The following is a 288,358-nucleotide window of genomic DNA, read 5'->3' as shown; positions in this document are numbered from 1 at the left end:
TGCCCTTCTCTGCACTTTCTCCAGTTCCCTGATATCCTTTTTGAGAACTGGTGCCCAAAACTGGACTGTATATTCCAGATGAGGTCTTACTAATGATTTGTACAGGGGCAAAATGATATCTCCAGATCTCTCTGGAGTCCATACCTCTCTTAATACAAGAAAGGACTTTGCTCGCTTTAGAAACTGCAGCTTGGCATTGCATGCTATTATTAACCCCTTCAGCCCCGGAAGGATTTACCCACTTCCTGACCAGGCCATTTGTTTGCGTTACGGCACTGCATCGCTTTGACTGACAATTGCACGGTCATGCAACGCTGTACCCAAACAAAATTGACGTCCTTTTTTTCCCACAAATGTGGTATTTGATCACCTCTGTGAATATTTGCGCTATAAACAAAGAAAGAGCGACAATTTTCAAAAAACTTTTTGCTATAATAAATATCCCCCCCCAAAAAATAAAAAATTCTTCTTTAGTTTAGGTCAATATGTGTTCTTCTACATGTTTTTGGTAAAAAAAATTGCAAAAAGTGTATATTGATTGGTTTGCGCAAAAGTAATTGCATCTACAAAATAGGGGATATATTTATGGCATTTTAATTATTCTTTTTTTTTTTTACTAGTAATGATGGTGAGCTGCGATTTTTAGCGGTATTGAGGCGGACACATCGGACACTTTTGACACTTTTTTGGAACCACTGACATTTATACAGCGATCAGAGCTAAAAATAGCCACTGATTACTGTATAAATGTCACTGGCAGGGAAGGGGTTAACGCTAGGGGGCAATCAAGGGGTTAAATGTGTGTCCTAGGGAGTGTTTCTAACTGTGGGACTGCCTGGAGAAGACATATAGCTGTTCAAAACCAGTATGAACAGCAGATCTGTCTCCTCTCCTGACAGAATGGAGTTCTGTATGTTTACATTGACAGATCTCCATTCTGTCTTTCTCAGGAGCGATTGTGGGTGCCCTGGCAGATATTGCAGCCACCAGGCACGCGCATTGGCTCCATTGTCGCGCCAGCTACAGCGATTTGCCCAGGGGGGGCAACCTGCCGCAATATAACTGCGGCAGCTGGTCCTTAAGTGGTCAAGCTTAGCTCTACCAAAACCCCCAGGTCCTTCTCCACTATGGATGTGTCACTTCCCTCCAATCAGCTCTCAAAGCTCTCCTCGCTGAGCTCTGGAGAGTGTAACTTAAGCTCCTCCCCTTTTTTTCAGAACTCTGAACTTTGAATGGATGTAGAGAAGAGAAGACTGCAGAAAAACAGGTACAAGCTATGTAGGAGGATTTGTTTCATCTCTGTGTATCACCTGAGGCCAGTCATTTCACTAAGTTTACAACCACTTTAATGTCCTGTAGGTAGATGTTGTGTATCTAGGAAACTTTGGAAGGAGGGAAGGGTTTTTACTTTTTGTTACATCCTAATGCTGCGGCTGTCCTGCAACCTCTTTCTATCCTGCCGCTGCACTACAGTGATAGCAGGCTGCATGTTTTTTTTTTCATAGGGCATAGTTCCTAAATGTTGTTGGTTGCAAATGTTTTTTCACAGACCTTGTTTATAATGCACCGTCCATAAAAATCACCTTTAAAGTGGAACTTCACAGGAAGTGAAGTCTGTCTCCCAGGCGGCTCTGCCCCTCGGTGCTGTCATTATGGCATATGCGCATATGTACCCACGGGTGCTGCATTAAAGGGCACATCTGCAGATGCACAAAGACAGGGAAGTTTTTAGACTTTCCTGGTCGCAGTGTTTGTGCATGTGTGGGAAACTCTGCATGTGTGCAGATGCCCGGGGACCTCGACGCATGTGCCACACAGCTTTCTCAGTATGTAAGCCCTGCTGCACATCTGCGCACATGCAGGGTTGAGGAGACATACTGGCCTAGGTGACATTAAGGGAGTGCTGATTTGCTGCACAAATAACGCTTTTGAAAAAAATATACAGTAGTGTGCAAAAGTTTAGGCAGGTGTGAAGAAATGCTGTAAAGTACAGTTGTGCTCATAAGTTTACATACCCTGGCAGAATTTATGATTTCTTGGCCATTTTTCAGAGAATGTGAATGATAACACAAAAACATTTCTTCCACTCATGGCTAGTGTCTGGCTGAAGCCATTTATTATCAATCAATTGTGTTTACTCTTTTTAAATGACAACACAAACTACCCAAATGACCCCGTTCAAAAGTTTACATACCCCAGTTCTTAATACCGTGTATTTCCCCCTTTATCATCAATGGCAGCTTGAAGACTTTTGTGGTATTTGTGGATGAGGCTCTTTATCTTCTCAGATGGTAAAGCTGCTCATTCCTCTTTGCAAAAAAAAAATCCTCATTCCTCTTGGCAAAAAACCTCCAGTTTCTGTAAATTCTTGGGCTGTCTTGCATGAACTGCACGTTTGAGATCTCCCCAGAGTGGCTCAATGATATTGAGGTGAGGAGACTGAGATGGCCACTCCAGAACCTTCACTTTATTCTGCTGTAGCCAATGACAGATCGACTTGGTCTTGTGTTTTGGATCATTGTCATGTTGGAATGTCCAAGTACATCCCATGCACAGCTTCCTGGCTGATGAATGCCAATGTTCCTCCAGTATTTTTTGATAACATACTGCTTTCATCTTGCCATCAATTTTGACCAAATTTCCTGTGCCTTTGTAGCTCACACATCCCAAAACATCAGCAATCCACCTCCGTGTTTCACAGTAGGAATGGTGTACTTTTCATCATAGCCCTTGTTGACTCCTCTCCAAATGTTGCGTTTATGGTTGTGGCCAAAAAGCTCAATTTGATCTCATCACTCCAAATTACTTTGTGCCAGAAGATTTGAGGCTTTTCTCTGTGCTGTTTGGCATATTGTAAGCGGGATACTTTGTGGCATTTGTATAGTAATGGCTTTCTTCTGGCGCCTTGATCATGCAGCCCATCTCTCTTCAATTGCCTCCTTTTTGTGCATCTTGAAACAGCCACACCACATGTTTTCAGAGAGTCCTGTATTTCACCTGAAGTTGTGGGTTTTTCTTTGCATCCGGGAACAATTTTCCTGGCAATTGAAATTTTAGTTATCTACCTGATCGTGGTTTGGTTTCAACAGAACCCCTTATTTGCCACTTCTCGATTAGAGTTTGAACACTGCTGATTGGCATACTCAATTCCTTGGATATCTTTTTATATCCCTTTCCTGTTTTATACAGTTCAACGACCTTTTCCCGCAGATCCTTTGACAATTCTCTTGCTTTACCCATGACTCAGAATCCAGAAACATCAGTGCAGCACCAGATGAAAGATGCAAGGTTCTGTCAGGAGTCCAGAAACTCTCTGACCTTTTATGCACACGCACTATTTACAAACAGATCACAGGTGAGGATGGTTACCTTTAATAGCCATTCAATTCCCTTTGTGTCAACTTGTTTGCATGTTATCAGGCCAAAATCACCAGGGTATGTAAACTTTTGATCAGGGTCATTTGGGTTGTTGTCATTATGATTTAAAAAGTGTAAACACAGTTGATTGATAATAAATGCCTTCAGCCAAACACTAACCATGAGTGAAAGAAATGTACATTTTTGAGTACAACTGTAAGAATGCTTTCAAAAATATGTATTTCAATTGTTTATTTTTTATCAATTTACAAAATGCAAAGTGGGGCGAAGAGAAGAAAAATTTTAATCAAACCAATATTTGGTGTGACTACTCTTTCATTTCAAACCAGCATCAATTTATGCACTTGTACAAAGTCAGGGATTTTGTAGGAATAAAGTCAGGTGTATGATTAACCAATTATACCATGCAGGAGCTAATGATCATCAATTGCATATGTAGGTTGAAACAGTCTTTACCTAAAACAGAAACAGATGTGTAGGAGGCTTACAACTGGGTGGGGAACAGCCAAATTCGGCTACTAAGGTGAGGTTGTGGAAGTGTTTCATGTCACAGGTCCTACACCATGGCAAGACTGAGCACAGCAACAAGACACAAGGTAGTCATACTGCATCGGCAAGGTCTCTCCCAGGCAATGATTGCAGACCAGACTGGGTTTTCAAGATGTGCTGCTCAAGCTCTTTTGAAGAAGCACAAAGAAACTGGCAACATTGAGGACTGTAGACGCAGTGGTGGACCAAGGAAACTTAATGCAGCAGATGAAAGACACATCATGCTTACTTCTCTTTGACATCAGAAGATGTCCTCAGCACAGAACTGGTGGAAACCAGTAGGACCCAGGTACACCTCTCTACTGTCCAGAGAAGTCTGACCAGAAGTGGTCTTCATGGAGGAATTGCTGCCAAAAAGCTATATCCCTGAAGTGGAAACAAGGCTAAGCGACTCAACTATGCATGAAAACATTGGAACTGGGTTTCAGAAAAATGGCAGCGGGTACTCTGGACTGATGAGTCAAAATGTGAAATATTTGGCTGTAGCAGGAGGCAGTTTGTCGGCCGAAGGGCTGGAAAGTGGTACAATAATGATTGTCTGCAGGCAACAGTGAAGCATGGTGGAGGTTCCTTGCAAGTTTGGGGCTGCATTTCTACAAATGGAGTTGGAGATTTAGTCAGGATCAATGGTGTCCTCAATGCTGAGAAACATAGGCAAATATTTATCCATCATGCCATTGCTCCTGTTTAAATTGTCCCTAGTATGTGTATGTATGCATATGGGGTAGAGACCTTGGATTGTAAGTTACTCAAGGGCAGGGGTTGATGTGAATGCACAACATGTAAAGTGCTGAGTAAATTGTTGGTGCTATATAAATATATCTGAAGTAAATAAAATAGTACTGTAGTAAGAGGGCCCATTTAGAGAGCGTTGCATTAAGGCAGACCATTCATGTTGAATGGGCCCTAAGGCCTCATGCACACAGGGCGTTTCTACAGCTGCTTTTACAGCTGCTGTTAGCAGCCTCGGATGTTTTTTTTTGCAGCTTAAAAATGCCTCTATGGCTTCATGCACACACAAGTATTTAGGAGCTGTAAGTGGCATAGGTGTTTTTAAGCTGCAAAAAAAAAAGGGGGCCAGCGCGTTCTGAGGACCAGCGTTACAGCTGTAAAAATGTCTGAAGCTGCTAAAAACTTCTAAACGTGGCTTAACGCTGGATACAGTTTTATGCCACGTCAAGCGTTTTTTTTTTTTTTTACATGAAAATCAATGGTTCCCTATGGGAGTCATCTTTACTGATCCAACTTTCAGCCCATTGGAAGTTGCATCCAAGTTGGATCATAATGATCTGATTTTTAGTGTGACTTGTGCTCTGAGGATCTTGAAGGGAAACCCCACACCAAAATAAAAAAAAGCAAAACAGTATGGGTCCCCCCCAAGATCCATGCCATGGCCTTTGAGTCTGGTAGGGATCTTGAAAAGGAACCTCACGCCACAATGAAAAAAAATGGCGTGGGGTCCCCCCCGAAGACCATACCAGACCCTTCGGTCTGGTATGGATTTTGAGGGGAACCCCATGCCAAAAAAACGGCATGGGGTCCCCCCAAAATCCATACCAGACCCTTATCCGAGCATGCAGCCCAGCAGGTCAGGAAAGGGGGGGGTGAGCGAGCGCCCTCCTAGACCATACCATGCCACACGCCCTCAACATGGGGGGTGCGTGCTTTGGGGCAGGGCAGACTCTGCGCCCCCCACCCCAAAGCACCTTGTCCCCATGTTGATGGGGGCAAGGGCCTCTTCCCGACAATCCTGGACGGTGGTTGTGGAGTTCTGCGGGCAGGGGGCTTATCGGAATCTGGAAGCCCCCTTTAACAGGGCCCCCCCATGTGAATGAGTATGGGGTACATGGTACCCCTAGCCATTCACCCAAAAAAAAGGCAGTGTAGTGTAAATAAAAACAAGAGACAGTTTTAACAAGTCCTTTATTAAAAATCTTCTTCCGATCTTCTCTGCCGCTGCTGTCTTCTCCACTGCTGCTGTCTTCTCCACCGCCAACCTGTTCCTCCTCTGACACCATTACCTGTTGTTAGGCCAGCTCTGCTCTCAGTTGGTTGTTATATAGCCATGGGGTGTGGCCATTTGGTGAAATCACTATTAGACCCCGCCCGTCCCGTGACATCACCATTAAACCCCGCCCCTGTGATGTCACCAAATGGCCATGCCCTGTGGCTTTAAAAAAAATGGCTGAGAGCGGAGCTGGCACAACAACGGGAGACAGCTTTGGAGGGGGACTGGGTCAGTGGTGGTGAATACAGCAGCGGCGGAGAAGAATCATGAAGTGTGATTCATTGAGTTGGAGATTTGGTTAAGATCAATGAAGTCCTCAATGCTGAGAAATACATATTTATCCATCATGCCATATCATGTTAGGAAAAAATACACTCTAATTTCCATTTCAAAAAGAAACCTTTCTCTTCTCTCCCTTTTTTGTATTGCTACCTATCCAAGATGCTTACATCTTACTGTCCTACAAATGAGCAATGTTTGTGGCTATTGTCTCTCACATTATAAACTCAAATTGATGAAACCTGCCATGGCCACTTTATTTGGTACACATTGCTAGCACTGGTTTGGACCCCCTTTTGCCTTCAGAACTGCCTTAATTCTTCAGGGCAAAGATTCAACAAAAATTCCTCAGAGATTTTGATAGCATCATGCAGTTGCTGCAAATTTGTCGGGATGTTCCACCACATCCCAAAGGTGCTCTATTAGATTGAGAGTTGGTGACTGTGGAGGCCATTGGAGTACAGTGACCTCATTGTCATATTCAAGAAACCAGTGGTGAGATGATTTGGGCTTTGTGACATGGTGCATTATCCTGCTGGAAGAAGCCATCAGAAGATGGGTACACTGTGTTATAAAGGGATGGACATGGTCAGCAACAATACTCAGGTAGGCCGTGGTGTTTAAACAATGCTTAATTGGTACAAAGGGGCCCAAAGCATGCCAAGAAAACATCCCCCACACCATTACACCACCACCAGGCTGAACCGCTGATACAAGGCTGGATGGATCCATGCTTTCATGTTGTTTATGCCAAATTCTGAACCTACCATCTGAATCTCAGACCAGCCTGTCTGGCACCAACAACCATGCCATGTTCAAAGTCATTTAAATCCCCATGCCTCCCCATTCTGATGTTGGGTTTGAACTCCAGCAAGTCATCTTCGCCACGTCTAGATGCATTGAGTTGCTGCTATGTGATTGGCTGATTAGCAATTTGTGTTACCAAGCAATTAAACAGGTGTACCTAATAAAGTGTCCGGTAAGTGTATATACAGTTATTTATTGTCTGTGTACAGGGGGGTTGCTGTTTTTATCCTTTGATTTACTGCTACCTGAACACAATAAACTCTCTATAGTAATGATTAATGGTCAAAGATCATGTGGTCTAGGCTATCATGGTTGAGTGCTCAAGAACCGTAGTTGTTTTTTTTATTCTTGGTGGAAAAAATCAGTAATTTCTTGTTGCAGAATCCAGTAACTCACAACAAACCCAGCAGGAAGGGACCCAACCAGGAACACTAACGGCAAATAACAGCAACGTGTAGCAGACTGGTCTCAGATGTGCGAACAGCGTCTGTCTAGAGGGGCAGAATGTGGCCTTGCTGCTCCGGTCCTAAATGGGAATTCAGGTAGGATGGCTTGTCCCTATCCTTTCCCTTCTCATTTGGAACCTCTCTCTGTCAGACGGGTGACCTGTCCCTTAGGGGTGCTGAAATTAATCGTTGCATCGTTGCATCGATGCATCGCGATTCGGGTGTCCCCGATGCGGCATCGATGCATAAGGACCGGAAAATCGATTGCGGGTGACGTCATGGTGACTAGCCCTGCCCCTCCCGGGAAAGCACTCGGAGCGTATTTTTAAAATTACATTCTCTTAATAAATTCTGTGTTACAATGGATGATTTGCCCCGCTGTACTGTGTGTGCTTTTTAAAAAAACTATGTCACCTTATACCGAATTTCACTGTAGTACGATATATCCTGCTCATGTGACTCCTGGCCCGTCCCGCCCCTCTCCGTTCTCCTGAGTCCTGACGTCAGCGGGGAATTCTCAGTCCCGCCCGCCTCTCTTCTGATACGATAGCTATAGTCAGCGGGTGGGGTTGAGAATTCCCAGCTGACGTCAGGACTCAGGAGACATGAGAGGAGAGCGGAGAGAGGAGAGGGGCGGGACTGGAGTCACATGAACGGGATATATCGTACTACAGTGAAATTCGGTATAAAGTGGCATAGTTTTTTTAAAAAGCACACACAGTACAGCGGGGCACATCATCCATTTTAACACAGAATTTATTAAAAGAAAGTCATTTTAACAACAGTAACCTTACACCTCTCGCTCCGTGCTGACAGGTCCCTGGCTATCCTGCGCACATTCCACTGTTAACTCCTAGTGTGCTGGAAGGTGCAAACAGGAATGCCAAGGAACTGTCAGCACCAGTGGTGGCTCGTGCATTGTGGGGAGGGGTATTAGTGATGGCTGCATTTAATGGGCACAAGTGGCTGTGTTTGACAGGCACAAGTGGTTGCATTTGACGGGCACAAGTGGCTGCGTTTGACGGGCACAAGTGGCTGCATTTGACGGGCACAAGTGGCTGCGTTTGACGGGCACAAGTGGCTGCATTTAATGGGCACAAGTGGCTGCATTTGATGGGAACAGGTGGCTGTGTTTGATGGGCACAAGTGGCTGCGTTTGACTGGCACAAGTGGCTGCGTTTGATGGGGAAGGTTCAGTATTTTTCAGTTTGTTTGTGCCCCCCAAAAAATTTTGAGCACCAGCTGCCACTGGTCAGCACAGAGACAGTACAGGGAACTTCACAGGACTGTTTGTCAGCTGTGGATTGTAATCCCTTCTGACCTCCAAGCAGCAGTGTGTGTGAATGCCTGTACCCTGTAGTGCACCGGATTAGTGCACTTTTTAAGGGAGTGAGGTTATTTTTAATTCAAAGCGGAGTTCCAGTCAATTTTTTGTTTATTAAAAGTCAGCAGCTACAAAAAAAAGTGTATCTTCTGACTTTTAATAAAAAGACACTCACCTGTCCCACAATCCAGCGACGTGGCCACCCAAACCCTCCATTCTCTCCACCGCCTGTCCACAGCGCTGGCAACACTACTGTGGGCATCCGGCTGTGAAAGCTTGCAGCTTCACAGCCGGGTGCGCATGTCTCACTGCACTTTCCTGCATAGCCGGGCAATCTTTTGGGAACTGTGATGTGTCCCAGAAGATAGCAGGGTGGAAGGGCCGCCTAGGCAGCCCAAGCGGAAGTGGGAGCTCGTCGGCAATCGTGATGCATCGTGATGCATCGCGGAATTGCATTGAATCGTTGACCAGATAATCGAATCGAATCGTTAGACCAGTGAAGATGCGCACCCCTACTGTCCCTACACTTCCCACATGAGAAATGCGCACCAAGTCTTGGAGCCATGGCCTTAACTAGGTAATACCTGACCCAAGATGGCTGCTAGAGTTACATGGGGCGAAAGCAGCCAATCAGATAGCTTCCCCAGTTACCCAGGAAACCATAGAGGAACCACTGTCCTTTAGACTTCCTCTCCCCCTGCAATACCACTGCAGCTGAGCGCCACCTGCAGTGGAGAAAGTAGACTGCACGCTTTAAACAACAAAAAATTATTTCTCTAAGGTCTGGAGAGACGTTGATGAGTCTAGAAATTTAGTTCCTGCATAGCAAAATCATATCCCTTAAAATTACTTTTCAATGCTGTGTGGCTCCCAATTGATTATTCTTTTATGCTCAATTGTTCCTTTTTGGGTCTCAAGTATGAAATGTTATAAATAACTGTACTTTTTAAACAGAAGTGTAGTCACATCTGTATTTTCTGTTTAGTGTTTACATATAAATTAGTTGTTTTTTTTAAGTAAAAAAGCATTGCTGAGATCTACTTATTCAGGCAATTTCTTTCTAGAGTATGTGTCCCGCCATTGTTACTTTTGTCATTTCTGAGATGTCAGTATTAGGGCCAGTGTGATGTAAATGGTTACCAGTACATCAATGATCATGTGACAACACAGTTTTTGGGAATTGTTCCTCTTTTTTATACTGTGTGTATACAGATAACACTGTAGCACTAAGGTGCTAGTGAGGATCAAGGAAACTGTAGCCAAAAAACATTCCAATGACCATCCTTGTTACACAACTGGTAAGCTCCACCAACGCTAGCTTCTTCAGACGGAAGAATATTAGTGCAAGACATAAAACAAGAGGATGCAAAGACCTAGTGCATTAAAAAATAACCAATTTTATTCAAAAAAATAGTGCCAAATACATACTCACAAGTTTCCAAAGGCACAAAAGTGAAATATATAAAAACCTAAGTGACAGAGAAGTCAGGATATGGATGCGTATCACCTCAACCCAGGCATCACTCAGATTTGCAAGCTTACCCATTCCAAGCGAGGAACCTTCTTCATCAGAGTATAGCTAGTCTTTGTCTCATAACTTCTCTTATATAGGAACTCTACCTTCCAGCCCACCCAAATTGAAGGGGATAGGTGCCAATACATAGTCTGTGCCTCATAACTTCTCCTATATAGGAACTCCACCTTCCAGGCAACTCAAATTGAAGGGGATAAGGGGATAGGGGCCAATACATAGTCTGTGCCTCATAACTTCTCCTATATAGGAACTCTACCTTCCGGGCTACTCAAATTGAAGGGGATAGGGGCCAATACATAGTCTGTGCCTCATAACTTCTCCTATATAGGAACTCTATCTTCCAGCCCACCCAAATTAAAGGGGTAGGGGCCAATACGTAGTCTGTGCATCATGACTTCTCCTATATAGGAACTCTACCTTCCAGGCAACTCAAATTGAAGGTGATAGGGGCCAATACATAGTCTGTGCCTCATAACTTCTCCTATATAGGAACTCTATCTTCCAGCCCACCCAAATTAAAGGGGTAGGGGCCAATACATAGTCTGTGCCTCATAACTTCTCCTATATAGGAACTCTACCTTCCAGGCAACTCAAATTGAAGGGGATAGGGGCCAATACATAGTCTGTGCTTCATAACTTCTCCTATACAGGGGGTCCCCGACTTACGAACGCCCAACTTACGAACAACTCCTACTTATGAACGGGCCTCAATGCCGGCTGCTTGTGCTCCCTCAATGGTCCTGGATACCTCTGAGCAGCTATCTTGCCACATTCCACACATTCCACACTGCAGTAATTCATGTACGTCATGGCCAGAAGAGCCCAAGATGCGCCCGGAACATGCCACATTCCTTCACAGGCGGAAGCCGAAACATCTCACATCCCTGCACAGGCGGAAGTTACACTTACAAGCAGTGTTCCGACTTACGAACAGATTTCACTTACGAACAAACCTACAGTCCTTATTGCGTTCGTAAGTCGGGGACCCCCTGTATAGGAACTCTACCTTCCAGGCCACCCAAATTGAAGGGGATAGGGGCCAATACACAGTCTGTGCCTCATAACTTCTCCTATATAGGAACTCTACCTTCCAGCCCACCCAAATTTAAGGGTAAAGGGGCCAATACATCACCATGGGGTGTGGATTTGTACTTCTCTTTTTTAATGCTTTATCATTAAGTAGCATTGTGTCTATATATGGGGAAATGGTCCGTGAAAAAGCTGTATCCATCTACTTATTTATGTATTTATATATTTAATTATATTTTAATTAGTATTTATTTATGTTTATTAGTATTTATTTATGTTTTTATTGAGAAAGATCAGTTGAATCTTATTCGGATCAATGGCCTTTGGCTCTCGGCGGCACCCCTTGCCACTATAGATTTGTCCCTCCCCCCTTAAATTGGAGTGGGCTGGAAGGTAGATATCCTATATAGGAGAAGTTATGAAACACAGACTAGCTGTGCTCTGACAAAGAGTGTTTGTCCCTTGAAATGCATAAGCTTGTTAGTCTGAGTAATGTATGGATTGTGGTGATATGCATCAATAGCCTGACTTCTCCATCCCTTGGGTTTTTATATATACACATCGCTCTTGTGCTTTTGGCAACTATGTGAGTATTTATTTGGCACTATTTTTATTAATAAAATTGGTTATTTGGTAATGCACTAGGCTTTTGTGCCATTTTGCTTTTGTCTTTTTTACATATTGTGTGTAAAGAGGGCTGCTTCAGTACCACATCTGTAATTATTACCAGATGGCCAAAAAAAAAAAAGGAATAATGCAATAAAAAAAAGCTTATGCAGACTTTACAGGTATCCCAGGAGACCACCCAATATATAAAAAATACAAAAGATTAATTGGCATAACATTAAAAGCTAATGGATCACAGGATCCTAATATATCACAGAAAGATACAGCATACTAAAGATATAGCATACTAAAAACTAAAAAAAAGTTTGTCTTTAGTTATACGTTAAGGATGAATTCCAGCATAAGAAAATATTTTCTAAATAGCCATGTGTATTCATTCTTGAATCTTGGTGTGCTTTATATATTTCCTTCAGATCTGCATTGTAACTGCTACTCTGCCCCCATATTTAGGGTGACTGGTCTTGCATCCCTCCCCTTCTCTATTTTTTTTTTTTGCAAGGAGACTGTAATTAGAGAACCTTCTGGTTCCTTCTTAAAACTCTGCTACCTGCACAGTCTATGCGCAGCACAATGCCATTGTCACTATTACTTTTACAAGGTAATAACTGGGTTTACAAAGGTATTCAGTGCACACAAAGTGGATTTACATTCTTTGTGGCTACTGAAGAGTACATTTAGATGAAAGTTTTTGTCTAAACTTAAATAAAAGATTGATCTATGAGACTCACAAATATACTGACACATGGCTGTGGCTAATTCAAGCAGCATAGAGCTGTTGGTTTTAACCACTTGCCGACCTGCCACAATATATGTGCGGCACACACAGGCAAAGTCGCGTACATGTAAGTCATTGTTCCTGCTCAAGATAAGAGGGGCACCCCTGTGCGGATCATGGTACTGGGTCGCTTTAAGCGGCCCAGGGATCATATGATTGCTTTGCTCACAATGATCAATGTAACTAAGCTTGCAATGTAACAAAGTTGTTTTGAATTAATTTCATTTATAACAGCTCTGCTTCCGATACTAGTGAGCTGTGATTATCTCACAGCTATCAAATGGTACCTGGGCCAACCACAGCACCCTGTACCCTGCATTGAAATAACATAAATTATGACTACGTTTAAATACTGTGAGTGGTATAATAAAGCCTTTCTCACTAATTCACTGGGCAGGTTGGAACTGAGATAAATTATCTACAACATGCCCTTAGCCCTCTGCAAATGCCTTTGGAAATTATCCTATTGCTCCTCTGGACTGAAATCACACTTTCTTACACATAGGTACAACAGTTTCAGTCATTACTTTTCCTTCTCTTTTATTTTTATATTTTTTGTTTTTTATTCTTTATTTTTAATTTTTTGATTTCATTTTATTCCTATTTTATATCTTATTTTATTATACTTTATCATACTATATAAAATACTCTAAATTACTCAGTTAGAATGGGTTTTTGACAAGGAATCTAGAATTGTTTAAAATGTTGGAAAATGATCCAACTGTTCATCCATGCTTAACAATTACTATTACATTAAAGAGGAAGTAAACCCTGATGGCTTTTACTTCCTCTTTGTTTCCCTGCAAAGGTAAAGCATAATGGGCTACTATGCATCACATATTAGCCCATTATGTGTCACTTACCTGACACAGGAATAAAAACTTAGGAGAGTTGCACTAAATGATTAACTCGTGAGACAGTATGATATGTACTCGCAGTGACATAGGCCAGTACACCACAGCAGGTGGAACCACAATAAACAGAAAAATTATTCCACCCTGTGTGGATGCACTTAGCTGATAAATCGTCAAAAATAGTGAAAAAAAAACTGAAGTGAATCAATCAAAAAATATGAGTAGAAACAAAACAAACCAAATAATAAATAAAAAATAATATTAACATATAAGAACAACAAGTGAATACAGTCCAAAAACAATTAGTGACCCAATGGGGTTAAGAGATAAAAAGTCCATAGATTAAAGTGATATCTTCAAAGGTAATGTAAATGAAAACACCCCAAGGAAAAGTGATCACAGTAGAAATGCCTCCACCATAGCAAACACTGCCACTTACCAGAAGATATTGGTCCCTTAATCACAGGGGACCGCAATCAGCAGATGACTGTAACCCCAGCTCAGGATCTTTAAGGCATACACAGGACTCCTCGATCCAAATGGTGGTGGTCTCCACATAAAATTACATCGGACCCGGCAACGGAATCCACATAAAAATGATAAAGGCTCGCAATAGTGTAAAAACCCTTAACATTTATTAAATAAAAGAGAGACAAATACGCACTTACATTGTAGCAGACAGATAATAGCATGTAAAAAGCTAGAGCCGGCCGGCCTCAAATAATACCCGTAGCTTCCGGGACGAAAGTATAAAGCGGTGACCTCAGCGCATCGCTCCTCTGCTGCGACGCATCTGCCGTCCATTTACTTTGTTACATATTTTTTATCAGGTGTGCCCAAATTCAATGTTTGGTATTACTATTTTTTCTAATTGTTCATCTTAGTCAAAATTTTGCGACATTCCCATTATGTTTTTTTTTCAAACCGGCGAGGCGGCTTCTGGCTGCTTTTGCCTTGCCCTCATTATATGGGCTTTTAGATGTGTACGTCGATGTGCTTACCCCTGACCAAGATGGCGCCTAGGGTTTCTTGCCTCGGGACCCCGACCGAGGCTTGGTTATATGTTGGGTATTTAAGCGGTGCGTCAGGACATCGCCCGTGCCCCGTGACTACGTCCTTTAGTGATGAAACGCGTAAGAAGGAGGAGCGACGCGCTGACGTCACCGCTTTATGCTTTAGTCCTGGAAGCTACAGGGTGTTATTCAAGGCCGGCCGGCTCGAGCTTTTTACATGCTATTATACATGTAAGTATACATTACACTATTGCGAGCCTTTATCATTTTTATGTGGATTTCGTTGCCGGGTCCAATCTGATTTTATGTGGAGACCACCACCATTTGAATTGAGGAGTCCTGTGTATGCCTTAAAGATCCCGGGCTGGGGTTACAGTCATCTGCTGATTGCGGTCCCCTGTGATTAAGGGACCAATATCTTCTGGTAAACTGCACTTTTCCTTGGGGTGTTTTCATTTACATTACCTTTGAAGATATCACTACCGGACCATTGATCTATGGACTTTTTATCTCTTAACCCCATTGGGTCACCAATTGTTTTTGAACTTTATTCACTTATTGTTCTTATATGTTAATATTATTTTTTATTTATTATTTGGTTTGTTTTGTTTCTGTGTCAGTAATCTTTACATTAGTGTATAGCTAGAGTAGGGACAGTTCAGATAGCATCAGTGTAGTGACAGTTGAACACCGTCTATTTGATTGCATTACTACCAGTTTAATGCCATTTACTTCTGTGTGCTTTACTGCCAGTTTAACGCCATATAGTTCTGTGTGCATTACTGCCAGTTTAACGCCATATAGTTCTGTGTGCATTACTGCCAGTTTAATGCCATATAGTTTTGTGCGTTACTGCCAGTTTAACACCATTTACTTCTGTGTGCATTACTGCCAGTTTAACACCATATAGTTCTGTGTGCTTTACTGACAGTTTAATACCATATAGTTTTGTGCGTTACTGCCAGTTTAACAGCATATAGTTCTGTGTGCATTACTGCCAGTTTAACGCCATAAAGTTCTGTGTGCGTTACTGCCAGTTTAATGCCATATAGTTCTGTGTGTGTTACTGCCAGTTTAACGCCATATACAGTCAGGTCCATAAATATTGGGACATCGACACAATTCTAATCTTTTTGGCTCTATACACCACCACAATGGATTTGAAATGAAATGAACAAGATGTGCTTTAACTGCAGACTTTCAGCTTTAATTTGAGGGTATTTACATCCAAATCAGGTGAACGGTGTAGGAATTACAACAGTTTGTATATGTGCCTCCCACTTTTTAAGGGACCAAAAGTAATGCCGCGTACACACGGTCGGACTTTTCGGCTACAAAAGTCCGACAGACGCCAACGGACCAAGTCCGGCGGACAATCCGATCGTGTGTGGGCTTCCCCGGACTTTCAGCGGACTTTTCCAGCCGCAAATCTGAAGGACTTTAGATTTGGAACATGCTTCAAATCTTTACGTCGTAACTCCGCCGGACCCAGAAATCCGCTCGTCTGTATGCTAGTTTGTCAGACAAATAAACGACGCATGCTCAGAAGCAAAAACTAAACGGAAGCACTCGGTCTAGTAAAACTAGTGTTTGTATTGTAGGTAGCACATTCCTCAAGCTGCAAATTCTGTGATCGTTGAATGCAGCGCATTTAATGTCTTCTTTAATAATGCTATAAGAACGAAGATGTTTTGCTGTTCCTATTTACACAGAGTTCTCCCAAAGTGATTTCTAGATTCTTTTTCTCTTTGATCTCATGAATGATATAGTATTTTTTTTAAAAGCCATATCCCCATACTAATACTAATTTTTAAGTTTATTTTTGGGGGGGAGTTATCTTTTATTTTAGATTTTATCCAGATTTTTTTTTTTATGATTATTGTCGACATTATTTTATCTTTATCTAAATTTTTTTGGTTTTTGGGTTTTTAAAATTAACAAAAAGAACCTTTTTTTTTTTTGTAGTTCTTATATTGAACACAAATACATTTTTCTTTTCTTTTTTTTTTTTGTTTTAATTTTGTTTAGTTTAAGTTACCACAAAGAACCAATTTTTTTTGTATTTGGATTTTTTCTTTGTATATAAAGTTAACACAAAGAACCTTTTTTTGGTTATGTATATATATATATATATATATATATATATATATATATATATATTTTTTTTTTTTTTTTAAGTTCCCACTAGAACATTTTTTTTTTTTTTTTGGTGTTTTTGCAACCTCAAGGAGATTGTTGTCCCTTGTTAATTTGACATTGTCTCTAAATCAATGATGTTAATTAAAACACATAAAGTCTTTTCATAAACTAAAATATCCATTTATTTATGGTAAAAAGAAAATAAAGAGGAAGTCAGCGCTGGCAAAAGTCTGTGATACTACAACAGCCTGCGTCTTCTGTCAGACCAGACTGAACCCAGGTCATCACTTTCTTCTCTTCCCTGCAGCCTTCCCTCCACGCTGCCCTGCACCCTTCCCTGCAGCCTTCCCTGCAGCCTTCCTTGGAGGCTGTGGCTCTGGTGGTTGAGTTGTGGCAGGAGGAGGAGGAGGAGGGGGGCAGCCTCATTTATTTGTTTGTTGGCAGTTAGCTCGCCATTCAGCCCCTTGTGTATCATTTCAGCAAACAGTTTTTCACAAATGAAGCGTTGGCCCCACTCCATTTGAAGCAGCCTGCTGGCTAAATAGCACCCATAGGCCTCTTCAGCTTCGGGGGGCTCTTCAAAAAATTGGTGGCCTCTCGCATGAGGCGCAGGGATGCCTCCTGTGTCACCGTCCCCTTCCTGGCCCTTTTTGTAGGAAGGCGGAGGGGAGCCACTTGGGATTGGGTCAGGCTCCTACTGGGCCCAGCCACCTCCTGCCTGACACTGGGTCCAGCCTCCTCCAGGATGACACTGGGTCCTGCCTCGTCCTGCCTGACACTGGGTCTGGCCTCCTCCAGGATGACACTGGGTCCTGCCTCGTCCTGCCTGACACTGGGTCCGGCCTCCTCCAGGATGACACTGGGTCCTGCCTCGTCCTGCCTGACACTGGGTCCGGCCTCCTCCTGGATGACACTGGGTCCGGCCTCCTCCTGGCTGTCCCTGGGCCCGGCCTCCTCCTGCCTGCAACTTTCCCCACTTTCCTCCTGGCTGACCTCATCCTGTGTATAAAAAAGGGACATAGTTTTAGTTGTTTGTTTTTGGTTCATCAATGACACACAATTTGCTTCTCATGACTTGCAAATTCAATGTTAATACATCTATTAATAAAAGAGTTTAGAAATCACACACCATAATTTTTTAAAGCAGGTGACAAACATATTTGGTCACTACTGTCAATTGATATGTATACATCATTTTTAGGAGAAAATTATTTTAATCAATTATAACATCTAGTTAACATCATTAATATTAGGACAGTAAATATTTTTGAAATTAATTTACCTGACTCCAGATGGTCACATCCGCTTCATCCAGGATGGAAGACCCAGCTTGGTCCTCATCAGCCTCTGCTGGGGTGGAGGGAAGGGTGCATGGAAGAGTGCATGGAAGGGTGGAGGGAAGGGTTGAAAGTGATGCCCTGGCTTCAGTCTGGTCATCAAGAAAACGTAGTTTATTGTAGTACCACAGCCTGGGTATATATACATCATCTGCTGATGCTCCTGATCTCAGGGAATTCTGGATCTTGTTATGCTCCCTCTTATACATGTTCCTCAAGATCCCAATTTTCAATAACAACATCTCCATTGTTGCTTCTGGGATGTACGTCTGGACAAATGTCAGCAGTCTCTCCAGCGTTGACTTCCTTACATGCTTAAGATAATATTGAGGGCGTTTGACCTCCCACAGATTTCTCATCTCTCTGTATTGATCGATAAAAGCCGACAGAAATTCAGGCTCCTTAAATTTTGCATTCATAATTTCTGTATAAGATAAAGACACAAGACAAAAAACACTTATGTTTCTGCTAAACCCTCATCTTATCCCAACATAGGCCTCATCAATCTGTCAAGCCATATAGGCTGCTTGCTACGAAGTGTTTACCAAATTTCAAAATTTAAAATTACCTTCGTTTTGTAGCGTCCCAGTCCACTATCATCTACGCACAGAACGTACGTACGACACAATACATAACGGTTTATACACTGCGCATGCGTAAAACTCCGCCTGCTTTGCCCGCCCCTGGCGTTCTTTTTCTTTACGCATATTCTCAGCCCCTTGTCTTTACGCACAAAACGTATGTACGACACATGCGTAATACCTCACTTTATACACTGCGCATGTGTGAAACTCCGCCTGCGTAGCCCGCCCCTGACGTTCTAGTTTAACGAATATTCTCCACCCATTTTTTCTACGGTGCGTAGTGGGATGAACAATGGCGGAGACACATCAGGTGTGTACTACCTCAGGTAGCGACGAAAGCCTGGAGGCCGGAACATCCAGATCTGGAGCAGAGATTTAAGGCCTCCAATATGTCCTTTAAAGAGATGGTGGAAATGGTGGCAATTCTCAGAAAAAATTACTATGATGGGAAGTATGGACCGTACGCCCGGCCTAATTTTAGAAAAGCCAAAATAATGGCGAAGGTGGTGAAGACATTACATCTTTCTTTTGGGGTACAGCGCTCCAAAGATCAGATTAGGAAAAGATGGTCCGACCTCAAACTCCGGGAGCCGGATCAGTACAGACGGATCCGTAAAGTGTTTAAAAAAAGTAAGTACTTGTCATGTGTTCATATTTTGTTTATTACCTTGTATACTGCTCCATGTGCTTTTCTTTAATGTACGAGTTTATATCGTTTGAAACGATCTTAATAAACCTTGTTACATATATACAGACCTATATCTTTTTTTCTCTCTCTCTCTATATATATACACATATATAAATATAAATATATATATATTATATTATATATATAATATATATATACACATCTATATATTTTACGATATATATATCTATATATCTATATCTATATAGATATAGATATTTATATTGATATATAGATAGATATATATATATCTATCGATCTAGATATGTCTTTAGAAATTGGAAAAATTTATTAAACTAGGAACTCTACACAAAAACAGACACTTCAGTACACCACTTCACTACAATGTTTTAAGATTACTATGTACTAAAATATCTGTGTGCTAAGTATATTTTTTTTTCATTCACATAGGGGAGAAAAGACAAGATGAACCCAGTCCCCCCCAACCGCAACACCATAATTGGGAAATCAGCCCAAGCCCCACTGAGGATGTGGAGGAAGGAGAGGTGGCCGACATGGGCACCCCACCAGGTGAGTGTCTGACACACCAGCTTACGGTAATCTATGTATGGCTGCATATTTTGTAAATAACATTTTCTACTCTATTTTAGGTGATCTGGTTGTGCTTGAATCAAGCAACAGCGCCACCCCCAAGGATGTTTCGGAAGTATGCGACATGAGCACCCCACCAGGTCAGTGTCTGAGCCACCAGCTTATGGTAAGGTAATCTATGTATGGCTGCATATTTCTAAACACATCTTTTTTTCATTCAATTTTAGGTCAGGGTGAACATTTTAGCACAGACAGTTCACAATGACTAATTGGTCAGATAATGGCCTGGAATGGGGAGATTGATTTAATGTGGAATTGGCTGGATCGTATGCAGCAGGAAATGAAGAACATGATCGATGTTTTGGGGAGAATCTAAATGCCCTTTTTCAACCAAAAAAACATCGATCATGTTCTTCATTTCCTTGTTTGCTGACCCCATTCTGGGCCTTCTTTTTTCTGTTGTAAAAATTATATGCCTGTTTTCCAAAAAAATAAATAAATAAATAAATAGAGGCCTGTTTTTATAAAATAAAAAACATAAAAAAATAGAGGCCTGTTAAAAAAAAAATTAGAGGCCCGTTTAAAAAAATATAAAAACAAAAAAATAGAGGCCTGTTTAAAAAAAAAAAAAAATAGAGGCCTGTTTGTTAAAACAAAAAGAAAAAAGAAAAGAAAATATTGTAAAAAAAAAAAAAAAAAAAAAAAGGACCTAATTCTATTGTTAAAAATTTCTAAATATATATATATTTTGGACTATCAAAAATTTTAAAAAACGCATAAGTGAATGTACACCAAATATTAAAAAAATCTATGTAGTAATTAACAAAATGTGTGGTTTCTTCTTTCAATGCTCAGTATCAGTTTGTTTAAAGTTAAAATAGTTGCTTACAGTGACAATGGTGCTTATTTAATAAATGAAAATACACTTGGCACTACAAGTGCTCTACGATAACCTAGGAGAAAGCCAAAAAGAAAGGCAAGCAATAAATATAATTCAAGATTTGATCTAAATTTTTTATTTTGACAAATTAAATATTCTGGGGCATTGCAATGGCCCCCCTACCCATAAAATAATCTACATATTGATCACGGACTTGATGAGCACTTTGGGGGGCCAAGCCAGTATGGACAGTATCCAGGCCCGTCAGATTGTCACTAATAATAAGTCCGGCCTCAGGCCCAACTGGCAAAATATAATATGGGGAATGTTTGTTCAAAAAGTTGTGCAGGATGCAGCACGCTAAAATGATGTAATTAAGTTTGTATTCCGCAAGGTTTATCAATGTCTGAAACAGGCGGAACCGGCTGGCCAGAATCCCAAAAGCATTCTCAACAACTCTTCTCGCTCTGGCCAGCCGGAAATTAAAAACCCTCCTCTCTGGGGTGAGGGTCCTTTGGGGGAATGGCCTCATGAGGTGCTTGCTCAGAGCGAAGGCTTCATCTGCTATGAAGACAAAGGGGAGTCCTTTCACGTTATCCGCATCAGGTGGCAATCCCAGGCCACCACTCTGGAGACACTGGTAGAACTCCGTCTGGGCAAATACTCCTCCATCCGACATCCGGCCATTCTTCCCCACGTCCACATATAAAGAGTCATATTGTGCCGACACCACCGCCATAAGACAATACTATGGAACCCCTTATAATTAAAATAGTATGACCCCGAATGGGGTGGTGGCACGATGTGGGCATGTTTCCCATCTATAGCCCCTCCACAGTTGGGAAAGTCCCAACGGGTGGCAAAATGGGATGCCACAGTCTGCCATTCCTGTGGCGTTGAAGGAAACTGGGGAATCAAACAAGAAAACAAAAATCAGTCATTTTGAAAAGAACATTGCAAGAACATTACACTTAAAACAATATTGCCCAGTGTTGTAATATAACACCCAGCATCAGTATTACATTAAATAATTGAAATCTTCTTTAATAAATAATATGGAAAGGCACACTTATCAGATTGCTCACCCCCTCTGATGGCACATTGTTACATTTTAGGGGGTGGTGAAATTAGAAATTAAGTTTAAGGACACGCAGGGTTTGATTGACTAAAGGCTACAAGACTGTGCAGTTTGAAAAGTGCAGTTGTTGCACTCTGCAAGTGCAGTTGCTCCACAGCTTAGTAAATGAGGTAAGGTAAAAAGGCTTCATGTTTCAAGGAGTACCCAATCACATGCAAGGGCAATTAATCCAAACAATTTGTAGCTTGCACATGATTGGATAATGGAAATCAGCAGAGCTTCTGCTCATTTACTAAAGCCCTGGAGCAAATGCACTTGCAGAGTGCAAATGCATTATGCAAAGTGCAACATATATTTGCTTTTTTAAAATCAACACCACAGAACATTATAGCAAATTATTAGGGGGGGAAGGGGATTGGAAATCGAGTTAATCACACACACACTATTTGGATGGAGTTTAGGGGGGGGGGAGGGGATTGGAAATCGAGTTAATGACACACACACTATTTGGATGGAGTTTAGGGGGGGGAGGGGATTGGAAATCAAGTTAATGATACACACACTATTTGGATGGAGTTTAGGGGGGGAGGGGATTGGAAATCGAGTTAATGACACACACACTATTTGGATGGAGTTTAGGGGAAAAAACTACAATGCAGCTGACAAAATACATTCAAAGTGAGTAGACAAAGTGGATATGTGCCTAGCATTGCATGCTGCGGATGTTAGTGAAGGCAAATATACATGCAGGACAAAAAAGAACATGAAAAAATTACAGCATGCATGAGGACAAAAAGGGGACATTCACACTATATTGCAATGATGGTAAGTAGTGTTTGAGTTAAGAAATACATTACATTATCAAACATTAAATAAAATAACATGTGATGCTAATAAAGGATAAAATTCTTACCTTAATATACTCCTTCTGCAGGACCTGAATGATGGCAGAACAGGTCTCTGGGATAATGATCCCCAGAGCCTGGGGGGAGATTCCTGTTGAGAACTTAAGGTCCTGCAGGCTTCTTCCTGTCGCCAAGTACTGCAACGTGGCGACTAGCCTCTGCTCCGGAGTGATGGCTTGCCTCATGCAGGTATCCTGCCTGCTGATATAAGGGGTGAGCAAAGCCACCAAACGGTCAAAAATGGGGTCCGTCATCCGCAGAAAGTTCCTGAGATCCTCAGGATTATTCTCACGGATCTCACGGAGCAATGCCATGTGACAGAATTGGTCACGCTGGAGCAACCAATTCTTCGTCCATGAACTCCTCCTCGCCCTGTTCATGGACTGGTCTTGGGCTGAAGAATGAACTACAGCACCAAGCACATACAATGCACGAGCTCTACGACGAGTACGTACAGGTAACATGGCTTCAGTTGGTCAGAACGCACTTAACAGAACGCACTGAAGAACAGCAAGGCCTGTGAAGAGCGACCTGAAAATCAGCAACGAGCGGACAATAAAACAAAGATTGCTCAATGCCAACTGACCAAACGCACTGAAAAGCAGATACAAACGTCACAAGCACAGACTGAACAACAGTTAAAACAAACTGAAAAATACGAATCTCACAAGCGCGAATCGTCTCTCACCAAACTTCTACTAACACGAGATAAACACGAGATTAGCAGGAGCCCAAAGGGTGTCGTACGGGCTATTGAACTTCCGTTTTATAGTCTCGTCGGACTTGGTGTACATCACCGCGTACTAGGCTGTCGGACTTTTGTGTGATCGTATGTAGGCAAGTCCGTTCGTTAGAAACTCCGCCGCAAGTCCGCCAAAAGTCCATCGAAAGTCTGTAGGACGGGCCGTCGGACTTTTGTAGCTGAAAAATCCGACCGTGTGTACGCGGCATAATGGGACAGATTAACAATCTTCCATCAAACTTTCACTTTTTAATACTTGGTTGCAAATCCTTTGCAGTCAATTACAGCCTGAAGTCTGGAACGCATAGACGTCACCAGACGATGGGTTTCATCCCTGGTTATGCTCTGCCAGGCCTCTACTGAAACTGTCTTCAGTTCCTGCTTGTTCTTGGGGCATTTTCCCTTCAGTTTTGTCTTCAGCAAGTGAAATGCATGCTCAATCGGATTCAGGTCAGGTGATTGACTTGGCCATTGCAAAACATTCCACTTCTTTCCCTTAAAAAAATCTTTGGTTGCTTTCGCAGTATGCTTCGGGTCATTGTCCATCTGCACTCTGAAGCGCCGTCCAATGAGTTCTGAAGCATTTTGCTGAATATGATTAGATAATATTGCCCAAAACACTTCAGAATTCATCCTGCTGCTTTTGTCAAAAGTCACATCATCAATAAATACAAGAGAACCAGTTCCATTGGCAGCCATACATGCCCACGCCATGACACTACCACCACCATGCTTCACTGATGAGGTGATATGCTTTGGATCATGTGCAGTTCCTTTCCTTCTCCATACTCTTCTCTTTACATCACTCTGGTACAAGTTAATCTTGGTCTCATCTGTCCATAGGATGTTGTTCCAGGACTGTGAAGGCTTTTTTAGATGTTGTTTGGCAAACTCTAATCTGGCCTTCCTGTTTTCGAGGCTCACCAATGGTGTACATCTACTGGTGAACTCTCTTTCTTTTTAAGGATGTTCCAAACAGTTGATTTGGCCACACCTAATGTTTTTGCTATCTCTCTGATGGGTTTTGTTTTTTCAGCCTAATGATGGCTTGCTTCACTGATATTGACAGCTCTTTGGATCTCATATTGAGAGTTGACAGCAACAGATTCCAAATGCAAATAGCACACTTGAAATTAACTCTGGACCTTTTATCTGCTCCTTGTAAATGGGATAATGAGGGAATAACACACACCTGGCCATGGAACAGCTGAGCAGCCAATTGTCCCATAACTTTTGGTCCCTTAAAAAGTGGGAGGCACATATACAAACTGTTGTAATTCCTGCAACGTTCACCTGCTTTGGATGTAAATACCCTCAAATTAAAACTGAAAGTCTACAGTTAAAGCACATCTTGTTCGTTTCATTTCAGATCCATTGTGGTGGTGTATAGAGACAAAAAGATTAGAATTGTGTCGATGTCCCAATATTTATGGACCTGACTGTAGTTTTGTGCGCTACTGCCAGTTTAACGCCATTTACTTCTGTGTGCATTACTCCCAGTTTACCGCCATATAGTTTTGTGTGCATTACTAACAGTTTAACGCCATATCGTTTTTTGTGTGTTACTGCCAGTTTAACGCCATATAGTTTTTTGTGTGTTACTGCCAGTTTAATGCCATATGGTTCTGTGTGTGTTACTGCCAGTTTAACGCCATATAGTTCTGTGTGTGTTACTGCCAGTTTAACGCCATATAGTTCTGTGTGCCTTACTGCCAGTTTAACGCCATATAGTTTTGTGTATTACTGCCAGTTTAGTGCCATTTACTTTTGTGTGTGTTACTGCCAGTTTAACGTCATATAGTTCTGTGCGTCACTGTACATTTGGCGCATTATATTGCAGTATATTATAGTGTATCCGTGGATTGTGTCTGTGTAGTGTGAGTACTAAAATTAAAGTACACCAAACACCTCTTTACATTGATTAAAGTACATCTACGTACAGATTTCAACTTCTTCTTTACATTTGCTTATAAGCACTGCCCCCTCCCTCCCAATAATGTCTGGGAGGACAACAAGAAGAGGCAGACATCCCTTGGCACTGTAAGGGGCCAGCAACAAATGTGTCCACAGGCAAAGGTGGACATGGTGGTCAGTCTTCAGGCAGGGCATCATTTCCTCTGTTTAGTGAGTTTGCCTGTGCTATCCAGCCACAGCATGCAGAGGAGGTGGTGAACTAGCTTACTAAACCTTCCTCATAAGCCTCATACTCTGCCACGCAAGCAGAGACAAGTGTGCAGTCCCCTGCCAGAGTAGATAAACCAGCCTCCTTGTCCACATCTATTCCTGCCATAGTCCCAACAATACCATTGAGGAGTCAGCTGAGTTATTTGACCACAGCGTGAGCCACTTGCTCCTTGATGATGCCCAGCCATTACTGGATTCAGATGTTGGTTGTGAAGTTAAGGATGACAGGAACATGAGCCTAGAGAAAGGGAGGAACACTGGTAGACAAATTGGTATTCATGTTCCCCAAGCAGCAGCGTATTGCCAAGTTGTCTCCAGTGATAATGATGAAGATGGAGGTGATGGAGATGATGTGTGATGATAAGGTCACTGATGCGACTTGGGTGCCAGATAGAGCAGAAAAGGAAACTGAAGGTGAGGCAGCACAACCCCAAGGAGGCCGACATCAAGAAAGAGTAGAGAACAGCCACCCTAGTTCATCACATTCTGCAGCTGTTATCTCTCGGCCCACTCCCCAAAGCTCAAGCTGTCTGGGCCTTTTTCAGTACATCTGCAGCAGATCACACCGTTGCTATCTGCAAACTGTGTCTCAGGCACATCAAACGTGGTAAAAACACCAACCATTTGGGGTACCACATACTTAACAAGGCATTTAACGTCCAACCACTCAGCCTGCTGGCAAGAACACCTAAAAGCCACACAAAAGTCCCCCCTCCTCCTTCTTAACTACTTCAGTCTGCCCCTGCTATACTGAGTCATTACCTCTCAGCAACCTCCACTGACAGGGATGATGGTATTGCACAGGGTGTCCCAGGTCCTAGCAGCATATCTGCCAGCAGCATACCACCAGCTGTAGACTGTAACCGGCAAATTTCTCTGCCCCATCTGCTACGTACCCAGGGTTGCAAGATGTGCTAAAGCTTGCCAGAAGAGTCTGTAGCCATTTCAGGCGGTCATACACAGCCGGTGCTCGGTTTGCTGAAATTCAGCGGGAAATCCACCTGCCCGTAAAAAACGCCTGACTTGTGACATGCCCACCAGGTGGAACTCGACTCTGTCAATGCTGCAGTGGCTAAACATGCAGCAGAGGGCCGTCAATGAGTACCTGTGCGAATACGGCACGACGGCAGGCTCAGGCCGCCTTGGCTTTTTTTTCCCCCACGCCAATGGCTGCTCATTAGGGATGCATGCACTGTATTGTCACCATTTGAGGAGGCCACAAGGATGGTGAGCCGTGACAGTGCATGCATTAGTAACACAATCCCTGTTGTGTTCCTGCTGGAGCAGACTCTGTGTGGCATTATGGTCAGGGCACTGGAGGCAGAGCAGCAGAAGGAAGAGGAGGACTTCCTTTCCTCTCAAGGCCCACTTTATCCAGACACCATCATTCCTATGTCACAGAACACACAGGAGGAGAGAGGGGAGGAGGAGGAGGATTCTGGCACTTTCATAGGCTTTGAAGAAGAAGAAGACATGCGTAAATCTGTAAGTGATGGCTTTCCAACCCCAGGACCCTTGGGAGTAGTACGTGGCTGGGAGGAGGAAATTCCAGATGCTGTCATCCTGAGTGACCCCGAGGAGTCTGCTTCTCAAGCCTCTACAAATTTGAGGCGCCTGGGTAACCTCATGCTTCAAAGCCTGCGAAAGGACCCAAGAATACGTGGCATAAAGGAGAAGGATGATTACTGGTTTGCAACCCTTCTTGACCATCGTTATACGGAGAAGGTCTCAGAACACATTCCGTCCCCACAGAGAGTGCAGATGATAAAATCTCTTGAGCACACGTTAAAGAGGATTTTATTTAACATTTTTCCTGACTCTAGTAGGTTACAGTGTCGTGGAAAACGCTATTTTGAGTCTTCTGTTGATCAAGAGAGGAGCGTTGAAGAAGGCGTCTGCCTAAGTGAGGCATTTTTTCCAGGGCTGTCAGCTTCCACATCCCATCGGCAGCGTCTGCATTACATGGTGCAAGTACATATTTGGGGGGCACACCATACAATGCATTTAAATTCAAGATGGTGCTGCTGTAAGACCTATAAACAGTACAAAATATTTTACAGCGCACACATACAAGAATGACATTTCCTGCAGGGCTAGTTAAAAACACCTAAACACCTGAACATATTCAAAAAATACGGGGGTTTGGTCACACTATATGGTCATATAGTGCTAAGCCCACTTACTGCGACAAAGTACCCCGAATTAGTGGGTCCTACACTAGTAATAGAATGGAAGATCCTCTGTCTCAACCATGGGAGCTGAACTCCTCTATGTGGGAGAACTGAAAGGGATACATCCTAATCACTGGTGGCCACTAAATAGGAGGTAATGAGGAGGGGGAGGGGTGCTCCAGCCCAAAAACCTGGTCAGGGCCTATTACAACATACAAGTACATATTTGGGGGGCACACCATACAATGCATTTAAATTCAAGATGGTGCTGCTGTAAGACCTATAAACAGTACAAAATATTTTACAGCGCACACATACAAGAATGACATTTCCTGCAGGGCTAGTTAAAAACACCTAAACACCTGAACATATTCAAAAAATACGGGGGTTTGGTCACACTATATGGTCATATAGTGCTAAGCCCACTTACTGCGACAAAGTACCCCGAATTAGTGGGTCCTACACTAGTAATAGAATGGAAGATCCTCTGTCTCAACCATGGGAGCTGAACTCCTCTATGTGGGAGAACTGAAAGGGATACATCCTAATCACTGGTGGCCACTAAATAGGAGGTAATGAGGAGGGGGAGGGGTGCTCCAGCCCAAAAACCTGGTCAGGGCCTATTACAACATACAAGTACATATTTGGGGGGCACACCATACAATGCATTTAAATTCAAGATGGTGCTGCTGTAAGACCTATAAACAGTACAAAATATTTTACAGCGCACACATACAAGAATGACATTTCCTGCAGGGCTAGTTAAAAACACCTAAACACCTGAACATATTCAAAAAATACGGGGGTTTGGTCACACTATATGGTCATATAGTGCTAAGCCCACTTACTGCGACAAAGTACCCCGAATTAGTGGGTCCTACACTAGTAATAGAATGGAAGATCCTCTGTCTCAACCATGGGAGCTGAACTCCTCTATGTGGGAGAACTGAAAGGGATACATCCTAATCACTGGTGGCCACTAAATAGGAGGTAATGAGGAGGGGGAGGGGTGCTCCAGCCCAAAAACCTGGTCAGGGCCTATTACAACATACAAGTACATATTTGGGGGGCACACCATACAATGCATTTAAATTCAAGATGGTGCTGCTGTAAGACCTATAAACAGTACAAAATATTTTACAGCGCACACATACAAGAATGACATTTCCTGCAGGGCTAGTTAAAAACACCTAAACACCTGAACATATTCAAAAAATACGGGGGTTTGGTCACACTATATGGTCATATAGTGCTAAGCCCACTTACTGCGACAAAGTACCCCGAATTAGTGGGTCCTACACTAGTAATAGAATGGAAGATCCTCTGTCTCAACCATGGGAGCTGAACTCCTCTATGTACTGTTTATAGGTCTTACAGCAGCACCATCTTGAATTTAAATGCATTGTATGGTGTGCCCCCCAAATATGTACTTGTATGTTGTAATAGGCCCTGACCAGGTTTTTGGGCTGGAGCACCCCTCCCCCTCCTCATTACCTCCTATTTAGTGGCCACCAGTGATTAGGATGTATCCCTTTCAGTTCTCCCACATAGAGGAGTTCAGCTCCCATGGTTGAGACAGAGGATCTTCCATTCTATTACTAGTGTAGGACCCACTAATTCGGGGTACTTTGTCGCAGTAAGTGGGCTTAGCACTATATGACCATATAGTGTGACCAAACCCCCGTATTTTTTGAATATGTTCAGGTGTTTAGGTGTTTTTAACTAGCCCTGCAGGAAATGTCATTCTTGTATGTGTGCGCTGTAAAATATTTTGTACTGCATTACATGGTGGACAATTACTTCGGGGCCAAAACAGAGATGGACAGCTTTCCAGATGACGATCCACTGACTTACTGGGTCATGAGAATAGACCATTGGCCAGAACTTGTCCAGTATGCTATTGAGATGTTGGGCTGCCCAGCATCCAGCGTGCTTTCAGAATGGGCATTCAGTGCTGCAGGAGGTTTCGTTACTGATCACAGAACGCGTCTGTCCACAGACTCCGTGGACTGTTTGACTTTTATAAAAATGAATCAGTCCTTGATTACCAGCTATGAAGTCCCTGATTCCGATGTCACTGATTAAGTCTAATGCCGTGTACACACGAGCAGACTTTCGACAGACTGAACTCCGAAGGACTTTTTGACTTTCGACGGAGTTCCGACAGAGTTCCGATGCAACGGACTTGCCTACACATGATCACCCCAAAGCCCGACTGATTTGAACGTTATGACGTATGACCTGACTAGAATAAGGAAGTTCATAACCAGTAGCCAATAGCTGCCCTTGCATTGTTGTTCATCCATGGGACTAGCATACAGACGAATGGATTCTTCGACCGGACTTGAGTCCATCGGAAAGATTTGAAACATGTTCTATTTCTAAAGTCCGTCTGATTTTTCGACAGCAAAGGTCCAATGAAGCCCACACACAATCGAATTGTCTGGCGGATTCGTTCTGTCGGACCTTTGCTGACAAAAAGTCCAGTCATGTGTACACGGCATAAGTGTCACATGATCTGTCGTTACACATCTTTTGTTGGCCTCAGAGGCTGCAACACCTAAGCAAGAGGCACCACTAATCAAACACTGCCATGAAGACCAAGGAACTCTCCAAACTAGTAAGGGACAATGTTGTTGAGAAGTACAAGTCAGGGTTAGGTTATAACAAATATCCAAATATTTAATGATCCCTAAGAGCACCATCAAATCTATCATAACCAAATGTAAAGAACATGGCACAACAGCAAACCTGCCAAGAGAAGGCCACACACCAAAGCTCATGGAACGAGCAAGGAGGGCATTAATCAGAGAGGCAGCACAGAGACCTAAGGTAACCCTGGAGGAGCTGCAGAGTTCCACAGCAGATATTGGAGTATCTGTACATAGGACGACAATAACCTGTACACTCCATAGAGTTGGGCTTTATGGCAGAGTGGCAGAAAGCCATTACTTTCAGCAAAAAAACAAAATGTCACGTTTTGAGTTTGCCAAAAGGCATGCGGGAGACTCCTAAAATGTATGGAGAAAGGTGCTCTGGTCTGATGAGACTAAAATTGAACTTTTTGGCCATCAAAGAAAACACTATGTCTAACGCAAACCCAACACATCACAGCACCCAAAGAACACCATCCCCACAGTGAAACATGGTAGTGGCAGCATCATGCTGTGAGGATGTTTTTCAGCAGTCGGGACTGGGAAACTGGTCAGCGTTGAGGGAAAGATGGATGGTGCTAAATACAGGGATATTCTTGAGCAAAACCTGTACCACTCTGTGTGTGATTTGAGGCTAGGATGGAGGTTCACCTTCCAACAGGACAATGACCCCAAACACACTGCTAAAGCAACATTTGAGTGGTTTAGGGGAAACATGTAAATGTGTTGGAATGGCCTAGTCAAAGCCCAGACCTCAATCCAATAGAAAATCTGTGGTCAAAATTAAAGATTGCTGTTCACAAGCGCAAACCATCCAACTTGAAGGAGCTGGAGCAGTTTTGCAAGGAGGAATGGGCAAAAATCCCAGTGGTAAGATGTGGCAAGCTCATAGAGACTTATCCAAAGTGACTTGGAGCTGTGACAGCCGCAAAAGGTGGCTCTATAAAGTATTGACTTTAGGGGGTGAATAGTTATGCACATTGACTTTTTCTTTTATTTTGTCCTATTTGTTGTTTGCTTCACAATAAAAAAAAAAAATCTTCAAAGTTGTAGGCATGTTCTGTAAATTAAATGATGCAAATCCTCAGACAATCCATGTTAATTCCAGGTTGTGAGGCCACAAAACACAAAAAATGCCAAGGGGTGAATACTTTTGCAAGGCACTGTAAACTTAATGCAGCAGATGAAAGACATATCCTGCTTACTTCCCTTTGACATCGGAAGATGTCCAGCAGTGCTATCAGCACAGAACTGGCAGAAACCATTAGGAACCAGGTACACCCATCTACTGTCCAGCAGTGGCGTCACTGGGGTTGGTGTCACCTGGTGCAGTAAAACATGGTATCCCTGGCACTAAGCAGGCTAGTGCATCAGTGTGGCTCTCCCCCTTAACCTGCCACAATGGCGGAAACCGGAATGGGATTGGGGGGATGGATGGATCCATGATGGGATTGAGGTGGTGGATAAAGCCGGAATGGGATCGGGGAATAGATGGGGCTGGAATGAGATCGGGGAGATGGATGGAGCCAGGATGGGTTCGTAGGGATGGATGGAGCCAGGATGGGATCGGGGAATGGATGGAGCCGGGATGGGTTCGGGGGGATGGATGGAGCCGGGATGGGATTGGGGTGGTGGATGGAGCCGCAATGGGATCGGGGTGATGGATGGAGCCTGGATGGGATCAAGGTGGTAGATGGAGCCGGTGTGGAATCGGGGTAGTGGATGTAGCCAGGAAAGGATGGGGTGGTAGATGGAGACAGGATGAGATCGGGGTGGTGGATGGAGCCGGGATGGGATCGGGTGGTGAATGGAGCCGAGATGGGATCGTTGTGTTGGATGGAATCGGGGTGGGATTGGGGGAATGGATGGAGCCAGAATGAGATTGGGGAGATGGATGGAGCCAGGATGGGATCAGGGGGATGGATGGAGCCAGGATGGGTTCGGGGGAATGGATGGAGCTGGGATGGGATCGGGGGAATGGATGGAGCTGGGATGGGATGAGGGGAATTAATGGAGCCGGGATAGGATCGGGGTGATGGATGGAGCCGGAATGGGATCATAATGATGGATGGAGCCCTTGATGGGATCGAGGTGGTAGATGGAGCCAGGATGGGATCTGGTAGGTGGATGGGCCCAGGATGGGATTGGGGTGGTGGATGGAGCCAGAATGGGATGTGGTGGTAGATGGAGCTGGGATGGGATCGGGGTAGTGGATGGAGCCGGGAAAGGATGGGGTAGTAGATGGAGCCGGGATGAGATCGGGGTGGTGGATGGAGCCGGGATGGGATCGGGGTGTTGGATGGAATCGGGGTGTTGGATGGAGCCGGTATTGGATTGGGGGAGTGGATGGAACCGGATGGGATCGAGGGGATGGATGGAGCTGGGATGGGATCTTTGATTGGGGGGGGTTAGGGGACATGTGCTAGGGGGTGCTTTGGGAGGGGAGAGGAATTGTGCTGGGGGAGGGGTTAAACTTCAAATCTGCCCCCCCTCCTTCTACTTCTAGCACAAATAATTTCTAACCCAAAACAAAGTACCCCCTAGTACATATCCTCAAACCCCCCCTCCCTAAAACTACTCTGCTACCTGCCAATGCCCCCCCAATCACCATGTCCCCCTCCTCTGCATTACCCGTGTTATTACATACCTCTGCCCTGGGCAGGTGCTGTAGAGCGGTGTCCCTCTTCCTCGGCTCTTCCTCCTGGCCTGTGTACTGGAAATGTCAGAGCTGAGGAGAAGGCGGCTATAGTCCGATCTGCTGTGAGTGCAGCCGGCTGGGAGAGAGATTAGTTCCAGCGTGTGGGACGGTTGGACCCCGGGCACCTCTGTCTCTGCCTCACTCCCTCCTCCTCCACTCTGCCTGCACATCACGTGCAGTTGAAGAGATTCCAGAAGAGAAGGAAGGAGTCGCGGCACCGCTGCCATTCTGAACCTGGTGTCACCCTCTGGCGGGTGTCACCCGGGTGTGGGTCGCACCCCCCGCACCCCCGTAGCGATACCACTTCTGTCCAGAAGTGGTCTTCATGGAAGAATTGTGACCAAAAAGCCATACCTCCAACATGGAAACAAGGCTAAGCGACTCAACTATGCATGAAAATATAGGAACCAGGTTGCAGAAAAATGGCAGCAGGTACTAAAAATCTGAAATATTTGGCTGTAGCAGGAGGCAGTTTGTTCACCGAAGGGTTGGAGAGCAGTACACTAATGAGTGTCTGCAGGCAACAGTGAAACATGGTGGACATTTCCTTAAAAGTTTGGGGGTTGCATTTCTGCAAATTAAGTTAAAGATTTCCACAAACAATATATTGGGGTAGATGGTGCTACCTACTGGTGGTTAATGCCAAGACATGGACAGGAGAGAAAGAGCGGGGCCTGAGTGCTACACCACTAGTAGGTGTACCGCACCAATACTCAATGTATATGATCCCAGCCCCAAATATAATACCAGTGATTCAGATATAGGTGTATTAATAATCAATGAGTGATATATTAGCATCCTATGCATTACATATGATCCCAAACTCAGTTACAAAACCAATGCTTCAAATATAAATGTGTCTGTGATATATTAGTGGATGATATATTAGTATTCTATGTACCATAGGAGTGTGTGCCTCAGTCACCTTGCAGAAAATTCCCAGCCTCTGAGTGTAAATTAGAAATTGATAAACTAAACGTGAAAAATGACAAATATGTCCTAATGATTTAAAAGAACATATATAGTGTAGGCCACACCTTACACAATATCCTTATGGTGATTCCTTAGTAATTTACTGGTAGTAGTACCTCCAACTACCAGAATATAAAACTGGATGTCAGTACTAAGGATAGAATCATTAAATTATTAAACACAATCATAAATATATCACCATGTGTATATCCAAAGTGCAAATAGCAAATTACAAATAGCAAATTAAGGTGAGGCCGCACTATGCAAACATGCTATACGTCCGTAGAGAAAGTAAGAGAAGTTCACATATAGATGTCACAATTTTGAACAATATTAAATGTACACTATATGGACTGTTATTTGCACAAGGGTCAAATGGTGACTTAGGTGCTTGCAGTATCCTCAGGTGACTTTGTGCTCCCCCTCAAGGATCCCCACTCACCGAATCCACTCACCCCAAAAGGGGCAATGCGCATATAGATGTAACTGCTGCAATCGATTCACCACCCTATTAATTAGTGTTCCAAGGATGAGCCTTTGTCTTCAGTTAAATTTGAGCATGATCTTTAATCAGTCCCTCATAGGAGAAAAAAGATGTAGACTCCCATAGTGCATTTTGTATGCTATAAGTTAAAGATTTGGCCAGGATCACTGGTGTACTCAATTCTGAGAAATATAGGCAGATACTTATCACTCATGCCATTGCTACTGTCTAAATTGGCCCTAGTATGTGTTTATATGCATATAAAGGTAGAGACCTTGAACTGTAAGCTCCTCAGGGCAGAGACCTGATGTGAATGTTAAATATGTACAATATTTAAAGTCCTGTGCAAATTGTTGGTGCTATAAAACATACCAGTAGCAAATAAAATTGTACTGTAGTAAGAGGGCCTGTTTAGAGAGTGTTGCATTAAGGCAGACCATTTATGTTGAATGGGTCCTTAATGAGCTTCAACATATGAAAAAAAATTAACATAGGTTACGTAACTTACAACACATAAAAAGACCTGAATCCACCCTTACTATATAGGAAATATACGATTTCCACATCTACCTGCCTTATTTCGGGAGAAAAACACACCCACATTGCTCTTGTTATTTCCTGAAATCCTCCAGGAACAGCCAACGGGCAGATTAATAGCAGTAAGATATTTTAAGGTAATAGGTATTAGCACTAACATAAAGTATGATTCATCTTGTACAATTTGTCAGTTTTGCATATTTCCTTTTATTCGTATGAATCGCTCATGGGATGACAAGGGGATCACTTGTACTTTACCAGAAGTTGCAATGTCTTTGTGTACTTTAATTTCTAAGAAAAAAAATGTATGTATGAGTTTTACTTACTTCCTGTCATTATTTGTCTAAACCAACAACGTCAAGCTCTGTCCTTTATATCCCTGCAGACTCAAAGCATGACAATATCTAAAACCAAAAGTTGGCCACAAACAATGCAATCCTGCTCCCAATTTTACAGTAAAATTGGACCATTTAGGGCTACCCTAAGTACACTAACTTTCCCATCCTTACCCTCCTATCCCAAACTACCCCACCACTGCTTACTTATCCAAGTAGAATGATCACAGGTTGCTCCCATGTTTACATCCTCTAACCAAAATGTTCCTTATTGCTGACTCACCTGCGCAATGATCCTTCAAAAGGTTTATAAAGGGCTATCTCCCCAGTGTCTCTACAACAACTTTAAATTTGTAGAGAAGATGTAGAGCAAGCCAAAAGGTTCTCTTTGCAAAGAATGTATTGCATAGGACAGGGCCACACAGTGTGTTGCATGATAAGGCTGAAGATATGTACAGTGGATATAAAAAGTCTACACACCCCTCTAAAAGATTTCAGTTTGTCTTTCAATTGAGTTGTACAGTTTATAGGTCACATTAAAGGTGGAAAAAGTTCTGAAATGATTTATCTTTGTCTCATTTTTTTTTTACATCACAGAAACCTGACATTTTAACAGGGGTGTGTAGACTTTTTATATCCACTGTATGTTACTGGGTGGGCTATATTCAGGGGAGTAGATGGAAAAAGTTAAGCTGTCCTTTTTTGAATAGACAGATTAGATAATCGACTTTCAAAGGTAGGGTGACATAGCAACCATCTATGGGCATGGCATGGATATGGGTAAAACTGTGGCATCAGCACACCTCGGACCTGTTAACAAAGTCCACACCTCTGTTTAGACATGATTGTAAGCAGGTTAAGTTTTAAGCTGCCTCAGCCAAGAGGGTAAGTGTGAATATGTTTGAAGGGTTCCATCTTGGCGGGCTTTCTTGGGTCTGACCCACCGGTCCTGCACTATATAAAAATGGGACGGGTCTGATTCAGGGGGGCACAATGACCGAGTAGTTGCTCATATTAAGACATGGCACTGTTACTGGGGTCTGACCACACAGCCTTCTGCCGAAACCGGAGCGTCAATGGGTAAAGAGCCTCTACAGAGTACGGAACCACTAAGCTACAAAACGCCCAAAGACACCAATGCTGGAATGCTGCCATAACGGACTCTTTCCTGTGCAGGAATGCTGGGGCAGCTATTTAGCTGGGATGTTAGGAAAAGTCTAAATTACTAAAAGTTACTAAATTTATCTGAAATTACCAGGCTTTTCAGTAAAGCTTTTGAAACTCTGAAGTCACTCAAGGAGTGTAATGCAAGTAACTGGTACAGATAGTCTACATTATGGTATGTAGATAGCAGAGATAAGTGTGAAGACACAAGTGGTTATCAACGGTAACAAAGGTTTTTCTAGCAGCCTGTCGTAAGTTTGTACATTTGGTGGGTGTAATAGCCTCTTGCAGGAGGACTTGTTGTTGGCACTCTCTCCATGAGAGGTCTCTCTACCATAGCCACAGGACAGATCTGCACCACAGAGGTCCTCAGCCTGTGCACAGGTATGGAGTCGAAGAGTTAAGTGTAGTACATGCATGGAGTCCACACTAGGTGCATGACAGGACCCCTTACCGCCCAGGAGGTAGCAGATACAGACAGGTGAAGAGGGCATTGGATCTGCGTGTCCCTCCTAAATGCAACAGCGACTGTAGTGGTGTATGTTAACATGAAGAGAGTTAAAGTGATTGTAAACAGGGGGCGTGGCCTGGAGAGTGATGGGGTAGGACGTGTTTAGAAGGAGCTCCGCTTTCATAACTCAATCCTCCTGAAATCCGGGCGATCCTAACCTAATTGTGGTGATCAGCAAGCCTATCCTGTTCCCTGACTGGCCATCGAGGTGATCTGGCCTTTTGGAGTGCCATCCGCGGCCGCGATCGCCGGATATCCCCGCCCGGGGACTGCTTGTAGGACAGGCCGCGGCTTCGGCCTAGTCCGTGGAGCGGCGGCCATCTTGCTGCACCCGGCGGCGGCCCTGACACAGTTTCTGGCCACATCCTGCTCCCCAGAGACCCCTGTTTGACTGCCCTGGCCACCGGACCACCTGTAGACACTGCCATAGCAACTTTAAGCCCTGTAGCAGCTTGCTGGAGGGACTGAGGCCCCGGCCTGCTGCCTGGAGCGGCGGCCATCTTGCTACACCCGGCGGCAGCTTCTATTCATTTCCCTGCCACAGCTTGCTCCCTGGAGGCCCCTGGTTACCTGCCCTAGCCACCGGACTACCTGTGGGCACTGCCACAGCATTTTTGCACCCTGTGGCTGCTGGTTGGAGGGTCTGAGGCCCCGTCCTGGTCTCTGGGGCAGCGGCCATTTTGCTGCACCTGGGACCACGTCCACCCCTGGCACTCACTTGTGGGGGATTCCTTGGGCAGCATCAGCAGCAGGTCTTTAAGCTGACGGATTCTTCACATGCACCGCCGATCATCACGGCCAGCCAGAGGAAGGGGTAAGCAGTTGAAATTTCCCCCCGATCTGGTGGAGACAGAGGCGGCCTGTGTGGGTCGCGTGGGGTCCGGGAGGCGCACCAATAGCGACATGGCGTCCCAGACAGAACAGCCGGAGCAGTCCCCTTCCACGCAGCCGGGCCTGGCTGATGTCCTGGCTGCTATAGGAAACTGCCAAGCCTCCCTTACTACCCTTACCTCCAAGGTAGATGCTGTGCAATTAGATGTTGGTCTAATAAGGCTGGACATGGATAAAATTAGGGGCAGACTTTCTGTTGCGGAACAGCGCCTGGGGCAAGTGGAGGACACTGTAGAGTCTCATGGAACAGACTTAAGGGCCCTGCAAACCAAAATTAGAGCACTGGAATATAAATCCGAAGATGCGGAAAATCGTAATAGGAGGAACAACCTCCGTATTGTAGGTCTGGCGGAGGGAGCTGAGGGGAAATGTCCGACGGAGTTTATTGAAGGCCTGCTGCGTTCCCTCCTACCAGGGGCTCAATTTTCACCTTTCTATGCGGTGGAACGGGCTCACCGGATCCCTCCCAAGCCGGGCCCTCCTGGAGCACCGCCACGCACATTTATCCTAAAGTTTCTGAACTTTCGTGACAGGGATGAGGTGCTACGGGCTGCTAGAGTGCAGGGAGAAATACGCCATCAAAATAACAAGCTACTTATCTTCCCTGACTACTCTGTTGAAACTCAAAGGCTCAGACGCTCCTTTGACCAGGTGAAGGCTGCCATGCGTCTTAAGGGCATTCGATACAGTGTTCTGTTCCCAGCACGATTGAGGGTTCAAGACGGGGAAACCACCAGATTTTTTACTTCCCCCAGGGATGCTAACACATGGCTGGAATCATTGACCCCTAATCGTTAAACGCTGCAAAATGCTTTTCTGCACTTCTGCTCTGAATATTGGCCGCTGATTGTTTAAATATCAACAGGGGACTTAACCTTGCACCCGTTGTGCCTTTTGTATTCCCTGTCGGTGTACAATATAAGTGTTGCGCCCCTGGCTATGCCAGGTGATACCTACTCTCAAGCTTGCCACTGTTTGAATCTACTGTGGGATAACCTTTTCTGTTCTTTACAAGATGTTCCTGAGATGTTGGGGGTTTTTTAGAGATGAAGATTAACTATGAAATACTGATTTATTGCAGCAATGTCCTGTTTGGCTTTCTTGGAGGCTCAGATTTCAGTGATGACCTTAGTCCCTGAGGGAGGGCCACTGGCGGACTCTAGTGTCCATTATACGTATTGCAGGTTCACTTCTTCCTCTTTTTTCACTTGCAAGAGATATGCACCCTTTATTTTGAATGCCAAGGCTGGAATTCCACTCTGGGAGACAATCAACTGCTAACCGCAGGAGACAGCACCTTGCCAGATTGACTGCCTAGAGTTTGACATACCCTGTCTTCATGGGCACATATTCTATTTTATTTTTCATAAATTTTTTTTTTTTTTTATATTATGTCTATTCTGCATGTACTGCTAGTTTAATCCACACATCTACTCACCCACAATGGTCCGAAATGAGAAGGTTCGAAATAACCTTTGTTGGTTGGAACGCTAATTTTCTCCTTACTCTTAATGGCGGCGGAGTCTCTCGTCACCTTACGTGGACAATCCTCTCCACTAAGGGTCTACACCCACTGGTTCACGCTCCCTGAACTTGGGGTTTTATTTTTCTTTGTTGATGTTTGGGGAACAAGGCATTCCTAGGTTGGGGTGGGGGATGCGGGGTGGGGGGTGGGGTTTAATGCTAGGTTTGTTTTTGTTAACACTATTTTGTTGTTTCAGGTGCTTTAGATTTTCTTTTTGGTTTTTTTTTGTTTTCTTTTCTATGTGCTTTGGAGTGTCGACACGGGGAAGGTTTCTAGATATTGGAGTGTGCATGACAATTTATGTAATTGAGTGTGCGGATGCTGATCCCTCGGGCTGGGTGATCCGTGCACCCCTATCAATCCTACCACCTAATGGCTGAACTTAAGGTAATCTCATGGAACGTGAGAGGCCTTAATACTGCAGTGAAAAGATCCCTAGTGTTTAAGTTCCTACAAAAGCACCAACCGCAGATCTGTATCCTCCAGGAGACACATCTGCAGGGTACCAAAACCATTTGTCTTAATAAGACTTGGGTCGGCCTACATTACCACTCCACATTTTCCACGTATGCCCGTGGGGTCAGCATCTTAGTACACAAGACAGTGCCGTTTAGGCTTCTGGAAGTCAAGACAGACAAGGAGGGTAGATACGTAATTTTATATGCTAACATATATGACAAAACTGTGGTATTAGTCGGATTGTATATTCCCCCTCCAGCTAACGGTAATGTTCTTCATGAAATCATGCAAACTGTGTTACAATATGATACAACTTTTGTTTATTTACTCGGAGATTTTAACATGGCCCCCTCGGTGGAACAAGATAGGTTGCACCGGTCGGCTCGTGATACTCCGGACCTCAGACAGTGGGCTGATCTTTATGCCCTCACTGATGTCTGGAGACACATATACCCGACCTCAAAGGTATTTACTTGCCACTCTGCTTCTCATAAAACTCTATCTCGAATCGATCTGATATATGCCTCATGCCCTGCCTTACAATTTGTTAAAGACATTTCTGTGCTTCCCAGGGGAATCTCTGACCACACGCCCCTCTGCCTGACGTTGACTTTGACTGCCCCCCCCGGGCCCCCGGCTTTGGAGGCTGTCCAAGTTCTGGGCTGATGACGAGCGACTACAGGAACCCCTAACAGCAGCCATTTGCAATTTTTGGACGGATAATGTGGATTCTGCCCCACCGATTGTGCTGTGGGACACCTTTAAGGCTTGGGCTAGAGGGGAGTTTATGACCAGTATTGCTCGCCTTAAACGTGACTCCGCTCATGAATTGGAGGAACTTGAGAGACGGGCGGCTACTCTGGAGGCTGACTTTGTCGCTAACCCGGGAGACGACCGATATAGGGAGTGGAAACGGGCTCTATGCAGACTCTCCACAGCTAGGATGGCACAAACGAATAAAGCGCTACTCTTTTCGGCCCAAAGAGTGTTTGAACATGGGGGGAAAAATGGGAAACTCCTTGCATGGTTGGCTAAGGGTAATATCCCAGCTACCCCTATTGGTTCCATCAGGGACAGTTCCGGCCAGTTACTCACATCCCCCCAGGATATTAACACTCGTTTTCGGGAATATTTCCGAGAGGTTTACTCCTCCAGGTCTGAGGTGTCTGACTCAGACCTGGCCAGGTTTCTAGATTCATTGTCCATCCCTAACTTAACAGCGGAAGCCAGGGAAGAATTGGAGAAGGATATCTCGCTAGAGGAGATTCAGGTCGCTATGGGACATCTCAAAGGGGGGAAGGCTCCTGGGGCAGATGGCCTACCATCTGAAGTCTATTCCAACTTCAGCGAAATTCTAGCTCCTAAATTAACCTCGCTATTATCTAATTTTATGGCCCTAGAATCTTTACCAGAGTCCATGAACGAGGCAGTAATTGTGTTGATTCCCAAGCCGGGTAAGGATCCGCTAGAGTGTGCCTCGTACAGGCCAATATCGCTACTTAATGTAGACTCCAAGATCTTTGCGAAAGTTCTGGCTATCCGCTTATCTCACGTCATAGAAGAACTGATCGGTATAGATCAGACCGGATTTATGCCTGGCAAGGGAACCGATATCAATCTGAGGCGTCTCTTCCTTAATCTTACCATTCCACATGACAATGTAGGGACCAGAGTTGTAGCCTCTCTCGACGCCGAAAAGGCGTTTGACTCTGTGGAGTGGAACTATTTATGGCTGGTATTACAGAGATTTGGGTTTGGCCCTAAGTTTATACATGGCATTCGATTGTTGTATCAGGCCCCCAGAGCTAGGGTCCGTACAAATAATTGGGTCTCGGAGCCCTTTGATCTATTCCGCGGCACGAGGCAGGGCTGCCCGCTCTCCCCCAGCCTGTTCGCTCTGGCGTTGGAGCCACTGGCAATCTCAGTCAGGAGTGCTCCGGATGTCCTGGGCTTGCGGGTGGGTCTGCTGGAAGAGCGGCTGTCTCTGTACGCGGACGACGCGCTTCTATACCTGAATGATGCGGGCCCGTCTCTCCTTGCGGCATTGAAAATCTTTGACAACTTTGGGGGTTATCTGGTATAAAGATTAACTGGACCAAATCAGTACTGTTCCCTCTGGACGATGCAGCTGCCTCTGGGCCATCATCCTCCCCACTACAGTGGGTGACGGAGTTTAAATATTTAGGGATAGTGATCACGAAAAACCCATCAGACTTTATAATTAAAAATTTGAGCCCCATCGTGAGTATGTTGCGTGCGAAGTGTTTGGCCTGGGCTGACTTGCCCTTAAATCTATTGGGACGCATCGGCCTCATTAAGATGATGATGCTTCCTAAATTCAATTATGTTTTTAGAAATTCCCCGGTGTGGGTCCCTGTTTCATTTTTTAGGGAGGTTGGTGGTCTGGTGGGAACCTTTATTTGGAGGGGTGGGAACCCCAGATTGGCGCGCTCCACTTTGTGGCTGCCTACCTGTTTTGGAGGATTAGCCCTCCCCAATTTTCAGGTCTACTACTGGGCGGCTATGTTGGTGTCGGTTTACTGGTGGTTTCAAGGCTCTAAAATGAATGCGGCAGTCTGCCTTGAGGCAAACTATTTGGGCTCCCTTACTGATCTACGTAACTTTCCTTATCGAGGTCCGGGTGCGTATACGCGAGTTCCTGAACCCACTCGGGCAACGTGGAGGGTGTGGGTGGCTGCAAGACGTAGATTCCTCTCTCCGGGTCAGTTATCGCCAGCGAACCCGCTATGGGGAAATCCAGCTCTTAAACACTTCCGGACTCTGCCTGACCCACAGCTTTGGGCCAGGTTAGGCATTACAACTATAGAACAAATTATGCCCAGAGGGGAATTGCTCTCTATCACGGAAATAATGAATAAATTCCAGCTGCCCAGAGGGATGAGGTTTAGATGTTTTCAACTAAGACATGCGGCACGGGCTCAGTTTCCTCAGACACCTTTGCTTCAGGCAGATCCCATTGAGGAGCTATTGGCGTCTGGAGATGTCTCTAAGCCCCTTTCCACCTTGTATGCTGTACTCCTGGGTAAGGACTCTCCTAAAATAGCAAAACTATGGGACAGCTGGCACACCGACATTCCATCATTAGACAGAGAGGATTGGGAGGAATGTCTAGATAATGGCCCTAAACTGGTGATTGCATCCAGGGATAAGTTAATCCAGGTCAAATTTATACATAGGACTTATTACACCCCACAGAGACTCCATCGCATGTTCCCTGACAGAGACCCTATGTGTAACAAATGTAAGTGTCAAATTGGAACTTTTTTCCACATGTTCTGGGAATGCCCATTGATAGCAACATATTGGTGTGCAATATTTGCAGAGATAAATTCCAGGTTGCAAATATCCATACCAATCACTCCGGAGTTGGCCCTTCTCGGGATTCATGACAATGAACAAAGAGCCTATCACTTAAAATTGCTTATTTCCTTTCTACTTTATTATGCCAAGAAGGAGATACTGATGAAGTGGACAGACCCCTCACCCCCGACCGTGTCGGCCTGGGAGGCACAGATTGAGGCAGTTATACCTATGTACAGAATCACATATATCAATCGAGGTTGTCCATGGAAATTTGAGAAAGTGTGGACACCTTGGCTCTCATCTTAGGGGGCCACGGTGGATTCATGTATTATGTGGGGGGGAGGGAGGGGTAATCCCCGGATACATGAGGTACTTTTCTCTGTGATCGTTTTGTCTAGAATGTTGACATGTACTGATGTTTCACCTCCTGCACATGTATGACACTGCTATGCGATTGCTCATGCTTATCTGTCATGTAATGTTCTGAATTATGTTAAGAGGTACTATGTAACCTTCTTCCGTGTGATACAATAAAGCACACCTGTTTGTTAAAAAAAAAAAAAGTGATTGTAAACGATCACCTTGTAAAACAACCCGTTCAATTTAACTACTTGCCGACCAGGATTTTTCTTGCACTTTTTGTTTACAAGTTTAATTAGTGTTTTTTTAATAGAAAATTACTTAGAACCCTTAAACATTATACTTTTTTTTTTTTTTAGCAGAGCCTAGGCCCCTAGAGAATAAAATGGTGATCATTGCAATTTCTTATGTCACACGTTATTTGCGAAGCGGTTTTCCAAACACAATTTAAAAAAAAAAAAACATTTTAATTAATGAAAAAATATACAATATATACCCCAATATTTAAATAAAGTATGAAAGATGATGTTATTCAAAGTAAATGGATACCTAACATGTCACGCTTTAAAATTGCACACGCTCGTGGAATGGCAACAATCTACAGTACTTAAAAATCTCCATAGGTAACATTTTAAACGCCTTTATAGGTAACCTGTTTAGAGCTACAGAGGAGGTCTACTGCTAGAATTATTGCTCTTACTCTAATGTTCGCAGGGATACCTCACATGTGTGGTGTGAACACCCATATGCGTGCATGATTCACGTATGTGTTTGCTTCTACGCATGGGGGCTTTGAATTTTTTTTTTTCTCATTTATTTTACTTTTTTTTTTTTTACACTGTCCTTTGTTTTTTTGTTTTTTTTATCACTCTTATTCCTATTACAAGGAATGTAAACATCCCTTGTAATAGAAATAAGCATAACAGGTCATCTTTATGGAGAGATTCCAAATCTCTTCTTTACCTTTCAAATCAAAAGATGATCTTTTGCTTTAAAAAATAAATAAATTATAATTTACTTCCAACCTGGACCGGAAGTGTTGTCATGGCATCGTTCCGATCCTCCAAGGCCATAGAGGCAGTGAAGAGTATCTACTCTTTGATTGCCTATGGGAGCAGTCGGCCGCACAGTTTCCCGGGCAAACCGGCGGAAATGGTGAACCTAAGAAGAAACACCGGCTTCGGACAGTGTTTCAGTGGCTCATGAACCGCTCAGACCACTTTCATGAGAAAGCCCACCCGCCGGCTGCAAAAAACAATACCAGGGTTATGGCTGAAATCTTCAGTCATAATCCCGGTAAACCACTTATATGTATTATACATATATACGTATTGTGGTCGGCAAGTGGTTAAAATAGAAATGTAAGACAAAACATTTTTGTATAGATATAAAAAACATAAATACCTTTTTTTCCCTTTTGTATAAGTGATCACATTCCCTCTGTTCTCAGCTGCATAAGAGCATAGGAGCTGGGGGAGGAAAAGCAGCAGTACACTGAGCTTCCCAGTAAAAGGCTGTGCAAGGAAGGGGGGGGGCTTGTTAGGACAAGTCTGAGCATTGGAGGAGAGCAGGCTGAGTTCCCAGGATAGCTAGAGAACTGACCACGCTGTGTTCTCCTGCTTACTGTGGTCAGTTTTTAATAGAAAAGTAAAGGGACTATCAGGAACACCAGGAATTTCACTAGTCAATCGAAAATTTTGTTAGTTTTTGTTTCATTCTTTTTTTTTACATTTTTAGGGCCATTCGTTTAGATGCGGTATTCGTAAATTCGTAAATTAGAAAATTCATAAATTTGGAAATTCGAAAATCTGAAATAATAACTAACTAATAAGAACTAACTATTACATTTTAGGTATTGAAATCTCCTTTCAAATTTGTCTGTTTATGAACGTAACTAATACGAATTTATCCGAAGTTACGAATTATCCAAAATAACGAATTCCGCATCTAAATGAATGGAACGTAACAAATTAACAAAATATTAAATAATAATAAGACGTTTCTATTATTATTATCTATTATTAATAATTCATTGCGTTCCATTCATTTAAATGCGACATTCGTTATTTCAGATAATTCGTAACTTCGGATAAATTCGCATTCGTTACGTTCACTAACAGCCAAATTTGAAAGGAAATTCCAATACCTATAATTTAATAGTTATTGTTATTATTAGTTGGTTTAGTTTGTTATTATTTCGGATTTTCAAATTTCCGGGTTTTGAATTTTCGGATTTTTGTTCTTATTTTTGGATTTTTGTTCTTTCAGATTTTTGTATTTTCATTCTTATTTTCGTATTTTTACGAATTTTCGAATTTACAAACAAATTTTTTATATGGGTTTTCATTCATTCAAGTTTTTCCGAATTAACAAGTTTGTCAAATTTAGTCAAAAAACGTATATGGAACCAAACTAATTGCATATGTTTAAATTTCACACAAAAGAAGTAATACAAAGAGAATAGGATACTTTCTCATACAAGTACATGGTACAGTAGGCACATATCAGGAATATGAAATGTTGGGGTAACAAACGCTTTAACTAGTTCAAGTTGGCCGCACCAGTAAAGGTACCCAATGTGTAAGGCAGTGCCTAGCGTAGTCCAGAAGAACTCACCTCCTATGTGACCCACACTTGGCACCCAACGAGGGGGGGGACATGGAGGAGGTACCACTTGCCAACCCCTTGCATGATGTGACACCATCAGTGATGGACAAAGACAAAGCTAATATTTTTATGTGTTATGGCTACAGTTCCCACCAATGTGCAATGCAGCATGTTCTGATTTGTTGCAATACGCTGTAGCACAGGGTAAAAGCATAAAGTTAAAAGAAAAGGAAAAAAGGTAAAAAAAAAAAACATAACACTGCAACATGTGTTAAAATGAAATTTGGCAAGGAGTGGTGTAACACAATTTACAAGTTGCATGCCAGGACATACACATTATATGCACGCTAACTCAAATGCTAACAAGCCCTTAGAGGACCCCCTTCATCAGACTAATGTATGATTAACCCCATTACATTCCTGTGAGGCTTTGAAGCGTTGTATTTTATGATGTGATCTCTATAATGTTTGAATAGAAATTTAACTTTGTTAAAAGATCCCAGGTGTACTTGAAGTGTTACTAAACCCACAACAGTAAAATCAGTCTGTATATGCAGTAAAGCGTACTTGTTATACTCACTGTGGAACCTACGAGGTTAATCTTCTGTATTGTGTAAAAAAGGCTGTTTCTTCCTGTCTTCTCTGTTCCTCCCATTCTTCCACTGTCCCCAATCCATCTCCTGATAGAACCAGAGGCTAGGGGACAAGCTGCACATGCTCAGTTTGGTGTGTATTGCTATAGAGTTTTTCTTTTCTTGGGAGAGTGCATGTGATCTGCACAGGGCCAATCAGCCCTGTTCAGACAGAGGGTCAGGGGTCCTGCTGCCTCAAAGGACAGTCAGAGTAGAATGAAAACTTCTCCTACAAGCTTGCTTTTTTTTATCAGAAGGAATGTTTATTAAAGTATCAGCACAATACACTTGTAAATAAGATACATATAATATATGGTACACAAAAGCATAGTTTGACAAACATAACATCTCAGGTTGTCACATAGATGAAAATGAAATGGACAATCCAGCATATTGGTTAATCCTACATCTTCACTCATATTATGCTACCCTACCAGTTTTGAACAGTACTGTTTCCATATACCATCTACATGAGTATGTAGGGTGAGCTACCATTGCTTCTCAGACCTCCACTCAGAGCAAATACAACTAAAGAACTAGGAAGTAAGGGAGGGGGGGGGGGGGCAAGGGGGGGCAACCCAGCAGGTAAATATCAGAAAAATGGGAGCAGGGGGGAGGCCAGAGCCAAGGATGATCAGGAGAGTCATTAAAAGCATCCTTATTCCTTAACAGGGGGGGATGATTGATGTCAGAATGTCCAAGTGTCCTGTGAATAGTATATCACAGGAAAGGCCTATCAGCTGCTCATATTGTAAGATGTCTAGCCTGAACGCAGGTCACCCAAATTCTGTCAAATTTCTTTGGACAGTTACGCCCCATATAGGTAAGTTTGTATAAGGTCAAAGTAGCATTTATTAGAGATTTCCATGCTGAAAGCATGGGAGGATCCTGGAGTTTCCATTTCGGCAGGATAACCTTCATAATAAGCAGCATAGAATACAAATAACTTGTTATGCTTATTAGTAGGTAGGTTATCAGTGATGCCCAAAAGAAGGATAAGGGGGTCTGTGTCTAGGTTAAGTTCAGCAACCACATTGATGTCAGCAACCACTGCCCGCCAATAAGTCTGTATTATTATTATTATACAGGATTTATATAGCGCCAACAGTTTACGCAGCGCTTTACAACATGAGGGCAGACAGTACAATTACAATACAATTCAATACAGGAGGAATCAGAGGGTCAAGTTATACAAGAGGGTAACAGCTGTGGGGGATGAGCTAATGGAGAAAACAGTGCAGTTGTTAGATGGAGGCAGGATAGGCTTCTCTGAAGAGGAAAGTTTTTAGGGATCTCCTAAAGGTGGATAAATTAGGAGACAGTCTGACAGATTGAGGTAGGGAATTCCAGAGTATGGGCGAGGCTCGGGAGAAGTCCTGGAGGCAGATATTGGAGGAGGTGATGAGGGAGCTAGAGAGCAGGAGGTCTTGGGAGGAACGGAGACGACGATTAGGTTGGTATTTTGAGACTAGGCTAGTGATGTAGCTGGGCGCAGAGTTGTGGATGGCTTTGTAACTTATTGTTAGTATTTTGAATTTAATTTGTTGGGCGAGTGGCAGCCAATGGAAGGATTGGCAGAGAGGGGTAGCAGACACTGAGCGGTTTGTAAGGTGGATGAGTCTGGCAGCAGCATTCATGATGGACTGAAGGGGGGATAGTCTATTTAAAAGTAAGCCAATGAGAAGGAAGTTGCAGTAGTCGAGGCGAGAGATAACCAGGGAGTGAATCAGGAGCTTTGTGGTTTCATTGGTTAGAAAGGGACGTAGTTTAGAGATGTTGCGGAGGTTGAGGCGGCAAGCTTTGGAAAGTGATTGCATGTGGGGCCGAAAGGAGAGTTCAGAGTCCAGCATAACACCTAGCACCCTGAAATGTGGGGAGGGGTGGATGGTTGTGCCATTGCTCTTGACAGACAAGTCAGGGGAAGAGGCACGTGGGGGAGGAAATATTATAAGCTCGGTTTTGGACAAGTTGAGTTTGAGGAAGTGGTGTGACATCCACACAGATATGTCGGTTAGTAAGTTAGTGATGCATGAGGAGACTGATGGGGTAAGTTGAGGGGTGGAGAGATAGATTTCTGTGTCGTCAGCGTAGAAATGATATTGAAAGCCGTGAGAGGCTATCAGCTGACCCAGGGAAGAGGAGATAGAAAATAAAAGAGGTCCAAGAACAGAACCTTGGGGGACCCCGACGGAAAAGGGAAGAGGAGTGGAGGAAGTAGAATTGTAAGTGACACTGAAGGTGCGTTGGGATAGGTAGGATGAGAGCCACTGAAGAGCACAGTCACGAAGACCGAGGGAGTAAAGTTTTTTTAGGAGGAGGGGGTGGTCAACCGTGTCAAAGGCAGCTGAAAGGTCCAGAAGTAGGAGTACAGAATAGTGTCCGTTGGTTTTTGTAGTTAGTAGGTCGTTTGTGAGTTTTAGAAGAGCAGTTTCTGTGGAGTGTTGAGGGCGAAATCCAGATTGAAGGGAATCAAGAAGGTTGTTCTTAATGAGGTGGTCACTCAGTTGGTTGTAAACCAGGCGTTCAAGGAGTTTAGAGGAAAAGGGGAGCAAGGAGATAGGGCGTAGGTTGTTAAGATTGGTAGGGTCCAAGGACGGCTTTTTAAGTATGGGGGTGACCAGTGCATGTTTTAGAGCTTTGGGAAGGTGCCAGAGGTGAGGGAGAGATTGAAGATGTGGGTTAGAGATTGTAGGATGAAGTCAGAGGGCGACCGGAGCATTTGAGAGGGAATAGGGTCCGGGGACAGGTGGTTATGTGGGCGATAGAAAGGAGTTTAGCAACTTCGTCTGTAGTAGCAGGTTTGAAAAAGGGGAGTGTTGGTTGTACCTATTGACATGGGGTCTTAGCTGGGGGAGATACCTGTAGAGTGGAGATTTCATCACGGATTGTATCAATCTTGTTTTTGAAGTGATTAGTGATCTCCTGTGCAGTGAGTGAGTCAGTGGGTGGAGGCGGTGGAGGACGAAGTAGAGAGTTGAAGGTGGAGAAGAGTTTACGGGGACTGGATGAGAAGGTGTTAATAAGAGTTGTAAAATTGGTTTGCTTGGCAGTGTTGAGGAAAGAATAGTATTTTTGGAGGGCAGATTTGTATTGGTTGAAGTCTTTGAGAGACTTAGTCTTGTGCCACAGACACTCAAGAGCGTGACTACGTTTTTTGAGAATTTTAGTGTCATCTCTTTGCCAGGGTTGTAGGGGTCGGGGTCTGATTCTGTGTGTAGTGAAGGGAGCGAGCTTGTCCAGGGTGGAGGACAGGGATTTATTGTAGAGGGACGTGGCTTGGTTGGGGCAGGACAGGGGAGAGATTTTGTCATAGAGGTGGTCAGTAGCAGAATAGAGGAGAGAGGAGTTGAAGTTGAGAAAGTTTCTACGGGTGATGGTTAGGCGATTGGAGGGAAAGGTGGTGGAAGACAGGGGGAGAGAAAAACTAATAAGGTGGTGGTCGGAGAGAGGAAAAGGATTGTTTGAGAAGTTGCATGGTGTGTATAGATAGGAGAATACAAGGTCAAGGGTGTTGCCATCAGAGTGAGTAGAAGCCTGTACCCATTGCTTCAGGTCGAATGAAGAGGTTAGACTAAGAAGTTTAGAAGCAGCAGGAGTGTTTGTATTAGCAGGGATATTGAAATCACCGAGAAGGATAGTGTGAATTTCTGAAGAGAGAAAGTAGGGTAGCCAGGCAGAGACGTGACATGACCACACCATGTGCATGAAAGTCTCTCTTACTGCCTGCATTTTAGGCAAATGTTCTCTACATTTTGGAAGATAACTGATAGCCGCTGAGGGGTGTAATACACTGTGCAAAAACTTTATTTGTACGAAATGTTCTTTAGCCGAGATCATAAGTGGGATACATTATTGCAAACCCTCGCCCCAGTCCTACCCTGTCAGGGCAGAGATATCCCGCTGCCAAGCCTGAAACACCACTCATTTTAGAGGTATCCTTACAGGTAAGTTGGAGGTAAATGGATGATAAAGTCCTATCTATATTTTTGGCTGTAAGGAGAGAGTCAACAGAGTGTGTGGCAAGGACCACCTCATAAGGAAATTGCACTCGAAAAGCATGCCTGAACTGTAAATACCTGAAGAACATCCAGGGATGTTTTTTTTTTAACAGAAGCAGGGAGGAAGCTTAAATTGACGCTTCATCTCTACAAACGAGAGAAGACGCCCCTCGGGCATAATGTGTCACAACATCCTGATTTCGTACCTAGCCCAAATCCGCGGATCTGGAACAGAGCTTAAATGTGATAAGGTGGGGTTACCCCATAGGGGAGTATATGGAGACAGTACCTGGTTCATTAAGGTACAGAGTGACCTGTTTATGACCAGGCTATGATCATTGTCTTCATAGATATAGTAACCTGGGGAGCTATATCTCAGGCCTCTATACACCAAATTGCTGAGTCAAGAGTATGATCCTAGTTCAGAGTATGTTCATAGTATGAACTTGAAGTGTTGCCTCCAAGTTTACTGCTGGGTTGGATTTGTTTTTAGCAAACCACCACCTCACAGTGACTAGCAAGAGTGACTAGACAATAGTATTTATTAAAGTTAGGTAAAGATAGGCCTCCTTCCGACAATGAAAGCTGTAGTGTATTCTTGACTATTCTGGGTGTCGAGCCCGCCCAGACAAAGGAGTTGATGGTTTGATCCAATTTAACAAAAAAAAGCATTTGGAATAGGGACAGGGGTATGTAAAAAAATATATAGAGATTTAGGAAGATAGGACATTTTGATCAAATTTGTCCTAGCCACCGGGGTCAGTGGCAATGCTTTCCATGCCGAACATCGCTAAGTGAATTGTTGAAAGATAGAATACAGGTTGTCTTCCAGGTAGTGCGATAGGTCAGTTGGAATGTGTATACCAAAGTATTTAAACCTTGATACCCATTTGAGGGAAGCAGGTAAACTCACTGGTGGGGCCTCGTCATTTATCCCAGTTTACCTTAATACCTGAGAAGGAGCCGAATTGATCAATAATACCTAGAGCTACTTCCAACGATTGTTGAGCATCCCTTAAGTATAAAAGAATATCGTCAGTATATAAGGATACTTTCACAAATAAGGGAGGAAAAAAGAGACCCTGCACCTCCTCAGAAGCTCTTAGTAGCACTGTCAAGGATTCAATGGCTAGTGCGAAGAGGGCTGGGTAGAGGGGGCAACCCTGCCTGGTGCCTCGGTGGAGGGGAAAGGGCGCTGATAAGATACCATTTGCTTGAACTCTGGTTGACGGTGCCAAATAAAGCAGGCGCAGCCAGGAGATGAAGTTAGGCCTGAAACCAAATTTGTGTAGTACAAGCCACAGGTATTCCCACCCCACCGAGTCAAAGGCTTTTTCAGCGTCTAGAGAAGCCAGTACCTTAGCAAAGATCTTCGCGTCAACATTAAGGAGAGAAATGGGTCTATACAAGGAACAAAGTTTTGGATCCTTACCAGGCTTGGGCACCACCACAATAATAGCCCTGGACATAGAGGGTGGCAAAGAAGAGGCTTTGAATGATGCAGAAAGGACTTCTAATAGTCCAATAGCAAGGGTTTCAGCATGTGTTTTATAAAATTCTGGGGTCTTTCCTGTCTTCAGGAAGCTAATAGAGCATTGGAGCTCCTTCAGGGTGAGGGGAGCATCAAGCCCCCAGCAGGCCACCTCAGAGAGCATCAGGAACTGAAAACTTTCCAAAAAAACATGGAGCTCAGCACCCTAGATGAGTAAAGTTCCATGTAGAATAAGGCAAAATGGCTATTGATAACTCTAGGATCAGATAGTAATTCCTTTAATGTTGGCAACATTGGTCATCAACGATTGCTCCCTGGACAGCCACGCCAAGAGACATCTAGTTCGCTCACCCTGCTGCGACTGATGTAGCAACAGTTTCTTAGCGGTCGCAACTCGGAGCAGCATTACCATCACTCTGCAAATCCCTACCTGTAGTCTCATCTTTATCTGTAGTGTACTGGGTCTCTAGTGTAGTGACCCCCTGCTCAGCATGAGTCAGAGCAGCTCTGGCTTGTCGCCGAGTCAGGCCTATAGCCGATTTATAGTGACCTCGCACAAGGACCTTAAAGACCTCCCTGCCAGAAGCCGGATCTGTGGCAGTCGAGTTAACAGTATGTTCGAAGGGCCGATTCTGCACTCAGTACGATGCAGTCGTCCAAGACCCAGAAGTGTGAGAGGTGCCACAGGCAGTCAATAGGGGCGGGCATCACATTGAGGTGCATCAAAAGAGGGGCATGGTCAGATATGCCTCTAGGTAATATGGAAACCTCCTGTACTTTGGCTAGGACAGGGCCGCTGACATAGATAAGATCAATACGTGACATGGCTGCATATGTAGCAGACTGACTGGAATAGCTTCTCTGAAGGGGATTTTTCCATCGCCAGACATCTGTAAGTTAAAATCTCTAGCCAGGACTATATTATCAATTGAAAAATTTGCTAAGATTTGAGTTATCTTGTTCAACAATGAAAGAGATGCTGGTGGAGGAATATAAAGTCCCACTACCACCATAGACACATTCCCAATCACAGCATGAAGAACCACAAATTTTCCCTCGGGATCCAGATGTAAGCCCATGAGTGTAAATGAAAGGGTTTTGCAGATAAACACACTCATGCCCCGGACATAGGAAGAGTAAGTGGCATGATAATAGTGGCCCACCCAGGGTTTTTTAAGGCTTAGGACACGGCTGCCAGTGAGGTGCATCTTCTGAAATATGCAGACATTTGGGCGGTATGATTTAAAAAAAATTAAATACTAAAGAGCGTTTAATCCTGGAACACTATAATCACTATATATGAGGTATATATCATATTCCTTCAAACAACAATTCAAGTAGCTTTGTACATTCCAGTCCAACTCCCCGCACACACCCCCAAACCAGGGCATGCCTGTGTCGCAAAAATGAACGTGGTCATCAACCAACTGTGGTCATGAACAGAGGGCAGTCAGTAGAAAAAGTATACTTAAGGCGCGATTATACCAAGTCTAAAGGAGATACCGCCAACAAGCGGGGGTAGCCAGTTATATCACCCGGCCAAAGCCAGGGGCACAATCTTATGTAATGTGTTACTACGGAACAAGAAAATAAGCAAACAAAGGGAGTCCAATGGGACCACCGTAAGTTAGGAATATCCTCAGAGGCACAGGCCTGTAGCAGTTATTTGGGCATCAACAACTGTAGGAGGGGGAGCAAAAAAGAAGATCCCACGTTCTACCTGGTGATAGTATAATCAGGTAGTCACAGAATAGAGAAGGAAAGTCACAATATTTGCATATCCAGGATAGTAGCCCAGAGATCTTCACAGACATCTTGGAAAGGCATACGTGACCCACATTCATTATCAACAACACCTCAATAAAGGCCAGTTCCTTGAGGTGGGAATGGGAGGCAGTACAGAGTCTTTTGTGGGAGCAGAGTTAGGTAAGTAGCTTTGACAGAAGTTTCTTCACAATGACAGGTAGTACAGCAGGCCAAGAGTTACTCACTGAGGTTAGAAAGAAGGCTGTGGCAGGGTGTTCAGCGATTGCGAAGAAAAGAAGACACACGAGAAACAGCATAGTGTATTTAATACCTCTAGTGCGCAGGAACTACATTACCGAGTGAAAAGACTTTCAGCTTTTGAGTATCCATTGAGAAATCCACAAAGAAAATCAGCCTTGCAGCCTCGTGGCGGATGACATCCATCTTGCGGGCTTCTCTCAGAATCAGATCCTGGTCTCTAAAATTAAGGAGCGAAAGATAAAGGTACAAGGCGGAGCCCCGGCAGGCATCCTGTGAACCCTTTCTACGTCAAAGAAGGATGAGAAGGCTGCCTGAGGGAAAAGTATACAGAGAAGCAGCTCTGTATAGACAGATGGATCTGGGCCTTCAGATCCCTCAGGCAGCCCTATAATGTGGAGGTTGTTCTGTCGGTTGCGGTTTTCCGCATCTTCAGATTTGGAATTAAGGTGTTTCACTTTTACCTGGAGGGTATGTAGCAATGCTGAATGGTCTCGGATGGTGTCCTCCGCATCTCCCAGCCGGCGCTCAGCCTCTGCAACACTTGTCAAAATCCTTTCTCCAGACCAATCTCCAGCTGCAGCGTGTCAATCTTGGTGGTAAGGGTGGATTGTCAGCCTGCGATAGCCTGCATAAGAGCTGAAACATTGGCTTGCTCCGTGAGAGTGGGCTCCAGAGCCTCCGTCTGAGTCAACATGCTGCTTGCCTCTGCCATGTGTGCAGAGGCGCAGCCAGAAGGAACAGGGGTGGCCCCTTGATGCAGAGACTTCGAATGATTCTGGCTCCGTGTCATCATCCATAGGGTGGTAATGGAAGTATCTACAGCTAGACCAGGATAGTTTTAGGATGGTAAAATAGGATAATTTCCCCCTCAGGGGCAGCAGAGCTCCTTAACTAGGCATCCAGCACCGTCGCCATCTTGGTCACGCCCCCCTCCTACAAGCTTTAATCAGACACTGATAGAAGTCATGAGACTGCTATATACTGCTGATGAGTAAAGGTATTTAGCGGTTTATATTTACCAAAATAATTGAATTTCCATGTTCTGTGTACAGTGGGAGAACAGATATAGTGACTGAACAATTTAACAAGAGAAATCAATGGATTCTTCCAACCATACTGTTTGGCATAGGATTGGGAAATCTGTTGATTGTATGGGAATCAGTCAAAATTGAAACCATGTGTGGCTAGAATTATGCAGGTTTGTGCTCCTGGGGCAGAGACGGGGACCTGGCTGCCAAAGTGGTGGTGGTGGAAGACTGGGATGCATAAAATGGTTAAATAAAAGGTGTCAAATAAAAGTCTGTTAATTTTCCACCACTGATTACTGAGCCAACAAAAGTAGTAACAGAAATTTCAGCAACATCTTAACTTGCGCTGCAAGCTCCAACACCTGGTTTTGGAGTTTCTGCTTTAAGACTGGAGCTGGACAGCCTTGGATTGAAATTTAGCCTACATGCCTGCACATATTGCAGCCAAGCTATCACTGGCCGGACCAAAACAGGGGAGAAAGGAAAGTAATTCTTCAAAGAGGAACACGCAATTACCAAAATATAAATTATGTTTATTGAAAAAATACACTTGAACACCAATCAAAAAATATATGGTTAAAAACCTGGCACCACCACCAATAATAAAAAATGACAACGTTGTCATAAACCAACACAGATGGCCACCACAGACATACACCATGCACACCTACTATTAAGTAAATACAAGATAATATTTCCTATAGGTCATCAATTATGGAGCTGATGATCCCAGTTGGTATCAGATTAATAATTAATAATGGATGAGGAGAGGGTGGATGGAGAGGCAGCTGTTGGGGAATCGTGTCCACTGTATAAATGTCAATGGTTAAGGAACCTGACCATCACCTGCAGGCTAATAAGGTGATGGACACTACTGTCCTTGATGATGAAAATTCACCATGGGGATGGAGTGCTGCAGGGCACGGTGGGCAGGGAAGGTCAGCGCCTGTATGTGAAAAGCTGTAAGCCCTGGAGAATGTGAGCAGGTTTAGAGATGTAGCGATGTCGGTGTAAAGTGATTACTTGCGGGTGGATGACAAGTGACAAAGTAGATGACAGTCCTGAGCAGGATATAAGAAGGTAAGATCTCACCCGAACCTAGAAGCACCGATCAAGGGGAAAACCATATGTGGCTTATTTCATCTCCGGCTGGCTGATCAGGCTATCTTCTGTCTGCAGGGATGGTGTCACCGGCGGGGTACCAGTGGTGGTATTCAGGGAATGTCGTGGTTGACCTGGAGACTGCAGGAATCAGCATGCTGCCTTCGGTCATCCGGTCATCCTGTTCCCGGGTACAATACAAACAACCTGCAGGTGATGGTCAGGTTCCTTAACCATTGACATTTATACAGTGGACACGATTCCCCAACGGCTGCATCTCCATCCACCCTCTCCTCATCCATTATTAATTATTAATCTGATACCAACTGGGATCGTCAGCTCCATAATTGATAACCTATAGGAAATATTATCTTGTATTTACTTAATAGGAGGTGTGCATGGTGTATGTCTGTGGTGGCCATCTGTGTTGGTTTATGACAACGTTGTCATTTTTTATTATTGGTGGTGGTGCCAGGTTTTTAACCATATATTTTTTGATTGGTGTTCAAGTGTATTTTTTCAATAAACATAATTTATATTTTGGTAATTGCATGTTCCTCTTTGAAGAATTGCTTTCCTTTCTCCCCTGTTTTGGTATGCATAAATAATTCAGAGGAATGCACCATTGTCACGGCCTAGTTGCCATTGGTGCTAGCAATTATCTTTACCTCCTCCAGGCACAGATATCATCAAATCTCTGCCTCCTGTTATCATACTATCTAGTAGAGCTGTCAGTTCTGTTTTTACCTCTGGGTTATTTTCTATATCACTGGCCGGAGCTTGATCCAGCTGCATGTTGGCAGAGAATAGTTGGATCAGATCTCTATTAGGTTGATGTAAAGAGTCTGAATTCTAGACCTTTCCACTGAAATGGAATTTGTTTACAGTTTTTCTCTGCAGTTCATTGACCGCTGAGCCCATCCAAAAACCTAACATTTGATGAAGACACAGTGTAAGTCTAATTTATATGTGACTTTTACCCATAGCAACCTGTCAAGATTCTCTGTTTGTTCTTTGCTATCATTTTTATAAATTGTTGTCTGTTCTGTTTTTGGGTTGTTTAAAATAAAAGCTACTAGGAAAGCTATTAGGAAAGGAATATGGGAACTACTGTCTTTGACTTTTTTGTTAGGTGTCAGGAAATCTCATCATTATACAAACCCCTCTATCCCCATTTGCTTCCCAAATGTCCAACCCTGTAGCAGAATCTCTGACCTCTTCCAGTCTAATGGGAACCTTCAAGGCCAAAGATAACTGACATCCTTCAATATGTGGTGGGTTGTGAGGCATAGTTGGTGCAAAGGTGGTAAAAGTCATTGGGCGCCAGACACTTCTTGGATGTAAAAGAGGTTTTATTTCTTTGACAGTCCTTTTTATATTTTGCAAGGGAAAGAGGGTTAGGGCCAGGACACCCTTAAGTAATTGCAATTTCAAATGGCAGACTCAGAGACTTCAACAGGAGGACAGCCGTACAGAGAAAGGCCCCAGCAAGGTGCCACTTCTGTACGTGCAGGATTGCTGTCTCCTATGGCAACAGTACTTAAACAGTTCCTAACTGAAAGTAACAGTTCTCGCAGCTGTACTACAACTTCTCCTTGTAGTTCTTCAGCCCCTTGAGCTCCTGGTCTCTCATTGGACTCTCTGATTCACTACTCTGAATCCCTGAGCTCCTCAAGGCTTTTGTGGTGGTATCTCCCTCAAGCGTCACCCCCGCTTCCCTGCTGGGTCCCTAGCTTCAAGCTTCACCCCTGCTAATCGGCTCAGCCCCTGACTTGACACACAAGGCTACTCTGCAAGCGTCACCTCCTGGCTGGGTCCCTGACTTAATCACCGCCTGAAGTTTCCCGATTCTCCACTGTGCCCTTTCAGTGAGAATGTTGCTCTGGGGCAAATGACACACGTCCACCCAGACGGCAATCCGGGTGGCACACAAAAACCTGGATCACCTGACCTCCCCCGAATATATTGGCTCTCCCAGCAGGCCAAGGGATTAAACAAAATCCCTGCCCATTGGCTGAGATACCCCATATACTCATAACCTGACTTTGAGTTGTCCTTCTCAATCTAATACCTCCAAGTGCCCTGCCACCTAGTGGTAGAAGAGGAAAGTACAACCAGGCCAAACAGGGAGAAATCAAAGGATCCCTAGCAATTAACTACAGTAGCTACTCCTGACAAGGAACGTAGTAAGGAGCTCCCTGACTAAACCCCAGGGCGCTACACTCCTAACTGCTCCTAACTGCTTCTAAATGCTACTAACAGCTTTTTTTTTCTTCATGTGCTGCAAAAACGCCAGAAAACGCCCCTGCCAAAAAATGCTGATAACAGCCTAGGTGTGCATGGACACATAGAATATTATGTTGGGAACTTTTCTGGCTGCAGAAAAAAACACCTGAAGCTAAAAACAGGAGCTGTAAAAATGTCCATTGTGCATGAGGCCAAGCAAAAATGTAGCTAGAGTGCTGGGTTAGTGGATTTTCTCCAACAGGAACACCAACAGCAATAAAATGCTCTTCCACTCAAAACATAAAAATTTTGGTTGGCATTTTAACTGATGTTTTACATCTATTATGTTTCCTTTTATTTTTGATAATTAAGATTATTTTTTATTTCATTTATTTTGTTTGTTTAGTGCCACATTAAAGTACCGTAGATATGCAAAAAGTCTTTATTTCATTTGTAAATAGCTTTGCCATACCTTGGTAATTTTAGTGACATTATACTTGAAATAAATTATAATATAATAAATAAAAAAAATGCTAATCAAATGTTTTATCAACATTAAAACTCTTTTTAATTCCTTGTTCAAAATAGAAAAAAGGTTTCTTTACTTGTTATTTTATAGATTTTTGCAAGACCATATTAATGTCTGCCCGCCTTCCCCGCAAAATGCATTATACACTATATTACCAAAAGTATTGGGACACCTGCCTTTACATGTAAATAAAATTTAATGGGATCCCAGTCTAGGTGTGTGTCCCAGTGTTTTGGACCGAACCAGAACCGTTCAGTACTTTTGTTTCTGTCCCCCTGGCCAAATTAACCTTCAATGTAAAAGTGTGCACACTTGAAGCAAATCACTGACACATACACGAGTTCAGTAGATTGATACTTCTGCTTTTATTACTTCCTGGACCCCGGCTAATATACTGTGAGCCGGATATTTTGTTATCAAATCAAATATCAAATAAGACAAGCGTATTCAGACCACAAGGTATACATATTCATTATTGTGACAAAGTATAAGCTTTTAGCTGGGTTATAGATATATAAGGGAATAGCAGACTATCATAGCTAAATAGGGTGTCTTGTTTCCAGTTCTTGAAAACAGGCGCAATCTTCTTTTAACTTGTTCTTAACTCTTGCAATTCTGTTCCACATGAAGGGGGGGGGGGGTTAAGCTGGCAGGCATCTAATTGAATATGGTGAAGGCTGGTATCTGAGAGAGAGATAAGCACTTATATCTATATGGTTATATTTGAAATAGGCATTTCACCATAACACTCATAATCACATCCATTACACCAGAAGCGCATTTGTCAGGCACTGATGTGGATGAGAAGGCCTGGCTCGCAGTCTCTGCTCTAATTCATCCCAAAGGTGCTTTACCGGGTTGAGGACAGAACTCTATGCAGGCCAGTCAAGTTCCTCCACCCCAAGGTGGAGGGGGGATTATGGTGTGGGGTTGTTTTTCAGTAGTTGGGCTTGGCCCCTTAGTTCCAGTGAAAGGAACTCTTAAGGCGTCAGCATACAAAGATATTTAGGACAATTTTATGCTCCCAACTTTGTGGAAACAGTTTGGGGATGGCCCCTTCCTGTTCCAACATTACTGCGCACCAGTGCACAAAGCAAAGTCCATAAAGACATGGATGAGTTTAGGGTGGAGGAACTTCACTGGCCTGCACAGAGTCCTGAACGCAACCTGATAGAACACCTTTGGGATGAATCAGAGTGGAGACTGCGAGCCAGGCCTTCTCGTCCAACATCACTGCCTGACCTAAAAAATGCGCTTCTGGAAGAATGGTCAAACATTCCCGTAGACACACTGCTAAACACTCCTTGAAGACAGCCTTCCCAGAAGAGTTGAAGCTGTTATAGCTGCAAAGGGTGGGTCAACTCAATATTGAACCCTATGGACTAAGATTAGGATGCCATTAAAGGTCATGTGCGTGTAAAGGCAGGTGTCCTAAAACTTTTGGTAATATAGTGTATATTATGTTGGTATCATAAAAGTAATAACAAAACTATTGTCAAATCAGTAGCAGAAATGTAAAAATTACTGCAATACATAAGGGATATAAAGATTTGGGAGATGGCGTAGTTAGAAGATTATCTGTAAAAATATACCCTTTCAGCTTAAAGTGTAATTCCCAGCCAAAGCATTAACGTATTAAACTCCCTCATTTTTTTTTTTTTTTTTATACACTTTTATTATTTTTTTTCATTAAAAATTACAACACATGTAGTAGACAGTCAGGAACATTTATACAGTGGAACCTCAGATTGCGAGTAACGCGCTTAACGAGCGTTTCGCAATACGAGCACTGTATTTTTAAAAATCGCAACTCGGTTTGCGAGTCTTGTCTCGCAAAGCGAGCATGATTCAGGTCAAAGCGTGTGCAGTACTGTGTTTGGCCTGAGGTGGGCGTGGCGCCGGAGCCAAGTGGCGCTGTTCGGAAATGCACGGAAAGGCCCAAGGACAGCTCGGTTGACCTCAGCAAACCTCGGGAACGTAGACTTTCCGAGGTTTGCAGAGGTCAGCCGAGGTGTCCTTGGGCCTTTACGGCCATTTCCGGGGCTCTCCGGCGCCCCCCCCCCCCCCCCCCCCGGCCGCATGCTATATTGCATGCCATTAAAGTCAGTGCGGAACAAATTATTTTCATTACCATTGACTTTAATGGGGAAACTCGTTTTGATATGCGAGTACTTTGGATTAAGAGCATTCTCCTGGAACGGATTATGCTCGTAATCCGAGGTTCCACTGTACAAATAATATACAATTTTGTAATAAAGGGGTAGGCACTCCCCAATTGGTCAGCACACAGTCTTTAAGGTCCAAAGACACTCCAGAGGAAAAAGAAAAAAAGCAGAAAGATGGCAAGGAGAAGGAAGTATGTGGGTGTTAGTGGTGAAGGATTTTCAGTGGAGCAAAGAGGATATAGGAGGAGGGGGAGAAGGAAAATGGATTGGGAAGAAGGTATGGGTGTAAGGTTAGTCAAAGAGGTTGGTAGCCAGGGCCGGATTTGCCACAAGGCCACCGAGGCCAGGCCTCGGGGCGGCAGTGGTGCTGGGGCGGCGCCGCTCCTGCAGCGACTTCGCGGCCACCCCCCTTTCAGGCTGCCCATTAAAGTCTATCAGGGGCACCGGTGCCCGTAGAAAAGATGGCCACGAGCCGACCACGCAACTGCGCATGCGCCGTTCCGAAGCCAGCTGGACTCGGGCAAGTTCGTACGCGCAGTAGCGTGATTGCGCCACCCGGCGCCATTTTTAAAAAAATCGAGAGTAGGTCTCCAACCTGTGGCTGCAGCAGAGACAAGTAATGTCAGCGGTGCGGCGGAGGGGGAGAGAGATGACATCTCTCATTGCCCGCACCGCTGTTCCGCCCTCCTCCATCTGGTGGCAGGCAGCGTGGCAAGTGACATCCCCATCTGGTGGCAGGCAGCGTGGCAAGTGACATCCCCATCTGGTGGCAGGCATAGTGGCAAGTGACATCCCCATCTGGTGGCAGGCAGCGTGGCAAGTGATATCCCCATCTGGTGGCAGGCAGTGTGGCAAGTGACATCCCCATCTGGTGGCAGGCAGCGTGGCAAGTGATATCCCCATCTGGTGGCAGGCAGCGTGGCAAGTGACATCCCCATCTGGTGGCATGCATAGTGGCAAGTGAAATCCCCATCTGGTGGCAGGCATAGTGGCAAGTGACATCCCCATCTGGTGGCAGGCATAGTGGCAAGTGACATCCCCATCTGGTGGCAAGCATAGTGGCAATGGACATCCCCATCTGGTGGCAGGCATAGTGGCAAGTGACATTCCCATCTGGTGGCAGGCATAGTGGCAATGGACATCCCCATCTGGTGGCAGGCATAGTGGCAAGTGACATCCCCATCTGGTGGCAAGCATAGTGGCAATGGACATCCCCATCTGGTGGCAGGCAGCGTGGCAAGTGACATCCCCATCTGGTGGCAGGCATAGTGGCAAGTGACATCCCCATCTGGTGGCAAGCATAGTGGCAATGGACATCCCCATCTGGTGGCAGGCAACGTGGCAAGTGACATCCCCATCTGGTGGCAGGTATAGTGGCAAGTGACATCCCCATCTGGTAGCAGGCAGCGTGGCAAGTGATATCCCCATATGGTGGAAGGCAGCGTGGCAAGCGATGGTAGCAAGTGACACGCTCAGGGCTCCCAATAATTCTGCATTATGGTGAGTTGAACTATTTTATATTACAATGTAATGATAGAAATAATGTGTTTCAGTCATCCTGACACCATACCAACCATGGTTCCGGGGATGATTCAAGCACTAACACCAGCCATTGCCCTGAAAAATTGCCCGCAAAAAATCCTTACCCCTCTAGCGCTTACCCTGAAGTATTTTTAGTCTGTATAATTAAAGCCAGTTATTTTCAGTGTTCTCGTGTGTGGAGATATGTTTTTAATTGATCTATTGTAGCAGTCATCGATAAAGGACGAGAATGGTGGTGTGTGTGTCTGGGGGCGGCATTGAAGGACCCGGCCTTGGGGCGGCAAAGGGAGTAAATGCGGGCGTCTTGGTAGCCTCTCCAAGTATTGAGTAATGTTGAGGGACACCTGGATGTAGAAAACCATTTAAATCATTACTTCTGCTCAGTCTTCTCAGAAATAAATTTTACTATCAATAACATGCTCAGGGATCAATATTGGTTCTAGTAATGACGGTTCATTTTCAGGATTTCTGGAAACAGAGGTCACCGAGGGACAGGCTTGGTTAAAGCTTAATAAAGTAATGGATCCTGATGGTATTCATCACAGAGTTCTAAGAAAACTTTGAGGTATACAGCAGTTGTTGGACCATTAACTGATCTTTTCAATCAATCTCTTCTAAAGCCGTGTACACAGGATCGGATTTTCCGACGCGAAATGTGTGATGACAGGCTGTTGGTGGAAAATCGGACCGTGTGTACGCTCCATCGGACAATTGTTATCGGATTGTCCGTGGACAAATGTTGGATGGCAGGTTTTAAAATTTTCCACGGACAAATGTCTGTTGTTGGATTTTCCGAGCGTGTGTACACAAGTCCGTCAGACAAAAGTCCAAAGTAAAAGCACACTTGCTCGGAAGCAAGGACGAGCCGGAAGCGGTCGGTCTTGTAAACTAGCGTTCGTAATGGAGAATTAATATTCGTGATGTGGCAAATTATGAAATCTCGAAATGCAGCGCACATTCTCTTCTTCTTTAATGGGATAATAACGAAGCTGCTTTGCTGGTGATACTGATGGAGTTGTTGCAAACAAATTTTCAAAGGCTTTTTTTTCTAGTGATATCAAGAATAATATTATTATGCTTTTTTTTTTTTTTTTTTGTGGGGCAGCACCATTATCTCATAGTTTTTAAGATCAAAGATACAACTATATTGGTGTCCCTTGTCAATTTTACATTGTATTTTTTTAAATGTAACTGCCTACTCCCAAACTGTCATTTGACGTAAAACACATAGCCAAGTATTATTCTCCACAATTTTTTTTATTGTGCATTAAAAAAAGAAAACAAATAAAATTAGACATGCTATCTGCCAATAGAACGTAACCAAAAAGTGCATTCTATGCATCCAAAAATATATAAAATATAACAAATCAAATCATTATTATTCAACCAAAAAATAAAATAAAAGCCTCATGCATGTGTCCTGCTTCTTAATATAGGGGGTCAGCAATGCCAAGAGTTGGTGAAAGCAGGGGTCCGTCATCCGGTGATAATTCCAAAAATCATCCAGATTATTCTCCTGGAGCTCCCGCAGCAAAGGCATATGACATAATTGGTCTCGATAAAGCAACCAATTTTTGGTCCAAGAACTCCTCCTCCTCCTGTTCCTGGACTGGACTTGGGTCAAAGCAATAACTCCAAGGCCAATAATAAATAACACGTTAATCTCCTCCGATTACGCAATATGTCTGGTTGACGAACGGCCGTTCAGAAACAAACTGAAAAGCACAAACTGAAAAGCGCGAAATGAAAAGTGCGAATCAACACTCACCAAACTTCTACTAACACGAAATTAACAGAAGGCTCCCAAAGGGTGGCGCTAAAGAGCTAAAAAAACACATAGTACATCACTATGTTTGTGTTTGCTGGAAGATTGGTCAAAGCAGTGAAAACTGCAGCTCAATGTAAAATAACGTTTACAGAGCAGTGGACAGTGCCAGTAGAGCAGAGATTGGTGTCAGGAGTTTTTATTTTTATTATTTTTTACAATTTTTTATTATAATTTTTTTTTTTTGTTATTTATTTACAATTTTTTTAAGGAGCCCCGTTGGGGGGCTTTGGTGAAATATCAGAGAAAGGGAATGAGGACAGAGCTTCCCCAGTCCCTTTCTCTGCAGCCTCAGCTGCATTGGACAGTGAACTAGTGGGAAGTGCTCTGTGATGAGGGGCTTCCTGTTCATTCACAAACTGAAGCATAATAAACATAGTTTACTATGCTTCAGTTAAGAATGAACACAGGAGCGACTAGTAAAGATTACTCTCTGTGTTCATTCAGAAAAGGAAGGGGACTGGTAAATGAAATATTTACCGGCTCCTTCCCCTGCTCTCCATCCTGAAACATCCCCCGCAGCAGCCGGTAGGAGAGGAGGGAAGCAGAAAGCACTGCAGGGGGGAGACAGGGGGTGTCGGGAAGCAGGGCAAATCAGCACTGCACGGGGTGCACACACCCACGGTAAAAAGAATCCCTTGAGTAAACATTGGGGGTACAGTGTTGGCCAGCACTACAGAGGAAAAAAAATTGGAAAAAAATTATATCAGTTAATTGTAAAACAAGCAATGTGACCAAGAAGGAAGGAGTAAATAGAATTCTAGGTTTCAACACTAGGGGGATCACCAGCAGGAGGAAGGAGGTCCTGATTCCTCTCTATAAATCCTTAATTAGACCTCATTTAGAATACTGTGTTAAGTTCTGGAGACCGCACTTACAAAAAGGTATTTTGACGAGACAGAACGAGTCCAGAGATGGGTAACAAAAATGGTGAAAGGTCTGAAGGATAAAACATATCAGGAGAAACTTCAGGAACTTAATATGTACAGTCTGAAGGAAAGAAGAGGCATGATTGAAAATGTTACATACATCAAGGGGGTAAATAAAGTTCAGGAGGGCATTATTTTTAATATGAAGCCAAGATCAAGAGCACATGGCCACGACTTCATACTAGCAGGGGGAAAGTTCAAAACAAATTTTAGATAGTATAATTTTACTGAAAGGGTTGTTGATGCTTGCAATAGCCTTCCCGCAGAGGTAGTGAGTGATTCAACAATAATTCCATTCATACACGCTTCGGACAAGCATAGATCTACAGTTAGACAAAAAAGTTAACAACAAATTAAAAAATACAAAAATATGTATACATTTTTTCAAAAAAAGAGCAGACTCGATCGACCACTTAATCTTTTTTTCTGACGTCACTTTTATATGCTTTTGTATTTGTACCTGACGTATAATCCTTGTCATTGTATCCTGTATATGATCTCAACCGGTCTATGAGCCAGGTGTGGTTACTGAAGCCAGGAAAGTAAAAGGAGGTCTGCACGTCACAGCCAAACACACAAGTATATGTCAACCTCCAGTCCATGCACATTCCACTGTAAATCTGCTGATTCTGGGAATTTCCCCTAAGGTTAACATCAAAAAACACAATGCTGGAGGCATCTGTCTGGAGATAGAGTTTATTTTGCCTAGACCTCCTCTTAAGCAATTCACAGGAAGTTGTCATTCTATTTACAATCACTTGAAAGATGATAGAAAAGAACAGAATTACAGGTAGGGACTGAAGCCTGCTGAGCTCACAGGAAGATCTATTGATGACGGGATGAAAATTCCATTATTTATATTTAAGGCTGGTATTAGGAACTTAGTCATATGCACAACTAGGGCATGCACAAAGTAAACCTGTAGCAAGTTGGATTGAATGAGACGATTCACGTTTCTTTTGAAGTGAAGTTGTGACTTGCTCAGCAAAAGTTCCCACTCACCCTATCATCATGTGCACAGACCTGGGGATTGGCCACTTAGGCTCCCAGGACTAGGTGCAAAGTGTTAAAGGTTTCCCCATTCCCAAACATACCTGGAATTTCTTCGAGGGAAGGGTGGGATGTGTATTAGAATAATGAAGGGGCAATGGTAATTAAAGCATACCTTGCGCTAAAATGGTCAGATCGGGGTCACCAGATTTGACCATAAAATCACTATGAGAGCAAAGATGTATCTGTAAAGAAAAACATTAAATACACCCTATCCTCAGCCCATGGCACCTAGGTAAGGGTATCGTCACACAACTTTCAGCGAGATCTTAGGAACAATGAGGTCCCAAGTCTCACAAGAAGACTTTCTTACATTGGGCTGAAGTGTTGTCTCACAAGCTTTGGGGTATTCATTGTTTCCAAAGGAATCTCATTTGAAGAATGATGACATCACACACTGCAACAACTTTGAAATAATAAACATGGTATATTTACCTCCTTTGTGCAGTTGGTTTTGCACAAAGCAGCCCGGATCCTCCTCTTCTTGGGGTCCAGCTTTGCTGCTCCTGGCCCCTCCCTCCTGTTGAGTGCCCCCAGAGCAAGCAGCTTCCTCTGGGGGCACTCAAGCTGAGTCACAGCTCCGTGTGTCCATTCAGACACTGAGCCCCAACCCGGCCTCTCTCCCCTGATTGGCTAACTGACTTTGATTGACAGCCGCAGGAGCCAACAGTGCCACTGCTGTGTCTCGGCCAATCAGGAGGAGAGTCCTGGATGGATAAGACACCTGTGGACATCGCTGGAGAGAGATGGGGCTTAGGTGAGTAATTAGGGGGTGCTGGGGAGGCTGCTACACACAGAAGATTTTATATCTTAATGCATAGAATGCATTAAGATAAAAAAACCTTCTGCCTTTACAACACCTTTAAGATGACGGTTTGGCGCTGTTCTTTTCTTTCTTTGTACAATTTTTTTATACATTTTTCTTACAGGTATATTTTTGCAATTATAAAATATAGAGATTTTACAGTTGAGGAGGGGTTTGATCCAATAAGTGAATGTTGCTCTTTCTTATTACTTTGCGTGCCAAGGGCGAAGCATATGTAGGGCTCTAAATTAATAACAGAATATATGTCTGCGCAACCACCATAAACAAAACAATGTGAATAGCGCACCAGCACGTAACCAAAAATAAGTGCAGCACCATCTTAAAATAGTACAAGTATATCTATATATTACAAACAATGTATAGTATTCACTCATAAATGCATAGAGCTTCAGATGTGAACATCCAACCTCATTCTTTCTTTTTTAATGTTTTTATCAAAGTATTTCACAAGAAGGAATACAAAAGTTATGAGAAAGAACGCGTATCTCCTGCAATGTAAAATACATACAGAATGAGTAATGCCGTGTACACACGACCGGACTTTTTGACCGGACTGGTCCGACGGAACGAATCCGTTGGACAATCTGACCGTGTGTGGGCTTCATCGGACCTTCAGCAGACTTTTTCTGTCAAAAATCAGACGGACTTTAGATTTGGAACATGTTTCAAATCTTTCCGACAGACTTGAGTCGAAAAATCCGTTCGTCTGTATGCTAGTCCAACGGACAAAAAAGGACGCAAGGGCTACTGGCTATGAACTTCCTTATTCTAGTCCCTTCGTACGTCATCACGTTCAAACCAACGGACTTTCGAATGGACTTTAGTCTGTTCGTCTGTGGGCAAGTCCTGTCATCCGAAAGTCCGTCATAACTCAGTTGAAAGTCCGTCGGAAAGACCTTCGGACTTTTGATGCTGAAAAGTCCGCTCGTGTGTACGCAGCATAAGAGACCAAACATTTTTAAAACATAAAAAAACTAAAAAATGTGCGTTCTTCCAAGTATAAATCTTCACAGTTAGTAAAGATTGTACCATCAGTGTGGGGTAACCCCAGAACTCGTTCAAAACTCTAAATGTTACATTAACAAGGCACATCTCAGGCTCGTTGTACATTAAAGGACAGAGCAGCTACAAATTGCATTTCCAAGTTTAGAGTCAGCTCGTTAACCTTAGTGGATTGGAGATGCCAACCTCATTCTTTCAAGTGTAAATAGGTAAAGTCCCCACAACTCTCAAAATTATTATAAAATAAATAAATATATATATATATATATATATATATATATATATATATATATATATATATATATATATATATATATATATATATAAAGTATCTCACAAAAGTGAGTACACCCCTCACATTTTTGTACATATTTTATTATATCTTTTCATGTGACAACACTGAAGAAATGACACTTTGCTACAATGTAAAGTAGTGAGTGTACAGCTTGTATAACAGTGTAAATTTGCTGTCCCCTCAAAATAACTCACCATACAGCCATTAATGTCTAAACCGCTGGCAACAAATTGGGCTCTTCAAACTCTGCAGCAATGCTGGTAGCACTCAAACGTCTATTTCCCAAAGACAACCTCTGGATATGACGCTGAGCACGTACACTCAACTTCTTTGGTCGCCCATGGCGAGGCCTGTTCTGAGTGGAACCTGTCCTGTTAAAGCGCTTTATGGTCTTGGCCACAGTGCTGCAGCTCAGTTTCAGGGTCTTGGCAATCTTCTTATAGCCTAGGCCATCTTTATGTAGAGCAGCAATTCTTTTTTTCACATCCTCAGAGAGTTCTTTGCAATGAGGTGCCATGTTGAACTTCCAGTGACCAGTATGAGAGAGTGAGAGCGATAACACCAAATTTAAAACACCTGCTCCCCATTCACACCTGAGACCTTGTAACACTAACGAGTCACATAACACTGGGAGGGAAAATGGCTAATTGGGCCCAATTTGGACATTTTCACGTAGGGGTGTACTCACTTTTGTTGCCAGCGGTTTAGACATTAATGGCTGTGTGTTGAGTTATTTTGAGGGGACAGAAAATTTACACTGTTATACAAGCTGTACACTCACTACTTTACATTGTAGCAAAGTTTCATTTCTTCAGTGTTGTCACATGAAAAGATATAATAAAATATTTACAAAAATGTGAGGGGTTTACTCACTTTTATATATATATATTTTTACACTAGTTCGGTTTAAAGCGGTAGGTAAGTCCGCTATGTTTTTCTCTTTTTAGGGGCCCCCAGGTGGGTTATGCCATAAGTGCTAGTATGCACAACATATTAACACATTATAGCAGACTTACCTGTCAAATGGTGCCCTCCAAAACTGTGGTGTGATCGTTCCGGTGGGGTCTTCCTTCTGGGTTCTGTGCCTTCAGCTGGTTGATTGGCATGGCCACAATGACGTCACTCTCGTACATGCACACAGGAGTTACATCGCCATGGCACAGATCTGGGGCTGTAAATGTTCACTGAGCTGCTCAGTATACATGACAGCTGACAGGCAGGAGGAAGCATTTGTGACAGAAGAGACCCAAACTTCTCTTTTATGTGTAGCTGCCCATAACTTCTTCATGTGAAGCCTTGTGACAGACTTATCTCTGTCCTATTGTCACATGCCCAGATAGCTAGGTGTATGTGTATGAAAGTAGTGGTCATCTTGCAGTACTGTATATTATGAGATGAACCTGTTTATTGCAAAAGAGTTTATATGCAGCACCTGTTATTTTAGTTAACCCTGTCCCTTATGGTCTGGGATTCTATAGATAGTTTTAGCTCAGGGCTCAATCACCAGCATAGGCTAGAGCCAGGTTAGGTATCCGGCAGCCACTTCTGGTAGTTAGAAGTCCAGTTGCATGTCAAATTAGAAACTACTAGGGAGAGACTAAAGCATAGCATAGATATGCTGATCCTGAGGTCCAGTGCAGCACCATGGTTTCTGCTAGAGAGACACTACATTCCAGGATGATTGGAAAATTATTGAAGGATCTCCCCATCATCATTGATCCTGTCCTTAGGTCTCTAACACCAAGACAGACATTGCATTGCAATCATCCTCAGGGGCTCCTGCAATTGGCCCTGTCCTAGATGGAGGCACTGCCAACTTTATTTTCAAACCCACTCTTCCACTTAGTGAAGGTTCTGGTTCTCTTTTTTACCTACAGGACTAGTGCAATAGCCTGTTTGGGAAGGTCCATTTCTTATAACCCCCTTTCCCCTAAAAGAGGGACATAGCACACCGTTTATTCCAATCACTGCTGTCCTGGGGCGGCCTGACAACTCATGGGGCCCCCGGGCAATAGGAGAAGATTATGGGGCCCCCAAGCAATAGATCATGGGGCCACACAGTATACACACACAGACACACAATATACACACACAGTATACACACAGAGAATACACATACACACACTGAAAAGGTACTGGAGAGACGGGGCAGATAGAATCTTGGGATTTTTAAAAAAAACAAAGATTTTTACATACTGTCCCTGGTTTTATTGAGGCTGGCAACCCTGATGGGGCCCCCTAGTGGCATGGGGCAGTGCCCAAGTGCCCGAATGGTCAGTCTGCCCCTGCTGCTGTCCCTTATTCGTGTTTTATATAGTGAGTGTGCAGTTTAGATTTGATATGATTAGATTAGATCCCTGAAGGGATTTTTTGCACCACAGCACTATAATGTGAGTAGCGTTATGATTTATAAGAAGAGATACAGGTTACAAGCATTTCATATGAAAGATATAAAAAGAAAATACTCTTTCCTTGAGTGAGGATATGCATAGCAAGATTTTGTGATTATCGTCAGAAGATCTGCTGCCAAGAAAACTTGCAAAGTGTATTTGTGGCTATGAAATAAAAATGAAACTGCCAATGGGTTCCTCCAATTTTCTGCATATAATTTCTGATCACCTGTTGAGTGACCTGAATAATGGGGCTCGCTGGTGTGCAAAGAGTGACTAGTCCCTGTTGTTACTGGCTGTGCGCTGACCAGAAATTTCAAAGATTATTTGAACTGTTAGTGATTGCTCTGGTGATCTGGAAGATTTGGTTAATTTTGTCGCCTTCAATAAGTCATAGTTGCATTGTGCAAAGAACTATCACATGTCTGCCACATTCGGCGATATTAGAACATGATGATCCCAATCCAATTTTGTGATGATGATCTTGAGCAGGCATGAGAAGTACCTGTTGTCTCTTTCATCCTGCAGTATTTTAAGTATTTTCAGAGGCTGCCTACCTAACCAGATTGATAAGGAATGTCTGTGGAAGTGGTCAGTTCTTACAAACGTGTTTTGAATCTGGAAGTGTTGATGACAGTCGGTAGATCTGCCCAATACTGGTGCAATATCTGTCTGTCTACAGCTAAACTTGGTAACTAGGGCTTTCCATAGATAGATATTCTCCCAAGTACTGTTGGTGGAGCGATATTTGTACATTATCGGACAAGTCACTGGGCTCCAGAATCTACCATGATACTCAGCCAGTGAGGACACCAATGTGCCTGCAGTATTTAAATTTTCCCCACTTTTTTAAAGAAGAGTGAAGGATCTGCCCTGTTTGGAAGGATCATTTTTAACAATGGGGAAATTTTCATTGTGACTCTGAGTGGGCTCATTAGCAACCTCCTAAGGAGGTAAAAAGTGTATCTGATTTGAGCATTTATACACAACTAATGACTCATTAGACAACCCCTGTACAGGATTGCTGTAATGAATTGCGAGATCACATGACCCTTTTTCATGAAGCCGCAAAATCCCATTGTCCATTCCTGGTAGCAGATGAAAGATCTAATGACCTATTCCAGTTGGCAGGTAATAAGGGATCAAATGATCCGTTACAAGTAACATCTGATGACAGACTAGTTCAAAATGGCTAATTAAGCTGCTCTATTCATTTGCTTCTTCCAGCCTCTTGTATAATGCATAGGAAATTCAGAGTGGCATGTAAAAAAGGTACACAACAAAACCAGAAAAGGACTTGACCTCCACCTTTGTCCTTTCACTACATTATACAAAATGTAATTTAGAATGAATGTACAGTAAAACCTTGGTTTGAGAGCAACTTGGTTTGATAGCGTTTTGCAAGACAAGCAAAATGTTTTAATTTTGACTTGATATACAAGCGATGTCTTGATATACAAGTAGCGTCATGTCACAACCGAGTATAAAACAGAATAGAGGCACCTCTAAATGTAGCAATTTGGTTACATTTAATGAAGGTACAACATTAAGCAAGTCACATGGTTGATGATTAAAACAGGCACATCTAAGTATGCAGGCATCGATCACGTTCGCACTCGCCTGTGTGCTAAAAGCCTCAAGTATAGTACGCTCTTCCCGGCTAGACTCTGAGTTCAAGATGGGGAGCGGATGCACTTCTTCACATCACCTGAGGAGGCGTCCTCCTGGTTGGATATGATTCGCATGGGATTACGGCGGTAGTTGATTGCCTTATCTTACCTTAATATAATGCTTCTTTTTGTTGCCACTTGGCACTTTTGATGGTGATGCTCTGTTTCTCCCCTGGAACTGGGACTGCTCTGGAGGGGGGACTATTCTTCTCTACCTCACCAGGCCCTCCAAGAGAACAGGGCCATGCTAACCAAATTAGTTTGATCCTGGTTGCCCATGTGGGATTGTATACTGGTGACTCCTCACTTATTGTTGACTCTCGATTTTGAGCTCCCTGCCCCTGACCGGGGCCCACACTCTCCTCGGGATGCTCCTATTGACTGTAATAAGTTTTGTACCCTCAGCTTGCTAAGAGACCTGCACATCATTTATCATCCGGATGATCCTAGCTGTTATGGGTGGGCAGACCTATGTACTGTATGCCTCTGGCACACGTTTCCTCCAATGCATGGCGACTTGCTGTGCTTCTGTTGGGAAGATATGCCGCTCTCAGTTTTGGGGGGGCAGGTGTTTTGTTTTTTGGTTATTGTTTTACTGTTTATTATAACCATGCGTGTATGACACAGTCAGTCGGGCTCAACGTAACTCTGCTCTTAATAGGTACTCTAACTTGTGACATTCTGTTGGATGCCTTTGTGCCATCTGGGTCGATGCTGCTCCCTGAGTCCCTCCCTTTACTGCCGTACAAGTCGTTTGAATGGCATCTCTCACTGTGATCTCTTGGAACACCAGAGGGCTTAATTCTCCTGTGAAATGGTCATTGGTATTCCAATTCTTGAGGACTTATAACCCTCATATCTGTGTCCTCCAGGAGACCCATTTGGTGGGAAAGAAGACCCTTAGTCTTAAAAAAAAAACCCTGGGTGGGTCACCAGTACCACTTGAGCTATTCCAATTTTGCCAAAGCGGTCAGTGTCCTGATATGCAAATCCCTACCCTTTAGAGTCTTGGATCTTGTACTTGACCCAGATGGACGCTACGTGGTAATTCACGCAATGGTTGAATGCTTAGAAATTGTGCTGGTGGGTTTGTACATACCTCCTCCTGCTTCAACTAGGTTGCTCCATAAGCTAAGTTCTCTCATTGCCAAGTACGCTACAGACAATGTGCTTCTTATGGGGGATTTTAATATGCCACCTAACCCTAAGCTGGACCTCTTTGCCTCTTCGGGGGGTTCTACTTCGGACCTCTCCGGATGGGCGGAAGCCTATGGGCTGACGGATGGGATGACAGATCTGTGGAGGTGGAGATAGCCCCTCGACAGGTCCTTTACGTGCCGCTCTGCCACCTTCAAGACTCCATCCCGCAGAGATCTGATAAATGCGGGAGATTCCATCTTGCCCAAAGTCCAGCAGGTTTCTATTCTGCCAAGGGGGATCTCTGACCATGCACCAATGCTACTTAAGTTGTCCCTAGAGGGATCTCCCTCAGATAGGTTGTGGAGGCTGTCGAGGTTCTGGATCTCTGACCCTGGGGTGGACTCTGTGTTTCGTCAACAGATGCTTATGTATTGGGGCCTCAACCCAGGGTCTGCCTCAGAGGTAGTGGTTTGGGATGCCTTTAAGGCCTTCTTTAGGGGCCGCTACCAGACACCTATTGGGGGGGTGCGTAGGCAGCTGAAGGCTGACTTAGTAAGGGCTGAGTGACTGGCTGCTTCCCTGGAGCAACAGTATACCCAGACTAAGGACCCATAGCTCCACGATAAGCTTCAGGAAAGTACCAGAGCAGTTCTAAATGATCCTTACTTCCCTGACCAAAAAGAAAACGCTTCAGCAATCACAAAGGGTTTTTGAAGTGGGTGAGTGTGGTGGTAGATTGCTGGCCTGGTTAGTACATGAACAGTCGTCCTCTATGAGTGTTCTCTCACTGATTGACAAAGACGGGATTAGGGCAGACTGCATCTAGGGCAATCACTAACTGCTTTGCTTCCTACTACTCGGAAATGTACTCTACCCCAGTAGACTATTCTATGGAAGACCTCCACATATACCTCTCTAATGTTCACTTTGCTGTCCTGACTTCGACCTATAGGGATCAGCTCGACTCCCCTATTACCCTTAAGGAGGTTCGGCAGGCCATGTCTCCTCTCCAGGCTGGGAAGACACCGGGCCCTGATGGATTCCCCACTGAATTTTCGTTTTCAAACGTTTTTTATTGTAGAAAAGTATAACATCTGGGTGTACAGGCACTGTAGTGACATGAAACATAATGGCTTAAATGCCCATAACAGAAAGATGATATATCACACACAGTGCGAACAATATTTCTCATAATCGTACAAAATGAGCCCATAAAATAAAGGTAGTAAAATAAAAAGGAAATGAAATAACAAACAAATAAAGAAAAAACAAGGAAATAAGAAACATACCGTTGTGACAAATGTGCATTTCTATTAAATTGAGATTGCTGTCCGGGAGTAAGAAACGATGTATCTAATTTTGTGAGAATCAGATATGCTATAGAGGCCCAAGAGTGACCCCTTCGCAAGTTTCAACAGATAGGATTAAGATTTGCGTTAATGGGGGTCAGCCGTGGGTTCTGAGGGGTCCTCCAGACTGTTGTTAAGCAGATGAGCTGTCCAGATGCTCCACTTACGATCAAATATATGTATGGAATCCATGAGAGTATGATGTATTCTTTCCATAGACCTGATGGACTCCATACGGGAAATCACCTGTGACCAGGATACTCAGGGGCGCTTCCAGTTCAATGCTATTGCCCACTGAACTGCACTGAAGAGAGTATGGATTAATTTTTGTAGGGGGAGGGGAACACCTGGAAGCTCCGCAAACAGCAGACACATTTGACAAGTCAGTGTAAGCGATATTCCGGAGAGAAGCCTTATGAGGGATGTAGTTTTGTGCCAAACTGTGTCTAAGGCCTTACAGCTCCAGAACGTATGTAACAACGTACCCCTGTCCTGGCATCCTCTAAAACATGTGCCAGAGACCAGGGGATATATTCTATGAAGGCGCTCTGGAGTGTAGTACCATCTGGTGTGAAGCTTGAGTACCGTTTCCTTAATTGACACAGAACGTGTGCATTTATGCATGTTGTTGATCATGTCCTGCCAATCTCCGTCAGGAACCTCCTGGGCCATCTCAACCTCCCAAGCTACCATTGCCAAGGATTTTTGAGGGGAGTTATGATCATTAAGGTATTTATAAAGTACGGAGATGGTCCCCCTATCCCTCGCCTCCTCTCCACATAAAAGTTCAAATGGGGTTTTCGACACTTCCACCACGCCCTTCATATGAGTCGAGTAGAAGTGTCGAATTTGCAGGTATTGGTGAAACCCAGATCTGCCCATATCATAAGTCCACTGCAGGTGAGTGTAGGAACAAAAGGAGGCGTTCTGCAGCAGGGATGCGAGATTCACCAAGCCTAGTGTAATCCATTTATGGTATGGCAAGCTGGAGGAGAAGGCTGGGGGAAATGAGGGTTCTCCCAAAAAAGAGGATAAAAGGGGGACGTCTAAGTGCAACTTGAATTTCTTGCGATAGAGAGACCATAGATAAAGAGATTGGCCTACAATATTATTTAATGGGGTGATATCCCTGGGGGAGACTGAGCGGAACCACAGAATACCGGGGAGGTAGTATGGAGTTACCGAGATCTGTTCAAATTGTAGCCAAGGCACAGGGGCAGGGATGATGTGCCACTGCGCCATTTGGATAAGCCGTGATGCCAGAAAATATTTCCATAGATCCGGGCATCCCAAGCCTCCCCTCCTCTGGGCTCTATACATCAGTACTTTTCCCATTCGTGGTTTTTTATTTTGCCATATAAACCTAAGCAGGTCCATCTGAACCTTCTGAAGAACTGATCGAGAAACATATAGGGGTAGGGATCTGAAGAGGAATAGTAGCTTGGGGAGGATGTTCATTTTCACTGCCTGGATTCTCCCCAGAAATGATATGTGATAGGAGGACCATTGATTTAAAAGGCGTTTGACATTGGAAAAAGCTGGAGGATAATTCAATGAAAATAACTGTTTCAGAGAGGGGGCTAATTTAACACCTAGATATTGTAGGGAGGTATGGTTCCATGAGAATTTAAATTTATCTGTGAGAGTGGTCAGTAGATGTTGCGGGAGGTGAATTGGTAGAGCCGAACATTTAGAGGGGTTGACGCTTAGGCCCGATAATTTATAGAAAGAGTCAAGGGAGGATATGAGGTTAGGGAGGGAGAGCAGGGGGTCTGAAATGAATAATAGTACGTCGTCCGCGTAGAGGCTAAGTTTAAATTCCTGATCACCCTTTCTGTAGCCCTTGATGTTTGGGTCATTAGCAATGGATCTAGACAGGGGCTCCATAGCCAACGCAAACAGAAGTGGGGATAAAGGACACCCCTGTCTAGTGCCACACTTCAGAGAGAAATAGTCTGAGTAGCATCCTGGAAGCTTAATTCGAGTTTTTGGGTTATGGTAAAGGGCTTTGAAGCCATGTATAAATGCCCCACTAAATCCAAACTTAGATAGGACTGTATCTAAATACGTCCAGAGAACGCTATCAAATGCTTTGTTTATATCTAAACTCAAAAACAATACTGAGTTTGAGTTCATATGGGCATCCTGCAGGATATTAGTGGCTAAACGTATATTATCTGTGATCTGCCTCGATGGGATAAATCCGGTTTGATCGTGCGATATCAAGGTTATTATAACTTTGGCCAGTCTGTCGGCCAGGATCCTCCCAAAAATTTTAAGGTCATTATTTATAACTGAAATAGGGCGAAAGTTTTGGGGGAGGGTATGATCTTTGCCGGGTTTAGGAATAAGGGACATGTTGGCTAGTAGCATTTCTTCAGGGAAAGATTGTCCTTTGAGTATTTGATTATACATATTGGTAAGTGTGGGGAGAAGGGATTCAGCAAATTTTTTATAATAAACGGGAGAGAAGCCATCGGGGCCTGGGGCTTTGGAGGCAATTTCCTCTGATGAGCAGGGGGCATTGAGGATATCCAATTGTTCCTCCGAAAGTCGAGGAAGCGAGAGGGCATCCAGCCAGGACTGCATGGAGGGAGGGTGTGAAGGGTCTGGGCCAGAAAAAAGTTTTTGATAGAAGGTGGAGAAGATCTGTAGAACATGTTTTGGATGAGAGGTTAGGTTTCCAAGGCTATCCTTTAATTTATAAAGGTGGGTCGGTTGGGTGCTCTGTTTAAGCTTTCGCGCAAACATCGTAGAAGCCGAGTTACTGTATAGGAGAAAGGAGAAAGCGAGCTTTAGACCATCTAAGAGATTTCTCGATGTGACCTGACAATATATCATCAAGGGCTCTCCTTTTTTCGGTGATTTGGAGGAGCAACTCCTGTGTAGGGGATTGAGTGTGTCTATGGTATAGTTGTTCTAATTCTAAGGTGAGTTTGAGGGTGTCCTGTTGTTTTTGACGTTTTAAGGTCGTGGAAAGCTCTATCAAGTGGCCCCTCATTACAGCCTTATGGGCTGCCCACAGCGAGATCGGAGAAATGTTCTCTACATTATTAAGCCTAAAGTATTCTTTAAGACGTTCCATCAACTGAGCCATAGTCACAGGATCTGTGAGTAATGCGTCATTAAGGCGCCAGGACCTGGCTATATGTGGGAGGCCTAAACATGAGATATGGGTTGATACCAGGTGGTGGTCCGACCAGGGGCAAACATGTATGTTGGCTGTAGTAGAATTTACTGTCAGAGAGGGGGTGCCAAAAATATAATCTAGGCGGGAATAACTGTCGTGAGGGTGTGAATAAAACGTATATTCCCTAGAGCCGACATTGTGGGCTCTCCAGATATCTATGAGTTGGGAGGATTTCAAGGAATGTTGAAGGGATTTGGGAAAGGCCTTAGATGTCGGGCATGTTCGGCTTCTATCAAGTCCTGAGTGGGCTACTAAATTAAAGTCCCCACCGATTAACATATGGGGGGAATGAAACCTATCTAGGGTCTGAAAGAATTCCTTAAAGAATGTAGCCTGTGAGGCGTTTGGGGCATACACTGAAGCCATAGTTAGAAGTTTATTTTGGATGGTGCCCTGAACTATAACAAAACGACTGTTGGGATCTTTATAAATCTTTTGAGCTTGAAACATCACTGAGTTTTTGATAAATATGGCCGCCCCTCTAGACCTGGACCCATTCGTGGTAAAATAGCTTTGATTAAAAGATTTGTCAAAGTATGATGGGTGATTATCTCTAGAGAAATGAGTCTCCTGGAGCAAGATAACATCTGCGCCAAGAGTTTTGTACATTTTGAATGCTTTTCTTCTTTTTTGAGGGGTATTAAACCCTTTAACATTATGGGAAATTATTTTAATACCCATGGCAGTCTATAATGAATCTGCCAGGATCAGTAAGAGGTCCAGGCCGAGAGGGAGCCGCCAAACAGCAACCCGGCCTCTTCAGAGGCATGACATAGCTATGACGCACAGTCTTATGGGACTGCGTGTATCTATACTCAGAGTTAGTAGCACATAAATCACATGGAATAAACCTATTGGTGTGAAGAACACCAAAAAAAAACAAGAACATAAGGTCATAAACATAAAAAAAAAACAACAAAAAAAGAACAGGAAACCTGAGTACTAGGCCAAAAAATGGCCAAACATAGCTCCGGGGGGTCATGGGGGAAAACATCCCATTGACCCAAAAAAAAATGTCCTTTCGGACCAAAGGGTCCGGCACTCTAAGTGATAGTGTTCGTGTCATCCGTGCAGACATAAATTTGTCTGAGGAATTTACCTGTAGAGGATCAACCAGCTCTGACATCACTAACCAGACGGGGAGCCAGTCAGTTCTCATTAAGAAGAAAGAGTGTAGGGACAATCATGCGGATGCAACCGGGAGTCCGTAATGAGCCGGGAGAGTCCAATTTTCTGTAGGCATGATGGGAGATATTCAAATCTCGATACCTTGGAGGGAGAAAAACAAAGAGAAAAACAAGGGTAGGGGAAAAGATAAACACAAAAAAATAAGGGAGAAAAAAGAGAGAGGAGTGTCTTGTCGTCAGTCACGGTGTTGATCTCGGCGGTCTCTTCTAGTTGGACGGGTTGCCCAAATTGCTGAGTGACGTGGAGTGGAGGGTAGTCTGGGCAGGGAAGCCGCGTCCAGGAGGCCCAGTTTCACCAATAATTCTTTTCCTTCTATTAGCGTGGTTACAGTGTAAGTTGTGCCATTGTGGGGCACCTGCAGCTTGAAGGGGAAGCCCCATCGGTAGCGAATACTGGCATTTTGAAGAACAGCAGTGACTTCCTTCATCCTCCTGCGTTTATCTAGGGTGGTAGGGGAGATAGGCGGGTAAATTTGAATCGGGGTGCCTTCCAGACGAATATTAGGGGTGTTCCGTGAAGCTCTAAGTATTTCCTCCTTGATCAGGAAGTCCTTAAGGCAGAGCACTATGTCCCTTGGTGGTTTCTCTGGGGGAGGGGGAGGGCGTAGGGCCCTATGAATCCTATCACAGGAGAAAGCTGACAGTGGGGAGTCTGGTAAAAGAGATTGGAATATCTTCTGAACCGTGGGTAGTAAATCGGTGACCGATTCGGGCACTCCGTGCACCCTTAGATTGTTGCGGCGGTTCCTGTTATCAAGGTCCTCAATGTGGGCTTGAAGCTGCAGGACCGTTTCAGATAGTGACTCATGCTCCTTCCTTAGGTCAGAATATACCAAGGTGAGCTCATCATGTTTTGTTTCTAGTATGTCGGTTCTGCTACCCAAGGCCGCAATCTCCAGGGACAGCGTGTTAGTAGATTTGAGGAGCTCTGATTGAAATTTCTGGGCAATCTTGTCATACATTAAGGTTAAGCTCTCATCCAGATCAGCCTTAGTAAGTTGAAACGTGTACTCACTATCTCCCTGGGAGTGCGGTGGTGAGGGAGCTGCTGCAGGAGAATGTGCCTGTGACTGTGTCCTCCGGGCGCCATCTTGGGCCTGCATGCTTCTCTCCTTCTCTCTCAACAAATAAGTCGTTAAGGATCTTTGGGCCGGTTTTTCACGGCGATTTCTGGTGCCCGTCATGCGCTGAGTGTTCCGCCAGGGGTGCGGGGATAAGTTGGGTGGATAACGTGCGTTGATAGCCCCGGGGAAGTGCCGTTAGTCTCCGCGGCTCACGGAGCTCTCAGCCCTTGCTTCCTCCTCGGTTCGCGCCGCGCATGCGCCTCCTCCCCACTGAATTTTATAGCACATATGTTGAGGATTTGGTACCCAGGTTTCACTCTATGCTCTTGTCTTCCTTGTGGGACGGGTCCTTGCCAGCTTCCATGTCTGAGGCTGTGATAGTGGTGGTTCCCAAGCCTGATAAGGACCCAGAACTCTGTAAATCATACCACCCGATTCCCCTGATTAACGTGGATGCCAAGCTGTTTGGCCACCCTGTTGAACACGATCATCACGGCTCTGGTGCATCCAGATCAGTCTGGGTTCATGACGGGCAGGAGTACTGATATTAACATCCATAGGCTGTTTACCCATATAGATCTGGCCAGGAAAAGTAGCAGGGGAGTGATAGCGGAATTAGATGTTGAAAAGACGTTTGACTCTGTCGAATGGCTATTCCTTTGGAAGGTGCTGGAAGGTTATGGATTTAGGCCCAGGTTTATCTCTTGAACTCAACTCCTACTTAGGAACCCAACTGCTAGAGTCCGAGTGAACAGCCTGCTATCTACTCCTTCAGTCTGAGTAGGGGAACCAGGCAGGGTTGCCCTCTCTCCCCGGGGCTCTTCGCCTTGGCGATAGAGCCCCTAGCGATTCTAATACGTCAGGACCATAAGGTGAAGGGAATCCAATTTGGGGGGGTGCTTCGGGAGAAAATATCTCTCTATGCAGACGACACCCTGCTGTATCTGGCCGATGCAGGTGTCTCCTTACAGTCTGCCTTGGAGATTATAGACCAATTTGAGGGTTACTCGGGGATCCGCACTTATTTAGATAAGTCGGTCCTTTTTTCCCTTCACCTCTTGGGTTCTGGGATAGACACTGGGATCCCTCTTCAGTGGGTAGAGGAGTTTAAATATTTGGGGATAAGAGTCCAAGGATCCTTGCAGGCTTATATGGAAGACAACCTTTTTCCCTTAATTGTTCAATTCGGTAAGAAATGTCAGATATGGAAAACCCTGCCACTGTCAGAGGTGGGTAGGGTAAATTTACTTAAAATGGTCTACCTCGCCAAATTTTTATACCTTTTGAGGAATACAACGATCCCTATTCCCAAATAATTTCTTCGCAGATTTGACATCCTTATAACAGCTTTTGTTTGGGCAGGGAAAACCCCAAGGCTGGCGAGGCAGACGATTCAATTCCACCTCTCTCAGGGGGTTTGGCAATGCCTCATTTTCAGCTCTATTACTGGGCTGCAGTACTAGTGACGATTCTTTGGTGGTTTAGTCAGCCCAAACAGAACCCTGCGGTACTCTTGGAGGCAGCCATTTTGGGGTCATATGTGGCCCTGAGCAATCTGGTCTACAGAGGGCCTAGGGCTCATCTTGAAGTGACGACCCCAATGCGAACGACCATCTGGGTGTGGCAGCAGCGGGGGGCTGTCTATAAAACCGACTCAACAATTTCCCCTCATACCCCTTTCTGGGGTAACCCAAGACTCCCACATTTCTATACACTACCGGACCACCAACTATGGGCATCTAACGGAAGCACGTCCCTCAAACATATTTTTACAGACGGCTCTCTTTCCTCCTTTTCGGTACTAAGGCACAAATATCCTATTCCCACTTCAATGACCTTCAGATACAATCAGCTTGGACACGCGACGCATGCCCAATTCCCTGGCCCTCTGACTCTTCAGACTGACTCAGTGGAACGACTGCTGATTTCCAGAATTCTAGACAAGCCTCTCTCCTCCTTTTACTTTTGCCTCTCCTTGGCCCACATGACATCTCTGACAAAAGTGTATGATAAATGGAAGGCTGATATCCTAGAATTGACTGAGGAGGATTGGGAGGACTCTGTGAGTGGCTATATTAATACTATGCTTTCTGCAAAGGACCGCTTCATCCAAATTAAGTTTCTCCACCAAGCTTACTACACCCCTGTGAGACTAGCCAGCATTTATTCTGAGATAAGTCCCCTCTGCTCCAGGTGCCGGTCCTTTCCGGGTACATTCTTCCACATGGTATGGACATGCCCTTTGATCCGTACCTTTTGGGAGAGTGTAATTGAGGCCCTGGGTGCATTTGGAGATTGGCCACTCGGCCTGAACCCAGCCTTGGCGCTACTTGGCAGTATGGAGGATGTTGTGGTCTCTAGACACGTGAAATTATTTCTCTTTTATGCCCTGTATTACGCTAGAAGAGAGATTCTTCTCAGGTGGAAGCAACCTACCCCGCCTACGCTTAACATGTGGGAAACAACTATTAACTCTGTCTTACCACTGTATAAACTGAGTACTGACCTATGAGAGCAGGAACTGTCCTAAAAATTTGATAAATTCTGGTCGCAATGGATCGATGCACATGGCTCGGAGCCTTAGGATATATTGAGATGTCCTATATGATACCCTCATGTTTTGCACCCTAACTTTGTGATGTCATTTTTGATACTCCTACAATTTGATCCCCCTCCCTCTTCCTTCCCTTCCTCCCTCTCCATTCCCTTCCCTCCCACTCCCCCCCCCCCATCTTAGGGTATTATGGTGGATGTGATTGTCGTGATGCTCAATCTGCCTGTAGCTATGTATCAACTATGACGCTCATTATCAGCTTCACTTGATCTACTGTCTCCATTTTGACCTTATGTATATATTGTTTGTGCACCGTGTCAATGTTAATGTCTACATTTTCCCTAAAAATCTATTTCTGTAAAAAGAAAATATGCAGGCATCCAGGGTAAAGCTGTCCACATAGACCATCCTCCGCACTGCCTTTGATGTCATCCCTTCCACGCTGCTCTCCACAAGCTTTCGGATCGCTCTACTGCCGGGTAGTCTTCCTGATCACGATTGCAGACTGACAGCGGTGAGAGCCGGTGGTGCGGAGGACGGTCTATGTGGACAGCTTTACCCTGGATGCCTGCATACTTAGATGTACCTCTTTTAATCAACCACGTGAGTTGCTAAATGTTGTGCCTTCATTAAATGTAACGATATTGCTACACTTAGAGGCGCCTCTCTTCTCTTTTATACTCTGTAGCTCCTACTGGATTTTGTTTCTAATCCCCTTGTGGAGACTTCCATTTGTGGATGGACATTTTATGGTTACACAACCTATCACATTGCTTTAATCTTTTTATATGGACTATAAACTGAAGGACTTATGAATAAATGGTTGTGGAACGAATCATCTGAGCTTCCATTATTTCTTATGGGGACATTTGCTTTGATATACAAGTGCTTTGAATTACAAGCATGTTTCTGGAAAGAATTATGCTTGCAATCCAAGGTTTTACTGTACTGTATATGTTAGTCTTATAGCAGCAAACAGGATAAAACAAAATATCTAAATGTTTCCTTCTTACATAAATCTTTCCTATATTTTGTTACTATTACAAGCACTGGATTAGCACACAGGCAATACCGGTGACTAGTTCTTTGACGTGTGCGTGCCTGCTTTCGGACATAGCTTCCTAAGTTCAGTTCCTCTTTAAATTAAGAGTAGGTAGTAGATATGCCAAGTGGAATGTATTGGTCTGTTATGTCATCACTGTAATTCATACACTAGCAAGCTCTTTGCTGGCACGCTGCAATAGTGTATTTGCATAGCTGTGAAATAAACCTTACGAGGGTCGGATGATTCAAAAACACCACTTTTTTTTTAAATGAGCCTTTAATATTCAATATTACATTATAAGAACTGATAACCTTAAAGCCACATTTTCTTTGCTATAAAGGCCATATTTTTACTACTGATGTCAAATGGGCCTAACTGGTGCTGTTCTAAGTTTCCACTGTCAGTCATAATCATTCAGCCTGGATGAAAACATGAAATTTGTAACACAGAGCAGCTGAATCAGCATTGATTCACAAAATGACATTCCGTGCGTGCTAGCACTCAGTAGTTTGGCAGTAGAACTGGCTTATAGGGCCATCGTGGGAATAGAAAGGCGAGAAAGGGGGTGTACCGTAAGTCAGATAGGAAAAATATCATGTTTACTGGTAAATCTGCGTCAGTGTACAGAAGGAACAAGAATTACGTTGTTTATAGAAAATATCACATAATATTACAGAGTGTCCATAAATGTATTTATCATTTACAGTAAATGAATAACTAAATTACCTCTATTGTGTAAGGGACCTGCTCTTAACATGTAATTGTTTAATCACAATAGAGAGGAAATCACATGTAATAAAATGGTGATGCCCCTCTTCCCTGGTATAGGCAATTAGGTTGACCCCAGAGCTATATGGTTAGGAGATAAAGTAAACAATGGATTGAACATATTTGAGGGAAAGGTCTCCTCTTTGCTTCTACCACCTATAGGAACAGGTCTACTGGACTTAATATTCCAACCCAGGTTAACATATATAACTCATCTATCCTCAGAGCTCTGTAGTTTGGAGTTAAAATTACCAAATTAGGCATGCATAGCAGCTGGTTTCCACTCAATACTGTCTTTCTGCTTCAGGGGGCCTCCAATTAATAGACATCCTTTTTGGGGGGGGGGCCTCCTCTGCTGTCCACCCTTCCCCAGACCTTTTTTTGGGGGGCCTCCTCTGCTTTCCATCTTCATGTTGGGACAGACAAAGCTAGGCTCTTCCCTCTTCTTCTCAATTTTGTGGCTTCACCATTTCACTGTCCTTTGGGACTCTTCTCTCCTGTGTTGTCCATGTTCAGCATGTCTCCACCATCTGTCTTTGGGTCCATCCTTTGCAGTCTTTGTCTGGTGTATTTTTATATATTCTTTGCACCCTTCCCCAGATTTGTGCCTTGATACAATCCTGTCTCGGAGGTCTACAGACAATTCCTTGGACTTCATGGCTTGGTTTGTGCTCTGACATGCACTGTTAACTGTGGGAAATTATATAGACAGGTGTGTGCCTTTCTAAATACTGTCCTAGCAACTGAATTTACCGCAGGTAGACTACAATCAACTTGTAAAAAATCTCAAAGATAATTAGTGGAAACAGAATGCACTTGAGCTTAATTTTGAGTGTCATGGCAAAGACTGTAAATACTTATGTACATGTGATTTTTTTCGTTATTTATTTTGAATACATTTTCAAAGATTTCAAACAAACTTTTTTTCACATTGTCATTATGGGGTATTTTTTGTAGAGTTTTGAGGAAAATAATGAATTTAATTCATTTTGGAATAAGGCTGTAACATAACAAAATGTGGGAAAAGTGAAGCGCTGTGAATATCTTCCAGATGCACTGTACAGTCAAACATGCTGCAGAATAAAGCAAGATAAGTTGCACACTCAGAATTGTTTAGACTTTAGGTGACAACATTTAATGGCTAATATAAGTTATTAAAGATGCAAGCTTTTGGGGCCCATTAGGTCACAATATGCATCCCTGATAACGTAAATAAGCCAATAAAGGGTATCACTCCTACACCTCTAAACTTTTCAAACATTGCAATGGCTCACATAATAAAATATTTGATTATTTCTCAGATAGTTGAGTACAGTGGCCTCTTGGTGGCAGCATTGCACACTCCCAATAGCCCAATGTCTCTACCTTTCCAGGGACAGGATACGGTCATTCAATCCATGATGCGCTCAGACTAGTCATGCAAATTGAGTGCAGTGACGTAACATAACATTACTACACTATGTAATGTGTTACATTACTCGGGCAATTCCAGAGCCATAGTATAAATATCTGTGTGTTTATCAATGGAGCATTCACTAGCAGGCCAGGCTAAATCATTCACTTTCCCAGGTCATAAACCATGGCACAACTTAAAGATATGCTTACAGGTATGTTATCTTCATAAAGAAAGGTCTAGGCAACCTGCTTGTTCCATATTATTTATATTTTTTTGCCCAGTCCATTGGCTGATTGTAGATAGGTGACAACAGAAGCACTATGGATTGCCCTGTGCGTCTATGTTTTTAAATATGTGGGTAGGCTAGATTTTTTGGTAACTTTTTGCAACTTGCAACAGGTCCTCTTAGAGCATGGTAAAGATGAATAGGCCTACATAGGTATTTTCTCATTTACACAGAAAGTTAGATCATCCAATCATGCACTTACTTTAATTATCTGGCATAGACAGATGAAAGCTGAGAGCTGATTGTTTACTATGTACTACTCTATACTTCTATAGTGTTGTTTGGGTTTTACAAAAAAAAGTGTTTGAAATGCAAATGTTTGGCCCATAGCAGCCAGATTCTAAAGAGATCATTTTTTAAGAGTAGGTTAAAATTGGAGAAGTGGTAATTATTTTGGTGGTTAGTATTAACACTTTTTTTATTATTATGGGTTTTTTTTTTAATGCAGTCTTATTCTCCTTTATTGTATAGCAAGTCAGTGGCAGGGAAGGGCAGAGTTAAGTTTTTGTGAAAGAGGAATGTGAGGTATGATAATGTCCTGAGGGTAAGATCAAAAAGTGAAAGGAAGGAAGGAAGAGGGAGGGGAAGCTTCATTGGTCAAAAGATACAGAGAATGCAGACTGCGCAGTTATCATACCATTATCTAACAGGCTCTGTGTTGTCGACTTTCAGGATTGGCTGTGGCCCTGTCACTTATATCAGTAATCATCGCAGCACCAGTACCAATGGAGGCGACTGAAGAACTCGGTGAGAAAATCCGGCTAGAAGCCACGGATATTATGAGTCAAATGGTAAGTACATGTCACTGTTTTTTTCCTCTTTCAGAAACAAATTTAAAACAAAGTTTAATGTAATGGGAACTAATCGAATGCAATAACACTGGAATTGTATACATAAAATACAAATGCAAAAATATATGATATAGAACAATGTAAAACCCTTATGCCAGCATTATACTAATAGGCATGCTGGCCTTAAATACATCTTCAACTTTAGATACAAGAGCTTAATTAAAATACTGCTAATGGCATACAATATTTTATGTTTACCAAATATATATATATATATATATATATATATATATATATATATATATATATATATATATGTATATATGTATATATATATATGTATATATGTATATATATATATGTATATATATATATGTATATATATATATATATATATATATATGTATATATATATATATATATGTATATATATATATATATATATAAAAAATTTGTTTTTGTTTGTTTTTTTATATTTTTATAAATTTTTGCATCAGGAATGCAAAATATAGTAACATAGGGCTAACAAGTCATCAGAGACTTTTAAGTACGTGATTGTTGTAAATATTTGTAAATATGTATAACAGTTACTCATAAACCAACATAAGAAGCTGCAAACCTAATTCATATTGCAGTATTAGGCTTACTGTTTGAAAAGAAATCAGAAGGGGCCAACAGTTTGTTGCAGCTGTTTCACTGGCATCGTTATGCCCCATCTGATTCTTTTTCACAACAGTAGGTCTAAACTTTATCTAGTATCTGCTTCTCTGAGTCCATTTAAACATCTGCAAACAATACTGGACAATACCCCCTGATGAAGAGGGAGTATGCCTACAAAAAGCATTGGCTATTTTGTAAATTATTACAACTGAATTTGGTCTGGCACCCCTTCTGTTGGTTATGCTCTAGGTCAGGGGTAGGCAACCTCCTAGGTCCTCCAGCTGTGGTGAAATTACAAGTCCCATGAGACATTGCAAGACCCTGACAGTCAGAGGCATGACTTTTAGAGGCAGAGGCATGATGGGATTTGTAGTTTCACCACAGCTGGAGGACCTAGGTTGCCTACCCCTGCTCTAGGTCATGGCTCAACCTATGGCCCTACAGCTGTTGTGGAACTACAAGCCCCAACATGCCTTTGCTTGTAACTTTCAGTGGCTTGCAATGCCTTGTGGGACTTGTAGTTCTGCAACAGCTGGACGGCCACAGGTTGAGCACCCATGCTCTAGGTCAGGGGTCTTGAAAATTTCTAAGCAAAGGGCCAATTTACTTTCCTTCAGGTTATAGGGGGGCTGGACTGTGGCTAGTGGTCATAGAAAATGCCCCCAGCATCAGTGCTTCATCATTGGTTTTAATGGGAGGAATAGTGCCCCATTGATGGTGTCAGTATAGGGCAGTGATGCCAAACCTTGGCACTCCAGATGTTTTGGAACTACATTTCCCATGATGTGCGACTACACTGCAGAGTGCATAGGCATCATGGGAAATGTAGTTCCAAAACATCTGGGGTGCCAAGGTTCGCCATCACTGGTATAGGGAACGGTAAGCCATCATTGGTGTCACTTGGTGGAATAGTGCCCCAAGGGCCTGATAAAGGCAAGCAAAGGGCCACATCCGGCCCCTGGACTGCAGTTTGGAGACCACTGCTCTAGGTGTTTATTGAAGGGCAGCCTTTTTGCATGTGAGGCACCTAACCAGAGCCAGTGAGCTCTCCAAATGACTTTTTTTTTCCCCATACTGAATAAGCATTGAAGTCCCAAAGTCCCTCTAGGATATATTCCTTTTAAATTAACAGTTAGACTACTGTGTTGTTATGAGAGTATCTGTGGGCGGCTCTAAGACCTTCAAGAACCCTTAATCAAGCAAAATCATTGTCTTAAGCTTATGTACCATCTCATTGTGCCCCTGTGCTGTACAATTTGTCAGGACAGGAATATGGGGGCTACCACTGCTTACTCGTTTTGTGAATTGCATGTTCCAAACTGTCATCATTATGCTTTCTTAACTACGTCTTCAAAAAGTTTCTGCACTTTTTTTTAACTCTATTAAATATAAAAAAAAAAGTGTGGAAACTTTTGAAGACCCTCGTACTTTATTAGTTAGTGATACCTGATCTGCATGCACCTTAAAATACAAACTAGGATTTCTCATGTTTCCGTAGAAGAGTACTGTGACATATGATCATTTAATAAGATTGTAATAAAAAAATGAATGGATGGGAGAGAGAGAGAGAGGGAGGAAGATCACACTCCTGTCAGCAGCTCTGAAATGTCTATGTATTAATCACAGGGGACATATGTGATGAAACAAGTAGTAATTCTCCATCATTTTCCATAGGGGTTGGATGAAAGCACATTAAAACTCGTAAGGAAGCTCCTGAAAATATCTCCTATTTCTGTGAAACACTGTGAAAGTGGCAACTTCAACAAGGTAACAATTCCTTTTGATCTACAGTATGTAGCAATATTAAACATTGTGCTGTCACTTGTCGGCTTTTATAAGAGTAATGTTGGAATTTCCTCTCTAACCACCAATAAGAAATACGTAAGCTTTAAAAACATTCAATAAAAAATGTATTTATTAAAAAAAAAAAAAAATACAGCGTATTGGAGAACTTTCAAGGTTATGTGTTTGTAACCATAGAAGACAATAGACAGCCACACCACAATGCCCCAGTGTGAGTTGTACACACTGACCTGACATTTGTAGGATATATTAGAGAGAAAATAATGAACTTGGACAGAATTTTCTGTAGTGACGCCTGTCCAAACAAGGGATGAGAACTCAAATATCTTATGCATATCTCTGCATCCTGCCAAAGGTTCTTATAATATATTTGCAGAATGCATGAAAGAGGACAGACCACCTGCCAAGGAGCCAAAAACTGCATAAAAGTCTGTAATTTGAATGACCCCCAAAGTAGGCAGGCCATGCTGATTGGCTGCTAAGGATTGAGGCACTTTGCAAATAATTAAATGCTTATAACAGCTACACTCTCCATGAGCTTCATACAAAAAGATATATTAGCCAATGTGGAGTGGACAGTTTTTTCTTCATAAAGTATAGTGCTAAATCTAATAGATATAGTTCCCTTTAAACTAGAAGGTTACATGCGGACAAAGCTTGTGCTATATGTATTGCATAATGACAATGTAACAGATTTGTAAACTGAAAAAAAAAAACCACTGGTTGTAAAATCAAAGATTATCTGTACTGATGATGAGTGGGCTTTATTGTACAATTTTTAGAGGGTAGATAGCACCATAACCAGGTGTTTCCCAAACTATACAAAAAATATATATATTGTATTTTGTACAAGATATATATATTGTCCTGCTCAGTGTTGATACGTATTATAAAGTTTATACAATTAATATTCTTTTGTTTGACTGAATTCCCCCTTATTATCCCCACAGGAAAACTGCTACTCCCAGCTGTACAAAGGCCTGAAGACCACTTTTTCCTTACTTAGCTCTACTCAGGTCTACAATGAATGCGACCTCACCAATCTGCTCTATGACCTTGAGGAATTCATCTCCAACATTGAAGAGGAGGCAAGTTTTGAATATAGAATAGTAATCTTTAATTTGTATAATGTGCCAAGCATGATATCTAATTGCATAATCTCCTGTAGGGAGCTCCTTATTATGTTATATATTGTTTCTCCATATTACGTATCTTAAATGTCATAGTAAGAGAATCGTTTGGGTTTAAGTAACAGTTCTGTCGTTAATCAGCAACCAATCAGCAACCTGAATTACAGGCAAAATCATATGCAGGCTCTATAAGTTTTTATTACCTTCCTGCTATTTCCTGCACAGCAGGACTCAGACTTAGGGACAGCACTGTAAGCCAACCAGGGGTCCACTGCATGACATATTAATGTCAATCTAAGACAGCAATGAGAAGAAGAACAATGACTTTATCAGTGTGGTAATGCTTATTTATTACCCAAATAGCAGGCATGACAATGTGAGGTCATTGACTGGATTTGGTGTCTGGCAGGGTTATCAGGATCAAAAGACTAGCTGAACAGGACTGTGTACTTGCTAGCTTTTTCACTGGAGTTTTGCTTTAGGGGACTATAGAAATTGTAAATATGTGTAATGCTGTACCTAAGCCAGGATCACTCAACCTTTTTTATATAGAGGAACCCTTGAAATAATTTACTGGTCTTAGGAAATCCCTGCTAATAGCTACTTGTATCTACAGCTTATGGTATATTAGTGTAATGGTCAGTGGAAACAATACTTCCTACATTTGTGGTCAGTTGGAAGAATCCCCTTTTACAAATAGCTAAAATTAAGTGGTGTCTGTGGTTACTTATCTGGGAGGCAGAAATTGCTCATTGTTTAAGGTACCCCTAGAAACCTTCAGATGCTTAGAGTTGTACAGAACCCTGGTTAAGAAAGCCTGGTCCAGTGATTTTGAGCTGGACCTCAAATTTTAGGGTAGTTATTTAGATTTACTATAGCAGGACTTTTCCCATCTATTATGTATGATATTATGTAGGCAGGGATGACACTTATGTCTTTCTAACCAACTGTACTCCTTTTTATCAATAGATGAAGGCTCAAGGATTTGCTGTGCCTCCTCATTCTCCTCAGGAGCTTCCTCGTGGTATCACTCCCTTCCAGGAGAAAGCTGGAGTCTTCCTCATTCTCCATGATCTCTCCATTGCTATGAGCACATTTAAGGAAGGACTGTCTTCCCAGCAGTAATCGTGTGGAAAACCACAAAAGGATCTTATGTTTAATATTTAAACACCATCCTCTCTGCCTGTTTCTGTCCAAAACCTGTAATTGTACTGGTTGCAATAGGAGAATAACAAGTAGTGGATATTTCACTTTGATTTAAAGCTCCTTGGAAAATTTCAATTCAAATGCTTTGTAATGTATATGTACAAAGAGCAGTATTCTATAGAAGACAAGTGGAATTTGTCTCCTACAAAAGTTACTACAGCAAAATGAATCATGATTGACTGCTACTAGGTAAAAGAAATCTGTCCTTTGAGAATCATGGAGGCTGCCATTGCTAACCTCCTTCTGAAAAGAATAGTCCCCTGCCTGTTTTTCTGATCCTCTGGCTTCAGTACCTTCTGAATCACTTGTTATGTCACATATGTATAGCAAGTAAAGCCAAAACAGCTGATTTCCATACTTGTTTTTGGACAATAACTACCCACCTATTAAAGCCATTGGGTCAGCATGACAGCCAGGCAACTTGAATTAGTAGAAGGAGGTCAGTCTCTATATTTCTCTAGGTACTGGTTTTTGTTTTAGGTACTTTGCACTAATGTAGTGACTAAGCTTGATAATGTGGTGTTAGAAGATGTTCTGGTTTTCTTTCATATTGTGTTTGAAAGTGGAACTGAATCTTCAGAACGTTTTAATATTCTATAGCTCACATTAATAGGCATTGCATAATTGCTGACTATACAGTATCCACTATGTGCTGTTTTAATTTTGTGGATTTGGGTTAAAATGTTCAGATCAAGAAACAATATTTACAAGTCTGTACTTGTAAAGACCTCTGCTTTTTAACTTAAAATCTTGTAAAAGTTTAAATTGGGTTGCTGGAGAATTTTTTTATTGTTTGGTGGATTGCCCTATCCATGTTAAATTTTCTCCATTTTCTAGTTTTAAAGTGATCTGAATCTAAATGCCTGCCAATTTTGCATTGTTGGATTTGGGCAGGCACACATTTGGATGAGGGGGGGGGGGGGGGATATTCAACTGCCCTGAGCAACTCTGACCTTCTGGTGTGTTGCTGTGCCTTTAGGGGAGGATAGGGCTATTCTAAATGACCTTTCATTTTTTTCATTGCTCTATATATGTCTCAATTTGGGAGATCAGATAGTTTACAGTTAGGGACCACACTTTCCAGAGGTGCCTTGACATGGGCATGTATCTTCACATGTATTTACAAATGTATGACATAAAAAACCTCTGAAACCGAAATATTGAAACAATTTATTTAGGCTTTTTGTGTTGATTAGTAGAAGATTTAGCTCTGGAGTTTTTTTTATTGTTATGGGTAAAAGGCAACCGAGTTAGGGTATTATTTCTGCAGGAAGAAGGGTAGTAGGTAGGACATTTAGCTCCCACCCAAAATCCCATGTCTTGCAGTAGATTTAATTTTTGGTTCTGTTTTTTATTTATTTAATTCTTATTCTTTTAAAGTTCTCGTTTTTTTCTTATGATGTTCAGATATTTATTGTCAATATTTATTTAATTTCATATAATACAGTGTTCTGTGTGGGAAGTATTTATTATTTATTTTTATTTAATTAAAATATTTTATCTATTTATAAAATGGTAATAATAACACATGTTTTGTATGTTATAAGAAAAAAAAAATAAAGATGATATGTTTTGATGATATGTTTTGCTGGACTTTTTTTTCATAGTTCTCGTTCTCACTGGATTTAGGTGATTGAACAATGTTCTGTTTTTTTTAAATCTGACAAATGATATTCATACATATTTTTACAACAAGCCGTAATGAATAGAAAAGCAACTGGAACCCTTCCCAGGTTTGTATGAATCATGATTTTGGGACTCAACCCACGGTCATTATTATCTTACTTGAGCTTAGGCTGACCCAGGTCTACCACAGCACCTAGATGGTTACATTCTGTACTCTCAAAATGTGTTGGCTACACCTGCGTACTCTGCTAAATAAGAAATTGTTTTTGGACTTGTAATGCTTTGCGGCACACTCATCTTCTTTACTTCAAGGACACTTTAAAGTGTAAGTAAACCCTCCTATCGTTTTCTGCCAAGGAAGCTGCCATCTTTGCCTCTGTTTAATCTACAACTGCCATGATGCTGCACATGTGATCAGTTATGACACCAGCCATTGGATGGCTTGACAGTTTGGTTGAGAGCACAACCAATGGGAGTGTTACATTTCCGGCACGTGCCAGAAATGAAGCAGTTTTATGGATGGGTTTACTTCCGCTTTAAGCAGCTGCTTATATTGTCTAGACCCATTCTGGACACTTATCAAAGTTAGCGTCTAACTCCCCACCTCCGTATTTCTGTACAGTAATACCTGGAATTCCCACAATTAGGGTTTCTTGTAAATATAAATAGCCAACTGGAGAATTAGCCCACAAATGTTCACCAAAAAAAGAAATTGTATGTTTGAGTGGAGACTGTTTTTCAAATAACCTAAGAAGCCTTCTAAGCAGTGGAAAATATCATTGGATAAATGTGGATATGATGAAAATTATATTTTTTTAGAAAATTCTGTAAAGAATCCTATATGGACTAACAAATTAACGGAACCAGCACTTTTTTTTGTTCCCACTATACACGTTTCAGGGGTTGTAAACTATTGTGTTTTTTCACCTTAATGCATCCATGCATCCTATGCATTAAGGTGAAAAAACACCTGGCAGTGACCGGCCCCCCAGCCCCTCCGTTTTACTTACCTGAGCCCTGGAATTTCACACGCCAGAGACACGCTCTTCCTCTGCTCGGGGTTCTCGGCTCTTGATTGGATAGATTGATAGCAGCGCAGCCATTGGCTCTCGCTGCTGTCAATCAAATCCAATGACGCAGGCGCCAGGGCTGAGTCCGGCACTCGTGTCTATGGATGCAAATGCTGGACTCGGGCGCGTGCCCGCAAGGTAACCCCCCGCCCTCATGAGAGAGCTTCTCCTAGGGGGTTAACTAATGCGGGGAGGAGCCTCGAGAGCCACCGAGGGACCCCAGAAAAGGATGTTCGGGGCCACTCTGTGCAAAACGAGCTGCACAGTGGAGGTAAGTATGACATGTTTGTTATTTAAAAAAAAATAAAAAACAAACCTTTACAATCACTTTAAGGAATATAATTACAACATTAGACAATTACCACTAAAAAGAAGTGCCTTATGTCATTTAGAAATTACTTCTTATTTCTCTAGTCACAATGTTCATAACTGCTGATGAAACATAGTGGTGCAATATTGGCTTTGATGCTATACAAAGTGCTACACTCCACAAAAAACACTTAAATACACAGTTCAGATACATTTCAGAGGTTAACTGACAAAAGATTTCACATTCTTTTCAGCCAATACATTGACCCAGGTGCCTTCACTGTACTGTATATACATAGCCAAGTCCCTGAGCACTACTGCAGAGGCCGCACGGCTTGGTCAAGAATACATCCTAGCCTATTTAGACAATCAAGAAAAATCAGGGCACTAATGAGTCATCACTCATGGAACCCTCTCCTTATGTCACTTTGTTTGCACTACAAGAGAACCTGATTGGCACCTAGGAAACTAACAATGACAATGTAATGATTTTCTTAATGAATACACAACAGCATTCATTGTTTTTTCATATCTGCCTGCACTTCAGCTTTAATTCCCTGAGTTGATTGCAGAAAGCTAAAGAGTTGTCCCAATAAAATCCAGGGATTAGGGCTAACAGGGTATGATTGGACTATATGCAGCATTTAAATACAGATGCCAAAGCCAATAACTAAAACAGCGTTCTTCTCAAATACATATATCAGCTGTATGTATCTAATCAGGGCCGGATTAACATAGGGGCTGGTGGAGCTGCAGCTCCAGGCCCCTCCCTCAATATAGGCCCGTGGCAGTGGCTTGTCAATTCCTGTGTGCCTTCCTGAAGGAAGAGGAGCCCTCTGTGCTCACATGGAGGAGACAAGTCAGTGCAGCCAGTCCTGTCTCTAGCGATGCCTGACCCCTATCACAGGATCTGTTCACTCACAGAGATCCTCCTCAGTGTCTGGGGGAGGGGCGCTGATGTTCTCCTAACCAGCAGAAGCCCGGGAGGAAGGACATCTCCCATGCTGTTATGATAAGGTCAGTACATTTGTTAGGGAGGTATTGTGTAATTATTGTGCTAGGGGACAGACTGCTGCTTCCCCCATGTAATGTGCTCTCTTGTGCCCACCATGTCATGTGCATTGCAGTGCCCCCCCATGTAATGTGCTGTGCCCACCATGTCCTGTCATGTGCATTGCAGTGCCCCTATGTAATGTGCTGTGCCCACCATGTCATGTGCATTGCAGTGCCCACTATGTAAAATTCTGTGCCCACCATGTCATGTCATGTGCCTTGCAGTGCCCCCATGTAATGTGCTGTGCCCACCATGTCATGTCATGTGCCTTGCAGTGCCCCCATGTAATGTGCTGTGCCCACCATGTCATGTCATGTGCCTTGCAGTGCCCCCATGTAATGTGCTGTGCCCACCATGTCATGTCATGTGCCTTGCAGTGCCCCCATGTAATGTTCTGTGCCCACCATGTCATGTCATGTGCCTTGCAGTGCCCCCATGTAATGTGCTGTGCCCACCATGTCATGTCATGTGCCTTGCAGTGCCCCCATGTAATGTGCTGTGCCCACCATGTCATGTCATGTGCCTTGCAGTGCCCCCATGTAATGTGCTGTGCCCACCATGTCATGTCATGTGCCTTGCAGTGCCCCCATGTAATGTGCTGTGCCCACCATGTCATGTCATGTGCCTTGCAGTGCCCCCATGTAATGTTCTGTGCCCACCATGTCATGTCATGTGCCTTGCAGTGCCCCCATGTAATGTGCTGTGCCCACCATGTCATGTCATGTGCCTTGCAGTGCCCCCATGTAATGTGCTGTGCCCACCATGTCATGTCATGTGCCTTGCAGTGCCCCCCATGTAATGTTCTGTGCCCACCATGTCCTGTCATGTGCATTGGAGTGCCCACTATGTAAAGTTCTGTGCCCACCATGTCATGTGCATTGCAGGGCCCCCCATGTAATGTGCTGTGCCCACCATGTCATGTCATGTGCCTTGCAGTGTCCCCATGTAATGTTCTGTGCCCACCATGTCATGTCATGTGCCTTGCAGTGCCCCCCCATGTAATGTGCTGTGCCCACCATGTCATGTCATGTGCCTTGCAGTGCCCCCATGTAATGTGCTGTGCCCACCATGTCATGTCATGTGCCTTGCAGTGCCCCCCATGTAATGTGCTGTGCCCACCATGTCATGTGCCTTGCAGTGCCCCCCATGTAATGTGCTGTGCCCACCATGTCATTTGCTGTACGTTGCAGTGCCCACCATGTAATGCGCTGTGCTGAACAATGTCATGTGCTGTGCATTGCATTGCCCTTCATGTGATGTGCAGTGCCCACTATGTCATGCTGTGCCTTGCAGTGCCCACCATGTCATGTGCAGTTCCTAACATGTAATGTGCAGTTGCATTTCCCACCATGAAACGTGCTATGCCATGCAGTGCCCACCATGTAATGTGTTGTGCCCACCATGTAATGTTATGTGCCATTCAGTGCCCACCATGTAATGCGCTGTGCCCACCATGTCATGTGCCTTGCAGTGCCCCCCATGTAATGTGCTGTGCCCACCATGTCATGTCATGTGCCTTGCAGTGCCCCCCATGTAATGTGCTGTGTCCAGTATGTCATTTGCTGTACATTGCAGTGCCCACCATGTAATGCGCTGTGCTGACCATGTCATGTGCTGTGCATTGCATTGCCCTTCATGTGATGTGCAGTGCCCACTATGTCATGCTGTGCCTTGCAGTGCCCACCATGTAATGTGCAGTGCCCAGGGCCGGATTAACATAGGGGCTGGTGGAGCTGCAGCTCCAGGCCCCTCCCTCAATATAGGCCCGTGGCAGTGGCTTGTCAATTCCTGTGTGCCTTCCTGAAGGAAGAGGAGCCCTCTGTGCTCACATGGAGGAGACAAGTCAGTGCAGCCAGTCCTGTCTCTAGCGATGCCTGACCCCTATCACAGGATCTGTTCACTCACAGAGATCCTCCTCAGTGTCTGGGGGAGGGGCGCTGATGTTCTCCTAACCAGCAGAAGCCCGGGAGGAAGGACATCTCCCATGCTGTTATGATAAGGTCAGTACATTTGTTAGGGAGGTATTGTGTAATTATTGTGCTAGGGGACAGACTGCTGCTTCCCCCATGTAATGTGCTCTCTTGTGCCCACCATGTCATGTGCATTGCAGTGCCCCCCCATGTAATGTGCTGTGCCCACCATGTCCTGTCATGTGCATTGCAGTGCCCCTATGTAATGTGCTGTGCCCACCATGTCATGTGCATTGCAGTGCCCACTATGTAAAATTCTGTGCCCACCATGTCATGTCATGTGCCTTGCAGTGCCCCCATGTAATGTGCTGTGCCCACCATGTCATGTCATGTGCCTTGCAGTGCCCCCATGTAATGTGCTGTGCCCACCATGTCATGTCATGTGCCTTGCAGTGCCCCCATGTAATGTGCTGTGCCCACCATGTCATGTCATGTGCCTTGCAGTGCCCCCATGTAATGTTCTGTGCCCACCATGTCATGTCATGTGCCTTGCAGTGCCCCCATGTAATGTGCTGTGCCCACCATGTCATGTCATGTGCCTTGCAGTGCCCCCATGTAATGTGCTGTGCCCACCATGTCATGTCATGTGCCTTGCAGTGCCCCCCATGTAATGTTCTGTGCCCACCATGTCCTGTCATGTGCATTGGAGTGCCCACTATGTAAAGTTCTGTGCCCACCATGTCATGTGCATTGCAGGGCCCCCCATGTAATGTGCTGTGCCCACCATGTCATGTCATGTGCCTTGCAGTGTCCCCATGTAATGTTCTGTGCCCACCATGTCATGTCATGTGCCTTGCAGTGCCCCCCCATGTAATGTGCTGTGCCCACCATGTCATGTCATGTGCCTTGCAGTGCCCCCATGTAATGTGCTGTGCCCACCATGTCATGTCATGTGCCTTGCAGTGCCCCCCATGTAATGTGCTGTGCCCACCATGTCATGTGCCTTGCAGTGCCCCCCATGTAATGTGCTGTGCCCACCATGTCATTTGCTGTACGTTGCAGTGCCCACCATGTAATGCGCTGTGCTGAACAATGTCATGTGCTGTGCATTGCATTGCCCTTCATGTGATGTGCAGTGCCCACTATGTCATGCTGTGCCTTGCAGTGCCCACCATGTCATGTGCAGTTCCTAACATGTAATGTGCAGTTGCATTTCCCACCATGAAACGTGCTATGCCATGCAGTGCCCACCATGTAATGTGTTGTGCCCACCATGTAATGTTATGTGCCATTCAGTGCCCACCATGTAATGCGCTGTGCCCACCATGTCATGTGCCTTGCAGTGCCCCCCATGTAATGTGCTGTGCCCACCATGTCATGTCATGTGCCTTGCAGTGCCCCCCATGTAATGTGCTGTGTCCAGTATGTCATTTGCTGTACATTGCAGTGCCCACCATGTAATGCGCTGTGCTGACCATGTCATGTGCTGTGCATTGCATTGCCCTTCATGTGATGTGCAGTGCCCACTATGTCATGCTGTGCCTTGCAGTGCCCACCATGTAATGTGCAGTGCCCACCATGTCATGTGCTGTGCCTTGCATTGCCCACCATGTAATGTGCAGTGCCCACCATGTCATGTGATGTGCCATCCAGTGCCAACCATGTCATGTGCAATGCCCACCATGTCATGGCTGTGCCTTGCAATGCCCGCTATGTAATTTGCAGTGTCCACCATGTCATGTGCTGTGCCATACAGTGATCCCACCATGTAATGTGCAGTGCCCACCGTGTAATGTGCAGCGCCCACCATGTCATGTGCACTTCCCACCATGTCATGTGCTATGCTGTGCCCACCCTGCCATGTGCTGTGCCCAGCATGTAGTGTGTTGTGCCCACTGTGTAATGTGCTGTGCTGTTCAACAGTGCCCACCATGTCATGTGCAGTTCCTAACATGTAATGTGCAGTTGCATTTCCCACCATGAAACGTGCTATGCCATGCAGTGCCCACCATGTAATGTGTTGTGCCCACCATGTAATGTTATGTGCCATTCAGTGCCCACCATGTAATGCGCTGTGCCCACCACGTCATGTGCTGTGCCATGCAGTGCCCACCATGTAATGCGCTGTACCCACCATGTAATGTGCTGTGTCATGCAGTGCCCACCATGTCATGTGCAGTGCCCATCATGTAAATTGCTGTGCATTGCCCACCATGTCATGTGCTGTGTTGTGCCCACCATGTCATGTGCTGCACCATGCAGTGCCTACCATGTAATATGCTGTACTCACCATGTAATGTGCTGTACATTGTCCACCATGGCATGTGCCGTGCAGTACCCACAATGGAATGTGGCTCATCATGTCATGTGTGGTGTCCACCATTTAATGTGCTGTGCTCACAATGTAATGTGCTGTGTCATGCAGTGCCCACCTTGTCATGTGCTGTGCAGTGCCCACCATGCTATGTGCAGTACCCACTATATAATGTGTTGTGCCCACCATATAATGTTCTGTGCAGTGCCCACTTGTAATGTCCAGTGCCCACCATGTAATGTGCTCAGCTGTGCCTGCCATGTCATGTGCTGTGCCCACCATATAAGGTCCTGTGCCCACTGTGTGCATGAGCTGTGCCCACCATGAAATGTGTTGTGTTGTGCAGTACCAACCGTGTCATGTGCTGTGCCCACCATATAATGTACTGTGCCTACCTTGTAATGTGCTGTATTGGGCAGTGCCAACCGCGTAATGTGCTGTGCCCGCCATTAAATGTGCTGTATCCATGTATCCACCATGTAATGTGTTGTGCCAACCATGTGATGTACTGTGCTATACCCCCCCCTCCCGTGTAATGTTCTATGCTGTGCCCCCCACAGACTCACCCCCTCACTCCCACCCCCCTCTCTCTCTCATCCCCTCTCTTTCACCCTGTTCTCTCTCTCACCCCCTTCACCCCCTACCACCCTCTCTCTCTTTCACCCTTTCTCTATTCCCCTTTTTCTCACCCCCCCCTCTCTCTCTCTCTCTCTCTCTCCCCCCCTCTCTCTCTCTCCCCCCCCTCTCTCTCTCTCCCCCCCTCTCTCTCACCCCCTCTCTCTCTTTAATTTAAATTTCACAAAAAATTGTTTGCGTTTTCATTTTATTTATTTTCATAAAAAGGCCCACCAACATCCTTAGCACCAGGCCCATGATGCTCTTAATCTGGGCCTGGCAGTGCCCACCATGTCATGTGCTGTGCCTTGCATTGCCCACCATGTAATGTGCAGTGCCCACCATGTCATGTGATGTGCCATCCAGTGCCAACCATGTCATGTGCAATGCCCACCATGTCATGGCTGTGCCTTGCAATGCCCGCTATGTAATTTGCAGTGTCCACCATGTCATGTGCTGTGCCATACAGTGATCCCACCATGTAATGTGCAGTGCCCACCGTGTAATGTGCAGCGCCCACCATGTCATGTGCACTTCCCACCATGTCATGTGCTATGCTGTGCCCACCCTGCCATGTGCTGTGCCCAGCATGTAGTGTGTTGTGCCCACTGTGTAATGTGCTGTGCTGTTCAACAGTGCCCACCATGTCATGTGCAGTTCCTAACATGTAATGTGCAGTTGCATTTCCCACCATGAAACGTGCTATGCCATGCAGTGCCCACCATGTAATGTGTTGTGCCCACCATGTAATGTTATGTGCCATTCAGTGCCCACCATGTAATGCGCTGTGCCCACCACGTCATGTGCTGTGCCATGCAGTGCCCACCATGTAATGCGCTGTACCCACCATGTAATGTGCTGTGTCATGCAGTGCCCACCATGTCATGTGCAGTGCCCATCATGTAAATTGCTGTGCATTGCCCACCATGTCATGTGCTGTGTTGTGCCCACCATGTCATGTGCTGCACCATGCAGTGCCTACCATGTAATATGCTGTACTCACCATGTAATGTGCTGTACATTGTCCACCATGGCATGTGCCGTGCAGTACCCACAATGGAATGTGGCTCATCATGTCATGTGTGGTGTCCACCATTTAATGTGCTGTGCTCACAATGTAATGTGCTGTGTCATGCAGTGCCCACCTTGTCATGTGCTGTGCAGTGCCCACCATGCTATGTGCAGTACCCACTATATAATGTGTTGTGCCCACCATATAATGTTCTGTGCAGTGCCCACTTGTAATGTCCAGTGCCCACCATGTAATGTGCTCAGCTGTGCCTGCCATGTCATGTGCTGTGCCCACCATATAAGGTCCTGTGCCCACTGTGTGCATGAGCTGTGCCCACCATGAAATGTGTTGTGTTGTGCAGTACCAACCGTGTCATGTGCTGTGCCCACCATATAATGTACTGTGCCTACCTTGTAATGTGCTGTATTGGGCAGTGCCAACCGCGTAATGTGCTGTGCCCGCCATTAAATGTGCTGTATCCATGTATCCACCATGTAATGTGTTGTGCCAACCATGTGATGTACTGTGCTATACCCCCCCCTCCCGTGTAATGTTCTATGCTGTGCCCCCCACAGACTCACCCCCTCACTCCCACCCCCCTCTCTCTCTCATCCCCTCTCTTTCACCCTGTTCTCTCTCTCACCCCCTTCACCCCCTACCACCCTCTCTCTCTTTCACCCTTTCTCTATTCCCCTTTTTCTCACCCCCCCCTCTCTCTCTCTCTCTCTCTCTCCCCCCCTCTCTCTCTCTCCCCCCCCCTCTCTCTCTCTCCCCCCCTCTCTCTCACCCCCTCTCTCTCTTTAATTTAAATTTCACAAAAAATTGTTTGCGTTTTCATTTTATTTATTTTCATAAAAAGGCCCACCAACATCCTTAGCACCAGGCCCATGATGCTCTTAATCTGGGCCTGTATCTAATAAAGGATATTATGGACATTTTTTGGGAAGTCATGGCCTTCTCACTACCTCCTGGGAAACAAGAGGTTACCAGATCTTACAAAAATGTACTCCAGCAAATTTGAGATCCTCGAGGCTACACAAAGCTTGCAAGACATCACCAACGAATTGGTCAGAAGCTGTAATTGAATCTTTGTATTAATGAGTAATGTGTTGTTTTTTTTAAACCTAACAATTTTGCGTAGTTCAAGGGGGTGGGTGGCTATGAGATGGCTCTGAAAGCATAGTTGCCAACAGTCCCGATTTTTCCGGGACAATCCCGATTTTGGGACCCTCGTTCCGATTGGAGAGTGTCCCGAATCGGGATTTTCCATAAGGAAAATCGGGAATGTTGTTTTTTTTTGTTTTTTTGGAGCAGCGGCTCCAGCAAAATGGCGGCCGGCGCCGCCGCTCTATCGGCCTCTAGTGTTGAGTGGAGAGGGGAAGAGGGCTCGATCCGTGCAGCCAATGAAGCAGCTTCTTTGGATGCACGGCCCCTCCCCTCTCCACTGAAGCGAGCAGAAGACACGGCGCCGGCGCCATGTCTTGCTGAAAGTTTCTAAGCCCCGTACTGCGCAAGCGCTGCGCCTGCGCAGTACAGGGGGTCCGCCATTGCCGAGGGGAACTTTCTTGGCAGAGCACCGGCCGCTCCTCCACTGAGCGGGGGCCGGGCTGCATTGAGGGGGGGAGGCTGCACTAACTGAGGGGGGCTGCACTGAGGGGGGGGCTGCACTGAGGGGGGGGCTGCAATAACTGAGGGGGGGCTGCACTGAGGGGGGGAGGCTGCACTAACTGAGGGGGGCTGCACTGAGGGGGGGCTGCACTAACTGAGGGGGGGCTGCACTAACTGAGGGGGGGCTGCACTGAGGGGGGGTGCACTAACTGAGGGGGGCTGCACTGAGGGGGGCTGCACTAACTGAGGGGGGGAGGCTGCACTAACTGAGGGGGGGCTGCATTAACTGAGGGGGGGCTGCACTAACTGAGGGGGGCTGCACTGAGGGGGGGGCTGCACTAACTGAGGGGGGCTGCACTGAGGGGGGCTGCACTAACTGAGGGGGGGGCTGACTGAGGCGGGGGAGGCTGCATTAACTGAGGGGGGGCTGCACTGGCGGGGGCACCTGATGCAAGGACAGACTCTGGCGGGGGCACCTGATGCAAGGACGGACTCTGCTGGTGGCAGGCGACGTGGCTAGTGACACGCTCAGGGATCCCACTGATTCGGCATTATGGTGAGTTGAATGATTTAATTTTATATTACAATGTAATAATAGAAATAATGCGCTTCAATCATCCTGACACCATAACAACCATGGTGCCGGGATGATTGAAGCGTTAACACCAGGTGTTTGGAGTATCTTTATCTGCTGATTGTTAAACTTTCTAGAATACACATATTTCTATTGTTGTGTAGGATCTGGGGCTGCTGTCCCGTCATTCCTCTCTCCCCCTCTTCCTCTCCCCCTTTCCCTCTCCCTCTCCCCCTTTCCCTCTCCCCCTTTCCCTCTCCCCCTTTCCCTCTCCCTCTCCCTCTCCATCCCTCATTCATCTCAGACTCTAACCACACCCTCTTGAGCCACTTCCACTTTCACGTAAGCCACACCCACTTTTATGCAAACCACGCCCACTTTCATGCAGGCCACGACCACTTTCGTGCAAGCCACGCCCACTTTTGGGGTAAGCCACGCCCATTTTCCGCCTTGGCACAATTAATATTTTTTGCTAGACCACACCTACAAATGAATGCCCCACCCCCTAATTATTGATCGGCTCCGCCTACAGCCAAAAAAGTGTCCCACATATTTTTTTTTCAATGTTGGCAACTATGTGAAAGCTACATGTTGTCAAGACACCACGGTATCTAAAGATTAGAAAAAATTATTCACAATGGCGGTGCCCCGCATAGGATTCACCACTGTATGATGAAAATTATTCTAAACCAGCCTTTCTCAACCCTTTTACCCCAAAGGCATATCTGAAATAATTTCAGGTCTGGGGGAACCCCCTGGGACGAATACTCCTTTCATTGGTCCCCAGTGGGAAGAATGCCCTTACAATGGCAGTTACAGCGCCCTCCTTACAGACAGCCAAAGAGATTGTTGGTGTAATGCTTCTGACTGTTCCAAGTAGTGTTGGCCCCAGAACTATGGAAGGGAGGTTAATCAGCCACTGCTCTAAGTACTCCTAGCAATCCCTGGAAGATCTCTAGGGTTTCATGAAACATTGGACGAGAATGGCTAATCAAACCAATGACCAATGAGTCAACTATAATGTTTTTTTCCTAAAATAACAATGTACTCTATTTTGGGCGTGGGAATGAAACCAACACTTCTTGTTTTTAGCAAAACCAGACCTGCCCACAGTTATATTAACAGCAACAGGGAAATAATCTTTCAGACTTCCACCCAGCAGCACATGAAAATGTTGTCTTACATAGCCAGGAGAACGGTATTAGTTACTGCAATCCCTATGAACTGTTTGACAAAAAAAATATATAAATATAGATCATAAAGGAGTCTGGCATATGTGGAGATATCATGTATTTCTTTAATTATTATTGTAGTTTTTATGTCAATTCCCAGCTCCAGACTTAGTCCCCACTCACCCCCTCCCCTTGATGCTTCTTCCCTCCTTCATGGTATGTTTTTTTTTTTTCTAAATATACTTACCTTTTTCCAAAGTCTTCAGGCATATCATGTGATGTGCTGGGTCCTCTTCAGCCTTGCCCTGGCAAATGCAGACATCAGCTTTTACTTTCGGGATGAATACATTGAAGGGTGCAAAAACTATTTTTTTACATCAATTGCTCTGAAATATCAAGTACACCATGGCACTTTTTTTTCTTTTTGAAAAGTCTCTTACCATTGTTTTTTGTCTTCTTTTTTGTCCTGTGCATGCTCCCTATCCTCCACTGATGCACCTCACAGCTACTAGTGTAGTGCGCACAGTGCCGTTATTTCTGGTCACATAATCCACTCTATGTATACTACAATTCGCGTAGAGCAGAATGTGTCTGCAGGTAGATGTGTTGTCCATCTCAGGGGCACCCAAGAGAGGGTGGCTATATTCACATACCCAAGGGGGGGCACTGAGAACAAATGATGCCACCCTAGAACAAGAAGTCTGAGAATAGCAGAAAAAAACTTGCCCTTGAGCAACGAAACAAAGGATGAGAGATGATTTGCACTTGTGAACAGCAATCTTTAAGTATGACCACAGATTTTCTATTGGATTGAGGTCTGGGCTTTGACTAGGCCATTCCAACACATTTACATGTTTCCCCTTAAACCACTCAAGTGTTGCTTTAGCAGTGTGTTTGGGGTCATTGTCCTGCTGGAAGGTGAACCTCCATCCTAACCTCAAATCATACACAGTGGTACAGGTTTTGCTCAAGAATATCCCTGTATTTAGCACCATCCATCTTTCCCTCAACTCTGACCAGTTTCCCAGTCCCGACTGCTGAAAAACACCCCCACAGCATTATGCTGCCACCACCATGTTTTACTGTGGGGATGGTGTTCTTTGGGTGATGTGATGTGTTGGGTTTGCGCCAGACATAGCATTTTCTTTGATGGCCAAAAAGTTCAATTTTAGTCTCATCAGACCAGAGCACCTTCCTCCATACATTTTGGGAGTCTCCCACATGCCTTTTGGCAAAGTCAAAATGTGTTTTTTTGTTTTTTGCTGAAAGTAATGGCTTTCTTCTGGCCACTCTGCCATAAAGCCCACCTCTACGGAGTGTACTTATTGCCGTCCTACGTACAGATACTTCAGTCTCTGCTGTGGAACTCTGCAGCTCCTCCGGGGTTACCTTAGGTTTCTGTGCTGCCTCTCTGATTAATGCTCTCCTTGCCCGGTCTGTGAGTTTTGGTGTGCGGCCGTCTCTTGGCAGGTTTGCTGTTGTGCCATGTTCTTTCCATTTGGTTATGATACATTGGATGGTGCTCCTAGGGATCATCAAAGATTTGGATATTTTTTTATAACCTAACCCTGACTTGTACTTCTCAACAACTTTGTCCCTTACTTGTTTGGAGAGTTCCTTGGTCTTCATGGCAGTGTTTGGTTAGTGGTGCCTCTTGCTTAGGTGTTGCAGCCTCTGGGGCCTTTCAAAAAGGTGTGTATATGTAATAACAGATCATGTGACACATAGGTTGCACACAGGTGGACATCATTTCACTAATTATGTGACTTCTGAAGATAATTGGTTGCATGAGAGGTTTTTATTGCCTTCATAACAAAGGGGGTATATACATACGCACATGCCAATTATCAGTTTTTTATTTCTGAAAAATAGTTTCATGTATATATTTTTCTAATTTTACTTCACCAACTTAGAATATTGTGTTCTGATCCATCACATATAATTCAGATTAAAAAAACATTGAACTAAAGGCTGTAATGTAACAAAATAGGTAAAAAGCCAAGGGGGTGAATACTTTTGCAAGGCACTGTATACAGTCATGCGCAAACAATGTAAACAGGGTCAGACTCAACACGCATCCCTGTGGTACCCCTGTATTCAGAATAATAGTATTAGACACCTGATCTCCTATTCTCATGATTTGTGGTCTGTTTGTTAGGAAATCCATAATCCATGGGCACAGCAGTGGATATACACCCAAAGTATGTAATTCTTTCACTAATTTGTCAGGAACTACCGTGTTAAATGCTGAGATAAAATCAATGCATAACATAGCAATTGCATCAACTGTGGACCTGTTTGCAGGATAGGCAAACGGATACTTATCCTGGACAACAAGAATGCTTGCCTTAAGATGTGATTAAACAAGCCTCTCAATACACTTCATGATCATAGGAATTAGAGCAACTGGACAGTAAGTATTAAAGCATGTCACTGCTGATTTATTTTTACGTATTGGGGCAATAGTAGTGGTTTTAAAACAAGAAGGTACTGAAGCCTGTTGCAGTGACAGAATAAATATATCAGTAAAATTACCTGCTAACTGGTCTGCACATCCCCTCAGTATACAGCCTGACACCCCGTCTGGTCCTGCTGCCTTCCTGACGTCAATCTTCCTCAAGCCTGATCTGACCTTGAGGAGTTTTTAGTACCAATAAATGTTCGCCTTTCACAAGGTCTTTACTATGGGTTCCGCATCTTAGATTTTTATCCTCAAAATGAGCAAAAAATAGATTTAAGGTGTCAGGGAGTACTTTACAATACAAACCTGTGTATTGCTAGATTTAACCACTTGACCTCCAGAAGATTTACCACCCTTCATGACCAGGCTATTTTTTGTTATATTTTAACTGGCAATTGCGCGGTCATTCAACACTGTACCGAAATAAAATGTACGTCCCTTTTTTCCCACAAATAGAGCTTTCTTTTGGTGGTATTTGATCACCTCTGTATTTTTTATTTATTTTTTTATGCTATAAACAAAAAAAGACTAACTATTTTGAAAAATATATATATATTTTATACTTTTTGCTATAAAACATATGCAATAAAATAACTGAAACAATCTAATTTCTTCAATTTAGACCAATATGTATTCTGCGATATATTTTTGGTATAAAAAAAAAAAATCCCAATAAGTGTATATTGATTGGTTTGCGCAAAAGTTATAGTGTCTACAAACTATAGGATACAGTGCCCTGAAAAAGTTTTCATACCCCTTGACATTTTCTACATTTTGTCATGTTACAACCAAAAACATAAATGTATTTTATTGGGATTTTATGCGATAGACCAACACAAAGTGGCACATAATGTGTGGCGAGCATTTGTATTCAGCCCCCTTTACTCTGACATCTGTGCACTAAATTTTAGTTTAGGGTATCAAACTAGCGGCCCTCCAGCTGTTGCAGAACTATGTCCCATTGGGCATTACAAGACTGACAGTTACAAGCATGACTCCCACAGGCAGAAGCATGATGGGACTTGTAGTTCCACAGCAGCTAGAGGGCCACCAGTTTGACACCCCTGATCTAGTCGAACCAATTGCCTTCAAAAGTCACCTAATTAGTAAATAGAGTCCACCTGTGTGCAATTTAATCTCAGTATAATAACAGCTGTTCTGTTAAGCCCTCAGAGGTTTGTTAGAGAACCTTAGTGAACAAACAGCATCATGAAGGCCAAGGAACACCCCAGACAGGTCAGGGATAAAGTTGTGGAGAAGTTTAACCACTTGCTTACCGGGCACTTAAACCCCCCTCCTATCCAGACCAATTTTCAGCTTTCGGCGCTGACGCACTTTGAATGACAATTGCGTGGTCATACTACACTGTACCCAAATGAAATTTTTATCATTTTTTCACCACAAATAGAGCTTTCTTTTGGTGGTATTTGATCACCTCTGCGGTTTTTACTTTTTATTAAAAAAATGTAAAAAACTGAATTTTTTTTTAAAAAAAAGTTTATTTTTTTATATTTTGTTTTAAAAAATTTTAAACGGGTAATTTTTCTCCTTCATTGATGTACGCTGATGAGGCGGCAGTGATGGGCACTGATGGGCGGCAGTGATGGGCACTGATGGGTGGCAGTGATGGGCACTGATGGGTGGCAGTGATGGGCAGCACTGGCAGGTGGCACTGATTGGCACTACAGGTGGGCATTGATAGGTGGTACTTGTGGGCACTGATAGGTGGTACTTGTGGGCACTGTTAGGTGGCACTGTGGGCACTGTTAGGTGGCACTGTGGGCACTGTTAGGTGGCACTGTGGGCACTATTAGGTGGCACTGTGGGCACTATTAGGTGGCACTTTTATTGGGCACTGATGAGGCAGATGTGCCTCTTCCACTAAGGGACCGATGTCCCTCACATCCGATCCGGTGATCGGCTTTTTTTTCTACTCGCGCTGTCAGCGTGAGTAAAAAAAAAAAACGATTACCGATCTTTTGTTTACATCATGTGATCAGCTGTCATTGGCTGACAGCTGATCACATGGTAAGGGGCCAGGACCGGCCCCTTACACAGATCGGTGATCAGCCGAGTCTCAGTGACTCGGTGATCACAACGCGCCCGGCGCGCGCCCTGCTGGGCGCGCGCAGGGAGCGTGCACAGGGGAGGACGTCATATGACGTCCTCCCGGGAATGTAGGTCCGCGCTGTAGCCGTCATTCGGCTATAGCGCGGATGCCAAGCGGTTAAAGTAGGGTCAGGTTACAAAAAAAGTATCTCATGGATCACTGTTCAATCTGAAAATGGAAAGAGTATGGCACAACTGCAAACCTACCAAGACATGGCCATCCACCTAAACTGACAGGCCAGGCCAGGCCAGGAGAGCATTAATCAGAGAAGCAGTCAAGAGGCCCATGGTAACTCTGGAGGAGCTGCAGAGATCCACAGCTCAGGTGGGAGAATCTGTCCACAGGACATTTGTGCACTCCACAAATCTGGCCTTTATGGAAGAGTGGCAAGAAGAAAGCCATTGTTGAAAAAAAGACATAAGAAGTGCCGTTCACAGTTTGCAAGAATCCATGTGGGGGACACAGCAAACATGTAGAAGAAGGTGCTCTGGTCAGATAAGACCAAAATTTAACTTTTTGGCCTAAAAACAAAATGCTATGTGCGGCAAAAAGCTAACACTGCACATCACCCTGAACACACCATCCCCACCGTGAAACATGGTGGTGGCAATATTATGTTGTGGGGATGCTTTACTTCAGCAGAAAAGCTTGTCAGAGTTGATGGGAAGATGAATGAGCCAAATACCGAGCAATCTTAGAAGAAAACCTGTTACAGTCTGCAAAAGACTTGAGACTGGGGTGGAGATTCACCTTCCAGCAGGACAATGACCCTAACATACAGCCAGTGCTACAATGGAATGGTTTAGATCAAAGCATATTCATGTGTAATGCCGTGTACACACGGGCGGAGTTTTCGACCGTATCCGTCCGCCGGAACGAATCAGTCGGACAATCCGACCGTGTGTGGGCTTCATCGGACTTCCGACTGACCTTTTCGGTCGGAAACCAGACAGACTTTAGATTTGAAACATGTTTCAAATCTTTCCGACGGATTTGAGTCCGGTCGAAAAATCAGTTCGTTTCTATGCTAGTCCGAAGGAACGAAAACCGACGCTAGGGCAGCTATTGGCTACTGGCTATCAACTTCCTTATTTTAGTCCGGTCGTACGCCATCACGTACGAATCCGTCGGACTTTGGTGTGATCGTGTGTAGGCAAGTCCGTTCGTTCGAAAGTCTGTCGGAAGTCCGTCAAAAGTTCATCGAAAATCCGTCGGAAAGACCGTCGGACCTTTGATGCCGAAAAGTCCGCCCGTGTGTACACAGCATTAGAATTGCCCAATCAAAGTCCGGACCTAAATCCAATAGAGAATTTGTGGCAAGACTTGAAAATTGCTGTTCAAAGATGCTCTCCATCCAATCTGACAGAGCTTGAGCTATTTTGCAAAGAAGAATGGGCAAAAATTTCACTCTCCAGATGTGTAAAGTTGGTAGAGACACCCTAAAAAGACTTGCAGCTGTAATTGCAGCGAAAGGTGTTTCTAAAAAGTATTGACTCAGGGAGGCTGAATAGAAATGCACACCACACTTTTCAGATATTTATTTGTAAAAAATTTGGAAAACCATTTATCATTTTCCTTCCACTTCACAATTATGTGTCACTTTGTGTTGGTCCATCACATAAAATGCCAATAAAATACATTTACATTTTTGGTTGTAACATGACAAAATGTGGAAAATGTCAAGGGGTATGAATACTTTTTCAAGGCACTGTATTTTTATTTGTATTTATTTACTAGTAATGGCGGCGATCAATGACGTATAGCAGGACTTTGATATTGCTGCAGACATTCTGACACTAACTGACACTTTTTGGGGGGGCCATTGACATTAATACATTGATCGGTGCTAAAAAAAATATGCATTGTCACTATACTAATGACCAGGGGCGTTGCTTGGTCTAAAAAAGATCTAGGGCTAGAGCCCATAGCAGCGTAGTAAAGAAAGTCATACGCTTGGGCGGGCATACACATGTATATACAGTAATATACGTGTGTGTGTGTGTATATATCCCCAGAGAGCCCCCCACTTACATCAGGGTCCCCAGACAGCCCCCTTACATCAGAGTCCCCAGAGAGTCCCCCCTTACATCAGGGTCCCCAGAGAGTCCCCCCTTACATCAGGGTCCCCAGAGAGTCCCCCCTTACATCAGGGTCCCCAGAGAGCCTCCTCCTTACATCAGAGTCCTCAGAGAGCCTCCCCCTTTCATCAGGGTACCGAGAGGGCCCCCCCATTTACATCAGGGTTCCCAGAGAGCCCCCCTTACATTAGGGTCCCCAGAGAGCCTCCCCCTTAAATCAGGGTCCCAGAGAGCCTCTCCCTTGCATCAGGGTCCCCAGAGAGCCCCCCACTTACATAAGGGTCCCCAGAGAGCCTCCCCTCCCCTTTGGGGACCCCTGCAGAGACTCGGGGCTATTGGCCCCAGATTCGGGGCTATAACCCCAAAAGCCACCCCCTAGCGACGCCCCTGCTAATGACCCTGGCTGGGAAGGGGTTAACATCAGGGGTGATCAAAGGGTTAAATGTTTGCCTAGCCAGTGTTTTACTAAACTGTGGAAGGTGCTTTTACTAGGGGAAGACATGGATCCATGTCTTCCGATGGATTCACGTCTTCCCTCCTGTCAGAACGGCGATCTGCCTTGTTTAATTAGGCAGACTGCCATTCTGCCTCTCTGCTCGATCATCGCCGGGTGCCAGCGGATATCAAGTCTGTGGTACCCGCCACTGGGCTCCTACTGTGTATGATCATGTGCCCCTCCTATCCGGAAGAGCTAGATCACGTATATATATATAGATATATATCTATATATCTATATATATATACACACACAGGTGCTGCCCTGTAGCAGTAAAACTGCTATAGGGTGGATCAGAAGTAGTTAAAATCTACCATTACTTTAATCCCCTTCCACATGTTACGATAATTTTCATTCTCAAAAAAAAATTCACCGTGCTGTTTACTGTATATTTACACTTAGTCTCCTTAATGGCTTTTTTTTAAATGAATTCCGAGCTTTCCTGTGGGCTATAGGGTCGCCTGATCTAAAGGCCACATCTCTCACTCTAAGCTGAGCCTTCACTTTACCATCCAGCCTTTTGATTTGGGAACACCCTAATCGTTTTTGTAACCAGTAACATCTCCATAAAAAAGTGAATATGAGCTAGAACTGATGAAGCATATCGTCAAAGTGAAGGAAATCTTCTTAGAAAGTTGTTCCCAAAACAAGTGCCCCAGTTGGAAGAGTTACCCTTTATTCTTGTTCTGATGACAACTCAACATTTTCTCATCCTGTTCAAAGAGGCACTGGCAGTGGTTACCTCTTGGGCAAAGAGAAAGAGAGCAAGTCTTTCTAACGGGAAAACAGACATAAAAACCTGGCACCTTAAAGCACATCAGTTAACATAAACAGGAACTGAATGCAGCCATGATTCGAATCTCTCGTTCCATCACATCCCAAGGGTGCTCTATTGGATTGAGATCTGGTGGCTGTGGAGGCTATTGGAGTACAGTGACCTCATTGTCTGAATATCGCAGCTGAAATGGAGACTCATCAGACTAGGCAACGTTTTTCCAATCTTCTATTGTCCAATTGTAGCCTCAGTTTCCTGTTCTTAGCTGACAAGAGTGGCACCTGGTGTGGTTTCTGCTGCTGTAGCCCATCTGCTTCAAAGTTAAATGTGTTGTGCATTCAGAGATTGTATTCTGCATACCTTGGTTGTAACGAGTGGTTATTTGGGTTACTGTTGTCTTTCTATCATCTCAAATCAGTCTGTCCGATCTCCTCTGACCTCTGACAATAAAAAGGCATTTTCTGCCGCTCACTGGCTATTTTCTCTTTTTTGGACCATTCTCTGTAAACCCTAGAGATGGTTGTGCGTGAACTTTCCAGTAGATCAGCAGTTTGAAAAACTCAGACCAGCCTGTCTGGCACCAACAACCATGTGTCAGGGCTAGGCTCTCAGCCCTCCCTTCTCAGCTGTCAGTTATTAGCCAGCACTCATCGTTCAACAGCGGCTCCCCTGGTAATCATTTCCTGCTCCTCAGTGGAGCCTACAGCCAGCCCCTTCTGGCTATTTAAACTGCCTGGTTAATTTCTTCTGTGTCCTTGCCTTGGTCAAACATATCTGGAGACTCTCTGCTGTGTTCCTGTTGAAGATTTGCCTGGATGACGTCCCTTCTGGTTCCTGATCCTGTCTGCTGCCTCTGACTACGCTGATCTCTCGCTTCCAGATTTACTGGCTTGTTCTGACTACCTGCTTTGGCTAACGCACCCTGGCTATGTCTTGACTACCTTTACAATTTGTACTATTTTTACCATTAAAAGGTGTGATTTTAACTGCATTTTCTGTCTCCTTCTGATTCATGGTTCCTGACACCATGCCACGTTCAAAGTCACTTAAATCCCCTTTCTTCCCTATCCTGATGCTTGGTTTGAACTTCAGCAAGTCGTCTTCGCCATGTGGCTGATTAGCAGTTTGTGTTACCAAGCAATTGAACAGTAAATTGGACAATAAAGTGGCTGGTGAGGGTAAATAAGTTAACCATTACTATTTACTCATTGAATGTAAGGAATTTGAAAATAAAAGAATAATGTAGCTGGTGCAAAAGTTTAGTTAGCATGTTAGTTGTCACATTCCCTCCAAATCCTCCTTGTAGCCAGCTAACGGCCATTGTATTCTTTTATTTTCCTCTCTGCATTTGGCCAAGGTTTCTAAAAGTATCTGGATGACCCTGCAGCAGTTTTTCATGTTGTTCTACCCAAATGCTGGTCCATTCTAGGGAAAGCTTCAGCACTTCAGTAGTGCCAAAGCTTGCTCCCTCCAAATATTTCTATTGGCCAATTCCTATCGGGCTCCCTCACTGGCCAAGAGGAATGTGTGGGAGGAGGCAAGATAGCTTTGACCAGAAACTGTAGCTTTGGGCAGAGTGGGGCAGACAAAACCTGATGTAGCTATTAAGGAACCCTATGGAAGCTCTCTTGCTGCCCAAGCTTTGCCTGGTGAGGATAGGTCTGCTGTTCTTCATGACCTCCCAGGCCTGCTGCCTGGAGAGGACATGTGCTTTGAGAAGAAACTGGGCCTGGGTTTACCGGGGGGTCTGCCCAGCTGGAATCTGAATTGGAGCACCAGGAAGGAACTTTACCAGAGAGTGTTCTGAAGTAAAGATAAATGCTTGAACACTGCAGGAAGGTTGATATATAGTTACAGCACTAAGGAATTATCTCAATAACCAATAATTGGCCTAAAGGATTGTGTGGGAGGCAGCAGGCAAGTTTTGACCAAGAATTGTGATGTTTGGGCAGAGTGTGGCCGCTAAGATATTAAAACGCCAACAGGATTCTAACATATTACAGAAAATTGCAAGGAAACCAAAGCTTTGGGACATGCCATATTTTCTGTTAAATATAGCAGAAATGTCATGTTCATAGCTGGGAACTTGATTTTGGCCGGGGTTACCAGGCAATCTGGATGATTCCTAGATCTCCAGCTGCCAGGCTCCAGTCTCCAGCTGCCTGCTGACTGACAGGTCTAATGCCAGTATCACTACTGTGAGGCAGAGCAGGGACCAGGATAGTTGTTAAAGGAAGGGTTGTTTGTCTTCTCTCCCTTTAAGTGCAGTTTATTGAGGCCAGAAGACAGCAAGGAAAGGATCTACATAATCAGAACAGACCTTCTTTTGGCACACACAGTATCTCACAAAAGTGAGTACACCCCTGACATTTTTGTAAATATTTTATTCTATCTTTTCATGTGACAACACTGAAGAAATGACACTTTGCTACAATGTAAAGTAGTGAGTGTACATCTTGTATAACAGTGTAAATTTGCTGTCCCCCAAAATAACTCAACACTAAATGTTTAAATTGGGCCCAAAGTGTCAATATTTTTTGTGGCCTCCATTATTTTCCAGCACTGTCTTAACCCTCTTGGGCATTGAGTTCCTCAGAGCTTCACAGGTTGCCACTGGAGTCCTCTTCCACTCCTCTGTGATGACATCACGGAGCTGATGGATGTTAGAGCCCTTGCACTCCTCCACCTTCCATTTGAGGATGCCCCACAGATGATCAATAGGGTTTAGGTCTGGAGACATGCTTGGCCAGTCCATCACCTTTACCCTCAGCTTCTTTAGTAAGACAGTGGTCGTCTTGGGGGTGTGTTTGGGGTCGGTATCATGTTGGAATACTGCCCTGCGGCCCAGTCTCCGAACTGAGGGGATCATTCTCTGCTTCAGTATGTCACAGTACATGTTGGTATTCATGGTTCCCTCAATAAATTGTAGCTCCCCAGTGCCGGCAGAACTCATGCAGCCCCAGATCATGACACTCCCACCACCATGCTTGACTGTAGGCAAGACACACTTGTCTTTGTACTCCTCACCTGGTTGCCGCTACACACGCTTGACACCATCTGAACCAAATAAGTTTATCTTGGTCTCATCAGACCACAGGACTTGGTTTCAGTAATCCATGTCCTTAGTCTGCTTGTCTTCAGGAAAATGTTTGCGGGCATTCTTGTGCATCATGTTTAGAAGAGGCTTCCTTCTGGGATGACAGCCATACAGAACAATTTGATGCAGTGTGCGGCGTATGGTGTGAGCACTGACAGGCTGACCCCCCACCCCTTCAACCTCTGCAGCAATGCTGGCAGCACTCATACGTCTATTTCCCAAAGACAACCTCTGGATATGACGCTGAGCACGTGCACTCAACTCCTTTGGTTGACCATGGCGAGGCCTGTTCTGAGTGGAATGCTCTTGCATTTTGTCTTCTTGCTGATCCTGGGGCATTTTTCCTCTGCCAATGTTAGCCCCATGCTTCATTGCAGCATACTGCTTTTGAACCCTTCAATTTGAAGGCACTAAGCATGCTGCAACCATAGCCTCCCTTTTAGCATATTAGCCTGTTCCTTTCCTTGACCCCAGTTTATTTCCTGAAATGGTTTGTATTAACATCATACATTTGCAATAAAACATGATACAAAGTTGGATTTTATTGTGGAAGTGACTAACAGGAATTCCAGTGTCGCAGCTGAAGAGCTGTACTGTCAGTTAAGCGTTCACATTGTAAGTGAGAGTAGTGAGTGATGCAAGTAAAACCAATGACTGTGTCCTCTAAAAGAGCCATTGTTGTGGTTTCTAAAAACCCAGTATTGCTCCATCTTCAACTTCCTGGTCCTGAAAAGCTTTGTGTGTCCAGGATAAGGGAAGAAGATTATGTAAGCATATCATAGGTGTGCGCAGCCTAATGCATTAGGGTGTGCACCCTTAAGCTGAAACACACATGCATGTGTATGTATCTACATATATATGACTCTGGCACATTGATCTCCCTGCTGGCACAGTGGAAGAGAAAAGGATAAACACTTCTCTTATGGCAGAGCCGGTAAGAGGGAGATCTTTCCCATGTTCCTGTTGCTACACAGAAGGATAACACTAATGCACATGGGGGGATTAGGGTGTGCCTGGGCACACCCGACACACCCTGTGCGCACGCCTATGAAGCATATGTTATGCAGATGATTTTCACTCACCTGTAGCTGATGTAACTGAGATGATGCTCAAGTAAGACAACATTGCCCAGTAATGCGCAGATAACCTACCCATAATATTTTATAGATCACCTCAGATGTGAAAAATTGTGGAAATCAATAGCAATTAACAGAGTGATTTCAGTGAAATTTACCTGAATCTGAAACAAATTTCACTCAATGAACTGCTCAGTCGAAAAAGATCAACTTTTTATTGCTTTTCTTTATGTGGAGTATGTGTTTTTAGGGGGGGTGTTGTATTTAGGGTATTTTAGTTTTTTACATTTAGTATTTTTTTTCTATCCATTGTTTGTGTACTATTGCTTTAAATAATTCATGTTAGTTTTGTTTTCTTTCCGTGAAAAAACAACTAAATTAATAAGGGGCAATTTCTTGTCAGGTCCAGGATAGTTGAAAGGAGTTTGTAACCTTCAGGAGACATTTAAAGCTCATTGCCCTCTTACAAACCACCTTCATTTTCAACTTTCTCCTTGACTCCAATAACATTTTGCACATGTAGCAACGCTTTTCCCCAATATAGAAATTTTTATTAAAATTATGGAGAAATGTCACTTTTCAATTTCGCTCATACCTTAAAATCAATGATCAATTATAGAAAAGGTTTAGTCATGCAGCCAGGGGCAGACTGACAACTCATGGGGCCCCCGGGCAATAGAAGATTATGGGGCCCCTGGGCTTACAGGTGGCCGCCATTCCAGGAGTAAGTAACAAACAAAACATATAGAGTACAGCAGTCAGGATGAGGGCCACGCTCACATCAGAGTCCTCCCTTACATCAAAGTCCCAACATTCTCCCTATACATCACAGTCCGCAGAGTCCCACCCTATGGCAGAGCCCCCCCTAGTGTGCCACCCTATGGCAGAGCCCCCCCCAGAGTGGCACCTTCTATCAGTGTCCCCTTACACACACACCTTTGCACCTTAGTGCTTGGTGTGGTAGACAGCTGGCAGGAAAAGGCCTTTAAATTAGAAAAAAAAAATCCACTTGTTGCAGGCTTTGAACTGCACAAGTGAGTCGTAGAGCCAGTGGAATAGTGAACTGCTGTGGTTGGCCTCAGGTCTGGCATTAAGGCTTGTGAATAAAAGCCATGCTTGGTGTGTGCCATGATATCACTGCACAGGTGTGGGCCCAGACCTGCCCTGCTGCCTGATCTGAGGCTGAGCTCAGCAGTTTACCATTCAGCTGCCTCCGAACGGCAACAAGTGGATTTTTCACAGGCATGGGATTGTTAGATCGACTTCTGTTTAGCGGCAGTAGGCACACATTGAACATACACACACACACACAGTATACATACACACTATACATACACATAGACACACACACACACAGCATACATATACCATACTTTCCAACAGTCCAGATTTTCCCCGGACAATCCCGATTTTGGAACCCTTGTCCCGATCGGAGCTCGTCCTGATTAATTTCCCGGGATTTTGCCTTTGTCCCAGGAAAATCAGGAATGTTTTAGGAAAAAATGGCCGGCAGGCTACATAAATATGGCCGCCGCTGTCACAAGGATTATTTCCCCTTGTGTTCAGTGGAGAGGGGAGGGGCCGCCAATCAGCTTCTCCCCTCTCCACTGAACACACACACGAGAAAGCCGGGAACTGTAGCTGCCGTGCTGCTGGGGGACACAGATCGTTCTGTAAGGAGGGCTCCGCTGCTGCTGCCAGGGACACTGAAGTAAGGAGAGCACTGTTGCTGGGGGACACAGATTGCTCTGTAAGGAGGGCTCAGCTGCTGCTGCCAGGGACACTGAAGTAAGTAGGGCTCTGTTGCTTGGTGACACAGATCGCTCTGTAAGGAGGGCTCCGCTGCTGCCAGCTGCTGGGGACACTGAAGTAAGGAGGGCTCTGTTTTTGGGGGACACCACGGATCTGTAAGGAGGGCTCTACTGCTGGGGGACACCAGATGTAAAGGAGGGCTCCACTGCCAGGGACACCAGATGTAAAGGAGGGCTCCGCTGCCGGGGGACACCAGATGTAAAGGAGGGCTCTGCTGCTGGGGGACACCAGATGGAAAGGAGGGCTCCGCTGCTGGAGGACACCAGATGTAAAGCAGGGCTCCGCTGCTTCTGGGGGCACTTGATGTAAGGACGGACTCTGTTGGGGGCACGTGATGTAAGGACGGATTCTGCTGGGGGCACCTGATGTAAGGATGGACTCTGCTGGGGGCACCTGATGTAAGGACAGACTCTGCAGGGGGCACCAGATGCAAGGACGGACTCTGCTGGGGGCATCTGATGGCATCTGGTGGCAGGCGACGTGGCCGGTGACACACTCAGGGGTCCCACTGATTCTGAATTATGGTGAGTTGAATGATTTCATTCTATATTACAATGTAATAATAGTAATAATGCGTTTCAATTATCCTGACACCACAACAACCATGGTGCAGTGATGATTGAAGTGCTAACACCAGGTGTTTGGAGTATCTTTATCTGCTGATTTGTTAAACTCTGGAATACACATCTGTATTGTGGTATAGGCTCTGGGCCTACTGTCCCTCCATTCCTCTTTCCTTCCTTCTCTCTCCTCCCCTCCTTCTTTCCTTCTTTCTCTCTACCTCCCTCCCTCTTTTCCCCTTTCTTTCTCCATCTCTCATTCATCTCAGACTCTAACCACACCCCCATTTGAACCACACCCATATAAGCCACGCCCACTATTTCACGTAAACCAGGCCCATTTTTCGGCGCTGCGCGTGACGCATTTTTTGTTTTTTGCTATGTCATGCCTACAAATGCATGCCACACTCCCTAATTATAATAAGACTCCGCCTACAGCCAAAAAAGTGTCCCTATAAATTTTTTTACAATGTTAGCAACTATGATATACATACATAGACACGCAGTATACATATATACACACACATAGACATGGACACGCAGTATACATATATACACGTAGACATAGACACGCAGTATACATATATACACATAGGCACAGACACACACCAGCACTTTTCACCCAAAAATAAGCCTGATTGAACACACTGCTGCCCTCATCTCATGGCATGCTGGTACTTGTAGTGCCCCAGCAGCTCACAGACACATTAGGTGGTAATGCGGGAGAAGAGGGGACTGTGCCTGTGTACTGGTGGGCAGGTAATGAGTAGGGAGGGTAGTAGAGATTGGGGGAGAAGTTCAGAACATCCTTCCTCCAGGAGCAGTGCATTTCTCACACACTAAATCAATCTAACAGCTTCAGAGACAGGAGGAGCCCTGCTAGAGCAAAATGACATCCTCCCCCTCCCTCCTGCTCACCAGGGTTAGCCACTGACAAAAATACACTCAGTTCGCTCAGCAAGCTTACCTTCCAGCAAGTTGCAGTCCGCCCTACACTGCAGGCTGTCCCTTCCTCCCTCTACTCTCCTCCAGCAGTCGAGATCTCCTGCTCTGATATCAAATAAGCCACGGTGGGGGCATGCACACTGTGTTCCTATTGGCGGAGAAGGCAGTGCAGAGGTGGGGCAGCTATAGCCTTGGGATTTTCACAGCAAAATTATGTCAGCAAGGGACATTTCAGGTACAAATGTAAAAAAACACAGATTTTTACATACTGTCCCTGGTTTTACTGAGGCTGGCCTTGGGGCCCTCGGGCACTGCCTGAGTCCCCGAATGGTCAGTCCGCCCCTGCATGCAGCTCACATGGCTTAACATCACCTTCAGAGTTTAGGCCTAATATACAGTGCATTCGGAAAGTATTCACAGCACTTCACATTTTCCACATTTTGTTATCTTACAACCTTATTCCAAAGTGGATTAAATTCATTATTCTCCTCAAAATTCTACAAACAATACCCCATAATGACAACGTGAAAGAAGTCTGAAATATTTGCAAATTTATTAAAAAATAAATAACGAAATGAATGACATGTACATAAGTATTCACAGGCTTTGCTCAATACTTTGTTGAAGCACCTTTGGCACCAATTACAGCCTCAAGTCTTTTTGAGTATGATGCTACAAGCTTGGCACACCTATTTTTGGGTAGTTTCTTCTTTTTGGCCATTCTTCTTTGCAGGACCTCTCAAGCTCCATCAGGTTGAATGGGAAGTGTTGGCGCACAGTCATTTTCAGATTTCTTCAGAGATTTTCAATCAGGTTCAAGTCTGGGCTTTGGCTGGGCCACTCAAGGACATTCACAGAGTTGTCCCGTAGCCACTCCTTTGTTATCTTGGCTGTGTGCTTAGGGTCGTTGTCCTGTTGGAATATGAACCTCTGCTCCAGAGGTCTAGAGCGCTCTGGAGCAGGTTTTCATCAAGGATATCTGTACATTGCTGCATTTATCTTTACCTCGATCCTGACTAGTCTCCCAGTTCTTGCATCTGAAAAACATCCCCACAGAATGATGCTGCCACCACCATGCTTCACTGTAGGTATGGTATTGGCCAGGTGATGAGCGGTGCCTCCATTGTGTGCCATATTAACCCCTTGAGCCTTTTGGCAAACTCCAGGCGGGCTGTCATGTGCCTTTTACTGAAGAGTGGCTTCCGTCTGGCCATGCTACCATACAGGCCTGATTGGTAGAGTGCTGCAGATATAGTTGTTCTTCTGGAAGGTTCTTTTCTCTCCACAGAGAAATACTGGAGCTCTGTCAGAGGGATAATTACGTTCTTGGTCACTTCCTTGACTAAGACTCTTCTCCCCCGATTGCTTAGTTTGGCCGGTTGGCCCGCTCTAGGAAGAGTCCTGGTGGTTCCAAACTTCTTCCATTTCCAGATGATGGAGGCAACTGTGCTCATTGGGACCTTTAATGCTGCAGAAATTTTCTGTAACCTTCCCCAGATCTGTGCCTTGATGCAATCCTGTCTCGGAGGTCTACAGACAATTCTTTGGACTTCAGATTGTATGAATAAAAGGATGGTGGCGCTTCCTAGTTTGGGTAAAGGTACCAGGTGTGAGAAAAAAAGAAAACTAATTTATAATATTAGTACTTAGTGACCTGTGAATACGTGACTGGTAAACGGGCTGTTATTCACTTAACAAAGTGATCCTGCCAGAAACATGACTCATCTTAAAATCAGTGAGTGTCTCCTATTGGTAAATAAGTTTTAATGTGCAAATCTCCAAATATATACTAAATACCTAGCTCCAAAATATCCGTCCTATATATTGGTGCTGGTATATACCAAAATAAGGCCCATACCCTCAGTTATGAATCAAAGAAAATATATATGTACATTGAACATATGTGCAGAAAAATAATAACATAAACAAACAAATAATTGTACATAAGGACTTAGTAATGGTCCATAATTAGATGTAGAACCCCCCTCGGGGTTAACATCCCAAATTAGTAAGTGCAAATATTCCAACAAATCTTGCTGCGTGTAGCTAATAGTTCATCAGATAAAGTGAATTTCCATTCATAATCGTTGACGTAAACACAGTGACTGTGAATGTTCAAAAAATTCAGTGACTGTAGGTGTTCAGACAATTCCACTTGTGACTTCGTGCTCCCCCTCAAGTGTCCCCACTCACCAGATCCCCTCGCCCCCACAGGGGCACTATGCTTATCTTTAGGCCCACCAAGGTTGCTCCACCGAACTCATCCAAGGGTCTGGGGTAATCCACCCTCCTGCAGGTATTATCTCTATGGTTGGCTCCTCACAGAGGGAAAGAAGAGATATAGGCTCCCATAGTGTAGTAAAAACGCTGGAGCCAACCATAGAGATAATACCTGCAGGAGGGTGGATTACCCCAGACCCTTGGATGAGTTCGGTGGAGCAACCTTGGTGGGCCTAAAGATAAGCGTAGTGCCCCTGTGGGGGCGAGGGGATCTGGTGAGTGGGGACACTTGAGGGGGAGCACGAAGTCACAAGTGGAATTGTCTGAACACCTACAGTCACTGAATTTTTTGAACATTCACAGTCACTGTGTTTACGTCAACGATTATGAATGGAAATTCACTTTATCTGATGAACTATTAGCTACACGCAGCAAGATTTGTTGGAATATTTGCACTTACTAATTTGGGATGTTAACCCCGAGGGGGGTTCTACATCTAATTATGGACCATTACTAAGTCCTTATGTACAATTATTTGTTTATGTTATTATTTTTCTGCACATATGTTCAATGTACATATATATTTTCTTTGATTCATAACTGAGGGTATGGGCCTTATTTTGGTATATACCAGCACCAATATATAGGACGGATATTTTGGAGCTAGGTATTTAGTATATATTTGGAGATTTGCACATTAAAACTTATTTACCAATAGGAGACACTCACTGATTTTAAGATGAGTCATGTTTCTGGCAGGGTCACTTTGTTAAGTGAATAACAGCCCGTTTACCAGTCACGTATTCACAGGTCACTAAGTACTAATATTATAAATTAGTTTTCTTTTTTTCTCACACCTGGTACCTTTACCCAAACTAGGAAGCGCCACCATCCTTTTATTCATACAATCTGTGGTTATAGACCCCTTTGGGGGACTATATTAGGGGAGGCAGCATACCTAGACAGATCCGTAAGCGCGATCATTTATTCCCTTTAATTCTTTGGACTTCATGGCTTGGTTTGTGCTCTGACATGCACTGTTAACTGTGGGAGCTTATATAGACCGGTGTGTGCCTTTCCAAATCATGTCCAATCAACTAAATTTACCACAGATGAACTCCAATCAGTTGTAGAAACATCTCAAGGATGATCAGTGGAAACAGGATGCACCTGAGCTCAATTTTGAGTGTCATGGCAAAGGCTGTGAATACTCATGGGATTTTTTTCATCTTTTTATTTTTAATAAATTTGCAAACAATTCAAACTTCTTTCACACTGTCATTATGGGGTATTGCTGTATAATTTTGAGGAAAATAATGAATTCAATCCATTTTGGACTAAGGCTGTTACATAACAAAATGTGGAAAAACTGAAGTGCTATGAATACTTTCCAGATGCACTGTAAATCCTCCAGCGGTATATGCATCTATATGGAGCCTGTCCCTATATTAAATTTAGTACTGCTTGGCTGTAGTCCACCTCAGCTTCTGCTTTCTACAGTTTTTCTTCTTAGTTAACGTCATTGTTTGCTTCTGCCTGTTGTTGGGCAATGTCCCTGGCAAAAGTGGGTGAGGATCCAATAGCCTGAAGCTTAGTACACAATATTATCTGACGAATGATAGTGCATTTTTTTTGCATGCTAGTCTCCATATCGAAATCAAATAGGTTACTAAAATTCAAAAATTCTCATACGACAGAACAAAAATTCAGAAGTGATGCAATGTGTTTGTATTGTATTTTTGGACGAAAACTGTACCAATTAAACAAAAATTGTACGATCTGGAATTGTACGAGAAATTTTTTTGTGTTTATTCCTTCGGAAAATTTCAGACGAAAGCTGTGTACTAACGATCAGATTATCGTACGTTCGCTCCGAAAGTGGTATTTTTTGTACGATATTCTGATCAGGTGTACGGGGCTTGATTGAGGCCCCATTCACACCTCAGTGTTTTGTAGCTTGAAACAACTCCACTACAAGTTGCAGACTAGTGTGATCTCAGACATCGCATGTGATTCGCACCCGCACCGCAGGTGCCGATCACATGCGATGTCTGAGCAGTGCGAGTTCAGCCATACAGTTGGGTTCGCACAGAAAAAGGTGCAGGGACTTGTTTTTCCCCGCACTGGAATCAGATTGTATGGGTGTTCTCACCTATGCGATCTGATTCCTGTACGAATCCACAGTTTGCGCTACGATCTGTGAACCATTCTGGGGGTGTCATTAACAAAGCAATGACACCCGCAGCAGTTCGCAGAGGGCAGTGTGAACTGCCTGCGGGAGAGAAGCGATGCGGGAACTGGCGCTGTAATCGCGCTGGTTCCCGCATCGCACTAGTCTGAACCTAGGCTCAAGCTCAAAAAAGTTTTGGAGCTCGAATCGGGCAGATTGGTGTGTTTTTGAAGAGTTTTTTGTTCCATAGAAATGCATAGTAATGCTTGATTTACAAGTTTTTGAGGATTTTAGTGCATTTTGTTGCACGTTTCTGAGCATTTTTCTGCTCAAATGTAATAATTAAATAAAACTAAATAATAATTAATAAATAAAATATATACATAAATAATAATAATCATAATTAATATAAAAATAATTCAATAATGATAAAAATAAATACATAAATTACCCTAACCCTAAAATTAACCCCTATTAATAACCCCTAACCCTAATATTAACTCCTAATCCTAACTCCTAACCCTAATATTAACCCCTAATCTAACAAAATAAATAAATTAACCCCTATCCATAACCTTTAACCTCTAACCCCTTACAAAAAAAGTAAAAAAAATGTATAAATAAATAATAATAATAATAATAATAAATAAAAGTGGATGAAAATTATCTGAAGAGCAAGGTAAATGCGTGAACACTGCGGGAAGTCTTCATATAGCTATGGTGCTAAGCAAATACATCAATAACAATATAAATAAATAATACCATCTGAATAAATATGTTAAATTGTGAATAGTTAATATAATCCGAATCAATACAGTAAAATAATTAAAGCCATCCACTATAAAAACATCCCACATGTGCTACATGTGAAGAACTTCCAAGTCCAGTGTAATAAAGGGCTAATAAATATGCAAAATCCAGGATATGCCTCAGTGGCAACCACACTCAGTGAATTCCAATAAAAAATAAAACAGGTATAATTTGCTCCTTACTTGCTCTAAAATGTCCCCATTATGGAAAACACACAGAACAGGAGAGAGCGTAAAATTGGGTGACAACCAAGATGTCTTTGGGCAGCATACAACCTAAACTGACACCTTTGACAAGTCCATAGTGCACTTTGATCCTGTGCTACTGACATAATTGTACATAACACAGGGCCAGGTACTTAAAAAAAAAGAACTTAAGATATCTAATTCAAACTACAAATTTCCTGCAAGGAACTGGCCACTGAGGTCAAATGCTGGCTACTGGGCCATTTCTTGCTTGTTTGGAATTTCCTACATTGCACAATGCACTCCCATCCATCATTCCCCCCTGGAAGCTAAACAAACAGTGTATGGCTCTCCTGGACAAAGCAAGGCACTTAGGATAATCATAAATCTATTTACTTTCCTGAATTGCTTTACTTTGTTGTATAAATCTTTTTTGGAATTGTTGGTAGGGCAGAGATATGGAAAAGATTTATGTTTCCTGTGTACCAAACATAAACAAGAATTGATTTACTAGACATTGATGTTAGAAGGATTAAATGTATTTCTGACTTCACTTTCCTTGTTTTTTTTTATTAGACATATTAAATAGTGCTTACACAGTACATTGAACCACTGTGCCTGCTTCCGAAGTAACTTCCATCCTAATAGTGGCCACACATGCTTCGATCCTTATATCCAATCCATGTGTGATTTAATCAAAACAATAGAATCCATAAACAATCGAACAGCCGTAATTTAGTCACAACCGCCTTAGCTCCTACCTCACTAAAAACAACCTTCTGGACCCCTTACAGTCTGGATTTCGTTCACAGCACTCCACAGAAACTGTCTTACTAAAACTCAATAACGACTTACTAACTGCTAAAACTAACAGCCAGTATTCCATACTCCTACTACTAGACCTCTCTGCAGCCCTTGATACTGTTGACCACCTGCTCTTTCTCAGTAAACTCCACTCACTTTGCCTCCAAATTCTGCTCTATCCTGGTTCTCCTCCTGCCTATCACAGCGCTCCTTCAGTGTTAAATACAACTCTGTCTCCTCTCCACTTCTTCTTTCTGTAGGGGTCCCCCAAAGCTCTGTTCTTGGACCGCTTCTCTTCTCTATTTACACCTCCTCCCTTGGACACTTGATAAACTCCCATGGCTTCCAATACCATCTCTACGCCGATGACATCCAAATCTATCACCTCAGTCCTTCAATCTCCTCTCGCATTACTAACTGACACATTCAGCATGGATATCACACCACTTCCTTAAACTAAATCTCTCTAAAACCGAGCTGATTATAATCCCCCCACCCGTACCCCCCTCCATGACTTTTAATTCAAAATCAATCATGCAACCATCAATCTCTCCCCTCACGCCACGGTTCTAGGTGTAATCCTAGATTCTGACCAGTTGAGAATGAGGATCATACTTTATTGCTCACCTTATTGGGATATGCTTTGGAAAATTGGATATTTGCACTTTTGAACACTACTTAAAAGGAGAAATTATCATAAGGAGCCTCAGGTGGGAGGTTACCCCACAGGACAGACTAAATGATGAGGCTTCTATGACTGAGTGGTTTGATTTTTTTAATGGTGTTGGTTTTAAACTTCAGGAACTGGTACTTACAGTCAGGTCCATAAATATTGGGACATCGACACAATTCTAATCTTTTTGGCTCTATACACCACCACAATGGATATACAATGAAACGAACAAGACGTGCTTTAACTGCAGACTTTCAGCTTTAATTTGAGGGTATTTACATCCAAATCAGATGAATGGTGTAGGAATTACAACAGTTTGTATATGTGCCTCCCACTTTTTAAGGGACCAAAAGTAATGGGACAATAGGCTGCTCAGCTGTTCCATGGCCAGGTGTGTGTTATTCCCTCATTATCCCATTTAAAAAGAGCAGATAAAGGGTCCAGAGTTCATTTCAAGTGTGCTATTTGCATTAAGAATCTGTTGCTGTCAACTCTCAATATGAGATCCAAAGAGTTGTCACTATCAGTGAAGCAAGCCATCATTAGGCTGAAAAAACAAAACAAACCCATCAGAGAGATTACAAAAACATTAGGTGTGGCCAAATCAACTGTTTGGAACATCCTTAAAAAGAAAGAACGCACCGGCGAGCTCAGCAACACCAAAAGACCCGGAAGACCATGGAAAACAACTGTGGTGGATGACCAAAGAATTCTTTCCCTGGTGAAGAAAACACCCTTCACAATAGTTGGCCAGATCAAGAACACTCTCCAGGAGGTAGGTGTATGTGTGTCAAAATCAACAATCAAGAGAAGACTTCACCAGAGTGAATACAGAGGGTTCACCACAAGATGTAAACCATTGGTGAGCCTCAAAAACAGGAAGACAAGATTATAGTTTGCCAAACAACATCTAAAAAAGCCTTCACAGTTCTGGAACAACATCCTATGGACAGATGAGACCAAGATTGACTTGTACCAGAGTGATGGGAAGAGAAGATTATGGAGAAGGAAAGGAACTGCTCATGATCTAAAGCATACCACCTCATCAGTGAAGAATGGTGGTGGTAGTGTCATGGCGTGGGCATGTATGGCTGCCAATGGAACTGGTTCTCTTGTATTTATTGATGATGTGACTGCTGACAAAAGCAGCAGGATGAATTCTGAAGTGTTTGGGGAAATATTATCTGCCATATTCAGCAAAATGCTTCAGAACTCATTGGACGGCGCTTCACAGTGCAGATGGACAATGACCCAAGTTTTTTAAGGGAAAGAAGTGGAATGTTATGCAATGGCCAAGTCAATCACCTGACCTGAATCTGACTGAGCATGCATTTCACTTGCTGAAGACACAACTGAAGGGAAAATGCCCCAAGAACAAGCAGGAACTGAAGACAGTTGCAGTAGAGGCCTGGCAGAGCATCACCAGGGATACAACCCAGTGTCTGGTGATGTCTATGCATTCCAGACTTCAGGCTGTAATTGACTGCAAAGGATTTGCAACCAAGTATTAAAAAGTGAAAGTTTGATGGATGATTGTTAATCTGTCCCATTACTTTTGGTCCCTTAAAAAGTGGGAGGCACATATACAAACTGTTGTAATTCCTACACCGTTCACCTGATTTGGATGTAAATACCCTCAAATTAAAGCTGAAAGTCTGCAGTTAAAACACATCTTGTTTGTTTCATTTCAAATCCATTGTGGTGGTGTATAGAGCCAAAAAAGATTAGAATTGTGTAGATGTCCCAATATTTATGGACCTAAATGTATAAGGAAAAAACAAAAAATGAAGATACATAACAGGCAATCCATTTTAATAATCAGATTAAAAAAAGCTGGAATAAGTTGATAGAGACACGCAGAAAAAGAAATTAAAAAAGTTTCATAGAGATATGGGAGATTTTAAAAATAAGTCAATCTATCTTTGGCAAAACACTAACGCAGTACTGGTAGATGCAGGTGAAAAGCTAGAATTAGCTCCCCCGCCATCTAGAAATATATCCAGTAAGGTTACGGATACAATTAAAAGACAGGAGAAAGTGCCAGGATGGGGCTATATCCCCCAACCTCTAGCAATAAGAGGCAGAGGGGGAGGAGAGGCAGAAAAAATGAAAACTATAATGCATATCCTAACCAATGGCAACAGCAGAATACAGCTTCGGAAACCACATAGAAATCAGTATTAAATATGTGATGATGGCAACCAATATAGCTCATAACCCATTAACCCTTTGGAAGAAGGTTATTTTAAACCACCAGTCAATCAATACTATGCATATGATAGGAAGGATCATTGGAGTTCATATCCTATCCCTACCTCTAATCGTTATGAAACATTATATGATTATAATGCTGATAACACTCCGAAACAAGCAGGGTCTTTTTTAGGATGATGGGGGGAGAGGTGGTCAGAGAGCCTGAGGAGGCAATCCTTGGAGAGGACGTCCTCCAAAAATTGTCCAACATTCCAGGGATCAGGAGTGGTGGAATCCACCTTAATGGGGAAGACCTCCCAGCCCTTTAGAAACAAGAATAAAGGACGCAGTGGCTGTAGAAGTGGATGGAGAATCCAACAAAAAAAAGGAGAAGGGCGACAGATTAGCAGAGATATATAACCTAGCTAAAGTAGAACTTACCAATAAGGAAATAAATATCCTAAATGCAGGATTAAAGTGTGCAGTTAACAAACCGATCAATACGTTTAGTGTCTATATTGATGTGCTGAAATATATAAGGAAAATTAATATGAAAAGATATTAGTTAGGAATCAAACCAGGCCCTACTAATAGAATTAACACCACTTCAATCAGAATTGACAGTGGTTTAAAAAATAGATCCTTATTTAATCCCCCACAACCTTCCAATAATCATGTCAACTAGTCAGTATGTTGGCAAATGCTGACACCTATGCAGAATTAGATCGTGATCCCACTATGAGTTATAGGAGGGATCTGAATAATCTGGTAGATTATGTTTATGGCATGAGGGTGCTAAATAAAAAAGAAAAGAGATATTTTGTTCCCAGTTTCAGTAGCGTGCCCACAATATATACATTACTTAAAGTCTACAAGGACCCCCAAAATCCTCCGGCTCACTGTACACCGTGATACAACACAATGATGCTTTACTGGCTCTGAATTGGGTATTTAGTAAAAGGGATGACTTGCCATATTTACAGAAAAAGGTTTTGAGGATAGCTTTGGATTACTGTTTGTCCCATAATTACTTTTGGTACCCTGGTAAATTCTTCACTCGGAAGAGGGGCGTAGCAGTGGGCGCTAAATATGCGCCCAGTCTGGTGAATCACTTCATGCGTGCATGGGAGGACAAATTCATTTATGGCCAACAGAGAAGAGAGCTTTTTTTTTATAGAAGGTTTATAGACGATCTGTTCTTTAGTTGGGTAGCTAATGAATTATCCCTGAGTGAATTCATTGTGGGACTCAATCGAAATAATAACATCAAATTAGAATGTAATTGAAGTAGGGAACAAATTAATTACCTTGATGTCACAGTTATGATAATCAACAAAGAATTAATTACCAAAGTTTATTTTAAACCAACGGATCGAAATAGCTACTTGCCTATTCACAGTAGCCACCATCCGACATGGCTGAGAAATGTACCAAAGGGTCAGTTTACGAGGATTAGAAGGAACTGTTCTCGTGATGAGGATTTTTTGTCACAGGCCAATACAAGGGTATGTATATATATATTGAATTAGGGATGAATGTGATGTTGGGGTGACACCAGACCTTGTATCATTTATGTTATCATTTCATTGTAGCATTTTTTTTGTGATGCTTTATTAATCCCAATGAGAAAATTAATAAACCAACAGCAATCAAGTAAAAATCCCAAAAGGATTTACTTTTGTGCTGTGCACCCTCCCCTGTACACGTTTCACCAATGCTCTTCTCTACACCCCTCCATGCCCCTTTTTCACCAGTGCTCACTTTCACACCTCCATGCCCCTTTTTTGCCAATGCTCACTTCTGCACCCTCCCTGGTATCCCTTTTTCACCAATGCTCATCTCTGAACCCACCCCTCTACCCCTCTTTCAAAAATGCTCACCTCTACACTATGCCCCCTTTTTTTAACAATGCTGCCCTTTACACCCCATGTCCCTTTTTCATCAATGCTCACCTCTGCGCCCCTCTTTCACCAATGCTTACTCCACTGCACCCCACCTGCTCTGCTCACTTCTTGTTGCAAGTGTTAGGGCAGGTTCCTACCAGTGGGGGTACATGCGATGGTTGTGCTGGAGTTGAGTGATGCAGCTAGCATCTAAAATTTCCATAGAGGCGGATAGCTCTTAACAACCCCCATGTTGCCCTGCACCCCCTCCCCCCCCAAGAGGGCTGGTGAAGTACAGGAATACACAGAATGGATTACCTTTGAAATGCAGTGAAGACACGGCTGCAGCTCAAAGCAGGACATCACCACTGCAAACAAGTGCATTAAGACCCATCCCCATTGTTGGCAGGACACATTAAGGATATGCTACTGGTGCTGCATTCACATTTGCCAAAAGGGAGCACAGAGATTACCTCAAGAGACTGTTGCTGCTCTTTCAATGTCTAACCACCAGGTGGGAGCAGCAGAGGAAATGTGGCAGTGCAATCAGATCTGTGTTAATTTCAGGACTGGAAGATAAATCTTTTGCCAGATAAGATAACTTATATACACTAAAAGTATTTCAAGCATGCATTTTGTGGTTTGCCTGAAGTTCAGCCTTAAATGACTGAACCCAAGAAACCAGTGCTGCCAGGCAAGGGTGCTAAGCACATACAGTGTGGACAGAAAGTATTCAGACCCCCTTAAATTTTTCACTCTTTGTTATATTGCAGCCATTTGCCAAAATCATTTAAGTTCATTTTTTTCCTTATTAATGTACACACAGCACCCCATATTGACAGAAAAACACAGAATTGTTGACATTTTTGCAGATTTATTAAAAAAGAAAAACTGAAATATCACATGGTCCTAAGTATTCAGACCCTTTCCTCAGTATGTAGTAGAAGCACCCTTTTGATCTAATACAGCCATGAGTCTTTTTGGGAAAGATGCAACATGTTTTTCACACCTGGATTTGGGGATCCTCTGCCATTCCTCCTTACAGATCCTCTCCAGTTCTGTCAGGTTGGATGGTAAACGTTGGTGGACGGCCATTTTTAGGTCTCTCCAGAGATGCTCAATTGTGTTTAAGTCAGGGCTCTGGCTGGGCCATTCAAGAACAGTCACGGAGTTGTTGTGAAGCCACTCCTTCGTTATTTTAGCTGTGTGCTTAGGGTCATTGTCTTGTTGGAAGGTAAACCTTCGGCCCAGTCTGAGGTCCTGAGCACTCTGGAAAAGGTTTTCATCCAGGATATCCCTGTACTTGGCCACGTTCATCTTTCCCTCGATTGCAACCAGTCGTCCTGTCCCTGCAGCTGAAAAACACCCCCACAGCATGATGCTGCCACCACCATGCTTCACTGTTGGGATTGTATTGCAGTGCCTGGTTTTCTCCACACATACCGCTTAGAATTAAGGCCATAAAGTTCTATCTTGGTCTCATCAGACCAAAGAACCTTATTTCTCACCATCTTGGAGTCCTTCAGGTGTTTTTTTAGCAAACTCCATTCGGGCTTTCATGTGTCTTGCACTGAGGAGAGGCTTCCGTCAGGCCACTCTGCCATAAAGCCCTGACTGGTGGAGGGCTGCAGTGATGGTTGACTTTCTACAGCTTTCTCCCATCCCCCGACTGCATCTCTGGAGCTCAGCCACAGTGATCTTTGGGTTCTTCTTTACCTCTCTCACCAAGGCTTCTTTTCCCCCGATAGCTCAGTTTGGCGGGACAGCCAGCTCTAGGAAGGGTTCTGGTCATCCCAAACGTCTTCCATTTAAGGATTATGGAGGCCACTGTGCTCTTAGGATCCTTAAGTGCAGCAGAAATTTTTTTGTAACCTTGGCCAGATCTGTGCCTTGCCACAATTCTGTCTCTGAGCTCTTCAGGCAGTTCCTTTGACCTTATGATTCTCATTTGCTCTGACATGCACTGTGAGCTGTAAGGTCTTATATAGACAGGTGTGTGGCTTTCCTAATCAAGTCCAATCAGTATAATCAAACACAGCTGGACTCAAATGAAGGTGTAGAACCATCTCAAGGATGATTAGAAGAAATGGACAGCACCTGAGTTAAATATATGAGTGTCACAGCAAAGGGTCTGAATACTTGTGACTATGTGATATTTCAGTTTTTCTTTTTTAATAAATCTGCAAAAATGTCAACGATTCTGTGTTTTTCTGTCAATATGGGGTGCTGTGTGTACATTAATGAGGAAAAAAATGAACTTAAATGATTTTAGCAAATGGCTGCAATATAACAAAGAGTGAAAAATTTAAGGGGGTCTGAATACATTCCGTCCCCACTGTACTCATACTGCTGTTATTAATTTATGATAGCATAAAGTATGCACTAAATCAGACACAGAATGTTTAGAGGTTTTCATTTTCCTAAAGAAGATGACATTCCATTGCCAATGATTGCTAGGAGAACCCCATTCAGAACCATGCCAATCAGCAGAGCACTCAATCAATCACTCCCCAAAAGCTTTTCAGCTGTCTTTGGTTGCAACAGTCCTCTATTCTGAAAGCCATTATTTTCCAATTTGGGCTGTGTCCTGCAGGCACATTCTTGTCTTGGACTCCAACTGAAGAGCAATTGGCTGTCAGATTGCTATGGACAACAAAAAAGTCTTCCTTCAGACATTCGTAGTTGAGGTCTAGAGTTGGTGCAAGAACCTTGAAAAATAAGTCTGTCATTCCTGAATGTGAAGCTGAAGGAAGAAATGTTTTTTTAAGGCTAGGCAGATTCTTCCATACTAACCTAGTTAGAGATACTAGAGCGGATGTGGGAAACAAAATTTGCTAGTAGCCTTTGGATGCCAATCAGCATCCTTGTTTCATTTTTAAACCTAGAATGGAGAGATGTTAGGTGGAATTTACCTGGTTACATTATACCTAGATTTTTTTAACAACAAGGTTGGTCCTTATTTGAGAAAGAAAAAAGCGTAGCACGTTACAATTCTCGAAAATAGTATAGTGGATACACAAATGGAAAACAACATAAATGTAATAATCGAAAAACAAGATGAAAGTACAATAGATCATCATATATATACATTTCCCAAGAGTAAGGGCTCTTTCACACGGAGGCTCCGTATGTCCATTTTTCATCCTTCCTTTTTCGGATGAAAAACGGACATACATGTATCCCTATGGAGCGTCGGATGTCAGCGGTGATATGTCCGCTGACATCCGACCCGCTCCGTTCCGAAAAGTGTAACGGAGGAAAACCCTACTTTTCCATCCGTTTTTGGATCGGATCGGGTGACGACGGACTCTACAGTCCGTAATCATCCGATCCCCTATAGGGGAGAGCGGCGCTCTGACAGGTCCGTCGCTGCACAGTGTGCAGGGTGAGCAAGCGGGTGAGCAAGCGGGTGTTCACGGGGTGGATCATCACTGATCCGCCCCGTGTGAAAGATCCCTAAGGGGAAGAAGCTGTCAGCCACATAATAGAGAAGTGGGGAGGGAGGGGAGGGAGGATAGACAGGCCACATCAATACACAACCCATTATGTGCAGGCAAGGGAGAGGCAGGGTATCTATTGATGGGCATTTCATATGGGGTTAGTCCATGGCTGCCATACTCGCGCATACTTCTGGGGACATCCTCTGTTTATGTAGGTCAATTTATACATAGGTAAAAAGGCATTAACCGAGTTCTCCCATGCCTTCAACGTAGGAGGCAGCTGAGAAGTCCACTTAAATAGGATCTCTTTTTTGGCATAGAAAAGCAACAGTGAGAGCAGCAATTTAGTGTACCGAGGTCTCTGTTCATCATCCTGTATGCCCAGCAGGGCCAACTCAGCTGTCAAGGGTATTTCCAATTGGAGGCGGACATTAACGAATTCCACTATGGCAGACCACTAGCGGGAGAGTCTAGGACAGGCCCAAAACATATGAATATAGGTGCTGTCAGGAGATTGACATCGTGGGCAAATCCGGGACCTCTGTGGGTATATCCTATGCAGTCTCTGAAGCGTAAAGTAAAATTCCTGTGCAGGAATTTGGCTTGTATTAATTTATCCCTAGAGGATATCACTAGCTGGGAACTGTTTTCAAAGAACTCCTCCCATGTTTCTCTATCCAGAGTTGGGATATCTGCCCTCCACTTACCCCACAATGCATCCATTTTGGGTGAATCTGTTCGGAGTAATGTCAGGTACAGCGCAGAGAGGGGTTTATCTAGGTATTCTTGAGCCAGTAGCTCCTCGACCACATCCGCCCTGAGGTCAGGTGGTGCACGGAATGCATGTCGTAGCTGATGGTAGCGGATCATCCATGCAGGAAGGCCGTGCCTACTCACAAGGTCCCGAAAGGGAATAAGGGCCCCGGCAGAGACACTATCCTTCAGCAGTTTAAGGCCGTACTGGGCCCATAGCTGTGGGTCAGGGATTGTACTAAAGTGTGGGAAGGCCAAGTTCCACCATAACGGGGAATAGGGGGACCACCGATTGGGAGATAAAAACCGCCTTCTAGCCAACCCCATACCCGTAGAGTAACTTTAGTGGGATTCGGCAGGGAGGGGTATGACGAGGCCCTTCGATAGACCAGGTTGCCTAGCTCTGTGAGAGATCCTACAATAGCTGCCTCAAGACAGACAGCAGCATTAGCTCTGGACTGTTCGAACCACCACCTAACCGTGACCATCATGGCCACCCAGTAGTACACCAGTAGGTTAGGTAAAGCCAGACCGCCACAGGGAGCTGAAGAGTCGACCTGGCCATCGGAGGGCTAGAGCCCCGCCACAAAAAAGAGCCAATACAGCTGTCTAAGTCCCTGAAGAAGGCCTGGGGTATCCACGTAGGGCAATTCCTAAAGGTATAGTTGAACTTGGGTAGATAGATCATTTTTAAAATATTAATTCGCCCTAGTAGATTAAGGGGCAAATTAGCCCATCTGGAGCAATGGTCTTTAAGGCGTGTGACTATGGGCTGAAGATTAAGGCATTGGAAGGACTGGGAGTCTCGCAAAATCCTAATTCCTAGATACGTGAATTCCTCCACCCACTGTAACGCGGTCTGGGATGCAGTATTCCTGGACTAATTATGTGGGGGTCTTGTGAGCCAAAGATGGACTGATGCCTCTGTGAGGTGAAACAAATATAGATAAGCTGCAAACACTAACCACGTTTCATTGCGTGCATAAACCAAAAAATATAAATAAACGTGCCTGCGCTGAAAAAACAGATATATCCCAATAGTTGGGAGGTGCATATATAGTGTAAAACTATACTACAAAATTTCAATATAAAAAAAAAAAAATGCTAGTAATATATAAATTATAGAATGAATACAATCCTTATATAAAAGTATCCCATAAAGTGCAACATGCAAAAAAACAATATATATATATGTGGTTATAAATATAAGATCAAAGTGCAAAATCAAGTGTCCACATTTAAAAAGTTCAATTCATTGATATCAACACATAAAGTGCAAGTAAGTGGTGTCCACAAAAAACATGTTCCTCATGCTCCTCCTTAATGGTGTTCACAATCCAGCATGCTTCAGTGCTCTCCTGTGACCCCCCACTTGTGCTTGCGCTCACCTCTGAGCGTGTGACACGGTAATTAAACGGTGTCTAAACACGCATTGGAGCCACCCCTTGGGCTCATACAGGGTATGCTGGTGTAAACTCCACCACTCTCAGATGTCATCAGATAGTCTCACATACAAGAAAGAAAAAGCTCCATAGTGTGATACAGTAGGGATTTATTTAAAGTATATTAAAACTTCCCTCCAGAAGGGTACTCACAATATGTAGGTGCGTGAGTGCACCAATCTTTCCAGAGAGTGTTTGTATAAAACAAGCGTTTGTATGGCGTGCGATGTGTCGTTCCTCATCTACCTCTGTTGCTGACAGCTCCGTCCTACCCCTCCCCGACGCGTATTCGGCACAGGGATCACGTGCCTTCCTCTGGGAGATCCCAAGGGGTGGCTCCCAAGGGGTGGCTCCAATGCGTGTTTAGACACCGTTTAATTACCGTGTCACACGCTCAGAGGTGAGCACAAGCACAAGTGGAGGGTCACAGGAGAGCACTGAAGCATGCTGGATTGTGAACCCCATTAAGGAGGAGCATGAGGAACACTGTTTTTTGTGGACACCACTTACTTGCACTTTATGTGTTGATATCAATGAATTGAACTTTTTAAATGTGGACACTTGATTTTGCACTTTGATCTTATATTTATAACCACATATATATATTGTTTTTTTGCATGTTGCACTTTTTGGGATACTTTTATATAAGGATTGTATTCATTCTATAATTTATATATTACTAGCATTTTTTTTTTTTTTTTATATTGAAATTTTGTAGTATAGTTTTACACTATATATGCACCTCCCAACTATTGGGATATATCTGTTTTTTCAGCGCAGGCACGTTTATTTATATTTTATGCAGTATTCCTGGCTTGCACATCTAGAGAGAATAGGACAGACTTAGTCCAGTTAATACGGATCCCTGAGAACCGTCTAAACTCATCGAAAGCCTTCAGGGCAGCCTGTAGCGAAGAGTCAGCATCATGTAAATATAACAGGGTGTCATCCGCATAAAGGGATATTTTCTCCTCCAGAGGGCCAACCCAAAGTCCCACAATGCGACTAGATTCCCTGACTAAGACCGCTAGGGGCTCCAAGACCAGCGCAAATAAGCTGGGAGACAGTGGGCAACCCTGCCGGGTCCCCCTCTGGAGGAGAAAAACGTCCGAAAGGGTATCAATCACCTGAATCCTTGCCATGGGGGCTTTGTATAGCAGACCTAACCAGTGAAGGAACCACTGCAAATTTCCGCAACACCGTCCATAAGTATTCCCATTCAATGGAGTCAAAGGCCTTCTCCGTGTCAAGAGAGGCTATGACTCTTGTCCCCCCATTACTATGGGAGGTGGCTAAATTCAGGAACAGGCATCAGGAATTGATATCGGTGCCCTTCCCCAGCATTATCCTGGTCTGATCAACATGAACAAGGTCCTCTATTACTTTGCCGAGCCTAATGGCCAGTATTTTAGCTAGTAGTTTAGTGTCAGCATTAATTAGGGAGATAGGCCGGTAAGAGGCACACTCTTCAGGGTCCTTGCCAGGTTTGGGCACCAACACCACAATCGCGTCGGACAATGACTCTGGTAGGGAGTCTAAGGTAGAAAATTGCTGCAGTAATGCGGTAAACCTAGGTGCTAAAAATTCTTGATATACAGAGTAGAATTCAATGGGAATTCCATCTGGCTCAGGGGCCTTTCCCGACTGCATGGATCCCAAGGCCTCTTGTACTTCCTCCAGAGAGATGTCCTTATCCAGCTCCTCACATTTCCCCGCCTCCAGGGAGGGGAGTGAGAACTGGTCCAGATAGTGGAGCAGTTCAAAGTTATTAAAGTTCACCCTAGAGGAATATGGAGTCCGGTAGAACTCAAGGAATCTTGCATTAATATCCGCTGAAGCTGTCAACAGATGGCCATCCAGATCTTTCAACCTATCAATGTGTCATCATATGCTGCCCCCTGGCCAGCCAGGCCAGTAGCCTACCGTTCTTATCTCCAAATTCAAAAACCCTCTGGGCACTGTCAAGCATAGATTTCTTGGTGAGTTCAACTCTAAGTAGGGATAATTCCCTCAGGACATCCTGCCAGGGCACATAGTGAACCTGATCTGGAGACCGTACATATTCCGCCTCAACCTTGCCTGCTCCTTTAGGTGCCTCAGAGACTGCGCAGATTGCCCTTTCTTCAAGGCTATTCAAGCCATGTATTTACCTCTAAGCCAAGATTTAAAGGCATCCCACACCACCAGAGGTCCAGCAGAGTCTGCATTATTTATCCAAAAGGTACACAATGCCTCTGGTAGCTCCTCCTGGATCTCAGGGTCCATAATCCAGTACCTGGACAGCCGCCATAACCTCATGTCCTCCACATGAGAGAGCTGAATGGTAACAGACACCGGAGCATGATCCAAAATACCTCATGAGAGGATCACAGCAGAGACCACCTTCCGCACCAGAGCAGGGGAGGCAAAAGCCAGGTCAATGCGGGACATGGTCCGGTAGGTGGTATACAGGCATGTATATTCTCTATCAGAGGGGTGAAAATGGCGCCAGACAACTGTCATGTGGAAGGCGGAGGCCCAGCGGGAGAGGCCATGCTGCTGGGGGCCAGAGGAGTGCATTCTGTCCAGCTCTCTAGATGGAGCCATATTAAAATCACCCATAAGTAAAACATTTTCCACATTGTACATCGTAACCTGCTGCATCAGCACATGGAGCATATCTATATCGGCAGGGGATGGCAGATGTATATATCTGCCCACATTATACCTAGTTTAAGCTAAGTTAAGGCAATATGGTCAATCCTTTCTTGAGATACTAAAAAGCCTTATTTATGTAGCACTAACTCACGGTGGAGCTGCTAGTTTAAAGCGGGCTGTTGCCGTCACCTTTGTTACCTCAATTTCACCAGAACCGGGTCTAGGGTCCCGTTGAGTTTAATCCTAGACAGTGTAGACACCAGACACTTGAGTATCTTTTCCAATGCTTTAATAAAGAGTAACTGAAGGAAGTAGCAGGAAAGAGGTAGAAGAAGAGTTGCAGGTAAGTTCAAATACCTGTTCTTGATATAGTATTATGAATTGGAATCTTGTAGATGAATGTACTCTCCTTTTAGCCCGGGTTCACACCTATGCGAATTAGATGTGCGTTTCCGCACATCTAATTCGCATAGCAGGAGAATGTGACCAGCTCCCTATGGAGCCGGTTCACATATCTCTGGGGCGGCTGCGGAGCGCACTGCACAAAAACGCTGTGCGTCTTTGGCTCCGTTTCAGGGCCGAATTCAGGCATAGAATCGGCCCTGATTCGTCCCTGAAACAGGGAACAGGGATGCACAGCGCTCCTGTGCAATCCGCAGCCCGTTGTAGTGTGAACCCGGGCTTAGAGTTTTCTTTGCCCGCCCAGATAGGTTTCTCTCACTAACCTAGCAACCAGCACGCAGCATGAACAAAAGTCTCTGCCACAGACTTGATTGGAATAGAAACCCGTACGATCCTCTGCCACAGGATCCAATGGTTTACGATGGACAGCAAACACAGCACTAGAACCTTTAAGCCGACCCGGCAGTACTATGCGGTAGGTTAACTTTAGGATGCATCCTCCAACTGAGTCACCAGGCCCCTCTCCAGACCAGCACTCTGCATGATCCTTCCATGATGGGTCCTCCCCTAGGATCTTCTCAGTTGTCCAGCTTCTTCCCGTAGGACAGACAGCCCAGGACCATTCCCTCGCCGCTGCGGTAGGCCCCAGACAGGCATCTGGGCCCACCCACACGCTGCAGCAACGTGGTCCTCCCGGTCGGAGGACCACGCGGTAGTACTACTAACACATACCTGTCGGCCAGGAGGGCCAGCAGGTGAAACGAAAACGACCCTAAAATATGGCGTCTGTCCCATAAATACCCTCTCCCAGAATGCAACTTGGAGGACCACCTCCACCGAGTTATCTCTGGGACAGAAGAGCACCCATACGCTTCAGCGCGCTGCCTTTCCAACACTGACCCATGGCGACAACGACACCCACGGGCACAGTGTGAAACTACATGCAACACAGCCAAACTGGAACAGAGGCTAAATCTGACTATGTATAAAACAGATAACCTACTAAATTTACCTATAAGCGGTAGATGAAAATCTACCAGCACTACATTTATAAAAGTAAGATAGTTGGAAACTCATAACAACCAGGTTATAGTTTAGCTGTAGTGAAATGAGGAAAACGTAGACATTCGATTGGTATGGAGTACAGAATTACGCAATTCCTTTTGAAGTAAGATCATATCAAAGTCTCTCTGTGAAAACCATGTGAGGCTTGGCATTACGATTGTTTGAGCTGGTAATTAATTCTCCGATACACAGATTTAACAACATAGGGAAAAATACCAGATATTAAAGTACATTAGCGCCCTTCTTGGGTTGCAAAATATAATAGAGGAAACAATCCTCAACATCCTTTTTCCTGATGATGTGGTTTTTGCGGCTTCGAAAAACAAAGAATTCATTGAAACAAATATTCCCTTCTACATAGTGCCTTATTTTAAAACCATATGTATTTTAACCATGACATTTGCTACAAGTCCAAAGAATAGAGAGTTTAGTAAAATAATGGGTGGGGCCATGCAAATTTTTTCCTTAGTGGCCAACTATGCATGCAGGTCTGTTGGTTTGTAGTACAGATGCAGCTGGTTACCAATAGATGGGTACATCTTCCTGGGATTAGTAGGCAGGGACTATGGCATACCTCCCAACCGTCCCGGATTACACAGGACCGTTCTGCGATTTGAAGTAAGTCCCGGGGTCCCGCGGATCAGGGCTGGAGTCCCGGAAACCCAGGGCTGGAACAAGTTCCAGCCCTGGGCTCCACTCCATAGTGGTATCCTTAATGGGTGCAATGTGTGTTCTCACACACAGCACCAAGTGAGGATTTTTGGGAGAATATCTGGCCAGCAATCTCGGCTCTTCCCCCCTCGTCAATGCAGTCATGGGTTGTTAGGACCGCCGGCGTCCCAGCAACCGATGACATAATTTGTAGGCCACCTCTCAGCTCCGCCCCCCTTTTGTTTCCCGATCTCGCCTCTCAGCGGTCCCCATCACGTCTCTCAGGAGCCCCAATCCCATCTGCGAGTGGCCCAGATACCGGCTGCATCCCAACTGCCCTGATTCTGACTGTCAGTGCTCCTGAAAGGTAAGAAGAACCAAACTTTCTCACACGGAAGCACTCCACGTGCTTCTGTGTGTTAGCGCCAGGCACTCAGGGGGGACATGGCCCACATTTGCTGGTGGGTGCCCTGGGTCCCGGCGCAACAACTGCCCGCATTGCTGCCCTCACATTAGGGATGTGTCTTTCCCTGCCTGTCAGGACTGTAGCATGGAGCCGAGTGAAGTTCTGTGAAACTCCTCCTCTGCTCCATGCTACAGTCCTGACACTCAGAGCTGTCAGCAGCACTGTGCTTAAAAAAGCACAGGGATTCACATTAATCTGCATTTCTGAGCACTGGGAGGGCACTAGAGGAGGGGTGAGTTGGTGAGAGGGCTGGGGGGGGGGCATTAGTAGGAGAGGGTGGATTGGTCAGAGAGCTGGGAGGGCATTAGTAAGAGAGGGGGAGGAATTGGTGAGAGAGCTGGGGGAGGGCATTAGTAAAAGAAGAGGGCGAAATTGGTCAGAGAGCTGGGGGGAGCATTAATCAGAGAGGAGGGGGGAATTTGTGAGAGAGCTGGGGGGGATTAGTAAGAAAAAAGGGGGATTGGTGAGAGAGCTGGGGGGTCATTAGTAAGAGAGGAAGGGGGGAATTTGTGAGAGACCTGGGGGGGGACATTAGTAAGAAAGAAGGAGAAATTGGTGAGAGAGCTGGGGGGGGGGGGGCATTAGTAAGAAAGAAGGGGAAATTGGTGAGAGAGCTGGGGGGGGGGCATTAGTAAGAAAGAAGGGGAAATTGGTGAGAGACCTGGGGGGGGGGACATTAGTAAGAAAGAAGGGGAAATTGGTGAGAGAGCTGGGGGGGGGGGCATTAGTAAGAAAGAAGGGGAAATTGGTGAGAGACCTGGGGGGGGGGACATTAGTAAGAAAGAAGGGGAAATTGGTGAGAGAGCTGAGGGGGGCATTAGTAAGAGAGGAGGGTGGGAATTTGTGACAGAGCTGGGGTGGCCATTAGTAAGAGAGGAGGGGGGCATTGGTGAGAGAGCTGGGGGGCATTGGTGAGAGAGCTAGGGGGGCATTGGTGAGAGAGCTAGGGGGGCATTGGTGAGAGAGCTAGGGGGGCATTGGTGAGAGAGCATTGGTGAGAGAACTGGGGGGCATTGGTGAGAGACCTGGGGGGGGACATTAGTAAGAAAGAAGGAGAAATTGGTGAGAGAGCTGGGGGGGGGGGGCATTAGTAAGAAAGAAGGGGAAATTGGTGAGAGAGCTGGGGGTAGGGGGGCATTAGTAAGAAAGAAGGGGAAATTGGTGAGAGACCTGGGGGGGGGTGGACATTAGTAAGAAAGAAGGGGAAATTGGTGAGAGAGCTGGGGGGGGGGGGCATTAGTAAGAAAGAAGGGGAAATTGGTGAGAGACCTGGGGGGGGACATTAGTAAGAAAGAAGGGGAAATTGGTGAGAGAGCTGAGGGGGGCATTAGTAAGAGAGGAGGGTGGGAATTTGTGACAGAGCTGGGGTGGCCATTAGTAAGAGAGGAGGGGGGCATTGGTGAGAGAGCTGGGGGGCATTGGTGAGAGAGCTAGGGGGGCATTGGTGAGAGAGCATTGGTGAGAGAACTGGGGGGCATTGGTGAGAGAGCTGGGGGGGGGGCATTAGTGAGAACTAGGGGCATGAGGGAGAGCTGGGGGCATTGGTGAGATAGCTGATTTTGTTTAACCACATCCCTTAGGCCCCTCCCACCATTAAGACTTTGGCCACACCCACATTACGCGTGTCGCAGCTCACTTACTCCCTCAATTGTCCCTCATTCTGAAGTTCAAAAGTTGGTAGGTATGCTATGGTTGCCGCCTTTGAGCCTGCTTGCACAATGCACAGAAGCTCTGGAGAGAGTCTGGAGTTGACTCAGGTGGTAGTAACTGGCAGCTTCCATTAAAGTCTCCTACTGATGCTGCAAATGCTGAGGCTGACAGTGGGAGCCGCTTGTAGATACCTTGTGCAATGAAAGTTGCACATTGGGGAAGCTGTCAGGGTCACCAGATTAAAACACTTTATTGCTTCTGCAGTCACCCTCAGCACATACTGAGGATCTGCTAGGATAGATAGTAAGGACTGTCCTGAAAATAGAGACTATTTGTTCCTGCTTCCTGTGGAACCACCCTAGGATCTCATTAGACATGTGTTCCCATAACAGATAGCATGGCTGGCATTTCCCGGTTTTCAATACTATTATTTAGCAGCTCAATTTGTTAAAATACATGACTGGTTATTCCCAACACAAGATAATGCTTGTTCTGCCATCAAGGCCTCCATTGTCTCCTGTTTTAAATTCAAACAAAATGTCATAGAGATGCTCCATCCTCACCATCCAGGATGCTGCTCTCACTCGCCATCTTTATATACATTGTGAAAAAAATATTATAGAAATATTGGACTAGATCCAAAAATTTGGTCTAATCACACACTCCTGAAATTCCTCACTGTTCCAAGTGCACAATCCTGGTTTATCCTGGGTACAAAATATGTTACTTAATTTTACTCTGCAGGTGAGCGCAAGTCATTTCAACATATCCAGAAAGAATTTGGGGTTCCATCCAAATTTGTATTTACTCACGACCATGTCATGCTGCTCAAACCCACTTTGGTACACATAATGTATACCTTTATCATATAGAACTAGAAAAATGTATCTGACAGGACCAAATTGGTCTCCATGCATTATGTAGCACTAAATAACACCTCCTGTTCTAGATAACAAAGATAAACGTATTCAACCCATACATAAAGACTAGCAGGATTTTTAGGACACCTATAGTGGCTCTATATCACCTAAAGATAAAATAATTCACCTGAAATTATTTAGTCATCTATACTACACAGAAGCATAACTAGAACCTTCAAAGCTCTGGTGCAAGAAACAGTAAAGGGCCCCCCCGACCCCCGACCAGGACCCTTCACACTGATCCCAGGGCCCTTTAATCTTATTGCAAGGCCCTTTATTACGGTCCCACAAAGGGACCCTTTCACATGTTCTGCAGTGGGCCCTCTTTTTGCCGTCTTGGGGCCCCCCTACGGTGGCGGAACGCCAGGGCACTGTCACAATTATGACCTTGATAGTTCCACAACTGGTCTCAGTAGGACTGTGGACAGTGTCAGTATGACAGTGGATTTTGTCAGTATGGCAGTGGACAAGGGCAGTAGTTTATTTTAATTTTTTCACTATTTTTGCCTCAGGTATCTTGTGGCTCGAGGTCTCCTTCAAAAGGGAAAGAAACCTAGGGATCTCTCTCTCCGAGGAATATTGGGAGTGGATTTACCTGATGACTCACAAGGGCTCTCTGAAGGTCAGTGTGCAAGAATGCAGCTTTAAGCTGCAAACTTGCTGGTATTGCACTCCTTTTGTCTTAAACAAATACTTCCCCAAAGTCTGATGTATGCTGCAGCTGCCACAAGGAAGCTGGCTCTTTTATTCACATCTGGTGGCAGTGTCCAGCCTTGCAATCCTTCTGGAGCAAGCATAACAGTGGAGGTATCGAGTTTTCCTCTGGAGTTTATTCCTGCACAATACTTACTGCAGCACTCCAAATTACCCAAATGCCAATACTTTAAATCGTTAGCCATGCATATGGTCAACATAGCCAGACTATGTGTCCCCATGTATTGGTGGACAACCAACCCACTAACTATAGCAGAATGGTTCTCTAGCCTGAATAAAATTTCAACCATGGAGGAACTGATTCATACCTTTCAGGACAGAATCACACAGTTTCAAAATACCCGCTCATTATGCTTTAGTGTGTACAGTATATGGACATGTGAGGTAAAGATCTACGGGGGGGGGGGGCTTTAGTGTGCAACCAATAGGTCCCCCAGCTCACAGTCTGGGTTTCTCTCCTTTGGATATTCCCTGTTTGAGGCATACTTCCTGGACCTCTATTGCTACTTCCACTAGGTATGCGTGGGTTTCGGTAAGCCCCTCGAGTGTCTGGCTCCTTTTCTCTTGCCCTTGCATGTTTCCCACAGCCACCCTTCCCGCTTTTTTTGTTTACATTTCTTCTTGCTCATTCTTCCCTTTCTTATTCTTCTTAACATGTCTTTCTATTTCCATTGTCTGGGCGGGTCCCATTTGGGCGCCTATAGGCTTGGGTTTAGAATTGTGCCCCTCTCCCGTAGCTAATGGCTATTAGTGGTGCTTTGGTGCCGGCATCCAATGTGGGTTTAGGCTGGGCCCCATACACTGGCTCCCTGGGGTCATTTACTTACATGTTTCACTCCATTGATCTATTTGATGTTCTTCTACAGGTAGCTTTTTCAGTCCTTGTATGCTTAAAGCGGGGTTCCACCCAAATTTTGAACAATATCTGTATGTATTCTCTTCCTTGCCTAGATGCTGACATGCCGTTTAAAAAAATTTAAATCGCCGTAATTACCTTTAATTTTTCTATTCTTCTTTGCACTTCCTGGTTCTCCTCCCGTGGAAGTAGGTGTGTTTCTAGCCTCTCCCAGACTCCTGGGAGCTAGTCTCAGGCTTCCCAGGATGCCACTGAGCATGTGCGGGAACGAGCGGTGAATGCTGGGAGCACAGCATTCACCACATCCAGGAAATAAATGCTTGTGGGCTTCAAATGCCCACAATGAAGATGGAAACCGCCCGCAGTGAATAATATAAGTTATTCTTTCCAACGAAATCTGACACAGGCGGACATATTACACACAATATGTGAGTATGTAATGCTGAGAAGAAAAGTTTGTGAATGAACAAAAAAAACGATAGATAGGTGGACCCCCACTTTAATATTGTGGGACCTGCCTTACTCTTCCCTTAGAGATCTCCCCTGGGGTTGTTTCTCTTGATCAATGTTTTGACATCTTTTTGTATGTCTCTGCTCAATATTTTCAATAAAACCTTTATGGAAGAAAAAAAATGTGCAAACCGCCAAAATGCCCCATAAGCTTTGCTGCGTGTGTTGCAAATTTGGCAGCCCGATGAAGTCAATGAACTGTCCTAGCGTGTCACGGGAAAAAAAACACAAAAAAACGTGTGCTCCCACCACACAGGGTAAATGAAACCTGAAAGTGAAATTGGTGTGTTTACATCATCCCTTTCCCTGAGCTGGACTTGGATTACAAGAACATTGACAGCTGAATGTCTTCCTCCCATGTACTTGTATATACTATGCAATCTGATGGTAAATTTGAAGGAAATTGTACAAAAACTATGAATCTGAGGACGCACCTGAACAATCCATGTATCAAATCAGGCAGGGTCTTGCATTACATAGTTAATTGTAGATCTAAAGTAGATTGTACAGTGGATGGGCACTTTAAAGGAAAAGGTAGGAAAGTGGGTGGTATAGTAACAAGAGAGGCGTGGTCCACAGAAGTAAAACACGCCCTATTATTTGATGCAGTAAAGCAGTGCATGATGAGATTTAACGTTTCCAGGAAGGTCACATGATGCCACAGAATATGAAGGCCTCAGAATGTGTGTTTTTTTTTTTTTGTACAATTTTGAACAGAAAAGTGAAAATTCAAAGCTGCCATGGATGTAAGTAAGAGATAAGCACATTAGGGCGGCTTGGGCAAAAAAGACATAAGAACATAAAAGCTTCCATTTATTGTGAAAAGGGAAATTTTGCCTGAAAAGGTGAACTTAGACTTTAAAAAGTGTTTGATTCCAATCAACTTAAGCCGCTTCAGCCCCAGAAGATTTTACCCTCTTCCTGACCAGAGCACTTTTTACAATTTAGCACTGCGTCGCCTTAACTGACAATTGCGTAGTCATGCGACGCTGTGCCCAAACAAAATTTGCATCTTTTTTTCCCCACAAATAGAGCTTTCTTTTGGTGGTATTTTATCACCGCTGCGGTCTTTATTTTTTGTGGTATAAACAAAAAAAATAGCAACAGTATATATATATATATATATATATATATATTTTTTTTTTTTACTTTTCGCTATAATAAATATCCCCAAAAAAAAAAAAATTTCTTCAGCAGTTTAGGCCAATATATATTCTTTTACATATTTTTGGTAATATAAAAAAAAAAAAATATCGCAATAAGCGTATATTGATTTGTTTGCGCAAAAGTTATTGGGTCTACAAACTATGGGAAAGATTTATGGCAATTTTATTAGCATCATTTTTTTTTTTTACTCTTATTGACAGCGATCTGCGATTTTTAGCAGTACTGAGACATTTCAGCGGACAGATCAGACACTTTTCACACATTTTTGGGACCATTGACATTTATACAGCGATCAGAACAATAATAAATGCACCGATTACTGTGTAAATGTCACTGGTAGGGAAGGGGTTAACACTAGGGGGCAATCAAGGGGTCAAATGTGTTCCCTAGTTAGTGCTTCTAACTGTATGGGGATAGGACTGACTGGGGGAGGAGACATATCGTTGTTCCTACTTAGTAGGAACAAACGATATGTCTCCTCTCCCCTGACAGAACAAACCCGTGTTGACTCTCGTGCACGTGATCGCGGTTAACCGTCGGCGATCACGCCATACCCATATGTTTTTCGCAGCCGTGCCATTCAGCCGACGTATATCAGCGTGAGCTGGTCGGCAAGTGGTTAGAGGCTGATAAGCAATAAAGTGGGGATGCAAGTATGGTATTTTTTTTTTTCATTAACTACTAGCCGACTTGCCGCCGTCGTTATACAGTGGCAGGTTGGCTCTCCTGGGCAAATCGCTGTAGCTGTATGCCCTTTAAATAGACTTAGCAGGCGCGTGCACCCGCTGCATGACGTAGGAGCTGATGCACGTGCTCGGTGGCTGCTATGTCCGCGGGGCACCCGAGAAAGAGTGAGAGAATGGGGGATCTGTCAATGTAAACAGATAGATCCCCTGTTCTGTCAGGGAGAGGAGAGACATCTGCTGTTTCTAGTGATTAGAAACAGCGATCTCTCTCTACTCCCAGTAAATACAATACACTGCCCCCACAGTTAGAAACACCTCCCTGGGACACACTTGGCCCCCTGTTCATCCCCTAGTGTTAACCCCTTCTTTGCCAGTGACATTTATACAGTAATCAGTGGCTATTTTTTAGTTCTGATCGCTGTATAAATGTCACTGGTCCCAAAAAAGTGTCCGACCTGTCCGCTGCAATTTCGCAGTCCCGCTAAAAATTGCAGATCGCCGCCATCACTTGTAAAAAAAAAAAATAAAAAATAATAATAAAAATGCCATAAATCTACCCCCATTTGTAGATGCTATAACTTTTGCGTAAACCAATCAATATACGCTTATTGCGATAGTTTTTTTTACCAAAAATATGTAGAATACATATTGGCCTAAACTAATGAAGGAAATAGTTTTTTGTTTTTTTTTAAATTTGGGATATTTATTACAGCAAAAAAGTAAAAAATATTGTTTTTTTTTCAAAGTTTCCGCTATTTTGGGTATAAACACAAAAAATAAAAACCGCAGACATGATCAAATACCACCAAAAGAAAGCTGCATTTGTGTGAAAAAAAAAAAAAGACATCAATTTTGTTTGGGTACAGCGTCGCACCACCGCGCAATTGTCAGTTAAAGTGACGCAGTGCCATATCACAAAAAATTGACTGGTCATTAAGGGGGCAAATCCTTCCAGGGCTCAAGTGGTTAAAAAGAGTCACCTGGTCACAGGTTCTCTTTACCAGTTAATTAGAACATTTAGTAATGCAAATCACTATACCAGAGCTAATAAAGGGACATTTGATGAATAAGGAACAGAGGTATTTAGTTCAGTAAAAGGAAATATCCCTCCTAATGATGAACAGTTGGGGGCTACGTAGATGTGGCTACATAGAATTGAATGGGATTTCAACTTGAAAGGCATTTCCAGGCAGTAAAATGCAAGTGTTTTATTACAGGAAAACAGACAAGAGTGTATGGGTTGTAACAGTACTGGGAAGTACAAACAAAACAAAAAAAACCCCATCATATTACTAAAAGGCAAATAAACTGTATATATCTGCAGTAAATAAATCCTACAGCAGATGATGGACATTTGAGGTATTTGGAAGCTTTCCCAGGAACAGCTACACATGTAACCAAAGTGGAATAAACATGGAGATAATTTATCTATACAGTATACATACCATACACTGCCAGTACTGACATACTTTTCTATAGCTTTAGGGTAACATCTTGTGGATTCCTGTAAATGTAATGAAATCTAGACATTCTTTTGGGATAAAGAAAGAAATTAATTTTTTAATTTCTATCATTGGAACCAATGGTGAGATTTGCCGTTGCTTTCTGTTCTGCTGACAACACTGTACAAGAGATGAAACAAAAGACATAATAAGCACTTTCTGATCTTGTCTTTTTTTTTGATCATTTCTGTATATATATTTTTTTGCATTGACATTTTTTATTTTTTGAGATTATTATTATTAGTATACAGGATTTATTTAGCGCCAACAGTTTGCGCAGTGCTTTACATTGTAAAGGGAGACACTACACCAAACAGTACAATTCTAACCCTCTTGTTTAAAATTGTACTGTTGGTGTAGTGTCTCCCTTTACATTGTAAAGTGCTGTGCAAACTGTTGGCGCTAAATAAATCCTGTATACTAATAATAATAATCTCAAAAAATAAAAAAAATGTTGTCAATGCAAAAAAATATACAGAAATGATAAAAAAAAAAAAAAAAAAAAAGACAAAATCAGAAAGTGCTTATTCTGTCTACACTTCTGATTCTGTTTATGGGGTTTTTCATAATGCTAAAGAAAACATACATTACGATCTGGTTTTATAAATCTCTGTCATCTGCTCTTTATTTTCACCTGGTGATCCTGCCAGTAAAACACTTTCTGTCCTAGTATGACAACCATCACTTCCTGTAGTGTATCTATTGGGGAGCAGCACTCTCTCTCCCTAGGTCATTAATTGTCAAAGCGGAGTTCCACCCTAATATACATGTTCGGCCAAATTTGTTGCTGATGCCTTCGCCATGTTTGTTTTGTAACTTTTATTTTTTTTGGTAATGTACTGTAGTACCTTTTGTTTGTGAAAATCTTTCCACTTCCGTCCGCCCTCACCGCAGGCGAGGTACGTCATTTCCTGTTTCCCATGGCTTCTGGGATTACCACTGTAATCAATCCCAGGAGTCAATGGGCAGCCTCTGCTTCTAGCATTGTGTTATTTCCAAACCAAAAATGATGCGATGCATAGGCAGATGCGATAGGCAGAGATAAGCCCCATTTTTGAATAGGGAAAAGATAGGAAATGTTTTCTGCACAGTAACCGCTTCAGCTCTGGAAGATTTACCCCCCACCCCCTTCAAAACCAGCCCATTTTTTGGGATACGGCACTGCGTTGCTTTAACTGACAATTGCGCGGTCGTGCTGTACCCAAATAAAATGTATGTCCTCTTTTTCCCACAAATAGAGGTTGCTTTTGGTGGCATTTGATCAACCTCTGCGGTTTTTATTTTTTGTGCTATAAACAAAAAAAGACCGACAATTTTGATAAAAACCCAATATTTTTTACTTTCTGCTATAAAACATACCCAGTAAAAAAAAAAAACGTAAAAAAATCAAATTTCGTCAATTTAAAGCAATATGTATTCTGCCACATATTTCTGTTAGAAAAATCCCAATAAGCGTATTGATTGGTTTGCGCAAAATTTATTGCATCTACAAACTATGGTATATGTACTGGAATTTTTATTTATTTTTTACTAGTAATGGCGGCAATCAGCGACTTATAGCAAGACTGCGATATTACGGCGGATAAATTGGACACCTGACGCCTTTGACACTTTTTGGGGACCAGTGACACTAATACATTGATCAGTGCTTAAAAAAAAAAAAAAAAAGCACTGTCACTGCACTAATGACACTGGCAGCAAAGGGGTTAACAACAGGGGCGACCAAAGGGTTAAATGTGTTCCTAGGGAGTGCTTGGTTACTGTGTGGGGGGTGCATTTACTGTGGGAAGACAGAGACACAAGATCACTGCCTTTCCTTGTCACAAAACGGCGGTCTGCCTTGTTTACATAGGCAGATCGCCGTTCTGCCTGTGCCTCGAATGATCAGTGGGTCCAATCATAGCCGACGGCCTTTGGAATACAAAGTGTAAAAGAAAGAAAAAAAAAAAGGAGTAAAAATAAATAAATATCAATAAACTGTTTTAAAATTGTCATACAAATATATATCTGAAATAGGGCTGAAACGATTAATCGATATTATCGATAATGAAAATCGTTGTCAACGATTTTCATTATCGATTAGTTGGTCCGCACCTTCCTTCTGTCCGTCCGTTTAAATAAATCCTCCCTCCTGTGTCCTCGACGCCGCCGTTTGTGACCAGACACGTCTGCGCCGCCGCACGTACACGGCACGCCTCTCCTCCTCCTGCTCGCTGACGTCATCCCCACTGATCTTCTCAGCCCCGCCCGCTGCCTCGAGGGAACAGAGAGGCGAGGGCGAGAAGCCGCGAGGAGAGCCGAGCTGCACATTCATTGTGAAAGGTAGCGGCTAAACACATTAAAAACATAGGAGGAGCCAGTGACAAGCTTTGCCATTAAAAGTTACGAGCAGCAGCAGCTCTGGGGGAGTCACGCTGTCAGTGTCTTGACTGTTTTCCATTTATGCCTAAACACTTGCAAGGCTATGTGAGTGTATCTTTTTGTGGTTATTTCTCTGCTGTGTTCCTTATCTGATCATTGTGCAATGGTGTCTTTATTTTCTCTTCACATGAATTGTTTACATTGAGATGATAAGAAAGTGAAACCAAGCACAAGCCATCATTTACTCTTAACTTGGAAAAGATACTTTAAAGCTATTTATGTTTGTGAGGTTAACTATCAGGCTGAACACCAACTTTACTGAGCTTAACCCTTTCAATGCATTTGCCATTGGACTAATGGGTGAATATTGATAGAGGAATATTCCATTTTTTTTAATTGATTTCCTCCTCTATCTCCCAGTCAGTTTTTTTCAAAAAATGTTTGCAACCTATCACATTTTATTTTTAAATGATTTAATATTATCATGCATTATTCACTAAAGTGGTAGTTGGCGATTATTGGAATTATCACGTTCTCACTAATCATATTTCTGGAAAACTAATTATATAATTTTTTAATTTTTTTTTGATGTTTGGATTTGTGCATAGTATATTATAATTATAGTGGTTATCACACAAGTTAATAGTTTAAATTGGAGTGCATCAATATATTTTTTATTAACATTAAAAACAGTACATTTTTATGACCAGTGCCCCATCCTAACAGTATTCCTGGGGAGGGGAGGGGGGGAGTGCCCCATCATTGGTGTTCCGGGGGGGTGGCTGCCTGGAATAGTAGTGCCCCATCATTGGTTTTCCTGGGAGGGAAAAGACATAGTGCCCCATTGGTGTTCCTGGCAGGGGGGGGGGGGGGAAATAGTGCCCCATTGGTGTTCCTGGGATGGGGGGGAATAGTGCCCCATTGGTGTTCCTGGGAGGGGCGGGGGGATAGTGCCCCGTCATTGGTGTTCCCGGGAGGAATAGCGCCCCGTCATTGGTGTTCCCGGGAGGAATAGCGCCAGTCATTGGTGTCCCCGGGAGGAATAGCGCCCCGTCATTGGTGTTCCCGGGTGGAATAGCGCCCTGTCATTGTCAATAGCAAAAATGGCACATTACGATTTTTTTTTTTATGATTTTATCCGATTAATCGAAAAAATAATCGGCCTATTAATCGATTATGAAAATAATCGTTAGTTGCAGCCCTAATCTGAAATCAAATCTTTATTATTTTGTGGAAAGAACACGGTGTGGGTGGATTTAAGCCAATCACAGGCTGTGTCACGCCCCTCCAGCCTGTCTCTTAGAAAAAGAGGGAGGTGAAGCCTCCATCAATCTACATGTGATATCGCACCACCATTGTGTTTAGCTGGTTAGTGGGCATGGAGGAGAAGGGAAGGGGCTGTCATTTGTCATCACTGTGTATACTACCACATATGTGACTCTATAGTCAGATGGACTGCTCAGATGTGATAGGAAGGAAACGCTCAGCATAGAAACTCACTGAAAATTGAGCATGTGCAGTCCTGCCACTACAGCTGCAAAATTCCTAGCTGAATTGGGGGACATGAAGAGAAGGTGGAGATAGAGAGCAGCAGGATCAACCAGGTTTTTTGAAGAATACAGAAAACTAATCTCATAGTGACAATAGAGTGAGTATGAACAGCAAGTAACACACCATTAATATTTGTTTTTTATGATGTGTGTTTAGTAACACTTTAACTCCCCAGCTCCCTACCTGACATTACATACCAATTTTGGAATTTTCAGAAACGTGCAAGAAAAAATTTAAGCACCAACTTTTAAATATTTTTTCTTTCATTTTTGGATAGCATAAGGGAGAATTATAATCCGTCGGGTTTTGGTTTTTTTTTGCCATCTGTGTCCCATTGGGGAGATTTTCTGAAGAACCTTTTATTACTTTTCTGGGGACAACACAAAAGTTGTGATTTTCTTTTACTTTCAATGATAACGATAAACAGGACAGATGAGGAGGGGGGGGGGGGGGGGGGGCACAGACAGCAAAAAAAATCTAATAGGTGTTCTAATCCCTCTCCACTCTATCAAAAATGAGAAAAAAAGTTTTGCCTTTATTTATACTTTATTGCTTTGTGAATGGGAACATATAAACAGAAGTGACCCCAAATTGGAAGCAAAAGTGGAAATACACTTTAGCTCTTTTAATCTCAGCCCTGGCGTACCTTTAAGCCTGGGAGGGGAGCGGAGGGAAATGACAGATCATGTGAGCTCAGTGATTGGCTCTCACAGTGGTCAGTTGACTGGGTACCAGTCCTGGTGGCCCACGATCATTAGTAGTGACTGAGAGTTGTCTTTGACAGTTTGGTCACTGTGCTAGGAGCATGCAATGAGCACGATCTCAGCACCCAAAGTTCTGCCACCCATGGACGCATATGTGCAGTGTGTGGACGCAAAAGCCCACCATTTGTGCCACTGCCTATATGCATTACGTGTGCGGCAGAAGACTAGGTTCATAGATCTGCAAAGCTGCTGTGGCCATTATGGGAGTTTCCACTCTGTCTGTTGGATCTGATTATATTTTACATTATGGAGAATGTTACAGGAGGATTAGGAACACACAAATTGGGCAGGGAGACTCAAAACTCCCAGGTGGACAGGAACAGGATGAAAGCATGGAGATCTCAATGATGGAGCATCCAGGGCATATAATAAGATGGGGACTAACTCAGCTCCACTGCGCCATAACTATAACTAAAGTATCAGTTTTGGGCAACCTGACACTTTATTAAACTTGACTAAAGTCATATGAACGGGAAATCCAGCAACTTTATTGGAGTCCATATATAAAAAACATCACAGCCTCAGAGACAGGAGGTTGCTCCTCCTAGTGTGTGGTCATCAATCTCGCCTTGTCTACATTTCAAGGATGCGAACTGGACCAACACCTGTTTATGGGGAAGTTGGGCTAGAGTTTGGTGGACCAACCTGGAGTGGTGTCTACATCGCTCTGCTTTGGATCTTTTAAAAACAACAAGTTGTCGGTGAAGAACATACCAAAAAAGACAGCCACATCAAACAAGTGTTTTCTGTTTATCCAAAACAATAAAAAATCCCAGAAATCCTGGATAGCATACTGTACCCTTCTAATTTTTTTACAATTACTATCAATGAACATTGGAGCACGGTTCTTACAATCAGAGACCCATAGCAACATTAAATAAATGTATAAAAAATGTCTGACACGTCTGGTGGCTGAGCCTGGATTAGGCAGTCCTCAGAACAGAGAAAATGTCCATTAGACAGAAGTGTCATAGAGCGGTCAGAGCTTTGGCGGCTATTCTTCTTCCAAGAGGGAGTGTCAGGTCTGTGATCGCCAACACAATTTTAGGGCTCGATAAAGTGGAGACTTTAACCAGCTCCGAAACCTTTAAAGAGAGAAGATAAACCAAATGTGAAATCAAATAAGAAAACGTTCATTTTATAATTAACCGTGTAATTTAATAATAAATTTGTTTTCTAAAATTGTATAGTGGGGGAGGGTTAGATCCTGTTAGGTGTGTATATATATATATATATATATATATATATATATATATATATATACACACACACACACACACACATACATATATATATACACACACACACACACACACACACACACACAGTGCCTTGAAAAAGTATTTATACCCCTTGACATTTTCCACATTTTGTCCTGTTACAATCAAAAATGTAAATGTATTTTATCTGCATTTTGTGTGATAGATCAACACAAAGTGGCACATAATTGTGAAGTGGAAGGAAAATGAAGAAATATCATAAATGGTTTTCATTTTTTTTTTACAAATAAATATCTGAAAAGTGGGGCGGGCATTTGTATTCATCCCCCCTTTACTCTGATACCACTAACTAAAATCTAGTGGAACCAATTGTCTTCAGAAGTCACTTAATTAATTAATTAAATAAGACTTAGACAAGTCTTTGATGACGCCCTGGGGGAGGGGCGAAACGCGTCGACGAACATCCTGCTCACGTCCAACCAGTGACTCATTTCCTGTTTCCGTGGAACGCACGCTGTAAGCGGCGATCGCGGAAGTATTCTGATAGGCCTGATTGCAACCAGGGATACTGTGAGTAGTGCTGTGATACGCAAGTGATTTCCCAAGCTTTACAATATTTCACCATATTGCCTCTTTCTCTTTTGGGGTCAACATCCACAAATATCTGATTTGTCTGCATGAACATCTATATTGGCTCCTGCACTAGAGGCATCATTCTGTAACATCTATTATGATTGACTGACAGCGCAGGCTGAGGAGACACTGCTTGCTTCTAGTGAGACTGACAAGGAGAGCCTGGTTTAGTAGCCCAGCCGGTATTTATTTGGGACTACTTATTAGCACTATATTTTATTTTGTTAGCACATAATTTTATTATCTCACTAGCAATTGGGTAATACCGATTGCGGATATATTGCAATTTGCACTTTATGTATGAGGTTTATGGGAATTAGTAGTCTGATTGTGTATTGCACCTAGTGTATACCAATATACACCACCCATGTCATTTATGGATTTAAGTATACCAGTATTGCACAGAGCACTTTATATATAGGTTATGTATGGTTTAGCACATTTTTTACCAGCGCTGAATGAGAATGTGGACAGGACAGAAGGATCTGGAAATAGGTGCCCATTTTTATCATCCACCCCTGCTCTGTGTTCCTCCTTCCACTCCTACTATTTCCCAAACACTCATTAGGCAGCACATAGGTGAGTTAATTTTTTTGTTCACCCAGTTGGGTAGAAAAAAAAAAATAAAAATGACTCAATTTTTTCATCCACACATCCAATGTGGATGGGGGAATCCTCCCCACTGAGCTACTATTGTATTCTGACAGCGGGGGAGACTCTCCAGCCGTCACGCTGATCAGCGCTGTTGGATAAAGCCGACAGTGCTGATCAAGCTGGGAAAATCTGACCTAGCGGTTGCACCAAAGTCGATCGGTAGGTTGTCTTTTGTAAAACCTCCCATGTCCATACATGGATCGAAATTCAGCTGGTCCCTGCTGAACCAGACAAATTTTGATTCATGGATGGCCGGTTTAATACACAAAGCCACATCATCAGATTTGCAACATGGTTCAACACTGAGAATTGCAGGCCAGTTAGGACAGCACATTGCACTTAGAGCTTTTATCTTTTTATCAGTAAATAATTGTAGAAGGGCCCTAATCACTCACCATGCTGAAAGGCATGAACTGTAGGATCCCGCCTTTCCCTCCTGGCTCAAGGCTCTCCACACACTCCTCCATAAACCACTGAACAAACTGGGTGTGGGAGCCAGCTGTCCGCGCTCCCAGAATGGACGAGATCAATAGGAAAAGGTTGGCTGCAGGCAAGAAGTATTTTCAGAAAGGAGTGGTTTACCATGAGTTATTTAGTAATGGAACAGAGAACATCTAACACGCAAAACTAATGAAATATAAGCAGATACTGTTTAAACAAAAAAGCAGGATACTATTTTAAAAAGATAATTTTCAGATTTATTATACATTTTTTTTTTTTTTTTAGGAAAGACTAGTTAAAAAGTAAATAGGCAGCTCTTCCGTAGCCAACCTATTCACAACTTGTGTGTCTGTGCCCATCCCTTCCTCTATATAATTGCCAGCACAACCCATGCAAGAGCAGGGTAGAGAATATCCCCTTTGGAACTCTGCTTTTTCTCATGTTTCATGTGTGCTCAGCTATGAAATGCTAATGTGAGAACACAAATAATAGGTAAGATTTCAATGTCTGCATATATATTAGGTTGTAGTTTTCAGAATACCATCATGTTTATAATCTGCAGAAAGGGTTGTAATTTTATCTACAAATTCCAAAATGTCAATATTTTAAATGAAAAAATAAAAATAAATAAAACGATGTTTAGTAGAGATCTTTAACCACTTGCCACTTTCACCCCCTTCCTGCCCAGGCCAATTTTCAGTGCAGTTGCACTTTGACTGACAATTGCGCAGTCAAGCAACACTGGTGGGCACTGACAAGCAACACTGGTGGGCACTGACAGAGTTTGCATTTGGCTTTTTATTCATAATAAACCCATTAATGCTGCGCTTAATTTCTTTGTATTGTAATTTCATAGATTTATTCCTGTCTCAGGTGGAGCTGCATACCCGAAATACAACACCTTTCCTATGGGATTTTTATGAACTCCTTGTGAACCTTTTATTAACTACCTATGCTACACAAGTGCATCTTCACATTTATCTAGGCATTTATGTGGATGATGCATTAGCCTTTGTTTGCGCCACAATTTCATTTGTTGTTTGGGCAAAGGTATGACACATACATAGTTACATTGATACAAGCTGGACAAATGTAACTGTGTAAACATTTCCGTACCCAACATTTAAACCTCAGCTTTAAAAAAATATGTGCTGTACTAACATGTGACAGGTTCTGTATACCAAAAGCGGGCTTAGGATTTGTACTAGGTGATAGGAGTTCCTGAATAATTTCTACACCACGATCTTGCCGTTTGCGTGGTATATTTTAAGGCCGTGCTGAGCGGCCAGTAACATCTAACAAAACTACTTGAAAGCCCTTGTATAGTCAAACGTGCTTAGTAATGCATTTGTGCTGCATATGAAACGACAAAATTAGTATAAGCTTCGGGTCAATTTGTTTCACTGCTCTGCATCTTGATTTGACAGTAAATTATAAAAATCACTGTGCAACCAACTATAGCACTACAGCCATGGCTAAAAGTTTTGAGAATGACACAAATATTACATTTTCACAAAGTCTGCTGCTTCTGTGTTTTGTCAGATGTTACTGTGGTATACTGAAGTAGAATTACAAACACTTCATAAGGCTTTTATTGACAATTACATTAAGTTTATACAAAATAGTCAATATTTCTAGTGTTGACCTCTGCAAATCACCCTGGTATGCGGTCAATCAACTTCTGGGCCACATCCTGACTGACAGCAGCCCATTCTTGCATAATCAATGCTTGGAGTTTGTCAGAATTTGTGAGGGGATATTTTTTATTCACCCACCTCTTGAGGATTGCCCACAACTTCTCAATGGGATTAAGGTCTGGGGAATTTCCTGGCCATGGACCCAAAATTTCAATGTTTTGTTCCCCAAGCCACTTAGTTATCACTGTTGCCTTATGACATTGTGCTCCATCATGCTGGAAAAGGCATTTTTACTCACGAAAACTGTTCTTGGAGGGTTGGGAAAAATTGCTCTCGAAGGATGTCTTTTTGCACTATTCTTTTGTTCATGGCTGTGAGCGTGCCCACTTCCTTGGCTGAAAAGCAACCCCACTTCTGGAATCATGACACAGGACTGATGGTAGAGCGCTCCAGATAAGGTTTTTTACAGATCCCGAAAACAATTGGAAAGGGGATTCATCAAAGAAAATGACTTTACCCCAGTCCTCAGCAGTCCAATCCCCCTACCTTTTTCAGAATATCAGTCTGTCCCTGATGTCTTTTCTGGAGAGAAGTGGCTTTTTTTCTTGACACCAGGCCATCCTCCAAAAGTCTTCTCCTCACTGTGCGTGCAGATGCACTCACACCTACCTGCTGCCATGTTTGTGCCTCGATCCCACAGCTGAATCAACTGTAGAAGACGGTACTGGCACTTGCTGGACTTTCTTGGGCGCCCTGAAGCCTTCACAACAATCGAACCTCTCTTCTTAAAGTTCTTGATGATCCGATAAATGGTTGATTTAGGTGCAACCTTAGTAGCAGCAATATCCTTGCCTGTGAACCCCTTTTTGTGCAAAGGAATGATGACTGCACGTTTCCTTGAAGAACAATGATTTCAAGCACCACCTTCCTTTTAAAGCTTCCAGTCTTTTATTCTAACTCAATCAGCAATACAGAGTGATTTCCAGCCTTGTCCTCATCAACACTGACACCTGTGTTAATGAGAGAATCACTGACATGACGTCAGCTGGTCCTTATGTGGCAGTGCTGAAATTCAGTGGAAATGTTTTTTTTTTGGGGGATTAAGCCCGGGTTCACACCTATGCGAATTAGAGGTGCGTTTCCGCACCTCTAATTCGCATAGCAGGAGAATGTGACTGGCTCCCTATGGAGCCAGTTCACATATCTCCGGGGCGGCTGCGGTGCGCACTGCACAAAAACGCTGTGCGTCTTTGGCTGCGTTTCAGGGCCGAATTCAGGCATAGAATGGGCCCTGATTCATCCCTGAAACGGTGAACAGGGACGCACAGCGCTCCTGTGCGATCCGCAGCCCGTTGTGGTGTGAACCCGGGCTCAATCATTTTCATGTCAAAGAGGGACTTAGCAATACATTGCAATTCATCTGATCACTCTGCATAACATTCTGGAGTAAATGCAAATTGCCAACATAAAAACTGAGGCAGCAGACTTTGTGAAAATTAATATTTGTGTCATTCTTAAAACTTTTGGACACGGCTGTACAATGGTCTATGGAAAGGAGATGTCCGAAGGTGTGATCTTACCAAGCACTCTGTTCAATGGTTCTTTAGAACTGATGTTGTGGATCTGCGAGGCGGAGAGAGAGTTGTTCATAGGACGCTCAGCTGTGAATGGAGAACAGACATTTTATGTGACTTTACAACAAATAACACATTTATTAAATGCAGTCATGGGCCAATGAAGCAGGTTTAGAAGCAGACTAAAGCCACAAAATGTACTAGCTATGACTACTTGCTTCTTTAGATTATATTATATCTGGACATCTGTTGAGGAATCCAATAAAAACGAATTGTAAGGAAAAGAGGCTATTTAGAGGGATCGCAAGATTCTCTGGAGCTCTTTCCACACTATATCACTTTACATTTCCCTTTTTTAGGTCAGCTGCAAATCCTGAGATATGTGTTCAGGAAAACTATAGAACAACAAACTCAAAGAGGTGTTGGGAACTTTTAGACTTGTATGTGTAGTCAGACGAAGGAAAACTTGGCAAGGTGGCTCCCACACAGCAAAGCTTCCCTCGACATGCACCCAAAAGGTAGCTCAAACCACAAATACAGAAAGGAATGCCAGACAAAAGACAGATAAGAGTCCAAAATCATTTTAATTGTTGTTAAAATTCAAGTCATATAAAAACAGCCAACACATTTCAGGGCAATAACACTCTCCCTTTTTGTGGTATATGCTCATGCATTTTTCATCATGACTGTTTTTTGCTTATTCTTGTAGCCCTGATGAAGGGGGAGTGGTGCACCTAAAACACTTTGGTTTTATGACTTATTGTTTTGGACTCTTTTATCCCGTTTTAGTCTGGTGCTACTGTCTATATTTCTACAGGGACACTATAAGTAATTTTAAAATACAGTATAACAGCACAAAATAGTTTGGATGAGCAAAGTGCAGCAACCCTTAGCAGCTAACAGTAAAAAAGGCTCTTGAAGGAGAACTCTCAGACTCTCCTCTTCTGACATCCACTGCCTCCTCGCCCTTCTTACTGATCTATCATTGATTCCCACTGTAACCTCTTCACTCTAACTCCTCCATCACTGACCCCCATTACTTTCTATCCCTTGCCACTGATCCATCACTGATTCCCATTACTTTGCATCCCTTACCAATGATCCCCACTGCTACCTCCATCACTGACCCCTATTACGTTCCATCCCTTACCACTGATCCCCACTGCTACCTCCATTACTGACCCCTATTACGTTCCATCCCTTACCACTGATCCCCACTGCTACCTCTATCACTGACCTCCATTACTTTTCAGCCCTTACCACTGATCCATCACTGACCCCCACGGTCAACTACCAGCTCTTATTCCTCCATCACTGATCACATTACCTCCTCTCCTCCTCCACTGACATCCACTGCCTCCTCTCCCTTGCCAACCATCTGTCACTGATTTCCACTGCTACCTCTCTATTCTTTTTTTTTTTTTTTTTAACAGAAAAGTACCTCTCTACTCTTACTCCTCCATCACTGACCCCCATTACCTTCTCTCCCTTACCACTGATCTGGCCTTCGGGAAGAAGCTCAAGACCCATCTCTTCTGAAGACCCAGATGGACACTGGCGGCAAAAGCACCTTGAGGCGATTAAGTTTGCACATGTAGCGCTATACAAGTTACTCATTCATTCACTGATCCATTATCTCGTCTCCTCCTCCACTGACAACCACAGCATCCCCAACCTGCCTACAGATCTATCACTGATTTCCACTGCCGCCTTTCCACTCTTACTCATCCATCACTGCCAGGGTTGCCAACTTTCAATACATTTCCAAACAGTTTGTAAAAATTCATAATTTTTGCAACTGTCCGTGAATAGAAACCGGCCGACATTCGGCCCGTGTGTATGGCAGCTGGACCGATGAACGGCCAGCTTCTGTCGAAGGCTCATGACCGAACAAGGTCTGCCGACTGGTTCCCACTCAGTCGGATTGTTCTGGCGGGGGGGGGGGCATCCCCTTGTCAGAACACAATGCCTCAGCGGGGAGATCGCTCAGCAGGGGAGTACAGCGGCTCCAATCTGAGCTGTCAGTTTTTTTTCATTCAACCCACTGGGTCGAATGAAAATAAAACTAGTGGTGTGTACGAGGCTTTATAGTATACCTGTCACACAAAAGGCAAGATCATGGTGTTGTAGAAACTGTTCAGGAGTTCCTTTCACCTACTACTATTCCTACACTCTACCTATTTCTTTTGATCTACAGAACATGTCAGCACATGTTAGTACAGCACATATTTTTTAAAGCTGAAATTTAAAGGTTAGGTATGGAAATGTTTACACAGTTACATCGGTCCAGCCTGGACCAATGTAAGTATGTACAGTGGCTATAAAAAAAAAGTCTACACACCCCTGTTAAAAAGTCAGGTTTCTGTGATGTAAAAAATAAGTCAAAGATAAATCATTTCAGAACTTTTTCCACCTTTAATGTGATCTACAAACTGTACAACTCAGATGAACAACAAACTGAAAACTTTTAGGTGGAGGGAAGTAAAAATAAAAACTAAAATAATATGGTTGCATAAGTGTGCACACCTTTAACCACTTCAATACCAGGCACTTAGACACCTTCCTGCCCAGGCCAATTTTCAGCTTTCAGCGCTGTCGCAATTTGACACTGTAACCCAAACAAATTTTTTATCATTTTGTTCCCACAAATAGAGCTTTCTTTTGGTGGTATTTAACCGGTTCAATATCGGGCATTTTCACCCCCTTCCTTCCCAGACCAGTTTTTAGTTTTCAGCGCTGTCGCACTTTAGACGACAATTGCGCGGTCATGCGACATTGTACCCAAACAAAATTGACGTTCTTTTTTCCCCACAAATAGAGCTTTCTTATGGTGGTATTTGATCACCTCTGCGGTTTTTATTTTTTGCGCTATAAACAAAAGAAGAGCGACAATTTTGAAAAAAACACAATATTTTTTACTTTTTGCTATAATAAATATCCCAATTTAAAAAAAAAAAAAAAATTTTTTTCTTCAGTTTAGGCCGATACGTATTCTTCTACATATTTTTGTTAAAAAAAAAATTGCAATAAGCGTATATTGATTGGTTTGCGCAAAAGTTATAGCGTCTATAAAATACGGGATAGATTTATGGCATTTTTTAAAAAAAAAAATTTATTTATTTTTTTTACTAGTAATAGCGGTGATCAGAGATTTTTTTTTCGTGACTGTGACATTATGGCGGACACATCGGACACTTTTGACACATTTTTGGGACCATTCACATCTATACAGCGATCAATGCTATAAAATTGCATTGATTACTGTGTAAATGTGACAGGCAGTGAAGGGGTTAACCACTAGGGGGCGGGGAGGGGTTAAATGTGTTTCCTAGGGAATGCTTCTAACTGTAGGGGGAGGAGGGGCACAAGGGGAGGAGACCGATCAGTGTTCCGCTGTTCTGGGAACACAGATCTCTCCTCTGAACTGACAGGATGTGGATCTGTGTGTTTACACACACAGATCCACGGTCCGGCCCGGTTAACGGGCAATCGCGGGTGCCCGGCGGACATCGCGGCCGCTGGGCACACGCACCGTGTCCCGAGCAACGCGGCGGGCGCACGCGCCCCCTAGGCGGCCGGGAACCCGAGGCCGTCATATGACGTCCACCCAGGATGGGAGATCCCATCTGTGGACGTCATTTGTCTATGGCCGGGTAGGGAAGCGGTTAACCACCTCTGTGGTTTTTATTTTTTGTGCAACAAATAAAAAAAGACCGAAAAATTTGAAAAAAAAAAAAGTTTTTCCTTGTTTCTGTTAAAAATTTTTGTAAATAAGTAAGTCTTCTTCTTCTTCAATGACGGGCACTGATATGGCTGCACTGACGGGCAACAATGAGGTGGCACTGATGATGGGCACTGATAGGCAGCACTGATGAGCACTGATAGGTGGCACTGATGGGTACTTATGGGTGGCACTGATAGGTGGGCACTGACAGGTGGCACTGATGGACACTAATGGGTGGCACTGATGACACTAATGGGTGGCATTGCTGGGCATCACTGATATAATGGTGGCACAGATCGGGCATAATTTGCACATGTGGATGGCCATGGGGTACATACCTGGCCATCCACATGTGGCCCCCTTCCCTGGTGGTCCTGGCGGCATCCCTGGTGTTCTAGTGTGGGCATCAGCGCAGACCGCCCCCTCCGTCAGGAGAGCCGCCGATCGGCTCTCCTCTACTCGCGTCTGTCAGACGCGAGTGAGGAAAAGCCGATCAACGGCTTTTCCTATTGACATCGTGATCAGCTGTGATTGGACACGGCTGATCACGTGGTAAAGAGCCTCCCCATGGAGCACGGCGGCTGTTATCCTGCTGGACGTCATATGACGCCCAGTCAGGATAACTGAACCTCCGCCCGGCCGTCAATCTGCTATAGGCCGGGCGGGAAGTGGTTAAACTAATACTTTGTTGAATCACCTTTTGATTTTATTACAGCACTCTTTTTGGGTATGAGTCTATCAGCATGGCACATCTTGACTTGGCACCATTGGTCCACTCTTCTTTACAATCTGTCAGATTGCGAGGGCATCTCCTGTGCACAGCTCTCTTCAGATCACCCCACAGATTTTCAATCGGATTCAGGTCTGGGCACTGGCTGGGCCATTCCAAAACATTAATCTTCTTCTAGTGAAGCCATTCCTTTGTTGATTTGGGTCGTTGTCATGCTGAAAGATCAAGTTCCTCTTCATGTTCAGCTCTCTAGCAGAAGCCTGAAGGTTTTGTGCCAATATTGACTGGTATTTGGACCTGTTCATAATTCCCTCTACCTTGACTAAGGCCCCTGTTCCAGCTGAAGAAAAACAGTCCCAAAGCATGATGCTGCCACCATCATGCTTCACTGTGGGTATGGTGGTCTTTTGGTGATGTGCGGTGTTTTTGCACCAACATATCTTTTATCACCAAAAAGTTCAACCTTGGTTTCATCAGACTATAACTCATTTTCCCACATGCTTTTGGGAGACTTCAGATGTGTTTTTCCTAAATTTAGCTGGGCTTGGATGTTTTTCTTCGTAAGAAAAGGCTTCCGCTTTGCCACCCTACCTCATAGCCCAGACATATGAAGAATATGGGATATTGTTGTCACATGTACCACACAGCCAGTATTTGCCAGATAAATATTCCTACAGCTCCTTTAATATTGCTGTAGGCCTCTTGGCAGCCTCCTTGACCAGTTTCTTCTTGTCTTTTCATCAATTTTGGAGGGACATCCAATTCTTGGTAATGTCACTGTAGTTCAATATTTTCTCCACTTGATGATGACAGTCTTCACTGTGTTCCATATATATCTATGTATATCTAATGTCTTGGTAATTCTTTTGTACTCCTCTACTGACTGATACCTTTTAACAATGAGATCCCTTTGATGCTTTAGAAGCTCTCTGCGGACCATGGTTTTTGCTGTAGGATGCGACTAAGAAAATGTCAAGAAAGATCTATTGGACAGCTGAACTTTATTTGGGGTTAAGCACTTTAAATGATGGCAGGTGTGTACTGACTCCTATTTAACATGAGTATGAATGTGATTGCTTAATTCTGAACACAACTACATCCCCAGTTAAAAAGGGGTGTGCACACCTCTACAACCACATTATTTTATTTTTACTCCCCCCCCCCCAAAGATTTCAGTTTGTTGTTCAACTGAATTGTACAATTTAAAGGTCACATAAAAAGTGAAAAAAGTTCTGAAATGATTTATCTGTCTCTCATTTTTTTACAGAAACCTGATATTTTAACAGGGGTGCGTAGACATTTTATATCCACTGTATGCGTCATACCTTTGCACAGACAGCAAATTAAATTATGGGGCAATCAAATGCTAATGCATCGTCCACATAAATTAGCCTCTACCCACCTAGATAAATCTGAAGATACACTTGAGTAGCATAGGTAGTTCATAAAATGTTCAAAAGGAGTTTAAAAAAATCCCATAGGACGGGTTTTGTACTTCAGTAGGCAGCTCCACCTGACCTCCACTGACTCCTCTCCCTTCTCACTGATCCATCACTCATCCCCCACTGCCAACTCTCCACTCATACTCCTCCATCGGGAGACCCCCATTACCTACTCTCCCTTCCCAATGATCTATCACTGACCCCCACACTTCTACTGCTCGATTGCCTGCCACCCCCCCCCCCCCCGACTCCATTTCCTCCCCTTTTACATACCTCCTTACTGACTCCCAATGCAGTTTAAAAGATTCCCACTTCGTCAACCCTTAAACTGCTTGACACACACACTTCTGCTATTATTAAAATCAGCAAATAATCACTGTGTATTAAAACTTATCTTTGTTTAAATTGGTTTCCCCGAAAAAGGTGTGCACACTTTTAACTCTCTCAAAAAGAAAAATGGTATTTCATCAGAAATGTTCAAATGTTTGCATAAGACTGGCTTTTCAAAAGCATGCATCTGTGATCTTGAGTTTTTTAAATTAGAAACAGATTTTTTTTCTTCTTCTACTTGGTAATGTTGAGTGATAGGGAATTCTGTAATTTAAAGTGATGACTCATCAAACAAGTCTCAGATTTTGTTTTTTGGTTTTACACGTGTCTGAGTAATTTCTGTACTTCCTGGCCTGCTATAATACCTTAACATGAAGACCCCAAGCCACACAGGAAATTCGCATCACTATGAATTTCCAGGATTGCAGTGCTATTCACTGACAGCTACAATGGATAGCAGTGCTCAAATCATGAGTTTTAGTGACTATGAACTAGCTAGCTGTATTTAAGGTAGCAACAGAATGACGTATAAATGTAATCCATCTGAATGATGTCAGATTATGGAACAAATGGTCAGTCACAAAAAAGGAGAACTGAAACATTAAAGTCTCCTTCTAAGAAAGACTGGTCAAAAGGAAGTTGACAAATAGTTTTTAGAACTCTATTAGCAGTTTTCCTTTTTTTAAAGGCATGTACGTTTCTCAAGCTTTAGCTATAGATGAGCCAGCATTTTCAGTAAGATTACAAAATGACCCAGCGTAAATCATTCCACTCACTGTTAAAAGGCAATGGAATTTAGAAGTACTTTCAAACTACATTTGGCAAGTCTCTGATGGCACTATCGAAACTACTAAGATTTTTCACACAACACCAGTGAGCACTCACTACAGAAAGTGGCCTGCTACCCTAATGCTGTCAATACTAACATACTCATACTCTTGGACCTTTCTTGCTGCCTTCGACACAGTTGACCACCTGCTCCTCTTCAACAAACTCCACTCCCCTGGCCTCCGTGATTCTGCTCTTTCATGGTTCTCCTCCTACCTATCTTACCGCACTTTCAGTGTCACATACAACATCTCCTCCACTCTGCTTCCTTTTCTGTTGGGGTACCCCAAGGCTCCGCCCTTGGACCCCTCCTATTTTCTCTGGGCCAGTTGATGACCTCCCATGGCTTCCAATACCACCTCTATGCTGACGATACCAGATATTTCTCTCCACTCCTCAACTTATCTCCTCACGTAGTACAAGCTTACTGAGCAACATGTCAGTAGGGTTGTCCCGATATGATACTATTATCGGTACCGATACCGAGCATTTGCGCGAGTACTTGTACTCACACAAATGCTCCTGATGCCTTAGCCGATACCTGGAATGGGAGAGAGGCAATGTGCAACAAGAAGTCAGTGGCAGAGTCAGCGGACAGCGAGTCCTCAAGCAGGTAAGCTGGCACGGGTGCAGGGCACAGCTGCATCATCCATCGGGATCGGCGACCGGAGTTGGCACATTCAGTAATGGAAGTGACGCTCCGTGTTGCCCTTACACCGTCAGTGCTTGAAAATCCCGACGCCCATCTTAGTACACCCTGCACTCGGCCACAGTATGCCAGCAGCGGACATCTTGTTACACCCAGCCCATATAGTTCGGGCTTGGTGTAACAAGATGTCCACTTCTGCTCCTTAATTGAGGCTAAGTGCAAGGTGTACCAAGATGAGTATCGCAGAGGCAGCATAGAAAAATAAATCCTCTCGTGCCCATAAGTGCCAGCCATCAATCAGTGCTCATCAGTGACATCTGTTAGTGCCATCCCTCAGTGCCCATCCAGCCAGTGCCACTGCCAGCCATCAGTGTGTGCCACCTTTCAGTGCCCATCAGTGCGTGCCACCTGTGCCACCAGTGCATGCCACCTATCAGTGCCCATCAGTGATTGCCACCTAACAGTGCGTGTCACCTATCAGTGCTTATCAGTGCTGCATAATCAGTGCCACCTATTAGTGCTCATCAGTCAGCGTCATATATCAGTGCCATCCATCAGTACATGCCACCTATCAGTGCCTTTCAGTCAGTGACACCTATCAGTGCTCAGCCATCAGTGTGTGATTAAATAATGCAATGTTATATTTTTTACTGTTTTGCACTTTTGGTTGGTTTGTGAGATTTTTTTATATTTGTTATGTATTGTTGTTGTTAAGATATTTTGATGTTGTAAAATATATTTTTTGTATTTATCAACATGTTCTGTGAAAATTTGAGTTTACTGTGTGACAAGCAAATAAAACAGTTTTTTTCTTTTATAATGTCTTGAGTTACAGTTCTTCATAATTATAAAGAAGATATCATTAGTCTGTATTTTGGTTTGAAAACTGTCACATGACATTAAAAAAAAAGTATCGGTAATCGGTATCAGCGAGTACTTGAAAAAAGTATCGGTACTTGTACTCGGTCTTAAAACAGTGGTATCGGGACAACCCTACATATCAGTATGGATGTCACACCAATTCCTCAAACTCAATAATTTCTAAAACTGAGCTTGTAATATTTCCTTCTCCCCGATCTCCTCCCCATGATTTTGCCATCAAGATCAACAGCACAACCATTGGTCCCTTCACACATGCCAGGGTGCTGTGTGTAATCCTAGACTCTGACCTCTCCTTCAGCCCCCACAGCCAATCACTCTGCAACATCTCCAGAATTCACCCCTTCCTGATCAACGACAGCACACAACTACTTATTCACTCCTTGGTTATTTTCCGCCTCGACTACTTCAACTCTCTCCTCACTGGCCTACCCTTACACAGGCTATCCCCCTTTAGTCTATTATGATTGTTGATGCTAGACTAATACACCTTACTAACCAATGCGTGACTGCTGTTCCTCTCTGGCAATTCCTTCACTGGCTTCCACTACCCCACTGTATAAAATTCAAAATACTAACCACAACATACAAGGCCATCCACAACATCACCCCCAGCTACATCACCAACCTCATCTGCAGATATCGCCCAAATTGTCCCCTCAGCTCCTCCCAGGTCCTCCTGCTCTCTAGCTCCCTTGTTACCTCATCCCATGCTCTCCTCCAAGACTTCTACAGAGCTGCTCCCATCCTCTGGAACTCCCTGCCCTAGTATGCCTGGTCAGCCCCTACCCTGTCCGTCTTTAGGCGATCCCTGAAAACTCACTTATTCAGGTAAACCTAACCAAACTCCACCTAAGAAATGTACTCAAGCCACTTTCATCAGATTACCCAGCTATTACCTTTTGTACCACCTACCCCTCCCTTTAGATTGTAAGCTCAATGAGCAGGGCCCTCCTGTGCCTTGTGTATTGAATTGTAATTGCACTGTCCCCCCTCTACATTGTAAAGCACTGCGCAAACTGTTGGCGCTATATAAAGCCTGTCTAATAATGTTAGCCACTGGCAGAGACACAAACTTGATTCCTTGTTTTTTATAGATTATGCTGCCCGCAATAAAGCATGATCAAATTAGCTCTGGTGGGGGAAAAAATTCCTTCCTGATCCCCAGGATCAACAACCTCTGACGTTATGCAGGAATCCATAATTGTCACTGACTAAATGGGCATTAAAGTGATTGTAAGGCTTAACCCCTTGATGCCGACGTAACACAAATATGCCACCCCACTGGACTGAGCTTTGTTCCGTGGGGCCGCATATCTCTCTTTGTACTGGGAACGCGCCGTATGGAGGTCTCACCCAGAGTCCTGTTCTAACGATTGGGAACGTCTGATTCCAGGTCACCTGATCACTGTTATCACAGTGATCAGTCACTGTGAAGCCCGCCCCTGTGTTTTCTGTCTCTGTGAATGGACGAAAGAGATACATTGCATCTTTCTCGATCCTCAGGGTCAGGGCCAAGGGTCAGGATTTTTTTTATTTCTATTTTTTAATTAGTATCAGTGTCAGTGTATTTTATTTATTTATTTATTTATTTTAATTTTTTATTTATCAAAGGAGACAGGTTTACAGGAACCAACACAGCATTAATTGACAACACGAAGATCAACACTACGGTTTAAACGATTATATACATAACATAGGTATACTTTGCTTTATATATATTGTGGATTTCTTGAATTAACCTGCTATGCAAGATTGGTGTCTTTTCACAGATATATAATGGGTAGTGTTTCCTGAAGCAGGGTGTAGCACTAGCGGTATCTGTGTTTCTCAACCTATTATTTATAGTAAAATATGATTATCCAGTGAGAATATTTATGCGGGGTCTGTAGTGAGTTCCTACACATGCCCTGCCCCCCTCCATTTTCTCGTTTTCTTGTAGATAAAATAAGGAAAGATAGCCTGTTTTTATGTTACAGGCTAAAGTTCAAGAGAGGGGAAGAAAAGTGGAAATACAGAGGGTAGGGGGGGTGTGGTGGGGGAAATATTCGCGAACATGGACTCCCCATTGTGGCCTACCGAGAGCAGTCCTACATCCATTAGTTGGTAGTTTAATGTCAGAGGGTCCTGTAATTGAATCTATTCTATTCCCGGTCACGAATTCGGATCATCTCTCCCAAGGGCCTGTCCCTCCTCTGAGTAGTGAAACATATTCCAAAGCTGCCATGTCCTGGAGTATGTTTCGTTTCTGTTTTGGTTCGTAAGGATTAGATCTTCCAATTTATTAATTTCGTCTATCTTCCTAAGCCATCCAGCAATGGAGGGTGGGTGAGGAGATTTCCAATTAAGTGGAATACATGCTTTGGCCGCGTCTAGTAGGTGTCTTACAATTGACTTTTTGTATATATGCGAGGGGGTATCAGTGGCATGTAGCAGGAAATATGCTGGATCGTCGGGGACAGTGCGGTCAGTGAATCTTTGTACTATCTTACGAACTGCCTCCCAAAAGCTTCTTATCTTGGGGCAGGACCAGAAAATATGTAATAACGTGCCCGTCTCTTGTTGACACCTCCAACATAATTCAGATGTACCGGGGTAGAATTTGTGTAACTCTGCTGGTGTTCTGTACCATCGTGTAAAGATCTTGTAGTTAGTTTCCTGGTACTTAGTACATATGGATGATTTGTGTATGAATTGGAGGATGTGGAGTCGTTCTTGTGCGTTAAAGTGGCGGTTTAAATCTTGTTCCCATTTAACAAAACTGGGGTGTTGGTCTTCCGATGGTGTTATGAGCATGTTGTAAGTCAGGGATAACGTATGTGTCAGTGTTCCTTTTTCCGTACATATTTCTTCAAATTTAGTGAGGGGTGGGTCCTTTATTATAGGTGGGGCCATACTGTTGAGGAAGTGTGATAGTTGGTGAGCTCTTAGAAAGTCAAGGCGGTATAGTCCGTTCGGGTCCGAGAGTTCGATGAGAGTCGCCCATCTACCCTCAGTACTGAAATCGGAAGCTTGATATTTCCCAGTGTCTTTTATTCCTGGTTCAAATTGGGTATTACCTATTATGGGCCTCAGTGGTGAGTTCCTAGTAGACAAACCAAATTGTGTTAGAAGCCGCGTGCATACTTTTAAGGTATTGCCAATCAAGGGATGGCATCGTATTTGTGAGGGGAGTGTCGCATTACACCATGGGGCCCTTTGAAGAGGTATCTCAGATTGTGCTTGTTCTAATTGTGGCCATATTTTGGTTTCTGTATGTCGACACCAATCGATAAGTCTGCTTAAGTGTATCGCTTGGTAATATGTCTTAATCTCCGGCATGGCCAGGCCTCCATGTTGTTTCGGGAGGGATAGTGTCTGTCTAGGGAGGCGTGGCTTTTTCCCAGCCCATAAGAAGGTTACGAATAGGGTGTGTACTTGTTTAAAGTAGGTTGCTGGTATTTGGATTGGTATGGCCTGTAGGAGGTACAAAAATTTGGGTAAAATCATAATTTTTTAATATATTGCATCGGCCAAACCACGAGTGTAGACCATTCTTCCATTTGTGGAGTAAGTTTTGTATGGTTTTCAGTAATGGCAGGAAGTTAAGTTTGAAGAGTTGGGAGAGTTTTGGGGGAATATAGGTACCTAAGTATTTCAATGCTGTATTCGTCCATTTGAATTTGAAGCTGTTCACAAAGTGTGTGAGCTTTGGCATTGGTATACCTATTCCCATCGCCTCCGATTTATGAAAATTTATTTTCAGATTAGATAGCTGTCCGTATATCTCAAATTTTTTCATTAGATTTGGGAGGGATATGGATGGGTTGGAGATAGAAAACATCAAGTCATCTGCGTATGCAGATACTTTGTGTTGGGTGCCCTGAATTGCAATTCCTGAAATATCTTTGTTTAGTCTCACGTGGCAGAGGAACGGTTCCAGCGACAGTGCGAATAGTAAAGGCGAGAGTGGGCATCCCTGCCTAGTTCCGTTTAGTATTTGGAATGGGTCCGAGACAACACCATTAGCCCTGACTCTGGCTGACGGGTTTGTGTATGCAGCTGATATCCAGTTAAGCAGCTTTTCTCCCACTCCAATATGTTTAAGTGTTTCAAATAGGAACCGCCATTTCACACGATCAAACGCTTTTTCAGCGTCCGTGCTAAGGAAGATACATGGCGTTTTGTCTCTATTTGCTATGTGGAGTAAGTTCAGTACCTTAATGGTGTTATCTCTGGCCTCTCTTGATGGCACGGAACTAACCTGATCTAGGTGTATGAGGTGTGGAAGGTGTTGTTGTATTCTTAGGGCTATGATCTTGGTAAAAAGTTTTAGATCTGTATTTAGTAGGGATATCGGGCGATAACTGCCGCATTGTTTAGGATCTTTACCCTCTTTCGGTATCACCGAGATTTGTGCCTGTAGAGTAGTGGGGTGTAGTCTAGAACCTGCGCCCAGGTCGTTAAATAATTTAAGCATATGTTGTCCTAGGGTTGATAAGAACGTCTTATAGTAGGTAATGGTTAAACCGTCTGGTCCCGATGCTTTCCCCTGTTTGGCTGATTTAAGAGCTAGTTGTAGCTCGATTAAAGTGATGGGTTCCTCTAAAATTTCTCTAGTCTCAGTCGACAGTGTTGGCATGAGTGACGTGGCTATGTATTCGGGTGTGCTATCCATTGTGGTCGGTGTGTCTTGTAAATTATATAAAGAGTTATAGTATGTTCTAAACTCTTCGGTTATTTGCTTAGGAAGAGATGTTACCCGTCCCGAAGGAGTTATGATCTGAGGTATGTAAGATGCTTGTTTTTGTTGCTGTAGGGACCGGGCAAGCATCCTTCCACATTTGTTGCCCGACTCATAAACTTTTTTCCTACAAATCTGTATGGCCGCTTTGGCTTTGAAGTATAGTAGGTCAGTGACCTGCTTACGGGTGATGTCAAGCTCGGCCCCTATGTCCCTTGTCGGGTTCAGTTTATGTGTCGTTTCTAGTGTTTGCATTTTTCGTAGTAGAGTTGTTAATTGTTCCTCTCTTTGGCGTTTCAATCTGGCGCCATGCTTAATAAGTACACCCCGGATCACGGCTTTATGCGCTTCCCACACTAGGCCAACGTCGCATTCAAGGGTAATGTTAGCGTTAAAGTAGTGTCCAATTTCCTTTACCACATCTGCATAGACCTCCGGGTCCTGCAGAAGGCTCTCATTTAATCGCCATGGCGGGCGTTGTGACGTACGTATGCCATCAAGGGAATAGCGTAACACTATCGGGGCATGATCTGACCATGTGATCGACTCTATTTTAGTGCTTTCAACTGCCTGCAAGTTTCTATGTGGGATTAAAAAGTAGTCGATGCGGGAGTACGTCTGATGTGGTTGTGAAAAGAACGTGTAATCCCTCTCTCCTGGGTGAAAGAGGCGCCATATGTCGATCAGTTGTGCCGAGTGTAACGCTGTGTTTATGCGTTTTCGTGATGCTCTTGAGATCGATGATGTACCAGAGGATGTGTCTTCAGTCGGGATTAAGGGGGTGTTTAAGTCTCCTCCAATAATTAGTTGTCCTTCGGCAAAATGTAAAAGGTGGTCTAGTTGTTTCGCAATGAATGTGTCCTGATGGTCATTGGGAGCGTATAAATTTGCAAAGGTCACCTTCCTGTCACCTATTAGGCCTTTTAAGTACAAGTATCGTCCTTCTGGGTCTGTTTTAGTGTCTAGCCATTTCCATGGTATTTTTGCTGATATTAAGATCGAGACCCCCCTGGATTTGGCCTGTGTGTTGGTAGAGTGATAAACCGTCGGGTAGTATTTGTTTCTGAGAATAGGTATGGTGTTGTCTCTGAAATGTGTTTCCTGTAGTAGGATTACATCAGCTTGCAGACGTCTCATGTCCTGCAACAATATGCGTCTTTTTTCTGGTGTATTTAGGCCCTTTGCGTTCAAGGAGATTATGGTTAGGGCGTCCATGCTCGCGAATAGAGGGGGGATTGGGTTTTAGGGTAGGTGTTGGAGGTCAGTAGTAGTCAGATAGAAAGTTAGAGGGCAGAGAGGGATAGGAAAAATGGAGAGGATAGTGTTGGAACTAGCAGTCCCTAGGAAAGAAGAGAGTGTGCTACGAGGCAAGAGAGAAACTTGCCAGTACGCTGCTCAGGAATGACCTGAGTGTGCAGCGCTGTCCTAAGTAGGGGATTGGATAGACACAGCCGAGCTTTGGGTTTCCCGGTGTCCTCTCCCCCCCGGCATATATATAAGTGATGTCTTAAGTGTTAAATCGGAATAACATTTCAGTCTGGTAATAGGTGGAGTTTACCTAAAGCAAGTGGCGGTTTAGAGAAAGCTACTGAGCAGCAGTAAACTAAACATTATTAAACATTATTAAACTTGGAACTGTAATACAAGAGATACATTCAGAGCAGATTACATTCCTTATTCTAACGGTTGAGAGATGTTAGGGTTTGGTCTGTGTTCCCCGGGATGAAGTCCCTGGTATTAATGGTAGATTGGTAGGTTACGGATCTGTGTTAATACCAATATAAAGATTTATTACCTACCGTATCAAAACAGGTGCATACGTATCTTATCGGAACAAGATCAAAAACTAAACCATAGATGAAAATAAAAGCAGAATCACAAGTGTTATCGATATCTTGTAAGATGGAAGACATTTACTCCCACCCCCTCCCCTCTTCCCTTCTCCCCTGTAACCAAGGCTCTATTCCTCCACTCGGGGTTATGTCTCTTCTCATTACTGAGTTAATCCCATTCTCGGGGGTCTTCCCCCTTTCCACCGTAGGGGGAGTTCTATGGTTCCCTGTGTCTCTTATGGGTTTTCTCTTCACTTGATTATCGCCAGTTTCCCGGCTGGTGGTGTTATGGTTGCTTTCGCTGTGTGTGGCATGTACTGTCTCTTCACGTCTACAGCAAAGTCCTGAAGAAAGTGTCGTTAGTTGTCTTGGCTAGGAGTATAGTGTCACAGGTTCCAAGACTAGTATGCATCTCGGGGTCATATTGATGTCTCGGTTATACCCCTATATTTGTAAGCAGGGGAAGGAGTAAGGCTATAGGGTAGGAACCCCTTCAGTGTATTTTGTAGTTATCCCCGTCCTGAAATGGTGAGATTGATAAGGTGGGGATCTCAGTTGGAGGTTAAGCTCAGTCAGTAATCATGGGAGATCCGTGGGAGGCGGGAGGGAGCGTACACAGCGGGGGTGTTTGGGGGAGCAAGAATCCTGTTCTACTCACCCGGCTCTCCTCCGAATGCGGATCGGCGTCTTCTCCTTCCCCGCTGGCGGGGTGGTAGCGGTCTTCGGGCAGTTGAGAGGCCTGATCTGCCTGTCGGACGTGAAAGGAGTTGTAGCCAGTCCGCGATTGGTATTGGTTCTGTCTCTAGGAAGTTGAAAAGTGTCGGGAGGTCTGCCTTGGTTTGCAATGTGTATGTGGAAGATTCCTTGCGGAATGTCACTGAGAGTGGATAGCCCCAGCGATAGGTGAATCCTTTTTGCTTTGCAAGATCGAGTAGTGGTCTCAGCATGGCCCGTCGTTTCAGGGTAGCTCTCGAGAGATCCGGGAGGATTCTGACTTGCAATCCACTGTGATTGACGTCACCATGTTCCCAGGCGCAGCGGAGGATGGCTTCCTTCTGTATGAAGCGGTGGAGTCTGCATACAACATCACGTGGGTTATTCGGGTCCGTCGGCTGCGGTCCCAAGGTTCTGTGAACTCTGTCGAGTTCAATATCTGTGCCCATGTCATCTAGGACGGTGTGAAATATTGTTATAACCGTCTCTGCCAGGCGGTCTGAGCCGATGGATTCCGGAATTCCTCGGAGTCGCAGGTTGTTCCTGCGATTTCAGTCTTCAATATCCTCCATGTGCAGCTGCAGGGATATGGCTGTGTCTCTGTGTTCGTCCCTTGATTGTTCCAAGGCTGTCACTCTATTTTCGAGTGAGGATACCGCTGTCTCTCCGGATGCGACTCTGTCTGACAGGCTGGAGACTTCTCCCCTCACCTCCTGGATATCCCTGCGGTGGGTCTCCTCAAGGCGCAGGATCATCGCCTCGATATCTGATTTAGTCGGGAGGGCTTGCAATAGCATGCGGATGTCCTGGTCTAAAGGTACTGGTTCGGGAGGTTGTGGGGGTGCCGTTGGGGATATTTCCAGTGTATCGGATGCCAGGTCAGGCGGGTCGGCAATGCCCGCTATTAGATAACTTGAGTCCCCGGCTGAGGCCTTCTGTGTGATCTCACGTGGGGGTCCGCGCGGCGCCGCGACTCTGGCTCCTGGAGATTGTTTCTGCCTGAAATAATGGCTTATTTCTCCGGCGTTCTGGGTGGATGGTGTCCCTTTGGTCACTGCTCTTGTCTTGTACTTTCTGGCTGCTTTCATACCGATTAAGGTGGTGTAAATGCCGAGTTTGGGGGAGCGAGGACGGGAGCCCAAGAAGGAAGCTGCCTTACTCCGCCATGTCCAGGCCACGCCCCCCGTCAGTGTATTTTAGGTATGATATAAAAAAAAAAAAGGAAAATGCGCACTATTGTTTCTGGGCTGTACTATGGGTACGAACAACAACTAACATATGTTGTATCGCTGCAATTGTCAGGAGCGCGAGAATTTGTTTTGGGTTGTTCTTTGGTGGTAGATTATGGTAGTAGCAAGAAATATAAGGCTAAATTAGAAAAAAAATAAATCAGGAGATATCCATTACCATTTACCACCAAATGAAACACCAATTTGTCCTTAAAAAAACGTGGTATAATCCACCTAGATGCACAAAAGTAGTTGTGATGATATGTACGGTTTTACTAACACAAGTCAAAGTTGCAAAATTGTGCTTAGACATTAAGATTTGTTTTTCCCTTAGTAATATAGGTGTTAAATAAAAAAAAAAAAAAAAAAAAAACAACATGTTATACTGACTGGCACCCTGAACCTCATCTTCTGGGGCCCCCCGCTGGCACCCTCCTTTCCTCTTCTCTGTGCACCTGAAGAATTGCTCTCGAGCCAGGCTATGTGTAGCTATTGACACACACACAGCATGGCTCAACTCCGCCCCCTGCTTCCCCCTTACTGAATTTGATTGACGGCAGCAGAAGCCAATGGCTCCTGCTGCTGCCTCTGTGAGCAGAAAGCCGCTGCAGGAAGGCACAGTGCTGGGTTGAGTAAAGACTCAGGTAAAGTATAAAGGGTGGTCAGGGGGCGATACAAACATTTGGACGTTATTTACATTAATTCAGAAAATGCATTAAGGTAAAAAAAGATGTCCAGTCTTTAGAATAACTAGGATATGTGATCACAAGCAGGCTGGAGGCTTTACTGGAAAAAATAAATAAATAGAAACCCTAAACCTGCAAATAAACACTGCTAGCATCAGGCTGTATTGCCATATGTTTGACGCTGTAAATAACAGATTACAGTATTAAAAAAAATATACCTTTTTTATACAGTATACTGTATAAGCAGAGTTTTTATTACACTGTGCATCAATGTCCTTAAAAATATATAAACAATATTTAGGTATGGGATCTTCCTCCATTACAGTAATAGTGTTACAGCGGTGTGCTTTTAACCCCAACTAGCAGATGAAAAAAGGGTCAATACCGCCCGTTTTGCGCTGCCGTAGCGCTTTGGCAGCCTTGCCCATTCATTTCAATGGGCAGGGCGTTTTGGAAGCGGTGTATACATTGGTCCCGCACCGCCCCAAAGATGCTGCTTGCACAACTTTTTTTCCCATCCTGCAAGTGCACTGCCCCAGTGTGAAAGCATTCGGGCTTTCACACAGGGGTGGCTTGAGAAGCGCTTTACAGGTGCTATTTTTAGAGCTAAAATGCCTGAAAAGCGGCCCAGTGTGAAAGGGGTCTAAATGAACCCTGTACAGAATACAATGGTAGCAGCCATTTTTATTCAGGTGTTGCTCTGGTCTACCAGCCCGCCTCAGGTCTAAAACTGGCTATAGGCATGACATTATGCATTTACAACCTTTAGATTCACAAAAACTGCGTAGTGTAAGGGCATACCTGAACAATCTCCTCAATTTATATCCAGTCAGGCCGGCCCTTGCACTATTTAGCTTTTGAAAGATCTAAAGGAGATTATATAATCAGAGTGTGATGTATTTCATTGCTAAAGGTAAAAAAAAAAAAATACTGATCACTTTCCCAGAGTAGTGCAATGTTACTATGAAAGCATTATATAGCTCTGGACAAAGTGTGTTAATGAAAAAATAAATAAATAAATAAAAAATATAATAAAAATATAAAAAAAAAAAATCATTATTATTATTTTTTTTTTTTCGTATTGTCACCAGTCAGTGTTTCTGATCACTGCCACACCAGTTCTATGATGACGCTGTACTACACTGGTGACAGTATGTACAAAAAAAAAAAAAAAGTTTTTTTTTTTTCTAAAAAATTACAAAAAAAATCTTCAAAAAAATCTCCATGCCACTAAATACCTCAGACTGTCTACTTTCCAAAAAGGGGTCATTTGGGGGATATTTGTACTGTCCTGATATTTTTTGGGCCTCAAGAAATAAAAGTCAGTACATCAGGATTGATCAATTTTCAGATATATACCATAGTTAGTGGACTGTATAACTTTCCTACAGACTAATATACACTGATTTGGTTTATTTTCACCAAAGAAATGTAACAGAATACATTTGGCCTAAATTTATGAAGAAAGGCTATTTGTTTGCAAAATTTTATAGCAGAAAGAAAGAAAGTTTTTTTTTTTTTGTTTTGTTTTTTTCCCCCAAAATTTTCAGCCTTCTTTTTATTTATTTAGCAAAAGATTAAAAAATCAAGAGGCGATTAAATACAACCAAAAGAAAGCTCTAGTTGTGTGAACAAAATTATAAAAATTTAGTTGTCATTTAAAGCGTGAAAGCACTGAAAGCTGAAAATTGGCCTGGGCAGGAAGGGGGTGTGAAAGTACCCAGTAATTAAGTGGTTAAAGGAAAAATTTTTTGGATAGATTTTAGATAATACTTTGAAATTATAATCCATCAGGTTTTCAATGATTTGGATATTTTCCCTCACTTCTTGTCTCAAAGACCATAATGAACCATACAAATATAATAAATGATCACTTCGGCTTTCATGATAGTTTACCCTGTACAAACTTTTACATTTTACCAATGGACCTATAGATTCAGGAATCATTTTATCATTACCTATCGTAGCAAAGTGATACAAAAAGGGCTTTCTTTTGGTGGTATTGTCTTCTAAATCTCATTTTAATTTCTATGTATTTTAATGGCAAAAAAGAAAAATAGACCAGTGATCGTTTTAAAAAACTAGCATTACTCATAATAATTTTATTAGCATCTTTTTCTATTATATTCTGTTAAATGAAATTAATGTATTTTTAAAAACTGCTTTTTTAACCACTAAACCTACTTAAAGCAGAGTATCACCCTTTCTAACACCCACAGCCCAACTGGTAGCCGATACCCGTGCCTGTAATCTTTGGTTATTGCCTTTTTTTTTTTTTTTTTTTAGTTACTTTTTTTTAAAATTCCCTCCACTTCTAGCCTTAGTTGCTGCGGCGATGTATGTCATATCTTGACTCCTGGGACATCTGTGTCATCAATCTCAGGAGTCAACAGGCATCTTTTGCTTCTGCCATCGCGTTATTTCTGTAATTAACACAATGCGCCACACTGTGTCTTGACTGCGCAGGAGTGAGATCGGGAGGTGCATGCTGGGTAGCCAGCTGTACCAAATTCCAGAAACAAGTGCAAGCGGGCTTCAGATGCCCACAGTAGCAATGGCCGCTGTCTGCATACCAGGGACACTCAACTCATTAACTCAGATTTATAAGCCACATCAATGATCACACTAATAACAGTTTGCACTTTCGATTGTACTAGCAAAGAAAAGCAAGGGCGTGCTTTTCTTTAAAAAATTGACAAGGAGACTGGAACTCCGCTTTAAAAAAAATTAGGAAGCAAAAAAAAAAAAAAAAAACATTTTGTCTGCATGTTAAAAAAATAAAAATAAAAAATAAAAAAAAAGGTCAAGCAGAAAAAGTGCTAATTAGTGCTAGTGAGGTTATCAAGGGTTTAATTGAGAGTTATATAGAAAAGACCTTCATTTAAAAGACAAAAAAAAAATAGACTTTCAGGTTTGCTGACGCAAATGACAAAACTTTTTTTGAAACCATTAGTGATTACAGTGATATTACTAAACAGTGATCAGTGGAGAAGTCAGTGACTGGGATCTCAGCTGTCAACTAACAGTGGGACCTGGCAGGTACACCGACAGGCGTGCAACCCAGTGGAACTGGAAAACTGGAACACTAAGTCGCCCCCCCATAGATTAAAGGGTAAGTTCACTTTTGGAACATGTTACATGATCCACCTGTTTTTAGGGTGGAACATGTTCCAGCATTACTAGCTCTAACAACCCCCCCCCCTCCCCCCACCTCCCGTGAAAGTGGTCTGGAGACCTTCTGGTAGTAAAGTCATTATGTATATTTTAACCTATACTTAAGCCTATAATAAGGCATACCTAAATATCTCCTAAACGTGCACCGTTCAGATGTTTACTTTAGCAGCAGCTTGTGACGTCACCGGCGCATGCGCTCTGAAGGAGCAGCATCCCCTTGCCGTTCTTTCAGAGCTCAGTGCCGTGGGAGTGAGGCACGGCCATTTACGGCACGGCCATTCACGCGGCCGAAGCCCACGAACCCAGAAGAAAAAACAGCTGAAGATGGAAGTGCCGTGACCGGCTGGCTTTGTTTCCAGGTAAGTCTGTCAAAATCTGCTTTTTTTTTGCTTCCTTTTTTGTTGCGGCTTACTACCACTTTAACTGAAGAAAAGCAGATCTTATGTAATGAAGCCCTGGGCACAAGTGTTTAAACCATGAAATTTCACATTCTTGCTTAAGCATATTTGTCATCAGTTCTTTCTAACTGTACAGATGATCACACGTGAATATAATTCAAGCTTTCTTCCCTTTCTTCGCAAGGTCGTAAAGAGGAAAATGAGTAAGCAGCAGTCAAAAGTACTAAACTCTATACAAAATACTGTGCCTGGATAAAGAGCAGCATCACGATTTGATGTCTCATGCTTGGCGGCCCTTCCTGGTTAGGATGCCAAAGAAAGTAAGTATAGCATTTTGCCAAGGGGAATTCTCCGCATGCTGGAGCAGGGTGTGCCAAACTCTATCAACAGGATATTGTGCAAAATTTCACAAAATCACAGGTAAAAGGATTAAAATAAAACATACCACTCCCTATGCCAGCAGAACAGATTGTGAACGGTTTACATGATTCCTTCTTAACAATGAAGACATTCTTACTGAAACTAGATCTACAGCCAAAAACGTTTGTGGCTAGAATGAGGAAGCCATGCCAGGATTTTATTGCTGCCTGTATCCCGCTAGGCAGATTCACCTTCTAGTTCCCAATGACTGCTGTCACTGGGGCAGAAAGTGATATCCAATTCAAAATTTGACAGCTGTCCCCAGAACAGGGGGTGAGGGTAAACCTTCTAATGGGGACACCGGTTCCAGTGACTCCCGTCTAAGGCTTCATGTACACATAGCCTACTATGTCCACCGGCTGCAGGAAAGCGCAAATTTCGGCAAAACCATGCCGCAATTTGACAGCGTTTTGCGGCGATTGTTCCGTGTTCAGGAGAGGGAGGTTGAGGAAGTTTGAACCTCCCCTAACTGCAGCAGCTTCTAAATGATCCTAAAAGCCTATGTTTACTTTGATAGATGGACTTGAGTTTAGGAGCTGATAACTGTTTAGTTTTTTTTTCTAAAACATTAAAAAGCGGAGTTGTTTTGTACATTTATTAAAAGTCAGCAACTACAAAAAGTGTAGCTGCTGACTTTTAATAAACGGACACTCACCTGTCCCACGGTCAAGCGATGCGGCCGCCCGAAGCCTAGCTCCTGTTCCCCTCCTCTCCGCGGCGCCGTCATTACTAATGTGGGCACCCAGCTGTGAAAGCTTTGCTGCTTCACAGCCGGGGATGCACTGCGCATGCTGTGCTTTCGTAGCGACCAGGCATTCATCTGGGACCTGTGACGTTTCCCAGAAGATTGCAGAGAGGGAGGGGCCGCTTAGGTGGAGAGAAGGATTCGCCTAGGCGGCCAATCGACAGAAGGAGGAAATGGGACAGGAAGTACCTGTCAAAACTAGGTACCCCCACCAAAAAAAAAAAAATGACATGCCAAATGTAGCATGTAAGGGGGCGAGGAGTGCTTAAAGCAGAAAATCCACTTTTTTTGGGTGGAACTCTGCTTTAATGTGACACAATCTCTGTGCACCATTGCATAGAAATGCATAACGAAATGGAGCTGCGGTGCAGGATGGAAAAAAGCAGATGTTGCAGATCTCTGGACTGCATTGCAGCTCACTCGAAGGTTGCGTTTAAGGCCTCATTCACACAGGCGTACTATTCTATGGCTGGTCTGCAAAAATCAACATCACAGCAGTTGAAATGTAACTTATGTCAAGCTCACCCACAAACCTAGGCACAGCCAAGACAAGCAAATTTCAGCTGGCTTTTTCCTAGCACAGGCCACAAAATCAGAGTATTATACAGATACACAATCTGATTTTTTTCAGGTTTCAGTATACAGCGCCTTGAAAAAGTATTCATACCCCTTGAAATTTTGCACATTTTGTTATGTTACAACCAAAAACATAAATGTATTTTATTGGGATTTTATGTGATAGACCAACACAAAGTGGCACATAATTGTGAAGTGGAAGGAAAATGATAAATGGTTTTCAAACTTTTTTACAAATAAATATCTCCAAAAGTGTGGCGTGCATTTGTATTCAGCCCCCTTTACTCTGATACCCCTAACCAAAATCTAGTGGAACCAAATGCCTTCAGAAATCACCTAATTAGTAAATAGAGTCCACCTGTGTTTAATTCAATATCAGTATAATTACAGATGTTCTGTGAAGCCCTCAGAGGTTTGCTAGAGAACCTTAGTGAACAAACAGCTTATGAAGGCCGAGGGACACACCAGACAGGTCATGGATAAAGTTGTGGAGAAGTTTAAAGCAGGGTTAGGTTATAAAAAAATATCCCAAGCTTTGAACATCTCACGGAGCACTGTTCAATCCATCATCTGAAAATGGAAAGAGTATGGCACAACTGCAAACCTACCAAGAAATGGCCGTACACCTAAACTGACAGGCCGGGCAAGGAGAGCATTAATTAATGGTAACCATGATATCTCTTGAGGCACTGTAAATTAAACCCCAAGCATTTACATGGTACTTACCAGGGTTGGCTGGTACCACTGGTTCCTCATCAGTGGAGCTCAGTAGTCGCATCAGTTTGGACTGCTGGGTGTCATCCAGAGGAAACAGACTACTGTAGTCCTACAAACAAATAAATGCAAATAAGAGAAGCACAGCTCCTTGGGGGCAGGCACTTTAGCCGTACAGCTCAGGGGTACATAGATTTGATTACCATGAAGAATACTATATTTTCTCCCATTTTTTGGGGTGTATTCTCTAATCTCCTCCCACAATTCCAAACACCTCTGTAGGCTTACTTGCTTTCACTGCAAACAGGCCTGTGTTGTGTGTTGGTGGAGGAGCCTGGAGTTCCACAAGTGTTAAAAACGTATGTAAACCTTAAATCTATTGTTCATGTGGTTTGGTATCATATTCCTGCAATGCAGTTTTCAGAGGCAAATCTAGTTTTGTGAACCTCTAGCCTAGTTTCTTACCTGGAGATTCTGCCAGTAACAGCAGTTCCTATTGCAGGTAGACAACATTAAGTTACTGCCTTACAATTAGTGGCAATTTTGTCAGCCTGCCTTGTGTGCTTTTGGTTGGCAAACGGAGCTGCTCATCCGATAAACCTCATAGGTAGTTTAAAAATCAATTGAAGTGGCTCACATGGAAGGCTGACAACACTGCTGCTATTTTCAAGACAGGGGCTTAAAGAAGCTGTAAAGGCAAAATGTTTTTTATCTTAATGCATTCTAGGCATTAAGATAAAAAGCCTTCTATGTGTAGCAGCCTCCCCAGCACCCCCTAATTACTTACGAGAGCCCCTTCTCTCTCCAGCGATGTCAACGAATGTCTAAGCCGTCCGGGACACCCCTTATGATTTGCTGAGATACAGCAGCAGTGCCATTGGCTCCTGCCGCTGTCAAAGTAAGTCAGTCAGTCAGCTAATCAGAGGAGAGAGGGGGCGGGCCGGGTCGGGGCTCCGTGTCTGAATGGGCACTGAACAGGAGGGAGGGGCCAGGAGCACCGAAGAGGGACCCGAGAAGAGGAGGATCTGGGTTGCTCTGTGCAAAACCAACTGCACAGAGGAGGTAAGTGTAACATGTTTGTTATTTTTTTTTAAACGAGCCTTTACAATCACTTTTAAGCCAGCCATAGCTGGATCTAAATTTGGCCAGTCCAGCAGGAACTGGCCAAATATTGATCCATCTATAGGCAGGCTGGTTGTACTGAAGTTTATCCGTCGATAGACTTCAGTACAACCAGACTATCAGGTTTTTTTTCACCCAATCACTCTTGGCAGCTATAATCATTGTATTCTGCTGGTGGGGAAAGTTCACTGCGCTCCCCACTGGCAAAACACATAAGCGCCGCAGGAGGGATTCCCCCATTAACACTGACTGTGTTGATGGGCCAATCAAGCACATTTCTTTCCTTCAAGGAAAATTACATAATGCATGGCCTGCCTCAGCTTGCAGCAGGAAGTCTTGTTACTAGTAGATTCTTTAGGTAAGAAATGTTACAAATTTACAAAAAAAAAAAAAAAAATCTGCCTAAGAAAACTGTACACAGCAAGGCATGATGCTAAAAAAAACAAACAGATTTTAGTCTGTTTTTTTTTTTTTTTTTTTGTTAAACTGTTTTTCAAGTAAGTTGTACAGTTTATAGGTCACATTAACCACTTCACGCAAATCGACCGTACCCGTACGTCTGTACTTTGATGTTAAATACAGGGGTTTTGGCATCAACTAGCTGCCATAACCCCGATATTTTCAGAAACGGCGTGCGGTTCTCTCTAGGATAAAAGTGGTCTCTGCGGCGGATTCACCGCAAAATCACTTTTATTGGGGGTGGCTCAATAACATTAGATGGTGGAAGCGACGTCAAACGTCCCTGCCGCCCAATGGTCTTAAAGGTCTTTTGCAAAAAAAATGACATTTCATTTTTAAAATTTTTTTTTTTTTATTGCATTTAGGTCTAAATGTTAGATCTGAGGTCTTTTTGACCCCAGATCTCACATTTAAGAGGTCCTGTCATGCTTTTTTACTATTACAAGGGATGTTTATGCTTGTAATAGGAATAAAAGTGAACCAAACATTTTTTTTTAAAGGACAGTGTAAAAATAAAGAATAAAAAGTAAAATAAATACATTTTTTTTTTTTAAATTTAATGCGCCCCGTCCCACCGAGCGTGCACGCACAAGCATACGCAAGTCGCACCCGCATATGAAAACGGTGTTCAAACCCCACTTGAGGTATCGCCGCGATCGCACGAGAGAGCACTAATTCTAGCCCAAGACCTCCTCTGTAACTCAAAACTAGTAACCTGTATAAATTTTTAAACGTCGCCAATGGAGATTTTTAAGGACCAAAGTTTGTCGCCATTCCACGAGCGGGCACAATTCTGAAGCGTGACATGTGTATCAATTTACTCGGCGTAACATTATCTTTCACACTATAGAAAACAATTGAGCTAACTTTACTGTTGTCTTATTTTTTAATTAAAAAAGTGTATTTTTTCCAAAAAAACTCAGCTTGTAAGACCGCTGGGCAAATACGCTGTGACAAAGTATTGGAATGACCACCATTTTATTCTCTAGGGTGTCTGAAAAAAAAAAAATATAACGTTTGGGGGTTCCAAGTAATTTTCTAGCAAAGAAAAAATTATTTTAACTTGTAAACATGTCTCAAAAAGAGGCTCGGGGCTGAAGTGGTTGAAGGTGGAAAAAGTTCTGAAATTATTTATCTTTCTCTTTTTTTACATCACAGAAACCTGACATTTTAACAGGGGTGTGTAGACTTTTTATACACACAATAAAATATGGCAAATTGATCAAAACTGGAGCAGCTGTACGAAGTTACCAAGCTTCCATCTTCAGTTTGGCTGCCCGTTTTGAGAAAATTCTCTTAGTGTATATATCTTAAATACTTGTGCTTTTGACTTTCATAAAATGTGCTTTAGTGAGTGTATTTTATCCAAATGCTGGTGATGGATATATTTATCGTTCACTTCAAGAGTATCTAAGCTTTGGGGATTTTTCAGATGTTTATGTACAGTATATTAGAAGCTATAAAACTGTTGATTGTAACCCAAATGCTACATTCAAAGCACCTCCAAACTGCATGGCCGCTGAACATCTGGAACATCAAAATGTACAGGGATGTATGGAAGTACATAGTGTGGGTAAGAATAGCTTGCCAAGCACTCTGCTTAAGCTGAAACTTCAGTCCGCCTCTCTGGCGCCACCATTCTATGCATAGATGAGCCGAAACGTTGGCAACAAGGTGAAGGTAAAAAAATCTTCTTTATTATGTATACCAAGGAGTAAAATTTTACATAGCATGACCTTATTCCTAGCCTGAGGTCAACAAAGGAATAAGGTCTTTTTCTGGACTGAAACGCGTTAGCATGGGTTGTGCTATGGAACATTTTACTCCTTGGTATTAACCACTTGGCAGACCTCCCGCCGTCGCTTGACGGCGGCAGAATGGCACCCGTGTGCAAATCGGCATAGCTGTATGGCGGGCGCTTTAAGGAGTATAGGGGGCACGCGCGCCCCTGCCGCATGACTTAGGAGCCAATGCACGTGGCCGGCAGCTGCAATGGCCGCCGGCTACACGTGATTGCTACCGAGAAGGACAGAACAGAGATCTGTCGATGTAAACAGACAGATCTCCGTTCTGTCTGGGGTGAGGAGACTGATCTGTTGTTCCTACTGCTTAGGAACAACGATTGGTCTCCTCCCCCAGGCATTCCCACCCCCCAGTTAGAAACACTCCTTAGGACACATATTTAGCCCCTTGATCGCCCCCTAGTGTTAATCCCTTCCCTGCCAGTGACATTTATACAGTAATCAGGGGCTATTTTTAGCTCTGATTGCTGTATAAATGTCAATGGTCCCAAAATAGTGTCAAAAGTATCCGATCTGACCGCCGTAATGTCGCAGTCTAGATAAAAATCGCAAATCGCCACCATTACTAGTAAAAAAAATACAAATGCCATAAATCTATCCCCTATTTTATAGACGCTATAACTTTTGCGCAAACCAACCAATATACGCTTATTGGGATTTTTTTTTTTAACCAAAAATATGTAGAAGAATACATATCGGCCTAAACTGAGGAAGAAATTTGTTTTTTTTATATATTTTTTGGGGATATTTATTATAGCAAAAAGTAAAAAATATTGCTTTTTTTTTTTAAATTGTTGCTCTTTTTTATTAAATGCGCAAAAAATAAAAACCGCAGAGGCGATCAAATACCACCAAAAGAAAGCTCTATTTGTGGGGAAAAAAAAGGAAGTCAACTTTGTTTGGGTACAGCATCGCATGACCGTGCAATTGTCAGTTAAAGCGACGCAGCGCCGTATCGCAAAAAATTGCCTGGTCAGGAAGTGGGTAAATCCTTCTGGGGCTGAAGTGGTTAATAAAGATTTTTTTTACCTTCACCTTGTTGCCGATGCTTTGTGAAATAGGGGTCTACTTGAAAGCAGATGGAGACTGCTAGTCTTACACATTGATGCACAAAGTCTTAGCCTGATGGTGGTATATTTCGGTTGCAGCATCTTATCTTCATGGAATGGTGACTTTGGGCCCTGGCAAAAGGCCTGTCAGCACATCTGCACAGGTGCAGGCGATTGTCTGTGCATGGGTAGACGGAGAGGTTTGGGACTTCCCTGAAAGTCGTCTTTGCACATGCGCGAGAAAACCCATGTGTGTGCAGATGGTCAGGAGAACCAGTGCATGCTCAGATTTGTCACAGGGCTCTCCTAGGAACCAAAGCCCTTACGGCACATCTACATGCGCTTAGGGTATGGGGAGTAAAGGACATATTCTCACTTGGGCAAAAAAAAATAATTCAGTTAAAATAAATAATGTCCATTTGTAAAAGAGGGAGTTGGGAGGAGGAAGGGAAGCGTAATATGACCTTTAGGGTAAAGGTCCATTTGAAAACACTCTTCTGAATGCAGCCTTGGTTCACCCAAGCATATCTTAGTTTTCGTAACCATTGGTCTTTTATCCTCCTTTATCCATAAAGGAGATCTAGAACTCTGCTCTATCCATGCAACTATTACAATCCCAATGGGTGTGCATTTTACTTGTTATGCTGTTGGATATTTATTTTAGCAATGAGACTGTCTTATAAAGCAAAGCTAATAAGCTCAACTACAAGTATTTCACAGCTAGAATACTGAATATTAGTAATAAGCTTATGAGTGACTTTTCTCACAGATATCCTCCAAAAAAAAAAAAAAAAAATGTGATTATTGTATAGACTTAACCTCTAATACACTATTCACACGTTACACCACTTGTATAAAAAATATAATTTTCTAAACTGATTGAACTGAGCACACCTCAATGTCTTCTCGATGTCTTTTCCTTTGCCTTGGGGAGGGCTGACCTTTGTTTTGGGTGGAGTAAGAAGTCATGGCGCACCAAACAGATAACCTGGAAGAAAGTCCATATATTATGTAGTACTCATGGCCATCATCCGTATTGTATACATCGGAAAAACGAAAAACAGCATGGAACCTGTGAATTAAAATGTCAATTATGTTTGCTAAAAGTATACTCACTTAGCCAAAGCCCGGCCTGGCGGATCCATTAACGTGTGCCATTTGGCAGAGTCAGTGAGAAGGGAGGGCAGCACATGTCCTAAGAGGGTGAGCGTTAGCTGATGCATGTCCAGAGAGAAGATAGCATAGAGTAGTTCTACAGCTCGAAGCACAAATTCAAGGCGGGTTTCTTTCAGAAGTTCCTAGGCAGAAGAATATCAATAGAACAACCCATTATAGTTTAGATTTTTATATTACAAATAAAGCCACAGAAGATTTACAATGTCAAAGCATTATAGTCAAAGCAACTAAAGATTTACCACTTTTTTTCTTTTGTCAGGTAAAATTGAATGTTTTGGATTTAATATGCTGCCAGCCGGTAAAGCTCAAGGCTCCTTTTTGTGTTTTCTCATCTCTCTTTATCTGCTGTAAAAAGCTTGGTTACGCAGCCAATAGCACAAAATCAAAGTTGCAGACACAAGTGAATGAATCAGAGCAATGACTCACCCACCTTGCTCTCCCAGTATCTGTTCTACATTCACCCGCCACTTTATTAGGTACATCTGTTCGATTGCTCGGTAACACACATTGCTAATCAACCAATCACATGTCAGCAACTCAATTTAGATACCTAAACGTGGTAAAGATTTACAAAAGCCAGAAGGTCTGTTGAAGGGAGACGAGGAGACGCCTGGTAGATTCCACATAGAATTTCACAGCTCAATTGAAAACAAATGCCCCCCTGCCCAATTCTAGCAAGTGGGGGTGGACGAAAATGCAGAGTAAGGTATGTCCGAAAATTTGGCACACTTTGAAGTCCATATCTCGCAGGCTGATTGGGAGCCAAGCTTGGGGAGTGTCGACATGGCAGAAAGGGAAACGAAAGGGACATTTCCTAACATATGAAAAAGAGAAGAAAATGTTGTTTTCAGGCTTCTTCCACTAGAAAGTTGAGTGCTCTTGCCTCCAGTAGTGTCCTTCAGAATGGTATCAAGGGCAGATCCAAAGAGATTTCCCACGCAGATCAATACATCTTAGACATGAATACCACAGTTAAGCATGCACGAGATAATCCAGGAAGCCCACAGCAAACCATGGCAACTGAAGTTTAAAGCTACGGCCATTTGCTCCATGTATCCTATAAGCAAGGGTTCAACCACAGCAGTGGTAGGATCTCATTTAAAGAATTTTGCCTTTTCAACCATGGTTTAGCACTGCCAGGACAGGATGAAGAGCAGGGCCAGCAAGCAAGAACATAGCTCTAGTCAGTAAATAACTGGATTATTTGGACCATAAAGTTTTGCCTGACCGTAGTAAAAATCCAAACTGAAAAAGCAGAGGTAATAGCCACACCCGATGGAGGCAAAGAGGACTCTGATGTTATGAAGGAATTGCAATAACCCAAGCGCTAACTTAGTACTTGTTGCTGTGGCTCTGAGGTATTAGGCAACAGGTGAGAAAGAAAACATCAGCAGAAGATGTTGGAAAGAAGAGTGTAGTTGGTAGTCTTATGAGAACTACATCTCTGGTCAAAGAAGAACCTCCTGCATTGAGGTGGAAGAGGCTGCCAAATTTAAATAGGTAAAGGCTATAATAACATGACCTATAAGGCCGAATAAAGAGAGAGACAATAATGGCTAGGTAAAAAAACACTTAAAAGTGTAGATTACCCCCCATAAGTGTGCCTTCAAAATCGCTGCGGTGTATTATGTAGGATAAAACGATACAATGTAGTGTGTAATACAGATCCAAGTAGTGATCCAACAAGACATGTATAGCTAGAAGATGGTATGTAAAAGGTACAGGGAAACTGTTTTACCGTGTCCTTGTTGGTGGTCACATCGAGGATTCAGGCTTCACCCATCAGTGTGGGAATACCATACCTCCAAAAGGGGTCTTCAGGGTCTGGATACCATAGGAATCGACAACTGCCATGAATCTGTATCATTTGTTGCACCACATGCCAAGGTGAGTGCCGAACGCAGTATCCAGTGCCCGCAGCAAACATTACAATCTGGGTACAGTTCTCACAGTATACACCAAAGGTAATCAGTCTGGAAACTGCTAGTGAGCCATAAGGCAATAAGTAGTCCGATATTGGTAGAAGTCTCTCTTAGTTCATGGACACTTCCTACAGGTTTCAAACAGAAAGTCCATACAGAGGTACGGACAGAAAGCTGTAGCAAATGTCAGCATGACATTGCACTTATGATCTACTGATTGTGAGTTCAATGCTCTACAGCGTCCTGAGAAAAAATAAATAAATGCACATTTTCTTACCTGCGAAAATATGTGCATTTATTTAGTTATTTTTTTTGTAAAAGTTGAACTTAGCCTTTAAGGGCAATCTATACTTTTCCCATTAAAGGCAAAGGAAGAAGGTTAATTAATTGGAACTGTAAGAACTGATTTGATTAAAAAAAAAAACAAAAAAAACAGAAACTCACTAATTTTCTGGTCCTCCCCCTGTCGACTCCTTGTTCCCCACACACATTGTTACTCAAGCCGGTACATCATATGCTGATGCCCACTTCCTAGATCGGAGGCCTACCACTGCAATCATCGTGCTTGTGAAATAGCTTTCCACGGTGACATTTGTCACAGGATGTTCTGATGATGCCAGTAGACTGACTGCCTACATCACCATGGCATTAGAACTCCCCATTTTAGCATCATGCTGATGCCAAGAATGGAAATGTCAGGATGCATTTACAACACACTAGCTGCATTACAAAATACAAAAATAGGATTTTTTCGTCATACTTACCTGTAAAATCTTTTCTTTGAGTACATCATGGAACACAGAGTTAGGCTAATATTCATTATCTACTGGGTTATACTTCATCTCCAGGTGAGTGGACACTGGTAGACCAAAGGTCTTTAGATAGGAAGCGATCCCCTATATAACCCCTACCATACAGGACTTACTTCAGATTTGTAGCAAGCACTGAATCCTCAAAAAGAGGGGAGGGACCTCTGTGTCCCATGATGTAGTCAAAGAAAAGGATTTTACAGGTAAGTATGAAGAAAAAATCCTATTTACTTTTTCATACATCATGGGACACAGAGTTAGGCTAATATTCATTACCTACTGGGATGTCCCAGAGCAATAGCCTTGAGGGGAGGGAGACACCCTGCCAAACAATAGCCATCAGACCTTACACTGCGGCCAAAAGCCAAATCCTCGGCTGCTCGAACATCCACTTGAAAATTTTGTGAACGTATGTACTGAAGACCAGGTAACAGCCTTACAAATCTGAGCCACAGATACCTGATGGCGAAAAGCCCAGGAGGTTCCTACACCCCTGGTAGAATGAGCTCTCACCCTAAAGGGAGGAACTTTAAGTTTCAGACCATAGGCCTGAATGACCAATTTACAGACCCAATTGGCAATGGAAGCCTTGGAAGCTACCTGCTCCTTCTTGGGTCCTTTTGGTAAAATAAAAAAGGAGTTCGATCTTTGGATCTCCGCAGATCTAAACAAATAAACCTTGACTGCCCGGACAATGTCCAAGGAATGCACTGGTCTCTCTTCCGCCGAACGAGGCTGAGAAAAAAGGCGGCAAAATAATGTCCTGATTTAAATGAAAGGCTGACACCACCTTTGGCAAAAAGGATGGAACAGGTCATAACACAACCCTGTCATGATGAAGGATCAAGTATGACTCCCTGCACGAAAGGGCCACCAACTCCGACACCCTTCTAGCCGAGGGGATGGCCATCAGGAAGGCTAGCTTGCGTGACAGCAAGTCTAATTGAATTTCCTTGATAGGTTCAAATGGTTGTTTCTGTAACACAGACAGCACCAAGTTCAAGTCCCAAAGACACATAGGTGACCTAATGGGGGGAAGCAAACGAGTTGCCCCCTGCATAAAGGTTCAGACCAGCGAATGGGAGGCTAATGGAAAATACTGACAGGGCCGAAATCTGACCTCTGATTGTACTCAAAGCCAATCTGATTTCCACAGCTGACTGTAGAAAAGAGAGAATTCTCCCAATCAAGTATTTCCGAGGATGCCATTTTCTGGCTTCACACCAAGTGATACACGTCTTCCAGACCTTATGATAGATCTTCCTAGTGACAGCTTTTCTAGCATTCACGAGGGTAGACACCACTGGTCCCAAGATGCCACGGTCCTTTAACACACTGGCTTCAATAGCCATCCCGTCAAATTTAAAGAATGTAAATTGGGGTGGAATTTGGGACCTTGAGACATTAGATCGGGGCGATGTGGAAGAGGTCATGGCCTTTCTATTGTCAGCCTCACAATGTCCGGGAACCAGGGCCTTCTGGGCCAGGCTAGTGCCACCAGAATGACTGGAGCCCCCTCTCCCTGAATCCTGCGCAAAAATGTGGAAGTAGAGAGATTGGAGGGAAAGCATAAACCAGGGAGTACTGGTTGCATGGAACTACCAGAGCATCTGCTCCGATTGCCAGAGGATCTCTTGTTCAGGACACAAACTGCTGTAGCTTGTGGTTGAACCTGGATGCCAGTAGGTCGACCTCTGGCCATCCCCAATGCTGGCAAATTTCCTGGAACACCCCTGGGTGTAGGGACCATTCCCCCGGGGAGATTTGCTGGCGGCTGAGATAATCTGCTTTCCACGCTCTACTCCCAGGAAATGGATTGCCGATAGAATTGGCAGATGTCCCTCTGCCCAGGCTAGTATGTGGTTAACCTCCTTCAGAGCTGAACGACTCCTGGTAGCGCCTTGCAGTTGTATTGTCGGACTGAACCCTGATAGGACAGTCCTGAAGCTCCACCGTCCTGGACCGTAGGGCCAGACTTACTTCCTGTAATTCTAGGACATTGATGGGCAGGATCTGTTCTGTCCTTGACCATTTCCACTGAGCTGTCAGCCCCTCTAGGGTCGCTCACCAGCCTGAGAGACTGGCATCTGTAGTCAGTACTCTCCAAGTTACCGGGTTTGTCCTCTTCTGTTCCAAGCCAACAAGATGTCTTTTTGTAAAGGCCTGGAATGGAACTGGGCATAGGGCACTGCCTCGAAGGAGGACACCATCCTCCCTAGAAGACTTATACAGAGCCAAATGGAGGGCTGTCTGGTGCCTCTTATCTGACGAACCTGATCCTTCAGGACACAGATCCTTATGGGTGGCAAAAATATCCTTGCTTGGACCGTATCTAGGATCAGACATAAATACTTTAGACTTTGAGCTGGTCTCAAGGTTGACTTTTCGGTATTTATGATCCAGCCTAAGCTTTCCAAATACTGCACTGTGCATGTTCTGCTCTGTTCTAGAGCCTGTAGCGAGTGATCTTTGAGCAGGAGATCATCCAGATACCCTGAGCACCAGGATCCCTTGGGCCCTTAAAAGACCCAGTACTGGTGCTAGGACAATTGTAAACACCCGGGGAGCTGTAGCAAGCCCGAAGGGTAGAGCCACAAACTGAAAATGACGTTCCTCTACTGCAAATCGCAGGAACCTCTGATGAAGCTGAAAGATAGGTGCGTGTAAATATGTGTCTTTTATGTCGATGGAGGGGAGGGGCCAGGACGGAGCACGGAGCTTTCTCTCCTGGAGTGATGCGACGCACACTTCACCGCGCTTGACACTCGATAATTGGAGGCTGTTGTGAGGCTGGTGCACTGACGTACCCTGAATTTGTGAGTACCCCATTGTGGGGAATGTTTTTATTTCAATAAACCTTTTAAAACGGTATTACACCATCCAGTCTTTTCTTCTCATTTTCCTTTACTGTGGAACTACTGCCTGAGCTGTGCACCTGGATACCCATACTGAGCCGTGGAAGGGCACCAAAGAGTGTTTTGACTTAGTGTCACAGCTGAGTCGCACGCTCTGAGGTAAGCGGCTTTCCCTGGGGGGGTCACTGGAAGCACACTGGAGCATGGTTTTTGAAGTACACATTACTTGGAGCATGTTGGATTTTATGGACAATTTCAATACCTTTATTACTGAACACGGATCACTTGGCATATAATTTTTGGAAATTGTTATATTTCACTTAAGTGTGGCACTTGGCACTTTTATTGAATATTGCACTTATTATATTTACTGTTGTAGATCCACTTCACATGGCACTTAATGTTTATAATCATATATGCATATTCAATGATTCATACATTTTGCATAGATGTACAGTGGTATTTTGTTCGCATATTTGCATTGATTTAACAACACTACCTCACTACGCTACTAATGAGTAGCGTGAATACTACATAATAATATATTTTTTTGTTTATTTTTTTTTTTCAAATATAAATTTTATTGTTTTCAAAGAACAAAAAATACAAAGAATAAGAGTCAAGAGAACAAAGCAAAACAAAAATAAATAAAAGGGTAGAAACGGCAGATAGTACAGTACAGTGCCAGCCTTAACAACTGGTGTTCACAGGTAGTGACATGTGATAATGATAACCATCATATCGGTACCAGCCATAATCGCAATGGTACAATCATCTTCTATATTTTCCATCTATAAAATAAAACGGCGTACTGGACAGTAAGTCTCACCATGTCTTTGTAGTTGTGAATCCGATTCTACTGCCCATTCCCTGAGTAAAAAATACCTAAAACCGTAGAGGAGAGATATGTTGAGGGAGAGGCAAGGCGAGCTGAAGCATGGTGATAAAAAAAAAAAAAAAAAAAAAAAAAAAGGGGGGGGGGGGGGGGGGGGGGGAGAAAGTCAGAGAAAAGATGGGGGAAGGAATAGGGAGAGGGGGGGGGGGAATTTTGGGGCCCGGGCGACAGGGCACGTCATCTTCAGATCTGTGGAGTTTTATTATTCATGTGGCAAGCAGCGCCGTCCCTTCATCAGAGAATATAAACATCATCCAGAGCCTCCATGCCTTGGAATGTTGTTCTTGTTTGTTATGTGCCGTCAGGACTAAGTCCTCCAACTTCCTGATCTCCTCCACTCTGCGTAGCCATAACCCAACAGTCGGTGGTGAGCATTTCTTCCACATAAGTGGGATGCAATATTTAGCTGCATTCAGTAAGTGTCTTATTATGGATTTTTTGTAGCTCCGTGCGGGTATTGTGGTGGCGTGGAGCAGGATGAAAGCTGGGTCATCGCTTATCATGTGATCTGTAAATTTTTGGGTGATCGTCCGGACTGTTGTCCAGAAATGCTGAAGCAGAGGGCAAGACCAGAAAATGTGGAGGAGTGTCCCAATGTCTGTCTGACATCTCCAACATTTATCTGTAGTGTTAGGGAAGTACGTATGTAGCCTTTGAGGCGTGTAGTACCATCTGGTCAGGATCTTATAATTGAGTTCTTGTATCTTTGTACAGATAGATGTTTTTAGGGAGAATCTGATAATCGTTTGAATTTGTGTGTTAGTAAACTTGCATTGTAAATCTGTTTCCCATTGCTGTATAAATGTCAGGTCAGGTTGTTCAATAGGGGAATTGAGTAATTCATATGTTTTAGACAGTACCCGTGGCAATGTTCCCTCGTCTGCACAGTTTTTTTTGTTTATTTTTTCTTTTTTATTTTGTTTGGATATATATTTTTTGCACACTATTGGTATCACATTTTTTTTACACTTTTAGCGCAGCGTATTTATATGTCTTCCTTAAAAGACCCAGTACTGGTGCTAGGACAATTGTGAACACCCAGGGAGCTGTAGCAAGCCCGAAGGGTAGAGCCACAAACTGAAAATGACGTTCCTCTACTGCAAATCGCAGTAAATAAAGTAAATAAAGACGTAAATATGCGTCTTTTATATAGATGGAGGCTAGAAAGTATCCCATCTGGAGTGAGGCTACTACTGAGCGGACAGACTCCATCTGACTGGATCAGTAGATACTGGTTCAGGGATCTTAGGTCCAAAATGGGCCTTGTTTCCCTTTTTGGTTTTTGAACCGTAAATAAGTTTGAGTAAAACCCCGCGCCCCTTTCGGGTACAGGAACCTCTACATTCGCACCTTGATGCACTAAATGATGTAGTGCCTGAAGCAATAAGTCTCTTTTTGGAGGATCCGAGAAAAAGCTGGATTTTAAAAACCTCTGAGGGGGAACCCCCCGCAACTCCAGCTTGTAACCGCGGGATATAGTTGAGATGACCCATTCGTCCTGAACTATTGTTCTCCAAATGTCCGTAAAGTCCAGCAGCCTTCCTCCCACCCAATAGAGTGGGGGCGTCCCCTCAAAAGGAGGGCTTGGTGTTGGGTTTGGAAGAGTTTTGGACCCAGGGCTTTTTCTGGCCCTGGCCTTGTGGCTTGCCCCTGGCTCTAGCACCCTGGTGGTGGCTGAACTGCCTTGGCGCTGAGACACTTGAGGAAGCAGTCCCTGAGGTTTTAACTGAGGGACGCCTGGTGCTTTTCTTCACAGGAAGTAGAGAACTCTTCCCTCCGGAAATCCTTTGGATATATTTGTCCAAATGTTCACCAAATAAACGTTCCCCATGAAAGGGGAAACCTGCCAATAACTTTTTACAAGGAAGCCCGGCTGACCAGTTCTTAAGCCACAAAAGTCTGCGCATATGTACAGACAAGAGGGCCAAATGAGAAACCTGCTGTATTGAATCCTTTAGGGCGTCAACAGCAAAATACAGCGCTAGAGGAATATCTGTCCTATTTTCAGCCAGATCATCCTCCCGGTTAGGCCTGTCAGGCTGTCTGACCTGATCCTTTATGGACTAGCAGATATCAATTGCTGCAACAGCTAGCTGAACTGGCCAAAGAAAAGGAAGCTTTTAATAATGATTCCAATTTCTTGTCAACAGGGTCTTTCAAGCCTTGTGCTTTATCTACCGGACAAGTTAAGTTCTTGTTTAAAGAAGAGACTGCTGCATCTACGGCTGGCATGCTCCACTTCTTAACAAACTTTTCATCCATGGGATATAAAAGGGAAAACCTCTTAGGAGGAACAAAAATCCTGTCAGGATTTTCCCAATCAGCATACACTGCCTGTTCCAACAGAGGGTGTAAGGGAAAGCCTGTGCTGCCTGAAGAGGCCTCAGGGACCTCGCCTGCATGTGTGTGAACACTGTATAACTGACTGGTATTCTTTGATCCTATGATGTGGGAACTGCAGCAAGCATACCAGTCAGTTATATAGACTCCACACACAAGCAGGCTATTTGTATATATGGTGTGCATATCAAGGCACTGTCTATGTAAACAGTGAGCAGGTCTAAACTGTATCTCTATGTACACTGTGTATGTGAGGAGGAAGACCCTGAGTGCCCTTTGTGTATGTGAAGTGACAGGATAAGAGGAGCAGAGCAACAAGTGTCCACAGAAGGAAGGAGGGGGAAGGAGGGAGCCCTCCAACACCCTCAAGATCCTGACAAGCCCCTCAAACTTTTATCTCATATTCACAGCAGTAGATTAGAGGCGCATTGTTTACCATCTGGCCAATCAGTCAGCTTCTGTTTCCTGTATGAGGTCCTATTACTATGGAAATAGAACCATGTGACCAACATGCTTGTTAACCTCTCAGGGGAGGGGGGACAGAGGCAGGGGGTGTGTTGGTGAAGTTGTATACACCCCCCTGAGAACTTTTCAAACAGCAAATGGACCGTTGGACATACTGTAAAAACTAAAAGAGGTAGGAAAAAAAAAGATTACCTGATATGTGATTAATGTTATATGTACTAGTTATTTAACCCATCTCATACTTCTTTAATGTACTTTATTAAGCCTATATGTACTATGTGCTGTTACCATAAATATTGATCTTTTATTTTTGTAGATGCTCTCGTGAAGTCCCTGAGGAAGCAGTTTTTCACTGCAAAACATGTTGGACTACATCTATGGGAGTACACAAGCATCAAGTGTTACACTTCTGCATAATCCTTTATGTTTTTATAGAGTGTGTTTGCACTTTGTTGATGGTTATGGTCACGTAGACCAATTTCCCTTTATCCATTATTATAATAAAAATATAGATTTTACGAATATAGATTGTGTGTCTGCATTTAGTACAAAGCCTTTTAAGTAAGGATGCACAAATATCGATATCAAACATGCGGTTTGCATCAATACAAAATGAATGGGCGCAAATCACACTGCAAAGAATCGCATATGATTTGAACAGGAATGCGGCGATTCCTGACTGAATCACATGTGATTTCCCCCACCATGTGTGTGTGCACCAAGGGATGCTCCATCTAGTGGACAGTTTAAAAAATGTTAGAACTCACAGTACATATCTAACCACATGCAAAATAATCTACATAGATGTCCCGGTCTGCCGATGATCGCAAATCAGGGCTGCTGAAGGTACTCACAGGGCTGGAGGATATGTAGAGGCGGTCCGCCATCCAGCTGACATCTCTTCTGCCCTATACCCTTAGGGTCCCAGGTCTTTTCTAGCCCTTTGAGCACCTTCAGTGGCCCTGATTTGCTGTCATCAGTGGACCGGGATGCCTATGTAGATTATTTTGCATGTGGCCAGTTATGTACTGAGTTCTAACTTTTTTTTTAAAACTGTCCACTAGATAGTGCTTTTCCATTTCTACACACACACAGGAGCAGTGGGGGAAATTGCATGAGATTTAGACAGAAATCACACCGCATTCCTGTTCAAATCGCATGCAATACTTTGCAGTGCGATTTGCGCCAATTGTTTTTGTATTGACGCAAATTGCACTGCAAAGTATCCGTACTTGGTATGGGCAAGTACTTAACTGATAGGATCGGTACTCGTACTCCCCGATAAAAAAAAAAAAAAGATGCAACCCTACTTTAAAATCCCAATATATATATACATTGGATATTTCATTCCAATTTAGTTTTGGTTGCATTATAGATGCATTTTTTTTATTTTGCCCATGCTTCCACTTTAGGAATTAAAACTCATCACTTTCTAAAACCAACAGTTACTCACACTCAAAGAGTAAAGCTAAATTAGGTGGCACATTTACATTTTTAAAGTAAGCCCAGATGGTTAAATGTATTGTAGAATATTGAGATTCTTGCATATGCACTATGTTTTGCATTCATACAGACACCAACATATGATACAAAATGAGTGCCTGTCAACCAACAAACTCTCCATACCTTAACTAAGTTGTTGCAGAACCAGTAGACACCTCCCATCTGAAGCAGTGTGTCAAAGATGTGCAAAGATCGGATGTCCACCCAGCCCTTTTCTAAAGTGTTGTTGAAGGCTCCATGTAATACTTCTTTAATTGGCTTCTTTGGAGGCAGCCGGTGAACATATGGCACAGGCTCACTACCTGTTACTGCAAATTTGATCTGTGTGGCTGTCTGCTGTAGGACTTCGGAGCACATGTTCTCCAAGATGGAACTCATTATGATCACTCTAAGCAACAGAGAAGATGATCAGTACATTGCAAACATGCTGAAAAGAATAAAGCAAACTATATAATAAAATAACCTACCTCTCGTTGTAAAACTGTAAAATGTTGTCTCCATACATGGGTGTTCCCAGCTGCCGGATCATTTGCAGAGATTTGTCTCGCTCATCTAGGCCCAACATCCGGACATGAGCCACCAGCCAGGCTACAGCACACACTGCCAGGCTGCATACCTTCCCTTTAATATTATCTGTGATTTTCTGCCATGAACATACACAAACCGAGAAGAAATATTAGGAAGAGGATAAAGTTATGTGTCCCAATCTCTGCCTACTAGGAGGAGGTAAGAAGTATGTAGCTTTGCATTGAGTTTTTCAACTTCTTTCAACTTTTTTGCAATAGCGGTTTTTAGCGCTTATTATCGTTTTTCCGCGTTAGCGTTTTTTTTTGAAGAAATTATTTTCCCAATGGATCAAAAACGTTAAAAAACGCTGGTGAGTGATGTGTTTGAGCGTTTATCGATGTTTATCAGTGTTAGAGCATTTTTACAGCTGAAAAACGTCTCTCAGAACCCACTAGTTCTGGGTTTTGTTTACTGCTCAAAAACGCCACTGCCCAAAACTGCTGATAACAGCCTATGTGTGCATGGACACAAAGGATAACATGATGGAGAGTTTAATGACTGTAGAAAAAAATGTCTACAGCCAAAAACAGCTGCTGTAAAAACGTCAAACGTCCAGTGTACATGAGGCCTTAGGAGGAGGGGACAGGTAATCAGATCTTTGTATTATCAGGAGGGGGCAGGTACATGTCCAGAGATCTTTGAAATCAGAAGAGGAGAGCAATACATGTTCAGAGATCTTTGAAGTCACAGGAGGGGACAGATGTATGTCCATGGACCTTTGTATTGGCAAGAGGGGAGAGCTACATGTCCATGGTTCTATGTATTGACCAGGGAGGGGTAAAGGTCCAGAGATCTTTGTTTTAGTGGGGGAAGAGGTTCAAGCCCAGAGATCTGTATTAACAGGAGGGAAAGGTACATGTCCTATTAGGAAGAGAGTGGTGCAAGTCTTGTGGTCAGGGCATTTTGAAAGGTACTTTAACCACTTCAGCCCCGGAAGGATTTACCCCCTTCCTGACCAGAGCACTTTTTACAATTTGGCACTGCGTCGCTTTAACTGCTAATTGCGCAGTCATGCAATGCTGTACCCAAACGAAATTTGCGTCCTTTTCTTCCCACAAATGGAGCTTTCTTTTGATGGTATTTGATCACCTCTGCCGTTTTTATTTTTTGCGTTATACACGGAAAAAGACCGAAAATTTTGAAAAAAATTGATATTTTCTACTTTTTGTTCTAAAAAAAATCCAATAAACTCAATTTTAGTCATACATTTAGGCCAAAATGTATTCGGCCTTTGGTAAAAAAAATGTCAATAAGTGTATATTTATTGGTTTGCGCAAAAGTTATAGCGCCTACAAACTAGGGTACATTTTCTGGAATTTACACAGCCTTTAATTTATGACTGCCTATGTCGTTTCTTGAGGTGCTAAAATGGCAGGGCAGTACAAACCCCCACAAATGACCCCATTTTGGAAAGTAGACACCCCAAGGAAATTGCTGAGAGGCATGTTGAGCCCATTGAATATTAATTTTTTTTTGTCCCAAGTGATTGAATAATGACAAAAAAAAAAAAAAAAAAAATTACAAAAAGTTGTCACTAAATGATATATTGCTCACACAGGCCATGGGCATATATGGAATTGCACCCCAAAATACATTCAGCTGCTTCTCCTGAGTATGGGGATACCACGTGTGGGACTTTTTAGGAGCTTAGCCGCGTACGGGCCCCGAAAACCAATCACCGCCTTCAGGATTTCTAAGGGCGTGAATTTTTGATTTCACTCTTCACTGCCTATCACCGTTTCGGAGGCCATGGAATGCCCAGGTGGCTCAAACCCCCCCCAAATGACCCCATTTTGTAAAGTAGACACCCCAAGCTATTTGCTGAGAGGCATGGTGAGTATTTTGCAGCTCTCATTTGTTTTTGAAAATAAAGAAAGACAAGAAAAAAAAATTATTTTTTTCTTTTTTCAATTTTCAAAACTTTGTGACAAAAAGTGAGGTCTGCAAAATACTCACTATACCTCTCAGCAAATAGCTTGGGATGTCTACTTTCCAAAATGGGGTCATTTGGGGGGGGTTTGTGCCACCTGGGCATTCCATGGCCTCCGAAACTGTGATAGGCAGTGAAGAGTGAAATCAAAAATTTACGCCCTTAGAAAGCCTGAAGGCGGCGCTTGGTCTTCGGGGTCCCGTGCGCGGCTAGGCTCCCAAAAAGTCTCACACATGTGGTATCCCCGTACTCAGGAGAAGCAGCAGAATGTATTTTGGGGTGTAATTTCACATATTCCCATGGCATATTTGAGCAATATATCATTTAGTGACAACTTTGTGCAAAAAAAAAAAAAAAAAAAAAAAAATTGTCTCTTTCCCGCAACTTGTGTCACAATATAAAATATTCCAAGGACTCGACATGCCTCTCAGCAAATAGCTTGGGGTGTCTACTTTCCAAAATGGGGTCATTTGGGGGGGTTTTGAACTGTCCTGGCATTTTATGCACAACATTTAGAAGCTTATGTCACACATCACCCACTCTTCTAACCACTTGAAGACAAAGCCCTTTCTGACACTTTTTGATTACATGAAAAAATTATTTTTTTTTGCAAGAAAATTACTTTGAACCCCCACACATTATATATTTTTTTAAAGCAAATGCCCTACAGATTAAAATGGTGGGCGTTTCATTTTTTTTTTTCACACAGTATTTGCGCAGCGATTTTTCAAACGCATTTTTTGGGGAAAAAACACACTTTTTAAAATTTTAATGCACTAAAACACACTATATTGCCCAAATGTTTGATGAAATAAAAAAGATGATCTTAGGCCGAGTACATGGATACCAAACATGACATGCTTTAAAATTGCGCACAAACGTGCAGTGGCGACAAACTAAATACATTTTTAAAAGCCTTTACAGGTTACCACTTTAGATTTACAGAGGAGGTCTACTGCTAAAATTACTGCCCTCGATCTGACCTTTGCGGTGATACCTCACATGCATGGTGCAATTGCTGTTTACATTTGACGCCAGACCGACGCTTGCGTTCGCCTTAGCGCGAGAGCAGGGGGGACAGGGGTGCTTTTTTTTTTTTTCTTTATTATTTTTTTGCTTTTTTATCTTATTTTTAAACTGTTCCTTTCATATTTTTTTTTTTTAAATCATTTTTATTGTTATCTCAGGGAATGTAAATATCCCCTATCATAGCAATAGGTGGTGACAGGTACTCTTTTTTGAAAAAATTGGGGTCTATTAGACCCTAGATTTCTCCTCTGCCCTCAAAGCATCTGACCACACCAAGATCGGTGTGATAAAATGCTTTCCCAATTTCCCAATGGCGCTGTTTACATCCGGCAAAATCTAAGTCATAAAATGCTCGTAGCTTCCGGTTTCTTAGGCCATAGAGATGTTTGGAGCCACTCTGGTCTCTGATCAGCTCTATGGTCAGCTGGCTGAATCACCGGCTGCATTCTCAGGTTCCTTGTTGAGACAGGAGAGCCAGAGAAAAAAACGGTAGACGGGGGGGGGGCATTCCCTCCCACTGCTTGTAAAAGCAGTCTAGAGGCTAATTAGCCGCTAGGATTGCTTTTACATGAAAGCCGACCGCTGGCTGAAAAGAATGATACCAAGATGATACCTAAACCTGCAGGCATCATTCTGGTATAACCACTCAAAGTAGTGAATGGCATACCTGAAGACAAAAAAATGGTTAACAATAAAGCACAGTAAACGGTAAAGTATAAAAAATTGCAGACCTGAAAAACAAACATGATAAAACATAATAACAATAAAACATTGCAGAATAGAATACAGTAAAAAAGAGCAGAACAATAGAGAGAGAATAGAGAGAGAGAGAACAATAAAACGACAACTATTTTTTTTTATTTTATATTTTTGTATGTGTTTTTTTTTTTTACACTTTTTTTTGTAACTAACTTTTATAACTGTAACCGGTTCCAGGTTCGGGTCTCTCAAAATGTGATGGCATCTTGGGAGACCCTGTGAAAGTGTGTCTAGTCTGTGCAGTGCTGTACCCTACGCTAATACTCAACTAGTGAATGGTAGTGTTCAAAACATTCACCAATGCAAAGACCAGGATTGTCAGGACAGGAGGGACAATAATAGCGGGTGTCACGCCTATATCCGCGCTTGCTGCAGACACAACATCTTTTTTGGGGGGGTTCGTTGGGTAGGGGTACTCGGGAGGACATAAAGAAAATGCCTCTCATGCAGCCGACTGCATTTGGTTGGGGATGTGAATGGGGGAAGTACGGGCGCTGCAGAAGTGGTCGGTTCCCAATTAGGATTGGCGAATGCAGCAGGAAGGGCACTATGGGCACGACGGCCTGTGTTTGTCTTTTTGGTGGCAGCGGGACACTACTTGTGCTTTCCACCTCACCAGCTTGAACTGCACTTATGGGACTCGCCACGTCACCAAGTGTTACTGCAGTGCTGGTTTGACTACGACCGTGGTGTACTAGGCCGCTGGTGCTTGCCAGTTCACCAAAACGCTACCAAAAAAACTGTTAGCGATCGCAGGGATCAGGCCTGACTCTGCGAACGCTGCTGGGGACGCTAGTATAGATCTGATCGGATCAGGTATTGATCTGATCAGATACTATACCACTAAGGGAGGTGTACGGTGCGTGCGTGGGTGTTAGCGCGACTGGCGCTAACCTGACGCTGCCTGGGGCTGGTGCTTGCCAGTTCACCAAAACGCTACCAAAAAAACTGTTAGCGATCGCAGGGATCAGGCCTGACTCTGCGAACGCTGCAGTTATGTGTTTGGTGTTTTGTAAGTGACAGTGATCGATCGATACTGCACTTGGGTGGGCTGGGCGGAGGGGCAAAACGCAGGTGCTAGCAGGTATCTGGGCTGATCCCGCTAACACTGCGTTTTTGGGAACCCTAAACTGCTGGGGACGCTAGTATAGATCTGATCGGATCAGATATTGATGCGTTCAGATACTATACCACTAAGGAAGGTGTACGGTGCGTGCGTGGGTGTTAGCGCGACCGGCGCTAACCTGATGCTGCCTGGGGCTGGTGCTTGCCAGTTCACCAAAACGCTACCAAAAAAACTGTTAGCGATCGCAGGGATCAGGCCTGACCCTGCGAACGCTGCAGTTATGCGTTTAGCGTTTTGTAAATGACAGTGATCGATCGATACTGCACTTGGGTGGGCTGGGCCGGGTGGAGGGGCAAAACGCAGGTGCTAGCGGGTATCTGGGCTGATCCCGCTAACACTGCGTTTTTGGGAACCCTAAACTGCTGGGGACGCCAGTATAGATCTGATCGGATCAGATATTGATGCGTTCAGATAGTATACCACTAAGGGAGGCGTATGCTGCGTGTGTGGGTGTTAGCGGTACTGGCGCTAATCTGACGCTGCCTGGGGCGACGCATATCACCGCCGGGCGATCAGGGGGCTAAACCTTTATTCGGTAATAAACGGCGGGTGCCCTGACACTATGAAAAATAAACGAACTAACCAGCGTCACCCGTAACGGTTATACGGTGATCAGTGGTGAAAGGGTTAACTAGGGGGCAATCAAGGGGTTAAAACATTTATTAGGTAGTATATGGGGGTCCCTGTCGCTATAAAATGACGGCGAACCTAAATATTTACGTTCCTAACTAGCGTCACCAGTGACACTAATACAGCGATCAGAAAAATGATCGCTTAGCGACACTGGTGACAGGGGGTGATCAAGGGGTTAAAACTTTATTAGGGGGGGTACCCTAGACCTAAAGGGGGGTAACACTCACTGTCCTACCACAGTAACTGTCACTAACTGACACCCTGCAGTAATCAGAAAAAAAAAAAAAAATACTGCTTGGTGTCAGTGTTACAGGGAGGGGGGAGGGGTGATTGGGGGGGGATCGGGGGGCGATCGGGGGTGTTTTGTGTGCCTGGCATGTTCTACTGTGTGTGTGTGTTGGTGCACTTACATGTCTTCTCTCCTCGGCGCTGGAACGGAAACTGCCGAGCCGAGGAGAGATGACATCACATCCTCTGCCTGTGTGTACTATACACAGGCAGGGGATGTTCCTCATTGGCTGGGAGCGATCGCGAGGGGGGGGGGGGGGCCACGATCGGATGGTCTCCCCCTCGTCTCTCATCGCTCCTAGCCAAATGCCGACTGCCGCTGGCACCGGGGGGGGGGGGTCCTATCGGACCCCCCGCCCGCAGGAAGGCAATCACGTATGGGTACGTGATTTTGCCTGCCCGTGCCATTCTGCTCACGTATATATGCGTGAGGCGGTCGGCAAGTGGTTAAGAGCACCTTAAGAAAGGCCATAAATTAGGCAGTTTTCTTTCCTTCAACCACAAGTTGAAGGAAAGAAAAGTGGTCAATTCCCTCATCAACACAATCAGTGTTGATGGAGGAATCCCTCCTGCCATGCTATTGTGTTCAGAATACAATGTGCACTGCAGGTGAAAAAACCCCAAGAAGTTGGTTGTATTGAATTCAATCGATAGATCAACTTTAGTACAACCAACCTGCCCACAGATGAAGCGCAATTTGTCTGGTTCCTGCTTAACCAGCTGAATTTCGACCAGTCTGTGTCCAGCTTAAAGTGGTAGTAAACCTTAATTTTAATACTTATACCTACAGGTAAGCCTATAAGGCTTACCTGTATAGGTACTATGAATATCTTCTAAACTTGCACTGTTAAGGAGATATTCAGAGTGCATGCAACCGGTGACGTCAACGGCGTATGCGCTCTGAAGGTCCAGCATCCAGTGCCGGACCTTCAAAGCCTGCGCCGTAAACAGCCGCTTCCACACACATGCGCGAGAGTGACATCGTTGCGCCCCCTGTCCACTCATGAAGCTGAAGACCGCGAATACAGAAGGAAGACTGGAGGAAAATGGAAGCCCTCTCAGTGGTGACGCGACACTGGAGGACTTCGTTTTAAGGGAAGCCTCTCATAATGTGCTAGTATGAGATGCATACTAGCACACTGACATTGCCTTGCAGGAGAATTTTTTTTTCGTCGACTGTGGTTTATTGCCGCTTTAAGTCTCTTAGCCAAACCTTTTTCTACATGTGGTACCCCCCGCTGCTCCAACCTGACATACTCTTAACAAATACTCGCCAAATACAATTTAGGAGGCAAGGGTAGCTGGGAATATGTTAAAAAATGTGTGGTTAAAAGGCATGCACAAGATCAAGGAAATTCACATTTATACCTGAATAGCTTCAAATGACAGGACACCATTCTCCCAGGCATTATGCACCTCCAGGATTGCAGCAGGAATGCTGAGACAAACCTCGTGCCACTTTGTCTGACTGTGAACAGTAATAAACAGAAAAAGACTAAGCAAAAGCTCACCATCTACCTTGATTGCAAAACACTTATATACAACACAGCTTAAAGCAAAGACTAATTAACAACTGTGAAGGACATGAAAACCTCTGCTGCAGTTTAGAAATATATTCAATAAACCCAGCATGTGGAAAGTCATAGAATCAATATATACTTACATTAGCTTCATCTCTGGGGATGTGTTAAGAAGTGCAACTAAGGCTTCTACTTTGGGGATATCAGGATGGCGGAAGCAGGGGTGCTCTGGATTCAGGACTTTGCCCTCTCCCGGCATACAAGTCTGCATCCAACTTTCAAAGAAAGGGGTCTCTGAACCAGTACTTCCATCCGACAGGATCATCTAACATAAAAAAAGTCATATGTTAATATGCTGGATGTTAAAATGCCTGTGGATCACTTAAAAAAAGTCACTAGGTTGCACTTGGCTTCAAAAATAAATTAAAAAAATTAATAAAACCCTTGCATTTTACTCATGTGACTTCAAATTTGAAATCACAGGCCCTATAAGTGCTTAAATCTAGGAAATCATATAGACTGAAAAATACACTAGGAAAGGAAAAAAAAATGGCTTTTGGGACTTTTTTTATGCCTCTATATGAATTTCTGGATTCATTTTGTTGGATTTATGTTTTTGTTTGGTGTGGGACGTCACCGCACATCCGTAAGTCCATTGATAACTTCCTCTAGCCTCGTAACTGAAAGTCCATTTCTCTGTACAACTAAATAAAAACCTTTTCTTCTGAAATTAGTGTGAAAAAATTTGCTCAGAGCTGCACCCACCAAACATCTGAATACTAGATGTCACAACCAATAAATACACATAATGAGTGCACATCAACACAAATCAATCAAAATCAGCAATAAAGTATAAGTGAAAAGTTAACCACTTCTGGACCAAGCCTATTTCTGACACTTGCTGCTTACAAGTTAAAATCTGTATTTTTTTCTAGTAAATAATAATAGTAAACATTATTATATATATATATATATATATATATATACACACACACATATATATATATATATATATATATATATATAATTTAGCAAAGACCCTAGAGAACAACATGGCGGTCGTTGCACTATTTTATGTTACACGGTATTTGCGCAGTGGTCTTTCAAACGTAATGTGAGAAAAAAAATACACATTTTGAATTAAAAAAATAAGAAAACAGTAAAGTTAGCCCAATTTATTTTGCATATTGCAAAAGATGATGTTACGCCGAGTAAATAGATACCTAACATGTTACGCTTTAAAATTGCACGCACTTGTGTAATGGCGACAAACTACAGTACTTAAAAATCTCCATAGGCACTGTTTAAAATTTTTTAATGGTTACCTGTTTAGAGTTACAGAGGAGGTCTTTTGCTAAAATGATTGCTCTCACTCTAACGATCACGGCAATACCTTGCATGTGTGATTTGAACACAGTTTACATTTGCAGTCAAGACTTACTTATGCATTTTCTTTGGTGCTCGAGCTCGCGGGGACCGGGGCGCTTTAAAAAATTTTATTTTTAAAAAAAAATTATTTTTTTTTCTTATGTATTTTTTTTTCTTTATTTAACTAATTATTTAAAAAGTAAGACCCCAAATCTCTCCTGTGCACTTTAAAGTATTCAAAATGCCAAAATCAGCGTTTTGAAATACTGACATTTTTTGTAAATCGTTGCCATTGGAAGCCAAGTAAACTGGAAGTGAAGTCGCTTCTGGGTTTTTACATCGGAGACCCAATTGAAGCCGATTATGGCTTCGTTCAGGACTCCACACAGCCGGCGGATGTGGCAGATGGTCGCTCCGGTCTCCTGGTGGGATGGGAGACCCGGCAGAGCAGCGGGATGTCCCCTCCCACTCCTTATGACAACAGCCGAGCGGCTCATTAGCCGCATTGGCTGTTATCAAGAGAGAGCTGACCGCTAGCTCTAACAAACAGTACCGGGGTGATGCCTGACCCCGCATCACCCCGGTACAACCACTTCAACCTAATGACGTACAGGTACAAGATTTGGCGTGAAGTGGTTCTAAAAGCTGAAGGTTTTTACCTTCATACATTCTTTGCATGAAGGTAAAAAAACCTTCTGTGTGCAGCAGCTCCCCAGCCACTGCACAAAGCAGGTAAATATAACATGCTTGTTATTTAAAAAAACAACGACGAAGTTTTAGTACCACTTAAATATATCAAAGTCCAATGATGTGAAAATCTTCAATGTGCTTGAGGAAAGGAACTAAACAACTTCAAGAGAAGTAAAGCATTCTGCCATACACCAATCGGGTGAAAATATCTTGAAGGGATGACCAAATACCTTGTGCCCTCCACCACTGCTAACAATGGCCTCTTACCAGATAAAATTGATTCCTATACTGAAGATCAGTAACACGACTGGGTATAAAAAGAGAACCTTAGAGAGTCAGAGTGTCTCAGAAGTAAAGATGGGCAGAGGTTTACCAATCAGTGAAAAGCTGTCTCGAAAAATTGCCAAATATCAGAAAAATGTCCCTCAATGTAAAATTGCAAAGACTTTAAAAATATTAGCTACAGTACACAATATCATCAAAAGATTCTATAAATCTGGAGAAATCTCTGTGTGCAAGGGACAAGGCTGAAGCGCAATATTGGATGCTCGTGATTAAGGATGAGCTCCGGTGTGTTCGCACAGCCCACATGCAGAGTCCGCAAGGAAGTCGGCACTGCAGTGCGCTAATCACAGGCAGTGAGACATATCCCGATCTCTGCAGCTGCGCATCTGGAAATGTCTCACTGTCTGTGATTAGCGCACTGCAGTGCCGACTTCCTTGCGGGATCTGCACGTGGGTTGTGCGAACAGGCCGGAGCTCATTCTTACTCGTGATCTTTGAGCCTTCAAACGGCACTGCATTAAAGGGGTTGTTAAGGCAGTACTCACAATCACTGCCAGCCCCTCTGCTAGGAAAACATGCAGTATACAGTGTATGACATTTTTTAATATTCATCTGAATACCTTACTTCTTCTCGCTGATCAGCAGTCACGTGTCTGCCCGTCGATCTCTTCCTCCGATGTATGTGGGGGCGGGGGACAGAGGAGAGCTGACCGTGGTCAGTTTACAGAGGGGAGGGCAGAACCAGGCAGGATCAGCCATGTATTTTAGGTGATAGAAGGGGCCAAATAACACAGCACAAGCACTGTGCTGTTATTCATGCTTTATAGCAACAGGATCCTTTTATTTTTATTTTTTTAGGATAACAAATGCTTTTAAAACACCCATGATTCTGTAAAGGACATCACTGTATGGCAGGGGTGTTCAAAATTTTTTCAAAGAGGGTCAGATTTGATGAAGTGAACATGCATGAGGGCCGACCATTTTGCCTGACATTTTTTGAACCATTAAAATTTGGTCTAAGTGTATTCGTCGGAGCACTAATACACTACTCAACAAGAATTCTCTTGCCTTTGTGGCTGTGTGTGGTGAGGAGATGAGCTCGAGAATGTTATTTGGATGGAGATTATATATATGTATTTTGTGGCCCCCAATGAATCCCCGAGCGCCGCTCAGGCGTGTTATTTGGGTATACTATATTTATCGGTGTATAACGCACAGGCATATAACACGTACCGTCACTTTAAGAGGGAAGTTTCAGGAAAAAAACTTAAATTTTCAATAAAAGAACTCTGAAGCAAAATAAGTATCAGTGCCCATCAATGCAGCCTAATCAGTGCCCATCTGCAGCCTCACCATTGCCATGATGAATGCAGCTTTACCATTGCCATCAGTGCAGCCTGATCGATGCCCATCTGCAGCCTCAGAGGGGACAGGGAGGGTGGCGGGACAAGCGCTGACAGATTACATACAGGAGAATCTCCTGTTTACTCGGCGGCCTCTTTAATACAAAGTCCCGCCTCCTATGATAGACAGAACAGTTGTACAATGGCACCCCAGGAGACGGGACTTCCTATTACAGACGCCACCAAGTAAACAAGAGATTCTCCTATATGTAATCGGATGGCACTCACCTTGTCACCTCCCTGTCCCCTCAGAGGCGGGGCCACAAAAGAGATATATATATATATATATATATATATATATATATATTATACACAAATCACTAGGGGGGGCTTATTAAACCGTAACTTTAGATATACCCGTATTAAACTATAATGGGCCGGACATTGGACATGCCTGCTGTATGGGCTCAGGAACACTTCCAGAAAATCACTGTCTGAACACGGATCGCTGTGCAATCCAAAAATGCAAAGTAGAGCTCTATCATGCAAAGAAGAAGCTATATCTGCACATGATCCAAAAACGTCACTTTCTTCTCTGGGCCAAAGCTCACCCTAAAGAAGAGAGGTAACTTCTGGATTGTGATCAGCTCTCAGTTCAAAAGCCTTCATCTTGGACGGTATGGGGGTGCATAGGTGTATATAGAAAGGGAAGCTTGCACATCTGGAAAGGCACCATCAATGCTAAAGCATATATCTAGGTTTTAGAGCAGCACATGCTCAGGCAAGACTGGGACAACATCCCTCTCCTAAAATTCCAACTGGTCTCCTGAGTTTACAGAGTTTTTTTTTTTTTTAAATAGTCCATTTTCTCAGTTTAAACATCTGATATGTTTTCCATTTTCTATTGTGAATAAGAAATGGGTTTATGAGATTTGAAATGTCCCCACTTCTAGCAACAATTCCCCTGCCCTTCAATCTATCTTCTAAATGCTTTTCTCCCCCCAAATTCTTATCCAATCGCCCCTCCCAACACAAACCCCCCCACCTCCACTTCTAGTACACATTTTCTCAGGTGATGTCTATTATAAGCTCAATTCAAAAGCTTTCAAACTGTTCCTCTAGTCCTGAGACCTATACACAGCAGAGCCCTGCCTTGCAGCGGAGAAGACCAGATCATTCTCTGTTGTCATTTTTCTTTCACTTACAGGTCTACTTCCCACCCCAACCCTATGACTGGAGTGTAAAAGAAGAAGCAACACACCGATGAGCTAATTTCTCTGGGCCCCAGCCCTCTCCTCCTATAGAGTGCTTCTTGTGTTGCTTCTCCCTCCACCCCTCTGAGCTCTGCTGTACAGAAACTGCAAGAGGCTGTTCCCAAGTTAAAGTGGAGTTCCACCCACTTTTACAATTCTTCAGCATCCCTCAAACTGTGCACTGTAAACGAATTGGATATTTTTAAATTTTTTTTCTCAGCACTTACTGTATATATCTGCTGTATTAATTTTTCACTTCCTCCTCCCTGGCCGCGGCCCATCGCATCATTTCCTGTTTGCAATGCCTTCTGGGAAGGGGCGGCAACTTCCTCTGATACTGCCCTTGCTATGGAAACCTGACCTGAAACCTATTACACTGCTTGTGCTGCACTGAGCATGTGCGAGATCTGCAAGGATGAGATCCAGGAAGAAATACAGTCTGGCTTCAAATGCCCAGACTTAAGATGGCCACGGCCTGCTGTAAGTTTATAAAATAAACTACTGCTATAAACTAACAAAACAGACCTTAGTTTACAGACTAACTTTACTAGAATACATTAAGCTTGTGTATTATAGGGGTATTTTTATTTAAAAAGTATAATTTCAGCCGGAACACCACTTTCAATTGAGGAATTTACACTGCTGGCATTAACCACAAGGATATGGATTTTTATTTTCAGTGACTGGACTTTTTATGTTCTTATTGGACCGATCTGAAAATAACTGCCATTTTTTCTTTACCAACTTTAGGGCCCTTATCCTGGTGGGTTAGCTTTGTGAATGGAGGCTATTTGTCAGTACAGGCCAGGGTCGATGGGCTTTAGGTGTGAGGATGAATGTGCTTTTAACATTTTCAGTTTGAGACTCTTCTGAGATCGATTATAATTCAGTGACAGGCACATCTCACCTGCAGTTGTCCTCCTGACCTGCATTTAGCCTGCTTCAATCTGTATTTGCTCCCCATAGACTTATACACAAGTCTGTCAGCACTGGTCCTTACTCTATTACCTAAATAATGAGCAGGGAAAACTAAAGAGAAATTCCAGACACAGAATACCCTTTCCTATCTTTTCAGCCCCCCTATCAAAAAAAAATCTAAATTCAGCAGCTACAAATACTGTAGCTGCTGACTGTTAATATTAGAACACTTGCATTGCCTTGAAAAAGTATTCACACCCCTTGACATTTTCCACATTTTGTCAGGTTACAACCAAAAAAGTTAGGTTTTAGTGTCAGATAGGGTCTGAATCGCCCCAGGCAGCATCAGATCAGTGCCAATAGCGTTAACACCCACGTCTGAACAGATCGATGTATTTTATTGAAATTTTATGTGGTAGACCAACAAAGTGGCACATAATTGTGAAGTGGAAGGAAAATGATAAATGGTTTTCAATTTTTTTTACAAATAAATATCTGAAAAGTGTGGCGTGCATTTGTATTCAGCCCCCTTTACTCTGATACCCCTAACTAAAATCTAGTGGAATCAATTGCCTTCAGAAGTCACCTAATTAGTAAATGGAGTCCACCTGTGTGTAATTTAATCTCAGTATAAATACATCTGTTCTGTGAAGCCCTCAGAGATTTGTTAACCACTTCAGCCCCGGAAGGATTTACCCCCTTCCTGACCAGAGCACTTTAACTGCTAATTGTGCGGTCATGCAATGCTGTACCCAAACGAAATTTGCGTCCTTTTCTTCCCACAAATAGAGCTTTCTTTTGATGGTATTTGATCACCTCTGCCGTTTTTATTTTTTGCGCTATAAACGGAAAAAGACTGAAAATTTTGAAAAAAAATGATATTTTCTACTTTTTGTTATAAAAAAAATCCAATAAACTCAATTTTAGTCATACATTTAGGCCAAAATGTATTCGGCCACATGTCTTTGGTAAAAAAAATGTCAATAAGTGTATATTTATTGGTTTGCGCAAAAGTTATAGCGTCTACAAGCTAGGGTACATTTTCTGGAATTTACACAGCTTTTAGTTTATGACTGCCTATGTCATTTCTTGAGGTGCTAAAATGGCAGGGCAGTACAAAACCCCCCAAAAATGACCCCATTTTGGAAAGTAGACACCCCAAAGAAATTGCTCAGAGGCATGTTGAGCTCATTGAATATTATTTTTTTGTCCCAAGTGATTGAATAATGACAAAAAAAAAAAAAAAATTTACAAAAAGTTGTCACTAAATGATTTATTGCTCACACAGGCCATGGGCATATGTGGAATTGCACCCCAAAATACATTCAGCTGCTTCTGAGTACGGGGATACCACATGTGTGGGACTTTTTGGGAGCCTAGCCGCGTACGGGGCCCCGAAAACCAATCACCGCCTTCAGGATTTCTAAGGGCGTAAATTTTTGATTTCACTCCTCACTACCTATCACAGTTTTGAAGGCCATAAAATGCCCAGATGGCACAAACCCCCCCAAATGACCCCATTTTGGAAAGTAGACACCCCAAGCTATTTGCTGAGAGGCATGTTGAGTCCATGGAATATTTTATATTTTGACACAAGTTGCGGGAAAGTGACAAATTTTTTTTTTTTTTTTTTTGCACAAAGTTGTCACTAAATGATATATTGCTCACACAGGCCATGGGCATATGTGGAATTGCACCCCAAAATACATTTAGCTGCTTCTCCTGAGTATGGGGATACCACATGTGTGGGACTTTTTCGGAGCCTAGCCACGTACGGGGCCCCAAAAACCAATCTCTGCCTTCAGGCTTTCTAAGGGTATAAATTTTTGATTTCACTCTTCACTGCCTATCACAGTTTCGGAGGCCATAAAATGCCCAGGTGGCACAAACACCCCCCCCCCCCCCCCCCAAATGACCCCATTTTGGAAAGTAGACACCCCAGGCTATTTGCTGAGAGGCATGGGGAGTATTTTGCAGCTCTCATTTGTTTTTGAAAATGAAGAAAGACAAGAAAAAAAATTTTTTTTTTTCTTTTTTCAAAACTTTGTGACAAAAAGTGAGGTTTGCAAAATACTCACTATACCTCTCAGCAAATAGCTTGGGGTGTCTACTTTCCAAAATAGGGTCATTTGGGGGGGGGGGGGAATCAAAAATTCACGCCCTTAGAAAGCCTGAAGGCGGTGCTTGGTTTTCGGGGTCCCATACGCGGCTAGGCTCCCAAAAAGTCTCACACATGTGGTATCCCCATACTCAGGAGAAGCAACAGAATGTATTTTGGGGTGTAATTTCACATATTCCCATGGCATGTTTGAGCAATATATCATTTAGTGACAACTTTGTGCAAAAAAAAAAAAAAAATGTGTCTCTTTCCCGCAACGTGTGTCACAATATAAAATATTCCATGGACTCGACATGCCTCTCAGCAAATAGCTTGGGGTGTCTACTTTCCAAAATTGGGTAATTTGGGGGGGTTTTGAACTGTCCTGGCATTTTATGCACAACATTTAGAAGCTTATGTCACACATCACCCACTCTTCTAACCACTTGAAGACAAAGCCCTTTCTGACACTTTTTGTTTACATGAAAAAATTATTTTTTTTTGCAACAAAATTACTTTGAACCCCCAAACATTATATATTTTTTTTAAAGCAAAGATTAAAATGGTGGGTGTTTCATTTTTTTTTTTTCACACAGTATTTGCGCAGCGATTTTTCAAACGCATTTTTTGGGGAAAAAACACACTTTTTTAAATTTTAATGCACTAAAACACACTATATTGCCCAAATGTTTGATGAAATAAAAAAGATGATCTTAGGCTGAGTACATGGATACCAAACATGACAGGCTTTAAAATTGCGCACAAACGTGCAGTGGCAACAAAATAAATACATTTTTAAAAGCCTTTACAGGTTACCACTTTAGATTTACAGAGGAGGTCTACTGCTAAAATTACTGTCCTCGATCTGACCTTCGTGGTGATACCTCACATGCATTTGACGCCAAACCAACACTTGCGTTCGCCTTAGCGCAAGAGCAGGGGGGGACAGGGGTGCTTTTTTTTTTTTTTTTTCTTTTTAATCTTATTTTTAAACTGTTCCTTTCATTTTTTTTTAAATCATTTTTATTGTTATCTCAGGGAATGTAAATATCCCCTATGATAGCAATAGGTAGTGACAGGTACTCTTTTTTGAAAAAAATTGGGGTCTATTAGACCCTAGATCTCTCCTCTGCCCTCAAAGCATCTGACCACACCAAGATCAGTGTGATAAAATGCTTTCCCAATTTCCCAATGGCGCTGTTTACATCCGGCGAAGTCTAAGTCATGAAATGCTCGTAGCTTCCGGTTTCTTAGGCCATAGAGATGTTTGGAGCCACTCTGGTCTCTGATCAGCTCTCTATGGTCAGCTGGCTGAATCACCGGCTGCATTCTCAGGTTCCCTGTTGAGACAGGAGAGCCAGAGAAATACACGGAAGACGGTGGGGGGGGGGGGGCATTCCCTCCCACTGCTTGTAAAAGCAGTCTAGAGGTTAATTAGCCGCTAGGATTGCTTTTACATGAAAGCCAACCGCTGGCTGAAAAGAATGATACCAAGATGATACCTAAACCTGCAGGCATCATTCTGGTATAACCACTCAAAGTCGTGAATGGCGTACCTGAAGACATAAAAATGGTTAACAATAAAACACAGTAAACGGTAAAGTATAAAAAATTGCATACCTGAAAAGCAAACGTGATAAAACATAATAACAATAAAACATTGCAGACTAGAATACAGTAAAAAAGAGCAGAACAATAGAGAGAGAATAGAGAGAGAGAGAACAATAAAACGACAACTATTTTTTTTTATTTTATATATATATATTTTTTTTTTTTACACTTTTTTTTGTAACTAACTTTTATAACTGTAACCGGTTCCAGGTTCGGGTTTCTCAAAATGCGATGGCATCTTGGGAGACCCTGTGAAAGTGTGCCTAGTCTGTGCAATGCTGTACCCTACGCTAATACTCAACTAGTGCATGGTAGCGTTCAAAACATTCACCAATGCAAAGACCAGGATTGTCAGGACAGGAGGGACAATAATAGCGGGTGTCACGCCTATATCCGCGCTTGCTGCAGACACATCTTTTTGGGGGGGTTAGTTGGGTAGGGGTACTCGGGAGGACATAAAGAAAATGCCTCTCATGCAGCCAACTGCATTTGGTTGGGGATGTGAATGGGGGAAGTACGGGCACTGCAGAAGTGGTGGGTTCCCAATTAGGATTGGCGAATGCAGCAGGAAGGGCACTATGGGCACGACGGGCCTGTGTTTGTCTTCTTGGTGGCAGCGGGAAACTACTTGTGCTTGCCACCTCACCAGCTTGAACTGCACTTATGGGACTCGCCACGTCACCAAGTGTTACTGCAGTGCTGGTTTGACTACGACCGGGGTGTACTAGGCCACTGGTGCTTGCCAGTTCACCAAAACGCTACCAAAAAAACTGTTAGCGATCGCAGGGATCAGGCCTGACTCTGCGAACGCTGCAGTTATGCATTTAGTGTTTTGTAAGTGACAGTGATCGATCGATACTGCACTTGCGTGGGCTGGGCTGGGCGGAGGGGCAAAACGCAGGTGCTAGCAGGTATCTGGGCTGATCCCTCTAACAATGCGTTTTTGGGAACCCTAAACTGCTGGGGACGCTAGTATAGATCTGATCGGATCAGATATTGATCCGTTCAGATACTATACCACTAAGGGAGGTGTATGCTGCGTGCGTGGGTGTTAGCGGTACTGGCGCTAATCTGACGCTGCCTGGGGCGACGCATATCACCGCCGGGCAATCAGGGGGCTAAACCTTTATTCGGTAATAAACGGCGGGTGCCCTGACACTATATCTGATCGGACCCCCCACCCGCGGGCAGGCAAGGACGTACCTGTAAGTCCTTTTGCCTGCCCGTGCCATTCTGCCGACGTACATCGTCATGCGGCGGTCGGCAACTGGTTAAAGAACCTTAGGGAACAAACAGCATCATGAAGGTCAAGGAACACACTAGACAGGTCAGGGACAAAGTTGTGGAGAAGTTTAAGGCAGGGTTAGGTTATAAAAAAAATATCCCAAGCTTTGAACATCTCACAGAGCACTGTTCAATCCATCATCCGAAAATGGAAAGAGTATGGTACAACTGCAAACCTACCAAGACATGGCCGTCCACCTAAACTGACAGGCCAGGCAATGAGACCATTAATCAGAGATGCAGCCAAGAGGCCCATGGTAACTCTGGAGGAGATACCGAGATCCACAGCTCAGGTGGGAGAATCTGTCCACAGGACAACTATGAATCGTGCACTCCACAAATCTGACCTTTATGGAAGAATGGCAAGAGGAAAGCCATTAATGAAAGAAAGCCATAAGAAGTCCCGTTTGCAGTTTGTAAGAAGCCATGTGGGGGCCACAAGAAACAAACGCGCATCCATCACTCAATCAAGTATCAAGCTGTGAATAAAAACGTGAACAAATGTGATCTTTGAAAAAAACAAATAGTGCGTGTGTCACAGTATATAACTGTGTATAAACATTTATACACAGTTATATACTGTGACACACACTTTTTTTTTTCAAAGAATACAGGCCGCCGCATCCTTAACAACCAATGACGTTTCAGCTGTCAGTGGGGATTTCCCTTGCCCGCAGTGGACCTGCCCAGCCTCCGCCCCTCCCTTATAGCTCTGTTTTTTGTGTCCTCCAGCGATGTGCTTCTCCTCCTCGGGCTCCTCTGCGGGCAGTTGCGGGGTGACAGATCTGCCTGCTTGGTGAGTAGTGTGTGCTGCACTGAGCCAGGCTTTGCTGCTGCAGAACTTCTTGGAGGGGGAGGACAGGTCTGCTGGGTGTTGTAGTGCAGTGATTGGCAGTGTGTGGGTTCCCAAATACCCTCCTTCCCCTCAACCCTAAACAATAACCCCTCTCCCCACCTTAAACAATAACCCTCTCTCCACCCTAAACAATTACAGCCCTGCCCACCTTAAACAATAACCCCCTCCTCCTCTCCGCCCAAAACAATATCCCCACCTCTCCACCCTAAACAATAACGCCCCTTCCCACCTCCCCACCCTAAACAATAACCCCCCTTCCCCACCTCTCTACCCTAAACAATAACCCCCCCTCCCCACCCTAAACAATGATACCCCTTACCCACCTCTCCACCCTAAACACTAGCCCCCTTCCCCACCTCTCCACACTAAACAATAACCCCCCCTCCCCACCCTAAATAACCCCCTCTCCACCCTAAACAATAACCCTCCTTCCCGCCTCTTCACCCTAAACAATAACTCCCCTCCCTGCCTCTCCACCCTAAACAATAACCCCCTCCACCTCTCCACCCTAAACAATAAACCCCTTCCACCAAAAAAAAGTTAAAGTTTTATAAAAATGTATACAAAATAAATAATTAATAGGTATTGGTAAGTTCTTGAGGAAAAGTATCCGTACTCGGACTTAAAAAACTGGTATCGGTGCAACCCTAGTACAGATTCTGTGACATCTAAAAAAGTAAAAAACTAAAACTAAAAAAATATGAAAGTGATTGTAAAAGCTCGTTTTAAAAAAATAAATAAAAACAAACATGTTATACTTACCTCCTCTGTGCAGTTGGATTAGCACAGAGTAGCCCAGATCCTCCTCTTCTCTGGTCCCCCTTCGCTGCTCCTGGCCCCTGCTTCTGGTGAGTGCCCCCTCAGCCAGCAGCTTTCTATGGGGGCACCCGAGCCGAGTCAGAGCTTTGTGTATCCATTCAGACACGGACCCCCGACCCGGCCCCATCCCCTCTCTCCCCTGATTGGCTGACTGACTTTGATTGACAGCCGTGGGAGCCACTGGCGCTGCTGCTGTGTCTCTAATCAGGAGGAGTGTCTGGGACAGCTAAGACACTCGTGAATAACGCTGCAGAGAGAAGGGGCTCAGGTAAGTGATTAGGGGGTGATGGAGGGGCTGCCACACACATAAGTTTATCTTAAAGGGGTTGTAAAGGCTTGTGTTTTTTCACCTTAATGCATCCTATGCATTAAGGTGAAAACACTTTGCAGTCATCGGCCCCCTAGCCCCCCGTTTTACTTACCTGAGCCCCGAATGTCCGTTGGTGCGTCCCTGCCGTCCCTCTCTCCACGGGTTCCCGGCTCTTGATTGGATAGATTGATAGCAGAGCAGCCATTGGCTCCCACTGCTGTCAATCAAATCTAATGACGCGGGGGGGGCGCCTTTGCGGGGCTGAGTCCTGCATTCGGCCTCTATGGACGCCAAATTCTGGACTCGGGAGCGTGCCCACAGGGTAACCCCCTCGGGAGAGCTTTTCTCCAAGGGGGTTATTTAATGCGGGGAGGAGCAGCAAGAGGGACCCCAGAAATGGATGTTCGGGGCCACTCTGTGCAAAACGAGCTGCACAGTGGAGGGAAGTATGAGATGTTTGTTATTTAAAAAAAAATAAAAAATTACCTTTAGTATCACTTTATTGTATAGAATGCATTAAGATAAGAAACCTTCTGCCTTTACAACTCCTTTAAGTAATGAGTGAAGACTGTACAGAGAGAAATGTGGAGGCTGCCATTGCTGGGATCTCCTTCTGGATATACTAGTATCCTGGCTATCATGATGACCCAAAGCTTACAGTACTTTCTGAATCACTGACCCGGACCAAGTGTGAACATTAGGAGATCTGACTTTTCTCTGACTTCACTATGCTTGTTCCAGGTATGCACCTAAAAGAAGCACTGAAGCCAGAGACAGCCAGGCACCTGGCATTTTTAGGAGGAGATGATTAGCAGTGGCAGCTCTGTTTTTAGTCAGAAAAGGCCTCCTTTAACCACTTCAGCCCCAGAAAGATTTACCCCCTTAATGACCAGGTCATTTTTTGCGAAAAGGCACTGCGCTGCTTGAACTGACAATTGCGCGGTAATGCGATGCTGTACCCAAAGTTGATGTCCTTTTTTCCCCCCACAAATAGAGCTTTCTTTCAGTGGTATTTGATCACCTCTGCGGTTTTATTTTTTACGCTATAAACAAAAAAAGCGTGACAATTTTGAAAAAAAACCCCAAAAAACTATTTTTTAACTTTCTGCTATAATACATATCCAAAAAAAATATATAAAAAAAAAACTAATGTATTCATCAATTTAGGCCAATATGTATTCTGCTACATATTTTTGGCAAAAAAAAAAAAATCGCAACAAGTGTATATTGATTGTTTGTGTAAAGGTAATAGCATTTACAAAATGGGAAAGATTTAGGGACTTTTTATTTTCTTTATTGTATTTACTAGTAATGGCGGGGGTCAGCGATTTTAGCTGGACTGCGACATTGCAGCTGACAAATCTGACACTTTTTGGTGACCTATAAAAATGGTGCTATAAAAATGCACCGATCACTGTATAACTGGAACTGGCAGAGAAGGGGTTGACACTAGGGGGCAATCATGAGGTTAAGTGTATCCTAGGGAGGTGTCTCTGTCAGGGGGGCGGACTGTCTGGGAGAGAGATCGCTGTTTCTGACCACTAGTAACAGCTGATTTCTCTCTCCTCCCCTGTCAGAACGGGGATCCGCCTTTTTAACAAAGGCGGATCCCTGTTCTGCCTCTCTTCACCACGATCGCGGGTGGCCGGCGGACATCGAGTCCGCCAGACCTGTGGGCGGGCTCCTGCGCATGCCCGCAGTACCACATGCACAGACCGACGTACAGGTACGTCGATTTGCGCAGCCAAGCCTCCTTGCCGCAGTATATATGTGAAAGGCGGTCGGCAAGTGGTTAAAGTAATACTAAAGGGTTTTTTTTAATTTAAAAATAAGAAACGTGATACTTACCTGCCCTTTGCAGTGGTTTTGTACAGAGCAGCCCAGATCCTCCTCTTCTTGGGTCCCTCTTCAGTGTTCCTGGTCCTTCCCTCCTGCTGTGTGCCCCCATAGCAAGCAGCTTGCTATGAGAGCACCCAAGCTGAGCTACCGCTCTGTGTGCTCATACAGACATGGAAACGCGGTTTGGCCCCACTCCCTCTCTCTGCTTATTGGCTCACTGACTTTGATTGACAGCAGCGGGAGCCAATGGTGTTGTGCTGCTGTCTTAGCCAATGAGGAGGGAGAGTCCCGGGCAGCAAAGACTCTCCTGCAACACTGCTGGATTGAGATGGGCTCAGGTAAGCAGTAGGAGGGCTGCTGCACACAGAAGGTTTTTTTTATCTTAATGCATAAAATGTATTAAGATAAAAAAACCATCTGACTTTACAATCACTTTAAAGCCCAACTATGTGAAACGTGAAAACAGTTCCTTGCAGATAAGCTATGCCCGGACTACAAAAGTTAAAATGTTACTAAACCCAGGACCCTGCCGTCACTATACATGGTCTCCCACAGTACACAGAACATGGAAATGCAATTATTTTATTAAATATAAACTGCTAAATACCTTCCATCAGTTCCTGGTGAAGCTTGCAGGAGGAGTTTTCATACTGCTCTGAGCTGTTCTATGAGGCTGCAGGGCTCAAGACCCTCTGTCTGAACATATCTGGACAGTGCTGATCACATGCACTCTCCCAAGAAAAAAACCTCTCTAGCAATACACACCAAACTGAGCATGTGCAGCCTGACTAAAAGCTCTGTGTTTTCCGGACACATTTTGGAGTCAGTGGAAGAAGAGAAGGATCTGTGCATACAGGATCTAACAGCCCTTTTACACAATGCAGAGAATGAACCCCTTAGGTTCCACATGCTTTACTTTATATACAGACCCATTTTACTGTTGTGGGCTTAGTAACACTTTAACCACTTGCCGACCGCCTACCGCATATTTACTGGTCGGCTCTATTTCGAGAAATCATGTCATTCCATGCAATAGCCACTGGTTGGTGCGCCGCAGGAGTCGCGATCGTGCGTTGATTGGACACACGGGATGCCAATCAGCGGGTCCAGCCACCTGCGACCATTCCCCAGAGAGGCAGAACGGCAGTCTGCCTATGTAAACAAGGCAGATCGCCGTTTGGACAGTTAAGAAGATGGAGATCTTGTGTTCCTGCTAAGCAGGAACACAGATCTCGGTCTTCATCCAGTCAGAGCAACCCCCACACAGTTAGAAAGCACTCCCTAAGAACACACTTAACCCTTTGATCGCCCCTGATGTTAACCCCTTCCCTGCCAGTGTCATTAGTACAGTAACAGTGCATATTTTTAGCACTGATGACTGTATTGGTGTCACTGGTCCACAAAAAAGTGTCAGCTAGGTGTCAGCTTTGTCCGCCGCATTCCCGTTAAAAATCGCTGATCGCCACCATTACTAGTTAAAAAAAACATAAAACTTCAGTAAAAATATCCCATCGTTTGTGGAAGCTATACTTTTTGTGCAAACCAATCAGTATATGCTTATTGGGATTTTTTTTTTGCCAAAAATATGTAGCTGAATACATACTGGCCTAAATTGATGAAGAAATTTGATTTTTGACATTTTTTTATTGGTAATGTTTTATAGCAGAAAGTAAAAAATTGGTGTTTTTCTTTCAAAATTGTCAGGCTTTTTTTGTTGATAGCGTAAAAAATAAAACCACAGAGGTGATCAAATACCACCAAAAGAAAGCTCTATTTGTGGGGAAAAAAAGGACATCAATTTTATTTAGGTACAGCGTCGCATGACAGTGCAATTGTCAGTTAAACAACGCAGTGCCTTATCGCAAAAAAATGGCTAGGTCAGGAAGTGGGTAAATCCTTCCGGGGCTAAAGTGGTTAAGTCATTGTTCATTTTCAGGAAGAGATAAGCACTTTTACTTATATGATCCTTCAACTCCCCTGACAACGTTTCTGTGCTGAGAGCGTGCTCACTGCATGCTCCCAGCAGACAACGAGCTGTCAGACAGCTCTCAGTCCCCACTTACGATCAGGACCGGTGTTCTGACGAGAAAGGTCCCCCCATCGGATAGTGTCAGCCCTGTACTGCGCAGGCACAGCGCTTGCGCAGTACGGAGGACAAAGGAGATGCCGAAAGTCTCCGAACATGAACAGCTCAATACCTTACTGATTTAATTTTTATTAATAGGTCCACCAAACCTGCCCATCAACATTGCTAAACCCACCCTTCAGTTGTGTAAACACGCCCCGCAAAGATCCGCCCATTTGAGAAATCCACCCCCACGAGCATCGGGAGGGTGCGGGAGCGTGTGACAGAATGTACTATTGCGCAGGCGCCGTGTAGAGCTCATGAACAGCTGTTCATGTTTGGAGACTTTTGGCGTCTCCTTTGTCCTCCGTACTGTGCCTGCGCAGTATAGGGCGGACAGTAACTGATCACATGATAGTCAACCCTCTTTGCTCCCTGGGCGTTCAGAGCCTTTTAAAAGGAATGCCAGGGCAGGAAGGGGTTAAGACATGCCCCAGACCTAAATGAGCAATTACCCCTTGCAGTGCATGTGTAGTCCACTACAAGGGATCATATTCAAGTTTCTGGGAGTTGTGCTTTTAACTGCACTCTAACATATGGCTCCCCGAAGACCTGATATATATATATATATATACCCTCCAACTTTAGAACTTGAGAATAAATACACTTTAGGGAGGGTGTTGCGGCGAAGCGTGGGTGTGGTTAAATTACAGCAGCCAGGAGGGGACAGTCTTCTTCAGCAAAGGGGAATTACTTGAATTGGAAAAAAAACAAAAAAACACAGACAACTTTGAGCACACAAGAGAGAGTAATATTGCAGCTCATGCACACCGCACGGTGGGTCTGGGCAAATTGTTAAGGCCCCTTTAACACTTGTGCGACCTGAAAGTCGGGCGATTTTGCTGCAATTTTTTTTTACATGACGAAGCAATGCCTGCGTTATCTTGGAGGTCGATGGACCTCAAGTCCCATTGAAGTCGGACCAAAGGTACTTATTGGAAATCATGAGGTACGACTTGTCATGTGACTTTGCAGTCCCAAGTCGCAGGACAAGTCGCACAAGTGTGAAAGGGCCTAAGAGTGGGAGGGGCTTAAGGGGCATGACTGAACATAACACGAGCTTCCTTGTACCTATAAAATATGATTTGATTGCTGTGCTAGGAGGAGCCTCATAACATGTATAATCCTCATCACAATCACCAGTCTGTGAAAATCAGCATCTAAAAATGATCAACAATTTCAGAATAATGTTCCTCAATGTAAAATTGCAAAGAGTTTAAATATATTATCAAGTAGAGTACATAACATAACCAAAAGATTCTAAGAATTTTGGAAATCTCTGCGAAAGGGACAAGGCTGAAATGCAATATTGGATGCTCACGATCTTAGGGCCTTCAGACGGAACTGCATTAAAAAGAGGCATGATTCTGTGATGGACATCACTGCATGGACTCGGGAACTCTTCCAAGAATCACGCTCTGTGAAAACAGTTCACAGTGCCATCCAAAAATGCAAGGTAATGTTCTATCCTGCAAAGAAGAAGCCTTATCTGCACATGATCCAGAAACGCTGTTGTCTTCTCTGGGCTAAAGCTCGTTTAAAATGGTCTGTTGCAAAGTGGAAAACTGTTCTGTGGGCAGACAAATCAAAATTTTACATTCTTTTTAGCAAACATGGGTGCTCGGAACTAAAGAGGAGTGGGACCTTCTGACTTTTTATCAGCGCTCAGTTCAAAAACCTGCATCTCTGATAGTGTGGGGGTGAATTGGTGTATAAGGAATGGACAGCTTACACATCTGGAAAGGCACCATCAATGCTGAAAGATATATTCAGGGTTTAGAGTAGCATATGCTCAGGCAAGAATGGGACAGCATTTCTCTCCCAAAACTCCAGCAACTGGTCTTCTCCTCTACTTTTCTACTTACTGGGTCACAACCCTACAACAAGCATGTGGGCATAAGGTATCCGACGTGATATCCACATGCTTGTTCCAGGTCAGTGACTCACCAAGTATTAAAGGAAGATAAATATGACAGCCATGAAGCTTGCACCTTCCAATGCAGTTAGCAACGGCAGCTCCAATATTTCGTTCTAACGAAAAGCACTACTTTTTAAAGACCCCCCCAACACTCTCATGCTATTTACACCCCCAATTACAGACTTCAGATCAGCGGTTAACAAAGAGCAGGAGTTGCGGCCTAGTCAAGGCAGTATCCTGCCACACACTATTGCACATGGGCGACCTTTTCGCCATAGGCCTTAATGGGAGAAGCTGTTTATTGCAAGCCTGCAGAATGGCTTCACCATTAGGTGCCACAGTTAAATGGTTATATATATATTTATTACCACAAAGCCCAAAGACTCAAAGGAAGAGGAGACTGCATTTGGACACAGCCAAAGGTTCCCAGGTAATGTTGTCCACTGAGGAAGAGGGGATCTCCCCTCAAAGTGCGTCAGGCTTTTTGAGGGTCTTCTTGCATCTGGGGCTTGTCTAGGTGACCAGGATGCTTTGAGTACAATGTGCTATGCCCTATTGCTGATGTTTGAGAGCATAAATTCATTTTTTTTAACACAAAGTTCATCACAATGGTAATGCGCCAGGCTGGTGTGCCACCTGTTCCTTGTTTTCCACTTATCTGAGGTCTGTTATTTCAGGTATAAGTAGCCTGATTGTCAAAGGAGGCTGCTAATCAAAACATATCTTTTTGTTATAAAAGTACACCTTATGAAAATTTAAGCAAGTCAACATGAAAACACAATGAAATGATGCATAACCAAAGACTACCTTCGGTGCAAATCACATGCCAACATGAAGGTAAACCTGGAGATATAGGCCCGATTACTAATCAAAACTCCGGTTTGCAAACGTGAGGCTACCACCACCCAATGGGCATCCCTTTTTTGGTGTTCCCAGCGTACTCATGAGACCAAAAAACATGGAAATACCTCTAGGGCTGCTACATGTACGATTCTTTGTATACACACACAATGAGTCCATCTTTTTCATTCAACTAGCAAAGCTGACCCGATTCCCCAATCCACACATTTAAAGTGGATGGGGGAATCCTCCCTGCAGTGTCTTTGTATTCGGACAGTGAGGATTCTTCTCCACCATCAGAATACACCGATGATTGAGTGGATTTTTCCTAACAGTGTGGTTGTACAGAAGTTGATTGGTAGATTGACTTCTGTTCAACCACAGTGTTGGATTGAAAATTTGACCGATTTCTGCTGAACCACCTGAATTTTGATCCATGTATGACCAGCTTTAAACATGCTAAAGCCAATCAGCTGCAGCAACTGTTCGGGCAGTCTGACAGTCATAGGTGCAAGCTGTAGGAAGTATCAGTCAGCACAAGATTTGCCATGTATGCTGTTGAGCGTGGATGGGTGAATCCGCAGACAAATCTATACACACAAATCTTTGGGTGGGTGACCAGCCTTGGACACTGACCCACAAGTGCCATTAAGGTAAATACAGCCGTGCCTGACTTAACACAGGGACGTGAGACGTTTGCAATAACTTGGTGCATTCCAGCTCAACCCACCCCTGTTTCAGTTCTGAAAAGAAGCCAACATTACTATCTTGCTGTCCAACCAACCAATACGGGTACAAAGAAAAAGCAGAAGGCCCCAAGGAGTATGGAGAGAAGGGGAGGGAGAGGAAGGGAATAGAATTAAGCAAATTTAAGGCGCCGTAATATGAAAATGAATTGCGGCCCATTTTTCAGCTACAGTCTCTGAGACTTTAATCAAAGTGGAAAGATTTGCACTTAGTAGTGTCACAAAGCCGTTGAAGAATGAGGAGGAGGAGAGAGCTTCCAGCTATGCGTTGAACACCCCCTTCCTATTCAAATGTCTTGTACTCATCCGCCACAGCCCCCCATCCCGGTCATGAAGGGGGCAAAACCTTCCGGAGGTCAAGCGGTTCAAGCTTAATTCCATTATTTTTTTTCGTTTTGGTTAGAGTGGGGAAAGGTCTATATTGCTGTCTGAAAAATTGCCCCATCAGCTACAAACCAGCAGTGAAAGCCTTCCACAGTAATACCCCCGCCTCCCCTTCCACAACACACACACTTTTTAGGTTGTGCTTTAAGCCTGAACTTTAAACAAACAGCTAAATACACAGTTGAAATACAGAGCAGAACTGTTTTACCCGCCAAAATAATTTTAGATGCTGTCCATCCAGTCCTGAGATTTATATAACATTACCTGACTGTACAGCCAGGCTGGTGACCTGAATTTTAGCTGCTGGAGTTATAGCCCAACTCCAAGAAGATCTAAAATGATCCCATGCAGTGGGGCTGTGCCCAGTCACAAGGGGTAATAGCTCATTTTGTCTAGGGAAGAGGAGAAACTGTTTTATTTACCTGATCCTCCGTTCCCCTGGTCGCTGGCGCTCCCCCATGCTCCAGAGGTGGGCTGCCCATTGTTGTCATCACATCCAATGCAGGGATTTGGACCCTACTTTGGTCTTGGTGACGTCAGGACCCTAGACCGCTGGAACGTGGGGGAGAAGAAGCAGCTGCAAGAACAGTCTACTTGCTGAGGAGCACAGGAACGGGCAAATGAATCATTTTTGTTTGGAACTCTAGCAGTGCAGGCATAAGGGTTTATTTTTCAGTTTTCCAGAGTTAGGATTTAAAAAATGGTTGTATGCCCTGGAAGAGAGAATAGGGGTAAAAACCTGTAAGGCAATGGCATAATGAGCTAGTATGCACTGTATACTAGCTCATTATGAAATACTTACCTTAGAACGAAGAGCCCGCACCGCCTCCCATTCACCGCTGAGGGAGCTGACATGTTCCCTCAACATTTCTTCCGGGTTCCCGGCTCCGGCACTGAGTGGCCGGAGCCGCGATGACATCACTCCCGCGCATGCACGGGGGAGTCCCCATTCCGGCAAGGTCCGGCAGCATCCGCCGGACCTTCAGAGCGCATCAGCGTCTGAATGCAAGGTGAATATCTCCTAAACCGTACAAGTTTAGGAGATACTCATTTTACCTACAGGTAAGCCTAAAAAATGTGCAAGTGGGGTATACAACCGCTTTAAGCAATAAAAGCTTGGTCATCTCAGTGACTGTAATTGAACAATGAAGGACCAGCAGCACTTCACCTATTTTGCTCACACTGCACTCTCCTCCTGTCAGCATGTCTTTGGCATCACATATGCATGATGTACACCTTATTGGAACCTTGTAATGCCAATCCCTCCCCAGTCTGAGTGCGGCAGTTAAGGAGATTACAAGAGGCTGATACTATTGCCTGGTACACACAGTGAGGTTTTTTTTTCATTCAACCCAGAGGGCTGAATGAAAAAACTGAGGAGCTCAGGGAGGAAATCCTATACTAACTATGCTATATTAGTACAGCAATCTCCTCACTGAGCTATCGTGTTCTGACAGGGGGGCACCCCCCTGCCCACCAGTACACACTGGTCAGTGTTTGCAGCCATTGGTTGCGAGCGCTGACTGGATGCCAGTCGGCTGCTGGTTTTCCAGAATGCCGGTTCAACAGAAGCCAGACATTAGGCCAGCCTCTGTTGGACAGGCTGCTGTAAGGCTTCTGTTCAACCGACCTATTTTTGGCCAGTGTATGTGTACCAAAATTGTACCAATTCGTTTTTCCTTATAAATGCCTGGAGTTCCACTTTAAGCTAAATTGCCATGGCACATCCTCGATCCTCTACATTTTCCCATTAACAATATACTTAAGGCAGCTGTCATAAAGCACAAATAAAGTAATTTCTTCTAAAGAAAAATGGAGAGATTCATTATGATCAATGACACTTTAAGAGCAGAAACAACAAACCCATATGATTCCAATATATTTTTATTATTAAAGAGCAATTTTAACTAAATGAATCAGCCTCAATGTGCATTAGGGTACACTCTAGAAAGAATCATTAATCATTCATTTAACTTTACCCAAATAAAGGCCATTTAATACCACTCACAAGTAAAGAGCTCCCTCTTGTGTAGAAGAATGACCTTTACTACAGTAATCATGCCTTAAAGTGGTTGTAAAGGATAAAAAAAAAATATTTTTTAGTATAACATGTTATATTTACCTGCTGTGTGCAACGATAATGCACAAAGTGGCCCAAACCTCCTATTCTGGGGTCCCCCGCTGGCGCTCTTGGCTCCTCCGCTTCTGTGTGCACCATCAATTCAAGCCGCTTGCTATAGGGTCACACCTGTGGGTTTGCTCTCGTGTTGGGCTGCGTGCGTCCCTAGACACACACACAGTGGCTTAGCTCTACCCCCGCTCACTTCTGACAGGATTTCATTGGCAGCAGCAGGAACCAATGGCTCCCACTGCTGCCTGTGTCCTAGAAAGGAGAGGAACGCAGATGAGTGCTGTTGCAGATGCACACAGCGCTGGATCAAGATAGGACTCAGGTAAGTATATGGGGGAATGAGGGGGCAATAGCACTACAGGGGCATTTTTTTACCTTAATGCAAGGAATGCATTAAGGTAAAAATGTCTTGCCTTTACAACCACTTTAAAGCAAACCTATGCTTTGACCATGCAGAAATTTCTGAGTATGAAGTAGTGTGTGACCTTAGGTACATTTTAATGAAAAAAAAAAACTCTGAGCTTACAGGCCCTTTCCTAACTCCCAGCAGCTGAACAGAGTGATCAGGAAGCAAAGGAAAGGAGAATATGTGCCACTGGGGACGGAGGCTTTATAGCAGAACTCCAGTCAAACATCTAAATACAAAAATGCAGTACATATAAGGGAGTGGCTATATCTGACAATTTGTATTTCTATCGATTCAGTCCTGAGATGTACCCAGCTCTGTCACTTAGCACAGCAAGAATGACACCGCTTTCTATATTTTAGTAATGAATACACTGTTAGCACCATCCTGCCGACTGAACAAGAAAGAGAGAAGCAGATGACTGATTAAGTCATCCACCTGCTCACTCTGCTCTCCTTTCATCTTGCATTTTTTAGCATATTTTCATGAGCAGCTCACCTGATTGGTGCTTAGCAATACCCCTCCCTCTCCCAGACTTGAAAAATTTATGACCATGAATAAAAGATCTACCTCTGAGCCATAGGTCTGTGCTACATGACACAGCATCAAGAAAGAGATGTCAAATAACAGGGCGCGGGTGGATGCAGCTTTTGCTGTAGAAAAAAGAATTGAATATTAGTTTCAAGAGTAAAAAATCAAGTATGCCCTCTATGGGGTAATCTGATTTTCAATTAAATCTACTAAGCTTGGTTACCAATTACATGACATAGTGAATAGTATTGTGAATATGATCCACCGAAGACACATTATAAGACAGGCCAGTAGGACACAACTTGCTTCTTACAAATAGATTATAGCAAAGTGGAAATAATGTATGACACATTTAAATATACAAAATATATAGAACTTACAGCTTTCGGTACCGATGTGCCGCGTAAACTCATTTAGTCTGAAAAAGAAAAAATACATTTTATTAAAATTTTCACATCTTCAATGAACACCAATGACCCAGTGTCACTGGAAGCCATGCATGCCCATGCCATCACACTTCAAAGCTCCATCATGTTCTATAGATGACGTTGTGTGCTTTGGATCATGAGCTGTTCCAAGTCTTCTCCACACTTTATTCTTCCCATCATTCTGGTACAGATTAATCTTGGTGCCGCACCACTGCTAAGAGGTCCAGATACAGCTTTATTCCATTAGCAGTCAGGAGTGCAATCGAAAAAAATTATCCAATGCGTTTCCGGGGTCCAAGCACCCCCTTCATCAGGGCTTGACTGGCAACAATGTGAACAAGCCAGAAGTGAACTGGACCTAAAATTGTATTTTCTCCAGTGTGAAATACAAGCACAGGCCTCATCAGCAACTTGTTTGGCAGCTCAAATCTAAAAACAGGACACTATCTACACAGATTTTGCAGGTTCTCCCTGTGATTGTATGGGTTTCCTCTGGGTTTTCCGATTTCCTTCTACACTCCAAAGTCAAGGAGGTGAATTGGCTCCTATCTACATTGACAATACAATATGTGTACACATAAGATGGGGACCTTGGACTGTAAGCTCCTTGAGAGCAAGGACTGGTGGGAAAGTGCATTATTTAAAGCACTGTATAAAATTGTTGGCACTATATAAATACCTGCATTAAATAAGATTTAGAGGAGAGACTCAACTCTCTGCCTGTTAAGACAGTCCTATACAGACTTTCAACTTAAAAGGAAATAATCAGCTTTTGTTGTGCTCTCTTTTTTTTTAGAAATCCCATAATGGTCTGTTACACCATTGTCATGGGCGCACACTATATGAAATGTTTATTAGTACAATTAAGTTTTTATATACTTTATTTAAAAAAATATAAAACATTAAATGAGGATGTATAATTTTAAAATACAATTGAAAAAAAAAACATTACAGCATTCCCTTTAAAGTAGAGAAGTATGTCCTTTCTCTGATCACTTACTGAATGAATTTACAGGCAAAAGACTTCAATTTTCCAGTAGCAGCTGCAGCGGCTAGCAGGAGGTCCAGACTCTTTCCAGTTAACATATGGCCTAGAACCCCCAGAAGACCCTCTGGAGACTTGGAATGATCTGCATCCATTGTCTGCAAGAAATGGAAAGCTTATTGCCACTCTTAAAACATTCATAAATTATATATAATTGCTACACATCCAATATGCCTTACTTTAGAGTCAATAAAAAAAAAAAACACAATTCTAGTTCAAGCAGTAGTCAACTATGATTTACTAAAACCAGAAAAAATGTAAACATAGCTCTTTTGTATAGAGGTATGGAGATACCAGAACGATTCTGATTGGTCAGCGCCATCACCCTAATGATGCTGACCAATCAGAATGATCTGGTCTGTGCTAAAAATGCTGACAACACAATTTTCATTAAGGGGACACCATACAGCAAAAGGAGAAGCATTGTGTATCACAGTTGTTTTTTTTTTTTTTTTTTTTTAAATAGAACAGATCTGTGCATACAAGTCTGAAACAGACACCAACAAAAACCAGAGTGAAAGAGACCTTGTGACCATAGATATTCAAGTACTACTAGCAAGCAGTAAATAAGCTTTATTAAAGCTTGCACTGTAGCAGCAGTCCCTGTAGCAGCAAGCACTGTAAAGCATTTCATATTGTAAGCTTTTGTGGCAGAAGTGCTGAAGTCATTCAAGTCATTTTCCCAGTGGTTTAGCTTCACTCTGTTCTCAAATAAACAGTGACCACCTTCTAATATCCAATGTAAGCACAATGTAGGACCTCTGGGAGGGAAGCACTGAGCTGCTTAGAGATAACAATTTGAATGACTTCAATGATTCTGCAGTGAACTTTAAGGATGAATTGCTCCAAAGTACTTTCAGATAAAAAGGTTAGTTAAAGCTTGTTTTGAAATTTACTGTTAAAGAATATGTAAAATGTTGAATGTCCATAGCCTGTTCACAGGTTCACTTTATAGCGAAGCTCCACCTAAAAGGGGAGGTTCCACTTTAAAGTGGTTGTAACCCTAAAAATAAAACAAAAAAAAACATGCCCCTGTCCCTTTAAGGCACAAGATATTGTGCAGTGCTTTTTCCATGCCAATTGTCCCTTTCTATGTTCTACAATACCTGGTTGATCCTGTCTGTTCCTGTTTTCCCCTGTGTGTACTGACCATGCTTATCATGGCTGCTGATAGTGTAGTCAGATTACATGCCTCCGTCATCCTGCATCTTCCCCTCCCTCTCTCCCTGTCATTTCCGTGGTCTGTGTATGAACTGTGGAGCCGATCTCTTCCCTGTGCATCCCCTCGCCTCCTGCCTTGATTGAGTATTCTGCTGCAGCTGCTCCTCCCCGTTGGTAAAGTGGTTGTAAAGTAACATCTATTACATACATTTATCCTCTCTGTCTCAGGAACATATTACGTGCAGTGTGTGTATTTTTTTTAAATTTAAAGCTAAATACCTTTTTTGCCCAGCTCTGCTGTGTGGTCCTCCCTCTGCTAGCTTGCATATGTCAGAGGGGAATCTCAGCCCTCCCACTGCACTCCTTAGATTAAGGAGAGTAAAGGGAGGACATGTGACCACACAGCGGAGCTGGGCAAAGAAGGTATTTAGCTCTACATTAAATTAAAAAAAAAAAAAAAACACAACCACACACTGTGTTTAATATGTTCCTAAAACAGAGGATGAAAGAATATAACAGATGTGGCTTTACAACCACTTTAAGGCCTCCTCCCCTCACTCCGCTTCACCAAATGGCACTTTTTTGGGGCCAGGGGGTTTTAACATACCCACTTCCGCTCGGATCGCCTAGGTGATCAGGGCGGCAGACTCGTCTCCCCCTCCCTCCTCGCAGTCTTCTGGGACACGTACGTCACATGTCCCAGAAGACTACAGGACTATTCACAATGCGCAGAGCGGCTCCCTGCGTGCGCAGTGGGCACCCGGCTGTGAAGCCACAAGCTGCTGTCACAGCCGGGTGCCCACAGTTGAGCTGCCAGCACTGGGAACAGAAGACCGAGGAAAGGAACAGTTCCGGTGAGCACATGGCTGGATCCTGGGACAGGTACCGAGTGTCTGTTTATTACAAGTCATCAGCTACATTTTTTTAGCTGCTGACTTTTAATAAACACAAAAATGGCTGGAGCTCCTCTTTCAGGACAGTATGTTTGCCTATCCTCTTCTGCATTTTCCCAGGAGACCCATTCATGCATAGAGTACTAGTTTCTCTGTGCCTATCCTACTCTACAGGGTGCCTTTCACCCATACAAATCATAGTCGTTAAAAGGAAGCTTCCTTGCAGATTCTTCCATCAGTTGTATACTATATATCTTATGGCCTATGTTGACGCTCGCTCACTCACTCACCTTTAGGATGTTGGTGACAGTGGGCTCTGCTCTGAGGATTAATCCGGGATTGGGCTGGATGGTATTGCTCTCTGTAGGACGTGGGGCATGCTCTCGGTCTGCCGTTCTAACAATAGTGACAGAAAGAATGAGATAATCAAATATCTTTGCTAAATTTTTCAAACATGTTTTGTAAAGTCCTTATTACCTAACAAAATAAAAGCTAGAATCCCACAAAACCAGTAGATACCGTTATAAATATGCTATTTTATTTCTCTGGGTTACATATAATGGGGAATGTACTGATTTCTTGTTTTTTTTTTTTTTCTGAAAGCTGCAGTGCTGGACTCTACTACTAAATTTCAAAAGAGTGGCTTTGTGCTTGAATGATCAGACTGTTAGTCTAAGTTACTGATTTGATCTTTAAGTGCATTGCATAAAAAAATAGTATAGGAGAAAGAAAGCTTATAAATATTACCTTTTAGCGACAAGGTTATCCAAATGATGATTAGACAGTAAAGTCAACTTGTGACATTCCTGAAGCAGCAGACCAACACAATCACAGCTGAGGAACAAAAAAAACAAGTTTTTGCATTAGAACATTAAAGTAATACTAAAGGCTCTTTTTTTGCTTTAAAATAACAAACGTTTCATACGTACCTGCTCTGTGCAATGGTTTTACACAGAACAGCCCCAATCCTCCTTTTCTCAGGTCCCCCACTGGTGCTTTTTGCTACACCCTCCGCTGCATTCCTCCATAGCAGGCACTTGTGTGTGCTCTCTCCCGAACCCTACTCTGTGTGCCTCCATAAGAACCCCCCCCTCACTGGCTCTGGTTGACAGCAGCAGGAGTATCTGAGCCAATGAGAAGCGAGAGACCCAAGAGAGCCTAGGCTCTTGTGCACATCGCTGGATGGATATCAGGCTCAGGTATGTATTTATTTTGGAGAGGTGCGTAGAATGCAATAAGGTAAAAAAAAAAAAAAAAACTTCTCCCTTTAGAACTACTTTAATATTCAATGCTTCAGTATGAATCATATTTTTTTAGGCAGGATGATATAAAACATAATTGATACAGGAAAAACGTGGGGGAAGTAAAAGACTATCTTCTCTAGTTTAGCATAGATAACCATTCTAATGTCCAATAAAACTGACAAACAAAACCAAAGAAAATTCCCAGCTCAACTCACCAGCCAGCCTGCTACCAACTGAATTCTCCTAACAGTATGCGTTAAAAACAGGGGTGCAGTTAGGACACATTTGCAAATACATGTGTAAAGCTGCAGAGCCACTCCACGGCACCCCAGTATTATCTGCAGTCCTAATTCTACAAATGTACGAGAGCCTCTATAATAGAAGCACATGCATAATAATGGAAAGAGGGCAGGTGAGCCTGGAGGGAGACCACTCCTCAAAGGCACAGGGACACCGAGCACAGCACAATGGCAGCAAAGGTGGCCCCACCACCAATATTAAATCAGAACAAAAAACTGGCCACTGCCCCCACCTGTAACTGGCCTTTGCAGCAAGGAGCACATGGAAGGGCGATGCATGTCAAACAAAACCAACAGCTTAGACCGGCACACTAAGGATGGCTATAGAAAAAGCATTTTTCTTCCCTGCAACCACAGGTTGCAGGAAAGAAAATCGCTTGATTTCCCCATCAACACTGTCAGTGTTGATAAGGGAATCCCTCCAGCAGAGCTATTGGGTTCTCACAGCGATTATAGATACAGTAGCCGCTAGTAATAATTGCATGTAAAATTCGACATGCTGGTGGTACTGAAGTTGATCAATCGGTCAACTTGGGTACATTCAGCCTGCCCATACATGGTTCGAATCTCGGCCCATCCTCGCTATACTGGATGAGTTTCGAGCCGCCTATGGCTAGCTTAAGTCTAGCAAATGCTTTCATATGTAGCCACAGGCAACTTCAGCAGATGACTTACTTGCATCTCTGATCAGCTTTATCCAAGAGTGGGGTCAGCTTGAGTAAATACTCAAATGCCGTGTTCAAATCCTCATTGAAGTCCTACAAGACACAAAAGAGTGACAGTGGTGTGACGAGGGTAACAACCTGAAATTCTTTGCAACGTGTGCAATACAATACATAGTACATGATGTGATTACGTACCTGATCTGCCAGCCAGAATTTCTTCAGCTTAGACAACACTTGTGGGATCTGAAAAAGATTTTAAAAAAGGTATTAAAAAAAAAAAAAAAAACAACATTATCCTAACACAAAAAACAACTGTGAATTTGTACCACCTGCTGTCAAAATAAGGTACTGCAAGCTAGATAGAAAATACACGTTTTCAGCAAAAATCATTGTATCAGACTGGCCAGATTTTAGTGTGTGTGGCACCATATAGACCTTTGGTATGCGGTTCCCACTGTTTATGAGGCTATGTGGCAGTGGGAACTAAATGCAGGAACAAGGATTATTTTTTAGCATGAATTTTCGCGACTCACAGTTCTGTACACAAAGCCTTTGGCGAATTGAGCTAAGTAAGTACACTTGTGATGAAACTTTAGACATCAAAGTCGCATGACATGCCGTTACCCATGTTTTCTAATGATAACCATTCATATATGTCTTCATGCACTACTTTGGGCCGCCTTTCATGCAACTTTAGGGCCACAGACTTCAATGTTAACTCTCAAATGTGGCATGAAAGTCGTACCTGAATGCCATACAATGCAACAGTTGTCCATAATCACTGGTCAAAGCCAAACTCTTTTCCAAGTTGCGTCAACAGTTGTACCAAAGTTGAACTCTAAAATCGGCGCAACTTTGAAGTCCTACAAGTGTGAATGGAGCCTTAAAGCGGATCTGAGCACCACAAACCAAAAACACTATTTAATAATTTTTTTTTATATTTTTAATATTCAAAGCAAAGCCCCGTGCTTTATTTTGTTGAGAAATCACTTTGAAAACACCCTCTAGCATTTCTGGCTGTGGCCATCTTGGGTAAGGGCATATGATTCACGTATTTGCTTCCTGGAATCCACCTGCCCCTAGCTCTGGCATGTAGGCAGGAGAATGTGCTTAGCTGAGAAAACCCCTCCTCCCCTCCAGAAGACTCCTGGGATGTATGATATAATTTGTCTAGGCAAGAAACCAGGAAGTAAACTGAATAAATGTAAAAAAAAAAAAAAAAATAGTTTAAACACATGTAAATATGATCTAGTTTCCTATCTACTAATGCTAGCAACATGAGGATTAAAAATATTCAATGTTGATTGGAAGAGTAAAGTTCCACTTCAAGTAGTTAGAACTAGTTTGAGGGCTTTGGCTAGCTCTTTCAGTGGGGAAAAACATTTTTTATGTCTGGTAACAGATTTCCAAGTCTTTATGGTTTATAATTCTCGTTCTAGCCAGGAGGTTCTCTTATCAAGAAATACTAACTGATAAAAACTAGCATGCCACTAAATGCGGCTTTCAAGGCTCGTTCACACCAGGAGGTGCTTCCAATCGCTCAGCACTTTTTGCCTGCGCATCACATTTTAAAGCTGCCTATTCAATATAAGATTGGTGCGGCTTAATGAATAAATAAAATAAACCAAAAAAAAACCTGCTACAATATTTGTGTGTGCCATCATATACTGTAAATATCATCATACGTCAATAAAAAGTGCTATATAAACATTATCCAACAGTGCTATATGTGCAAATGTGCAATATGAAAGTCCAAATATGTAGAAACAATTCCACTGGAGCTTAAATAAAAGTGAGATGCTCAAAACTTCACATTCTTCTATAACCAGTTTGTGCAATTCACTCAGTTCTCCCTCTTTTTCCACCACACTCACCAGAAGTATAGTGACCATAGGAGCAGGCTGCTCCTGATGACGTTAGTGTGACGAAATGTGTTTGGCGGGTCTTGTTGTGTCATTTCCACTTTTGTATTTCCGGTTGGTGGAACGCAGGTGGTTAAAGGAAATAATTCTTGCGATGCTGCTTGTACTCAAATAAGGTTTTTAACATTGTAAGTGTATTTTAATTGGTTTCATATTCTAAATAAAATGAAATTACAGTATTGGAGGCTGCCTCTGGGCTCTTTTCTTCCTTACACGCATACATGACAGAGAAACAGCGAGACATCCTTCCTATAGAGTGGGGACAAAGGATCCAGTGGAGAGGAGAGAGTACCCATTAAAAAGCGCCATACGTCTGGTGAGTGTGGTGGAAAAGCAGGGGAGCATGTAGTGAATTGCACAAATTAGCAAACAAATTGTAGCAAACATACAATAAGGAAATTTAAACCTGAAACCTTGTTGAGAGGATACAACGAGCCACTGGGGAAATGCATGAAAATGGCATGTGATTTACGAGCAACTGGATGCTCCAGAACGTGGTACATGAAAAGTTCCATCATCCGGTGGCAAACATCGTTTTTTGCAGGGTTCAATTAAACTGTACTATCTCCTAAGCAAAACACTAAACAAACCAAAGGATTATAGCCCTAAGGGGTTATGGGATTTTTTTTCTGTTGTAAATGCCCTGTCTTCTAGATATGGTGCCTGTGTGCTTAGGTCTTTGAAATCTCTTCCACGCTGAAAAGGAAATAACACTTTCCGATATGTTTCCCCAGGACATACTTTGAGAAAAGTAAATGCAGTCCATTTCAGCTCATCAGTTCCTGCGGGTGATTCTATTAGCCCTACAATGCATGCCTTCCAGACCTCGAGGAGGAAGAGATGAGATGGAATTTTCTGTGGGAACAGGAATATGGACATCATTAGGCACATTAATACAAAAGCAGCAATTAAACAAAAATTAAAACTGATTCGTTACCAGCCAAGCACAATATAGCCGAGGTTTGTGTTTCACAAGGTGAAAAAGCCACGAAGGTTTACAACCCCTTTAAGAACAGGTCTTTTCTGGCACTTTGTTTACATGTAACAATCAGTATTTTTTACTAGAAAATTACTTCGAACCCCCTAACATTATATATTTTTTAAAGCAGAGACCCTAGAGAATAAATTGGTGGGTTTTGCAATTTTTTATGTCACACGGTATTTGCGCAGCGGTTTTTCAAATGCAATTTTTCTGGAAAAAATACACTTTTTTTGAATTTTGCTGAAAAAAAAATACAATACATAACACAATTTTTGGAATTAAATGAAAGATGATGTTACGCCAAGTAAATAGACACCAAACATGTCACGCTTAGTCCTCATTCACACGAGGCGGACTCCCTTTCCACGGAGCCCGCCTCGGTCCACCGGCTCAGCAGGAGATCTGTCTGTTGATCTCCGCTGAGCCGGCGGATGACAGGTCCCTCTCTGCTCACTGAGCGGGGAGGGGATTGTCAGGCGCCGCTGCCGCCTATGGAGGGATCGGATGCAAACGGACAGCATGTCCGTTTTCATCAGATCTCACCCGATCCGATATCGACGGACCTGGACGTAGGGCCATCCGTCAGCTTTTAGCGGATCGGACGGGGTCGGATGTCAGCGGACATGTCTCCACTGACATCCGTCGCTCCATAGGCTAACATTGAGCGCCCGTTCAGGTCCGCCGTCAAAACTGACAGGCGGACCTGAACGGTCCAATCGTGTGAAAGGGGCCTTACCGTATACATTATCCTTCCATTAAACTGTTTTGATCTCCTTGTCGTATATGATCCTCTGACTGTATGACATAATATGGAAAGTCTTTTACATCTATGCAGTTATGTATGTACAAATACCCTGGTATATGTCTAAAAAAATAATTTATTGGACTCAAACATGCCACGCTTTAAAAATGTGTACGCCCATGCAACTGCATGACAGGACATAAATTTTACTATCCATAGGTGACGGTTTAAAAGCCTTTAACTACCTTGCGCCTGCCGGTCAGAGGCTTCATACCACGATCAGAGTTGCGGTGTGTCAGAATGAAACACAGCACCTTCAATCGCCGCGCTGGCTATGTTATCCTGGGCACGTCGTATGACATCCGGTCAGGATATCACAGCCACTTTGTCGTCTTCATTCTGCTATATGGCGGGCGGCAAGTGGTTAAAGATACCCAAGTTAATGTTAGGTATCTATTTACTCGGCGTAACATCTTTCATATTATGCAATAAAATTGGGCTAACTTTACTGTTTTGTTTTTTTCTGTTTGCTTGAACCCCCCCCCCCCAAAAAAAACGCGTTTGAAAATTGCTGCGCAAATACCGTGCAAGATAAAACGTTGCAACGACCACCATTTTATTTCCTAGGGTCTCTGCTAAAAAAAAAACATATATAAATGTTTGGGGGTTCTGAGTAATTTTTTACATGTAGGAGCGAAGTCTTAGAATTGGCCTGGTAGGCAAGTAGTTAAGGAAGGATTATTCCCACTCCACACCAGATTCTCCCTGGGGAGATTAGCAATAGTTGATCCTCTCCTCACTAAGTAAAGGCATGGTCTCACCTGCATTCTCTTCACCGTGTTTAGTTGTTCCACAAATGGCCGAGCCTCCCCCGTAAGGTTCATTGTGCCTTCTAACATCACAATAGCATGAACGGTGGGGAAACCTGTGCAGTGTAGCTGCTCAGAGTGTGAAGAGAGCATGGATGGAATGCTATATTGAGATAAGAAAAAAAACAGATTGTTATTTGTAGTAGCCATATCATCATTTTTTTTTCATTTACAGCACAATTCAAAGTAACTAAATATAAAAAGTATTTTACAATGGGTACAAAAATCCTTTTAAAACATTGCTCTATGGTATACCACTTTCATATTTAATATATTGATTTCTGATATACCTGTAACATGTCTACCTGTGTTATGTCTTTACTGTTTTGTATAAACCACCTTTTTCTTTGAGTCTATTGAGGGACCAGGGAAAGCATTAACTGTCATGTTATATTGCCACCTACAGGAGGATCGGACACTGGACGACAGATCAGCCATTCACTGCAGCACAAGCCGATCAGCGGGTCCCGACCAATGATCGGCTCAGCCTATAGTAAACAACACAGGGCTCTCTTCATACAGCAGTGATGTGCCGGTTTTTTCTCACTGCAAAGGGAGTAAAAACCAGCACATTGCTTAGTAAAACACCACACCAATGTTTGAACATTGTTAGGCACACATTTAACCCCTTTGATCGGCCTAGATGTTAACCCTTTCAAAGCCAGTGTCATTAGTACAGTGACAGTGCATATATTTAGCACTGATCACTGTATTAGTGTCACTGGAGATGTCAGTGGCAGCTAGTCAATTCCCCTCCAGCGTCAGTTAGTGTCAGATTGCATGCCGTACTATCACAGTCCCACTATAAGTCACTGATCGCCATCATTACTAGTATAAAATAAATAAAAGTTCCAGGTCATATAGTTTAAAGATGCTATAACTTTCAAGCAAACCAATCAATATACACTTATTAACCACTTGAAGACCAAGCCTTTCAGGAACTTTTTGTTTACAAGATTAAATTTGTATTTTTTTGTTAGAACCCCCAAACATTATATATATTTTTTAGCAGAGACCCTAGAGCATAAAATGGCATTCGTTGCAATATTTTATGTCACACTGTATCGGTGAGGCAGTCTTTCAAACGTATTTTTTTTTTTGGAAAGTTAAAGAAATAGTTACCCCATTTTTTTTTGAATAATGTGAAAGATGATGTTACACCAAGTAAAAACATACCTAACATGTCATGCTTCAAAATTGCGCACGCTCATGGAAAAGCGCCAAACTACGGTACTTAAAAATCTCCATAGGTTGACGGGTTAACATTTTTTACAGGTTACCTGTGTAGCGTTACAAAGGAGGTGCTAGAATTATTGCTCTTGCTCGAATGATCACGGTGATACCTCACATGTGTGGTTTGAACACCGTTTACATATGCGGGCGCGACATGTGTATGCGCTTGCTTCTGCGCGCAAACTCGGAGGGACAGGGCGCTTTAAATTTTTTTTTTATTATTATTATTGTACGTTTTATTTTCTATTACAAGGAATGTAAACATTCCGGGCGAACGCAACTGCAAGATCACTTTTACTCAACAAAGATTTGTCAATAGTAAACAGTAATGAGGTCATTTTTTTATTTTTACACTGTCCCTTTTTTTTTTTTTCTTTTTATCACTTTTATTCTTATTACAAGGAAAGTAAACATCCCTTGTAATAGGAATAAAAGTGATATAAAAAAAAAAATAAACTGACAGTGTAAAAATAAAAAATTAAATAAATAAGAAAAAAGAATAAATAAAAGCGCCCCATCCCTCCGAGCTCACACGCAGAAACAAACGCATATGTAAACGGTGTACAGTGTACAAACCACGCATGTGAGGTACCGCCGCAATCAGAGCGAGAGCAATAATTCCCGTGCAAGACCTCCTCTAACTCTAAACAGGTAACCTGTAAAAAAAAATTAAAGCGTTGCCCATGGAGATCTTTAAGTACCGTTGTTTATCGCCATTCCCCGAGCACTAGCAATTTTAAAGCATGACACATTCGGTATCTACTTACTCGGCGTAACATCATCTTTCACATTATACAAACAAATTAGGCTAACTTTACGGTTTTCTTATTTTTTTAATTCAATAAAGTGTATTTTTTACAAAAAAAAAAAATTGCGTTTAAAAGAACGCTGCGCCAATACAGTGTGACATAAAATGTTGCAACGGCCGTCATTTTTTTCTCTAGGGTTTCTGAGATTTATATATATATATATATATAATATATAAAATGTTTGGGAGTTCCAAGTAATTTTCTAGGCCTGGTCCTACAGACATTAAAAATCCCTAGTGATTAAACTGTCCCATTCAGTAGTACAGTTGTCTTATTTTTAATAAAAGACCTTATTTAAATACGTTTTTGGTTAAAATATTTTTTTTTTTTTTTTTATCAGGACACCTTCTTAGCAGTCCAGATGCGGAGTTATGGACTGATCCTCTGTGCGGCTTGGGACTGTGTACTGACAGCAGCGCAGGGTTCGTTCAATATCACTTCCAATGTTCCTTATTTTTGTGAGAAGGATATTTTAATATGGTTGGTTCAAATAAAAGGCTTACATTGGATTACTACACTAGAGCAGTGGTGCTGTCTTTCCCTTCCCCTCTCTTCACACAGGTGGACCCCCGTCTTTGGTTTGACAGCTGCAAGCCTTAGTGTTAGTTTTTCTATGTCTAGCTCAGGGCTACCTGCTCTATTATTATTTCTTGACATTTACTTTGTATCTTATTGGCTCCGATTTCATGAAGATTTTGTATTTCTATGATGTTTGTGCAGTGCAACACATACTGATCACTTTCATGTGTTGGTTTCATTGCCCCCAGAGGAAATATTTGAGAGAGTTGAGCGCTGTGTTCTGAGCGTTATTTTTTAGTGCTCAGGTTTTCATGTAATTTATGAATGTGTACCCCAAGCTGACGATTCTGGATCAGACTATCCTTTTAACGCTCTAAGCTAGAACAATTGTTTTTTTATTACAATGTTGTTTTTTTTGGGGGGTAAAAGTTGAAAATATAGCTGGAAATAATGAACCTTATGGGAAATAAAATATGTAGAACAGCTTAGTAAATGAAGACTCTCATCACTTTATCTAATCAGTTACCCAGGGCCTAGTTAAAGCCCAATACGTTACTTTGACAATTGTGAGGTTGTGCGACACTGTACCCAAACAAAATGTATGTCCTTTTTTTGGCATAAATAGAGCTTTCTTTTGTTGGTATTTGATCACCACTGCGTTTTTTATTTTTGCGCTATAAACAAAAAAAGACCGCCAATTTAAAAAAAAAAAAAAACAATAAAAACAAAAAATAATTTTTTTATTTTCTGCTTTAAAACACATCCAATTAAAAAAAATGTAAAAAAATCAAATTTCGTCAATTTAGGCCAATATATATTCTGCTACATATTTAAAAAAAAATCCCAATAAGCGTATATTCATTGGTTTGCACAAACGTTATAGCGTCTATACGGGATATATATATATATATTTTTTTTTACTAGTTATGGCGGTGATCAGAGACTTATAGCAGGACTGTGATATTGTGGCGGACAGTCAGGACACTAGCTGATACGTGACACTTTTTGGGGACCAGTGACATGAATAACAGTGCTCAGTGCTAGAAATATGCACGGCCACTGTACTGACACTGGCTGGGAAGGGGTTAAACAGGTGCAACCAAAGGGTTAACTGTGTGCCTACCCAGTGTTTTCTTACAGTGTGGGAGGTGCTTTTACTAGGGGAAGGAATTGATCCATGTTCCTGCTTTGCAGGAACACAGGATCAATGCCTTCCCTACTGACAGAACAGCGATCTGCCTTGTTTACATAGCCAGATTGCCATTCTGCCTGTGTACCGAATGATCAGTGAGTGCCGGCAGACAACCGGTCCACGGAATCCACTGTGCAGAACCACAAGGGGAGCGAGCCGCCGGCCAGGCACACCTGCTCCCCATACCTGGATCATATATATATTATATATTTTTTTTTTTCCCAGAAGGCAGTGGTGACATAGCCCTGGTCACAAAGATGCCCCCTGAAAAGACACTGCTACTAGTGCCCGAGGGGAATCTTGCTCTTAACTGCAAGATATCGTAATGTTGTCCTACTGCACATGCACTAGATCAAGGGGTCTTTCAAACTTTTTAAACAAAGGGCCAGTTTACTATCCTTCAAACTTTAGTGGGGCCCAACTGTGGCAAGTGTGAGTAGAAAATGTCCTGGTGTCAGTGGGAGTCAACAGCGCCCCCTCTTTGGTATTAGGAGGAATAGTGCCCCCACCTGACATCATTGGTGTCAGTGGGAGTAATAGTGCCCCACAATGGGTGTCAGTGGGAGGAATAGTGCCCCATTCATTGGTGTCAGTGGGTGGAATAGTGCCCCATTAATTGGTGTCAGTGGGTGGAATAGTGCCCCATTAATTGGTGTCAGTGGGTGGAATAGTGCCCCATTAATTGGTGTCAGTGGGTGGAATAGTGCCCCATTCATTGGTGTCAGTGTGTGGAATAGTGCCCCATTCATTGGTGTCAGTGGGAGGAATAGTGCCCCATTCATTGGTGTCAGTGGGAGGAATAGTGCCCCATTCATTGGTGTCAGTGGGAGGAATAGTGCCCCATTCATTGGTGTCAGTGGGAGGAATAGTGCCCCATTCATTGTTGTCAGTGGGAGGAATAGTGCCCCATTCATTGGTGTCAGTGGGAGGAATAGTGCCCCATTCATTAGTGTCAGTGGGAGGAATAGTGTCCAATCATTGTTGTCAATGGGAAGAATAGTGCCCCGTTGTCAGTGGCAGGAACTATACCTATATATATATATACATATACACACACATTATGCTCATTTGTCAGTTTTCAAACATATTAATGTAATGTCGTAGGATGCATGCGTAGCAATTTTCTTACTTCATCTAGGTTATATGCAGCAGACCTGAGGCAAAAAAGTCATTGGTGGACTGGCATAGGAGGGAAGAAAGGACACAAGGTTCCCAACATTTCACTGTGAAAGCAAGGCTGTTATCATTAGAATATACTGTATGTATGGGCTTGTTTGTCCAATTTACTACAAATCTGAAAAAAATGTAAACAATAGGTATATACAGTATACAGAGGCTTCTGACTGTCTTTTTTTTTTAGGATAACTGGATTCTTGGTTTCTGCCCAAAAGGTTGAAATTTTGGAAAAATTGAAAAGGCGCTTTACAGACAATTAGTAAAGTAAGTGTTCGCACTAAGACTGTGCTTGAATGAAACTCTACCTACTAACATGGCATAAAAATATTAAAGGGAAATTGGAAGTAGTGGCACTGTGGAGAAGCTGGTCCTTTCAGTTCTTGGCGCCCTGCCCTCTACAGGTGGGGCACCAGAACTCCTCCTGTGTCCTCATAGATAGTTTATGTAAATGCACTTTAACCTCTATACTAAATGAGTCAAAGCGATGGGTCTTCTTTTATTAGGTTTGTGTCAAACAGACTCCAGCTATAAAAATACGAAACGCTTTTGGACTAACAGTCACAACAATGTATAGAAAGACCCTCAAATAAACCCATACATGCTGTGGGTAAGTAAAGCAGACAGGACCGTACCTCCTGATTAACGACACACAATCTTCTGCCTGGTTTTGTAGCTGAATGCTGGGAAGGAGACTTATACCATCGGCCAGTTGCAGCAATGACTGCTCCACGGATGCCCAGGAGACTAAAAGGAGAAAAGACAGAAATAACAAGGTCTGACATAACTGCCAGCTAGAGAGTATCACCCAATGCAAGTGCCACAATCAGGATGACATGGCTGATCCGATACAGAAACAAGGGATCCATTAGGCCTGATTCTTACAGGCTACTTAACTTGAAAGGGAAAAGCTATCAAAGAAATTAATGCTGCAGACCTCATATAACCACAGGGGACCTGGAGGAAGCCAAGCTGAAAATAACCTTTAACCGTGAGTAGGCTCCTATTCTATAGACTGGACATGCACAGTTAGAAAAAAAAAAGCCTATTTGCAAACTTATCAATTCTAAATGCCTAAGGCTACATGTACACTGGTCACCCCTAAACACAACTCTCCTGGAAGCAAAAACACGGTAGAGCTTTTTTGCCTAAACGTTCTGCTCCTTAACGGGATTCTTCTGCATTCAGAAGAGGGACGTTTAACTGCCCCTAAACTCTGATTAAAGCCTACGTGTGCATGGACACAGACTTATATTGAGGTAAGTTCAGGGGCTTTGACAAAAAAAAAAAAAAAAAAAAAAAGTCAAAAGCTCCTAAACACACATTTAAGAGCAGCAGTGTACATGAGGCTTAAGGAAAGAAAAAAAATGGAGGTGTGGCAGTTGCAAACAATTTGACTGCAGCTGTTTTTTCTAGTTCAGGTAAGCAAGGGAACATAACTTAGATTACAAGATGGTTTTAAGGTAGGCTGTTGTCTGCAGCAGTGCTTAAACTGAAAGCATATCTATTGCAATTTTTTTTTTTTTTTTAAACAAGGTAGGGAAGAGTTGAAACTTTTTTTTTTTTTTTTTTGCTGGCTCTGTCCGTAACTTCCTGTCTGGTAGACAAAACAGGAAACAAGAGGAAATCTTTCCAAAGTATGCGAAATCCTCTTTTAGAGAGCTGTCATCGCAACGAGTGTCCACTTTGGAACACAAAGGAGATTCATCCTATTCTATTTGTCCAAGTAACAATTGTCACTGAGACTGAAGTGAAGAAATATCCATAATGCTGAGTTGACATCAGAGCAGATCCTGTTTCACGCGGCCTTCAGCGTGTATAAGAGCGGTGTGAACAGCAAGCTTTGACAAAGCATTTGCAGAGCTTTCAGTAAGCTTTGTTGAAGCTTTTGAAATACCATTAACCTCCAGTTTGTAAATGTTGAACACAGATCCTAATAGGAGTGCTGATTGCCACTTTAAACAAGCTGCTAGCAGGCTTTAGCACTTCTTGAAACTTGTTAACAGTCTGCTAAAACCTGCTAGCAGCTTGCTTAAAGTGATTGTAAAGTCTCTTTTTTTTAGTTAAAAATAACAAACATGTTATACGTACTTGCTCTGTGCGGTGGTTTTGCACAGAGCAGCCCAGATCTTCCTCTTCTGTGCTCCTGGCCCCTCCCTCCTGTTGAGTGCCCCGAAAGCAAGCAGCTTGCTATGGGGGCACCTGAGCCGAGCCACAGCTCGCGTCCATTCAGACACAAAGCCGCAGCTCGGCCCCACCCGTTTCTCTTCTCATTGGATGACTGAATTTGATTCACACCAGCGGGAGCCAATGGCGCTGCACTGCTGACTCAGCCAATGAGGAGGGAAGTCCCAGCCAGCCGAGTGTCTTGTGCAACATCGCTGGATCTAGAGGGACCCCAGGTATTAGAGGGGCTGAGGGGGGCTGCTGCACACAGAAGGCTTTTTATCTTAATGCATAGAATGCATTAAGATAAAACCTTCTGCCTTTACAATCACTTTAAAATGACAAACACTCCCATTAGGGAGTACTCCCATTTACAAACTGGAGCTGAATGGTACTTTAAAAGCCTCGACAAAGCTTGCTGAAAGCTCTGTAAATGCTTTGTCATAGCTTGCTGTTCACACTGATCTTATACAAGCTGAAGCCCCTGTGAAATAGGCCTAACTGTCTATACCTGCTCAGATAAATCAAAACTAAAGGATCTACCTTCACTTCAATCTCAGTGACAATTGTTAGTAGGACAAATAGAATAAAATGAATCCCCCAAGCAGGAAAATGGACAGCAATGAAAATGTTACATGGTTGCTAACCCGTCCCCACTCTATTTAAGACTAAAGAAAAAAAAAAAATTTGACTTGAAATACACTTGAAGGCTCCACACAACTGTCTTCTGTCTGGTCACACAAATTTTAATCGTAGTTGTGTTGGTTAAGATCAAGTTTTGGATTCAACAGGGATGGTAGTATATGGGTACCAAGTTACAGTGCTAGACTGCTCAACTACTGATGAAGCCAATGGAAAAAGGTTTAAAAAGCTGGGCAAGGAACATGGCACGTCTCGCAGATATTAGTACCAAGAAGGTACAAAAATTAAATGGTCATATCTCCTAAAGCCCTAGTCTCCCAAAACTTGCTGGCTATCCTCAATGTCAATCATGTGTTTGCCCCTCCTATTAGCATGCCCCCTGCAATGCAGAACACCTTTCTTCAAAAATAGCAGAAGTAGAATATCAGTGCTGTTCAAAAATGGTAGTTTTGTTCTTGCCGTAAAATGAATTTTTTGGAGGCCATTGAGAAACAAAGAAATTCAGGTACAGTTGAGTTATACTGCCTTCTACAGGAAAACCGGATACTGGCAAACAAATCATAAACCAGCCTCTTCTGTAACACCCTCTACTCAGCATGACTGTTTTGTAATAGTAACAGTACTAAAACCATTAAGAAAAACACAGAGGGGTGGGACCTATTATCCCTCAATGGACTTCAAGAAATGTATATTATGGTAGGTACAAAAATGCCATTTCTTTTTCATCCATTGAAAGACGCAGGAGTTCAGATACAGCCCCGGCGTACAAAGCAGTCCAACAAACCTCTAACAGGTACCCAGGAATTCTGGGTGCCATCTGCAGCTCAGGACTTACCTAAAGGGCTAGTGCCTGAACCTGAATAGATGAGGTGAAGATAGGGGAACATACCTTCATGACCAAAAAAGGAGAGCACGGAAGATCAACCTGATGTTTCAGACTAAGATGGAGAAGGGCTCTACCAGAGAGGAATGACTTGACAAAGAAGTGTAACTGAACGAGTCAGCAAGAAGCTGATCAACCAGAGCCCATCAACCAGGTCCTCTGAACACACTCTGTTCCCCTAGCAGAGAGTGCCTGCACCAGGAAACTAGGGTGTTCCATCTGTTGACAATCAGTAGACACATGTCCCTCATGCGTAGGATCCAAGGCACACCCAAGTGCACAAACCTCTCTTCTCAGTGCAAATAATGCTGGTTAAGGAGAGCCAGGTTTCAAGGCAATGTCCTTCAGAGGCACTATTCAAATAAGGCTAAAACCCTCAGTACCATCCAGCACAGGGAGCAAGTAACTCTTTTGTTTACAGGGAGAACACCCATTCCTTTCTGGAGGCAAAGGCACTGCAACATTTAGATGCTGTCCAATGGAGTCTGAATTAGGAAACATCCAACACAACCCCCTGTAATTTTGTTGGGACTCTGAATGTGAGCCAGAGATGGTCAAATGAACCAGTGGCCCTGCCTGATTTAAGGGCCCAGGAGGGTCCTAGATAGACTGTACAGGGGATGAAATTGAGAGTCTCTGTGGTCTAGGTGCTCAAAGATCTGAGCTCTGCAAACAGTTGAGCACATGTTGATGAAAAGTTCAGAGTGGACACAGAGGTCCCTGGGTGGGCATACTCATACAAGCAGGAGTGTCCATGTACAGAAATATTGTACTGCTTAGACTTTGGGTCTAGTTGCATGACTGCTCTCAGTTTCTCACAAACCCAGTCAGCTGGTGCGAGTTGGGAGGCTGGAAGCAACCAGATCACTGTAGGCGAGCAATGGTAACAGGCCAGAGACTCAAGTTCCACTAGATTCTTGCAAGCTGAAGCAGCAGTGAGATGGTGCTTCTTCTATGCTAAATGGCAGGAAAGAGCACAGAGAACACAGCAGTTACCCTCACTGATTTGGTGGCAAATCTGAATGGCCCTACCCACAAAGTGAGTCCTCACAGGCAAAGTCACATTCTGGTCTGTGCCTCAGCTCTGGATCTGGAGGGCACTCTTTAGCTAAATTTCACAGTATTAGGAGTGTCAAAAAACTAAAAAATGGGACTTTTAAGGCACAACTGTAATGGACTACAAAGGGTATATAAAAAAGTTGAATTTTATTTATTACATACAAAGAACATGGGGAGTAGACATGGACATTTAAAAACACATCAGATATAGACATACAACATATGTAGTGACACCATTGAGGATCCTATCCTGCAGTCTCCTAAGTAATTCTAATACTCATAACAGTGCAATAAATTCCAGGTAAAAGAAAAAGGTAGACTTCCCCTAGAGAGTTAGGGATTGAAGGAGCACTGCAGGTCTGGTATTCCAAAGTGGTGTATTCTTGGAGAATACACCACTTTGGAATACCAGACCTGCAGTGCTCCTTCAATCCCTAACTCTCTAGGGGAAGTCTACCTTTTTCTTTTACCTGGAATTTATTGCACTGTTATGAGTATTAGAATTACTTAGGAGACTGCTTGATAGGATCCTCAATGGTGTCACTACATATGTTGTATGTCTATATCTGATGTGTTTTTAAATGTCCATGTCTACTCCCCATGTTCTTTGTATGTAATTAAAAAAAAATTCAACTTTTTTATATACCCTTTGTAGTCCATTACAGTTGTGCCTTAAAAGTCCCATTTTTTAGTTTTTTGACACTCCTAATACATTATTGGGGACGTGGGCACAAGTGACCATTAAGTACCTACAGAGTCACCCTGTATACTAGGTACTTCAGTACTAGGATCTCTTTTTTGCTAAATTTCACAGTACACCAAGGTCTGGAAAGTGCCTCAATACAGAGAACAATGTGCCTGAAGGTCACCTTCCAAGCTAATACAGTGTGTTCAGCGGTTATGTTGATTAGCTCAAGCAGCACTGTAGTAAGGAATAATGACTGAAGTCAACGGAAGAAGAAAACCTTTGACTTTTTTTGGTCCATCATCCTATAATGCTAGAAAAAAAAACAAGGTTTTCTGGGTAGATGGGGAGCTTCACTAGGGGCTGGCTTAGGGTTTCTTTGTTTGCAAGTGCTAGTATAAGCAGACTATATCTGAAGTGCTGTATCCCTTAATGGACGAGAATGAAATACAGAATCCAGCTAAAAACGTGGTTGTTAAAGTAAACATCTGAACTATGCCCTTCCTCAATGCGAAAGAAGAAAAAGCCACATGCACAAGACTGTAAAAGGTCCTCTCAAGCATACCTGGTTCCTCCAGTTTGGCGATATGGATGAGTGCACGGTTCTTAGTGCTGCCAAGGATGGACTCTAGTCTCTTCAGGCACATGGACAGTTGACATTCCCCTGTCACTGGATCTAGGATTTCCTTCAATTTTTCCACGTAGTATAAAGAACATCTTAGAAGCCAGTTCAAAGCGTTCATCAGGGCCCGACACAGGCTGATGCACTCTTCTGCTTTACCATGGCAGCTAGAAGCAAAGGTAAATAGGCAAAACTAATGGTGAGTTGTCATCAATTTAAGCAACTGGAAAACATCTATAAAACTAATGCACAGCCATAACCATTAGCAATTATATGATATTTCTTTTCCTGAGTGGAAAAAAAATGAAGTCACTTAAGGTTCCATCACAGTTCTTTGCTTTTCTTGTGTTTACTTTAAAAAGAATATTAACAGCAGTCTAGGACTGGAACAATCTCAGCAGACTAACTAATGTGCCCAATATTCATACAGTGTTGTGGTTCCTAAAATCTACACAACTTTACATGACTAAGGCCTCATGCACACAAGACACTGTTAAACTCGCGTTCAGAGGCAGTTGGACACTTTTTTCAACTGCCCCTGAACCCATTCAATGTTATCCTATGTGTCCATGTACACAGTCTCGTTTTTTTGGCATTTTTAGGCAGTTGCATTTAACCTCTTTTTTCCAGAAGCAAAAAAATGGGTTCAGACGCAAAAGTTTTTCACGTTTCAGACGCCAAACGCGGCTAAACGCCGGTACCGCGTTTACGTTTATAAGTGTTTTTAAAGGAACATTTTACGACCCGAATTTGGGGCCCCATATCTCAGGGGCACTTGCTGCTAAGAACCCCAAATTTTGTGTGCAAACACAGTAGAACTAACACTATAACATATCCAAATTTGGGGTTCCTAGCACCAAGTGGCCCCCTAGATATGGGGCCCCAAATTCGGATCACAAAATGTCATTCTCTGCTGTAGAAGTGCTTGACATTTTGCGACCTGAATTTGGGGCCCTGTATCTCGGGGCCACTTGGTGCTAGGAACTCCAAATCTGAATATGTTTTAGTGCTAGTTCCACTGTGTTAGTAAACCAAATTTGGGGTTCCTAGCACCAAGTGTCCCCGAGATACAGGGCCCCAAACTTGGGTCACAAAATGTCATTCTCTGCTCTGCAGACGCTTCTAGACGCAAACGCGGTAAAACGTGGCTAAACGCGGCAAAATGGCCGTTTCTAAACACCAGTTTCAGCTTTTAAAAACATGTGTTCGGCAGAGTTTGCACCGGCGTCTCGTGTGCATGAGGCCTAACCTGTCTTAAAAAGTGGATGTAAACTCTCACATATACCCAGTGATGTGAACAGTCTCTGATGATACACAGGGATGAAAGAAATCCTCCTACATAAGTTTTACATGTATATCTGCTGTCTACATCTTTATATACTGTTTAGAAAGTGCACATGGTGTTAGGAGAGTTTCTCTTCCTGGTTAGCACTGTGGTGAAGCCTGGGCATACAGCCAAGACAGCTGATTGGAGGGAAGGCACACACCCCCTTCTCCTCATAGTCAAGAGACTTTCAGCTCTTTTTGTTGAATAGTTCAGTGCTCTGCTAATCTATTTATAGCATCCTTCCCAACACAAAACTCTGGCTGCTTTTATCATATGTGAGGGAGAACAGAGCAGGAGACAGCTATGGGACATAGTGCTTTGAAGAGAGATCACAAAACAATGCATATACATTATCTCACAAAACTGAGTACACCCCTCACATTTTTGTAAATATTTTATTATATCTTTTCATGTGACAACACTGAAGAAATGACGCTTTGCTACAATGCAAAGTAGTGAGTGTACAGCTTGTATAACTGTCAATTTGCTGTCCCCTCAAAATAACTCAACACACTGCCATTAATGTCTAAACCGCTGGCAACAAAAGTGAGTACACCACTAAGTTAAAATGTCCAAATTGGGCCCAAAGTGTCAATATTTTGTGTGGCCACCATTATTTTCCAGGACTGCCTTAACCCTCTTGGGCATGGAGTTCACCAGAGCTTCACAGGTTGCCACTGGAGTTCTCTTCCACTCCTCCATGACGACATCACAGAGCTGGTGGATGTTAGAGACCTTGCGCTCCTCCACCTTCCGTTTGAGGATGCCCCACAGAAGCTCAATAGGGTTTAGGTCTGGAGACATGCTTGGCAAATCCATCAGCTTTACCCCCAGGTTCTTTAGCAAGGCAGTGGTCGTATTGTAGGTGTGTTTGGGGTCATTATGTTGGAATACTGCCCTGCGGCACAGTCTCCGAAGGTAGGGGATCATGCTCTGCTTCAGTATGTCACAGTACATGTTGGCATTCATGGTTCCCTCAATGAACTGTAGCTCCCCAGTTCCGGCAGCACTCATGCAGCCCCAGACCATGACACTCCCACCACCATGCTTGACTGTAGGCAGATACACTTGTCTTTGTACTCCCCACCTGGTTGCCATCATACACGCTTGACACCATACGAACCAAATAAGTTTATCTTGGTCTCATCAGACCACAGGACATGGTTCCAGTAATCCATGTCCTTAGTCTGCTTGTCTTCAGCAAACTGTTTGCAGGCTTTCTTGTGCATCACATATAGAAGAGGCTACCTTTGGGGACGACAGCCATGCATACCAATTTGATGCAGTGTCCGGTGTATGGTCTGAGCACTGACAGGCTGACCCCACCCCTTCAACCTCTGCAGCAATGCTGGCAGCACTCAGATGTCTATTTCCCAAAGACAACCTCTGGATAGGACGCTGAGCACGTGCACTCAACTTCTTTGGTCGACCATGGCGAGGCCTGTTCTGTTGGAACCTGTCCTGTTAAACCGCTGTATGGTCTTTACCACCATGTTGCAGCTCAGTTTCAGGGTCTTGGCAATCATCTTATAGCCTAGGTCATCTTTATGTAGAGCAAAAAAAAATTTTTTTAATCAGATCCTCAGAGAGTTCTTTGTCATGAGGTGCCATGTTGAACTTCCAGTGACCAGTATGAGAGAGTGAGAGCAATGACACCAAATTTAACACACCTGCGACCTTGTAACACTAACAAGTCACATGACACCAGGGAGGGAAAATGGCTAATTGGGCCCAATTTGAACATTTTCACTTAGGGGTGTACTCACTTTTGTTGCCAGCAGTTTAGACATTAATGGCTGTGTGTTGAGTTATTTTGAGGGGACAGCAAATCGACACCGTTATACAAGCTGTGCACTCACTACTTTACATTGTAGCAAAGTGTCATTTCTTCAGTGTTGTCACATGAAAAGATATAATAAAATATTTACAAAAATGTGAGGGTTGTACTCACTTTTGTGAGATATTGTATATGTGCCCAGCTCAAATTTAATGAATCGGGTTTACATCCACTTTAAGTTTCAAAGCGAAAGTACGGTAGTTACATATTTATGAAGGTAAATGATTTATTGTTTGTACTCATTTTTTCTATTCTATATTTTTGATACAGCTTGCATGTTTTAATGTAAATTCTCCTGAGGAAGCCATATTCAAGGCGAAACATGATGATGACTACACCAAGCATTTTTCTTTGGCGCAAATAAAGTATTGGATCATATATGAAAGTCATCTAAATTACATTTGTATAATTTTAAGATGATTTTAACATATTGATATGATTTTATGGATTGTTGAAACATGTGAATAAACTAAGTTTTATTATAAGTATGTATAGCCTCCTTGATTGGCACCCATAAAATACCATTATTTTGGTTGTTTTCTTGTGATATTGTAAAAGGGATGTGGTGCCCCCGATTCCTCCTACAGTCTACATCATCCCACTTTGCTTTATACGATTACTTCTTTTCTATAACTAAAAGCAATTCAATGGAAACATACATTTATCCCTAAAATTGAAGAATGGGTAGCATTAAAGTATATGTAAACCATTACCTTGTAAATCAAACCATTTGGTTTAACAACTTACTGCCCAGCCTATGGTCAGCCATTCCTCATTCCGGGTAGATGTCATGACGTCCTCCCGGTGTGTGCCAGCGCTGCGGTGCAACCTGTTACCAGCTGTGTCCACCGCTGCTGGTACCATGTGACCAATCACAGCAGATCACATAACAACTGTAAGCAATCAATGGCTTTGATTCATGCCATTCATTGTGTACAATTGTGTTGCTAGCTGTGACTATTTACAGTGATCACATGGTACAGACAGGGCCAATCACAGCCCATGTGTATCACGTGATTAGCTGTGGCCAATCACAGCTAATTACAATGCACACTGAATTAATCAGTTTCATTCAGTAAAAATTGTTTCTTATACCATTATGAGCAATCATAAAGTGTAAAAAAAAAACAAAATCCTGATCACTTCCCGAGAGTAGTACAGTGTTACTATCTTGACACTATATGCTCTGGTCACAGTGTGAAAACAAACTTGTAAAAAAAAAAGAAAGAACATTTTTAACATAATGTCACCAGTGTCCCAGATCACCGCCATACCAGTTATATGACGATGCTGTACTTAGCTGGTGACAGTATGTAAAAAAAAAAAAAATTATATATATATATATATATATATATATATATATATATATATATATATATATATATATATATATATATATATATAAATTGTGAAAAAAAAACTTATTTTAAATGTCTTCATTTTCCAAAAAATTCTGACAAAAAATTACAACTTCAAAAAGAACTCACTCTAACAACCATGGACTGTCTACTTTCAAAAAGGGGTCATTTTGGCGATATTTGTGCTGTCCTGGCATTTTTGGGCCTCAAGAAATGAGATATTTGAGTTATTTTCACCAAAGAAATGTAGCAGAATATAGTTCGGCCCAAATTTGTAAAGAAAGATTATTTATTTGCAAAATTTTATAACTGAAACAAAAGCAAAAGCAAAATCACCAGTGGTGATTTAATACCACCAAACGAAAACTATTTGTGTAAAGAAAATGATAAAAATGTCATATGGGTACAGTGTTGGATGACTGCGCAATTGTCATTCAGAGTATGATTGCGCTGAAAGCTGAAAATTGGTCTGGGCAGAAAGGGGGAGAAAGTGCCCAGTATTGAAGTGGTTAAAATAGGGGGAAAAAAAAGCAAAACATTTGTTTATGTATATGAAAACACCAATAATATCCTTTTTCTCCTTTTTTTTAATAAGTGGCCAGATGATCTCTGTTTTCAGCTGCAGACGGGACTTGGAGTTATTGGTTTGGAGAAACAGCAGTTCACTGATCTTCCCAGTGAATGGCTGTGCAGGGAGGTGAGTCAGCACAGGTCAGGTCAGCCAAGCTGCTCTCTCAGCACAGCCAGAAAACTGACCACACTGGGCTGAATGTGCTCTCATGCCTGGGGTAGTCAGTTTTAAACAGGAAAGCAGAGGGACTGGCAGGAGCACCAGTTATTTCACACAAAGGAAGCAATACAAAGAGAACAAGATAGTTTTTAACACAAGTACATGTTACAACAGGCACATATCAGGAATATGAAACGTTGGGGTAACATATTTGCTAATGAACAAGTCACGCTCACCCTACATACAAGGCCATTTAAAATATATCCAACCCCAAGAACAAAACTGTAACACACTGCAGATTATCAGTCCTTAACCACTTGCCTACCGGGCACTTTCACCCCCTTCCTGCCCAGACCAATTTTCAGCGCTCTCACACTTTGAATGACAATTACACGGTCATGCTACACTGTACCTGTATAAAATTTTTATCACTTATTACAAACAAATAGGAGCATTCTTTTGGTGGGATTTAATCACCACTGGCTTTTTTATTTTTTGCAAAACATGCGTCAAAGAGACCAAAAATTTTGAGAAAAAACAAAAAACAAGCCGATAATCGGCTTGTGTTTTCTTCTGTGATCAGCTGTCCTGGGACACAGCTGATCATGTGGTAATGAGCCGCTATGATTGGCCCTTTACCTCGATCTGTAATCAGCTGAGTCCAAATGACATCTATAAACGCCCTCCCGGCAAAGTAAGCCCACGCTGTAGCCATCATTCGGCTATAGCATGGGCGGGAAGGGGTGCTGGCTGCATCAGTTTTCTGTTTTTTTTCTCTTTCATTTTCACCTAGTGAAGCTGGCAGCAACACACTTCTTGTCACAGTGTAACAACGTCCCATCATTGTACTGTATATTTGGAGGATCAGCATTGCCACTCTACGAAACTAAGTGTTTTAGGACTACTGGGGGAGTGTCACAGAAAAAACAGAGCAGTGCTGACAGCAATCAGAGGATGTCACCAGTTCACTAGATTTTTGGCAGGATCTTTAAGTGAACATATATGTGTTGCCCTGCGCAAGCAAATTATACTTCATTAGTATTGTGGGCAAGAGAGATGTATACTTTAAACCACTCTTTTTGTAAGCGTATCTAAACCCAAGAACAAGAATTTATTATATTACATGTTATTAGTTCTCTGATTGGATGACCCCCATCCATTTTTTTTGCAGGATTTTTTCCCTTAACTGTTCACCAGGTATCATGAGAACAACACTTCCTGTCCTAGAGCGATTTCACAGGAGATAGCTTGAAATAAAGTCAACATTGTTGGATATATCGGTTCATCTCACTGAAGTTACACTAACACTTAATTTTGGCAAGATCAATAGGTTTATTCTGTACTTACTGAAAATGTTCTTGGTCGAAAAAAAAAATGAACGCGGTCACCATATCGAACGAATAGTAAGCTGTAATATGTTACATTCATGTTCTTGGGTTTAAAATATACTTTAAAGTATAACTGAAGATTAAACTTTTTATTTTTTATTTATATTTTTAATTTTGGACAGAGCGGCGATGGATTAGAAAACCTATTGGGTTTTTATTGCTCTCTGCATCCCCGTAGAGAGATTCACCCTCTCAATTTGTCCCGCTTTGCCCACTTGAGCCCCAAAAAGATTTGGCTGCTCAATGACCAGGCCATTTTTTGCGATACAGCACTGCGTCGCTTTAACTGACAATTGCACGGTCGTGCGATGCTGTACCCAAATAAAATTGATATTTTTTTTTTCCCACAAATAGAGCTTTCTTTTGGTGGTATTTGATCACCTCTGCGACAATTTTGAAAAAAAAAAAAAAACACAATACCTTTTGCTTTTTGCTATAATAAATATCCCAAATAAAAAAAAACAAAAAAAAAAACAAACTTTTTTCCCCTCAGTTTAGGCCTATATGTATTGTTCTACATATTTTTGGCAAAATAAATAAATAAATAAAATTGCTATAAGCATATGATTGGTTTGCACAAAAGTTATAGCGTCTACAAAATAGGGAATAGATTTATGGCATTTTTATTATTATTTTATTACTAGTAATGGCGGTGATCTTTTTATCGGAACCGCAGTATTGCGGCGGACAAACTGGACACTTTTGACACATTTTTGGGACCATTGACATTTATACAGCGATCAGTGCTATAAAAATGCACTGATTACTGTATAAATGTTACTGGCAGGGAAGGGGTTAACACTAGGGGGCGATCAAGGGGTTAACACTGTTCCCTAGGTGTGTTCTAACTGTGGGGGGAGGGGACTGACTAGGGGAGAAGAGAGATCGGTGTTCATATCTGGTATGAACACACTATCAGTCTCCTCTCCCCTGAGAGAACCAGGATCTGTGTGTCTACACATGCAGATTCCAGTTCTCGCTCTGTCACGAGCGATCGCGAGTGCCCAGTGGTCATCGCGCCTGCCGGGCACTTGCAGTGGTGTCGATAGTGGTCAAAAGGCGAACCGATGTACAGTTGCGTTGTTTCACCCAGGGGAGCCAACCTGCCGCAGTACAACTGCGGCGGCTGGTTGGGAAGGGGTTAAAGTGAAAGTAAAAGAAAATCCAAAATTTTGGGTTGTCCCCAGAAAAGTGATAGAGGGGAAAATTAAGGATGAGCTCCGGCGTGTTCGCACAGCCCACGTGCAGAGCCCGCCAGGAAGTCGGCACTGCGCTGCGCTAATCACAGGCAGTGAGACATTGCCCCGATGCACGGCTGCAGAAAATGTCTCAGGAAATGTCTCACTGCCTGTGATTAGCGCAGCGCAGTGCCAACTTCCTGGCGGGCTCTGCACGTGGGCTGTGCGAACACGCCGGAGCTCATCCTTAATTTCAATAGGAACACTAGTTCTGAAAGGTATTCCTATAATTAGCAGGGATTTCCTCTCGCTTCCCTTTTTGGCTATGGGACAAGAAGTGAAGGAAAAGCTCTCCAATGGGACACAGATGGCAACAAATAAATCTAACCCTCCCTTAGTCTATCCAAAATTTAAAAAATGTTTTGCCTATAATTCTACTTTAAGTTTCATAACTACTATAAAACATGACAACAGAAATATTACCTTAGATTGTCACAGAACATGTCCATGATTTCCAGTAAGGCCTGGACACAAAGGTCTCTGGAGAAGTCATCAAACTGGAGAGAAAACAGAGTTGTCAGCATACAAACACACATCTACTCTGGTATTGGTATTTTGTACTGCAAAAGTGTCATTGCTGTCCACAGCAACTGAGAACACTTCTAAATGTAAAGTGTAAAAGGTGGCCACACACTATACAATCCCCTTTAGATCGAAGGTGCAGGGGTCTGCCTGATCGGATACAAACTCAATGGATTGTTCAGCCATGTCCTCACATTGCAATCTAAAGGAGATTTATGGGGGGGTTGCACTTACAGACAGGGTCTCTAGGACGGCCCTCAAAATTTCCACTCGCCTGCTTACATTTGAGGAGTGGAAATTAGCCTAGGGCGATTATGGAGTCGCATCGGAGGGGGAGGGGCGGGCGCCGCTGGCAGGCAGGGTTGAAAGGGAGCCGTTTCTCCTCCCAGCGAAGCCAGGAAACTGTGGGGAAGGGAGAGGAGAGCCAGCCGAATCACACAGAGGGGAACTCCTCTGACTAAGGTTGTATCTGAAATGCCGGCTGCTGGCAAACAAAGTCCCACCTTCCTATGATAGACAGCACACTGGTCCAATGCTGCGTAATTGAAGTAGTGTGATGTCTATCATAGGAGGCGGGACCTTGTTTGACAGTGGCCGGCGTTTTAGATACAAGCTGTGTCGCAGTGGGAGATCCTCTCTGTGATCTGGCCGGCTCAACTCCCTGTGATTCCCATGCAGAGATAGGCTGCATTAATGGGCACTGATGAGGCTGCATTAATGGGCACTGATGAGGCTGCATTAATGGGCACTGATGAGGCTGCATTAATGGGCACTGATAAGCACTAATAGGCTGTGCACTGATGAGGCCGCACGGATATGCTGCACTGATGGGCTGCATTTATAGGCACTGATAAAGCTGTTAATATTTATTTTTGTAACTTAATTCTGCTTAAAACATTTAACAATGTAATTTCGTGAGATAATTTACAAGAGCATGTTAAGAGGTGGAATTAGGGGCAGGGTAGGGGTTGTGCGGGGCAACTGGTGGCGAGTATTTCTTTAGGCCTGGCTAGCAGCTCAGGACTTAAAATTTTGAGCCCTGCTCTAGGATAAATCAGAGAGGGCTTGGGTTTCCTCAAGAGGCTGGGGGCTTTGCAGGGGCACTGTGGGAGACTGGGGGGCACTGCAGGGGTTAGAAGGCCCTCTGGGAGGCTCTACAGCAGGCTGGTGGACACTGTGGGAGGCTGGGGTTGGGGGGTAGTGTGAGGGTTAAGGGTTCTCAGGGGACCTAATAGCAGTGTGGAGGGTTGTAAGACGCTTCTGGTAATTATGTGAGACACTGTGGTAGGTTAGATCTGCAGCTGGCTGGAGGCCCAGGAGGAAGGGAGGTCATGGCCCAGCAGCAGACCATGGCCTGAACTACTGTTCTATAGAGAAAGCACTGTAGAAGTCACCTCGTGATAATGCTCCTGATACAAAAACCGTGTGTAAAGAAAGGGAAATGCTCCATCTAGTGGGCAATTTATTAGAAATGTTAGAACTCACATTAGGTACATATCTGTCCTTGTCCCGCCAATGACTGAAAATTATGGCCGATGGAGGTACTCACAGGGCTGGAGGAGATGTAGAGACGGTCCACCCACAAGCTGACATCACTTCCGCCCTATACCCACAGGGGTCCCGGAAATTCTCCTCCAGCCCTGTGAGCACCTCCAGTGGCCATGATTTTGAATCATCCGTGGGACCAGGACACTATGCAGATTTTGGATTTGGCCAGATATGTACTTAATGTAAGTTCTAACATTGTTAATAACCTGCCCACTAGATGGCACTTTCTCCTTTCTATATACAGGAGCAGTGGGGGAAATCACATGCAATTAGGACAGGAATTGCGCTGCATTTTTGTTCAAATCACATGCGATTCTTTGCAGTTTGATTTGCACGCATTTATTTTTTATTGGTGCAAATGACACAGCAAAGTAACGGTACTCAGTATTAGCAAGTACTTGACAAAAGGTGTCCGTACTCGCTGATAAAAAAAAGAAAATTCTTACAAACCCCTATTCTTTTATTGAAAACTTATTCAAACCTTCTACAGCAAAACTACAAGGTGACTTTTAGATAGGACACTACCTGCCTGGAGTTTGCATATTCTCTCAGTGCCTGTGTGGGTTTCCTCCGGGTACTCCGGATTCCTCCCACACTCCAAAGACATGTTGGTAGGGTAATTGGATCCTAAATTGGCTCTACTATGTGTATGTATGAATGTGAGTCAAGCCGGGTACACACTATTCGTTTTTCGAGTTGAACGTAAAAAAAAACAAAAAAAAACTGTATAACTGCTGTACTAACCATGCAAGATTAAGTCAGCGATCCCCCCCCGCTGAGCTGTTGTGTCCTGGCAGGGGCACGCCCCCCCGCCAGCACACACAATCAGCGCTCTCTGCCACTGGCTGAGAGCGCTGATTGGGAATCAGGCCGAATGTCGGCCATTTTAATATTTTAACTGCCAAATGTCTCCCGACATTCTGCCCGTGTGTAAAGGGCCTAAGTTTACATCCTTGAGGGCAGGAACTTATATGAATGTACAATATACACTGACTATATTACCAAAAGTATTGGGATGCCTGGCTTTACACAACATGAACTTTAATGGCATCCCAGTCTTAGTCCGTAGGGTTTAATATTGAGTTGGCCCACCCTTTGCAGCTATAACAGCTTCAACTCTTCTGGGAAGGCTGTCCACAAGGTTTACAAGTGTGTCTATGGGAATGTTTGATCATTCTTCCAGAAGCGCATTTGAGGTCAGGAACTGATGTGGACGAGAAGGCCTGGCTCATAGTCTCTGCTCTAATTCATCCCAAAAGTGTTCTATCGGGTTGAGGTCAGGGCTCTGTGCAGGCCAGTGAAGTTCCTCCACCCCAAACTCGCTCATCCATGTCTTTATGGATCTTGCTTTGTGCACTGGTCCAAATCATTTGGTGGAGGGGGGATTATGGTATGAGGTTGTTTTTCAGGGGTTGGGCCTGGCCCCTACGGGCTAAGACTGGGATGGCATTAACTGCTTGCCGACCAGCCACTGTCATACTGCGGCAGGTTGGCACTGCAGATCGCCATTACTAGTAAAAAATAAATAAATAATAAAAATGCCATAAATCTATCCCCTATTTTGTAGATGCTATAACTTTTGTGCAAACCAATCAATATATGCTTATTGCGATTTTTTTACCAAAAATATGTAGAATACATATTGGCCTAAACTGATAAAGAAATTATTTTTTTTTGTTTGTTTTTTTTTAAATTTGGATATTTCTTATAGCAAAAAATATACACATATTTTATCTATCTATCTATCTATCTATATATATATATATATATATATATATATATATATATATATATATATATATATATATATATTTTTTTTTTTTTTTTTTTTTTAATTGTCGCTCTTTTTTTTGTTTATAGTGCAAAAAATAAAAACCGCAGAGGTGATTAAATACCACCAAAAGAAAGCTCTATGTGTGGGAAAAAAAGGGCATAAATTTTGTTTGGGTACAACGCACAACCGCGCAATTGTCAGCTAAAGCGATGCAGTGCCCGGCGCATGCCCAGATCGTCGTTCGATTCGCGGCACGCTATCTGTGCCATTTTCCTAACCACAGCATTCCGGGTATGTGTGTTCCATTGAGAATGATACAGCTAGCAAGGCTTGTGATACTGCTCCTTCCTCCTCAGCATCCTGGTTCACCCATGATCGCGCATGCGCAAGATTTCGGCAGGAGAACAGAAGAAGGGCGGAAATTACGTCCACAGAAAAGACTAAAGATGGCACAGCCGATTCCCGGCAGGGATGCACTGTCTCTCTACCCGGTTTTTGGCTCCCGCTGCTGTCAATCAAATCCAATGACGCGGGCGCCGGGGCCGAGTCATACATTAGGCGTCTATGGAGGCCGAATGCTGGACTCGGGAGCGCGCCCACAAGGTAACCCCCCTCGGGAGAACGCTTCTCCTAGGGGGTTATCTGTGGTGGGGAAGAGCTGCGAGAGCCATTGGGGGACCACAGAAGACGAAGATCGGGGCCACTCTGTGCAAAACGAGCCGCACAGTGGAGGTAAGTATGATATGTTTATTATTAAAAAAAAAAAAAGAAAAAAGCGAACCCTTACAATCACTTGAAGTGGTTAACGATCATGTGCGTATAAAGGCAGGCATCCCAATACTTTTGGTAATATAGTGTATATGTAAAGAGCTGTGTAATATGACAGCACTATGCAAGTACCTGTAATAAATAAAAAATAAATATGGGCTGGCCCGATGCACTATAGCCACGCAGCAGGCATTTTAATGGAAAAGATCTACGTTCGTCTTAACATGTGCTATTCCTCAAAATGCCTTTATGACATTTCCTTCCAATGCCTGACCCGTGTCCCTTGTACACATCACAATAAACAATCTGCTTCTGCGAATAGCTTGTCTCCCCGCCAAACCCCACATAACCTTCCCATGATGCAACGAGCGAAATTCCACTTCCATACATCTTCTTCTTTAACCAGAATTCTCTCCCTAATGTAAATATTTGCACTTCTCAGCTAGGATACTGATTTTTTTTTTTTTTTTCCGCTCCGGGGGCGATGTGACCAGAACGCGATATTATGTACACATGAATGTATACATAAAAATGTAAACACACAGTCCTCATATGCCTCCGACAATCCAATGTGTCTTTATGAAAAGGGAAAAACAGGCCGGCTCTGTAATTCCTGCTAAATGACATCTATACTTAATTTCATCTTCAATCTCGTCTGGTTTACATGAAGTGGAAAAACATCGAGTCCAAACACAAACCAGTTATGATATTTATTCCACTGAGACTATTTTTAGTTAACACCGAGCACAGCATACTGTACAGAGGTTACACAGATCCAAAGGCGTCTGATAGAGAAGGGCCAGCCGTCTATGCCTTCATCCTCACGTTCCCCGGTCATTTTGATTATATGGCCATCTCCTTGTTTATTAACCCCCCCCATGTGTCCACCAAAAAGAAAGCGTGCAAACACTCAGGACTAAAGACAGCCACAGACAGTTCAAATCTCGGCCAGGACTAAAGACAGCCACACTCAGGACTAAAGACAGCCACACTCAGGACTAAAGACAGCCACACTCAGGACTAAAGACAGCCACACTCAGGACTAAAGACAGCCACACTCAGGACTAAAGACAGCCACACTCAGGACTAAAGACAGCCACACTCAGGACTAAAGACAGCCACACTCAGGACTAAAGACAGCCACACTCAGGACTAAAGACAGCCACACTCAGGACTAAAGACAGCCACACTCAGGACTAAAGACAGCCACACTCAGGACTAAAGACAGCCACACTCAGGACTAAAGACAGCCACACTCAGGACTAAAGACAGCCACACTCAGGACTAAAGACAGCCACACTCAGGACTAAAGACAGCCACACTCAGGACTAAAGACAGCCACAGACAGTTCAAATCTCGGCCAGTTCAGCAGGAACCAACCAAGGTTCGAACCATGTATGAGCAGCCTGAATGTACCCAATTTGATTAAATCGATCAACTTGGGTAAAACCAACCTGTCAGGAGGAATTAAAGATGGTAGGTATTTCTCACATGAAGAATTTTAGAGGAATAGGGTCCTCCCTTAATTAAACATGGGGGTGGGGGGGGGGGGGTTATTTCCCTACGTTAAACACAGGGTGGTTTTTATTTTATTTTTTAAAATTTTTTTAGACACAATCTCTCTCCTGCCCACACTCCCTTTTCCATGAGAGAGGTAGGATATAAGGCGGGGGAGGGGGGTTCTTATTTAAAAGCAAAGGAAAAGAGGAGGAAAATAATTTTTTTTTCTTTTCTTCTTTGTTGTTGTTTTATGGGTGTTTTTTGTAAATAAGTAGAATAAAAGAGGTATGGTAGAACATATAAACTGTATTATGTAGAAGCGATAAGGCATATTGGTTGATACCGGTCAAAGTGCTCCTAAATGGAGATGCTTGTTTTGATACGAGGAAGAGGAGGAAAATAAATAATTTTATTTTTTTTTCCTTTTCTTCTTTGTTGTTGTTTTATGGGTGTTTTTTGTAAATAGGTAGAATAAAAGTATTTTACACGTGAATATTGCTAGCGGGGGGAGGGGGTGTGGGGGGGGGGCTTGGGGCATGTTGGTTGCCCCCTGCCGGGAGAACACAATGGCTCCACAGGAGGGATTCTGCCGACACCCCCCCCCCCCCCCATCAACACTAGCTGTGTTGATGAGGGGATTCAAGCGATTTTCTTTCCTGCAACCAGTTGTGGAAAGAAATTCACTCGGTCTATGGCCGGCCTAATGCCTATTACGCACGATCAGTAAATCGGCTGAAAAATATCGCTTTCAAAGCGATTGTACGATAATCTGATCGTTAGTACGCAGCTTTCAAGAGCCGATTACAACAGTTCATCCAAAATTATCTGAAGGGACAAACACGAAAAATTGTCTCGTACAATACCAGATGGTACAATTTTCGTTTAACCCCTTCAGCCCTGGAGGGATTTGCCCCCTTAATGACAAGGCCATTTTTTTTTTTTGTGATACGGCGCTGCGTCACTTTAACTGACAAATGGTCTTGCAACGCTGTACCTAAACAAAATGTATGTCCTTTTTTTCCCCACAAATAGAGCTTTCTTTTGGTGGTATTTGATCACCTCTGCGGTTTTTATTTTTTGCGCTATAAACAGAAAAAGAGCGACAATTTTGAAAAAAAAAAAAAAAAAACAGAAAAAAACAAAACAAAACATTTTTTTACTTTCTGGTATAAAACATCTCCAAAGAAAAAAATGTAAAAAAAAAAAAAACAAAAAAAACTAATTTATCAGTTTAGGCCGATATGTAGTCTGCTAGATATTTTTGGTAAAAAAAAAAAAAAAAACACAATAAGCATATATTGATTGGTTTGCGCAAAAGTTATTGCGTCTACAAGATAGGGGATAGATTTATGTCATTTTTTTTTTTTTTTGTACTAATAATGGCGGGGATCAGTGATTTTTAGCGGGACTGCAACATTGCAGTGGAGAGATCGGACACTTAGCTGACATTTTTGACACTTTTTTGGGAACCAGTGGCATTATTACAGTAATCAGTGCTAAAAATATGCACGGTTATTGTACTAATGACACTGGCAGGGAAGGGGTTAATATCAGGGGCGATCAAGCGGTTAAATGTGTTCCCTGCAGGTGTTTGGGGGACTGTGTGATTGGGGAAACACACAGATCCATCTTCCTGCTTAGCAGAAAGACAGGATCTGTGTGATCTCCCCCTGTCAGAACAGCGATCTGCCTTGTTTACATCGAGTCCACTGGACCCGCTAATTGGCCAGCGGGGGGAGCCAATGGGAATGCGCACATGCCCACAATAGCGAGTTCCCGAGCCGACATACAGGTACGGCGAGTCGCGGGATTGTGCCACCTTGCTGCAGTATAATGATCGCGGATGATCGGCAAGTGGCTAATCAGTTCAGTATTTATCAAAAAGGAAGACCAAGACACATATGCTCGGAAATGAAAGAATACATTACAAATTACATCACTTCCGAAGTTGTAGGAGAATTTTCGTAACTTTAGTAACCTCCTAAGGCGGTTGTATACCCCGCTTGAACATTTTTACCTACAGGTAAGCCTAAGGCTTACCTGTAGTTAAAATGAATATCTCCTAAACCTACACTGTTTTTAGGAGATATTCGCCCTGCATACAGCCGCTGATGGCGGCGCATGCGCAGTGAAGGTCCGGCGTACCGTGCCGGAACAGAAGACTCCCGCGCGCATACGTGACGTCATTGCAGCTTCGGCCACTTACAGCGCCGGAGCCCGCGACCCCCGGAGGAAACGGCAAGGCAACATGTCAGCCCTCTCAGCACTGACCGGGTCGGGCTGCGGGAGCTTCATTCTAAGGTAAGTATTTCATAATGTGCTAGTATGCGATGCATACTAGCATATTCTGCCATTGCCTTGCAGGGGTTTTTTTTTTTTTCTTCAGTGGTCGTCTACTGCTTTAATTCATGAGACTAGCATGTAAAAAAAAAAAAAAATAAGATAATTTGTCCGATATTCTCATCGTTTGTACAAGGCTTAAAGGAGAAGTATGGGAATGTTTTTTTTTCCCAGAATCATACTTACCTAGGTGGATGAACCATCGGTCCACCTCCCAGCTTTAACACTGGGAACCGAGCAATCAAACAACGCCGATCGCACAGTTCTCAGAGCTCCCTCACTGGAGCTCTGTGCTGTAGAGGGGGCGGGAGCGACTGGCTCAGGCTCTCAGCGGCTCGCTGAGAGGCTGAGCTGGGTGCCGATCCGGGCATGTTGGCGGATCCTGACCATATGGTCGCAATCTTTCCTGACCCTGGACCGGCTCTGTGACTTCAGCCTGCTGTCTGCTGAAAATGGGTCACAGGAGTGCAGAACGGACTGCACTCCTTTGATCCACAGATGTACAGCCAAACGAGCTTTGGCTGTACTTCTCCTTTAAGCGTGGAGAGTTAGCTAAACAAAGCACTTTCAAATAAGAATGGAGATAATGCTCCCAAGAACATAATCAACGGAGAGGCTTTCAGAATTGGAGTTTCTTAAAATGGCCATACACTAGTAGATTTTCTACAACCATTTGTACAAACATTCACACAAAAAACTCTACACTAGTAGATTTTAGAACGACCATTTGTACAAACTGACGCACAAAAAATTCTCAGTTCATTTGATGATGTGACGAATGTTGTTTGAAAAAAAAAAAAAAAAAAATCGATATTAACATTGCTATGCACCCCTCAATATTTCTTATGAAAGGTAGATTTCCATAGGTGTAGACATAGTAGGAGACTGACGTGGTCACCCAAACATCAGATTAAGGCTACTTTTACACTGGGGCCGCCCGAGCATTAGCGCTAAAGCATGGCTTGTTTTAGCAGTGGTTTAGGGTTTAGCATTCATTTCAATGGGCAGGGCGTTTTGGGAACGCTGTATACAGCGCTCCCAAACCGCCCCAAAGATGCTGCTTGCAGGACTTTTCCTAACGTCCCGCAAGCGCACCGTCCCAGTGTGAAAGCACTCGGGCTCTCATATTCGGGCAGCATGGGAGGCAGTTTTCAGGTGCTTTACATGCGCTATTTCTAGCGCTAAAATGCCTGAAGACTGTCTCAGTGTGAAAGGGGTCTTATACACAGAAATTCATCTTTGAATTACAAATAATTTTCAAGAGGTGACCTGAAAACATGATAAACACCATATGACAAATGAGAATCTTACCTTGCTGATGGCAGTCAGGACAGTAGCATAAGATACCATCTGCAAAAGAAATAGCTCAACTTAGTCTCTACAGATTAACAAGGATCAAAAAGACATACAACTACTCAAAGTGAATCTGTAACCAGGCCATAGCACCAGGAAGATATTAATTCTTGAACATCACAACAAAAGAGCTGAAGTCATCCAAGTCTCAGTAGCTCAGCACACTCTGCTCCCCCCTCTCAGCAGTGATTCGGTAGCCTTCCATTCCAGCTTTCTACTCTAAAATTCCCTGGCACCTAACCCGTGAACCTTCGGTATATGATGTGCCATACTTAGATCTCAGCAGTCTATAGTGAGAACACTGATTAAGCCAGGGGTAGGATCTACTTGAACAACAATGATGAAGTCAAAGATCACCGGGTACAGTGTCCTTTTGTTAGGGCTAGTTCACACCAGAATGTGATGCCAGAGAGGCATGTTCCATGTGTGTTTCCTGCATAGTGTTCAAAACGCTCTGCCTTTGTGATCTACTGTGGGTGATGATACATGGTTAACCCCAAAATAAAGCCCAAACGCAGCGGACACAAAAAAAAAGTCTTACAAGAGGGATCAGGAGTGCATTATGCTCAGAAGGCAGGGATCAGGAGTGGGTTACGCTCAGAAGGCAGGGATCAGGAGTGGGTTACGCTCAGAAGGCAGGGATCAGGAGTGGGATACGCTCAGAAGGCAGGGATCAGGAGTGGGTTACGCTCAGAAGGCAGGGATCAGGAGTGGGATACGCTCAGAAGGCAGGGATCAGGAGTGGGATACGCTCAGAAGGCAGGGATCAGGAGTGGGTTACGCTCAGAAGGCAGGGATCAGGAGTGGGATACGCTCAGAAGGCAGGGATCAGGAGTGCGTTACGCTCAGAAGGCAGGGATCAGGAGTGCGTTACGCTCAGAAGGCAGGGATCAGGAGTGCCTTATGCTTAGAATGCAGGGATCAGCAGTGTGTTATGCTCAAAATGCAGGGATCAGGAGTGCTTTATGCTCAAAATGCAGGGATCAAAGATCAGGAGTGCGTCATGCTCAGAATGCAGGGATTGGGGGGCGGGGTGATGTCCAGGGTGGTAGAGGACACTGCTATGGGGGTGGCACATCACCCCCCCCCATACACACACAAAGTGTCCTCTCCCCCCACCCCTCCTATAGCATCCTACCTGTGCACACAGGAGACCGAGGAGCATCACAGTTCTGTACAGGGGGCAGGAGCAGGCAGAATGACTTTAAATATGAACAAGCTGGTAAATGGTTGCTTAGGACCTATCAACCAATCACCTGTGGGTTAACTTGTAAAGTTAACTTGGCCAGCTCCTGCCCTGCCCTCTTTCCTGAGCTGTGTTGGCTCTCGCTCTCCGCTGTTCACAGGCTGGGGGGAGGGAGAGAGAATAACTGAAGGCACGGCGGAGGAGGCTGAGGGCGGAAAGAGAAGGACCGGCACTAGCAGTATCAGCGGCAGAGACCTGTTCCCGGTCTACCTGTGACCTACCCGTGGTGGACAGGTAGCCCACGATCGACAGGTAGCCCACGATCGACAGGTTGCCGACCCCGGCATTAGGCATCTCTACTAGCCTCATGTAATATGTTCCCAGTGTCCCACTGCAGTCATCCCCAGCCACAAATGTAGCATGTCCACACTCTGACCCTCATCTCCTTTATTAGGTCTGCCGTTTCTGACAGTCCTCTCAAGCATTACATATATTGAACATTATGTGCGGCCCTTTGGTGATGTCAGGGGACGCATTTAAGGCCCCCTTTAGCTCATGAGTTGACAACCGCTGATCTATGGTAAACCCATAGCAGGAGCTCAGGAAAGGGGTGAGATGAGATGCCAAGGGAACAACCTGGATGGCTTCTGTGCTTTTGCTGTGAACCCTAAAGATTAAAATCCAGAGTGCAACCAGCTACAGAGAACAAAGGCTTGTTTTAAGGAAGTCATCCCGCTTTGTACTTCTTTGCATTCCAAGTCTGATAGCATATTTTGCTCGTTATCCTATGCTTCTGGGTGTAATAAAATAAAAGCAGAGATCTCGAGGGTAGGAGCGCACCCTTCTCCCCTATTCCCGACAACACTCTACTAAGGAGGCAGACCTTTTGATTGACAGCACTGGTCTCCCTCTGCTTTCCTAAGACAATTGCAGTCACAGGTATGAACAAAGGCATGCTCACTCCAGAGCTCTGCCTGTGCTACTGTTTAGACATATCCGCTCTGTACATATGCATTATTGAGGGGTACACACAAGAAGTTATTTTTATTCAACCCAGCGGGCTGAACGAAGAAAAACTGACAGTTCACTGTACTAACACAAAAGGTGTTAGTGCGGCGCTCTCCCACGCTGTGCTATTGTATTCTGACACACTGATCAGGGTTGATCGGATGCTTGTTTTGCAGAATTTCCCCGTTCAACAGAGACCAGCTTCTGTAGAACAGAGAGCTGTACACACGGGGTGAAAGTTGGCCTTTTCCTGCCAAACCAACCGTTTTCAGACTATGTGTACCCAGCTTAAGAGAGGCTGGGTTAGCAGAAAGAGCTCACTATACTTGGGGGTATTGGAAACGTTGAAAGGTAGCGGAGAAAAACATCCATCAACGGTCGCTGGTCCTTGGTTCTGAATATGAATCTGTTCAGTTTTGCATTGAACCTGGACGCCAGAAGATCCACATCCAGGGTTCCCCACCTTCTGTAAAGTTCTTCAAACACTTCTAGGTGAAGAGCCCACTTCTCTGGAGTCAGTAGCTAGACGGCTGAGAAAATTACCCTGCCAATTTTCCACGCTGGGTAAGACAGCATGAAGTTCCTCTTAAGACAGGATTACTCCTGAGCAGCCCAACATTTGATGCCTCCCATCACTGCTATGGCATTGTCCAACTGAACCCTTACAGGGAGACCCCCCAGCTGTTCCAACCAATTCCAGGATATTGAGGGGCAACAACCTCTCCTGTGGTGACCAAGTCCCCTAGACAGAGAGATTGTCCAGAACTCCACCTTAACCCACCAGGCTGGTTCTGACATTAGGACCCTCCAAGGACAGAGGGAGGGACAATTTTCCCATCTCCAGCATTTGCAAAGAGATCCACCACTCCAGAGAGTCTTCTGGGTATAACTGCATTGGGGAGTCCAATTACTGTGTCCTCCATCCCATGTCAACAAGAAATTCAGTTGGAGAGACCTGGGCAAAAGGGACTACCTCGAAGAAGGATACCAGCTTTCCCAGAACCTGTAAGCAAAGCCGAATAGAGGGTTTTGTCAGAGTTTGAAGCAACTCCACCTGAGTTCTCAGAGCAAGGCATTTGTCCTGGGGTAGGATCACTCTCGATTGGCTCATTTCCAGCATCAGACCTAAAGACTCTGGTTTGGGACTAAAGCAGCCCTTTTGTATGTTCAGCACCTTTCAATTTAAATTGAACCCCATAAGTGGAGCAGACTGAATATACGGAGTACGAATAAGCACCAAGACAGATGCCATTACCTTGATGAATACTCTGGGAGTAATGAACAAGGCTGAACAAGAGAGCCACAAACTGAAAGTGCCAGTCTTCCAACACAAAATGTAGGAACCTTTAGTGAAGTAGGAAAATTGAGGTGCACAGATAGGCATCCTAGATATCCACCAATGGCAGAAAATGTCCTTGCTGGAGGGTGGCAATCGCTGATTGCACCAAAATCTTGGCAAACTAGCTAAAGTAGCTATATCTGTGTAGCGACTACACAGACTTGACCATTACTTAAGAAACTAGCAAAAAAATGATGCTATGTCTAACTGAGAGGGGTCATTTTTTTGCCAGTGTCCAATTACCTGAAGGTGGCAGCATAACCCTATCCTATTGGACATGAAGATACAGTGTTGTCCTGGGATGTATGATAAAGAAATATTATTTTTTTTATCCCACAAAAGATTGTGGTTTGCAAAAAAAAATTATTATATTTAATTTGTAAAGTGTTATGAGAGTAAAGCTTATTTACTGCTTAAGAATGTCCATAGCCACAGGTAATTTTGATTTATAGGAAAACAATAATTTTACATCAGCTTTATTTAAAATATATTACATAAACTGAATCAGTTTCACACATAAAAATATTGTTGTCGTTAGCACCTGGTGATCCCGCCAGTAACAAACTTCCTGCCCTAGAGTGACCATGTTCACCCATTGTACTGTATCTATGGAGGAGCAGTGTTGTCACCCTAGGACAGCAAATGTACTAGGACTACAGACTACACTACACTCCTCCCCATTGACTCCTCTCCATAAAACAAGATGGATGTGTTCTGTTTACAGAGTTGAACTGGGTAAACGCCACTACATAGCGTATGGGACCTTGCAGGACTCTGGATTTCTGGCAGAACCAGGTACTTTTTTTGCACTTATAGTGATATATATATATATATATATATATATATATATATATATATATATATATATATATATATATATATATAAAAAACAAAATGTTATATTCAAAGCGGTATATTTAAAGTAACCCTGTCATGAGAAAGGTACAGGATCTGCCACTGTTGACCTTCTTCTAAAAATGCTTGCTGCCTGGTTGTGTCTGGCATCAATACTTTTTGTGCCACTGATTTGTAACATACATAAAGTAAGTGACTATCACAATTACTTTTCTTGATACAAGAACACAAGAAGAAAAATTGAAGCCAGTGCATTGAAGGAGATCTATTGTCACCGCATACACTTTCATTTTACAACATCAGCACTGTGATACCAATAAAAACAACAATTATTACTGACAATCCAGTATAAGTTTAAAGTTGTCCTCTATGTTGTGAGTTCTGCCTGTCTGCTGACCATCTCTTTCCACAACTTCCTGGATTCCCTGCATGCTTTGCAGCTTCTCCTCTGCTGTTTACTTTGAATTTCTAAGGACTACATATCCTATGGTACCACGTATCCGCATATCCAGTGATTAGAGACAGATGATTGGTCCTGGAAGCAATCTGTCTATGTCCAGGGCCAATTATCTGTTCTTAACCGCAGGTACAGATACAGTGCGAACAGCCGGGGGTCCAATAAGGTTGTCATTGCTTTGTACTGGTTTCCTGACCACAGCAGTTTGCAACCAATTGTGAGTCAAGCTGCAGGAATCTGCTAATGGCCCTAACAGCAAGCATGAATAAGGCCTACTAATAATCTCCAAGGTAACAGCGTTCAGACGTGCTGAATATATTCAGCTGATTGTTACTGTTTCCACTCAAGTGGATACCTCTAGTATGTTATCTCTACTGGTCAACCTTCCCACTTGAAGCTCCCATGTTTTGTTAGCATATGTCTGATGGCTGGATCACACCCAAATGGCCGTCTACCCTCCAGTGTGTAATTACCACCTTTAAGACCTGTGCTGAAAGACATATGTTAGCATTACCATACAAGTCTATAGGAATGCAAAACCTGCTTGAAGCAGTGGGTGGTCCGATTAAATCTGTCTGAAAAATGGACAGTCGGACCCGATCTGGTCCACTATTGTGAAAGGGGCCTAAGTGATGCCAAAGACTAATAACTTGAACCTGTAAAAACATTCAACAGAACTGATCTAATGAGTTTTAGAAGAAAAACTTGGTTACATCGACATGTAAACTAATTATTCTTAAACTGTTCAATGCAATGATAAGATGATTACATCACATACCTGAGAGTTGATAGCATACTTGAGGTAAGACAATATCAGAGGGTTGGGTGCTGGTCCAATCATGGCCTGGTCCAAAAGTGCTTCTGCAGAAGAATAACAATTAAATAAGAATGGCAGAACCTTGAAAATGTTCTACCACTGAGCAGGAATGTCCAACAGTTTATAAAAGGTAATTTTTTTTTTTTTTTTTTTTTAGGAATCATACTTACATCGGTCCGATGCTGCATCTGTCCCCTGGTGCCTCTACACCGAGACCCGAGCGATCGAACACTGTCAATCGCTCGGTTTTTAGAGCTCCTCGAGCAGAGAGCTGTAGACTGTCAGTCACAGCTTTTTACTCTTCCCCCTCCTCGCTCATTGGAGTGCTGGGCTGTAGAGGGAGCGGCCGCTCAGTCCAAGCACCTGGCGGATTCAGACTTTATTGTGGGGATGACATGGTGTATGGACTGACTTCTGTGAGGTCGGCAGAGAGTGGACTTCAGCCCACTCTCTGCTGAAAACGGGTCACAGGAGTGCAAAACGAACTTCACTCCTGCGATCCATAGCTGAAGTCCAGCCAAACGAGCTTTAGCTTTACTTCTTTAATACACAGTGGCTAAATGTTTAGCACATCCGCCTAGCAGCACTAGGGTCATCAGTTCGTACCCCAACCACGGCACTACCTGCACAGAGTTTGTATATTCTCCCTGTGCATGTGTGGGTTTCCTCTGGGTACTTTGATTTCCACCCACACTCCAAAGACATGCTGGTAGGCCAATTGGCTCTTGTCTATATTGGCCCTAGTATGTATGAATGTGGGATAGGCATCTTAGATTGTAAGCTCCTTGAGGGTAGGGACTAATGTGAATGTATACTATACTGTAAAGCGCTGTGTAAATTGATGGTGCTACAGTATATAAGTACCTGTAATAAATAAATAAATAATGCTAATGCAAATTTCTCATATTGTTTACTGAGGAGTACCAATTGACCTCCGAGACATCTTTGCTATAAGAGGATGGCCATTATAAAGCTACTTTACCTATATAATATGCCTCCCTATTAGGGACTTAATCTGTTTTAAGGTCTAGCACAGAGGTCTCCAAACTGCGGCCTTTTGCTTGCTTTTATCTGGCCTTTGGGGCACTATTTCATTGACTGACACCAATGATGGGGCACTATTCCTACCAATGACATCAACAATGGGGCCCAATAACACCAATGATGGGGCACAATTCCTCACCCTGACACCAAAGATGAGGCAATGTTTGCTCTGATACTGGGACATTTTCTATTTCTGATGGCCACAGTCCGGCCAACCCTAAAGTCTGAAGGACAGTACACTGGCTCTTGGCGTAGACAGTTTGGAGACCCCTGCTCTAGCAGAAGGCAAAAGCTCAAGGCCCGTCCTTGGGCTATAAATCACCACTGTATTATAAATGCAGCTTACACAGATGTGAGCTCAAAGTTGAGTCCTAGTCTGCAAGCACAAGCTACAACAGTGATGGTCAACTTAAATACATTAGAGGGCCTCATGTGTGGCCCCGGAAGCATCTAGTAGGGTCACTAGCAGTGGTTCTTGTGTTTCGAAATGCATTACTTTAAGTTAGGTGATAATGCACCACAATGTGTGAAAATTTTAGTCCTGCTGCATTTTTTTTTCAATCCACACTGAAGACAAAGTTGGAGTGATCATTGGTGTCAGTGATCACAATAATTACCCCTCATGCACTGCTAGTGAAATTTAATACCCCCCTACTGGTGGTCAATGCAGTCGCAGTGAAATTTAACTTCACCTACGGTACAGTTTATTTCAGTGCTGGGTGCTGAAATGGAAAGAGTGTTTTAGCACCCGGCACCCCACTGCCACTCTGTAAAGGGGTGCCCAACAAGTGGCGTCCCAAGGTCATGGCTGGCTGCACACAGAGGGCTGATCGCTGGGCGCCACTGAACTAGAACTTCAATTGTGTAGACATTTGTTTCGCACTCAAAGCCTTATTGAAGTTCATGTCAGCTGCCAATAACCAAGGATAAGTGGGGTAAATGCACTAACTGCATGCATCCTTCCCTTTCCATGTAAAACTGGTGGGCCAGCCAGGATAGCGAGGTTCTCTGACTTGTCTACATTTGAGATGTGCAATTTATTGCTTAAAGCATAACTTCTGGCAGATATAAAAGGCACATGTAATTCAGCTTTGTACTAGTCTCAGTAAGTCTGTTTTTGAAAAGTACAAGTTCTCCTTCAAATGTAGCAGTTTAGAGGGTTGAGACAAACCATTTACCACTGATGGATGCTTACAATGATCAGTTTTTATTTATTCATGAAAACCTTTATTCCAAAAGAAAAAAAAAAACTGTTGCTGTAACTGCAGTGTGAGTTGAAAGTTTGACTTTAATTTGTAGTTGTAACTAAATCTAACACTATCCTTCCCCCAGATTAACAATGCTACTGTCCAAATGTGCACCCTGTGCTCATTCATCCAGAGTGGGGGCACTCTAATACAAGAGGAGGTGTGTCCCTGACCAGATCACGAGGTGAAAAAAGAAAAAAAAAAAAAAAAAGCGTAAAAATCAGTGCGATTAAAAATGCATTGATTACTGTAAAAATGTCACTGGCAGTGAAGGGGTTAACACTAGGGGGCGGTGAAGGGGTTAACTATGTTCCCTGGGAGGTGATTCTAACTGAAGGGGGAGGGACTAACTACAAGAAGTGACAGATCATGGTTCCAAGCTAATAGGAACACACAATCTGTCACTCCTGTCAGAACAGAACAGGGACGTGTGTGTTTACACACACGTCCCTGTTCTGCGTCTCCTGGTCACGATCGCTCGTGGCTGGCAGTCATCGCAACCGTCGGCCACGAGCACCGGCACCCCCGCTGTGCAGCGGGCGCGCACGCCTGCTATCCGGACCTCGCGAGATCACATACAGTAACGTGGTTTCGCGCAGGGGAGCCAGCCTGCCGCAGTGAAACTGCGGCGGCTAGTCCGGAAGCGGTTAATATGTATATTTGCCAGTTAAACATAACCACAATCCTTTTCCCAAATTTCCTGATTGCCACAATCTGACTATTACTGCCAAGCATGCACTTAGTTTAGTGGGGTTTTTTTCTTTTTTAAATTGGCACCAGGGACAGTACTTACATTAACACCAAGTTTACTTTAAGTAGCATGTTACACCCATATTCAGGGTGTAAGGCTGGCCATACATTATACAATCTTCCTTTATATTTGCCAAAACCATTAAAGTGGTTGTAAACCCTTGTTTACAACTTTATGTTACAGGTAAGCCTATATTAAGGCTTACCTATAGCTAACAAGGATATCTCCTAAACCTGCACGGTTTAGGAGATATCCCTGTATTTGCATGTGCCGACGTCATGCGGCACATGCGCACTTAAGACAACTGAAGCAATGGCGCTATACGTCGTTGCTTCAGTTGTACTGTACCATTCCCGCGTGCATGTGCGGAGTGACATCATCGCGGCTCCGACTAATCACAGCGCCGGAGCCGCGATACCCAGAAGTCACTCCGGGACAACATGTCAGAGGGGGAGACGTGGACCGATGCGGGGGCTTCGATCTGAGGTAAGTAATACATAATTAGCTAGTATGCTATGCATGCTAGCTAATTATACCTTTGTCTTGCAGGTTTTTTGCTTTTTCGTTTTTTTGCTGAGGGTTTACTTCCTCTTTAAATGTAAAAAGGTCAAACCTAAACACTTTCAATTTGTATGTAAACAGGCAGGCCCTTGCACTACATAAGGGTAAATCTAAAGGAAATTGAATAAGAACATTGTATAAATGCAGGGATCGACAAATTCCAGCTGCCAGGTCCTGGTGCCTGCTTAGACCATCCCCCCACTATGTATCCCAGGCTCCGTTTGCCCACCTTCGGGCCTGGGACCGGCATAGTGGTGCCGCCAGGAAGAGGAGAGCGGACACGTCTTTTCTCCTCCCCTTCTTGTTGCTGACCAGAAAGTGACGTGTACCCTTCGCTTCAGGGTCCCCATTGACAGTTTCCCCGCCCGTTAAGACCGGGAAAGAATGTAATGTAGTGCGATGTGCATTGGATTACATTCAAGGGAGACATCCAGGGTCTTTTGGACCTTGGATGTCTCATTAACCACTTGCCTAACGGGACTTTAACCCCCTTCCTGCCCAGGGCAATTTTCAGCTTTCAGCGCTCTCACACTTTGAATGACAATTGCCCGGTCATGCTACACTGTACCCATGTGAAATATTTAGAATTTTTTTCATACAAATAGAGCTTTCTTTTGGTGGTATTTAATCCCCACTGTTTTTTTCTATATTTTGCTAAACAAACAAAAAAAGACCAAAAATTTTGAAAAAAAAAAAAAACTAAAATCTAGTGGAACCAATTGCCTTCAGAAGTCACCTAATTAGTAAAAGAAGTCCACCTGTGTAATTTAATCTCAGTATCAATGCAGCTGTTCTGTGAAGCCCTCAGAGGTGTGTTAGAGAACCTTAGTGAACAAACAGCATCATGAAGGCCAAGGAACACACCAGACAGGTCAGGGATAAAGTTGTGGAGAAGTTTAAAGCAGGGTTAGGTTATAAAAAATATGCCAAGCTTTGAACATCTCACAGAGCACTGTTCAATGGAAAATTGAAAAAATGGAAAGAGTATGGCACAACTGCAAACCTACCAAGACATGACCGTCCACCTAAAGGGACAGGCCGGGCAAGGAGAGCATTAATCAGAGAAGCAGCCAAGAGGCCCATGGTAACTCTGAAGGAGCTGCAGAGATCCACAGCTCAGGTGGGAGAATCTGCCCACAGGACAACTATTAGTCGTGCACTCCACAAATCTGGCCTTTATGGAAAAGAGGCAAGAAGAAAGCCAAGGTTAAAAGAAAGGCATAAGAAGTCCTGTTTGCAGTTTGCGAGAAGCCATGTGGGATACACAGTAAACATGTGGAAGAAGGTGCTCTGGTCAGATGAGACCAAAATGTAACTTTTTGGCCTAAAAGCAAAACGCTATGTGTGGCCAAAAACTAATACTGTACATCACCCTGAACACACCATCCCAACCGTGATACATGGTGGTGGCAGCATCACGTTGTGGTGATGCTTTTTTTACCAGGGACAGGGAAGCTGGTCAGAGTTGATGGGAAGATGGATGGAGCCAAATACAGGGCAATCTTAGAAGAAAACCTGTTAGAGTCTGCAAAAGACTTGAGACCGGGGCGGGGTTCACCTTCCAGCAGGACAATGACCCTAAACATACAGCCAGAGCTACAATGGAATGGTTTAGATCAAAGCATATTCATGTGTTAGAATGGCCCAGTCAAAGTCCAGACCTAAATCCAGTTGAGAATCTGTAGCAAGACTTGGAAATTGCTGTTCACAGATGCTCCCCATCCAGTCTGACAGAGCTTGAGCTATTTTGCAAAGAAGAATGGGCAAACATGTCACTCTCTAGATGTGCAAAGCTGGTAGAGACATCCCCAAAAAGACTTGCAGCTGTAATTACAGTGAAAGGTGGTTCTACAAGGTATTGACTCCTTCCACTTTCCTTCTATTTCACAATTATGTGCCACTTTGTGTTGGTCTATCACATAAAATTCCAACAAAATACATTTCTTTTTGGCTGTAACGTGACAAAATGTGCAAAATTTCAAGGGATATGAATACTTTTTCAAGGCACTGTACCTGTACACACAAATACTAAGCTGCTCTGATGGGCAAAGCCCCACAACTTCCTGCTAGCATTGGAGGTGCCTCACGGACCTCCAAAACATTGCTATTGGTCCATCATTATGACGAGATGCTTCAGACTGTGGCTTCATGCACATGGCCGTACAGGGGTCATACAGGGTGCAGAGCCTGCATACTGATATTCCCAGGACCTGCTGCCACCAAGTATAGCCACCTGTTAAGATGCAATAGAAGAGGCTGCTCTATGTGCTTGTGAGCCAGGGCTGGTAAAGCACTTGCATGCGCAGTGGCATATGCTCCGTGAGTACTCTATTCAGAGCATACATTAGTACATATGGGGGTGCTTTAGGCAATACTTTTTTACCCCATACTTTTCTATTGCATCTCAATTAGCGTCTGTACACGGTGATGTGGGTCAATGAAACCCCCAATATGCAGGTCTTGCACAAACCTGTGCATAAGGCCTAACAGTAATATACCCATGGAGCAGTGGGCAGGCAACCATACCACATGAAAGTAAACTTTTGTACGTCACAATTGTCCAGCATTCAGGTATAAGGGCAGAACCCAGAGGCTTCTGCAGCTACATGCACTTCAAAGCACCTGCTGCTATCCTAATAGAGGTCAGTGAGTGGCACCTTGTAAAAGAGAAAGCAAAGTACTTATTTGTCCTGTGGGCAACAATGGAAATCTTCATTCACTATAGAACTCTGAGACGTGTTAACATGTCCAAACGCTCTTAAACAGAGGCAAAAGTTTGTTTGCTGCCTGCCGCACAGGCAAGTTATTTACCTATTCTCTTACAGGGTGGTATTTACAGAGTTCCGTTAGGATGGTGAGAGGGTTTTAACTCTTCTGGAATGACCAAAAGGTGAATTATCAGTTCTGGATACATTCAACTGAAGTGCAATATTGAACCTTTGCGGTCGGCTGACTTTCAGTTTAACTGACCTGCTAGGTTCAAGATGTCCCATGTTACTCCTTTGGGAAAGAATCTCTTCATATTGATAGCCCATTGGTAATCGCTCCATCTCTCCTTCCAGGCCTGCAGGATGGCCTGCTTCAGATTCATTAACTTCATGGTTCAGACCTGTTGAAGGAAAAAATATCTAATGTTACATCCATACATAAGTTTAAACAATCTTAAATCATGGTTTACCCCGGTTCTTCTATTTTCTAAACCCGAGGTGGTGCGTAAAAAGTAAACACCTAACCACCTCACAATCAGCCGAAGCCGATGACCGAGTACTAGATGAGGGGCTCTCCCAAAGAGAGACCCCCTCAGTTCAGGGGAGAAGGGAACCTAATGACCACAAATCCTCCCCTTAGACTTCAGGGTAGGCCCAAGGATCCACACCTTCCATCCTAGTGAGAAAAAAAACAGACAAAATTGCAAGTGATAAAATAGTGAGAAAAAATAAATAGCGTAGGTGCAATGGATAGGCCTTGAGACCTGGTAGCAAAAATTGCCCTGGACTTAGCCAAAAGGCCTACCCCATGGAGGTCCAGTGCAGAAAAACTCATTGTGATGTGACCTTGTTCTCGTTCACACAGTGGATTTTCTAATGTCCAAATGTTACTAAGAGCACTCCTGGGGTTTCTAACTCTCAAGGGGCACAGACACCATAGGTTCTCTGCCTTCCCAGCCAATAGCCAGGCCATGTAGATTCTTTCAAATCTAGAGGAACTGGGCCCCTCCAGTGTTCCCCGGAGAATTACCACTGTGTCCCACATCCCATGGGCATCCCAATTTTTGTTCCAGCCAGTACTAGCCTTCAGAGCCCCTATCATACCAGCAGGGACCCTATAGCACCCTTACTAGACACTTCCTTTCTTAAGGCATTTCCACTCTGGATAGAGAAGCAATAAAGCCACCTTTGTAAAGCAGTCATGTCAATCTGAGGAGAAGGTAGTGCTAGACTAGCAGGACTCAACTAACAAATTACATAGTTACATAGTAGATGAGGTTGAAAAAAGACACAAGTCCAACCTATGTGTGTGATTATATGTCAGTATTACATTGTATATCCCTGTATGTTGTGGTCGTTCAGGTGCTTATCTAATAGTTTCTTGAAGCGATCGATGCTCCCCGCTGAGACCACCGCCTGTGGAAGGGAATTCCACATCCTTGCCGTTCTTACAGTAAAGAACCCTCTACGTAGTTTAATGTTAAACCTCTTTTCTTCTAATTTTAAGGAGTGGCCACGTGTCTTGTTAAACTCCCTTCTGCGAAAAAGTTTTATCCCTATTGTGGGGTCACCAGTATGGTATTTGTAAATTGAAATCATATCCCCTCTCAAGCATCTCTTCTACAGAGAGAATAAGTTCAGTGCTCGCAACCTTTCCTCATAACTAATATCCTCCAGACCCTTTATTAGCTTTGTTGCCCTTCTTTGTACTCACTCCATTTCCAGTACATCCTTCCTGAGGACTGGTGCCCAGAACTGGACACCATACTCCAGGTGAGGCCGGACCAGAGTCTTGTAGAGCAGGAGAATTATCGTTTTATCTCTGGAGTTGATCCCCTTTTTAATGCATGCCAATATTCTGTTTGCTTTGTTAGCAGCAGCTTGGCATTGCATGCCATTGCTGAGCCTATCATCTACTAGGACCCCCAGGGTCCTTTTCCATCCTAGATTAAAGTTGAACTCCAGCTAATACTTTTTAAGCAGTTACAGCAACACCTTTCTTTTCTTTTGGTATAAAGATTCTACATAAATGAATAAAAGCTGGTCATTGTAAGCACCCCTGTCAGTGTTAAAGCAGAACTAAACCATCCTATCCTTTTTCAGCAAAGGAAGCTGCCATTTTGGCCTCAATGGTGACGGCAACATCAGCTGCAGTGCCGACGTCGCTGGACTCCAGGACAGGTAAGTGTCCTATTATTAAAAGTCAGCAGCTGCAGTATGTGTAGCTGCTGGTTTTTAATTTTTGCTGTGGTGGGCGGACCTCCTCTTTACGTTGAGAGCACAAGCAACTGTCACAGTGAGCATTCATGCCTTGAATGTTACTTTTTTTCTGAAACAGTTAAATCAGTGGTTTTAGTTCTGCTTTAAATATGTCTCAAACTGCCAACTGGGTCTGTTAAAGGAAGTTAAAAAATCAGATTTAGGGGCGGGATCACCAGGTGAATATAAAAGAAATAAAAATCCCATGCAGCCATTACATCTAGCATTGGTAAGCTGCAATATAATAGGCTCATTACCGCTTTAATAATAATGATAGGATGAATGCCTCAGAGGAGGTGAAAAGGGTCTGACAGAAGGCATTCAGGGAATTTACCACCACTGGAGCGGACAGAATCTGGAGCAGCTGTGCATGGCAACCAATCAGCTTCTGTTTTTCATTTTCAAAGTCTAAAGCAGAACTAAACCCTCCTAGCCTTTACAGACAAGGAAGTTACCATCTTAGCCTCTGCTTGATTTGCAGAAGGGGTGGGCTCCCTTCAGTCCACCTGCCCTCACTTATCCATTAGAATGCATGTGCCTCCACTGTGGGGACACCCAAATTTTAGTGATAGGACCACAGATTACAGGGTGCCGTGACGTGGCTCTGTGGCTTACGCATGCGTTTGCAAATGCGTGTGGACTGAACCCCTGTTTTTAACGCATACTGTTAGGTCAATTGGTTGTCTGCGAGCTGGTGGTAAGTAGGCTTGGATTTTTTCCTGGGCATTCCCCAGGTTTTGTTGATATTTGATTTGCAGCTACCATGATGCTCCACATTTTATGAAACCAGCCATTTGATGGGTTGAGAGCGCAAGCAACTGTGACAGCCATAATTCACAGCATGCCTTGAAGGAAAGTGGTTTGGGAAACAGTTAAATGATATTTACTTCTGTTTTAACAAGCTGGAGACAGAAGCGGACTGGTTACGATGCACAGCGGCTCCAGTTTTCTTAAACTTCCCCGATTGTGTTTGTCAATGCTTCCTCTATGGCTGAATAAAGCAAAAAAAAAAAAAAAAAGATTTGATGGAGGTGCAGCTTTTGTATACTTGGACTTGGCAAAGGAATAACGCTGTACAGACAGGTGGGATGTTGTCAGCCACAGGATTGAAGGGTAACATGACTCTTTCCTGATCTGAACCCCTCTTCTGGGTCAGTGCTGGGAATGTAATGGAGCTATGGGGTCAGTATAACAGCCAAGGAGAGATGGGCTCGGGCGTGTTCAGATCCTAGTCCCAACCCACCTCCCCTACCCTGCCAGGATCTGACACTGCACAGCGCTAATCACACGCAATGGGACATTTCCCGGTCTGTGCAGCTGAGGACCAGGAAATGTCTCACTGCCTGTGATTAGCGCTGTACAGTGTCAGACTCCTGGCGGGATCGGGCATGTGGGCGGAGTCTAGGATCCCAAATACGCCAGAGC

At 43.4% G+C, this 288,358-nt stretch overlaps 1 protein-coding gene and 1 long non-coding RNA gene across 2 annotated transcripts; one reads left to right on the top strand and one right to left on the bottom strand.

The window, feature by feature from the left end:
* The first annotated feature begins 98,502 nt into the window (after nucleotides 1–98,502).
* On the top strand, nucleotides 98,503–183,640 carry LOC141114371 (uncharacterized). Its single transcript, XR_012236899.1, has 3 exons — nucleotides 98,503–98,739; nucleotides 146,231–146,340; nucleotides 183,511–183,640. It is a non-coding gene; the product is annotated as an uncharacterized lncRNA (long non-coding RNA).
* On the bottom strand, nucleotides 155,593–285,075 carry MED24 (mediator complex subunit 24). Its single transcript, XM_073608012.1, has 25 exons — nucleotides 284,937–285,075; nucleotides 278,325–278,407; nucleotides 272,660–272,698; nucleotides 263,320–263,393; nucleotides 254,962–255,185; nucleotides 249,597–249,708; nucleotides 243,988–244,138; nucleotides 242,184–242,297; nucleotides 239,716–239,763; nucleotides 239,531–239,613; nucleotides 238,060–238,146; nucleotides 237,603–237,708; nucleotides 235,214–235,356; nucleotides 234,166–234,203; nucleotides 233,825–233,907; nucleotides 210,174–210,355; nucleotides 209,879–209,978; nucleotides 202,646–202,821; nucleotides 202,302–202,566; nucleotides 191,330–191,511; nucleotides 191,108–191,201; nucleotides 185,794–185,893; nucleotides 161,995–162,075; nucleotides 158,732–158,880; nucleotides 155,593–156,914 (listed from the first exon to the last, which is right to left on the bottom strand). The coding sequence occupies exons 1-25, from the start codon at nucleotides 285,064–285,066 to the stop codon at nucleotides 156,798–156,800; spliced, it is 2,961 nt and encodes a 986-aa protein (XP_073464113.1). The 5' UTR covers nucleotides 285,067–285,075; the 3' UTR covers nucleotides 155,593–156,797.
* Between the last annotated feature and the right edge of the window lie 3,283 nt (nucleotides 285,076–288,358).

The sequence above is a fragment of the Aquarana catesbeiana genome, linkage group LG12, assembly GCF_042186555.1.
Source record: "Aquarana catesbeiana isolate 2022-GZ linkage group LG12, ASM4218655v1, whole genome shotgun sequence".
NCBI classification, from domain to species: Eukaryota; Metazoa; Chordata; class Amphibia; order Anura; family Ranidae; genus Aquarana; species Aquarana catesbeiana.
Note: the sequence above shows the minus strand (reverse complement) of the source record. Positions and strands in the feature narration are given on the sequence as shown.

What these genes read in the sequence shown, in the direction of transcription:
- MED24 (XM_073608012.1), bottom strand. Translation starts at nt 285,066, where the DNA reads ATGAAGTTAATGAATCTGAAGCAGGCCATCCTGCAGGCCTGGAAGGAG. An exon ending in AATTCTGGCTGGCAGATCAG is followed by an intron (nt 239,614 to 239,715) that starts GTACGTAATCAC and finishes TGTGTCTTGTAG; the next exon opens with GACTTCAATGAGGATTTGAA. An exon ending in CACAGACCTATGGCTCAGAG is followed by an intron (nt 210,356 to 233,824) that starts GTAGATCTTTTA and finishes TTTTTATGTTAG; the next exon opens with ATGATCCTGTCGGATGGAAG.